The sequence below is a fragment of the Dendropsophus ebraccatus genome, chromosome 14 (assembly GCF_027789765.1).
Source record: "Dendropsophus ebraccatus isolate aDenEbr1 chromosome 14, aDenEbr1.pat, whole genome shotgun sequence".
NCBI classification, from domain to species: domain Eukaryota; kingdom Metazoa; phylum Chordata; class Amphibia; order Anura; family Hylidae; genus Dendropsophus; species Dendropsophus ebraccatus.
In genome coordinates, this window is record NC_091467.1 from 23,723,122 (window position 1) to 23,991,934 (window position 268,813).

Genomic DNA, 268,813 nt, shown 5'->3' on the forward strand with positions numbered 1-268,813 from the left:
TCCCTTGTCTCTATTGCTGTCTGTCCCTATATTTCCATCTCTCCTGGTCTCATTGTCTTCCCACTCCCCATGCCCCTAGAGCTTGTCGTCTTGTAGCACCACCCATGGCACCCTCCTTTGCCTTTCATATGATGATTTGTCACCACACCCTTTGTTCTGATTGGGTCCAAATTGAGGGCAGGGTATTGTGCCAATGCAATGAATGTGCCAGGATAAACATTTATAAGAGGCAGATTGACTGTGACATGATAAAGTATCACATAAATATAATAGTCATGTCCAGGCAGATATAGAGCGAATCTACCCCCATCGCTCATCATGTGTCTCGGTTAGAAGATGTCTTGGAATTCCAGGAACAGCCTCGGAATTATCTTTAAACCTGGCCATAGACATTACATGCCAGACGTATTGGGATTTGCCAGTAATCTAACATCTGTAAGACGACGCTGGCCACTGTCTCTTCTTAGAAGATGATGCAACATATCTACAATGGAAGGGGTCCTTGTGTATGATCTCTTAAGTTTTATACCATAAGAAGTGGCATCACCTGTCAAGTGGGTGGTGCTACTACGTGACGAGTGTGCTTATGAGTGTCAGTCACCGAACAGGACCGCCCACCTGACTACTTAGCCCAGACTCAGAAGATTGACATGAATAAATGACCAGTTATCCTGGAACTTTTCCCATAAATATATATATCAGTCTTCTCAGCTCCTCCTGCTCTATAACATGCTGCCTGCATCTTCAGTGTGATAGGTTTCCTTTACGGTTGACCTATGATGTTGCATTATTACATGATGTGGATGGGGGACATGCTGATGCGGAGTACATGATGTGGATAGGGGACATGCTGATGGGGAGTACATGATGTGGATGGGGGGGCGTGCTGATGGGGAGTACATGATGTGGATGGGGACATGCTGATGGAGAGTATATGATGTGGATGGGGGACATGCTGAGGCCGAGTACATGATGTGGATGGGGACATGCTGAGGGCGAGTACATGATGTGGATGGGGACATGCTGAGGGCGAGTACATGATGTGGATGGGGGACAGGCTGATGGGGAGTATATGATGTGGATGGGGACATGCTGGTGGGGAGTACATGATGTTGATGGGGAACATTCCAATGGGGAGTACATGATGTGCATGGGGGACATGCTGATGGGAAGCACTTAATGTGGATGGGGACATGCTGATGAGGGTATATGATGTGGATGGGGACATGCTGATGGGGAGTACATGATGTGGATGGGGGATATGATGATGAGGGGGGGACATACCGATGGGGGTATGATGCTGTTGGATGGAGGACATGCTGATAAGGGGGGTATGATGCTGTTGGATGGAGGACATGCTGATAAGGGGGGTATACGCTGAGCATAGGTGACATGGTACACCTTTTGATTGTAATATTCCATACAGTATAAGGTATAGGTATAAAGGTATATGTATAGGTATAGGTTTTCCATACATTATAAGGTGTAAGTATAAAGGTATAGGTATTCCATACAGTATAAGGCTATGTTCACACTACGTTAAAGTACAGCCGTTGTTGCCATCGGCAACTTTGTACAATTGTACAATGTACTATGTGCAATGTACGTACTTTGTACAATGTGAAACACTGCCTTTAATGCTATGGGATCCCGGACGGAGCATATACACAGTGTATACGCTCTGGCCGGGATCCCATACGGCGCCACAAAGAACTGACATGTCAGTTTTCTGCGGCCGCAATTCAGTGAAATGATCTTTGCAGAGGCCGGCCGTTCCGTGACTCTCTCACGTAGTGGGATTATAGCCTAAGGTATAAGTATAAAGGTATAGATATTCCATATAGTATAAGGTATAAGTATAAAGGTATAGGTATTCCATACAGTATAAGGTATAGATATAAAGGTATAGGTATTCCATACAGTATAAGGTATAGGTATAAAGGTATAGGTATTCCATACAGTATAAGGTATAGGTATAAAGGTATACGTATTCCATACAGTATAAGGTATAGGTATAAAGGTATAGGTATTCCATACAGTATAAGGTATAGGTATAAAGGTATAGGTATTCCATACAGTATAAGGTATAGGTATAAAGTATGAGGGTACAAACCCACATATATGCAGCAGATACGCAACAAATACGCAGCAGATTTGATGGTGCAGATTTGATGCTGTGTTCAGTTATTTAGATCTAATCTGCTGCGTATTTGCTGCGTATACGGTGTGTGGGTTTATACCCTAAGGGTATATGGGGACCCTAATATGACCCTATTACTGCCATATCCCTCTGTATGCTTATGCAGTGGGATACGTAGCAGCCATTAGTAAGAGGTATACATTGCAAGGTCATCTCCATGTATACCTTCAACATAGCCTCTAAACATAATGGGACCCGAGCCTTGAATAGTGATTGATTTATATATTTGTCTCCCTAGTATAGACAATTACTATTTGACAACTGACCCCCGTCTGACCCTATTCATCAGCAGTATGAAGAGAACACTTTATAGCCTATATTGTTTGTAGAGCGCCATGCATACAGGCATGGCTGTATTTGGTACTGCAGTTTACTCTTATCCTTGTCTAACATGTTTGCTGTCAACCATTTAGACTATGACTATTGCATTGCGTAAGTCCAGCAATAGATGGAGGATGACCACCTCTGTGGAGGTTATAGTCATTCTGAGAAATAGATACAGACAATAACCATCTAAGGCTAGGTTCACACTGCGTTTTTGCATCACTGATTGTCTGGGCAGCCCAAAGGGGATAGCGGCGGTTGGCTGCCACCGCTCCTATTCCACAGAGTGACGGCAGCAAATCGTTGCTATCATAGTCGTTTGTTTTTCAACATGTTTGAAAAACAAGCAACGCAACGATCAGCCGACATGAAAGATGTCGGCTGATCGTTGCCCTCTATTCCATGGGACGATTATCGGCCGAATACGGACGATAGTCGTTCTGTGGAATAGGGCCTTTAGTATAATCAGAGTTGTAGGATTTTATGAGGCTGTGACTCCAGCCTGCTGTGCCCTTGGTCATATACACAGCTGAGTCTAACAGGGACCTTTGTGTTGTAATTGGAGGAAAACAATAGACTTTGGTGATCTATACATGTGATTCCAGCAATGACAATGGTGCTGAGTGCTGTGCTGCCGGTGCCGGCTCATCTTCATGTAAACCTTGGCAGCGGGAGCCTTCAGCATCTCGCAAGTCAATCCCAGGAGACTCACTAATGATGTCAATAGTGACAGAGTTGGGATGTAATTTATTACACTAAGGAGACGAATTCTCTAACCACCTATTTCAATCAAAGCCGATTCCAATTATAGTAGAGGAACTCATTAAAATATTACATATAAAATCTCCATATGATTAATGAATTCACTACATGTTACATCGTATTACTTCTTAAATAGAAACAAGAACCACTTGGCTTAAAATGTTAGATAGTTATTGGAAACATAGATAGATAGATAGATAGATAGATAGATAGATAGATAGGAGTAATGGTGTGTTTACACAGAGAGATTTATATGACAGATTTTTGAAGCCAAAGTCAGGAATAGATTTAAAAAGAGGAGAAATCTCAGTCTTTCCTTTATGACTTGTTCCCTGTTTATAGTCTGTTCCTGGTTTTGGCTTCAAAGATCTGTCAGATAAATCTGTCTGTGTAAACGCACCATAAGGGTCCATTTACACAGAAAGATTATCTGACAAATTATCTGCCAAAGATTTGAAGACAAAGCCAGAAATGGATTTGGGAAGGAGAAATCTCATGCTTTCCTTTATGACCCGATCTCTGTTTATAGTCCATTCCTGGCTTTGGCTCCAAATCTTTGGCAGATAATCTGTCTGATAATTTCTGTGTAAATGGACCCATTGATAGATAGATAGATAGATAGATAGATAATAAATAGATAGATATGAGAAAGGGAGATAGAGGTTTAGTGAGTACTATAGTGATGATAGGAGTAGGTGATTCAGATGTTAGGGTATGTTCACACTGTGCTCAGTGTGTCATTGCCCGTCTATGGGAGAGCGTGTGCTCCTCCGCTGCTGCGGCTCTCCGCTCGATGAGTTGACATGTCATATCTATGAGCAGAGAGAGGGGGAAGAGGAGATGTGCGCTCTCTCATTCACTCCCTGTAGGACACTGAGCACGGCAGGATTCCACCGCGGAGAACTCCACTGCGGAATTCCGCCGTATTTGCTCAGTGTGAACATACCGTTACTCATCCTTCACACGCCTCTGGTCAGCACAGCGAAAGGATAGTGCACAGATGTTGGTTGTGATGGTCTTTCCCTCAGGGCATACCCTATGTAGTGTATATGTCCCCAGCAAAGTGTGGTGCCCTCCATGGTAACATAGAAACATAGATTGTTGGCAGAAAAAGACCACTGGGTCCATCTAGTCTGTCCTGTTAGTATTTCCTTTCTTATTATCTTAGGATATATATATGTTTATGCCAGGCAGGTTACATTCTATTATTGTAGATTTACCAACTACATCTGCTGGAAGTTTGTTCCAAGCATCTACTACTCTTTCAGTAAAAAAATATTTTCTCTTCTTATCTCTCCCCCAGTAACCTCTCACTGTGTCCTTTTGTTCTTGAGTTCAGTTTTTTACTAAAAACACTTCCCTTCTGAACCTTATTTAGTCCTTTGGCATACTTTTTCGATCATGCCTACCTTTCCAGACTATAGAGTTTCAAATGCTTTCCTGATATGGTTTATGCCTCACACCCTCCACCATTTTTGTCGCCCGTCTTTGGACCCGTTCTATTTTATCAATGTCCATTTTTAGGTGAGGTCTCCAGAACTGGACACAGTATTCCAGATGTGGTCTCACTAGAGCTCTATACAGCGGGATCACAATCTCCCTCTTCCTACTGGTTATACCTGTAGATACACATCCCAGCATGTGATTAGCTTTTCCTACTGCCTGGTTTCACTGGTGACTCATTTTAAAGGGGTATTCCACTCAAACATAACATGTTCATATGTTTTTTGCCCATGGGCAGGCTAACAATTCCTTCCATACTTGTTATTATCTATTCAGTCTCCTTTCCCCAGTTCTGAGCTGCTGCTTTCTGCTGAAAACACATAAATCCTCTTTGTAATTCTGAGAGGGATAATCTCAGTGAGTTCATCAGCAACTTGACCTTAGAATAACCCTCCCAGCATCACAAAGAAGCTACAAAGTTGCAGATAAAGACAGTCAGAGGCTTGTTTACATCAGCTGTCTCAGAAGGGAAGGGGACACAGAAAGAAAGGCTCACACAAAGATTTTTGTGTTTTCAGCAGAAAGCAGCAGCTCAGAACTGGGGGAAGGAGACTGAATAGATAATAGATAGAAATCACCACACCTAAATCCTCCTCTTCTGAAGTCTTTGCCAACACACAACTGCCAATATGATACTTGAATAGAGGGTTCCTTCTCTCCAAGGGTGGTACAGTAAGCTAGGCACATAAGTGTAGAGAAACATGTTATTTTGAGGTACAGTTTCCTATGGTAGTACAGTAACAGTGTAATGGGTGCAATCAGGAGGTACCCTTTTAGCATAGATAAAACAGTCTATATTCTATATAGAATATCTATTATATACTGTATAAGTGTAAGTATTAGTCCTGATTATCTTTACTGAGGTTTATCTTCATTGGAGGGGATAAAAATAAAGGACTCATGGTAGTTGAGCTGCAGTGCCCACTGTGGGATGCAGGTCTTGGAATAAATTTATCAAACATGGTGTAAAGTAAAATTGTCTTAGTTGCCCCTAGCAACCAATCAGATTCCACTTTTCATTCCTCACAGATTATTTGAAAATGAAAGGTGGAATCTGATTGGTTGCCGTGGGCAACTAAGACAATTCTACATTACACCAGTTTGATAAATCTCCCCCATTGTCCCTAGGCCCAGCCTGAAGTTCCTTCAGGCCTTAGACGTGGAATATTGTATTCGTTCAAAATCTTCTTTAGTTTAGCAAATTTTGTGCATGTCTGTTCATCAAGAACTCTTGACTGTATTCCTTCAGGTGTAAATCTGGTAATATTTACAGGAGTCCAAGCATGGTAAGGCCTAGATAATTAAAGAAGACCAGATACTCACCCTAAGGGTGTTATTACACGGGCCGATGGGGGCCCAATAATAACTGTAAACGGGCGCAGATCTCCTAGATCGGTGCTCGTTTACTGGGCCTATTACAAGGCCCGATAATTGTTTAATGAGGGCTGCAGGTACATCGTTTACATTACCTATCCAGACTGCAGGGCTCCTCTTGCGGTCTTCTCCCCGGGTCCCGGGTGCTCCTGCTTCAGAGTGGCCTGTCTCAGTTGACAGGCCGCTCAGCCAATCACTGGCCGCGGTGGTCCCACCAAGTGATTGGCTGAGCGGCCTGTCAGCTCAGACAGGCCGCTCTGAAGCTGAAGCGTGCGGGACCTGGGGAAAAGAAGACCGCAAGAGGAGCCCTGCGGCCTGGATAGGTAATGTATATCGTCAGTCGCCGGCCGCGCACCACTATTGCACATAGCGATGCGCAGTCAGCAACCGACAATTATAGGTCCAAACCTATATCAACGATCAGCCAATGATCGTTGTCATTGGCTGATCGTTGTAGTTATTACACGGAGCGATAATCGGCAGTGTAATAGTACCCTAAGCTAGTCTACTGTAGACTTCTAGGAGAAGTGATCTGGTCTAAGGAGGCTCTAACCCAGGGATGGGGAACCTTTAACCCTCCAGCTGTTGCAAAACTACAATTCCCATCATGCCCGGTGGGAATTGTAGTTTTGCAACAGCTAGAGGGGCTAGGCTTCCTCATCCCTATACTACCCACACGCCAGAATACTCTGTGATATAATATAATGTTGTGCCTTTCTATCAGGCCCCTCTATTATCACAGCTTACAGTCAGGATAGGATTTAGCTGTAGATACAACACGCTGTGGATTATAGCTAACAGAATGCCTAGTTTACACATTATATAACCCGCAGTGTTGCAGACACATAACCATACATCTGAAGGCAAGTGACATATTTTTTCCTAAGTGGCTGGATGTATCCATGTGTGGGTCTGACGGATTTATAAATAGCCTGCGTTTAGCCCATTAAACCCAGCTGCAGGGATATTTATATGCATACACGCATGTAAGCCCCCTCAGTAACATACAGCTGCATGCCTGCACACATATACAGACATTCTACATACATGCGCAGCTCAGACCTCTCCTGCGCCCAAGATAGAAGGTTTATTTGCAGAAACTATTGAAGAGGGGGAAGTTAATAGGAGCCGAGTGGGGATGGCTGACAGCGGCATTTTCCTGCGAGCAAAGAAATGTGGTTCTTATCAACCGTTTCAATAGAATTTGGAAGTTCTGTAATAGCCCTATTTTACGGAACGATTATCGTTCATAGACTCGCTCCAACGACCGCTCGTTAACGAGCACTTAACGATTTTTTTAAGCGAACCATAACACATAATACGAGTGGGAACGTGAACGATATCTGTAGTGTAACGATTTTTTTGCGGTCGTTACATCGTTGCATGGTCGTTTAAAACGTGGGGAAATGTAGGTAGACATTTCAAGAACGACTGAAAGATTTTTTATTCAACGAAAAGATTAGCGAATTATTGTTGAAAGACCAACGATTTTTTTTCGACATGTTGAAAATAAAGTAGTGAACGACTCAACGACGATTTCGCTGTTGTCGTTCGCTCGTTTACAGCTATTCCACAGAACGAATATCGTTAACGAGCGGTCGTTTGAACGATTTTATGAACGATAATCGTTCGAAAACGTTCCGTGGAATAGGGCCTTAAGGCTATGTTCACACTACGTATGAGACCGGCCGTTCCGTGACCCGGCCTTAAGTACCGGGATAATCGAATACCGGATAATCTTTCCGGCCGCAAGGTTCTGATCAGCGCGTGCCCACATCAGAACCTTCATAAAGTACGGCCGTTGTTTCCAATGGCAACAACAGCCGTACTTTTACGTAGTGTGAACATAGCCTAAGGCTGGGTACACACTATGGGGGAGATTTATCAAACTGGTGTAAAGTAGAATTGTCTTAGTTGCCTCTAGCAACCAATCAGATTCCACCTTTCATTCCTCAAAGACTGAAAAATAAAAGGTGAAATCTGATTGGTTGCTAGGGGCAACTAAGACAATTCTACTTTGCAGCAGTTTGATAAATCTCCCCCTATGTTTTTTAATCCGTTTTTTCAAAAACGGATGGAAAACCGGATGTACAGAATTTGGGTGCATACGAGTTCTATTGACCTCCATTATAAAAAATAAAAAAAACGATTAATACGCTTGTTTTTTTAATGTACACAAAATAAGGTCACGTTTGTTTTTGTGTACGTTAAAAAAACAGACGCGTTTTGTTCCCTTTTTCTTTTTTATAATAGAAGTCAATGGAAAAAATGGATCAAAACAGATGCACAGAAATGGACTGTTTTTTCCATTTTTATTTTTTTTTTTTGCAAAAAGAATGGATTTCAAAGACGTAGTGTGAACCCAGCCTTAGCAATATTTACTTGGGTGAACTCAGGCACACGTGGTGTTTTATATCCAGCTCACACCATATACATTGAAACAAATACACATGCGTCCCATGCAGATTTGATTCAAATCCACAACATGTGAGCGGCTGCAATTCTGCACAAAGGTTTTGTATTCGATCAAAGGAGGACAATCTAACATGGTAGCAGCAATTACATTATGTTTTTTTATTTTTATTTACTCAATTAAAGAGGAGACCCAGCGTGCTGTACACGCCTCCATCTCTGGAGAGATGGAGGTGTGTACAGCACGCTGGGTCTCCCACACTACTAACTTTTTGTCCTTTCCTATCTGAGGAAGAGGCCGTGTGCCTTGAAAATGCGTTTATAACTATTAGACAATTAAATAAATCTACCCTTTTGATACAAAGCCTGAGCTTACGGTTGATGTGCTTTTGAAGTTTGGACCATCCTACCAGGGTGACACAAGCCCCAGTCCTAGTTACCTGAGTTTAGCAAGGTGTCCAAAGTTATCTAGTTTCACCTGTGTTGCGAGCTAGAGTACGTAGGTTCTTGGCTGCTTTGCTCTATCCGGATCAGTTCCTCTAGTTGTAGGATACTGTCCTGCACTTTTAGAGACGTTCATGGTGTGGGTTGGGGTGATCCCTGACATGTCCTCTCTGTAGGTGTTTAGCACTGCATGGTGAATAGGAGAGTTGCTTTAAAGAAAAGAGTCTCTGTGTCTTCCTTAAGGATACACTACAGCTGGTCTGTCCCAGAGGGGGACAGGCTCCTGGCTAAACTGAACAGGGATGCCTGGTCTGTGTGTGTTGCCTCTTTGAGAAACAGAAAGGAACTGACTAAATGTGGGTCTACACTTCCTCTCCCCATGTGACAACTTCCTACAGAGTGTGTAACAGCTCCTGTGATTGGAGGGAGTGCAAGAAAAAAGAAGGATAGAGATAGCTAGAAGAGAAACTCTCATTGGTGTGCAGATCACAAATAAAACAATAACCTTAGTTCACTACAGCTGTGCAATATACATACATGAATACACATACTACTGACATCTAGTGGAAAAAATTATACATGACTTCACTACCACTTTACTTTGAGTTACAGGCTTTTGCGAGGGGTGTTCAAGCTAGCAACACCTATGGTGGGACATCACACTTCCCCTTTAAGTACCGGAAGACTGGAGATCTTTTAAATAGAAGTAAATCACAAAGCTGTATAACTTCCTGACATCAGTAGATTTTTTTGTCGTAGTTCCCCTTTAAGTGCTTAACACTGCATCTAGTGGTAGAAACAACCCTGGATGCATGTACAATACAATGTGACCAATGCCTGATACTAATAGATCTGGGAAATATAAACCTGGTGCCCAAGGCTAGCGACGCCACTGGCAGCTACCCAAGAATTCAATGGAATAGGTCTTCCAGTGGGGTGACCCTATCGAAGAATAGGCCTAGTATTGATAGCATATAAGAGTCAGAAACCCATCACAGAAAAATGTGGTCTAGGTCAGTTATGGTTTCCAACACAGCGCCACGCCTGTCTGTGGGTTGTCTCTGGTATTGCAGCCTAGCTCTTTTTAAAGAAGCATCTAACCTGCTGATAGTTTCCCTTTAAGTGAACATAATTTACCTGCAATACCACACAGAACCTGTGGACAGATGTGGCGCTGTTTTCTCTTATTATTATCGTTATGTTATGTTATTATTGTTATGGGGAATATCATACCACATAAAATGAGACACCCCATTTACAATGTCTCTCGGCTGACGAATGATGATCCGCTCCTGGACTCGGATCCTTCTTACTTCCTCCATATAGAATGTTATTGGCAGGATCTGTATTGTGATTCTACGCATGTTTCATGTGATTCATAGTTTGCCCCTGATTATGATTCACTAAGTGGCTGATAAAATTCCGGCTTGATCTTCCCTGTGACTCCATATTCCCTCATTACATGCTCGTCATTCAGATAAAACAAATGAAATGATTACTTAGGAGCCGTTGTCGGATTAAACCGGGCTGCCATCTTATTTCTGGAAGCGTGACTTCTCACGCCATGCCAAGTGTTCCTGGATTGTCTGTACAGATTGGTTCTCGGGCTCATGAGCTTTGCAGTAACCGCAGTCTTGTCTATAGCGGAGAATGTCCCAAGCTGCCCGGCCTGCGTCTGACTGGTGATAGTTCAGGAGGGGACAAGAAACGCCATGTGGAAGGAATACGAAAGAGGAAAGGACTATATAAATCATACACGAGACGTGACCGAGCGTCTACAGCACTGAGAATGAGCTCTCCGCACAGCATCTGGGTACTAAAGTTATACAGATTTGTAAATTACTTCTATTTAAAAAATCTCAAGTCTTCCAATACTTATGAGGTGCTGCATGTCCTGCAGGAAGTGGTGTATTCTTTCCAGTCTGACACAGCGCTCTTTGCTGCCACCTCTGTCCATGTCAGGAGCTGTCCATAGCAGGAGAGGTTTTCTATGGGGATTTGCTACTGCTCTGGACAGTTCCCGACATGGACAGAGGTGGCAGCAGAGAGCACTGTGTCAGACTGGAAAGAATACACCACTTCCCGCAGGACATACAGAAGCTGATAAGAACTGGAAGACTTGAAATTTTTAAAAAGAAGTTATTTACAAATCTATATAACTTTCTCTTACTAGAGATTAAATAGGCAACAATGCATAAAGTCGACATTAAAGATGGTCAAAAAGTGCAATGCAATATAGTGTAGAAAACTTCCAATGAGACCCAACAACTAAAGCGTCTTTTCCATCTGTGCAGAGATCGAGTGGAATGGCGCTTGTTAAATGGAACCAATTATAGTGAGTGACAATGGCAGGCCTGTTTGTGCCGCCATTCACTTCCATCACTGTCAGAGCACATCCACAGTTTACGAGGAGATGACCGGTGATTTATAGGGCCGCACAATCCCAGCCATCAGCAACAAACAAACGCTTGTCCGTCCATCAGGTAATCACTGTATCTTTTACATGGGCCGATAATCTGCCTTTATGAAAGACCCGAGTGGCCTATTGCCATCCAGATATACAGTGCAGTAAATAATGATTAGAGGAGAGAGAAATTGAATTCGGACCTGTTCTAATTTTATTTTTTTTTACTATGGGCCCCATGTTTATTGCTATCCTCCTGCAGTATTCCTGTAAACTGAAGACATTGGTTCACTATAGCTGTATGTGACATTGTTTGCGGTTTTATTCCGATGGCATACACAATACACGATAAGGCTATGTTCACACAACATATGTTCTGCATAAATCATGGCCGTTGTTGCAATTTACAAAATGTAACAGTGCTTTAATCAGTGACAACAATACCAGCAGCTTGAGGTGAAATAGGATAGGAAACTCTGTAGCTGTAGACAGGGGCCGGATAGGAGGCCTTTGCCTAATTGCTAAGTACTCTGCTGGGATATGGGTGAAGTGTGACTTTAAGAACTCCTAATGGTGACCGCCCTGATATGTAGTACGTGTCCCAGGCCTCTGTCTCTGGATGAAGCTAACTAGTAGAATCCTTCCCACTTAGTCAAGCGTAGTTAGTAGAGAGCGGCTAACTTGCATCTGTGCGCTACTGCAGATCAGTCATTTTCTTTTCTTCTCCTTCTCAAGGGAGTGACTGTCCTGAAATAAGGAAATCCATGACATAGGCATGGGGGTTACTCTTGTAACTCTGCTTCCCCAAGGGTTAAGTTCAGCAGTGCAGGACTGCTGTAATCTCTGGCTCTAGAAAAAGATCCTCTCCTCTAGCTGGAACACAACTTGACTGGCCTAGAGCTAGGCTAGAACTGGATGGCACCTAGCCTCCTCTTCCCTGCTGGCAGGGACTAGACTACTACACCTCCTCACTGGCCTACAGCCAGGCTTCAACTGACTAACTACTACAGGAAGGAAGTGTGTGAGAGTGTGTGGGGCAGGCTAAACCTTCCTACATAAGGACAGCTGTGCACAGGGGGAGTGAGACACCTAGTGGTTGGAGTAGGGCACAGCAGCTACATAACCTAGCTGTGACACCTGACAGAAACACTTTTACCTGGGTGTGTGAAGATAGAAAAACCTGTAGTGGGACACTACATATTTTCCTATTTTTGTGAGAGCATTGGTTATAATACTTCTACTGTGACATCACTGTGTTTATAATCCCTCTACTGTGACATCACTGTGTTTATAATCCCTGCACTGTGAAATCACTGTGTGTATAATCCCTCCACTGGGACATCACTGTGTATTCTCCCTGCTCTGTGACATCACTGTGTTTATAATCTCTGCCTTATGACATCATTGTGTTTATAATCCCTGCTTTATGACATCACTGTGTTTATAATCCCTCCACTGCGACTTCACTGTGTATAATCCCTCCACTGCAACATCACTGTGTATAATCCCTCCACTGTGACATCATTGTGTTTATAATCCCTGCACTGTGACATCACTGTGTTTATCATCCCTGCTTTATGACATCACTGTGTTTATAATCTCTGCTTTATGACATCACTGTGTATAATCCCTCCACTGCAACATCACTGTGTATAATCCCTCCACTATGACATCACTGTGTTTATAATTTCTCCACTGTGACATCACTGTGTTTATAATCCCTCGACTTTTGACATCACTGTGTTTATAATCCCTCCACTGTGACAGCACTGTGTTTATAATTTGTCTGTGACATTACTGTGTTTATAATCCCTCCACTGTGACAGCACTGTGTTTATAATTTGTCTGTGACATTACTGTGTTTATAATCCCTCCACCTTTGACATCACTGTGTTTATAATCCCTCCATTGTGACATCACTTTGTTTATAATCCCTCCACTGTGACATCACTGTTCTTATAATCCCTCCACTGTGACATCACTGTGTTTATAATCCCTGCCCTATTTCATTACCATATATATTATCACTGTACTATGACATCACTGTGTTATCCTGTATTGTGACATCAGTGTATGCATTATTCCTGTGCATTAGGGAGATTAAAATAATCAAATGCTTTCTATGTTGTGAATTTAAAGGGGCTGTCCAACACTACAAAATTGTGGTTTACAGGCTCTGGGATAGTAATGAAATAAAGCATCTGATACTCACCTGGTAAGGTTTTTAGGGAGAGACCTGATATTGTAAAGATATTTCATTGATTGCTCAGTTGTGAACAAGGCGTCTAATATGCGGAAACACATCAACTGTATGTGCTTTTCCTGTTATGTGAAGATTTTTAAATAAAGGAGATTTTAACCTTTTAACTGCGGACCAGGTGCTGGAATTTTTGGATGAACTATTCCTGTGCCCCTCGCTTCGGGTCTTGCTGTGCACTAGTTGCAGTTACACAGCGGGTGAGCTGACCACAAGGATTGTGATATTTCATTAATTGTCTGATTAAAGCGAATGTATAATCAGGTACATTCGCTTTAATTCAACCCATGGATAGAATGGCGCAGCTGCGGAGAAGCCGGTGCCGTGGTCCGTTTTTTTGAACGGGGTGAAGCACAGGAGGCGGGTCAGCCTGCCCCCAGTGGGAGGAAACCCCTGCCCCTCCAAAATGTGACTCCATTATTGTAGTGGAGCCACGTCCTAGAGGGGAGGGGATTATCTCACTATAGGCCTGGTACCCGTGGATAGAATGGCGTCGTACACAGGAACGGGGCTGCGGTTCAGAAAACGAACAGCGTCACTGGCTTCCCCGAATCCCCGCATCAGCGCCGTTCTATTCTATTCATATTAAAGGGAATGTACCTGATGGTACATTCCCTTTAAGTTTAAACTCAGGGTAAGGTTCATGCCCACCTTAAACCTTGGGGCCGTATTATATGGGGAATCACCAGTTGAATACGGGATATCGCCCTATGTAACAGGGTCGGCAATCAGCTGATGAACGAGCACACAAGCTTATTGCTTTCTTCTGTCCTGTCATAACCCATTGCTTATTGGCCGCGCATTTGGCTGTGTAATAGGGGACGTGCTATTAATGACCATTCGTGTAACGCGCAATTCTTGAGCCTTGTAATAGACTCTGTAAACAAGTTTACTGCACACGTTGGGCCATCTAATAGCGCCCTAAGGCTCCGTGCAGACTCCGAGTGTCATTGTGACCTCTGTCCAACCAGTATGCAGTTTTTTAGGAATGCACAGCAGACTGTCACAGAATATATACGGTATATATATATATATATATATATATGTATATATATATATATATTTATTTATTTATAGTGTGTGTGTGTGTGTGTGTGTGTGTGTGTATATATGTATATACATATATATATATATATATATATATATATATATATTTTTACACACACACACACACACACACACTTTTTTATATATGAAATATATATATATGCACACACATACACACATATATTTTTATTTTATTTTTATTTTTTTTCTCCCCAAGGGCAGTCAATGGCTGATATATGCCACTATGTAAAGCAGCCTATGGAAAGCAATTGGAGAGGAGGCTCGGTGGGATTTTAGGAATGATGGAGGTTGTAGTACTCCATTGTGTTGCAGGGTGCAGATCTTCAAAGTATGCAGCACTTTAGCCAGGCCTGAGTTTGGGGCCTAGTCCAGGGCTATGAGGTCCTTGGCCACTTTCCCTTCTCTCCTCCTCATTGTACACTGCTTACTACTACTACTGACCAAGTGAAGTTGCTGGACTCCAAAAAAGCTCTTTGTTTTGGTGTCTCAGCTCTTGCATTATTTTACAGCATGAGGCTATGTTCACACTACGTATTAGACCGGCCGTTCCGTGACCCCGGCCGGGTCACAGAACGGCCGGTCTCTGGCCGGATCATCAGGATGATCTTTCGGCCGCAGAGCTCTGATGCGGGCGCATCAGCGCGCCCGCATCAGAGCTTCCCATAGCACACAGTGACGCTTCACTGTGTGAACTGACAGGTCTTTCTGCGGCCGGAATTCACTAAATTCCGGCCGCAGAAAACTGACATGTCAGTTGTTTGCGGAGGTGTATAGGATCCCGGCGGGAGCGCACACGATGTGTGTACGCTCCGGCCGGGATCCCATAGAACAACAGGCATTGTTCCACCGTAGTAAAAGTATGGCCGTTGTTGCCATCGGCAACAACGGCCGTACTTTTACGTAGTGTGAACATAGCCTAATACATTATACCATGTAAAAGCACAAGCGCCATTACCTCCTAGTTGTAGGACACTATATACCAATACAGAGGAATACATTGGGTCTTCCATTGGCAGTATACATGTGGGAGATGAAATATAATGTGCACAGGGCTTTACTCAGTATATCACCTACTGGACCTCCTATCTTCCACCTTAGCTCCTTCACCATGCTTCATCCCAGTGATGTACTGAGCGGCTTCAGACAAGGAATCCAGACTGAGATAAACTGTCTTGCTGTTGAAGCCGGGGATTAGAAGTGACAGCTACCAAACAGACATTATAATATCAAAGTCAAAGCGCTGGATAAAAGTCAGATCTGAACACTGTGAACTGGAGCACTGAAGCCCCCGCCTCGCTTTACAGCACCATTAAAGTAACTTTTCTTCAAAGAATTGTTCATAGAGTAGTGTTTGTTTTTTTATGGGGGGGGGGGGGGGGGGGGTGTTATTCTTGTCTTATTAATTCAACAAAGAGGATGGAGTTAGTCCCGAATAGTGAGGCCCATTGTCATCTAGGGGATTTCTGTACAGTTTCCTTGTTTTGGGCAGAGGGGACAGCCGCTACGAAGAGGGTCTCACTCTGGGGGGACTGTTTTGAATGGACAATGTGTAATACTCATTTTTCCTTGTAATGGCGCTGCAGGGAAATATAACACTTGCTGCTAGTTTTCAGCTGATGACTGGGATAGACACTTTATAACCAGAGTATTGTCTGTGGACCCTTCTAACAAGAAGAGATTATCCAAAGCGGAAGACGCTTTAACGTTTCTAAAGGGATTTAGCTTATAGATCTTTAAAGGGATCGTCTGAGGATATATATATGTAGTGTCCCACTACGTTTTTTTTCTTGTTTTCAATACACCTAGGCAAAAGTGTCTCTATCAGGTGTCACAGTTAGTGCAGTTAACTGCTGTACCTTACTCCAACCACTAGGTGTCACACTTCCCCAGGGCACAGCTGCAGTCAGGAAGGAAGGTTTAGCTACACATGCTCTGACTTCACTTCCTGAGCAGTTGAGAATAGTCTAGTTCCAGGCAGAGAGGAGAGAACACCTGTTTCCAGAGCTAGATACAACCTCAGTTATGCATTGTTAGACCTAGCCTCAGGATAGCCGGAGATAAGGGAGCACCCCCCTCCCCCCTTGGAGAGGAAAGCAAGACTGGTCCCCAGTAATGCACAGTGCAAGATAGCCGCTCTCTACTGAACTGAGTAGGAAGGAAACTACTAGCTAGCTATCCCCAGAGACAGAGGCCTGAGACTCGTACTACCTATCAGGACGGAAACCCAACACTGACAGGCAGAAGGCGGTACGAGGAGTTCTTTAAGTTACCACACACACTTCACAACATCCCGGCAGAGTACTTACTAAATAGACAAGGCGCCCTCCTATCCCCTGACACATGTTACTGTTCTATTCTTTTATCTACCCCCTTATACAAGCTACCACTGTTATAGTTATTTTTGCACTAAGTACTTAAGCACTGTTATTTAGTCAAGTGCTGGCCAAAGCTTTGTCACTCCTCAATCAGTGATTGGTTGAGCAGGCACTTTTGCAGGAAAGGCGTGTCACCAGAAAGCAATGGTGACCTATAAGGACCAGGAGCCTTGATGTGCCATCTGTAGGGTCTCGGGGTAGGTGAGTATACCATACCACCCCATACCATACCATATATGCCAACCATACCTTTTATTTCTTGGTTTGACAAATCAGAATCCAGTTATACTCCATTGTCCATGTCATACCCTGGTCTACCGCATAATAGGATGGTGTGTGTGTGTGTGTGTGTGTGTGTGTGTGTGGATACATGTTGCAGTTTAGTAGGAAATTAAGTGACTCCATAAATTCAGTCCAGCAACATCCCTAGAAGATGCAAAATAAATTCCTAGGGGGCTAGTAGGCATGTAGCATACACGTATTTAAAGAGATACTCAGGCGAAAATGTTTTCTTTTAAAGATTGTCTATGGGGAATTGCTACTGCTCTGGACAGTTCCCAACATGGACAGAGATGGCAAATAGAAGTAAATTACAAATCTATATAACTTTCTGAAGCCAGTTGATTTGAAAGAAAAATATTGTCGCCGGAGTACCCCTTTAAAGGGTCTTTCTCATGTGCCCCATTAAAGAAATATATCAGAAAGGGGGTTCATCCTTTTCTATAGTCCGGTTTGAAAGATCATAAAGAAATGTCAGAACAAGAATCAAATAAACACTTAAAAAGTGATATCACTGAGGGGGCGGAGCCTGACACAACGCAAAGAACAATAAGAAGATTAATGTTTTTATTCCCCTGAGACAAAGGTTCCACTTATTCTCCTAGCCCTGTATCCTAAAACCATCACAAAGTACAAGCCCCCCCCAGAAATAGCGCCACTCTTGTCATCAGGTTGTGTGTGGTATTACATCTCAGCTCTATTCACTTCAATGGAACTTATATCAAGTAAGGACAAGAAAGCAGCCTTGTTTCTTCTACACCTGGATAACCCCATTATACCCGCTACATGCTTATGTGTAGGAGGGGATTGGGAGATAACTGCTGGTACAAGCATACTATGTGTAAGTCACCTTGCTTAGCTTTGCTATACAGGCCCCTCCAGCAAGTACTCGCCCTATAGGATAAGCCCTGGGAGGATTAATTCCACACTCGGTTTACATTATCTATGTTTCTCTATTCTACTGGAGTAAATACCCATTTTTCTCATTCATGAGATTTCCCCTCCTGGCCGCCTGCTTTCCCCCTCCCCCTCTAATTTTACAATAGATAATTCAGCAGCCGCTGGATAAGCACTTTATTTCCTGGTGCTGCATCCGTAAGCGGATTGTGTGTAATCTGTGTATCCGCCTCGCTGCTTACTCGCAACATCTGTACACAAGCAAAGTGATCAGCGGGGACCTTTATAACAAGCGATACAGCCATACCACTGCCCGTCAGCCTTATACCTGTCACCGCTGATATATAGAGAGTATAGCATGCATCTCTCTAATATCATAGAACGCCTCCACTACCTATAATGAGCAGATGTCACTATCTATACATGAGCCAGGATGGATATGGGGATCAATTCAGAAAATACACAAACAGACCCGAGTATTTTATTCTATGCTTGTAACACGCTCATTCTCCCCCCCCCCCAAAAAAAAAAAAAAAAAATCCTTAAAGGGGTACTCTGCTAATGATTTTCTTCTTTCAAATGAACTGGTGCCGGAAAGTTATACAGATTTGTCATTTACTTCTATCTAAAAATCTCATGTCCTCCAGTACTTATCAGCTTCTGTATGCCCTCCAGTCTGACACAGTACTCTCTGCTGCCACCTCTGTCCATGTCAGGAACTGTCCAGAGCAGGAAAGGTTTTCTATGGGGCATTTGCTACTGCTCTGGACAGTTCCTGACGTGGACAGAGAGCGCTGTGTCAGACTGGAAAGTATACACCACTTCCTGCAGGACATTCAGCAGCTGGTAAGTACTGCAAGACTTAGAATTTTAAAATGAAGAAAATTGCAAATCTATATAACTTTCTGACGCCAGTTGATTTGAAAGAAAATAAAGAGTACCCCTTTAAAGAGGTGGCTATTTTTGTCACAGCATCGACCTACTGCATAGTCACCTTGCATATATATATATATATATATATATATATATATATATATATATATATATTACTCTGTTTTCCCGGGCTTGGTGAGGGCCTTTAACCAACAATCTGGCAGGAATAGCTTTTAAAAACTAATCCTGGATTTAAAAAAACACATTTAATTTCTTACACAAACAGCGCCACCCCTGTCCTCAGGTTGTGTGGGGTATTACAAATCAGCTCCATTTACTTCAATGGAACTGAGCTGTAATACCACACCCAAACTGAGGAGTTGTGCTGTTTCTGGAAGAAAGTGGCTATGTTTATGTAAGCCTGGATAACCCCTATGTAAGACTAAAGTTCACCCAGTACTATCTGCTGTATTTACAATCATCATCATCAACATGCTGTGACTACGTAATGGCATTATATCATGGCTGACAGCTGCCTCGGGATAGAAGTGCCCATCTCTAGGGCTTTCATGGATAACTTGCTGACCAACTGTTGTAGCTTAGCAGCCATTCCCCTCCTGAATCAACAGAAGAATATGGGCCGTACATGATTGTTTCAGGATATTGTCATGCGCAGGGGAAAGGCTGACGGACTCATAGATGATATGGAACCTTCCATACAAGATGAGATGAGTCATTCGTTGGCTTGGAGTGACTGGTAGCAATGTGAGCTTGTTGCTAAACTTTTAGTATCTGCTATAAATGTCCTGTAGTATAAATCACTGTGGGGGATGATTCACAGACCCCCCCTTCCCTTACTGAGTCTGATTTCAGTCTATGATCTGTTTGTGCTATGGTGGAGTAGAGAAGCAGAGCTGCAGTGTGAAGTATAGGGGGAGGTAAAGAACACATCTGGAGCCTCAGATGAGACAGACCTCCAATAGACTGTGTAGGTGAAGTGGTCTCATGAGGTGGATCAGCATGTGCAGTATGACACCTGGGTACCCTGGGTAAGGCTGAATTGACATTGTGTTTGAACTGTACAGAGTGCCGGCCTTAGGGTAGATGGCATCCTGTGTAGAATTTGCTTTTAGCGATAGTGTAGCCCCCATATAGCAGATGGCCCCCTCTCTGCATCCCCTGTATAGTAGCAGGCTCCTCCACACACACACTTTGTACACCCCCCATATGGTAATACCCCCTCTGTGAGGTCCCCTACAGAAATGCCTCCCCATGCAGTCCCAATACAGTATGTGCAATCCTCTACAGAAGACCCCCCATGAATTCCCATAAAGTAGATGCCCCCACTCTGTGCAGCCCCCATAGTAGATGCCCCCACTCTTGATGTTGATGTAGTGCAGATGAAGCCAAAACTCCAGGTGACGTTATATTACTTCGGAGTAACAAGGCTTTTGTACGGTTCTTTAAGGCAGTCACAGAGGGTGACTAGCAGGATAAAGGACCCAAAATTACCCCGAGTTTCCTGTCTTCTAAAGCAGTGCTTCTCAAACTGTGAGGCGGGCCTCACCAGTGAGGCGCCCCCTAGTTGTTGGTGAGGCCCAGCTGAGGAGCCAAGTTTCACCAAAGTAACTATAATCTGCACACTCCTTTTGCTGTTTGCAAAAATCTCCATTTTAGCAACGTTATTCATTTATTTAGTACTTGCTTTATTAGTACATAGAGCTTGGGAGATGGGTCAAAGCTAGTCCTAGCATTATTTCCAGCTTTTAAATGGACTTTCACCACATATGGTGAGGCCCAGGTACCCTCTTGGTCAGTTTGGTGAGGCCCAGGCATTGCCTTTGTCTGTTGGGTGAGGCTCCAGTAGAAAAAGTTTGAGAAGCGCTGCTCTAAAGGATGATATTCACACTGGTTGGCTCCTTGAGGGGGATAACCCACTTGTAGTCCTCATCACATTTGGGCTGCAGTTTCCTATTGCAGGATGCAGGTCTGAACAGTGAAATGACATAAAACCCACAAAGTACTGGTCCTAGACGGAGACCAAAAACTATGGTGTCCATATGAAGCTTAACCAAGCAGATTAGGGATGGCCTTGGTCTTCCGTCTTGAACTCTGCAAAAGTTGAAGAGTAGGTCGTACCTAAAGTGACAGGTGTACCATAGTCAGCCAAATTTAGTTGTCTAGTTACTTTAAGAACATTTCCTCAAGGAACAGAAAAGTAACCACAGTTTAGTAAAGTTAGCACCCCCCCCCCCCCTATCCATAGCGTACAGGCACAGGAGTGTTTGTGACTCTGTCCCTTTAATTTCTGCTCATCCAGTCATCTCTGCATCTGGCACACAACATTATGATGTCATTTTCCTGCAGCTCTCTCCAACAACTAATAATTTTTTGACTGATTCCAGAAACTAAGGGAGAGTTGTAGCAGGTGTAAAGAAGAGAGGAATCCATTATAAGGATGATTTGTTCTGAGGCAGCGATCACAGACTGGGAAACAAATGACGCAGGAGCCGTCCAGCAATAACAACCGAATATACAACAGAGCGGCGGTGGCGGCCGGCACACGTTCAAAGAAACGTGTCCTTACTAACTAATCTTCCCTCTTCTGGATGATGGGCATGACCTCACAGAGAGGCATGTGCCCCCCCCCAGTGACAGCTGGAGAGGTCTGGTAACTGTCTATAGGAGAGACATGTCAGCTCACCAGGGGGTAAATCTTACTATGTTCAGGTGCATGTTTAATATGGTGTATGCTATTAACACAGGGTTCTAACATTATTGTGCGGCCCAAGTATAAGTCATATAAGTCATGCGGAAAGGAGGCCAAACGTAGTCACATTTGCCTCTTTGTGCCTTGGTATATGTTGGCATTCTATTTTTGATTGGATGTTAACCTTTACCTGGTACATACAGCAATATTGCTGTAGGGTTGTTGTTTTTTTTCCTGTTCTCTAGTTCTATGTTTAAATCAGCATTATATATATATGACCACTAGGTGTCTCCCTTCATGTCAAACTGCAGTCCATGCTCCCTCCGTGTTGGTATTTGGTCTTTTCTCTGTTCAAAAAAGAGGAAGTCCCAGTCCTTTGGACTCACAGACATGGCTTGGTATTGATTGACAGTCATTCTTGAGCATACACGGAGCAGGGCAAGTCTTTACTGCGCATGTCCACAGCTGCTGTGTGTCTACATTCAGTAGCTGAGAATCCTGGGGGTGCTCGCATTGTATTGTCAGCTCTCCTGTCACACAGCACCAAAACCTCTGTAACCACACAGTGACATTATACAGACTGTATTGTTACATAACAAAGGGCATTGTCTTCTGATAAGCTGCAGAGGAATGAGGAAAAAGTTAATAATATAATTAGCCATAAGTTAATTGCCCTCAGTTGATATACAACCTACATGATGGACAGGTGCCTTTTTATTGTGTGAGCGACAAAGGACTGGGACTTCCTGTGTTTGGTCTCTTTTTTTGAACAGAAAAAAAGATCAAATATCGTCACAGAGGGAGCATGGACCACAGTTTGGCCATATGTATAACGCTGATTCAAACAGAAAAATCTTTTCTTTTTTTTTCTTTTTTTTAAGAACTGTATTGCAAAACTGCTTGATTTCTTAATGAAAAATTTGGGGAGAAGTGCACTTTAAATGAAGGTAAATGGGCCCATAGTAAAACATAAGACAGTTCGATCATGGACACTTAAGATCCCCTTGTTCTAAATGACCATGACCAAACTATCTTATGTTTTAATATTGAGTCCACCTACCCCAATCCCAGGTGCTTTGTTCTGTGTTGACTTACTGAGTTACAGCCATAGCAAGGGATGGGTCAATTTTGCACTACAGATTTCACTGCGCACGTCCCAGGCAGGATACCTATAAAGCTAGACTATTCTCTCTCGCCTAAAGTTAGCAGTAGATTAAAATGGTAAAAATAGGACAATGCTGGCCCCTTCTTTACCATATGCTGGAATACCCCTTTAAGATTGACTTGGCGAGGTGAGAACACAAAGACTACCAAAACTGTCATTTGCCCACAGCAACCAATTACAGCTCAGCTTTCATGTCCTAACATGCTCTTGTGTTGTCCCACCACTGGTGTTTTTCTCTTCTTCTATGCACCTGTCTTTAAGCTTTCTCTCAGTTTAGTTGGTGAATGAGGTGTATTACATTTCCCCACTAGGTGTCAGTATTTCTTATGTACAGCTGAGGTCATGCCATGTGTTCCATATTGGCCAATAGGAGGTGCCCTTATCTTTTCTACCTATTATCTATCTTTTTTCTCCTGCCTACACTCATCCCCACCACTCACAGGCAGGCATACAGAAGGCCCCTGTAGGAGGCGTTTCACTGGTGGAGGAAGTACAGTTAGTTCTTACTAGATTCTCAGAGAGGAAGGACACAAAAAGACAACAGTCCCTGCAGAAGTCAAGCCAGGGCCTGGCCTATGCCAGGACCCATGTCGGGGACAGCAGTTCAGTCTAGTCACTGAATTTAACAGATGCAGTTAGAGACCAACAGTTCTTTTACTACTGCCGCTATATCTACTATGCAGTACTAAGCACATCCAAGGGAGAGCAGTCACCAAGGAACACCCTGACCCACGCCAGCAACACGTTTACAAACAGCAGGGCAGTATCCTGAACAAGAGAGGAACTAGCCTCGATAGGACAAAGCAGCCAGTACAGAAGGTCTACGTATCCTATCGCGCAGTGCAGGTAACTGTGAAACCTCGGACACCTAGCTACACCCAGATAACCACAGCTGAGGCTTGTACTACCTACTGGGGCGGGTTCTACAATACCAGAGGGGCAGAAGGTGGTCATACACAGTCTAAACACAAGTACAAGTAACGTTTCTCTAAGATATCTCCAGGTTCCGGCAGAGTACACAGCCACACTGGGTTGGGGCTCCTCTGGCAAACTCGTCTACTTTCTACTCTACAAGCACCACTAAAACTACCTCTCTCTTACTTCTCTCAAGCACCTCCTCCAAGCACTAAGGTTCAGCAGTCAAGAGTGTGTCAAGATTTATTTACTTGTGAAAACGTGTACTGTTATATTGAAAAGCCTTACTGTTATATTTTTATACTACGCACAGGTTATCCTGTGTTATCACCGGCACCTGTACATACACCACTGCACACCTTGGGTTATTTTTCCCCCTTCTGTGGGTGGCGGTACCGACAGTTCGGGTGGGTCAGAGCCCAAGGGATCGGCAACAACCCGGCAGGTTACCAACGGATACCAACATCACACCCGTGTGCTGGACAAGCACTGGTGTCACAACAACTAACACCTCCGGCCACCAACTATCACCTGTTGGCCCACCACACTCTGATATAATGAAAGCTGAGCTGTGATTGGCTGCTATGGGCACACAGATTAATCTAGGCCTTTATGCCTATAGGGCTCAGGGATACATGTTTAATGCAAACCACCTTAACAGAGAGGTCTTTACTCTGTAGTAATAATTCATTTCCAGTTATAACCATCTACACATAAATTTAATGTGCTTTTACAGGTTTCCATTCATGCAGAAATGACTAGGTTCCATTGGTGCGTGCACACAGCTACTATAGGGTCATAATAGCAGTGCAGATACATTGCCCTAAGGGTGCATATTATATTACAATATAGGTATTCACATAGGCCTAATGGCTTCCCGGCTACATTCAGGTATGTTCCTACATGTGCTGACGGGCGTGGAATACGCTGGAGTAGCAACATTTCTGTTGTGCATCGTTGCATATTATGCATTTAATTTCTTAAGAACTATTCCTTTACAATATAGTAAAATATGTCACTGCAGAAACCTATTAGATTATAAGCTCTTATACCATCTGTCAGTTATGTTTGCATACAATTATACCTGATTTTACGAGCTGCAGTATATATTAGTGCTACATTGGTTGAGCCATACAGTACATTGACTATCTGCTCCCCCTGCTGGTGATTTTTGAATATTACATGACTGCAATGTTTTAATCAGAGACCTCTATTCCCTACGGCTATGAAATGATAAGGTAATTAAAACCTGTTAACTACAGCAAGAAGCCATATCATAACTACTGCAACCCTTATTATAGTGAAACCCATCAAATATATTAGACTAATTGATTACATCTACATTTTTCTTATCATCTATATATTTATGTATCTATCTTACAGTATTGATCAGAGGAAAATCATATGCCCATATACCTAAAGTTAAAAAAAAAAAAAGTATATAACAGACACATTTAGCTAGAGGAAGAAGTATACCCCCAAACATCTCCCCCTCACCTATGGGCATATGGGTGTGAATCCAAAGGTGCAGGGTCGGCTGTCACTGTACTGGGACACGAAGGAGCACCCAATAGGCTGCATTATAAGTCAATTATGTCAAAACTCTTTCAGATCCATAAAAACATTTTCATAAACATGTATTTGTGGTGTCCTACTAGGGGTGTTATTGCTGTTCACACCCTTCGCAAAAGTCTGTACTTTTTGTGGTCTTATTGCAGTCAAAGTAGTATTTAAAGGGGTAGTGCACCAAAAAAATTTTTCTTTCATATCAACTGCTGCCATGAAGTGCCAGAGATTTGTAATTTACTTCTATTTAAAAATCTCAAGCCTTCCAGTACTTATCAGCTGCTGTGTGTCCAGCAGGAAGCGGTGTTTTCTTTCCTGTCTGACACAGTGCTCTCTGTTGCCTCCTCTGTCCATGTCACGAACTGTCCAGAGAAGGAGCAAATCCCCATAGAAAACCTCTCCTGCTCTCCAGACTGGAAATAATACCACTTCCTGCTGGGTATACAGCAGCTGATAAGTACTGGAAGGCTTGAGATTTTTTAATACAAGTAAATTACAAATCTCTGGCACTTCATGGCAGCAGTTGATTTGAAAGAAAAAATTTTTTGGTGCACTACCCCTTTAACCCCTAGACGACCCAGGGCGTATAGTTACGCCATGGAAGTCTGTCCCCAGACGACCTAGGGCGTAACTGTACATCCTGGGTGTTTCTCCCGCTATGAAGCGTGCTCCGGAGCGGAGCGCGCTTCACAGCAGGTGGGGGCCGGCTACAATCAGCAGCCGGGACCTCACCGGTAATGACACGCTGCAGCGATCGCGCTGCCGCGTGTCATTAACTCCTTAAACGCCGCGATCGCGGCGCGACCGCGGCGTTTAAGTGTAAGTGACAGGGGGAGTCCCCTGTCACTTACCGATCGGGACCCCCGCAGTGTGACTGCGGGGGTCCCGATCGGTAAAACGGACTGCCGGAGGTCTCTCACCTGCCTCCGTGCGGTCCGATCGGCGATCTGCTACTCTAAGCCTGCACAGGCAGGCTCAATGAGCAGATCGCCGATAACACTGATCAATGCTATGCCTATGGCATAGCATTCATCAGTGTAGAAATCAAACTAAACTATGTAAAAGTCCCCCAAAGGGACTTCAAATGTGTAAAAAAAAAAAAAAGTTAAAAACACGAACACACTACCCCAAAACCCCTCCCCCAATAAAAGTTGAAATTACCCCCCTTTCCCATTATATAAATAAAACATATAAAAATAAATAAATAGATAAAAATATAATATACCGTAGCGTGCGTAATTGTCCGATCTATTAAAATATAACAAGCGTCATTGCGAACGGTAAACGGCGTACACGAAAAGAGGGAAAAAAGTGCGCGGATTACCGATTTTATGTTACATTATATATATAAAAAAATTAATAAAAAGTGATCAAAACGTCCGATCTTCACAAATATGGTATTAATAAAAACTAGAGATCATGGCGGAAAAAATGACACCCCATACAGCCCCGTAGGTGAAAAAATAAAACCGTTATAAGCGTCACAATAGTCCCATTTTATTTATAATTAATTGCCAAAAAAAAGGATTTCATTTAAAAAAAATATATAACATTAGAGAATCTGTGTAACCTGCATGTGGTTGTGTTCGGACTGACCTATAGAGTAATAGTGTCATGTCGCTTTTACCATATAGTGCATTACGTAGACACAGGAACCCCCCAAACGTTACCATATTGCATTCTTTTTTGCGATTTCACCAATTTATATCTTTATAAATAATATATTTTGGATTCCGTCATACATGTTATGGTAAAATGAAAGACGCCATTACACAGTACAACTATTCCTGTAACAAATAAGCCCTTACATGGCCTGTAGATAAAAAACTGAAAGTGCTGGAGCTCTTAGAAGGGGAGGAGGGAAAAACGGAAACACTAAGATCAAAATTTGCGCGGTCCACTGGGTCATTTTGGGCCTGGTCCTCCAAGGGTTAAAGGGGTACTCCAGCGTAGGGGCTATTTTAAGCTCTGGCCGGGGAGGAGGTGGCTGAAAGAAAAGACGTCCACTCACCTCCCCGGTTCCAGCGGCGGCTCCCGCATCGCGGCGCTCCGGTGCCCGGTTCCCGTCCGCTTCGGGAGTCTGACGTGGGCCCGAGACGTGACGTCTCAGGTCCGCTCAGCCACTCAGTAAAAGAGGCGGGATCCCGTGGGTCTACACTTCCTTTCTCCATGTGACAGCTTCCTACAGGGTGTAACAGCTCCTGTGAGTGGTGGAGAAGAGAGTGCGAGAAGAAAGGAGGATAGAGATAGGTAGAAGAAAGGAGTCTCTCTCATTGGTGTACAGAATCATACAATACAGCAACCCTTACATGACTACAGCTGTGCAACATATATACATGAATATGCATACTTATACAATACTTCAACACCACTTCACTTTAGAAGTATCAGGCTTTTGCGAGGGGTGTTCTAAGTACAAACACCCATGGTGGGACACCACACATCTATCATCTTATACGCCATATACATATGATTTATGTGTATGGACAGCTTAAAGGGGTATTTCCATCTTGAGTTGTTATCCCATGTCCATAGGATAGTGGGTAACAAGCGGATCATGGAGGTTTGACCACTGGGATTGACAACAAAATTTCTTCTGGAATGAATGGTGCACAGCCAGTGCTCCATGTACTGCCTATGGGTCTGGTGAACATTTCAGAGCTCATAAATGTTTTGCAGTCGCATACAGAATGGAGCTGTGACGTACACTGTATACATACAATGCACAATTATTCACATGGCCACTAGGTGTCCCCCTTCCTGTCAAACTGTGCTCAATGCTCCCTCTGTGCAAATATTTGGTCTTTTCTCTGTTCAATAAAAAGAGACCAAACACAAAGTCCCAGTTCTTCATGCTCACTCGAGGTAAGACACCTGTTCATCTTGCAGGTTGTATACCAACTGAGGGCAATTAACTTAGGATAATATTATTAACTTTTGATAATTCTATTATCAGCTATGCATGTTTGCAATGAGACAATGCTCTTTGTTATGCAACAATTCAGTCAGTTTAATGTCACTGTGTGGTTACAGAGGTTTTGGTGCTGTGTAACAGGAGAGCTGACCATACAATGCGAGCACCCCCAGGATTCTCTGCTACTGAATGTGGACACACAGCAGCTGTGCACATGAACTGCAGTTTAAAAGAAATGGAGACGCCTAATATGTATAAACATAGAAAATGTTAAAAAAAAAAAGGTTTATACTGCAAAACTGCTTGTGATCACAACCCCTGTTAATTTCTTTAAAAAATAATAAAAAATTGCAGCACTGCCTCTTTAAATCTCTCTAAAAATCCTTTCAGCCCCTTGTAATCTTATGTATATTGTGTTCCAGCAATGATTCTATCACTTTTTCTCCCATTTCAGAATCTTGAAAACTCTACAGCATGTTTCCAAACTAAAACTTTGGTCTTTTAGTGACAGACGCCATTGTGGTGACAACAGTGATGATCCGCTGTCATGGCATAAGCCATTTAGGTTTCGGATTACAGGAAATTAGCATTGTTAATAGAATTTCATAGATACCGCCGCCCCTGATCTTTTCCATTACCCAGGAGATTTAAAATATCCTTGTTCTGGAAAGTGTCCATTCAGTGAGAGCGAGGAGAAGGCGTCATCCGATGAATTATACATGAAATACATAGTTTAATAATTTCATCTATTATTAGACTGATTAGCTTCTGCTCCTTGTTAACTGGAAATGACAGGAAACATATCAGGCAATTTGTGACAATGATCCCTATGACGTGGTAAGGAGGCAGCTGCCTTTGGTGCCACTTCTGGTGCCCACAAACATAAGTTCATCTATAACTGGGGTAGGGAACCTTGGCTCTCCAGCTGTTGCAAAACTACAACTCCCATCATGCCTGGACAGCCAAAGCTTTGGCTGTCCAGGCATGATGGGAGTTGTAGTTTTGCAACAGCTGGAGAGCCAGGGTTCCATACCCCTGATCTATAAGCATGCAATGGTGAATTGGCACACCAGTTTTAATGCAAATGCTTGGTGTAATTTTTTGTTTCACTCGTTTCGGGCAAGGCCCTTCATCAGGGTAACTAGTAAAAGAAAGGGAGGGAGGAAAAAAGGCGAGGTGCAGAGATGGTGCTAGTTGGGATGGGGCATCCAGGGGAAACCAACACTAAGGGTGCATTTACACAGACAGATTTATCTGACAGTAATGGATATGAAAAGAGGAGAAAACTCAGTCTTTTCCTTTATGGCCTGTTCTCTGTTTATAGTCTGTTCCTGGCTTTGGCATCAATGATCTGTTGGATAATCTGTGTCTCTTTGTTATGGGTGGAGGGTCTGGCATTAGGGTTCCTATAAGACTAAAGGCCCTCTTACACCAAGCGATTATTGTCCGTATTAGGCCAATTATCGGTCGTTACGGCTGATAATCAGCTGGTTAGCTCTTGTTAAAAGGCAACGATCAGCCGACATGCACGATGGCAACTGTTCTTTGTCTTTGAACTTGTTGAAAAAAATGTAGAACGATAACGACGGTCTGCTGGCCGTCGCTCTGCGTAATAGGAGCGGTGGCAGCAGGCCGCCAATATCTCTTATGGGCTCCCCGGATGATCTAAAGATTGTCTGGAAAGCGAGCGCTGATCTGACAGGTCGGCGTTGGCTTGCTCCTTATGATCGGCCCGTGTAATAGGGGCTTAAGCGGTTTTAGTTTTCGACGATTAACAATAAACAATCGCAAAAGAGCGTTTTTGGGCACAGTCTGAAATCATTCACCATAACACACAGAACGATCGTCATTAGTTACGATCGTTACTAAGATGGTTTACTCCTTCGTATCCCAGCAAAAGAAGGAACAATAGTGGAGATTTATCAAACATGGTGTAAAGTGAAACTGTCTCAGTTGCCCCTAGCAACCAATCAGATTCCACCTTTCATTTTCCAAAGAGTCTGTGAGGAATGAAAGGTGGAATCTGATTGGTTGCTAGGGGCAACTGAGCCAGTTTTACTTTACACCATGTTTGATAAATCTCCCCCAATGTGTACATACACGGAAGATTAGCGAATATATAGCGAAAGATTAACAATGATTTTAGGGTCAGCTTAAAAGATGCGGTCACTGACACACAAACGATTTTTCGATCATTGTCTGCATACACACAGAACGATTATCGTTTAAATTTGAACGATACAACGATTTCCCACACAATAATGGTTCCCATGTAATAGGGCCCTTACTGTCGGAATGAGGTCATGTACCTATTCTTTATTGCAGAATGGTGGAGGTTCCCATCGATATCATAACAACCTCTGACTTCCTTCTATATAAAGCATCAGGGCGTGCAGCGACTGATCGATCTCAGCTGCAGTGAACAACGTGCAAGACTCACAGGGAACATGCATCAATATGACACACAATAGCTTTCAGGGGAATGGCAAGTGAAGGGTTAATAGCAGGCACAATTTAAATACTGGCAGACTTAGGTAATGGAGCAACTTTTCCCCCAGTGGACATAAGTATTAGGGCTCCTCCACACTACACCTGAAGGATCATATTCACTATATATATATATATATATATATATATATATATATATATATATATATATATATATGCTGTAATGGTGCCTCCTAGTGCCCCCACTTAGTACTAATACCTCCTTATGGCCCCATTGGTACCCCCACACTTGTCCCTTAATGGGTGGCATTAAGTTACAACACCCCTCACTTGGTATTAATTACTCTTGTTGCTATTAGTGGGGGTACCAATACTTAAGGGGGGACTCTGTAGTAATGCCCTTGCTTAGTAATAATCCCCCTTAGTGTTCCCTACTTGCAAAGTAATACTCATCTAGTCCCATTCCCATAAAGAAAGATACCTTTCTGGCTTGTAGCCTATGATGCTATGATGTCACACGGTTCCCCTGGCGAGTGTGATGATGTCAGATCACAGAGCAATCTGCTCCACCATAGTATTCCATTGTGTCTGGTGAGAATTGGGGGAGCCATTAGGGTGGTCCTGGTGGTCCACACTACGCATGGAGTACTTGAGCTGGGGGTCCCTCTTTTATTGTAGCTGCTTGCACTGCTAGTATAATGTAGATCACATATTGGCAGTCTAGGGCGATGCACATGGACAGCTGTCCGAGCTATTTTCTACCGGCTGTCCCTTTCCTTGCAGCCAGTGGACAGGTGAACCCCTTCTGCCAGGTCCACACAGTCAGCATTAGGACTGGTCCCTATCTGCATCCAGCCTCAGTCCATCTTGGTTCCCTCTCACTATAAACCTTCATTATACACAGGTAGCAGAGTCTTCCCATCAATGCAACTGTTTTGGGTCATTTCCTCTATTTGATCTACAAACACGCTTAACCCTTAGTTGCGCAAAGTGTAAACACATTAATACACACTGTAAAGGATACATATAGCTCTACACACACACAGCTCTGCTGTACAGCACCGTACTGGCTCACTCCGCCACAAACTGGATTATTCTTCTCCAGACCTGTGTCATGGTCATCCCCCGCCACTCACATCAAGTACTCAGAAAAGTCGTCACTTGCGGCAAAATGCTCTGTAAGGCTTGTCTGAGGTCAAAGCTACACGTAGCATAGACTTGCTAGAAGCATCAGTAAGTATCGTAGTTTGGAGCTAATAACTATATAAAAAAAAAACTTAAAAGACATGCACCAAGATATCAAGGAAAAAGAAGAAGAGGAAATGGCATAAAAGGGGGCAGATTTAGCTGTGGCACCTAGCGCTTCTGCTAGTTAGGACACCTGTGTAGGTGGGATTTTGCTCTCTATGACCTTAAAGGGGTTGTCTAGTGAAAATCTTTTTCTTTCAAATCAACTGTTGTCAGAAAGTTATATAGATTTGTAATTTACTTCTATTGAAAAATCTGTCATGCAGGAAATGTTTTATTTTCAGTCTGACACAGTGCTCTCTGCTGACATCTCTGGCCGAGACAGGAACTGTCCAGAGCAGGAGAGGTTTTCTATGGGGATTAAAAGAAATCAGAGACAGAGTTCCTGTCCCGGCCAGAGATGTCAGCAGAGAGCACTGTGCAAAAGAACACTGCAGAGACACCATCACGTGTCTCGACGTCAGTGAACTAGCCAGACCATCATCCAGGAAGGAACAACCAAGCCAAGGAATGTCTCCAATTAAGGAAACCACCAAGCAAGGTATCCATCCACAGACAGCTGTTTTAGGGTTTTTGCCCCTCATCAGTGTGGAGTAGGTTTCTGGCCAGTGGGAGCAATGACTAGTAAGTGCATGCAAAAGGATTCTGGTTGACCTCAGGGAGAGCAACCAAAACACCGCAGAGACACCATCACGTGTCTCAACGTCAGTGTATTCTAGAACATTGCCCCCTGGGAAATCAAACATGCAAAAGAACACTGCAGAGAGCACTGTGTCAGACAGAAAATAAAACAACATTTTCTGCATGACATTTAGTAGCTAATAAGAAGGGAAGACTTGAGATTTTTTTGAGATTTCCAACTTATGACTTAAAGGGGCATTCTAGAGCTCTAGCAGTGCACAAACTCGAACCATCTGCATTTGAATCCAGCTGTCTTCCCGTTCTGTGGGGAAGATGGAGACAACCACCTGGAAAACAGGAATAGGGACCTGAACCTTGGCCCGGTTCACTCATCTCTACTCAGGAGCAGTACAATTAGAAAAAATACTTACCCTCCTTGCTCCCTTGCAACAGTTACTATCTCAGTGTCAGACTCGCTGTACTGCACTTCCTTGTGTGTTGGCACAAGGACCTTTCCGTTTAGCCGTGTCCTGGCCCAATCATTGATTGACTGAGTGGAAAGGTCTGTGCCCTGAGCTTAGAAATTTCTCCGGAAGTTGGCGGGAGAACAATTTAGCACTATGGCACTGTATTAGGCGACACACTAAGTGCACTACAGAGCCGCACAGCCGCCTGTATACTTGAGGCTGAACTTTTTCTAACTTTTGGTCCTTCACATGTTTATTCTTTGAGGAAGGAGAACATTGATTGTGCCGCTATTTCCCTGTGACCCGCTGTATTAGTCCTGACCCCGCCGATCACTTGATTGCTATTTAAATGCATTCTGACTTAGAAATGTATAAAAGAAATTGCAAATGGTGGTGATGGTGCTGCCGCCATGATTTATGCCACTTATCGTATGTGCCCAGGATGAGGACATGGCGCGCTGGGATCTGATGGAACTGATGAGCACCCCCAATCGCCCCCCCCCCCCCCCCCCAAATATCAGACAATCACCAGTAAATAGTCTTTGAGTCTTCTATGGTAATGATTAAAAAAAAGGTTTTCCGTCATTTTATTTTTTTTACTCATTGCAATCTAGATGACAAACAATATGGCTGCTATATCATCAACCATGGATTGTCATCCAGCTTTCCTAAAGTGCTGAATGACTCAGCTGCCTGGTTTGCTTTTAAAGCCCAATAATTTCATTAGCTGAACATTCATTCATTCAGACAGCTATTCTTCTCCTTCTCATCAATCATACACATGTACACTCAGTTCCGCTGAACATCCATGGAGAGTGGAAAGCTGCCAGACAGAGATTCAAAGAGTATATCTTCATACACGTCCACCTATAAAGCTGTGTGGTGGTGGACACACATGCTCAGTTGATCTTCCCACATCCAGTACTGTGCACTGCTGTCAGGGAAGGAGCAGATCCCCTGCACTACCGGGCAATATAGCTGAGAAGACATATTCAGCAGAGACAGTAAGAATGGTCCACATTGTCAGCTGGGAGGGGGAAGGAGACAGATTTTTACCCCAAAACCTGCACACCCATAGCTCCAGCACTAAGAGGGACATGTCAAAGTAAGAAAGCTATAAACGATACATATTACTTTATAATAGTTACTAACTCCTTTCAGGACTTCTGGTTTGAATAAGACTTATTGGATATCCCCCTTAAAGGAGAAGTCCAGCGAAAATTCTTATTAAAGTATTGCATTGCCCCCCAAAAGTTATACAAATCCCCAATATACACTTATTACGGGAAATGCTTATAAAGTGCTTTTTTCCCTGCACTTACAACTGCATCAAGGCTTCACTTCCTGGATAACATGGTGATGTCACTTCCTGGATAACATGGTGATGTCATGCCCCGACTCCCAGAGCTGTGCGGGGTGTGGCTGCTGGAGAGGATGATGGCAGGGGGACACTGAGGGACACCGGGCACTGGAGGGACACTGAGCATCGCCCTGCCATCATCCTCTCCAGCAGCCACAGCCCGCACAGCTCTGGGAGTTGGGTCGTGACATCACCACTTTATCCAGGAAGTGACATCACCATTTTATCCAGGAAGTGACATCCCCATGTTATCCAGGAAGTGAAGCCTTAATGCAGTAGTAAGTGCAGGGAAAAAAGGACTTTAGGGGAGATTTATCAAACATGGTGTAAAGTGAAACTGGCTCAGTTGCCCCTAGAAACCAATCAGAATACACTTTTTATTCCTCACAGACTCTTGGGAAATGAAAGGTGAAATCCGATTGGTTGCTAGGGGCAACTGAGCCAGTTTCACTTTACACCATGTTTGATAAATCTCCCCCTTTATGTGAAATAAGTGTATATTGGTGATTTGTATAAATTTGGGGGGGCAATACAATACTTTAATAAAAATTTGTGCCGGACTTCTCCTTTAAATGGTTTACAACATACTGTAAAAGTCTGAAGGAGTGAAAATTCTGGAGAACAAAGACAGGAGAAATGCATCACCACCCAGTGTTCACAGCTAGTACTGCAGCCTTTTAAACTCATGCAGACAGCAGTAACAACTGCATCTTAGAGGAGTTTACTTTAAAAACATGGCCGCTTTCCACACCTGTCTACGGGTGGTGTCTGGTACTGCTGCAAGGGAACCTGTCAAAATGAATGAAAAACTGACCTGAACTGCTATAATGTGAAGAGACCCAGTTTCCAGCTATGTAATTATTGTCTATGAACTCACTGTCACTCCACCGCAGTAAGTCTGCATTCAGTCCACGCTCTGTATGCCAGGTTAGGCAGGTTTCAGGCGATTCAGTCCCAAAATCTGAGGAAGGTCCAAGTAGAGAACCTCTACCTCTTTGGTCAGTTTCTGTAATGAACAGAGGTGGCAGCAGAGAGCACTGTGTGAGACTGGAAAGAATACACCACTTACTGCAGGACATACAGCAGTTGATAAGTACAGGAAGACTTATGATTTTTTAATAGAAGTATTTTACAAATCTATATATTCTGGTACCAGTTGATTAAAAAAAATGCCGGAGTACCCTTTTAAGTTAGTTTAGGACACAATATGTAAATTGCACTAAATAAGGCACATTTTTTATGGCAGTACAGTATTTGGGGGCACAGCAGATAGATTATTAGGGTACTAGCAGGGTGGCACTAAAAGAGGTGACAGGTTAGGAGAGTTGAGAAGAGCGTTTGGATGTCCTAGACAAATATGGAGCCAACTATCTCTGCAAAGCAAACTCTTCAGAGGCCAATTATACCTGTAAGAAGTCATCATGGTGGTCTGGGCCAGATGGAGAAGATGAGGGAAGCAAATGACTATGAGCCAGTGGATGTAGTCCATTGTATGATTGTAAAATTCACCTGCAGTATCACTTTGGGTTTTCCTGTATTATTTATAAGCAGTATTTAGTGGTAGTATGATGTAGATAGTGGAGTTATACAGTGACGGTATAGTGGTGTTATTTAATTGCCATATGGTGGTGGTATTATCCTGTGGTAGTATATTGGTCTTAGTCATGATATGGTGGTGTGTTATCCTGTGGTGGTATAGTGGTCCTGGTTAGTCACCATATTCTTTGGGAGTAGAGCTAATATACAGCTCTGTGTACAGGTCATAGATGGTATGGAAAAAATGCTGCACAGTTATGCTGCGTTTACACAGAACGATTATCGTGCGAATTTGCACAATAACGATCGAATTCGAACGATAATCATACATGTAAATGCAGGAAACGATCAAGCGTCAAGCGAGAAATTGTTCATTTAGATTTTTCAACATGTTCTCAAATCGTTCGCAAAAAATTCGCAGATCGTTCCGTGTAAACAGTCTTTCACCGATTTTACCTATGTGCGAGATAGGCTTAAGCAATCGCAAAACGATCTTTCCATACGATATATCGTTCCATCTAAACGCTAATCGTTATAAAAAAAAAATCATTACTTCGAAATCGCTAATCGTACAATCAGGCAAATTATCGCTCCGTGTAAACCCAGCATAAGAATGTCCTATCAGTGAAGAAAATGTAAGGGTCCTATTACATGGAGCGATTTTTAACGATTAATGACTAACGATAAACGATTGCAAACGAGATTGTTTATCGTTAACCTGAAATTGTTCACCATATTACACAGAACGATGGTCGTTCTGATCTCAGGAAAACAATGAACAACGTGCTATTACACTGAACGATTAGTGGAAAAAATGCGGAACTTGAGCGAACGAATGTGGAATTACAGCGAACGATTAACAATAATTTTAGGTTCAGATCTAAATCAACGATCAACGACATACAAACGATTTTTCGATCATTGCCTGCAATTGCACAGAATGATTACCGTTTAAATTTGAACGATAAAACGATTTTTCGCGCGATAAACGTCTCGTGTAATAGGGCCCTAAGTCCCATCAGTATCTGGTGTGACCGGCCTTTATGTGGTGGGCGCTGCTGTGCTGCAATCGGTCACTTGCTTGATGGTACTGTGTGACGCCAACTGTGGTAGTTGGTCGGTGGAGTATAGCTCAGCCAGGTGGTAGGTTGTTGTGACGCCAGTGCTGACTCAGCACACAGATATGGAGGCCCACCTGTGTTTAATGTGTGGCTGGCTATACTTTTCCCCAATGGTCAGTGACCTGCCAGGTTGTGAGGGGTCCCTTGGGCGCTTATCACGGTGGTCCAGAGTGGAGATATGACCCACCCCGACTGTCGGTACGGCCACCCACGGAAAAGGAAAATGACCCAAGGACAGTGTAGCTTGTGTGTAGGTGCTGGTGCAATAATCACTGAGTCCCAGAAGAATAAATAAACTTTCCTTTACTGGCCTGTCTTCTGTGATAGAGGGGAATAATATAATACATGACTGATACAGACTTGCTTTCACTGGATCTGAGTTCAGAAGAGTGGAGAGGAGTCTGTCTTGAGAGTCCCAACCTAATGTAGTACTTTGTTCTGCCGGAACCTTAGAAGAAGAAGAATACAGAAGTCAATACTTAAAAGAAGAAGAATACTTGTGCCCTTGATTCGACCTTTGTCACTATAAACCACCTTCTTCCCTGTAGTGTCAAGTTACCCATCCTGCCAGGGTGACACAAGCCCCAGTCCTAATTACCTGACTTGAGCAAAGTGTCAGAAATTATCCGGTGTCAACTGCGCTGGGAGATAGAGTACATAGGCTCTTGGCTGCTTTGCTCTATCCAGATCAGTTCCTCTACTTTAGGATACTGTCCTGCACTGTGTAGATATGTTCACGGCGTGGGTTGGGGTGTCCTCTGACTTGTCCTTTCTTTAGTGTTTAGCACTGCATCGTTAGTGGAAGTGTTGCTTTTAGAAAGAAAGTCTCTGTGTTCTCCATACGTGTCTGTACTACAGCTCCTGGCTAAGCTCAGCAGTGATGCCTGATCTGTGTGTCTTGCTCCACTGAGAAAAAGAAAAGAACTAAAGGCCCTATTCCACAGAACAATTATCGGTCGTATTCAGCCCATATTCGTCCCATGAAATAGAAGGCAACGATCAGCCAATATTGTTCATATCGACTGATTGTTGCAGTCGTTTGTTTTTTTAACATGTTGAAAAACAAACGACTCATATAGCAGCGATCTGCTGCCGTCGCTCCGTGGCATAGGAGCGTCGGCAGCAGATGCTGCTATATGCTATGGGCTGCCCGGACAATCTAGCGATCACCCGGGCACCCGGGTCTCTTACACACTGTGTACTGTATGGAGGATCTGGATCTTCTAGGAGGTCATTTACACACAGTGTACTGTATAAAGGATCTGGGCAGGGAGGTGCATCCATCATCTTGGAGAAATAACCTCAGATTCTGTGGGTGTGTCTGCTCGGATCCTCCAGTCTCTTCCTGCAATCCCAGATAGACTGGATGATGGGAGACCAGGGCTCTGTGCAGCCATATCATCCCCTCTCCTTGTTCTTCTCTACACTGGAGATAATTCTCTATGACATTGAATGTATAACTGGGTTGCTGAGTTGCAGCAGAGAGCACTTTGTCAGACTGGAAAGAATACACCACTTCCTGCAGGACCTACAGCAGCTGATAAGTACTCAAAGACTGGAGATTTTTTAATAGAAGTAAATTACAAATCTCTGGCACCAGTTGATTTGAAGGGGGGGGGAAAAAAAACATTGGTGAACTACCTCTTCAATAATTAACTTCAATTCTGTAAATTTTTTAAAAACTCCAATGATTTTCTAAAATATTCCTGAAAACTCTGATGATTCAAAACTAAAATAATTCCTGTAATTGTGACCCTATGGCTTTCAGCCCGTACGCCGCATTATGCAATATGTGCTCGCCGGCGGTGTGTTTACAGTAAGCTTAGTAGGCTGCATGTAGCTGTGTACAGTACACAGAGCAGCGGGCGGGGTGTGTGCTACAGAGACTAGCACATATACAGGACCAGCTCCCTGTGTTTACCCACAAACAGTGACCTCACCGACTGAGCGCACAGCCCCCTAACCCCCCATCACCATCACTGGAAAACCATTGTGCGAGCAGCAATGTATATACATTATGCTACTAAAATCACTCGGACGTTAAATTACTCCAAAAATGTTATTTTTCTGGTAGTCCATAAAACTTAATGTATAGTGCACCGAGAGCATAAGAGACAATTCAACACGTTTCCCAAAATTACAATGGTCCCACTACATATTACTCACATACTACACCAAGTCCTAGTGAGGTTGGAGGAAGGAGATCACGGTTGCACAGTCTGAGCTTTGATTAACTGGACTTCATCCAACTTGGCCACTATTCTATGCCAAGGGGGCAGACGTGTGCCATGTGTTACTATCAATAAACCCAGCACATATATTTATCAGAGTTATCGCCTTGGGTTTGTTTTGGGCTTGTTCCTTCTTATTACATTTTGTTCTTTTTCTTAATTTAACCCTTTGCCTATTTCCTTTCCAGCTTCTAATCTCGTCTGCTTTTCGCTCTTAGTAATTAAAGGCATACTCCGTTATATAGATTTATAATTTACTTCACTCTTCCCATACTTATCAGCTGCTGCATCTCCTGCAGGAAGTGGTGTATTCTGTCCAGTCTGACACAGTGCTCTCTGCTGCCACCTTTGTCCGTGTCAGGAACCGTTTAAAGCAGTAACAAATCCCCATAGAAAACCTCTGCGGCTCTGGACAGTTCCTGACATGGACAGAGGTGGCAGCAAAGAGCACTGTGTCAGACTGAAAATAAAACACCACTTCCTGCAGGACATACAGCAGCTGATAAGTATAGGAAAACTTAAGATTTTTAAATAGAAGTAAACTACAAATCTATGTAACTTTCTGAAACCAGTTGATTTGAAAGAGATTTTCTCCGGAGTACCCCTTTAATGCTTTAGGGTGCTACTGATCCTCTTCAAAGGATCCTTCACTTTTTACTATCCCCTTTTTTTTTTTATTATTAGAAGAGTCCTTTGAAAACAAGCTGATCATAGCCTGTCCAGTTACTTAAAGGATGGGGAGTCTGGATGACAGGCATGATGGGAGTTGTAGTTTTACAACAGCTGGAGGGGCGAAGGTTCCCCATCCCTGAGTTACAAATGTGTAACTCCTCTACAGTGCCACCTCTGGGGAAAAGAAGCATGGCATGGTGTCTATTTCAATCAATGGCTTGTCTGTGCTATGTACAGTGCTGGGTCCTCCAGAGACGGTGACACTGATTTGTAGCCATTCTGGGTTGTCTATAAAGGGCTTGATTAAAACACACTCATAATTACTTTAAATGGGCACATTGATCACATTGAAGTCTTAGTTTTCTTTTATTATTATTATTTTGGGGGTCTGGGTGCTGAGACCCCCACTGATCATTAGAGCTGGGAGAAGCACTCTTTTTTTTTTTTCCCTCCACACTCAGTCCTTCTAGTCTATAGATCTGTCCCCTACATCAAGATGGGAAGAGAAGCGCTCAGCCACGTGCTTCTCCCTTCTGGTTATAGCCATCGGTTGGGTTCTGAACACCCAGACCGCCACTGATCACAACTTTTGACTTTTGACAATTTTGTTGGGGGTCCTCCATTTTTTCCCTCTACCAACCTGTTGAGCACATACCCCTCCTCGTTCCTGGCTGTAAGGCTCAGGTGCAGGTCTTCTCCTTCAGGCAGGGTGCGATAAAATGATGTCATTGCGCAGCCCGCAGGAGAAGATGTGCGCCGCTCTGCCACACAGGAGAGCCCCAGAGATCAGAGCTCCTGCACGTGCTTCTCCTGGATGTGGCTGAACTCGTCCCTCTAAAAGCATTAGAGCAAGTTTCTTTTGGAGGGACGAGTTCAGCAATATCCTGGAGAAGCAGGTGAGGGAGCTATAATCTCTGGGGCTTTCCTGTGTGGCACAGCATGGATGCGGGGTGCCGCGATCGTTAATTCCGCCCCCTCCCGGCCACTACCTGACCACCAGCCCCATGGCCCCACCATTTGGGTTCTGCTGGGGGTTGTTATAGATCTACCAGCCTGAACCCAGAACCCTGCTTCTGGGTTCAGGCTGGTGGGGGCCCCCAAGTGGTGGAGGCCCCGGGGCACGTGCCCCGGGTGCCCTCCCTTTACTCCGGCCCTGCCTATACACCTTCATTGATTGTCAGAGGAACGTTCATGCAGTAGTCAGCTATCTCTTCCACTTACAGCATACGCATTAACCCTCAGTTCATTTGAGCATTAAAGGGGTACTCCGGCGAAAATCTTTTTCTTTCAAATCAACTGGTTTCAGAAAGTTATATAGATTTGTAATTTACTTCTACTTAAAAATCTCCAGTCTTCCAGTACTTAGTTACTGTATGTCCTGCAGGAAGTGGTGTTTTCAGTCTTACACAGTGCTCTCTACTGCCACCCCTGGGAGAGACAGGAACTGTCCAGAGCAGGAGAGGTCTTCTTTGGGGATTTGGTAGTACTCTGGACAGTTCCTGTCTCGGACAGAGGTGGCAGCAGAGAGCACTGTGTCAGATTTGAAAGAATACACCACTTCCTACAGGACATACAGCAGCTGATAAGTACTGGAAGACTTAAGATTTTGAAATAGAAGTAAATTAATAATCTCTAAAAAAAAAAAAAAAAAAAAAAACCTCTCTAAAACCAGTTAATTTGAAAGAAAGAAAAAATTTGCCGGAGTGCCCCTTTAATGTGTTCTGAATTGTATGAGAGCAACAATGCTGTCAGGCTTCTCTGACAGCTGCTTATTTCCCTGGACATGAAAGGATGGGGCAGTTGAAATCTAACATGCCTGATCCTTCTCTTTCCCGACATCATCTGTTGGGAGGCTGCCATGCACATTAGACAGTCAGCCAGTCCTGCCAACATTAGTATGTTCTGCGGACCATTCTCTAACCAGTAAGGGGACCATACTAGTTTCCCAGAAAACTACAACTCCCATCATGCTCTGCTAGTCACAGGCTCTCTAGTAACACTGCATTTCCCATGTCCATTTGAGGCCGGTTACGAATAAGCAGAACGTGAAGCATGAAAACTTCTGGAAAGATAGTCCGGGTTCTTCCCGCCAGTGCCAGTCCTAACTGGTCCACTAAAGTTATTCTAAATTGACAGCAAGCATCTGCCTAGATGAACAGGAGGTTTATTATAACAGCAAGGACTCGACCGACCAGATTTAACATCTTGGCTTCTTGTTTAGGATCTCTGTACACAAAACATGGCTTAAAGGCAAACTATCAACAAGCCTATATTTCATGATGTGCTATCTATTACACAAGGCCCTGATGAGAGAATCCAGTCCAGGGATTTACCCAGAATTGTCCCTATGCAGGAAGGCATATCATACTGGGCAATGGGCCCCATATCATAAGCCTAGATACTGCACAACACTGCATCAGGTTATTAATCCTTCTTATCTTAAAGGGATTATCCAGGCAGCTTTCTCTTAGAAATAGCGCCACTCTTGTCCTCAGTTTGTATATGGTATTGCAGCTCAGTTTGACTGAAGTCAATAGAGGAGTGTTGTAATATGTCACACAACCTGAGTACAGGTGTGGCGCTGTTTAAGGAAGAAAGTAGATGTGTTGTTCTCATCCTAGATAACCATTCACCACTTTGTACAATGTCTGATTATTAGGATAATAAGTAGAATACATAGCATCCCCCTGCTGCGTCCCCCAACATTTAAAGGGGTTGTTCACCCCCCAAAAAAATTCTTTTAATTCAACTGGGGCCAAAAAGTGCCAGAGATTACTTCTATTTAAAAATCTCTAGTCTTCCAGTACTTATTAGCTGCTGTATGTTCTGCAGGAAGTGGTGTATTCTTTCCAGTCTGACACAGTGCTCTATGCTGTCACCTCTGTCCATGTCAGGAACTGTCTAGACCGGTAGTAAATTCCTACAGAAAACCTCTCCTATTCTCCAGACTGAAAGTAATGCACCACATCCTGCAAGACTTGCAGCAGCTGATAAGTACTGGAAGACATGAGATTTTTTAATAGAAGTCAATTACAAATCTCTGGCACTTTCTGGCACCAGTTGATCTGAAAGAAATAGTGTTTTGATGAACTACTCCTTTAACTGTAATCTGAGAGGAAACCTGGCAGTAAGAACTTAAATATCCCTGCAGTGACACCAAGACCCGGACTGACAATCTGGCAGTCTGGGCAAATGCCTTGTGGGCCCCTTAGGTTGCTAGTCAGTGGGCTGCTACAGTATCCCCTACTGATAAACTGTTTGCCTAAGCATGCCTGTAGAGAGTAGAGCAGGAAGCAGACAGCGCCGGACATTGTGTAGTGGCCATGCTGGGTTACTGCAGCTCTACTCTCAATCAAGTGACAGCCTTGAGCTGCAGCAACTCAGGTCTGTAAAAATATGACTAGTAATAAGAATAGAAGGGCTGTATTACCCAATGTGCACATATGTCATCACATCTGAACTGAGGCATAAAAGCAGATGATGGAGGTAAAGGAACAACCAGTAAGTCTGTTATGCCTTGGCCAAAATACCATGGACACAGTGCACTGAATTGTATCTTGCCTGTAGCTTTAGAGCATTGTATGAAGTATTGTAGCTATCTTAGTTTTATTACCAGTTAGTCCATGTAATGTTTCAGTGTCACCAAGGACTAAGGTCCTAGAGAATCACACTGTATGGTCACATAAGAATACACCAGTATTAAAAATGGCCGCTTTAGGAACTTTAAGTTAAAGTGTTACATGTCATATAGACATATGAAAAGTTTGGATGAGTTGGAGTCTGGGTCGCTAGAAGTGAGTTTAATGCTTTTCTCCCTATGTCTATTCTTGATTCTACAGTTAATCTATGGGGCCCGATTCCAACTGCGAGAAATGGGAAGAGATGCACTTAGAGGGATTCTCCTTGCTCGTTTTAGCTCCTTCTAGCAAGGATAGGGAACCTTCTGCCCTACAGCTGTTGCAAAACTACAATTCCCATCATACTAAAGCTTTGGCTGTCCAGGCATGATGGGAATTGTAGTTTTACAACAGCTGGAGGGCTGAAGGTTCCCCATCCCTGATCTAGACCCAACAAATCAAAACTTTTGACTTAGAGGGATTCTTAGAGGGATTCTCCTGGCTCGTTCTAGCAGGTGGTGGAGGTCTCTACATCTAGACCCAACAGATCAAAACTTTTGACACGTCTCTATGATTTTTCAGATGTTTTTGGAACTTGAACCAATTGGCCTGTTCCACTTGGCTACATCGCAACTCTGTCTGCAAAAACCACCAAAGAGCGCAATGTTGCTCCGTCTGTATCGCAGCTAATGGAAGTAAATGTATTTGGTCGCGGTCATGACAAACTGACTGTCAGGTCGCGGTAACTCCCATTGGGTTTACATCACTTTATTAACCCATTCACTACAGATAGACCTATGTAATGTCTCTGTGCTTCATGCACTTGTCGTTTAAACATCGGGGGAAATTTATCAAGGGCTTTGCGTCTATTTTTAGGTGAATAATTGGATTTTTGAGTATTCACCCCAAAAATGTGCATATCCCGGGACTTGCGCCCAATTTATCACTTGCGGTGCTGGCCTATGTCTGGTCGGTACCAGGTGAAATTGGTTGTGCAATATTCTGCAAATATTGTATTCACAAAGTTAGGAATATTTGGTTACACTAGTCCTATTTGGCTGTAGAAAAGTTTTCGACTCAGTTGTAATTGTCCCCCTGGCTATTATACCCGGCTATTGGCTGCGGTTTATTACCCCATGTAGCAGATAAGAGGTCGGCTCCTTATCAGTGTATGTGGAGTGCAGCTGCATTGTGTGATAACACTATGTATACTATGTATATTGCTGTTGTGAGTTTTTTTTGCCTGTGCGCTCTTGCGTACACATAAACAGTAACCAGTGTGTGATGTCTCTATGTCTGTGTATATGTATACACACAGGAACACACTCTTCTCTGAGCACAGGGCTGGATCACCGCAGCCAGCCAATGGCCACCAGAGGAGCCAGGATTTACAGGTGCAGCCTCTTCTGTCATCCTTCTGCTTTATAAAGAACAGGTTGGTCTGTCGATGCTTCTGTCTTCTCACATCTTGGAATACCTAACCCTACAGTCCATTGTATCCGTCATTGAGACATCAGGACACACCATGCTGTTCTGGCACAGCCAACCTGAGCATTACTGGCCTACCCCTGCCGAACACTACCAGAACACAACCAATGCCATCTACAGGTGAGCAATACAATGGATGCCAGGCTACTATATCCAGAGATGGAGGACAGGATCTTGGTACTCTTCTTTGTATCCATAGGAAGTAGTATCATTTTATAAAAGGTCCCTTTAAGGGATTTTTTTTTTCCAGTGGTTGGTGCATCACTCTTCTAGCGCCCTCTATGTGTGGGGGGGGGACATACAGATCTAAGGCAACTGATTGGACGTTAGTATATCTATGCCCATATTGACGCAGAAAGGGGTAATACAGAATAGATTAAGTTGTTGCTGTCTACGGCTATGTTCACATTTAATCCGATGAGTAGGCGGATCGTGCATGTTGTATTTAAAACCTTCCGTTTCCCTGGCAATAAGCCACAGCCATTGACAACATGTGCACACTCGGTTGAACTGAGCATGCAGATGTATGGGGGAATCTGTATATTATTTATGAGATGGCTAACGCTTATAGATAGTTTTACTTCAAGAAGGTATAAGACGCTGTGGGACACATGAATGATGGGACGCATGCCAGATGCATGATGGGTAAATCTCTGCAATTAGGAAGGAACTGAAATGTCAAGCATTAACTGACACTTAATGATACCTCTCCCTTTAAAGAAGAGGTTCTTCAGCAGCTGAGGTGTTTATTATGAGGCATTGATTCCCTGCCTGTTGCAAAACTACATCACCCAGCATGCACCGGCAGCCAATAAACCAGTGGTCTCCAGCCTGTAGCATGCTGGAGGTTGTAGTTTTGCAACAGCTGGAGGGATACAGATTGGAGATCACCATTATAAAGTATACTGTATGCTTACTGTAAATTAAACAGAAATTTAGAAGTTACAATCAATCAGTTAGAACATCAAATTGTATGGGGTAAATGTATCGGGCCTGCACTGTGGATATGTTCATGGAATTTGTCAATGATTATTCATATATATATATATATATATATATATATATATATATATATATTAGAGTGACTTCTATTCCATTATATTGAATGCTGTTTCTTGCTGTATACAGGGAGACCATACCACTGCCATTTCTGAAACAAGAGGACCAGCCTATGCCCACCCCGCTGTGCCCGGCCTTCCAGTGTGTTCTCTGTGCCCCCAGCTCTCCAGCTGTAAAACTACATGAGGAGACCCTCACCTACCTCAACCAGGGTAACCCTAAACTCTACTCAACTTATTACTAATGTTATGTACATATGTACCTATTATAACAATAAGATCCTATACTGAGTATTAGAATCAGGAATTGCGCGCACACACACACACACACACACACATATATATATATATATATATATATATATATATATATATATATATATGTGTGTGTGTGTGATCAGTAAGTAATATTCCTCCCTGCTGTTGATAAGGATGCAGAAGAATCTATGCATTAGTATACTGTATAGCAGTGTTCCCCAATGCAAATGTAAACCTAGGCACCATGGCTGTTGGGCAGGAAGCAAAGTCGGGTCCCCGAGCTCATTATAGATATAGATTTATTTACATGGACGTGAATGCAGTTTCACCTGAATGCGTAAAACTAAAATCTGCCTAAAACCAGTTTCAGACAAGCAGCTGCATAAGGCTGGGTTCACACTAGCACAGGGAAGCATAATCTTCGGCCCTCCAGCTATTGCAATAGTACAATTCCCATTCTGCCTGGACAGCCAAAGCTAAAGCATGATGGGAATTGTAGTTTTTGCAACAGCTAGAGGACTGAAGATTGTACACCCCTGCACTAGTATAATATAGAGCCTTAGAGTATGTAAGCTCATGCATGCGAGCAGGGACCTCACTCCTCATGTATGGATAATTATATGTATCTCTGTAATGTCGATTTTTTTTGTCTATGTATGTACCTCCAGAATTGTAAAGTGCTGCGGAATCTGTTGGCGCTATATAAATAAAAATTATTATTATTATTATTATTATTATTATAGAGTCTGTACCTTGACCAGAACTGCCCTGGCATTATGATAGTGTGACCCCAGCTTTATATGACCTAGTCTGTTCATCTGTATCATGACCACAAGTCCCAGCATGACTGGTGTAAAGTAGAATTGTCTTAGTTGCCCCTAGCAACCAATCAGATTCCACTTTTCATTTTCCAAAGAGTCTGTAAGGAATGAAAAATGGAATCTAATTGGTTGCTAGGGGCAACTGAGCCAGTTTTGCTTTACACCATGTTTGATAAATCTCCCCCTATATACTTTCAGTCTGGGTTGGCCCAGGCATGCAGCCTTATTATGCTCATCTGAATCCAGCCTTACCATGACAAGTAATACTTCCTTAGGCCATGTTCCCACCATGTAAAACAACAGCCGTAAAACAACAGCTTAACAACGGCCGTATTTGCTCAAAACAACGGCCGTGTTTTTTACGAAGTGTGAACATAGCCTTACAATGCCTACACAATACTGCCATATAAGTGTTACTCTACTGAGATGAACTACTGCTCCAGCCTTGATCTGTTCATCTCTGCCCAGTTTCCATCCCTTAAAGAGAACCCATTACCCATGAAAATGCTACCTAAGCTATCGCCAACATGTTATAGAGCAGAAGGGGCTGAGCAGATTGATATATATCTTAATGGAAAAGATTCAGTATAACTTGTCATTTATTGATTGAAATCTCTGATTTTTCCATGCTAAAGAGTCCAGTCCATTGAGTGACTCCGCCCACTGGACTCCATAACACAGAATAAGCAGAGATTTCTATCAACATAGTTATATATCAATCTGCTCTGCTCCTTCTGCTCTATAACATGATGTCGATAGATTACATAGCATTGTCTTGGTGACAGGTTCCCTTTAAGTCACTCTAGGTACTTGTAATCCACCCCCAGCACTGATTCATAGGCACAATGGTACTTGTGGTTCCACATTACCTAAGTAAGATGATAGATGCACTTGTTCGGGACTAATCCAGACAGACGGGAGAGGCACAGCTGTCATCATTCACCTCTATAGAATAAGTGACAGCTTGTCTTGTAGTGTTTTGGCTGCAGCTTTGGTCCAGCCAGTCTCCTGCTGGAACCAGTTCTAGTTACTCAGAAAACCAGCAAGACAACAAATATAAACTGAAAAGGCGGCACATCCACATTGGTTACTGGTGTTTATGTCATAATCCTAATGCGCTCTGCCACATGTTTTGGATGTGATGAAATCTTTAAAGGGGCACTACAGCCCCTTTAAAAAAAATTCTTCCAAATCAACTGGTGTCAAAAAGTTGTATAGATCTGTAATTTACTTCTATTTAAAAAGCTCAATTCTTCCAATACTTATCAGCTGCTGTATGTCCTGCAAGAAGTGGTGTATTCTCTCCAGTCCAACACAGTGCTCTCTGCTGCCACCTCTGTCCGTGTCAGAAACTGTTTAGAGCATAGAAAACGTCTCCTGTTCTCCAGACTGGAAATAATACCACTTCCTGCAGGGTATACAGCAGCTGATAAGTACTGGAAGACTGGAGATTTTTAAATGGAAGTAAATTACAAATCTCTGGCACTTTCTGGCAGCAGTTGATCTGAAAGATGTTTTTTTTTTCACTGGAGTACCCCTTTAATATAAGTAAACTAATTTATAGTACACTGCCATTAGTAAACCATATACCAAGCACATATATAAATGACAAATAAAGTTATTTAACAGTAGAGGTCTGCATTCCAGCTGTTGAAAAACTACAACTCCCAGCATGCACAGACAGCCAACGGCTGGTAGTTGTAGTTCTGCAACAGCTAGAAGGTTGCAGACCACTGAACTACTCCCTGATAGAACTCAGTTCCAGAAAATCATAAAGTGTGCACAGAATATAGATTCTATTACAGCACAAATCCCATAGCCCTCTCCTGTATCTGATGCCTTACTCCTGCTATTTACTGATTCATTGTAGGCCAGTCCTATGAGATCCGCATGTTAAGTAACTGGAAGGGAGCCGCCGATATACCTGAGAGTCGCCGGTTACTGAAGGTTGGTGAATGCGTCTCCCATACATTATTAGTCCTTGCATATAGATACAAGACATAGAACATAAATCAGGACTGATACATTGTCACTGCTCTATAAACTAAGCCCCTTTATAGTTTATATATGTATAAAATATGCCTGAATTAAAAATGCATTACATGTTTTGTACTTCAGAGCTGAATTCATGGTTCTTTCTGTCATCACTGACAACAGTAAACGAGCAAACATATCTTGTACTAATCCTGAGTAATAGTATTTAAAGGGGTTATCCAGGATTAGAATAAAAAAAAAATTAAAAAAAGCATAGCTACTTTCTTGCCTGAATTGCACAGTTCAGCTGCATTAACTTCAATAGAATAGAGCTGCGAAACCCTCACCCAAACTGGAGATAGTAGATGTGAAACAGATAAAGTTACTGCTCTGCCAGTCATCACTATAAACAATCTACAGGTGATGCAATAGCTACCTTGAACCCCAGAGCTGCATTCACAGTGCTGTCAGTCATCATTGAAAACAGTTAAGAAGCAATGCATTATATACCTTCTGCTGATCCTGAGTTAAAGGGAACCTGTCACCACTTCCATGCTGGTACAGGCAGCATGGATGTGGTGGCAGGCTTCTTCCTGCCCCATTGGCATTGATTTATAGATCTCACTCTATATCTATCTAGCTAGCTACCTACCTGCAAGGGGCTACCCTGATGACTTGCAATTCTGGCAGCATGATAGCAGGTTTCCTTTATAAGTACTTCAGAGCTGCATTTACAGTTCTGCTGGTAATTAATTAGAACAGTCAACAAGCATGAATTCAGATACTTGTTCGACCTACAGAATTTTGAATGCTGCTCTGGAGTATAAATAATAATAATGAATTTCTATATTAACTGTATAACAGTGATCAAATTGGACATCTCTGTTATGAAGACAACGATCACCTGAGGAGCCGATTATCAGCTGTTCGTTGACTTTCAACAGGTTTAAAAAAAATCTGCTGATGACTGTGTAAAGAAAATAATAAAGTTATACTTACCAGTCCAGGCTTCCCCAGTTTCCTGCTGCCTTTCCCCACTTTCCTACTGATGCCGTCTCCGCAGTGACAGACTGCTCAGCCAATCACTGGCCAGGGTGGGACAGCACTGTGGCCAGTGATTGGCTGAGTGGCCTGTCAGTGCAGAGACGGGTTCAGCAGTGGCTGCAGTGAGTGGGAATAGGCAGCAGTACACGGGAGTTCCTGGACAGGTAAGTATATTCTTCATTATTTTCTACATAATGCAAGGGCTGCAAGGACATCGCTAACAATATATATATATAACTTATATTATAATTATTTTTATATATTATTTAACGATAATAGGCCGTATAATAGGCTCTTTAGGGAGCTTACCCTGCTAATCAACCCTTAGATATGGGCCAATATAGAATGTAACACCTTAGGTGACATTACAGGTGCGTGCCATATTACTGCCTGCCAATATGTAACCTAATATATCCTAACCTCTTATCTTCTCCATAGAGTGTGGTCCGGGTGGCTTTCCATGACCGACGCCTGCAATATAGTGAACGACAGCAATTGGAAAGCTGGCAGCTCAGTCACCCAGGAGACCGAATACTGGACATAGGTACAATGGCTTTTCATGACAAGAGTGTAGATTTAAGATGGCTGTAATATGTCCATACTGATATTAAACTACCCTGAAGTTCACTAGGGTCCAATAGGTATCTATCAAGGGGGGTAATCCCGAAGTGTTCCTCATCTCCTGTCCTTCATTCCAGATGTGCCTTTGTCTGTGGGAGTGATCGACCCTCTGGTAAATCCCAACGCCTTAAACATCATTGAATTCCTATGGGATCCCAGTAAAAGAACATCTGTTTTTCTACAGGTGAGGATCAGGTGACTTTAGCGGATGGAGCTTGATTTCTTTCAGATGGTTAATGTCCACAGAAGATAATGTCTTCCTCCTCCCCCGTTTCAGGTGCACTGCATCAGTACAGAGTTCACACAAAGAAAGAATGGGGGAGAGAAGGGAGCCCCATTCCGAATCCAGTTGGACACGTACAAGGCCGACTCCCAGGGCAACTTTACCGAGCATTTGTACTCCTGTAGCTGCCAAGTCAAAGTGTTCAAGGTAAGGAGAATGTGCCTTGTAGATTAGGGGTCTCCTGCTGCTGCAACACTACAACTCCCAGGTGCAGGTCATTAGGGCATAGTGGGAGTAGTGCTTACACAACAGCTTTCTTGTAACCGTCTTTTATCTTTTTACAGCCCAAAGGAGCAGACAGGAAGCAGAAGACCGATCGTGAGAAGGTGGAGAAGCGCTCAGCACTAGAACGTGAGAAGTACCAGCCCCCTTGTGACTCCACAGTCCTTACAGAGGTAACCACACCCTGGAGTAAAGTAACTACAATATAACCTAAATCTATAGGGGAGAACTATGGCCAGACAGATAACTCCGCTGCAGCGGCCACTACAAAGGCATTTAATTACTGGTGGCTGAAGAAGTTGGATGCAGTTCTAAGGTGTCCTGGAAAACATGGATACAGTCTATGGCCTATGGCTGTATCCATATTTTCCAAGCAGTCTTAGAGCTGCATCCAACTTCTTCAGCCACTGGTAATTCCGAGAGTTCGGACAAACACGAACATATTTGAAGTTTGCTCAACTCCATCAGTGATGTATTCCATGAACACAGCGTGGACCTAGCCGCAGAGCTGAGCAAAGCTACAGTAATGGCAATCAAAAAAACTGTTCCTACGTTTATTATGATTTCTGCCCATTAGTTTAGTCTGGCCAAATGAATTCTGATTTCAAAGTGCTCCAGTTGCCTAGAAAAGTCCAAAATGACAGCCTGACGTCTCCTAGGACTATATCCATCTAATGGACAACAGGAGCGCTTAATTTGGCCAGACTAAACTAATCAACAGCCAATCCATTAGAATCGGTTTTGATTGCAGTTACTATAGTCTGGCTCACTTTTGCCCCTTAAAGGCCCCTTTATATTGGCCGATTATTGGCCAGAAGTGTTGCTAGACATGCTCCTTCGGACGATAATCGGTCCGTGCAAAAGTGTCAGTGATCAGCTGTGGAGTGGGAAACGCCTGAGCGCATCTTTTGTGTAAACAGGTGATGGGCATCCGATAGCAATAGATATAAATAGCCCCACAAATGATACAGTGATTGTTTGTGTGGCCCACCTGCTTGATTCATTGTGACTTCTGAAGACACTGCAAATAAGCACTGATCTCGCTGATCGGCACACATTTGCAGCCGCGGATAGAAATGTAACGGGACCATTAGGCTATGTTCACACTACGTATAAGACCGGCCGTTCCGTGACCCCGGCGGGGTCACGGAACGGCCGGTACTTAAGTACCGGCTGGATGATCCATCCGGCCGCGGAGCTCTAATGTGGGTGCATCAGCGCGCACCCGCATCAGAGCTTCCAATAGCGCACAGTGAAGCGAGCAACCGGAGCCGCTCCCTTCATTGTGTGAACCGACAGGGCTTCAGAAAACTGACACGTCAGTTATTTGCGGCCCCGTATGGGATCCCGGCAGGAGCGTATACGTGTATATGTGTATACGCTCCGGCCGGGATCCCATAAAGAAACAGTCATTGTCCGCGCCAAAAGTACGGCCGTTGTTGCAATCAGCAACAACGGCCGTACTTTTACGTATTGTGAACATAGCCTTACAATGTAGTACGCTTTGTGTAGGAACCATAGTTTAGCATTTGTTATACTCAACTCCTCACCATACTACAATTACTTATTACATGGCCTTATTTTTGCAGTGTACGCCATGGCCAGAGGCTGAAACCCCCAGAAGCCCCTCCAGCACTCCTGGCCTCTGCTCACCACGTAACTTCAAGGTGCCCACTCCCGACAGGTACATGACGATACGGCTAGAGACCACATTGCTGATCCATAATCTTCTGCTTTCCTCCATTTATCCTTATCTTCTGTGAATTACATGTCCTCTGGTTTCTCCCATAGGATCTGTGCATCCCCTGTGTGCGCTTCAGACAGCTCTACAGAGTGTACAGGAGAGGTGAGTACAGGCTACTATCCCCCTCAGTGAAAAGTCGATGAGTCACCAACCGATTGCTTTGTCTGTTTAAAAAAAAAAAAAAAAATCATCTTCTTGTGAAATAGGGGATATATGGATGATAGCTGGAGAGCCACAGGTTGGGGCACACAGTTCTTCTCATTATTCTTCTCATTCTCACCAATACTGTTTCTTGTGGTTCCCGCAGAGTCTCAGCCCTTCCGCCTCCATCAATGACACTCAGCAATGGCTGCTGCGAAATCGATTCTCTAATTACTGCCGAACATTTTCCAATTTCACAGGTAATAAGGATGAGAATTGTCTCCTCTGCTTGTTAGCGACATCCTGTCCCCGCGCTGTAGCGGCTGTAATTTCTGTGTCAGGCTAATGATATCCTTATTATCCAGTCTTAAGTCTATGGGTACGGATGATATATTATGCAAATCCCGTAATTACTAAACTATATGGTAATCTACCATAATGCTATTACATTTCCATACATTATACTGATCATCTCTAGGAGCTCGCAATCTTTCCATTACATCCAGTGCAGATCTGCTTATGTCCCAGATCGGTAAAGAAACATAATTTCATCATTGCCATATAATTTAATTTACTGTGCGGTAGTACATGGTTGTAGAACAGGCGGTACAGTGATAGGGTAACAACCTCAATTCTACCATAAGGGAGCAGTATAAGCCTTCATATGTGTGCATCCACGCAGCTTCTCCTTGTACATCGTACATTGTCTCTGTAAGGGTGCGTTCACACCTACAGGATCCGCAGCAGATTTAATGGTGCAGATTTGATGCTGTGTTCAGTTACTTAAATGAAATCTGCTGCGGATCCAGTAAGTGTGAACGTCCCCTTAGGGAATGTTCACACTAGGGATATGGTAAGGAATTTCAAGCGAAGTTCACGCCGCGGACTCCAGTTGAAATTCGGCTTGTCCCATTGATTCAATTAGATTTTTCAAGCCAATCCGCCATCCGAATCCGTAGTGTGAACATACCCCAGGGCTACGCATCCACTGGATAATATCAGAGGTATACAGTAGGACGCTATATGTTACTATTGCTGGTCTACAACATTGAGGCTTAGTTCTCGGTGTAGATCTAGTGACTACCTGTACACGAGTCCAATAACCAATTGCAGTATTGTTCCCCCAACCAGGTACAGATCTCCTAAAGTTGACCCGCCGGGATCTTACACAAATCTGTGGAGTGGCGGATGGGATCCGGCTGTCTCACGCTCTGACGGCAAGGTATCTAATCATTTTCCGAAGCCAATGATGAGGTTCTGATGATGCATATGGTTAATAAAGGGCTAGTGTTATGGGGTGGGTAAGGCAAAGACTGGGCCCCAGCGGTAACCTAGGCGTTCTTATATGTTCAGGTGTGACACAGTTCACCGTGTGAACAAAGACTAAAGGGGTTATCCAATCTTGGCCGCCTCTTAGGATAGCCCATCAATATTACCCTAGCCGATCAGCTGTTTGACCATCATGGCCACACGTCTGATTATACTCAGAATAGCTGTACCATGGTACTTTAGCACCATGCACCGCAGACAAGGAGGTAACCCCTGAAGAACCCGCAGCACCTAAACACTCGGGAATCAGATTCTCGCCATATAAGTGGCCTATTCTGAGGAAAGGTCATACATTTTTTTAAAACGTGGATAACCCCTTTAAATAACAAGTGTGCCGTTCTCTCAAACTCCTGCTCTGCACTCGCCTATATGGTAATATTATGAGGACACTATGAGGAAGATTGATGAAACCTTGTACAGAGGTGCAGTTACCCATAGTGACCAATCGGATTCCAGCTTTCATTTTATTGGACTACAAGATGGACACTATACGAGAAGGCTTTGTGTGGTGGTGGTAGTACTACTTGGAGGGTATATGAAGGCATTATTTGATATATGCAAATATCTGAAAAGTTGTGATAGTGCCACAGTTAACAGGTCCAGCTATAAAAACCATAGACATAAGAAACAGGTTACTCTTGTTCTTCTCAACAGGTCTGTACGTCCTCGTCTGACATTGTACATTAGTACAGAGTCACCAAGCAAGAACCAGGAAGCCCCAGATGCAAGTCAGACAGGTGAGTCCAGCATAGGAGGACTATAGGTGGCCATACATCAATAACTGTTGGACGTACATTCAGCTAACTCCCGTCTTTCGTCCATACAATTTATGTGCATGGGAATGTTCATGTGTTTCCCATAGAGAGGGGTAAGCCGCAGCTAGACAGCTGTTGTGGTAACTTATTCAAGAACAATAGGCGATCAGGTATGATTGATCTTCACCAGGAGTCGGGAGACCCCCATACACAGATGACTTTAGTATAAAGTGTATAGGCACCTTAAGTCTATGCTCACTCCGCACATGACTGACCCCCCTTATATAACCAGAATTCTCTGTTACTCTCCCAATAACCAATGTCACACACCGTGCATGTCCATAACGTGTTTGTCGCCGATTAAAAACCAGCAACAGATTATGATCTTGTAACCTGAATGCCAGGCGGGATTACTGCTCAGCTTGGCAAGAGGACAACTGGAAGGGATGGAGTTACTGGGCACTTCCAGTCTTAGTGAGGCTGAAAGAGGATTACACAGAAGGTGAATTGGGGCTTATGTTTGACAAACTATTATGGAGATGAAGGAAATAGAAGGACGGCGCCATCCATAACCAGGGCGGGAATTCATTGCATTATCTATGAGCTATTACATTGTTCTTTTCGTGATAGATATCCCATGTTATGACCCCTATAGAGCAATGGTTTGGGCTGATGCCCCACGCTGGGTGCAGCTTATACCCACTTTGGCGGTATTTGGTGTGAATGTGCCATTATGGAGATCACACTATAGTGTGCTATGTTATCTGTACAAGCATCTGCTTCCTGCAGACATTATAGGCAACGTAAAAAGCAACACACATATGCCTAAGATCTAGTGTAGGTGGACAGGCCTCAGACGGAGATTGCGTCTGACAGGAAAGGAAGGTTTGGGTAGTTCTATGGCCTATGGCTATCATCAGTCAGCTATATAATATATACACTAATATGTATGGAATTCATGGTTTCTTTTTCAGCACTGTATCAGGAGATCTACTTGGAGGATGTGACTGCAGCTGAATTAACCAATAAGCTGGCAGATCTATTCAGCGTCCCAGCAAACCACATCCTACGGATCTCCAGGACCGGTCCCCATGGGATCCACATTCTGCTGAGTGACATGGTAAGGAAGGGATATAGGGTTTAGTTCACAAGATTAGTTTAGTCTCCATCTGCCTTGAAGGCTTGTTCAGTACTTGAATGTTCTGATCTGACATTAGCAGTGCTGGTCTCCTATGCATAGGTATCCATATCTTACGGGTAGCTTCATACATACAGAATCCGCACCATTAATTCCACTGCGATACGGTACGTGTGAAGCTACCCTAAAGGGAAGTTTGTGAGATTTTGTATGGACATTTTTATTAGGATAGGTCATCAAGGTGTGTGAATTAGGAGATCAGCGAACCTGAACGTGCGGTAGATAAAGAAGCTAAATGCAGGCTATGGCCTATGGCTGTATCCATGTTTTCCAGGCATCCAATATATCTAACTCCACCAGTGATCAAATGTAGGATGAGGTTCATTCATCTCTAGTAAGAATCCACATACAAATTGCACGTGTTCATAATCTTATAGTAAAATGTTTGTAGAACGTTGTGTGTACAGCAACTGAACACAAGTTTCTAACCTGGTCCTATTTTCCCTCCAGATGGTGAGAAATATGGCTGATGAATCATGCTTTACAGCTATGCTGCAAAAATGTGAGTATAAACTATGTTTTGCAGGATTAGAAAAAACACAGCTACTTTCTTACAAACAACAGCTCCACCCCTGTACTCAGGTAGCATGTGGTATTACAATTCAGCTTCAATGGAGTTGAGCTGCAAAACTGCTGCGGTTTCTGAAAAAGCAGTCACGTTTCTTATAGAAACATATGGGGGTTACCCAGCGTTAGATAAACATGGCCAATTTCTTTAAGAGACAGCACCACTCGTCTCCAGTTTAAGGGTACAAACCCACACACCGTATACACAGCAGATACGCAACAAATACGCAGCAGATTTGTTGGTACAGATTTGATGCTGTGTTCAGTTATTTAGATATAATCTGCTGCGTTTTTGCTGCGTGTTTGCTGCGTATTTGCTGCGTATCGCAGCAGTAAATACGCTGCTTATACGGTGTGTGGGTTTATACCCTAAGTGTGGTTTGCAATTAGGCTCTATTCACTTCAATGGAACCAAGTTGCGAAACCTAACCCAAGAAAGTGGCCATGTTTTTTTAAGGGCCCTATTCCACGGGACGATTATCGTTCGCATAATTGTTAACGATCTCAAAACGACCACTATTGCGAACGACCTGAAATTGTTCACCCATTTACACGGAACGATGATCGTTACTTATGATCATTCCTTCAGTCGTCTTGTCTTCACTATTGCGTTCATCGCTACTGCGAACAACGTTTTATTCCATGCAATAGACCAATGATAAAAATAGGTCCACGTCTCATTAAGCGATCAACGATTTCCCGTTCGTCGTTTAACCCTTAGTCGACCCTGGACGTACCCACTCGTAGCCCGGGACCGCGGCTATTAGCGGGCACGGTCAGATCACCGTGCCCACTAATAAAGTAATCGGATGCAGCTGTCAAAGTTGACAGCTGCATCAGATTACTTGAATACAGCCATCGTTGGTGTCTAGTGGGGTGGATCGCTCCTCCGGGACAAAGCCTGGGGTCAGCGCCGTAATGGCGCTGATCTCGGCTCGGCACTCGATTGATTGATTGCTCGGCCCTCGATTGATTGATCGATCTATGCTGCACATCTATACAGCATAGATCTCAATGAGAGATCAGTGTGTATATACTAGAAGTCCCCCAGGGGGAATAACCCTAACCCCAAGGGGGCTTCTAGTGTAAGTGTAAAAGAAAAAAAAAAGTATTATCAATAAAAAGCTCCCTCCCCTAATAAAAGTCAGAATCACCCCCCTTTTCCCATGTTTTAAATAAAAAAAATAAACAAAAACATGTTTGGGCAATTACGCACGCGGCGATACCAAACTATTAATCACATTCCTGATCTCGCACGGTAAATGGTGTAAGCGCAAAAAATCCCAAAGTGCAAAATTGCGCATTTTTGGTCACATCAAATCCAGAAAAATTGTAATAAAAAAGTGATCAAAAAGTCGCATCAATCAAGGTACCGATAGAAAGAACACATCATAGCGCAAAAAAAAAAAAAAAAAAGACACCTCTCACAGCTCCATAGAGCAAAGGATAAAAGCGCTATAAGGCTAGGTTCACACTACGTATATTTTAGTCAGTATTGTGGTCCTCATATTGCAACCAAGTAGATTGAAAACACAGAAAGGCTCTGTTCACACAATGTTGAAATTGAGTGGATGGCTGCCATTTAATGGCAAATATTTGCTGTTATTTTAAAACAACGGCTGTTATATTGAAATAATGGCCGTTATTTACTGTTACATGGCGGCCATCCACTCAATTTCAACATTGTGTGAACAGAGCCTGTTTTTTTAATCGACTCCTGGTTTTGGTTGCAATATGAGGACCACAATACTGACTGAAATATACGTAGTGTGAACCAAGCCTAAGGATGGGAATGGAGCGATTTTAAGGAACATATATTTGTTAACAATGGTTTGAATTTTTTACAGACCATCAGTGAAAGTTATACATGTTACATATCGTTGTAATCGTAACAATTTGAGGAACATATATAACAAATCAGTTTTACCCCATTTTTTTTCTGGTTTCGCAGTATACTTTATGAAAAATTTCAGCCTGTCATTGCAAAGTACAATTAGTGGCGCAAAAAATAAGGGCTCATGTGGGTCTCTAGGTGGAAAAATGCAAGTGCTATGGCCTTTTAGGCACAAGGAGGGAAAAAAACGAAAACGCGAAAATTGAAATTGGCCTGGTCCTCTAAGGGTTAATCATTAAATGATATTCAACCCAACAATTAATTGCTTCGTTCCGAATGATAATCTGGACGCTGGATAACCCCTTGAAAGGGGAACACCAGCCAAACCTAAAAATCCAGATTCAGAAGGGGTTGGGGGACATAATTAAGAACCTGTCCTGTCCTCATTGCGCAGCTTCACCAACTCACTGACCACCGCCAGTTTCCAGTTTCTCCCGAGTTTCTACATCGTCATGTCCTGGCAGGAAGTACCTGGTCAGCCAGTCTGTGACTGCAGCAGTGTCCCGTCCCAGTCACCGATTGGCTGAGCAGACACTTCTCAGTCGGGAGGTGATGTTTCAGGAGCAGGAGACCGCCGGGGATCAGTGAGAGGTAACGCTGTAGGAGCACGTGGATGGGTAAGTATAGATTCTCTATTATGTTCCCCCATCCCCTGCTGGACCAGGAAATTTAGGTTTCCCTAGAGCTCTGCTCATATTTGCGATCGATTTCTCTTCGCTATTTGCGTTCGTATCTACTGCGAACGACATCTTATTCAATGCGAACGATTTGCGAACGAGCAACGATAATAGGTCCAGGTCTTATAAAGCGATCAATGATTTCTTGTTCGGTCATTAATCGTTTAACGATAATCTGAACGATAATTGTCCGGTGGAATAGGGCCCTTTGTCTTACAGGGAATATCACAAATCTTTTCAGAGGACCAGGTTTCTTAGTGACATGATTGCATGCCACTAAAACCCTAAGTAGTCAGCCCTGGTAACCTCGGAAGGACCCCAGGGCTGTCGGTTCAGAGATAGTAAAAGGCCTCTTATAGGACGATTAGGGACCAGGAATGTTGCTAGAAATGTTCCTGCTGCCAATTATAAGTCAGTGGAAAAGTGACAGCAATCAGCTGAGGAGCAAAAAAACGCTACATCCTAGGCTGGTCATGTCTTTTCAGCCTGCTTCAAAATTTATCAGGATTGGTCGCACATCTTCCTGTGTAAACAGATGCATATGTGGGCTATGACAATAAAAGGAAAACGAACAGTATGTATATAGGATATCTGGGCTGTCAGTTTTCAGATCACAAGCAGCACTGTATACTTACCATCCACACGGCTTATGATCCGACATCAGGCTCTCCAGTCCTCCGGCTGTATCTTCAGGCGGCCAACCCCTACAGAATGATTGACAGCCAGAGAAGGCAAAGCCTGAAGATACAGCCGGAGGACTGGAGAGCTTGATGCCGGATCACAACCAGTGTGGATGGTAAGTATACAGTGCTGCTTGTGATCTGTAAACTGACAGCACAGATACACATATACATATCTGTGGTGTCAGCTTCCAGGGCTGCCAAATGATACAAGGATTCTTCCTGCAACCCGGCTGCTTGTTTTCACTGATTGGCGCTTGTTTGCAGAGTACAAAACAAGAGTAAAAGGAGAAGTCTGGGCAGAGCTATTTTCACACAGGTGTCGGGGAGGATAAAAGAAATAACATGCTCTCACCTCCCCGGCTCCAGCACTGGTGGCCACATACTGCCAATCCAGTCCCCGCCCGCTTCCTGGTCTGAGTGGGGACCCGGGTCGTGACATGTCAGTTCCGCTCAGCCAGTCAGTGGCTGAGGCGATACGGAGCTGACCTGACACGTCACGACACGGGTCCTGACTCAGACCAGGAAGCGGGCGAGGACAAGATCGGCAGTATGCGGCCACTAGCACTGGAGCCAGGACTAAGTATCTAAGATGATAAAATTCTTGCTGTGTGCAGCCAGCACTAGGGGGAGCTTATGTAGGTCAGACATATACAATTCTACTTCAGAGAAAATAGGGCTCCTGTGAACCTTGTGCTGAGAAGCATCTGGGCAAAACACACAACAGCAAGTATGAACAGACCCTTATCCTAACATTGATGGGTTTTTTTTTACCTTTTTATAGTGCAAAATCCAGACGGCTACCACTGCATCCTACGGTAAAGAGGCATCAACCGTCCTGTACTGTCAGGCTGACACAAGAGGAGATCGCCATCCGCAGACACTGCCAGTGCCAGTGCCATGATTGGATGAGAAGGAGGCGTCCGACATTAAGAGGCAACCATGCCAAGGAAACAAGCATGGTCCTGTACTTAGAATAAGCCCCCTAAATACTGTGCTTTTACAGCAGACATGGCCCATATTAACCTTAGCACTAGTAACAGATTGGTGCTTCCCTGTGACGCCACATAATGGAAGACATCCAGATACTTTTCATATTCATGTATATATAAATATTTGTAATAAACGTTTCTTATAAAAGCAGAACGATAATACTTTTAAGTGGAATATCATAACATACGGAAATCTGGTAGGGGTGGCTGTCATCTACAAAGTTCTACAGAAAATCTTAAAAGGAGAAGTCTGGCCTTTTTTTAAATCTGGCAGCCGGCAGGGGGGAATTTGATCAGGAATATAAATATGGAATATGATGTAAGTTCATACTCTTGATCAAATTCCCCCTGCCCCCACCGGCAGATTTAAAAAAAATGGATGGACTTCTCCCAACGTTGATGAGCCTCCTTTAAGGGAGAAGTTGTGGCCACTCTGGAGGAGATGATCGGCTGACCACATAACAAAGGTCATAGTTAAGACCACCAAAGCAAGAGTTGGGATAGGGAACCTTTGGCCCTCCAGTTGTTGAAACACTACAACTCCCATCATGCCTGGACAGCCAAAGCTGAAGGGCCATGAGTAGAGAGAAGTCCAATCAATCAGCATTTGATTACCGGTGGCTGAAGAAGTTGGATGCAATCCTAAAGTGTCTTGGAAAACATAGATACAGCCATCAGCCATAGGCTGTATCCAAGTCTTCCAGGACTCTCTAGGGCTGCATTCAAATGCCACATGATCAGACATGAGCATGCTCGAGTTGTGCTCATCTCTAGCCATGAGTTTGACACCACTGTTTTAGAGGGTCTATAGAGAATTGCAGTTTTACTGGCCCATGTATCACTAGACCAGTACTTACCACCACTAACCTGGGTGATCACTTTTTTCAGATGAAAAAGTCATCCAAGTTGCAAACACAGCTCAGCGCTACCCATCAAGGCAACATTAAAGGGGTTTTCCAGCGCTACACAATAATGGCCACTTTCTTCCAGAGACAGACCCTCTCTTGTATCCAGCTTGGGCGGGGTTTTGTAACTCATTTCTATTGAAGTGAATGGAGCTTAATTGCAAACCGCAGCTAAACAGGAGACAAGAGTCGTGTTGTCTCTGGAAGAAAGTGGCCATGTTTTTGTAGCGCTGGATTACCAATTTAATCACAGTCACCTCTGCAACACAATAATAACATGCCAAGACACATAAGCCAGCTATGGTACATTACTGCAGTCTATAATCAAGGATCACTACCATCATTTAGCTTCAAGAGGTCATCAGTGTCACAAGAGCCATACCTGGATTACCTGCCAAGACCTGAAGCTTAAATCTCACCCCTTATAAATACAAACTACGATAAAGTAGTTCGCTAGAGATTCACCATCAGGTCTCCATAGACATTATATATGGTCAGTTGCTTTCACCCAAATCCATGAATGAAGACATAGAAGAGATCAGCTGAAATTTTGTCTCTTCGATTTGCTCAAAAAAAAACCCAAAATTAATAAAGTTGTGAGGACAATGATTCACTTAAAACAGTGGAAGGGAACCTTGGCTCTCAAACTGTAGCAAAACTACAACTCCTATTATGCCGGGAAAGCCAAAGCTTTAGGTTTAACTGTCCAGGCATGATGGGAGTTGTAGTTTTGCCACAGCTGGAGAGCCAAGGTTCTCTACCCCTGACTTAAAAAAAACAAAAATGGTAAGGCTGCGTTCCCACACTGTGGTTACCATATGCAGCTATGACTACATCCACATGCCCCCTTGTAAAGTGGAGTACAGACAGCATGACGGGCAGTATACATCTGTATGAAACATCAAGGATTGTTGACAGAAAGACCACTCTCATCTAGTCTGCCCTTTCAGTATAGATGTATAGTAGATATGTTTATACCAGGCAGGTTTACATTCACATACTGTAGAGTTACCAAGTAATTTTTTGAGACCATCATGGTGTCTGCAAACTGTGCTGATAAATCACTTGGTGCCTAAGTGAGATACACACAGAGATTTACCTGACAAATTTGTGAAGCCAACAGACTTTAAACACAGAACAGGTCATTTAGGAAAGCCTGAGACTTCTCCTCTTTGAAAATCCATTTCTGGCTTTGGCTTCAAAAATCTGTTAGCTAAATCTCTGCGTAAAGGCACCCTTATACAGATGCATACAGGCTTACTATTAAATACAGAAAATTATAGCAAATTATACAAAAGGTCACATACTACTCAACTAGTACAACCCCTCTGGGATACATTAAACTGATCCTGTCACCCCCTTTCTGGATGAGGACCACTCTACACAGCTGTCAAGCCTAAATTCTGCAGGTTCCATACTTTACTTTATAATAGATTTTTAGGCGCTTGGTCCACTGAAAAAAAAATGCCATTTATCGTGGGCGGAGATTCACGGCCGCTGTTCCACTTGTCCCCACCCACGAGCTCTTTAGGGCCCGCCCCTCCATGAAGTCATCAACGTCTAGGCCCCAGCCCCCTCAGCAAACATTGGAGACAATAAGCCGGCCTAGAGGTCTGGGGCCCACCCCCTCTAGGTCATCCCATTCCAGTGGCCACTGAGGGGGCGGGTCTAGATGAGAGGAGGTTGTGGAAAGGCGGGACATCGGCGCCAATGTGGGCGGGGAGAAGTGGCACAGAGGTCGTAAAGCCCTGCGAGGTGGCACAATCCACCAAGGATAAAAAAGCATTTTTTTACTGGACCAAGCACCAAGAAATCTCTAATAAAAAGTAAGGTATGAAAACTGCTGAATTTAGGCTTTACAGCTGTGAAGAAAAGTCATCATACAAAAAAGTTGTGACAGTATAAAAGGTATTTTCCATGCTTGGCACAAATGGCACAGGGATCGGAATGGAGAATAGAAGGGGGGGGCACAGACAAAAACACCCATACTCTGGTCACTTGTAAAACCAATCACTGAGCTCAGTGATCATGTGCACATCTTCCATCCCAATCTGCGCTCCTGGCACTTCTGTGTCTAGCCAAAACTTTTTTAGATATATTTTAAATACATACACAAACTAAACATAAGAAGCAATGGATGTTTGGCCACTTCTCTTCACCACAGTGAAACAAAATTTGCTGCAGCAGCCAAGACGCACAGGGTGAACAAACCCCTATCCTGCAGGCCACATCCACACACAGGTAAACAAACAATATGACAGCGATTTGGTACACAATGTCGCACACATACACAGGCGAGAAGACACTTAGTAAGCGGACATGGTCATGTGGTTCCTTTTTTTCTCTCCATTTTTACTTCTGTAATTGGCATCATTATCACATCCACGTGAGCGTGAGGAGGGAGCACCCAGTCATATCATTAAAATTATATTGTACAAAGTCTATATATATATATATTTATATAATATATAACTCATTTCTTGTAATTTTTTTTTATTTCCATTTCATTTGTTGGGGAATGCATTGTAATTGAGAGAGTCCAAGATGTGCAACCTGGGAAGGGGGGCAAGAAGGGTCCATGGAGGGTGCTGCTTCCCTGTTACGGTGCCAGGAATAGGCAATGAAGTCAGAGGTGGAGCGGTCTGATTTGTTTGTAGGTCCTTGTACATTAATCATTGCTCCCGAGTCCATGTTTTCTCCTCTGGAACCACAGCAAGGGGGTAACCGTGTCCCAACCCGAATCAGAGGGAAAGGACGATACCCTCTCCCATCAGAGCTACAGATGCCCCCTCCCCCTTTCTTATAGGGTTGCCCTTTAACCACAGGAAAGGAATAGGTGGACAGGGCCTAAGGGACATAGGTCCAAACCACAGTATCGTGAATTTCCTCCCATTCCCATGGTGCGGGATAATATTCTGGAGTGTTACCTTTCGCTCTTCAATTTTCCACCAATTTTCCGTCTGGATAACGTAACAAGAAAAGAAAAAAAAAAAAAAAAAAAACGAACTTGTGTGGGTTGCAGTACTCCGCCTTGTCTGTAGTGGGCATGTGCGTTCTTACATAAGGGAGGGAAGTCTCACCTCCCCCCACCATCATCTCAGTAAGCTGGCGCATTGTCTTGTGAATGAGTCCACCTCTATACCCACACAGATGTGGTGGTGGGGAGGCCCAAAGTGTGTCTCTTCTCATAGGATGGCACAGCATCTGCAGAACCGTTGCCTGCTGCCCCCTACTGACGGAGGGGGTGTGACTGGAGCAAAGTAGGCGTGGACTTTGATGTTGGGGAGATGTGTCTGGAAAAGGAAGGAGGTGGGGTACAAATATGACATTAGCAGAAGAGATAATGTATAGAAATCTATGTTTTTACAAATGGCGTTTCCACTTACCCGCAGCCTCTTGATGCCAGCCCTTGTGATTTGTTGGCAGTCGTACAACTCAATACGTTCCAGGCTCTGGCAGCTTTTGAGGTGCTCCAGGGATGCATCGGTAATAAGAGGACAATTGTCTAACTCGATGACCTCCAGTCGGTCATGGGCACAGGCGCCATTGCCCAGGTGACGGATCCCATCGTCTGTTATTAATTCACAGTGGGATAAGCTCTGTGGGCAGAAAACAGAGTCCAGTCACTATACCATAAAGCTATATAACACATCAACTCTCCACTTAAAGGGGTTATCCGGGATTAGAAAAAACAAAACAAAAAAACACAGCTACTTTCTTGCAAAAACTGTGCCATCCCTGTTGTCAGGTTGTGTGCGGTATTATTCACTTTAATGGAACTGAGTTGCAAAGCCCACACTCGACCTGAGACAAGAACAGCACAGCTTACACAGTTGCAAAGCTCTTTAGGGATAGTAGTACTGTCTGGCAAAACCATACTTATCTTAACAGCAGTTTTTGGGCCACTTGGTGGCTTACAAGATAAAAACAAAGGTTTCACTTTTAAATAAAACATTCACATAAAAGCTGCACCATAAGTCCTGACAAAATACATGATTTGCTGACAATGCAGTACTTTTGGAAGAAGAGACCTACACAGTTTCCTTACATTGAAGCATCTAATGCAGCCACATGGTCTGCTCCTATGGTGTGTATGCCCGTGTTACCACCCTTACCTGACGCAGTGCCAGAGGTGGACATATCACTTGTGCAGCCTATTCAGCTGCACAGGGGCCCAGGCCAATAGAGGGGCCCACCAGGCTCAGACTCTAAAGTGTCAGCTCAGCATGGCACATGGCTGTAGTGGGCCCCCCAGGCGGTATCAGCACCCGGAAAGTGCAGGCACCCTGCTTCTGTTGGGCCCACTTAGTCACTGGATGCCGTACCGGCCGGGGCTGGTTCTCCTCTCTCCACCTCTCCTTCAGCCACATACAGTACATGTATCTCACCTGTGCCCCAGCAGTGAGTGAGGTCCTGTGTTTTAGCCCTTATTAGTGCTGTTCTGGGGTCACTTCCACACTCTAAGCTATATATTCTAATCTCCCGCAAAGCATCCAGTGTACAATGCATCCAGGAGCCTCCAAGTACAACAGCTACAAACACTACAACTCCCAGCATTTACTGCAGCCCTCAGGGTATGCTGGGATTTGAAGTACAAATGAGCAGACAACTCAAGGGGTTGACCTCTCGGAAACTACAACTCCCAGCATTCTCTAAAAGATTCATAAGGGCAAGCCATTCTGAGAGTTGTAGTTATGGTTATTCAGGCAGCTGTGGTCACAGATACATCAGTACAGGATGGGACACTGTCCGCATGTTGCTTCTGATGGGTTCTTTATTTGGTTGCCCCCCATGATCAGTTCTATTGGTGGGCCACAGGTACCCCAGTCCCACACTGGGACCTGCACAGACTACAGTACAGTCCTTTAGTGGGCCCTGTCAACTGTGCTGTGCTTTAGGGCCCTCCCGAAAAACCAGGACATGTACCGAACACCCGAACGTACATATGTGTGAGTCTTTAAGACAAAAGGTGGAGAAACTAATAGGTTATGGGGGCCCAAACATTTTTTTTTTTTGCATAGGGGCCCTCTGCAGTCTGTGTCCGCCCCAGTGCCATATATTTTGTAGCAGCTGTGCCTAGTACTACAGCTTACTGCAGCTCAGGTTAATTCTAGTGAATGTGACCAGGTTACACAATGTACCAGGCACAGCTACTACAAAAAACACAGCTGACCTTTGATCTAATCAGCCCCGAATTTTTTTCAGGCAAGGAAAGATAAGGGTTGGAGATTAGGCCCATGTCTGACAGTTTAGAAGGTGGCCCCTGAAAAGGAACTTATGTACCGTATTTTTCGCTTTATAAGACGCACTTTTTTTCCTCCCAAAGTGGGAGGAAAAACCAAGTGCGTCCTATAAAGCGAAGACGGCTCCCAAGCAGTGCTGAGCACCGCAAGGAAGCCGTCCCGCCCGCCCCCTGTATTGCCGCTCACTATGCATATGCATAGTGAGCGGCCCTGAGTGATCCTCTCCGCCCGCCCAGCCCGCCCCTTCTATCGCCGCTCAGCTGAGCCGATCAGAAGCCCGGGAAAGTGCAATGAGCAGCACTTTCCTGGGCTCCTGATCGGCTAAGCGGCGATGGAGGGGGCGGGCGGAGGGGATCGCTGTCCTACTCACCTGTCCGCCAGCACCAGCAGCTCCTCTCCCGACACTCGGGTCTCCCGTCATCCTCCGGCACAGGCAGCGGGGTACAGAGACGCTGCCTGTGTCCCGGAAGTGTTCTGCAGCGGCTGCAGGACACTTCTGGCACAGGCAGTCTCTCTGTACCCCACTGCCTGTGCCGGAGGATGATGGGAGACCCGAGTGTCGGGAGAGGAGCTGCTGGTGTCGGCGGACAGGTGAGTAACCTGTTTGTTGTTTTTCTGGTCGCAGGGGGCATTGGCTACTGTATGGCGGCATTGGCTACTATGGGGGCATTGGCTACTATGGGGGCACTGTATGGGGACATTGGCTACTGTATGGGGGCATTTGCTACTATGGGGGGCACTGGCTACAATGGGGGCACTGTATGGGGGCATTGGCTATTATGGGGGCACTGTATGGGGGCATTGGCTACTGTATGGGGGCATTGGCTACTGTATGGGGGCATTGGCTACTGTATGGGGGCATTGGCTACTGTATGGGGGCATTGGCTACTATGGGGGGCACTGGCTACAATGGGGGCACTGTATGGGGGCATTGGCTACTATGTGGGGCATTGGCTACTATATAGGGGCATTGGCTACTATATGAGGGCATTGGCTACTATGGGGGGCACTATATGGGGGCATTGGCTACTATGTGGGCACTATATGGGGGCATTGGCTACTATGTGGGGCACTATATGGGGGGATTGGCACCAATCACACTGCTGCTATCTCCAAACTGTGACAATGAGCAAAATATTTTTTTTTCTATTTTTCCTCCCTAAAATCAGGGGTGCGTCTTATCAAAAGGCGCGTCCTATACAGCGAAAAATACGGTATATTATAAATATGTAATAAGGAAGTTGCTTCAGAGCAGCAATCATGCACCTCCCTATTGTAGAAGAATTAACATTTACCGGACTTTTGAAAATATTAACCCAGTAACTATTATTGAGCTCCTAGAGAGACCCCTCTATGGTGCACAATTTTTCCTCATTTTGTCCTTTTCAGAGCGTGGGACCAGGGATGAGCTGTTTGCCAGCAGAACATATACATTGACTTCATTCCCTTACCATCTCTGACCAATCAAAGCAAATACTGCTCTCTGCTATGCTATACTGTACAGTATATATACTGGGGGAAAATGCACTGGACTGAATAGACTGCACTGGGCTGGGGGATGATTTACACGGTACATGATGATCCATGTGGGGGAGAAGGGGTTACTGATGCACAATTTGAGCAAAAATGAAAGAAGCAGCATGAAAAGAGTAACACAAAGTACAAAACTGCAACTGCTGCGGAGACACTAAAGAGAGAAGATTATACTGCAGCACAGTGGACATGCAGCAGTGGATACAATGGACATGCGCTCAGAGCTTTATGGGTGTTCCAAGATAGAAAAAAGTCTTGATTTAGCTTTTAGAAACAGTGTGGATCATCTTCAGCAGGCAGACAGGCTCAGCTCTTTTTCTCCCCTACACATAGCCCCTGCTTCCTATAATTTGTCCTGATCTGTCTGTTACTAGAGACAGATTTTCCTGACAACAGGCGGTGGACATCAGATCACAGAGAAGTGAGCCAAATACTGGCCAAGACTTTAGTGCTGCTTTTCTGGGGCAAGGAGTCATTTTGGTAAATTAAGTGACTTACAAATCTGGAATGACTTACAATGGTTATCATATAGATCATTATGATTATCACATAGGGGGAACTTGTTGCACAAATATTATAACTTCATTCTTATAGATATCTCTGCAGTATATGGCTAGGGTAAGGGCATAAGGGATCAGTAGAGACTATATAACAAAAACACTACATATTATTTACCTGTGTGATTTGATATTTAATCTTTAGCGAAGAAAGCACATAGCTGGAAGGGTCTGCTTCTGAGTTTAGCAACTACAGACTGTGATACTCACCAACACCTGCAGCCGTGGACAGTGTATGGAGAGCTGGATGAGAGTGCTGTCTGTGATCTGCGGTAGAAGAGGAAGGATGTAAGTATTGGTACAATATTGCACGGACACTAGGGACCATACTAAACATCCTGATGCCTAATGTAAGCCAACGCTAATATGCCAGATCAGTGCTCGCTTACTGAGTCTATTACACGGCTCGATAATAGTGCACCAAGGGGTGTGTGTGTTTGTGTGTATGTGTGTATAATATGTTAGGGATGTCCATGCAGTCCTTTCTTTAAAAGTGTAAAATAATAAAAGTTATGCTTCCTGTCCACACCACAGTGTTCTTCACGCTTCTTCCCGCAGCCAATGTTTGGCCCGTTTCGGCCAGTGATTGGTTTAGCAGCTTTTCACTTCAGAGACCGGCTTTGAAGTTCCACGGTGGCTGCAGAGAGCCCGGGCAGAAGCAAGGAGGACACTGGGAGTGTGGTTGGGTATGTCTAATGCTACGTTTACACGAAACGATAATTCGCCCGATCGTTCGATTAACGATGTCGAAGTAACGATTTTTTTTTTCATATCAGCCAGCATTTAGACGGTACGCTATATCGTACGGAAAATTCGTTTTGCGATCGCTTAAGCCTATCTCACACATTGGTTAAATCGACGAACGACTGCTCACACGGAACGGTCAGCGAATTTTTTGCGAACGATCCAACGACGATTTGAGAAGTTGTTGAAAGATCTAAATGAACGATTTCTCGCTCGTTTGATCGTTCACTGCGTTTACACGTACGATTATCGTTCGAATTCGATCGTTATCGTGCGAATTCGCACGATAATCATTCCATGTAAACGCAGCATAAGATTTATTAATTACTCTACACAGTCATCAGCCGTACATTCCTATCACACGTAGTGAGGCACGCCCAGTGGCTGATAATTTTTAGGCTGGAATAAACAACGATCAGCCGATGATCATTTCATCAGCTGATTGTTGTCTTTATTACCCGAAGCAATAATCTGCCAAAGTGGCCTGATTTGGCAGATTATTGCTCCGTGTAATGAGCCCATAATCACACAATCTCCTACGTTTCATTAAAGTGGCGGCTTACCTGTACACACTCCTCAAGATCCATTTTCTCCAACTCATGGCAGTTCTAGGGAATGAAAGAAGAAGTGAGGACTAAATGCCGCCAAACTACTTAACACTTTTGAGCTTAATTCCAATTTGACTTTGGGCGGTCAGACTGCTGACAACCCTAAGCAAATGTGTTAACAGTGTAAAACAACCAGCAACAGAGGAGGAACACTATCTTATCCATTAGTTTTTCACACTGCATCATCCCATGTTGCTACAGCATAGGCAACATCAATTAGTAGAAGGCATCCGAGGTCATCCATACCCAATAATACTTACCGGATGCCACAGGCTAATGCTTCTTAACCCCTTGGTGTGCCAATCCCATGGGGATCTTTGCTGTTTTCCCATCACATGGCCTGTCACAAGTACCTCCAATGAATAACATTTTGACAAATACACAACAGCAGCACCTTATCCTCCACCCTGGTTGATATAAGGACACAGACACTAAGTAGGCATGTGGTAAAAAATCAAACCGGCCTTACCTTAGCAAGAGTGGTGAACCCAAGATCTGTCAGCTGTGAACATCGAGCTACTTCAAGTATTCTGCAAGAAACAAATGCAATACGTTATAAGAACTCCTGAAATAATAGTGATGTGCCTGCTAAGGTATCTTCTATACAGGAGCCCAGGAAGAAGTCATCTACATATAAGATCTCTCACTGTCTTCTTATACATACACCTTATTTTAGGTGTTCAAGATCATTCCTCCTCACCCTTATCTGAATCATATATAAAGATCCTCAGAGTGCCCCCTTTAAAACCTGACACCTGCTAATACTAGAAGGGCATAGACTTACAATTTCCTGAGACATCGCTCTAAATTAAAGGGGTAATCAACTGGTTTCAGAAAGTTACATAGGTTTGTAATTTACTTCTATTTAAAAATCACAAGTCTTCCAGTACTTATCAGCTGCTGTATGTCCTGCAGGAGGTGGTGTATTCTTTCCAGTCTGACACAGTGCTCTCTGCTGCCACCTCTGTCCATGTAAGGAACTGTTCAGAGCAGCAGCAAATCCCCATAGAAAACGTCTCCTGCTCTGGACAGTTCCTGACATGGACAGAGGTGGCAGCAGAGAGCACTGTATCAGACTTGGAAAAAAAATAAACCACTTTCTGCCGGACATACGGCAGCTGATAAGTACAGCGAGATTTGAGATTTTTTAATAGAAGTAAACTACAAATCTATATAAATGTTCTTAAACCAGTTGATTTGACAGAAGTTCCTCTTTAATATGAGCAGGCATAATACGTAGACACATACTGGACTAGCCACGGGTCTAATAATCCAAAGTGAAAGCATCGTCATGTATCTCCGTGATGCAATCAAGAGTCCAGACCTGTGGTCAATATGATGAATGGCTATTTCCGGTACGTTAAAGGGATTTTTTTCATGAGCTACATATACCTGATTGGTGTGGGTGCAACTGCTGACCCTAACTGCAACCCCGATCGATCACAAGAACAAGGTCATGTGTCCTGGATGAGCTGGATGTAGTGGTGGTCAGTCGCTGCCTATACAAAGCAGCAGGCGCACGCTTGCCCAACCAACAACCCAATCAAATGAGTCTTTAGTGAGAAATCCGTTTAATCAAATAAATACACATACCCCTGTCTGGAATAGGTAATACTGCATATAAGTGGGACTATGGGGGGGGGGGGGGGGTTCTATACATTTCTGCCTCAGTGACTTTGTATAGTAAAATGCAACCCTGCCCGTTACCTGAGCCGGGGGCAGTTCTGTCCCAGTGCATTAAGAATGGAGTCTGTGATGTTGGAGCAGCCGGAGGCGCAGAGGGATTGCAGCTTGTGGCATCCACGGCAAATCGTGATGAGACCGTCATCCGTTATCTGCTGCTGGGACAGAGGCAGTGAGAGCTGGGACATGAGCTAAGTGCAAGGCTGCCATGGTTTGGGCCCAGGCGAGTGGGCAGGGATGTCAGAAGCAGGCGTCACATGAGTTAGACAGTGGGTAGAAGTTATAAGAAACAGATAATAGATAGGGAGGTGGAGGCAGGAGAGATAGTAGAAAGGACCCTCAAACCTGCTAGACCAAATACATACAAACAATATATAGTATTGTGATTTATTGTGGGGGTCTATTCCTTATGCCAGTATAAGCACTATACAGGGGTCGGATCTGTCACAGGAAACAAAGTAAAAATATATAATAATAATAATAATAATAATAATAATAATAATAATAATAATAATAATAATAATAATAATAATAATAATAATAATAATAATAATAATAATAATAATAATAATAATAATAATAATAATAATAATAATAATAATAATAATAATAATAATAATAATAATAATAATAATAATAAAGTACACAGTACTGTCCAGTGCTGGAGTCTCAAGGCAGAAAGTTATATAGATTTGTAATTTACTTCTATTTAAAAATCTCAAGTCTTCCCATATTTATTAGCTGCTGTATGTCATGCAGGAAATGTTTTATTTTCAGTCTGACACAGTGCTCTCTGCTAACATCTCTGGCCGAGACAGGAACTCTGTCTCGTTTTTCTATGTATCCCCATAGAAAGCCTCTCCTGCTCTGGACAGTTCCTGTCTCGGCCAGAGATGTCAGCAGAGAGCACTGTGTCAGACTGAAAATAAAACATTTCCTGTATGACATACAGCAGCTGATAAGTGTGGGAAGACTTGAGATTTTTTTATAGAAGTAAATTACAAATCTATATAACTTCCTGGTACCAGTTAATTTGAAAGAAAAAGGATTTTCGCTGGACAACCCCTTTAAGTTCCCCATACACTTTACATTATATGAATGGGGCTTCCCCAACCGTCCACTGACAGATTATGTCAGTGGACATGGGGTCAGGCGTGATAGAAAATAACCTCCTGACCCTTTTGTTCTGAGAGAGAGAGAAACAGCAGCCAAAGAAGTCTCGCTGCGGCCTACCCCTCCCCATAGAGAACACAGGAACGCTCAGCCATGCCTAACGTTCATGTGTATGGAGGGGACGGGAGAAATAATGAATGGCCAGATGATGGTTCAGCCGTCAGTTATTGAAGGTATATGGCCACCTTAATTCTCAAAATAGTCAGTCCTGTAAAAAAGTGGCCAATCCATTCACGCACATACACAATTCATTATTAGGAATTTAAGCATGGATATTTCTTCTACTGTCTAGATGGAGACGGAAATAATTGTGTACAGTGTGGCTCAGACCAGGGGTGTAACTATAGTGGGTGCTGAGGTAAGAGTCCTACCTTAGACCCAGATGGAAAGACGGCTACTACTGCAGATACGGGAGCTTGTAGTTGCTGCACAGGCCCAGACTTACCTATCCACACCCATAAGAGCTAGATGCTTCCCTAACAGAGATAGAGCGAAGGATTCCTCAGGAAGCAGCTGGCAGACAGAGACACGGGCACACACACAGTCTTACTCTCAAGTCCACTTACTGAACACGCCTGTAGATTTAATGTGACAAGCTCGGGACAGTGTGATCCAATGTACTTAAGAGCTTCATCTTCCAGCTATACAGGAGACAGAGAGATGTAGAGTTAATGTCTATATAGAGGACTGTTAAAGAGACCCCCCTCATGCTCATCCCCCCCCTAATCACTTACTACAGCCAATACTAATATACCAACTGGGCTAGATGGAGGTTAATGTAATCTACAAATATCTTATAGCAGTGTTTCCCCAACCTGTGGCACAACTACAACTCCCATCAAAATAAAGTTGGAGTTACAGTTTTGTAGTGGCAGCAGAGTTACAAGATTGGATTCCATTAGATCTCCAGATCTACACTCGCTTACAGAGCCTATTACACAGCTTGATGTTGTTTGTGTGGCCCTTTGCTTTAATCTCCTACTAGGCTATGTTCACACAACGCATATTTTCGGAAAACCACGGCCGTTGTACAACAGCCATGATTATTATGAAAATATACCTTACCTTGCTGTCTATCTGATCCCGGCCGGAGCGTATACACATGGTATACGCTCCAGCCGGGATCCCTAGCCGCGCCGCAAATAACTGACATGTCAGTTTTCTACGGCCGCACACTCCATAGTGTGCATTGGAGAGTTCTTGCCCGCATCAGAACTCTCCAGCTGCAAAGATCATCTGGGATGATCTTTTCAGAGACCGAACGTTCCGTGACCTGGCGGGGTCACGGAACAGCTGGTCTCATACGTTGTGTGAATATAGCCTCATACAGCGAGATAGGTGGCGGACAGCTGATTTTTTTGACAGGCCAGAAGTGAGTGATCAGCCGATGAGTGAGTGTTAGCTTATTCGGTGGCTGATCACTGGCGCTATTACACGAGATGTTAGCTGTCTGATCTAACATATAATCAGCAGGTATAATCTCAACCACATAGGGCCGCCATCTCACTGCAGTAGACAGTCCCCAAAAACTTACCAGAGAGACTGTGTATCCTGCAGTACAACTGTAAAAGCAGTGAACTAGGGAGTGAAGAGTTTTGCTGAATCGCCTAGGTATCAAATCCCCAGACCCTGACCATTATCAAAAAAGTTTTGAAGTCACTTTAATTGAATGGTGCTGACTGCAGTTCATAGGCCGGCATGTTTGGGGACACTTTTAGGGAGCTGATAGATCATGACTCTTTGTATGAAGTTTAACACTTCCCTAAGGGGACACGGTGGGGGTCATCTGGTAGCTAAGGCAGCAAGATACCAAAGTTTCTACAGCCTAGGTGCCGTTTCCATCATTTGTATTTTTACATTTTTCAATCTATTATAAGACATGGCTGATGGATCAAGCCCACAACCAAGTGAAAGGAAGACAATGGATATACCTGAGTGCAACCCTTGAGGGACAGAAACCGTAGTCCTCCACATCCCTTTACCAGAGCTTGGATCCCGTCCTTGCTGATCTGATCACACCAAGAGATGTTCAGTTGCTCCAGCAGGGGGCAGCCCTCACTGTAGAGTACAAAACAAGGGTTAAAATAGAACACAAAACTACAAGATCTTATGCCGTTTTCTATTATTACCTTCCAATCTGTTCTACGTCACTGCTAACTATGCAGAAACCTGAGGGTGGTCAGATAACGGAGACCTCAGGAGTACTGATCAGGCCACTTAAAAGAAAATGCCTGAATTTATTTTTTTCAACTTTTGTCAGAAAGTTATACAGGTTTATAAATTACTAAACTCGCCAGTCTTCCAGTACTTATCAGCTGCTTTATGTCCTGCAGGAAGTGAAGTATTCTTTTCAGCCTGAAACCGTGCTGCCACCTCTGTCCATGAGAGATATTCTGTTGGGGATTTGCAGCTTCTCTTGACAGTTGTTGTCATGGACAGAGGTGGCAGCAGAGAGCACTGTGTTAGACTGGAAAGAATACACCACTTTCTGCAGGACATACAGCAGCTGTTAAGTACTGGAAGGCTTGAGATTTTTTTCCAACTAAATTAATTTACAAATGTGCATAACTTTCTCTAACACCAGCTGATTTATAAACAAAAACCGGAGTACTGCTTTAAGGGAAAAGCAGCAGTCTTGTCCATGGACTGTGTCTGGGTATGGCAACTACTCCCTGTTCTCTTGAATAAGTATGAGCTGCAATACCAGACAAAGCCCAATGACAAGGAGTGGTGCCATACCTTAATCCATGATCCCTGTTTTACAAAGTGTTTTAGGTAATGGCAGAAGAATAACCAACTCCCTCCTCCATATGGACAGGGAGCAAGAACTCCGTCTGTCTACAGACAGGGGCTATGGTTTCATTAACATCCTCACTCATGTTTTAAGGCTTATTAATGGGTGAGGCTTTGACATAAAAGGTTATCTACCTATTAGGTAGAACTGGGGATGTTCACAGCTTCCCAAAAGGAAATAAGGGTCAGAAAAAGATTCTCATTTACATAAAAGTACTGTCCCTTTGTTTACCCAGAACAGTGGACCTCACCTGAGAGCCTTGAGGGACAGGTTGGTAATGGATGTGCAGGAAGCCAGGTCCAAATGTTTCAATTTACAGCAAAATTTACTGAGACTAGACGAGGTTCTGTAAGGAAAAACATTCACAGTAATATGGGCCCTCCACAGACTCCTGGCACCCCCTCTTCTCTGCCACCCACCACAGATAACAGGGTTATCTAGTCTTACTGAACTGATGGTAGGCCACCAATACTAGACTGACAGGTGTCCCAGTCCTGGCACCTCCGACAACTGGCTGTTTTAATGGCTGTGTGACCCTTGCAGCAAGTGCTGCAGCCTCTTCAGTGGTTTCAATGCTCAAGTGAATAGGACAATGCTGCAATGTCTTAGGGCCCTTTTACACAGAAAGATTATCTGATAGATTATCTGCCAAAGATTTGAAGCCAAAACCAGGAACAGACTATAAACAGAGACCAGGTCATAAAGGAAAGCCTGAGATTTCTCCTCTTTTCAAATCCAGTCCTGGCTTTGGCTTCAAATCTTTGGCAGATAATCTGTCAGATAATCTGTCTGTGTAAAAGGGCCTTTACACAGCAACTACTAATAGTACAGCAGGTGCAAGGAGGAGGTTGAAGAGGCTGCAGTGCTTTGCCTCTTTAAACAGCTGATCAGAAGTGGAAGCAGTGTCGGGATGCTGAGACACCCCCCCCCCCCCCGACGCATATATAAAAATGGCCCTGCCCTGACAACCCCTTTAAATCTAGGGATTCCTGAGTAGCAGTTGTGTAGTGCTCCTGTCTTGCACAGATATAGTTGCTGCAGCCTGCCAGGCATGTGCATGACACTAGCTGCATGGTAACTGTCCTGACGGACATGCAGAACGGACTCTCCACATCCACATGTGCTGCCCAACTCCTTCAAAGAAAATATCCAAGAAAAAAAATAAAACGAACCTTTAATTTTTTTAGAAAATCAGAGCCACTTATGGGCCCGTCTGGTACTACAGAGGAACTTACAACACCAGACACAGCATTTTCTAATTCTGGACAATCCCTTTAAAATACCCAAAGAGGACTGCACAGTATTCCATAAATCTCTCATATACTGGATATACAGATACTCACGTGTCAGTAATTTTGGTGCAGCCATTTAGATTTAAAACCTCAATATTCCTACAGTTCTGGGCAAATGTTCTGCAAGGAAAAATTGAAAAAAATAAAAATGCTTCTAAATATCTGGGAACATTGCAGTTATGGAATATGGAACTCGTAACTACCTAAGTATATTCTACACTTTAGCTCCACACATACCTTAGAGCATTATCTCCTACACCAAGGCATCCACGTAAACTGAGCTTGCGGAGGAAGCCTCCACATCTCTTTGATATATTCTCTACCACACGACCCTGGAAGAGAAGACAGAAGTCAGATGTCCTAAATGGAGGGAAAAGATCAGGAAAAAAAAAAAAAAAAAACTGAGAAATATTTGGCCATTACCTCAATGTCCCTTTGGAAGTCAAACAAGTCAATACGCTGCCAGTTGCTTCCGTCCAGTGCAAGAACATTCCAGGCCTGAAAGAGGAATCAATGAAACGAGACATCAATCAGATCCATATACAAGTAATCCCGGTCACCGGGGGCATTAGTAGATCCATCTAGCTGAGACAACATGACAAGAGGCAGCGATGGTCAATGTCTGGGTCTAGTGACATCACCGCTCTTCACTTACCCTGGAGACTTGAGCACATCGACATAAGGTTACAACATCTAAGAAGGAGAAGATCCTGCAAATAGAGAAAATAATGGAAGTGATGTTATCATCAGTCTTACCGAAAAATGAGCCAAGCTTCCAGTGTTGTACCTCTACGTGTTTCCATACAAGAGAAGGCCTCACCTGAGCAGAAGCTCCTTTGGAAGCTTCTTATTGATTAGAGCCTCATCGTTGTTTGAGAACATCTACAAGAAAAGAAAAAAGGTAAAAAAAATAAATCATATATATATTTTAATAATAACAATGATAACAAAAAAACAACAACAACAACAAGTAAAAGAGTAAATAGAAAAAATACAGAAAAGAATTAGATATCAGACATTTACCTAACAGTCAGGACCCGCTCACTGCCTATAGTCCAGCTTCTTTATACTGTGTCAGTAAAGAAGTCACTATTGATATACATTAGTGAATCTATTCATCTACTCAGCACAGTTCTGCTGAAAAGCAGGAGCTGCTTTACTGTAGGAGGATCGGCTTGCCTAAGGGTGATATTACATGGGACGATTTTTCGGCGATTAATGATCTCAAACGATCCTTAATCGTTCACCCTATTGCAAAGGACGATGATCGTTACTTACGGTCGCTGATAGACCGGGGAACGACTAAACGACGTGTTATTACACCGGATTGCGTTTGAATAATTTGTGAACGATCAACGATGAAAATAGAATCTGGACCTATCGAACGATCAATGATTTCTCATTTAATCGTTGCCTGCCATTACACGAAACGATTGTTTAAATCTTTAAGTATTTAAAAATTGTTTAAATCTGAACGATTAACGATTTTTCGAACGATAATTGTCCCATGTAATACGACCCTAACCCTTACATGGTCCATAGTTGTCAAGATGTAAGCATGAACCAAACCCTTTTATTCACCCCATGCCAAGCAGACCATACGTGTCAGACGGACGCTGGTATAAGTCAGAGATATCGGGCAGACAAACCATCTAATATCTTTGAGGGTTACGTGACTTTCCAACAACAGCCACTATCTGAGGATTGTGTAGCAGCGTTTTTCCCGTTCTCCTGACTGCCCCCATACACATGCTGAGCCTGCAGGGGGGACAGCTGCTAGCTGACACTGATCTATAGCATATGACCGCTTTTTGACTTTTAAGGTTTAATATGGATCTAATAGGTCATGCTGGGAATTGTACTTTCAGCAACACAAAACCGCATTCACACTCGATGTAGCATAAAAATTCTGAGCTGCCATGAAGGATCTGGTGCCAAAGTACGACGCAGGGCTGTCACAGACTGTCTTATCTGGCCCAGAAGAGGTGGTGGTGACCACCTAACGCTGGCAGGCAGAGATATCACTACTCACCCTACAATGGTGTCTCTATCCAGCAGCTTCCGTATACTGATGGAGGCGGCTATTACATAGGCACTGCCCATCTCCTGTATACCTACACTCTGCCTCCTTGCTGATCCGGTGTATACGGATGGGAAGCGACATTTCTTGTGCACCATTCAGGATGGCAATATTCTGTCCATGTGCTACAATTATAAGCGATAAGAGATTGATGGATGGAATAGTCCTTGGATGTGTCAAGAAGGAGGCATAGCCAGCCAGTATGATTGGCAGCAGTGCTTGGCATAATGATGGGGTTAGTGGTGGCAGACTGGGTACATCCACTCACTGTGCTGAGTGCCAGGCTCCTCCCTACAATGTACCTTCACAATACTTGTTAGAAGAAAGCACTAGGACAGACCACCATGTCCGCACTTGGTACCACACCCAACCTCCTCGTAACAGAAAACTCACAAAAGACAAGCACTGCATGCAGCCCAGTGGTGGAAACATCAGAGTCGTGCCAAAGGGGTTGGACGCTTTTCGAGCACTCCTTGTCCTGGTATCTCATGATGGTGATCATTTTTTATTCATTTTTTTAACTTGAAATCCAATTTTTCCCCCCCTTTACACATGAGTATAATAAACCAGTGTCCATCATTGGGACATCTATATAGGAAACTGGGTCCCCCTTATGGTGGTAATGATGTATGAAGATTTGGGGATCAGACAGAACACTGAGAAGTTTATCAGTCAGTATTACTTTTCCATGCTCCCTGTTGTTTCCAAGACATCATGCATGTTGGCCTGACGTGCACTCGCTATGGTAGCTCTTCTGTGGAATCAGACCAGACAGGCTGTGCACATCTAAGAGCCTCAGGCACCATGACCCTATCGCTGGGTCACCAGTCCTCTCTCGGACCTTACTTCACATCTTGCCTTTGTCTATAAAGTGTCACTGTGGTTTTAAAAGACTACTTTTGACATGTCATAGAGACAGATTGTGTTCAGTCCCTGACTGATCATGGGAACGAAAGAGGACCCTGCCGCAGGGCTGTGTGGCAGTGCAAGGGTCAGGCTGCATAGACTTACATTATAATCCTCTGCAGCGCGGTCTTCTCCCGCCTCGTCTCAGTACAGGTCTGAACACTCAGCTCCGGACCAATCAAAAATTTTGACATATCTCTATGATGTTTCTATTACATGTCAAAACTAAGCTAAACAATTACTCTCTATATAATATACATACATACATACAATGATGAGAGCAGGCTCCATTACTCTCTATATAATATACATACAAATGAGGAGGAGGCTCCATTACTCTCTATATAATATACATACAAATGAGGAGGAGGCTCCATTACTCTCTATATAATATACATACAAATGAGGAGGAGGCTTTATTACTCTCTATATAATATACATACAAATGAGGAGGAGGCTTTATTACTCTCTATATAATATACATACAATGATGAGAGCAGGCTCCATTACTCTCTATATAATATACATACAATGATGAGAGGAGGAGGCGTCCATTACTCTCTATATAATATACATACAATGATGAGAGGAGGAGGCGTCCATTACTCTCTACATAATATACATGGAAGTCTCCAGACTCCTCTCCTCATCTCGCCCCACCACCTGCCCTTGTGACCCTATTCCCTCACACCTTGTCCAGTCTCTCTCTCCTGTTGTCACTACTTACCTTACTAAAATCTTCAACCTCTCCCTCTCCTCTGGCATCTTCCCCTCGGCTTTCAAACACTCCATTATCACTCCATTACTGAAAAAAACCCTCTCTAGACCCCTCCTGTGCTGCCAACTATCGACCTGTCTCTAATCTTCCTTTTATCTCCAAACTGTTGGAACGTCTGGTCTATTCCCGCCTAACCCGCTACCTCTCTGACAACTCTCTCCTTGACCCCCTTCAGTCCGGTTTCCGTCCTCACCACTCTACAGAAACTGCCCTTACTAAAGTCTCTAACGATCTCCTCTCCGCCAAATCTAAAGGTGACCATTCACTTCTTATTCTCCTGGACCTATCTGCAGCTTTTGACACTGTAGACCACCAGCTCCTCCTCTCCACGCTCCGCTCTATCGGCCTCAAGGACTCTGCTCTTTCCTGGTTCTCCTCCTATCTCTCCGACCGCTCCTTTAGTGTATCACTTTCTGGCTCCACGTCATCTTCTCTCCCCCTTACAGTTGGGGTTCCTCAGGGATCAGTCCTGGGCCCTCTCCTATTCTCACTTTACACTTTACCCATCGGACAAATAATCAGCAAGTTTGGTTTTCAGTACCATCTCTATGCTGATGATACCCAGCTGTATACTTCCTCCCGTGATATCACCCCCGCACTTCTACAGAACACCAGTAACTGTCTGTCTGCCGTCTCTAACGCTATGTCCTCCCTATTCCTAAAACTAAACCTTTCTAAGACTGAGCTTCTTGTCTTCCCTCCCTCTGCTAAACACCCTCCACCTGACATCTCCATCTCTGTCTGTGGTGCGACCATAACCCCTACACAACAAGCCCGCTGCCTTGGGGTTATGTTTGACTCAGATCTTTCCTTCACTCCTCATATTAAATCTCTTTCACGTTCCTGTAATCTGCATCTAAAAAACATCTCTAAAATCCGTCCCTTCCTTCCTGTCGAATCTGCTAAAACTCTCATTGTCGCTCTGATTCATTCCCGTCTTGACTACTGCAATTCCTTACTAATCGGCCTTCCTTCCTCTAAACTCTCCTCTCTCCAGTCCATTCTCAATACAGCGGCCAGGCTCATCCCCATGTCCAGCCGTTATACTGATGCTTCCCCCCTGTGCCAGTCACTACACTGGCTCCCTGTTAAACACAGGATACAATATAAAGTCCTCCTGCTCACCCACAAGGCTCTCCACAGTGCTGCACCTCCATACATCTCCTCCCTCATCTCTGTCTACCGCCCTACCCGTGCCCTACGCTCCTCTAATAACTTACGATTAACATCCACCTTGATCCGCACCTCTCACTTCCGTCTCCAGGACTTCACCCGAGCTGCACCAGTTCTATGGAATGCATTACCCAAGACTGTCAGACTCACCACCAATACCCAAAGCTTCAAACGTGCCCTCAAAACACATCTGTTCAATCAGGCTTACCAGGTTCCCTAATTTTGACTCAACCCTCAACCCCCCCTCCACACACACACACACACACACATACACACACACACAGACACCTCCACTACGCACACACACACACACAGACACATACATACACGCGCACACACACACCAAGCATTTAAGCACTTAGACCTGTGCAGGCAGGCATTGGCTGGTGACAGGTTCACCCCCCCTTACCCGCACTGCCTTATTTATAAAGATGGCTGGACCATAAGAACAACGATGCACTTTGCCCCTCTGCCATTTTGTCTTGCACCCCCTCCTGATAGTATGTAAGCTCATGCATGCGAGCAGGGACCTCACTCCTCATGTATGGATAATTATATGTATCTCTGTAATGTCGATTTTTTGTCTATGTATGTAACCCCAGAATTGTAAAGTGCTGCGGAATCTGTTGGCGCTATATAAATAAAAAATTATTATTATTATTATACAATGATGAGAGGAGGAGGCGTCCATTACTCTCTATATAATATACATACAATGATGAGAGGAGGCGTCCATTACTCTCTATATAATATACATACAATGATGAGAGGAGGCTCCATTACTCTCTATATAATATACATACAATGATGAGAGGAGGAGGCGTCCATTACTCTCTATATAATATACATACAATGATGAGAGCAGGCTCCATTACTCTCTATATAATATACATACAATGATGAGAGGAGGAGGCGTCCATTACTCTCTATATAATATACATACAATGATGAGAGGAGGAGGCGTCCATTACTCTCTATATAATATACATACAATGATGAGAGGAGGAGGCGTCCATTACTCTATATATAATATACATACAATGATGAGAGCAGGCTCCATTACTCTCTATATAATATACATACAATGATGAGAGCAGGCTCCATTACTCTCTATATAATATACATACAATGATGAGAGGAGAAGGCGTCCATTACTCTCTACATAATATACATACAATGATGAGAGGAGGAGGCTCCATTACTCTCTATATAATATACATACAATGATGAGAGGAGGCTCCATTACTCTCTATATAATATACATACAATGATGAGAGGAGGAGGCGTCCATTACTCTCTATATAATATACATACAATGATGAGAGGAGGAGGCGTCCATTACTCTCTATATAGTATACATACAATGATGAGAGGAGGAGGCGTCCATTACTCTATATATAATATACATACAATGATGAGAGCAGGCTCCATTACTCTCTATATAATATACATACAATGATGAGAGCAGGCTCCATTACTCTCTATATAATATACATACAATGATGAGAGGAGAAGGCGTCCATTACTCTCTACATAATATACATACAATGATGAGAGGAGGAGGCTCCATTACTCTCTATATAATATACATACAATGATGAGAGGAGGCTCCATTACTCTCTATATATATACATACAATGATGAGAGGAGGAGGCGTCCATTACTCTCTATATAATATACATACAATGATGAGAGGAGGAGGCGTCCATTACTCTCTATATAATATACATACAATGATGAGAGCAGGCTCCATTACTCTCTATATAATATACATACAATGATGAGAGGAGGCTCTATTACTCTCTATATAATATACATACAATGATGAGAGGAGGCTCCATTACTCTCTATATAATATACATACAATGATGAGAGGAGGAGGCGTCCATTACTCTCTATATAATATACATACAATAATGAGAGGAGGCTCCATTACTCTCTATATAATATACATACAATGATGAGAGGAGGCTCTATTACTCTATATAATATACATACAATGATGAGAGCAGGCTCCATTACTCTCTATATAATATACATACAATGATGAGAGCAGGCTCCATTACTCTTTATATAATATACATACATACAATGATGAGAGGAGGCTCCATTACTCTCTATATAATATACATACAATGATGAGAGGAGGAGGCGTCCATTACTCTCTATATAATATACATACAATGATGAGAGGAGGCTCCATTACTCTCTATATAATATACATACAATGATGAGAGGAGGAGGCGTCCATTACTCTCTATATAGTATACATACAATGATGAGAGGAGGAGACGTCCATTACTCTCTATATAATATACATACAATGATGAGAGGAGGCTCCATTACTCTCTATATAATATACATACAATGATGAGAGCAGGCTCCATTACTCTCTATATAATATACATACAATGATGAGAGCAGGCTCCATTACTCTCTATATAATATACATACAATGATGTGGAGTCCATTACTCTCTATATAATATACATACAGTGATGAGCGCTAGAGTCCATTACCCTCTATATAATGTACATAGAAAGATGAGAGCAGGCTCCATTACTCTCTATATAATATACATACAATGGACACCTCGCAGGTGTGTGGCTTTGCATACCTGTTCTCCCTGCATTATCTGGATGCAAATATCAGACTAAGCTAACGTCTCTCTCACGTACACTCACCATGCGGCTGAATACAGGGCATTGTTCTCTGTTAGCAGCCGTTTGAAGCTCATAAGAACTAGTGGCAGGAGGCCAGAAAACTCCCTGCCCCCCAACCATACACTGAGGGCATCTGCACATATTGGGGATTATTGAGCAGAATGGCCATGTGTGAACACATCCTTACATGCATCTGGGACTGATGTCCTATCATTCTGCCCTTTAGGATTAGCAGCCATAGCTGAGTACTGAGGAGTATTAGGAGGTAGGGGTTCTGGCTCTTCTTATGTGAGGGCACTGGGGCTGGCACAGCTGGTATAGAAGGCCTCTGATCCGCACAGAATACCCAGTAGCCGCCTTTGTTATCTATCTGCACTGAACGGAGACAAGACACGCGGCTCTGGTGTACAGTCCCTCCCAAACTCCATTCTGGCTGCCAGTGAAAGGAAGGGGAGCCGCTTTCATGTAATATACAGTCGGATGCGTGAGTGGGCAGAGTCATTGGCATAAAGAGAAATTCAGCTCAGATGTAGCCAGCGTAAACAGTGACCCTCCCAGAGTAACCACTGTATCCTCCATGTGTGCACTACAGGACCCAGCAACCCCTGCAAAGCTGAACATGTACAGGCTGCTGAACAATGGTCATGTTAGCTGGAAATAGTACATAATGCTTGGGGGGAGAATTTGGCTCGTTGGCGTTCATCATGCCTTTGTTCGGAGTCTGGCAGCGGTTTATTCCCCCCTATCCCATTACTTTAAAAAAGACTTTTCATCAGTTGGGAAAGTTAAAACCTGGAGAAGCGTTGGGCTGAGTGCTTCACTCACTGAAGGAGATGGGGATCCATAGACTTACAATAAAGCAGGATGGTAAGATGGAAAGGGCAGAGAGCTGGGAAGAGAAGCGCTCACCTGAGTGCTTCTCCCAGCACTAACTACTGAGCGTCCGAATACCCAGCAGCCCCTAACCAACCAAAACTTCTGAACAGTCTCTAGGACAGTACATCCGAGCTCTGCAGACTATGCACATTCAGCTGAAAGCTATCTTATCTGTAAGGCCAGCTTTAGGGTAGACCACCCATGTTTAGTCAGAAGGGGGGGGGATCCAGCACAAGGAAGAAGTCTTCAAAAAACAGAAAGCGGACCCTCCTTTCCAGTCTCCCTGGTACATAGCCACCGTGCCTGTTTAAACAATTAGGGGCATAGAACTGGAGGGACCCCCACTCTTCCCTTTAAAGCAGCTGTGGCTCGTCACATAATGCTGCAGTATTTACATGTGTGAACAGAGCCTAAGAGCCCCTCTATATATAGTGGCAGCCTGGATAGTGACAGATGCTGGAGCCATATGGTGACATTCTGATGCACAAGCACAGTCACAATGTATCCTTAGGGGAAATAAGGTCATGGGTAACCATGTGACCGTCAGCTGATCTTCTTCAGCTGTCAGGGCATGATGGGAGTTGTAGTTTTGCCACAGCTGATCGGCTGCAGGTTGTCCTAGAATAAGGATAAGGAATCCTGCGACCCTCCAGCTGTTGCAAAACTCCAACTCTCATCATGCCTGGACAGCCAAAGCTTTAGCTGTCCAGACATGATGGGAATTGTAGTTTAGCAACAGCTGGAGGGCTGAAGGTTCCCCATCCCTGCTGTAACATGACTGTGTTATCTGAGAAGTTCCTCATTCTTTGAGGTACAGCGACCATTGTTACTGTCCCTGAAAAGCCCCTCAGTCTCTCCCATACTGCTGTAGGAGTGACATCCCATAATAACCACGTCACACATCCCACAGACACATTCCCAACACAGGCAGAATTATCCACACATGACCCCCGAAGCAGCCCATAGCTACATGACATCATAGATCTTATAGGAGCGGACCCTCATCCGTATAGGAAAATGTTCTACAACCTCTAACTATATGAAATTTTCAAGATCTCTGCTTGCTGTCAGTGAATCGGAACATTCAAAAGCCGAAAATCTGTACATCCTTAAAGGGGACCTATCACATTCATAACAGTGTCATATCTGTTATAGAGAAGAGTCATATAGCATTTATGGGGAAAGTTCCAGTATGAGTTATTATTTAGAGAGATGTCAGGTCCCCTTAAAGGGTAACTGCAAAGCTGGACATTCTTCAGATCGGGTGTGGAGAGACGCATTGCCCCCGGGCAGTCAGGTTGCCATAAGAACCATATAAACTTGCTAGACGCCTGGGTCACCTGATGGCTACCATGGACTACGGCCCTCCACTCCTGATCTGATTAATGAGCAGGGGGCTTAAACCTACAGGTCCCCTTCTAACTGTCCTGTGTGGCAGTTCTTTGTACGGCCTGGTGCCCCGGGGAGGCCCTGTGAGGGTAAAGTCAGTCAGCGGGACACACTGTTATAAGAGATCAGTGACAGTCCCTGAGGTAAGACCCCCCATTAGTTATAACACAATGGCACATTATTACTCTATAAAGGTGGGATACCACTTTGTGTGTCAAACACCAGACAACCTTCTTCTGGATCAGACTGGGAAAGTCCAGCTCCTCCGATCCCAACAAAGAGATCAGTGTTGTTTAGGGAGGACAAAGACCGTCCATGGTGACCCAATACTCCATTACATGATCAACATTTTCAAGTCAATAATCACAGCAATCAAAAGATTTCACTGCCCCCTATAGACCCCAGATGTGTCCCGTCCCCTACAAACCCCAGATGTCGTCCCCCTGCCGCCCCCTACATACCCCAGATGTCCCCCCCCCCCGCCGCCCCCTACATACCCCAGATGTCCCCCCCTGCCGCCCCCTACAGACCCCAGATGTCCCCCCCCCCCACCATCTCCTACAGACCCCAGACATCAGGTGTCCCCCTACATACCCCAGACATCACCACACTGCCCCCTATATACCCCAGACATCAGGTATCCCCCTACTGCCCCCTATATACCCCAGACATCAGATGTCCCCCTGCCCCCCCCCTACATACCCCAGACATCACCACACTGCCCCCTTTATACCCCAGCTGTGCCCCCTACATATCCCAGACGTCAGATGTCCCCCTTCTGCCCCCCTCAGTCCCCCCCAGCCCCCCACATACATCACACACAATACCGCACCTCAAACCGGCTCTTGGTGACCCCGTTCATCTCTCTCTTCATGGAGGCGGCTGCGGCTCTCGGGGTGCTGAGCCCCTTTGTGTCCTGGATACGCCGAGTGCTGACAAGGGGAGTCGCCTGTCCCGGCAGCGGTGACAGTGACCCTGGAGCTCGGACAGACGGAGCGGTCAGGTAACGGCTGCGGTTCCTCTCCCCGGGGTGTGTCGCGTCTTGTCACCGGGAGGGGGAGGAGGGAGGCCCGGGATCCTCTCTCCCGTCTCTGAGGCCTTTAACTTTAGCCCAAAACAATAACACCCGCACCTGCCAGCATCGGCGCCTGTGATTGGCTGTCTGAGGGAGAAGAGGGCGGGGCTAGAAGCTGACAGCTGATCGTAGCCTCAGGGACTAGTGGGAAAACCGGCACCGGGGACTGGGCCGGAGACCGGAAACTCCCGCCCCCTCACAGCTGACTGCCTGACATTCCTCGGGGAGACGGGGCCCCCTGTGGCCCCCAGACCGCTCCCAACTACACAACAGCGCCAGCCAATAGGAACGAGAGCCCGGGCATTTAAACGTGACATCATTATCGCGGGAATCCTTAGACTGGTGGAGGCCTGAGATTTAAAGGGACAGTGACCTTAAAGTGTTTGCAGTCTATTGTTCTCTAGAATTACGGGGAGAGGCTGGTTCTAGTATTCTTTATAGTTCTTAGCAGCTGGAGAGACACTGGTTAGGAGACTGCTGTAAAGCTGCTGCAGTGCATGATGGGAGTTGTAGTTGTTTAGCAGCTGGAGAGAGACTGGTTAGGAGATTGCTGTAAAGCTGCAGCAGGGCATGATGGGAGTTGTAGTTGTTTAGCAGCTGGAGACACACTGGTTAGGAGATTGCTGTAAAGCTGCAGCAGGGCATGATGGGAGTTGTAGTTGTTTAGCAGCTGGAGACACACTGGTTAGGAGACTGCTGTAAAGCTGCAGCAGGGCATGATGGGTGTTGTAGTTGTTTAGCAGCTGGAGAGACACTGGTTAGGAGACTGCTGTAAAACTGCAGCAGGGCATGATGGGAGTTGTAGTTGTTTAGCAGTTGAAGAGACACTGGTTAGGAGACTGCTGTAAAGCTGCAGCAGAGCATGATGGGAGTTGTAGTTGTTTAGCAACTGTAAACACACTGGTTAGGAGACTGCTGTAAAGCTGCTGCAGGGCATGATGGGAGTTGTAGTTTAGCAGCTGGAGAGACACTGGTTAGGAGACTGCTGTAAAGCTGCAGCAGAGCATGATGGGAGTTGTAGTCTTGCAACAGCTGGGGAACCGCTGCTACAGAGCTACAGGAAATACTGCTGTGCTACTGCAGGGCATGATGGGAGTTGTAGTTCTGTAACAGCTGGAAAGACAAATTGTGACCCTGCTGTAGGGCATGATGGGAGTTGTAGTTGTTTTCTAATGCCCAGAGATTCACCGGTTGAGAAACACTGATGTACAGCTCCATAACGAGATAGGAGTTGTAGTTGTTTTACAACATTTGGGGAGACATAGGAAAGGGAATACTGCTATACAGTTGCTGTAGGGCATGATGGGAGTTGTAGTTTTGCATCAACTGAAAAGACAGATTGGCGAACACAGCTGTAGGGGGAAAGTGGCCATGTTTTTGTAGCGCTGGATAACCCCTTTAAGAGATACTACAACTACTGGGGAGGGAATTTAAAGGGGAACACTGCTGTACTGCTGCAGAACATAATGGCAATTGTCGTTTTGAACAGCTGGAGAGCTCTATACAGCTAGAGCACATAATGAGAGTTGTAGTTCAGCAACATCTGTAGAGCCGCAGGTTGAGTAATGTTGCTGCACAGCATGCTGGGAATAGTAGTTGTTTTGCAATATCTGTTATAGGGAGAACACTGCTGTACGTCTGCAGGGCATGATGGGAATTGTAGTTTTCCAACAGCTGTAGAGCCACAGGTTAGAGCAGGGATGGGGAACCTTCGGCCCTCCAGCTGTTGCAAAACTACAACTCCCATCATGCCTGGACAGCCGAAGGCTGTCCAGGCATGATGGGAATTGTAGTTTTGCAACAGCTGGAGGGCCGAAGGTTCCCCATCCCTGGGTTAGAGAACACTATTGTACTGCTGCAATGCGTGATAAGAGTTGTAGTTTTGTAACAGCTGGTCAGCCACAGGTTTGGGTGCGCTGCTTTAGGTCCAGGACTCATAGCTGAGTATTTAATGGGTTAATCTGCTTTGTCCGCTGCGTTTTTATATCTTAAACCTGCAAGTAAGAAGATTTAGCCGGGGATTTCAGAGAGAGAATATATCAGTCACCTGGAGGATTAAATCCTTTCAGAGAAGTGGGAAGAACGGCTCCTGTGGCAGCTCCTGGGGCTTCAGAGTATCGCAGAGACCAGGGTGGATTATGGGCGCTCTTTGTGTCCATCATCTGCTGGGAAATAGTGTAAAGCAGGGCTAGGAAACCTTGGCTCTCCAGCTGTTGCAAAACTACAACTCCCATCATGCCTGGACAGCCTTTGGCTGTCCAGGCATGATGGGAGTTGTAGTTTTGCAATAGCTGGAGAGCCAAGGTTTCCTACCCCTGGTGTAAAGTCACAAGGAATGGTGAAAAGGGTTACAAGCATAGACTATATAGTGACGTTACTAAAGGTTTCTTGTGAAAAATGACTTTTTCTAAGAACTTAAAGGGAATTCCAGCCTGTGGCACTTCAGGGCCTTGGGAATGACTCTTCACATAAGACAAAAACATCTTACAGGGGTGTCAAATTTCAGCTGCTGCAAAACTACAATTCCTATCATGCTTAGAAAGCCAAAGCCTTAGGTGTCCAGGCATGATGGGAGTTGTAGTTCTGCAGTAGCTGGTGTACAAAACATACAGCATTATAACACCGTCAGCAGAGAGCTGACAGTTTGCTTTTATAAGGATTATATCAGATTGGTAAAACATGGCTGCTTCCTTGTAAAAATGGCACCACACCTGTCCAGAGGGTGTGTGGTGGAGCAGCTCAGCCCTAGTCACCTTGTCTGCGCTCTGGAGGTTTAATATAATAAAACCACTCAGGTCCTTAAAGGGGAACTATCAGCAAGTTAGAGGAATCTAACCTGCTGATAGCCCCATATAGCACTGGGGACGCTGAGGAGGAAGGTATGTGTCTTACCTTCCTTCTTGGCGCCGGTCCTGCGCTGTTAGGGTAAACTCCTCTCCGGAGCACCGTTAGTAGCACTGCTGTGTCATCTGGCCCGCCCCTTCTAATCATAGTCAACGGAGGGGGCGGGCCAGATGATGTGGCGATGCTACTAAGGGTGCTCCTGAGCGGAGTTTACCCCAACAGCGCAGGACTGGTGTAAGACACATACCTTCCTCCACAGTGTCCTTTGCACTATAGCAGGTTAGATTTGTGTAACCTGCTGATAGTTCCCCTTTAAAGGGGTACTCCAGTGATTTTTTTTTCTTTAAAATCAACTGTTTTCAGAAAGTTATATTGATTTGTAAACTACTTCTATTTCAAAATCTCCAGTCTTCCAGTAATTATCAGCTGCTGTATGTCCTGTAGGAAGTGGTGTATTCTTTCCAGCCTGACACAGCGCTCTTTGCTGCCACCTCTGTCCATGTCAGGAACTGTCCAGAGCAGTAGCAAATCCCCATAAAAACATCTTCTGCTCTGGACAGTTCCTGACATGGACAGAGGTGGCAGCATAGAGCACTGTGTCAGACTGGAAGGAATACACCACTTCTTGCAGGACATACAGCAGCTGATAAGTATGGGAAGACGATATTTTTAAATAGAAGTACATTACAAATCTGTATAACTTTCTTAAACCAGTTGATTAAAAAAAAAATTGGTGGAGTTTCCCTTTAACATATCACCTATCCTGTGATAAATAGCTGATCACTGAGGGCTCCACCACTGGGATCAACACCAGTCATGAGAAAAGGGATCCCTTGTGGCTTGACTGAATAGAACAGCAGTTTGCATGCTCAGCCTCCACTCTATTCCCTCTGTGTATAGGTGATAACTATTAAAGGGGTATTCTAGTCATCTAAACTTTTGTTAGGTGATGGGAAACACAAAAGAAAGCCATTTTGCAAATGCATTATATTAGCAAAATGGCTCTTATTTGAAGTTTGGACCTTCTGTCTCGCTGACGTGTTGACAGGAGTTGCCTAGGATCCTGCTATGATAGCGGTGGCCTGGCAGTGAGCAGACTGGTGGTCAGCAGCTAGTAAGTATACTTTCTTATCTTAGGCTGTAACTGCATGATTTAATTGCCTTCCCTCACTGCATTAAGTGAATATCAACTGGTGTCAGAAATGTTGTAATTTATTTCTATCTAACCCCCATGATGGCCTGGTATTGTACTTATTAACCCCCCTTCCCCATGATGCCCCTGGTATTGCAGTAGTTATACCTTCCCATGATGCCCCTGGTATTGCAGTAGTTACCCCCTCCCCCATGATGCCCCTGGTATTGCAGTAGTTAATCCCCCCCCCATGATGCCCCTGGTATTGCAATAGTTACCCCCCCCCCCATGATGCCCCTGGTATTGCAGTAGTTAACCCCCCCCATGATGCCCCTGGTATTGCAGTAGTTAACCCCCCCCCCCCCATGTTGCCCCTGGTATTGTAGTAGTATTTATCCCCTCCCATGATGCCCCAGGTTTTGTAGTAGTTAACCCCTCTCCCCCATGATGCCCCAGGTTTTGTAGTAGTTAACCCCTCTCCCCCATGATGCCCCTGGTATTGCAGTAGTTACCCCCTCCCCCATGATGCCCCTGGTATTGCAGTAGTTAATCCCCCCCCATGATGCCCCTGGTATTGCAATAGTTACCCCCCCCCCCCATGATGCCCCTGGTATTGCAGTAGTTAACCCCCCCCATGATGCCCCTGGTATTGCAGTAGTTAACCCCCCCCCCCCCCCCATGTTGCCCCTGGTATTGTAGTAGTATTTATCCCCTCCCATGATGCCCCAGGTTTTGTAGTAGTTAACCCCTCTCCCCCATGATGCCCCAGGTTTTGTAGTAGTTAACCCCTCTCCCCCATGATGCCCCTGGTATTGTAGTAGTTATCCCTTCTCATGATGCCCCTGGTATTGCAGTAGTTATCCCTTCTCATGAAGCCCCTGGTATTGCAGTAGTTATCCCTTCTCATGATGCCCCTGGTATTGCAGTAGTTATCCCTTCCGATGATGCCCCTGGTATTGCAGTAGTTATCCCTTCCCATGATGCCCCTGGTATTGCAGTAGTTATCCCTTCCCATGATGCCCCTGGTATTGTAGTAGTTAACACCCCCCCCCCTTGATGCCCCTGGTATTGCAGTAGTTATCCCTTCCCATTATGCCCCTGGTATTGTAGTAGTTATTCCTTACCTTGATGCCCCTGGTATTGTCGTAGTTATTCCTTACCATGATGCCCCTGGTACTGTAGTAGTTAACACCCCCCCCCCCCTTGATGCCCCTGGTATTGCAGTAGTTATCCCTTCCCATGATGCCCCTGGTATTGTAGTAGTTATCCCTTCCCATGATGCCCCTGGTATTGTCGTAGTTATTCCTTACCATGATGCCCCTGGTATTGCGGTAGTTATCCCTTCCCATGATGCCCCTGGTATTGTAGTAGTTATCCCTTCCCATGATGCCCCTGGTATTGCGGTAATTATCCCTTCCCATGATGCCCCTGGTACTGTAGTAGTTATCCCTTCCCATGATGCCCCTGGTATTGTAGTAGTTATCCCTTCCCATGATGCCCCTGGTTTTCTAGTAATGAACCCCTCTATAATGCCCCTGGTATTGCAGACATGTGCCACCCTAGCATACAGGAGCAGGGAGTTCATACAAAGTACACTACAGAATGTACCTACAATTTACCTCCGGCTCTCCCTGCTCCGGTACAGTAGTGAGTGGTTATGCGTACGTTGTACATAGTGCCACTCACTTTACACAGTGTGCTATGCAGCAGCCGCAATACCAAAGCCTTGTACTGAACCTTTCACGATCCAAGACAGATCCACAGACCGACCGGTGGTTGAGAACCCTGCATATTAGAGGGCTTGGCCGTTGCTGCTTTCACCAATTGTTGGTCGCTCATCTATTACATGGGGAAATGTGTGGCCAATGAAAGGTGATTTTTCAAACAAACTGATAGAACTGTGAATAGAAGGAACCAGAGGACCACATGAACTACTCAGTGATCATTTGTGTGCCCCTTCCTGCACGATCCTTAGGGCTTGTAATAGGCTTTTCAATTGAGTTTTGATCGACTGCCGTAGGGCCATTGAGATAGCAGTGCAGAGTTGTCTAGGAGTACTGGAGACTGATGGGTCCGGCTTCTGTCAGGTATGGTAATACCATTTCATACAAAAAGCTTAGCCAACGTAAGTTTCATTTGCTCCCTCTGTCACACCATGTAGCTATTAGCTAATGGTTACTCCCATCACTAGGATCTGCCGTTCGTTGGTGAAGTTTCCACTGCCAGGATTATTATTAAAGGGGCTACAACAAGGTATCTTCCCTAGTTATTTAGCACATGGGTTCTCCCTGCTACCTGTTGTGCTTTGGCATCAGAATAGGTCAAATATAAGCAAATTAGACAGGGTCCAGTTCCCTTATGGGAATAATAGAGCTCTGCTTGTTCCAAAGCCTCATTTACAGGAACAGGGCCAGGCTGGAGCGCTGTCCTCTACTAGGCCACAGGTGAGGCTTATTCTAACCATGACAACGGAGTATCGCTGACATGAGCCTCCTAGGAGTCAGCACTGGAAATACCACAACACTTAGGGGGAGATTTATCAAACACGGTGTAAAGTGAAACTGGCTCAGTTGCCCCTAGCAACCAATCAGATTCCACCTTTCATTCCTCCCAGACTCTTTAGAAAATGAAAGGTGGAATCTGATTGGTTGCTAGGGGCGACTGAGCCAGTTTCACCCCCTTAGTGACTACATAAGACACTTAAAGGGGTATTCAGTATTCTGAAAAATGTTTGTTTTTTTTCAAAAATAAGCTAAGGTGCATACAAAGTCAAACAAAATCTGGTTGTCATGACAGCCCAAAGCCTTCTCTAGGCCTTCCTGGCTGCTGTGGGAAATCTAGCTGCCATATGTAATGCATTGACCTATATAAGAAATCTAGTCATCGCTTATGAAAGCCTGCTTGGGGGACTAAAAACTTAAATATAAAAAGATCCCACCAGAATATTCCAGACATTAATAGTTGTTTATATATTGCTAGGGTTGCACAGAAAATAAAAAACACATACTCTCCTAACACTCTCCCTCTGGGTCCTCCTGTGACTTTAAGGCCCCCATTGAACGCTCTGGATGCTACTTCTGAAACGGACTCATCCGGGCAGTGACAGCCCGCCCAATGACTGACCGTGCCGTGGCCAGTGATAGGCCGAGTGGGCTCTTACTGCTGAGAAGAGTCCATCTTGGAAGTAGCAGCCAGAGCATTTAGCACGCAAAGGCATCACAGAGGACCCCAGAGGTTTTTCTATTACTTTCTTTGCGGCCCCAGAAATATATATTCATAGATTTTGTCCAGAATACCAATTCAAAATAACACCCCTTTTCCAAAATGAAAAAAATATATATTTTGTTTTTAGGGTTTTTTGTGTTTGTTTCACCCCACAATTTATTTTATTTATTTTTTTTCATTTTTTGCAATACATTTTACAGCTCTGTACATGGAAATATAAAGCTATTATATTGCTATAAAGCAGCTGGCAAAATGACTGAAAAGATTCAAAACTAAGAACAGCTTTATTCAATATGATGAAGCCTCTGTTAAAAATAAGTGAATCACCGAAATAACGTCAAATTTTCACCAAACAAATGGATCTAAATGCAGAAAGGAGGCATAAAAGACCAGAACAAAAAGTGTTACTCGTATCATTATCATGAGGTGACTGATGACAGATAACTGGAAATTTCTACTTGCCATAAAATTCTTTTCTTGATGGATTATGTGCGATTATGTATTTAGGGTTTGTACAATAATCAGTAGGTGAGGACTTCCGGTAGGCAAGGCATCAGGAATGGCCACGTTTTAACCAAGCTCCAGAACGCCACCTAAGTAACACTGCCCAAATATCACAAACCGCCTTTATTAAGGCTACACAATACTCCCCCCACACCCAGCGAGTTTGAATGTCCCTTAACAGAAGCCTCCGGGAGTCAGACCTACCCACATCACCATTACTAGAAGCCACATGGTTCCCAACGAGTGCGGCTTACTGCACCTTCTCTGTCTCCTTCTGGCAGCCGTACCTTGCGCTGCAGACACAGGAGAGGATCAATTGGTGTTACAGCACAGTGAGGACTCGGAGGCGTTGATGCCAGCCATATCCACACTTCTCCTGGACCCCACTGCCACCATGTGCCTCCTAGGGACCAGAGGACGCATCACACAGGCCCTACATCCTGACCCGGGGAAAGTACCACAGAGCTGATTGGCACGAGAGCTGCATGGCAGACCTGATTCCTGCTCCACCAGAGTGTGAAGACAGCGCCATGGAATTCTGCCAGTTTTACTCTGTGTGAACGGAGCCTAATAGGGCCCTTTGTGGACAATCGGAGGGAAGGCAACTCCTGTCTGAGGACCTGACTGCAGCTCGCTGTTACTTTCGCATTGGGCAGCATGACCATCTGGGATTATTTTATTAAGGGGATGCTCAGGCACCAATAACCGTTCTTCTCTCACATGGGACGATACATTTTCTCCCATGCCTTGCTATATGATCTTACAATTACTGCCTTCGGGCAGTCCATATTTAATTATGGTTTACCAGTTTTTTATTTGAAACTCACCTTTTTTTCTTTTCATAGATGCTTTGATGACATCTTTGGCTCCATGTGCTGCCTCTCGCAGGGATAACAGGGGACTCACAGACATATTTTTAACCCCACAGATGATCAGCCATCTCCTGTAGACACATGATCACTCCAGATCACACACGGGCAGCCACGTATACTACCCCCTGCAACTTTTATCTTGGAATGTGGCGGGGCTTAATACGTCTATTAAATGCAAAAAGGTGCTCACATATTTAAAACGCCTAAAACCAGTGCAAGAAACTCACTGGAAAATACTTTTCATCAGCCCTAAAAGCTGCATGGTTACAGTCATGCTATACAGCTTACTCGGGGTGTAGCAATACTTTTCCGAAAAGTTGTAGAAAGGGGGTAGATACCTACTACTGTTGGTCAGGTTTGGTGATATACATTAAACCCTATCAAATGTTTACGCACCTAACCAACCCAAAACTGTTTTTTTTTCCTCCAAATTGCAAAACATTGGGTTGTTCTGCCACCTTGCCATCTGCTAAGGACCTCATGCTCATTGTACGTGGCGCCTGTAACTCCACCTCACGAGAGTACACATATTCTTCCTCTGCACACAACAGTCTTTCCTTTATTGACTATTTCCTTTCCTCTTTCTCAAACTCGGTCTCAACTGGTGCAATCCATGCAATTACCATCTCTGACCATCACTTCCCAGTCACACTGACCTTACAGGGTTTCACCCCTCTCACTAGAACAAGATTTTAGACGTTATCCACTTATCTTATTCATTCTGACATGGGCAAACTTTGTTGATGATAACTTAGACCATATAGACAACACACCTCTGTTGTGGGCCACCTCCAAGGCTGTAGTTATAGGTCACATCATAAACACTCTCTCTCTCTAAAATGCAAACATGCCAACCAGAAATTCCAGTCACTATATCATACCCTACTACAGACACATGCTCAACATCCCTTCCCATCCTCTAAGACACAGTGTACAGAGGCTAGACAAAACATACCAGGGATGACAAACCTTTATTCTTCTAAATGCTCATGAAAGGGGCCTTAAATATTTAACCTTAAGACGGTATGTGGAAATGTAATTACAACTACTCCATAGGACGTACCTATTCCCAATCAGGGGGTATAAGATGGGCATTTACCAAACTGATGAATGGTTTAGTTGTCATGAGGGAAGGGTGGACATATATAATCGTTTATGGCAAAGCCCTGTTATTCACTCCTTCTGGGACCGAGTCAACCTGGTTAAGTCCCTCTGGGCCCGATATGGGCCATCTTTGGTTATGTAGACTCCCAAGACCTTCCTTGCTCTTTGGATGGCAGAAAACATTTATGATGTTCAAAATATCAATAAAAACATTTAAATACAAAAATCAGTAGGTGAAAAAGACAAAAACTTACAGAGAGAGAGAATAAAGATTAACCAACCAACAACCCAGGTTCAGGACCAACCGGAGGGTGTATCTCCAAAAATAGAAAAGCCTGCCACACAGCAGCTTGGAGTACCATGGGGCTTATGCTGGCTTTGGAGGATGCCATTATATGCACCTGGTAGAATTTGGTGAAGGTATACACCAGGGCCAACAGCTGATACTTTACCAGCCCATAAAATCTCAACAGCCCATTGGGAAAGGGCAGCAACACAAAAGGAAGAGACACTACCCAAAGACTGGCAGGTAGGTGAGGCTGGATCCAATAAACAAGGATAGTTTTGGAGGCAAACGGACCTTTATATGGCACTCTGTGAGTCAATCATCTAAACGACTGCATAATAGCAAAATGTGCACAGCACTAACCACATGAAGAAAAAAAGGGAGGAAAAGATTGTTATGGATGTGGTGTGAGACCACCTTCAGAAAAAAAAAATTAACAAGACAGGAACAGCACCTATGTCCTTGTGGAACACAGGGAATGGTGCAAGACAGGGTGGCCAATTCTGAGACCTAAATAAAATAAAACAATGTCTGCAAGGAATGCAACCTTTCAGGAAAGGATTCTAGGTGAAGCCTAGATAGGTTTCTGAAAACCTTTGTACATGGCTTTTTTAGTATCATTACAGCCATAGCGAAAAACACTCATAACAAAAGCATTGCGCATAGTTGCTTCTAAGGGAGGTAATCACAGAGATCACCAGTCACCCTAATTCTAGCCCTGAGGTTAATATACATCTTGACCTAGGGTATAAAACCAGGCCCAAACTCCATCTCTTCCAGAGTTTGTCACTCCACACTATTAAAAGCCTTAGTGGCATCCAGTCTGTAAATAGCCCTATCTAAAGTTTTAAAGTGATATGGGGGTTTAGAAACACCCACCCATAGAAGTATTAATCTTTCTGGTCTCTGTAAATTATACACTTTATTAAGGCTTAGTAATAGTTTTACGTTGGTTGGAAAGGAGGATGTGTTTGTACAATTCAGATGGTTGGACATCCTTATCTTTCTTTAGGTAAAAGACAATGATGACCTCTTGCAAAGTTGGTGGTAAGTCCCCTTGTAGAGAATATTAAACACTTTAATTGGTCCATAGAAGAGAATATCCCATTTTTAAATCTCAGACAGCTGTCGATCCACTTGTACTGCAAGACATGGGAGGTTTAAGCTCTGGCCACATAGATTAACGCTTTGTGGTTTAGATAAGATGCAGGTAGGTCTATGTCTAGGGTGCCCCATCTTTGGGGTCCTTGTGGAAGACCTTTGGATTTAGTAACCACTACCAACTGTCTGCTTCAGGTATTTTGGACTGCTTAAGGAGCTGGGACATTCTTCTCCAACCAGGATCCCAAAGGCATCCGCTTTATTGGTGCCCCCTTGGTGGCTCACATAAGCAACTACCATGGAACTGTCAGTCTGAACCCTGATTGGATGGCCCAATGGGGTGGACCAATGAGAGAAGGCTAGAACTATCTTGTCTGGAAGGGTCTTCACCAAAAGGTCATCCATGTAGGGGAATCCCAGCAACTCTTGTGTGAAGTCAGTATCTAGTTCAAAGGAGAGGTTGATAATGTAGAGAACCAGAGATAAATTAAAAGATATATTAACAGGACTCGGCGATCAGGATGTGCAGATAGGAGCTATAAACTTGCCTTAACCAGTAATATTCACCAGCAGCTTTAAGGATACTAAACACTTGTATAAAATAGATCCGTTTTTTGAAGTCCTGGATGGACTTAAACAGTTTTTTTGAGCGTTTGTTGGCAGGCCATAAACTTTCAATAACTGTTCCGTTGGCCAACAGTTCTTTTTCCCCAACATCTGCATACACATAAATGTTTGGCACTGCCACATGTCCTCTATGGTGAGGGTGCAAGCCCCACGGCTCTAGTGGTAGCTTATCTTTCCCAGAATAATAGGCTAGGCAGTTAAAATTCAGCACACCGACCCTTCTCTACCCTGACATTATACACTTTATGCATTCCTCGGGTTTGGACAATGGGCATCTATAGGAGTGGTGAGCTTAGAGGCCCTGGTTGAGCCTACCAGAAAGGTTCTGGCTTTAGGCAAAATCTAGAATCAGAGGGAGAAAATGGTTTTCTTCATGATTCATGAGTGTTTTAAATCCTAAAGGCTTTTGTTCGTTCTGGGAAAGACTTTAGACTAGGGATGAGCGAATCGGCCGAGGTTTGGGTTCGTATAAACCTGAACTATCGGCTTCTGATTCCCGCTGTCTGCCCGCTCCATGGAAAGGGTGGATACAACCTTGAGGACTGCCTGGAAAACTGGGATACAGCCCAGGCGGTCCTTAAGACAGCGGGAATCAGAAGCCGATAGTTCAGGTGCATACAAACCCGAACCTCGGCTGGTTCGCTCATCCCTACTTAAGACTTCATCCTTACATTTTTCAGTCTAGACCCTCAGAAGAGGACAGTAAGAGCTTCTATGGAGGCCAAGTACAATGCCCAAGATTTCAGCCAAATAGAATAGAGTATAGTGGCACAATTACCTCTTGCTTTAGCAGTAAGGTGTGCCAACCCCAAGGAAGTCTTGCAAAGAAAGATGCACAGTGAATTTTCTTGATAAGAGCTGCCATGTCCAATTGTGGAGGTTCAGGTAAAATGCCTTGGTGAAACTGACTAGCTTAAACAACACAGGCCACAAAAATAACTGAAAACTAGTCCTCTATCTAAGGGGTCACTCAAGGCTGCAGAGTCTGACAAAGGTGTGTAATGTTTTTGGAATAGCGAGACGAATGGAGACATTGACCACTCACTAACCAGACCATATGTAAAAGGAAACAGCATGTATGAAAGGGTTTCCACTTCCTAAAGATTTTTCAAACTGCCCACGGTAAGGAAAACTAGGGACTCACACATGCGATGGTGAAGACACTTTGTCCTGAGTAGAGGACGACTTGATGCACAAAGGACCTGTCTAAGGAAATCCTCTTATGGGATTGTCCCCTGTAGTATGCCGCCCTAAGCCCTCAACCAACTTCTAGCCCAGGATATGGACCTGACTTAAGTAAGAAGGGCAGCATTCTTTGAGAAGGGGTCAGCAGGCTTCAGGGATGTCTAGGATTAAGGACAGAACAAATTCTCTACTTGGTGTTCTTTGAATCCGTGTCATTAATGCAGTATCAGTTTTACCCACCATTTCAAGTTTTCCCGTATGTATTTTGTCCATGGCTTAGAAAGAATCCACTTACTTATATATTTTTTATTTTTTATGTGGAAGAAACCATAATTTTGGTTGGTCTTAAACCCTATACAGTACCTTAACCTTCAGAGCTTGGCTGTGTAGCTGCAGCCTAGTCATGGTCACTATGTCTATAAGCTTGGTAGTTTACATGATCAACTTTCTCTTGTAATGCAGAGCGAGGGATAGGTGCCAGTGCTGCTGTGACCACAGGACGTTACAGCTGATAAGTCCCTGGTTAGGTGACCTAATCAAGATATTTTAGCTTTATATCACATCTCACTCAATAGTGTAGACGTAAACTGCTGCAATAATTTACATTCCCTCCTACTCTGCCGATAATAAAGATAATGAAGCTAATAAACAGTAAAGACAATTAATCTACTTCTCAATTAGAAACCTATATTTAAATTCTTAGGAAAACATACTAAGAGGCTTAAGGGATTCAGGTTATTGTACAAAATACCAAATCTACATATACAACAAATAAAAAGTATGTAGACATAACAACCTGAGATTGATCCCAATCTATATATAAACACAACGTGTACAAAGAGCATTCAACTGTGCCGAATTCAGGGTTGTAAGAGGAGAACTTTGCTAAAGGCGGCTCAATCTTCTATGACTACAGGGGGAAAACATTTACTTTTGGTCCTTGAACTCTCGCATCCAAACGTATGGAGCAGCTAAATCCACCTTTGGATCTGGCTAGGCACAACATTGTTTTGGTGGTGTATCTTGAATTAGCAGATACTTCTAACTTTTATCACTTCAAAAAGATTCTCCTACGAAAATAGTTCAGTGATTATCATTATTATTTGCTAAGATAGGCAGTCAACCCAATGGAGGACAACCACATTGGGTTCTTCCTACTGGTCACCCTTGCAGAATTAATGAGCAATACCAATCATGATCTTTTTAATTCTATGACTGCCCCTTGAGCTACACTTAGATACACTTTCAAACAGAAAAGTTTGCTCAACATGCCCTTACGTGCCCTTTAAGTGTTTAAAAAAGGCATAAAACAGCTGCTCTAGTAAGTGAAGAGGCTATCCATAGCACAATCTGTATGACCAGAACCTGACATTTTCTTAAGCTGCTGTTTTGCATTTTATTTCTCAGATCACTACACTATTAATTTACCCAAACCTACACTAAATACCTGTCTAAGAAGGACATGGTATCGTAATGGTTGACAAAACATGGTCCTAACTTAGGTCTTCTAAGGGTGAAAGCTTCATCTACAGAACACACTTTTCCACATGTCTTATTATGGCTATATACAGCTCACATTTTGTTCCACATTAGGCCTAGAATACGGCTATGTATCTTATGTATCTGTTGAAAAGAACTGGCTGCCAAGATCTTTGGTGACATAGGTTTTTAGGATGGACATTTATTTCATCCTGCTATTACAACAACCGATAAAAGCTTAAGAAGACATATAAAAATTCTACTCCGCCAAGCAATGGAGCTGGACAGGGCTACAAATCAGAAATGTGACCGTTCGGACACGAACAAGGACAGACTTCGAGACTACAGCAACAGAATATAAACTGTTGTTCAGTGTTAGACAGTAGGAAAGTTTTATTGTCATTTGACATTATAAAAACCACATGCTCCAATAATACGGCATAATTTTAAGTCCATTATTGAAAAGGGAGAATATCTACTTTAAAAGTTTGCATCCTACTTGTCCTTGTTTTTTTTAGCCGATAGATTCTACTCGTCTACAGCCAGAGCATTACTCATCATATACAAAAAAAAGTGCATAATAAGGCAACATCACACTCCCAACTTTGTAGAAGTGACATTGTAACAATGGGCCTAATGAAAATATCCTAAAGAATAGCAGTCAATGAATGTATATTAATTGCAACTACGACAGTAAACATTCATTAAATATTCCTACAAGTCACAAGATTATAAAAAAAAATCTAAAAAAAAAAAATATTTTCAGTCTTGCCAGTTACTAAAACCATACATGGCAAAGTAGATATAGTTTATATAACTATATAGCAATAGCATGTAAACAAACTGCTGTTAAAACAGCCATATACCACCTATACACATTACATATAAAAGTCTCTACGTCAGATTCTTAAAAACGCCACTGCTGGTTCTGCAATAAGAACAGTAAATGTAATTTGTACCCAGGTATAGAAGCCTTAACCCATATTGGGGATAATGGTACTTTATCACACATGTATTGTCTCCACTTGCACCATCACAATATCCACATCATTAGTGGCCATCATCTTAGGTTCTGGTGTATCCATGATTGGTCAGGGAGAAATGGTATCTATATACACAACAGCAGTCATTCTGTACATTTGGGCACAACTGCAGAGTTTGGGCCAACTATCATATGAGTAGATATTTCTAAAGTCCTTAGGCGATTACATGCCAAGCTGGAGTTCCAGATGATTATTAATGCATAAACCATTAGTGATACGAACAGACATAGAAACCATCTCTGTCTCAGTGAATGGCAGACATTGTGGTCTATCGCCACGCATCCATCGGTTCTGAAGAACTTTTGACCCATGTTCTTCTTTGAGGTGTTTCTTATTCAAAGTAAGCTAGATTGCAAATTGCACATAAAAGGGAGACTGCTTCTAGCAAAAAAACAAAACAAAACAGAATTTGACCTGTCAAGACTGACTAGGTGTTGTACCCGTACGTACATTCATTCTTGCTTGTTGATATATCAATTCACTAGATCTTGGCCTGGTCTGACTTACTGTTCTTGGGTGTCAGAACTGGTAAGTTCTTGTTGATTCACTTTTCACTAGTTTTATACAGGACATTCTGGCTGCCGGGTGTCTTCTTTAGTCAAACATGATAATATGAGTGGTTGCTACACAGCAGAGAAGTGTTGGGCTTGACGGGAGGCATAAAGGAAAAAGAATCCAGTGCACGTCTCAGCAGTTTTCCTCGACATACTTCCAAGTTCCTTCGCTCTTTCAAGAAACACCGTCTTCTGAAATGACTAGACCGTCAGACTTTCCACTCAATGGAGAATGTCTTCTCTCCTTCTAAACTGGAGTACACAGACATGGGGGATATAATATTAAACAGCTTAGTTTAAAAAAAACCCAACCACATGTAAAGTGGATACTTACACTTAACACTAAATATAATAGTCTAGACCTGTACAAACCAGTCCCCACTAAAGTAAGCCCACTCTAACAATCTTACTTCCCTTCACGTCTTCCTAGCTAACTCAATATTTCTTAATCAAACCTTGTTCACAAGTGGGGATACGAGTATTGCCAGCCTGTACATTAGTCCTCATGGTCTTTCCAAATATAGTCTCTCTTGGTGCTTTTTTCTGAAAGATCCTTAGATGGTCACTTCAACAGTAACAATGTCTTCTCCCATAGTGTTATTTTTAGTTCCGTAAGAGCAGAATTAGATTTGCTGTTCTCCAAGAATTGTCTTGTTAGTTCTTTTGAATTATTCCTTGTCTGAGTAGAGTAGCGAAGGTCTGATTGGCCACAATAAGTACACACATACACACACGCACAGTAACCAATACACTAAACAAAACAAAAATTAATAAAAGGATTAAAAAGGTAGCCTGCAATACCGAGGTCTCTGAATGACCTAAAAGCTAAACAGTAACCCTAAATCCTAAAAGTTTCTTAATGTAAGACCTGCTTCTGGTAGTCATGGAGAAAGTGAGGACTACTTAAGGACAAGCTTGTGGGAATCCTGCTACGGGAAACTGAAACTACAACTTACAACTGCAAAACACAAGATATTAACCAGAAATCACCAGCTCTGTATTTTAATTATCCCAAAAACTTCTAGGCTAACATGAGTCTTCAGTTTTACACTGGTTCAATGAGGCAAAGACCACCCAATCCTTAAGAATTTACCACAGTGTAGGAATGTCTTGAATGTTCATATGCCCATAGATTTCATAAAAGTGCTAATAAATTAAATCAATACCAACTGCATATTAACACTTGAAGGACAAAATACTAAATCAGATTCTGTTCACACCAGTATCAGTTTTATATGGACACAAAGTACTAAAAGGGATCCTTCAAGGACTTAGGGGGCATTCATACGTTCCGTAATTACGGTCCGTGCATGTACAATGTGGTACAGACTGGAATTCGGAACTCTCGGCATCATCATTTATTATGATGCAAGGAGCTCCTGTGTAAGTCTTTGCGCTACTGTACGGGCTGGCTGTGTCAGTACAGTAGTGCAAAGATTTAAGTTTAGGAGGCATCAGAGCCTCTTAGGTTGGTACATCGTTCCGCAGATCATCTCATCTTTCATCTAACGGATCAGGCATGGAATGTGTGATTGCCCCCTAAGGCCGCTAACTACAATAGGTATGCCACTAAAAAGCAATAAAAAAAAGGGAAAACCACCAGCGTGAACAGAGCCCTTTTTTTTTTAAATGACGGCACCTGGATAACGGATAAATCAACACCTTAACAAGTAACCTTATACTACACCAAATACTAATATAGTACAATTTTTATAAAACAAGTCCCAGCCCAAAGTCAACTAGAGAATCTACTTACTAAAACTTCAAAATGCCAAGTACAAAATATTCAAGAACTGTCTACCAAGAAAGAAAAAAAAAGAAAAAAGTGAAAGCACCCTCTGCTACCATATGTTAAAAGGTACATTTAGCACCTCTTCCACTCTTTACTAGTCAACCCGACAGTCATGGTGGCATAACACAGGGGTTGCAATGTCAGAGTGCCAAACCTTATACTCTTCCACATTCTCTTGCGATTATCCAAATTTTTACTACTGACTATGTTTTTGTTTTTGCCCAGTCACAATCTGGAAAACCATGTAAAAAAACAAACATTTCTTCCCGACTTTAATGGTAATTGCCAACTCTCGCAAAGCAACCCACATCAGTAACCACCAGGAATTTCAGGATGATGCTATATGGCAGAGTTAAAGCTATGAAAGTCAAACGCCCAGAGATAGTCGGGAGTTTACTTGTTAAAAAAAAATAAAAAATTGTCACTGAAACAAATTTTATACCAAACATTTTATTTCCATAACAAACAATTCCTGAACTCTTTTTAAAAATGTTTTGAATGACAAAAAAAAAAAAAAAGAAAGAAAAAAAAAAATCAGGAAAAATTATTTACATATAGGAAAGGGGTATTTACACAAAATAAAAAGTAAACTTTTTAAAATATAATTATTACAAATAAATCAGAATTACAAATAGGTGAGTGGGATGCTTAAAAAAATAAGGCATTTTTTTTTTTAAATCACAGCTGAATTTAGTCGGCGTGAAACACGCAACTATGGAGGAGAAGCTTTACACATGTTTCTATATGTGTAATGCACAGAGCTTTATCAAAATCAATTTTATGTACATTCATTTAACACATTCTCACAAGCATTGTACTTCCATCAACGGATTTCTTAAAAGCAACACCAAAATCTGGTGCCTTTACTTTTTATTTATTTTTTTTTAAATACTGATGCGTGTTTTTTTTTTTTATTATTATTTTAACGTGAACACTTCACTTACACATGGTGGACGTAGCCATAATACACATGGAGGGGAGAGGATGAGAAGCTAGGACTGATACATAGCTTTCTAACAAAAAGAAGCTTAGCCCATAGATCAGCTGCCTCCACTGTGCATAGGTGAGAAGTCCACTAATATTAAAAGTGGTAAAACTCCTTATAATGCCTTTTTCCCTCTGTATAACTTATATTTAAAATGGGACAGATACAAATAAAATAAAATAAGTGGATCCTACTGACTGCCGGTTGGGTCTAGACCTACTGGCAGCAACAGGCGCAATCTAAAACCGAAACAGCACACATAGCCACCGCACTCGATCTAGGTCTTATGATACAGAGTTCAGTTTCCTAGCAGAGCCACATCCATTAGGTCGTCCTCTTCACCGATCAGGTAACCTGGACTTGGACGGGCTCCTCTGTCTGAAGATAAAAGAGAGCCACCAACCATGGATAATGTAGGGTCGGAAGAAATTGGTGACTTGGACCAGCTTTCAGGCTTCATACTATAAGACTTCTTCTTTTCTCGATCCCGATCCTTATCCTTTAACCTCTTCTTCTCTTTTTTATGTTTTTTGTGCTTTTCTGCACTATATTCTGGCTGTGTTCGGCTGCCTCCGCCATCATCGGAGCTGGGGCTATTTTGATATGATTTCTCAGCAACTGAGGAAGAACCTGATTCGCTTTCACTGTCAAGGGTTTGTGGGGTATATGCTGGTGACTTGTTGTGGCTTGGTGAGCAGCGCTCATGCTTCGGGGTAGAACCACTGATCAAGGGTGAGCCATAGCTCTTAGGTATTTGTGACCTCAACCCATCCCCACTTCCTTCTCCAGGCTTCTGCAGGGTTACTTTTGCTTTAATGCTAGGCGACCCTCCATCATGCTTGCTAATGATAATTTTGGCTACTCCTGTACTTCCTGAGCCCTTTGTGTCTCCTTTCTTGGATGAATCAGAGGATCCAACAGAGACTGAAACTTTTGATTTATCTTTCTCACTCTTTTCACGCTTAACTGGGAATTCGCTTCCCACAGGTCCATGTTTTGAGGACATTCCATGACTAGGAGCGCCAGGGTTTCCTGCCCCTCCAGAAGGCTCCATAGGATCCTCTGAACCAGGACCTCCTGTACCCACCCCATGTTTGAGTTTATCTATTACAGCTGTCAGTGAAGGTTTTTTATTTCTGCTTGGGGACTTCCCTTTTGAGCTACCATGAAGGTTCTGGGAGAGATTGGAGCCACCTGAAAAAGAGGATGACGATGATGAAGAAGATGAGGACGACGAAGAAGATGATGAAGATGATGAGGAATTTGGCTTCTGTGAAAGAGATCCTGAAGAAACTAGACCAGATGATGTTTTCAAAGTGGAGTTTGAACTTCCTCCCGACAAATGAGAACTCCCTGAACCAATAGGTGACTTGGCCTTAGAAGAAGGTGGGGTCCCTGGCATTGGTTTCATTGGGGAAGATAACTTGTCAGAGCCTCCTGATGGTCTGGAGTGTGAAGGAGAAATGTTTGGCTTGGAGAGTGAAGGGTTCATTAATACTGATGGCTTTCCTTGTGGCTTAGTTTTGCTACTACTAGAACTATTGCCTCCACTCCCTAGGCCATGCTTAGTAATGGGGGAAGATCCTTGCTTGCCTAATGACTGGGTGCCACTTTTCGACTGGCTTCCCCCTGATCCAGTTGGACCAGTATATATTCCACTCCCTCCACTGCTCATCTTTATTCCAGAGGACCCATCAGACTTGCTGTTCTTAATTTTTCCTGAGACAGAGGAGGAAGATGAGGAGGAGTGGCCATGGTGACTTTTAATACTTGAAGAGTTTCCCGAACCACTGCTTGAATACTGACTATGAGAGGTCGGCTTTCCAACACTCATCGTACCTTTTGGAATTTGTATGGTAATTTTGGGTATTGGGGGAGTGGCCATGCCAGGAGGAGTCTGAGATCTTCCTGATGTTCCTGGAGATTTTGAACCACCGGTACTAGTAGGTGGGGTAAATGGACGATTGGCAATATGTGAGGGTGATTTTCCTTCGGACTCTTTCTTGCGTTTAGGTGGCTTTTCTTTGCTTTTACCATCACTAGAAGGTGTTCTACTGCGCTTTCCAGATTTTGTATCTAGGCCTGCACCCTGAATCCCACTTAACCCACCTCCACCCCCTCCCCCATTGCTTCCCTCTTTCACTCTCTGTTTTTGTGGTCTGTCTTTTGTTAAATCCCCAAGTAATGGGCTCTGACTTCTACTATGTGGTTCAAGAATGTCCACCCCACCCAGTCCCTTACCACCTCCAATAATACTAAAATCTACTGTTTCAGCAGCTGGCCCTACCTTGTACTTGCCTTCACTCCCATCAACAGGAATTCCTGAAACTACACCCAGTGAAAGCCCCTGCCCAGAAAAGTCCTGCCCAGGAAAATCATGATCGTCGCTCTGGCTGCTGTCTTCATTGAAGTCATCTGTAAAACCGCTTTGACTGTTCAGTAGTTCTGGGTTAAAATCCACACTGTTAAAGAAATTATTGGAGGAGTCACTGTTGGGGCTTCCATTTGCCTCTGCAATGAGATCAGCAGCATCTGCATAAGGATTGTCTCCACCACCTGCACCATCAACCGGAAAGACATCTGTGTCAAAGAGGGTGCTCTGAGAGTGACCAGAGCTAGAGGAGTCTCTGACAGGAGTGCCAAGATTGGGGCAATCCTCCCCAGCCCCTGGAAGCTTCGAGGCTTCCTCTGCTATGTCTGAGAGGATATCTGTAACATCTGGAATAATCGTGTCAGTGCTGGGCAGCCTCACCATTCTTTGCATACCAGACTGGGTATGGGCCATGGGCTGCTGGTACACTGTAGGGGGTGTTCCACACTGGCTAGGTGCTGGTGTAATATGAGGCGTGTCCAGGGCATCGCCTGCCATGCTCACATCAAATATTGGATTTTGAGAGTCCACATCCATTGAAAACAGCTCCCTTTGAAAGTCATCTTCAGTTTGGTTTTTCATCTTATCTGTCCTAGGTCTCTTTTTCTTGGGTTTTCCAGTTCCCGATGGACCTAGATCTGTTCGAGGCGATCCAGAAGAGTTCTGTCTTTCAAGGGGACTGCTGCCATACAATGTTGAGAAGTCCTGTGCTGGGTTGTCCTTTAGTAAGTTCATTAGCATGGGATGATTTTTAGTATTACTAGCTGGAGAAGAAACAGGAGGTGGGGTATGATGGGGTGGTGTGGGACTTGAACCTATATTTCCACCCACATTTCCTGTGATCTGAAGAAGACTGGTTAGTATGGGATTCTGAGTCACTTTGTTGTAGTCGTCCCCATGCCCAGTGGAATCGTGGCGCTCTTTTATACCCATGTTATTCATGTTGAATAAAGCAGTTATGGGTCCTGGGGGATATGAGCTGGTTGGGGTGGTGATTAAGGTAGAGGAGCCTGTGGTCATTCCGTAGCCCGGACTACTGGCTGGGGGAAGGTTTTTCTTCACCATATCTTCCACAGTCTCTGCAATAAGGGATAATGCAGGTGTATCTGCTTGGATGGTCTCTGCTTTACTACGAATGGCTCGCATAGTCACAGGGATGGACATGCACCTATGTAACAAAAAAGAAGAAAAAATATATAGGTGGATTTATTCATTCAATAACTAAAGTAGATTAGTACTATCCAACACATGTCAACTAGGGTCAACTAACTTCCCACATTTTTTTTTTAGTTGTCTGCCATCAGTCATATCACCCGACTTTATGTTTTCAACAGAGATGAGTGAACCTCGAGCACACTCTGGTTTGTCTGAACCCAAGCGTGCAGCATTTGATTACTGGTGACTGCAGAAGTTGGATGCAGCCCTAGGGAGTCCTGGAAAACATGGATACAGCCTATGACCTATGGCTGTATCCATTTTTTTCCCAGTACATCTTAGATCTGCCTCTATCGGTAACCAAATGCTGTGCATTCGGGTTCGGACGAACCTAAAGGTGCTAGGGGTTCGCTCATCTCTTACATTTAACACCAGGTGGTAAAAGCTGCCCATCAAATGCATAATGGACAAGGAGAAAAATATGGTCCTTAAACAGACTCCACCCCTAATGGTGCCACCCCTAATCTAAACCCAGTTACTTCAATCCATACCGTTAAAGGGTTGTGCCATGAATTATTTTGATAGCTTAAGTCTTAAAATGTTGTTTTAAAGTAATGTACGGTGTTTCTATAACAAAAAATACATTTTTCAGGAGGTTCTTATTTCATAGTGTCCCTCCCGATGCAATTGGAGGAGGACTCTGGACAGAATCAGTCTCCTTCCCCCTCTGGCAGCTAATTTTTATAATCATCTCAGCTATATGCCATGCTGCTGCCTTCTCTGAGAAGCAGGGCAATCTGTTATGTCCACAGACCTAGCTGTGCGAGGGTGGCCGAGTATGTGTGTCCACCAACATGTACACTGCAATACTACATACTATTTAGGTAAATTTCATAATTCTTCACCAGATCTCTACCTTAAGGCTATGTTCACACAACACAAAAGTACGGCTTTTGTTGCCATCGGCAACAACGGCCGTACTTTGTACGGTGTGGAACACTGCCTATTCTTCTATGGGATCCCATAGTATACGCTCCGTCCGGGATCCCATGCGGCGCCGCGAAGAACTGACATGTCAGTTTTCTGCGCCCGCAATTCAGAGAATTGCAGAATTGCGGCTGCAGAAAGACCTGTCAGTTTACACAATGAAGCGAGCGTCTCTGGACGCTTGCTTGATTGTGTGCTATGGGGAGTTCCAAAGTGGGCGAGAGCTGATGGGCCAGTATCAGAACACTGAGGCTGCAGGCTCATACACCATGTGAACATAGCCTAATTGTGTGTAAATGGCAAACAGGGTTAATTCTTAATGATCTATGGAATGGCGGGATAACAATAGAGTAAAACGATAGTATTATGCTGTCAGCATTATGTTTGGATAATGGCTAATTGTGAGTTAAAGCCTATTATAAGCACCAATAAAATACACCATAACATATTATTACAGGAGGGAAGGCAGACGCTTTCCATCACTGAGGATAAACCTGTACAACACCCTGTCTGGGCAGTTCTGACTGATGAGCAACATGAACGGAATGTCAATTAGACATAGACGAGGACTCAACATCCTGCAGGTCATAAATACCAAACCAGAGCAAGAACACAATTCATTCATCAACTCCGCACTTCCCAGGGTAAAATAAAGGATGTCAAACATAAAAGAAAAAAGAAATACCATTGTCTTGCTACAATGGCTACAGTGATGAATAGTAAATCATACATAATCAATATCTACCCATGTAATAAAGGTGTGCAGAGTAAGGGCCCTATTCCACCGGACGATTATCGTTAGCATAATCGTTAACGATTAACGATCTCAAACGACCGCTATTGCGAAAGACCTGAGAACGTTCACCCATTTCCATGGAACGATAATCGTTACTTATGATCGTAATTGCGATCGTTTCTTCTTCCGTATTTATTCGCTATTGCGTTCGTATCTATTGCGAACGACCGAACGATGTCTTATTCAATGCGAACGATTTGCGAACGTTTTGCGACCGAGCAACGATAAAAATAGGTCCAGGTCTTATAAAGCGATCAACGATTTCTCGTTCGGTCGTTAATCGTTACTGCATTTCAACCGAACGATTATCGTTTAGATTCGAACGATTTAACGATAATCTGAACGATAATCGTCCAGTGGAATAGGGCCCTAAACCTCCCTAACTCCTGGGAGTGGGATGGAATAGAGGAGGGGGTTATCAGCAGCAAACATCCACTCATTCTTTAGAGTTAAGAGTACAGAGAGGAGTTAAGAGAGGATTTTCAGGTCAGAAGGTGGTCATGGGCTAAAAAAAGGTACTGCCCCTATGTTTTTGGCTGGATAAGTCCACCCACTACCTAGAGTTAACAGCTCTAATGGCCGATGAGCAGTATAAACAAGCCTACTACACGGTTCGATAATTGTGCAACATATAAGGCTATATATATACTTCATACATACCTATCCACGCACCCTTTTGTTCTTCTAGCTTCTGCGTACTCCGCGCAGCCACTGCTGGAACTACTGATCCGGTCTCTAAAGCTCAGTCAATTATTGGCTATGACTGGACAGCACCGCGACCAGTGATTGGATGAGCGGCCTGTCACTTCAGAGACTGGTTCAAAACTTGCAGGGGCGGCTACGGGGAGAAGCTAGAAAAACACTGGAAGCGTGGACAGGTATGTATAAAGTTTATTATTTTTTTTAGACATTCATCAACCGCCGGCCATGCATCGCATCGCTATTACATATAGCAATGTGTGTCAGGTAGCTGATGATTTGTAGGATTAAACTACAAGATCAGCTGAAGATCATTTCGGCAGATCATTGACTTTAAAAGGGCCCTAAAACTGGCATCACATTTCAGATGAGGGCTGATTGAGCATTATAGTAATTTAAGTATCTAAGGCCGTTCCTAAATACTTGTGTGTCCTAGTGTGCATTTATTCTGAATGGGGAAAGGGGGGAAAGATGCTGCTAAACTCAAGGATAAGCAATACTGAAATACAACATGCCGACTCTTTTCACTTCTCTTCCTTGACATCTACCATTGCAAGCAGCTGGGAGACCCTCAAAACTTATTCAGCAAAATGGTCAGCTATTGAAATGTCTCCCCCCCCATTCTTATTTGAATATACCTTACCTGGGGAAGAGGCTGCCCATCACTATAGTTGATCACGGCGATCACAGCTATAGCGATAGGCAGCCTCCTTCCGGGTACTGTATATTATAAACAAATTCTATACCCACCAACCCACCCCAACAAACCGCTAGTACCATTAGTTTGATGAGAGTAAATCCTTACCGGTCGTGTCTTTTAAAATGTGCCCAGTGCCTTGGTTAGAGCAAAAAATCTTCAATTAATCTGCAGCGTTGTGTTATACTGGCGTGGCCTAGAGTGTCTGTGCCCTAGGTCTGCGACGCCTCTCCTTTCTTCCTCCCCACCCTTCTCATCATTAGGAACACCCCCAGGCAGGATTTCTATTCATCGCTTGTCATCGCAGTGTTCCGAATGATGAGGAAGGTGGGAAGGAAAACGGAGAGGCTTCGCAAACCTGGGGCACAGACTTGCCAGTATGACACAGAGCTACAGATTAAAAGATCATTTTTTGCTCTAACCGAAGCAAATCTTAAAAGACATGACCGGTAAGGATTTACTCTTATCAAACAAACGGTACTAGCGGTTTGGTGGGGTAGGTTGGTTGATACACAGTTGCTTTAAAGGGAAACTGTCATCCCCCATGCCGGGGAGACAGGCTCCCGACCCCCCTATACTTACCTGATCGCGCCGGGTCCCGCTTCTTGAGCCGGTCCGGTGACGGAGATTTCAGCGCCTGAAGCCCGGCGCACGCGCTCCTGAGGGGAGTCCGACGCTCATAGAGAATGAATGGTGCATCGGACTCACCATTCATTCTCTATGGGCATCGGACTCATCTCAGGAGCGCGTGCGCCTGGCTTCGGCCGCTGAAATCTCTGTCACCGGCTTAAGAAGCGGGATCCGGCGCGATCAGGTAAGTATAGGGGGCTCTAGCAGGGAGTCGGGAGGCTGTCACCCTGGCACGGGGGGTGACAGGTCCTCTTTAAATAAGATATACAGTACAAGGAGGCAACAACCCTGCTCTGTATAGTGCTGACACCATCATGGGACTTGTGTCGCTCCTTACCGTTGAAATTCAACAGTATACACTTATTTTAATGAAATAACATTACAAAGTAATATAACTTTAACCCCTAGCTGCACTAGGACGTTACTGAACGACCTGGTGCCACTAGGGGAGTCCAGAGGGGGATCGCGCAGTGACCCCACTCTAAACTGCTACGATCCCTGGTTTTACGGCATATTTTAGGCAAAAATTACATCTGATATTGCAAAGTACAAATAGTGGCGCAAAAAAATAAGGGCTCATCTGGGTCTCTAGGTGGAAAAATGCAACTGCTATGGCCTTATATACACAAGGAGGGAAAAACAAAAGTGCAAAAATGAAAACTGTCTGTGTCCCCTAAGGGTTAATATTTTATTGAGTATTCCACAGTTCAGACAAGATGTGAAAGAAGGCTGCAGAGATATCAAGTAGTATTGTTTTACTACCTCTTCAAGCCTAATAACTTCTAGGTAGGTTATCGGGGCAACATCCTCTCAAAAGGTAAAACCAGACAGACATGTAACTTTAAACTTTTGGAGATTATCTGCATTGTGAGATTGCAGTATGTCAAATTCATATATTTTGACAGTGTCCTACCGAAAAATGGCACAAAAGAATGCCCATTAAAAACAGCATCAGTCACAGCTACAATAGTGCCAGCCATCAGATCAATTATCAAGATTACAAAAAAAAATAAAAATCTTTATATTCAAGGAGTGAAGCATAGCTACTCTCCATAAGCAACTAATTAAAGAAACTGCTATGTATAAAATGCACTAAATTGTTTTGCAAAGTATCTTCACCTCCAAGTCTGCATGACACACACTATGTCCCCTAATTTCTTTTTTTCTTTCTTTTTTTTTACCGATTAGAGCTAGATGGAAGCAGCTATCATGTCTAAGCTGCTTTTAACAGTATTTAGAGATAAGCTTTACAGCAAGCCCTATGACATGGGCACTAGTCTAGAGCTCATCCTATGTATTACAATAAGAGGAGGTTTTAGGCATGCTATGTGACGTGTGCAGAAGCCGTTGTGCACGGGAGGGGAGGCTGAACTCTATAATGTGATCCTGTCTTATCTATATACTGCTGTCACCTTTTACTGTAATCCTTTCTATAATGATAAAGACGCTGCCTGAAAGTAATACAGAGTAGGAAGCCTCAGCTTAAAAAAACTGTCAGTAGAGTTATGCTGCCCTATCTCAGGGTAGTACAAACTTGTGACAGAGAAACAGAACAATGTATCACTTATGTAGTTTTGTGTAGCTGATTCGGAGACAGAACAAGCCCAATAACTAGTCCTCTCCATTATGTGTGTGCGCTCAGGTGTCTTATCTAAACTGTATAGGCAGGCAGCTGTCAATCACCAGCTTTCGGGAGGGGGGGGGGTGGAGTTAGTGGTACAGCCTAAGGCTATGTTCACACTATGTAAAACTACGGCCGTAGTTCACGCCGCAGAACTACGGCCGTAGTTTTGCGGTGTGAAACAATGCCTTATTTTCAATGGGATCCCGGCCGGAGCGTACACGTAGTGTGAACATAGCCTAAAGCCTATTCTTCTGCATATCAGGAGAACTACTGAACAGAATGATGTAAATAATACACCAATCTGTTCAGTATTTTTGTGACTAGTTTATAATGCATTCATTTAAGGCAGCATAAACCTAGTGATTCAGTAGTAGACCTAGTGGCCAAACTAAAAAAAACAAAAGTATCTCAAGATTACATTACAATATAAGGGTATATGCACACTAAGTAATTCTCTTGGAAAACTTGCTCCCCCACTTGAAGTTCCATCCATCACATAGGCTCTATTATATGTTCAGGGGGATTCCGTTGTCCGCCCAAAGAACTGACATGTCAATTCTTAGGACCGACAGCTGAATCTGCCCAACCGTAGAATGGAGTCTATGGAGCAGACGGAGAGGGAAGCAGAAGTGCATAGTGCCGAGCGGTGGATTCAACATAGAGTTTTCCGCAAGAATTACTCTGTGTGAATATACCCTAAGATAGTAGAATGGAAAATTAGGAACACATTCCCTTTATACTCACCTCTGAACCACTTTGGTGATGAAATCATCCGTACATATAAGAGCATCAGAAAGACCTTTGTAAAGCTTGCAGGATACATGGGTGGAATCCTGGACGTCCATCACAACTGTATGGAAAAGAGTGTCCATCAGTAAAAAAGTGCAAGAACAATGGCCTAAGCTGTACTCAAAATTGCTTTTAAAGACACCTCCCAATGATGCCATCTATTACATACATTATTCCTCAACAGTACCAAGAAAAGTATGAAGGTCATTGTGTTAGACGAGTTTTTAGAATTACCAGTGGCACTATAACAAATCACGCCATGCCCTGTCCATATCCATATATTAGGTTGCATGGTGATGTCATGGTGATGTCACTTCCTGGATAACATGGTGATGTCACACCCCGACTCCCAGAGCTCTGTGGGCTGTGGCTGCTGGAGAGGATGATGGCAAGGGGAAAACTGAGGGACACAGGGCACTGGAGGGAAACTGAGCATCCCTCTGCCATCTCTCCAGCAGCCACAGCCCGCACAGCTCTGGGAGTCGGGTTGTGACATCACAATATTATCCAGGAAGTGACATCACCATGTTATCCAGGAAGTGAAGCCTTGATGCAGTAGTAAGTGCAGGGAAAAAAGCACTTTATAAGTGTATATTGGGGATTTGTATAACTTTTGAGGGGCAATACAATACTTTAATAAAAAGTTTTGCCGGACTTCTTTAAGCCAACTTCAGCCAATGGTAATGAAATGCCAAGACTTCCGTGTTAGGACAGACTCAAGCATGCTCGAGTTGCGCTCATTCCTACTTTCTCCCATAGTACAATATTTGTCAGGGAGGATGAGACCCGGATGCATATAATAGGGCCTGTCTATGGTCAGACAATCGCTTTAAGAAAATCTGGAGTATTCTGAAAACACCTTAATGGCAGCTGAGTGACAATTCTGACCTGTGAACTAGGCGGCAGAGGACACTGCAAAACAAGGTGACAACATAAAAGAAGAAACTGAAAAAAGGTTAATTAGTAAAGCCAATTCAGCATGGGAATGACCCCCTTTCACCTCCTACTTTATAATCCTCCCCTCTATTCCAGACCTTTCTGAAAGACACTTACCGCAGACCAAAGAGTCATTGACCGGATGCTGGAATGAGATGCTGATGCAGGAGTCTGACAGGGGGGACACCTCAAACTGCAGAAGGTTAGGGCAATCTAAGCGAAAAAGAAAAAATTATAAGATTACTAGAGGTAACCCAAATCATCACACTTATCATAAGTATTGCATCCAATGTCTAGAATTATTGTAAGAACTTTCTAAAGACTTGGCAGATAATAGCACATGGTGGGAGGTTGTAGTGAATATAGTGCAAGGGAAATACATGGAGAAGCCTGGATGGTTCTCCTCTGCTCATCTCCCAGCTTTGACATAAAACATTTCCAAGACTATTTTATCAATTGTTAATAGGAAACTTTTTTATGCTGCCCGACAGCATAAACAAGTAACTAGCCATCTGTGCAGCTCCTCACCCGACTAGGTTTGACTGACAAGTCTCTCCCTATTTGAGTGGAATACCCCTTTAATTGATAAGTCTTTTTCTAAACACAAACATAACTTTTCATATGTTGCTGCCCATGTCATTACAAAGTTAGGGTATGTCCACACTACGGAATCCCGGCAGATCACCTGCCACGGATTCCGCAGCTCGCCCCCACGCGCATCTCCGCTGGTCCCATAGGCTTCATTCTACGGTATGGCAGAACCCATAGCCCGCCCAAAGAATGAACTTCGGACGGACGGCAGAATCTGCCAAGCCATAGAATGAAGCTTATGGGACCAGCGGAAAGCAGCAACTCAGAGCTGGGGGAAGGAGACTGTATAGATAATAACAGGTATGGAAGGAATTGTTAGTCTCACCATGGGCAGCAACATATGAAAAGTTATGTATGGGAGTGGAATACCCCTTAACTCCAGTGTGATGGGCAGAAGCCACGATGACCACCAAGTTGACTAGTTTTTTTTTTTTATGCAATTTTTATTTATGCAATTTTGTCTGAACATAACAACTGCAACAACCAAACTATAAAAAGTACAGGCATCAAGTTACATAGTAGAAAACCAGTTGACAAATCTCATCAGTCATAAATTTAGGGTAAAGAAACATGAATCTGAAGTATCTTTATCTTTACCAGTATAAGTATCTCGAATTTGGTAGCCCTACCCAGGGTGGTTAAAGGGGTTATACAGCGCCACAAAAACATGGCCACTTTCTTCCAGAGACAACACGACTGTTGTCTCCCACTCAGGTGCGGTTTGCAATTAAGCTCCATTCACTTCAATGTAACTGAATTACAAAACCCCACCCAAACTGGAGACCAGAGTGGGGCTGTCTCTGGAGCAAAGTATCCATGTTTTTGTAGCGCTGGATAACCCCTTTAAGGCCTAGCAGGAAGGACTACAGGACAACAGCAGCAACCCCATGCCTAGGGCCCCGTATAGGAGGCCTCAATAACAACATACCTAAAATAAACACACACAACAGTCACACACCTTTCACGCTCTGCAGCTCCCCTGCCGCCCCCCTCCCCCCATTACCGAAGAAGGAACCGCTCTCAGATCATTATGACTGTATCGGGGTTGCCGTATCAGGAACAGCCAGCCATTGCAACCAAATCTTATCAGACTTTTTTGGACAGTTCCTTTTTTTGATACCCAGTTGACTAGTTACCCCCCATTCCTGTATAATTCTGAAACAATCATTTCAATGAAATGCTGCAGTGCTTCAGAGTAGATCATACTTACCATTGTAATAAGAGAGTCTGTACCTATTTCACCCTACACATGGTTCAACTCACATTTTTCCTATAAGGTTTATCCTTTCAATCATTTTCATACCGAAAACCCTAAAATATCTGTTCTGAAGTCTCTTCTATAAAAAATACCCCTCTCATTTATTTCCGCTTCTATGTGTTTTTTAGTGCTGATGCCTATCTGCATTTAGGGGGTCTGGTTCTGGGCTGGATCAGTCTTATTCCTCCTCTGGCAGATTACTTTTCTTGCATATAGGTATTGCTATACACTCTGAACACCATGCGATGACCACATACAATGTAAGTGAATATCAGAACTTCTACTTTGGATCTTCTATGATACCTAGCGGTCTATACACCTCTCCTTACTTATGAGCAACCTACACACAATGGCAGTAACGTACCCTCTTTTACCACAGTGCGCTTCACACAGCTCCCAATAAGCGTGTTACAAGCCATCTGATGTCGGATGAGGTTGAGGATGGTGGGAACACGTCCAGGGTGCTGGAATGGAATCTTACTAAGCAGGGTCCCCTGCAGGTATCGTCCGTCAGGCAGGGGAGCGTCTTTGTTTAAAAAATAGCAGTGTTGCTGACCGGGCAGAGCCTGAAAAGAAACATCAGAACATATAATTTATTCCATATCTTTTTATTCAGAAATCTCTCCACTTATTCTACTAAGGCTAGGTTCACATCACGATTTTGCTATCCGTTTGCATGGGTCTCTAAACTGCGGCCCTCCAGCTGTTGCAATACTACATTTCCCGTCATGCCTGGACAGCCAAATTCAAAGCTTTAGCTGTCCAGGCATGATGGGAATTGTGGTTTTGCAACAGCTGGAGCGTCGCAGTTTGGAGACCCATGGTTTAATGTATCCACTCTATGAAAAAAAAATGGATGCAAAAACAGATGCTGTTGTATGCCATCCGTATTGATCAGTTTTCCATTGACTTACATTATAAAAAAAAAAAAAAAAAAAAGGATCAAAACAGATCCATTTTTTTTTACGTACACAAAGTATGGTTCTCCATGTTTTTCTGTACGTTTTGCAAAACGGATACAGTGAGACAGAATGTGAGCATCAAATATGAAAAGCTCATAACATAGTGAGAAGTACAACAATTGTATGGGTTATGGCAGGGTTGGATCACCATCTGATGCTCTCCAACAAAAGCAGCATAACCCTTTACATGAGTTCTCTGGGACTCCATGGGCAACTGGAATAAAGGGAAGCATGGTGATGCACCATATGGGCAACACTGTTGTGTGTTAGAGGACTCAGAGGTCACACTTACACCAGTCAAGCAAGGAGGACCTAGTGTATCCCAGAGAACTGTTAATGGGTACTGCCATTAGTTTTGATTGGGGAGAAGTGCACAATAGTGTATTTCACTCCCTGGCTTGCAGAAATCTCTGTCCAAGCAGCTTCATTACAAGTCTGTGAAGTCAATTGATGGAGATGATTGACAGCTGGGAAGTGAAGAGCCCTACCCACATCCTGCTTCTTCCTCAGTTTATCAGCAAGGAGACCCCGATTGATCAAAACGTTTGACATTTCCCTGTGACATGGTAGGACAGGTAGACTTTAAGGCAATTAAGTAAGTTACTGAAAATATATACATACTGCATAGAATCGCATGTTGTGGTTTATAGGTGATGGCTCCTTATCTTTGGCAAGCTCAAACTGGGTGACCAGTTCATAGTGAGGGGAGAAGGTGGGGGGTGTTTCAAACAAAGGAATACCTAAAAAAAAGACAAGAAGATGTGTCACTAACAAGGTATACAAGACAGGACTACAGGAAAAAACTGCTCCATAAACTATTGTACTATATAAGAGGAGGGATAAGAACCTGTAGCTGTGCTCACCTGTACAGTTCTGGATTTTCTGTATGAAAGCACTGGAGACAGGAATGGGTTGTGGAAACTTAAGGAAAAAACAGGCAGGAAGGTCCACACTATTGGTGTTGGTGACGGAAGAGAATGATGGAGTCCTGCAAATGGAAGTCAGTGTTAATAAGGACAGATGTGACTCTCCGACTTCCGGCTGACCACATCTTTATGGCAGATGGATGAAAGTGTAGGCCTCCCTACAGACAGAAATTTTTTAAAGGCAGGTCTTGTTCCAAATCTGTGATGAAGCTGCGGATTCAACGCAGGTTTCACCTCTGATACACAGACACTGGCAAAACCTGTCGAGAAAATCTGTGACAAATCTCCTTACCCCTTATTGTCAATAGGATGTGAGCCCATGATGAGAGGAGCGATGGGTAGCTTGTACATTGCAGATGTGGCTTCAATGGTGACAGATACATTTAGACCAAGTGATCGAGGAAGTACTGAAAGGTAAATCAAAACATTTATAAAATGAAATATATTGAGTTTATGACTGTGGTGAGGTCAAATACAAGTTTCATCATGCATACCTACTTAGTGCTCTGCTCTCTGGCTGCCGCTCCGCCTCCTCCAGTTGCTAATGATTCAAGAGAAGGCGTCAACCTGAAGACACTGCCAGCAGCCAGAGAGCACGATGAGAGAGCAGGATGCCAGATCACAGCAGCAGCGGTAAGAATGCAATGCATGTGATCTGGAAACTGACAGCATAGATATATGCATATGCATGCTGTCGGTTTCCTTTTGCGGTTTGTATACTATATATATATTATATATATATATATATATATATATATATATATATATATATATATATATATATATATATAGTATGTGTGGTTTTATCAATTAAATAATTAGTTAGCACAGTGAATATATAGTAGCATATAGGAACTTGAGACAGTCATCCTGGATTAAGTGTGAATACATTTAATTTACTATTGTTCTTGGCCTAACGTTTATGGAGACTCCTTATCTTAGCTACCTGTCACCTAGATGTTTTATGACTGTTTGTGAGAGTCTTCACATTCTCCCCCAATGAAAACATGATGCTGATCTATGCTTGCCCAAAGTACAGGTGGCTAAGCGCCTTGCTGGGGTGTTGGCCATCCTTAGTGTATAGATGAATGGCACTCAGGGGACTGTAAAAGCTGATGCACACAAGCAGAGGGGGGCCATTTTGGTGGAACAGCAGAAGAAGAGGGTGTGTAAAGTCACCTCCCCCGGGTGCCCAGAAGAATAGGTGGGGGCTGGGGCCCTCCTCTGGGATAGCTAAGTATATTGTACTGAATCTGACTTAGCTTTGTACCTGGTATTCTGTATTTATCTTTATACTTTTCTTGCTTTTATTACTTAAATAAACTTTATTCACTTCTTATTGTGTGTGGAAATATTTATTCCACATCTTAGAACCTACAATAAAACACTGTTGGCCGAACATCTTCCTGTGCGACCAGTAGTGATAAATTTCTAAAGCAATCCAAAAGATGTGATCAACAAAGGATCACATCCTCGGCTGATCACTATCACTTTTATGTTGGGCAATTATCGGACAAAGAGCATTTCTAGTAATGTTCCTGACTGATAATCGGCCGGTATAAAATGCTCTTTAGGTTAGTTGTATAAAATGATCACCCCTTCGCAATCCTATACCACCAGGGATTAATCCTAAATCTTAAAGGGATTTTCCAGGACTTCTTCAGTATAGGCTATCCATATCAAATTGACAGCCCACAATTATATATTTCCCAGTGCCTTGGCACCTAAATACATGGTGAACTGTTTAATCCCATACGTCATTATGGAATTAACCCACCCCCCTAGACCACCATCAAGAAAGCTTTTAATAATCCTATTACCCTGGACTGCCAGGAATGATGCAATTAACACCAAGGGATTATGGTTTGTATTGGGCTGATTACTGGCTGTTCCGAACAATAATTGTTTGGTGTAATAGGTCATGTCAAAAGGCAACGATCAGCCGACGTGCAATGTCTGCTAATTGTTGTTTTTCAACATGTTAAATCACAACAATCACGACAGTAACAGTCTGCTGCCTGTCGCAACATGCAATAGAAGAGGCGGACGCTGCTCTCTTTGTTTGACCACTCAGATAATCTAAGGATCGTCAGGGACCCCCCCCCCACCCCACCCCCCGCTTGCTGTCTGTGAATGTAATAGCTCAGACAGTAAGCGGGGCACGTAGAGAAATCAAGCGCTGACTTGACATATCGTTCTTCTCACATTGTGCGGTGTAATACGGCTGCAACTCTGCCTTATTCTTAACAACCAGTTTATAACTCACCATGTCCTTCATTAAGCGTTATTGCAGCGCCGGTGGTATTGTCCAAAAGGTCATATGGAGTGATATAATACTTTATATTCATTACATGGCCTAAGATGACAAGAGAAACGTGTAAATCCTATGACAAACCAGGACCTTCTGTTTCGGGTCACATTTCTCTTGCTTTCTTGTAGATTACCTCCACTTCTTGGCGTCAGGTGTCCAACAGTCCCCTGTAATATTTTGTCCAGCACGCTGGCATTGGTCACCTGCCTGTAAAGCAAAATACATATGTAATACTTGTAAATTAGCATGTATTTAAGCAGGTCTCCTTGTGTACTTTGGCGCTTACCAATACATTGCAGCCATTTTTGTGAGGTCCATTTCCAAGGACTGAAGTGCTAAAAACATTTTCCTATAAAGAAAAGACAAGAGTTCAGATGGCTTTATAGTGAGAGGATTCAGTGTCTGACCTAAGAGTAGTGGGCACTTACTTATCTCCTGGCATCTTGTACAAGTTCACCAGGCTCTTCAAATACTGAGAGAAGTCCTCAAAATTCTTATCCCTGAGGACAAAAAAACATGAAAATATGAGAAGTGTACAGATTGTATAATTTAGCAATAATTCGATTTGTACTGTGCTGACCTAGATTGATGTTAAGGCTACAAACACAGACGCCAGATCTGCAGTGGGTTTCACGCTGTAATTTGCTGCAAAGATCCGCGGATCTATAACCAGTCATTCTCAATGAGAAGACATACTCGCAGTGGGACTGACATTTCGCAGCTAGTATGGAAGGAGACCGCCCCGTTAACCCCCACTGGCCGGAGCATATACTGTACCTGCTCCAGGACCCGGCTTGCTTCAGGGGTTCCTGGCTGGACGTCCAGCTCAGCCAATGAGTGCGCTACCCCGCCGCAGCACACTGATTGGCTGAGCGGGACGTCCAGCCGGGAACCCCCGAAGCAAGCCGGGTCCTGGAGCAGGTACAGTATATGCTCTGGCCGGTGGGGTTAACGGGGAGGTCTCCTTATATACTCGCAGCGGGATGTCAGTCCCACTGCAAGTTTGTCTTCTCATTGAGAATGACCGGCCAAAGAGCCGCAGCGGACTTCGCAGCAAATTCGCAGCATGAAATCTGCTGCGGATCCGGCGTGCGTGTTTGTAGCCTAAAGGGACATTCAGGATTACTTAAAGGGGAATTCTGGTGATTTTTTTCTCTTTCAAATCAACTGGTGTCAGAAAGTTACATAGATTTGTAAACTACTTCTAAAAAAAAAAAAAAAAAAAAAAAAAAAAAATCTCAGGTTTTCCAGTATTTAGCTGCTGTATTTCCTGCAGGAAGTGAGTACTAGAAGACGTGCAATTTTGAAATAGAAGAAAATTACAAACATTTATAACTTTATGAAACCAACAGGGCTGTAAAATGAGTATACTCACCTCTTCCAGTGTACCCTGATCTCTCCATTTACCTACCTGGATCATGCACTCTACCTCTTGATGGCCCTCCAAACTGCTATCCCTGTGACTGACCACAGGGTGTTTGGAGAGCAATCAGCATGTCATCAGGGTAAGGAAACAGAGGGATCGGGGTGGACTGGAGTGTCTGCATTGGATTAGGGGAAGAGAGTACGCTCTAGTTTTTTTTTTTTTTTTTTTTTTTTATTCAATATTTCTTTACTAATTACTTACCCAATAAAAAATTACAAAAGAAATAATACAAAACAAGTGCAAATAGCATAGCATACATTCTTAGCTGGCGAAGTCCAGCACACATTGACGTTAATACAAATATAATACAAGTTACCACTAAACTGAGACCCCCCCTCCCCCACCCTTACCATCCCACCCCGGTGAAACACAAAGCAACCAAAAAAAAAAAAACCTGATTAGGCCAAGGCCTGTACCTCCCAACCCAACCATCATCGTTTAAAAACAGCATTGCCTTTTATTCCGCGACCTCTGAACCAGACCTGTTCATACTGTTGTATTAGCGCAAGAAGGTTAGACCATTCCTTCACAGAAGGCGGAAAAGAGGAACCCCTGGAGTGTCTGCACTGGACTGGGGGAGGCGAGTACGCTCTCGTTTAGTTATTTTACAGTCTTGAGATGCTGTCTATTCCAAAATGCTCCTGGTGTCATCTTTTGAATAAAAAAAAAGAAAAATTATTAATCCTCAGTAGTGGTATCAATGAGGCATGGCCTAGAGTGTTTGTGTCCTAGTTTTGCCCCACCTCTGTGATATTCTCATACCTCCACCGGGCCGGTTCTCTGGTCTCCAACACTTGTTTCTTTAATTGTGCATGTACCATAGCGATCCTAGACGATCCTAGGCACAATGACACGCTAGTGTGGAACAGAAGCCTGGCCACAACACTATGCCTGCACCATCTAGGATCACTACGGTGCATGCGCAATTGAAGGAACGAGCGTTAGAGACCAGAAATCCGCCCCAGGGGTGGAGACTACCACCACAGAGGCGGCGCAGAGACACCTCTCTTTGACACCACTACTGAGAAATAAGATATTTTTTTCACCAAAAAGACGCACCAGCAGCATTTTGGAAGAAACATCCGGGAAGGAATTTACCTCATCTAAGGAAGGGTACCAATGGTTTAACAGAGGGAGTGGGGGTCACAGCTAGCCGAGAAATAAAAGGCTTAGCCCAGGCTTACTTCTACAGGTACTTTACTGATGACACATTCCCTTTAATAAAAGATACCAACCTTAGCTGCTGCACAAGTTCCGGACTACTCTGTAAAATATGAAAAGAAATTATTACAACACCTAAAATTTACTGGTTCATTGACAAAAGCTGACAGAGAGCATACAGTCAGTGCATAACCTGGGGTGGGCTGATCACATTATTGTGGTGAGCTCCAATCATCCCTGGGACAACTGTGTCCCTGTTCTCAGGATCAGTGGGGGTCACATTAGGAAAGAAGTTACAAGACATACAAGGTTATCCACAACCTGTCCCATCCATACATCTGTCACTTAAATACTGTCCCACACATTCTCTGATCTTCGCAAGACCTCCCTTTATGTTCTCCTCTATTAGTTCATGTTTATTATACTTGCTTCTTGCCACCACCACAAGGTTTGCTGATGTACACAATGACATGTTCACACAAGGCCCATTGACTTTAACGGACCAACATGGCCTAATACTGACTAAGTTTGTTACATTTCCATTGATGGGTCACTGCCATGATACAATGCTGCGTACTCTCCACAGATTGGCTTACAGAGATGTAGATGACGTCTGGCAAAATTTCAGCACAAGCCCTATTAATTAGAATAGGAATCGTGATCAGAACTTGGAGAACATGGGGTGATCTGTGGCGAACATGCTGCATGGCATCATGGCAGTGACCATTCATAGTCCGTAGACACACCAGGGTCACGATGCAGTAGATGTTGGATGCCGACAAATACCAGTTGTGGAGAAATCATGTACACCCTGGCACTTAAAAATAAATAGTATATATATATATATATATATATATATATATATATATATATATATATATATAGGAAATATATGCCCCCCATAAGGTTACACTTACCATAGGGCTTTCCCCCTGATGAGCCACCTTGACATCAGACAGCTGTCCCTCTGGATCCAAATGAACCTCTAGGTAGAAGAGATCTGAGCTGATGTAACACTCGGTGCCATTAGGACTTAGATGTGACGTAAGACTAGAATCAGGAGACAAATACCAGATTTATAACTGTGATCATTACTAAACCATAGCACACTAAATAATATGTGATGAATGGGACCTGCCACGTCAACTGCTGTGCAAGTACTATAGGCACAGTACACAAATCCAATGTTATGGCTATGTTTGTGATACCGTCTGTAGCAACTGCTATAGGACATACTCTGTGCAGAGTACAAAGCGGCTTCCTGCCACTGAGGATTCTGGCAACCCGGAGGAAACAAGTCAGATGTAAGGGACCTGCGTTTTGTGACATAGGGTGCAATAGGGAGTGTACCAAAGGGTAGATCAGGGTAGGGGTCGCCCTTATTAGGGCGAGTGCCCAGCTCCACCCTGTGCGAGCAGGGGTAGTTTCATTTACTAACACTGCAATAGGGTAAAATAGGGTGGGTTGGTCCTTACCCTGACGTTGTTTAAAATGATTCCAATGCTACTAACCTCAAAACTCTGAAGTACCTGATCGGCATACGTATCTAATTGGCCTTATATAGTGTAATGACTAGTAGCAGTGTGTTTATCATAGTGGCTACATATATGTGTTTGTGTTTTGTTGGTCTATGTATGTGAGGTATTTGGTTCTTTTTAATATAGATAAATTAAAAGTTAAATTTTAGATAGTTTACACCCCTTTCTGTGATTTTGCTGTACAAGTACTGTAGACAAATGGGTTGCACGGAAAGGATCAATGATAAAAGATTACACTTCTATCTACTAGAGTGAAGGAGAGGTTTGACCAACACCATATTACAGTCCACATTCAGTGTATGAGCAGGATGTTTTAGGGTCTTCAGCTTCACACATTGTATATATGCCTACCACCAGCTCACCCATTTTGTCTTGCTATAGATTCCAGGCGGTCCGTCATGGCAGACAAGGAAGACACTGCAAACAGAGATGTCTTGTTAATGTCTTACTAGAAAAAAAAGAAAAAGAATCCTCTTCTGTTTTTGGTGTAAATCACTGCTCACCTTTTAAAGCTTTCTGTAGAGTTTCTAGACAACCGACTAAGTGCTGGTGCCCCCCGGTCATCATGCCGGTCCTTTTCTCCTGCAGAAATGGATGGACACATTAGTACAAGTGACTGCAAAGAGAAGAAGCCGTGTACAGAGCTGGAGACAGAACAATCTCTCACCATAATCTGCCGAACCAGCTTGATGGTTTCGGGCCATGGTCTGTTCTGGCTGTACTTGGCATGGAGGCGCTCCAGGAGTGAACTCATTTTGGCTGGGACCCTGCAGGGAACAAGAAATTCTGAATGCTACCATTAATAAGAAATGGCAAAAAAAAAAAAAAAATTACATACTGATCCCAACATGTACTATTCTGACAGTGCCCGGGTTGCCGCTGCTTCCTGGTCAGTGACTGGCTGGGCAGGCATTTCCTACATGTTGGCACATCATCATAAAGTGGCGAGTTGTAGGGACCCAGGCAGGTGGGTATGCATTATTTTTCCATTCAGCAAAACCCCTTTAAAAGGGGTTGTCTGGGATTAACACATAATTGGGGACAGTGGTGTGTACTTACCTGTCCCACTCCACCGTAGCTGCAGGGTCCGGACCGCCGCTGTCAGTGTTTCCACAAGATCCGCAGATGTACTGTTCCCATAGGAGATGGCCACCCAACATAGATTCTATGCTGTCTATCCTGGGAACAGTACGTCAGCGGATGTTGTGGAAACGCTGGCAGTAACGCACCAGACCCGGCAGCTACAGTGAATTGGGACAGGTAAGTATACATCACTGACATGCCCGCCGCAGTCCTGATCAGGTGTTTATTCCGATCAATCCCTGATGAGTCCATTCTTCCAGTCTGCCACCACACAAACAGGGCATCACCCTAAGTCTTACTCGCCCTAGCCTGACTACACAGAGCTGCCACTTCTACCCCAGCAAAAAAAAAAAAAAAAAAAGTAGATAAACACTATACAGAGTAAAGGTCGTGGCCAAAATAAGAATTAAAGGCCTGCTTTTTCTGAGAACAGCGCCCCCTCTTGTCTATAGGTTATGTCTGGTATTAGAGCTAATACCAGCCACAAACCATGCACAGGAGTGGCAATGTTTCTGGGTTAAATATATATATATAACATTACTAAGAGTAAATGTAAAAGTATAATAGTAAAATTTTCAAACAATTATTGATGATTTTATGGGCAGCTCAAAAGATGCGATCAACGACATACACACAAATTTTCATGCACACACGCGGAAAGATTATTGCTTGTAATTTTTTGCACAATAATCTTTCTGTGTAACATTCCAGCCTGAGATGCCCTAGTCATGCCACATCAATACCCACCCAAGAGATGGCAGTTTAAAGGGAACCAATCACTGGAAAAAAGCATATAGAGCTTTTGAAATGTGCTGTTAGAGCACACAGCACACTTGCCACACGTGTTTCCATAGCCTCCGTGCCTTCCCCGTGTAAGCCGCAAAGTAACTTTATAAAATTGGCGCCCTGTATGCTAATTACCTGAGGTAGCCACCTGGGCTGTGTTCGGCTAGCAGGTAGTCACGGTCCCCTGGGCGTTCTTCCGCTGTAATCACGCCCCTCTGGGCGTGATTCAAATGGCAGAGTGGCTGTGGCGTCACTCGGGAGCGCGCCGTGCCCAACGTCTGAGCGCTTACGTACTGATGCCGGACGCCGCCGCAAATGCGCAGTGCAGCCGCTTCCATTCCGGTTGGACTGCGCCTGTGCAGAATAGCCTCGAACTCCGGCTAACAGGCTATTCGAGGCTATTCTGCACAGGCGCAGTACCGCCGGAATGGAAGCGGCTGCACTGCGCATGTGCGGCGGCGTCCGGCATCAGAATGTCACAGCTACTCGGCCATTTGAATCACGCCCGGAGGGGCGTGATTACAGCGGTAGCACGCCCAGGGGACCGTGACTACCTGCTAGCCGAACACCGCCCAGGTGACTACCTCAGGTAATTAGCATACAGGGCACCAGTTTTATAAAGTTACTTTGCGGCTTACACGGGGAAGGCACAGAGGCTATGGAAACACGTGTGCCAAGTGTGCTGTGTGCTCTAACAGCACATTTCAAAAGCTCTATATGCGTTTTTCCGGTGATTGGTTCCCTTTAAGGGGTACGCCAGTGAAAATTGTTTTCTTTCAGATCAACTGGTGTCAGAAGGTGCCAGAGATCTGTCATTTACTTCTATTAAAAACTCAAGTCTTCCAGTTCTTATCAGCTGCTGTATGTCCTGCGGAAAGTGGTGTATTCTTTCCAGTCCAAAGAGCAGGAGAGGTTTTCTATAGGGATTTGCTTCTGCTCTGGACAGCTCCTGATGTGGACAGAGGTGGCAGCAAAGAGCACTGTGTCAGACTGAAAAGGATACATTACTTCCTGTAGGACATACAGCAGCTGATAAGTACTGGAATAGAAGTAAATTACAAATCCCTGGCACCAGTTTAATTGAAAGATTTTTTTTTCCTCTGCTTAAAGTGACTGTACCACCAGGCCCAGGCTGAAGCACTGGAGGCGGGCCGACCCACCCTTAGTGGGAGAAAACCCCCGCCCCTCTATGATAGGGTTCCACTGATTCTAATGGAGTCACGTCATGGAGGGGCTGGGGTTTCTTCCCACTAAAGGTGGGTCGGCCTGCCTCCAATGCTTCAGCCTGGTGGTACAGTCACTTGAAGTACCCCACATATCTGAAGTGTCATAGAGACGTGTTAAAGAATCTGGGTGCTGAGACCCCAGAGCAAGATCTCCAGACACGTTCTATACAAAGTCTAGGAATAGTGGTGAGTAGACTTGCTGAAGTGTTCGGCACCATTCTCAGAACTGTACCACAACATGCCAGGCACGCTTTCCTGGAAGCCCTAGGGCGGCAGCCAACTTCTCAGTTGCGGGGAATCTAATGGCGAGCGTTGCGATTCTGAGAACGTTGCTAAAGCCAAAGAGTTCAACAAGTCCGCTCAACACTATCTATAAAGTCAGCTGGATGTCAGGGACAGCAAATAGTCAGGCAGAGCCATCTCCTCTTCACTGGTTACCAAGCACAGCGCCATACACTTTGCACTGGTCATGCCTGGTACTGCAGCTCTCTGTAATCAAGTGAATGAAGTTGTGCTGCAGTACCAGGCACGGCCACTAACATGTGTATGGCGCTGTAGCTGATAAACAACAAGGGGCATATGAGGCTCATCATTGGCCACTTCCATCAGCTGATCTGTGGGGGTGTGGCCACCAATCTGATTACATTGCCCTGTCCTAATATCAAGTTCCTGGAAAACCAATGTCAGGGCATGCTGGGAGTTGTTGTTCTACATCAACTGAAAAGCCGTGATCTCCACACTGCAGAACTACAACTCCCAGCATGCTCTGACAGGATCTGCATAGGAGGCCTCACAGCGCATCAAGGGTTAATCAGACTGACAAATATCATCATCATTCTCCTCCCCTCCCCCATTTACACATCCAGATCCAGTCAGCTGCACACCCATAGGGAGCCTCCCGTCTCACTGTCATCCATGATGGACTCCAGATGTCTGGATTACAGGGAGGAGGCAGAGTCCGGCCCTATTTCGCCACCAGCGCCGTGCCCTCTCCTTCCCGCACTCACCCTCCGCCTCGTTTCCCCGGGTGTTCCTCCTATACGGGCGGCCGCGGCCTGCTCCCCCGATCCCAGCACCCGGAACCTCCGCCGCAGCCCCAGCGCCGATTTCCCATTGATCTCGCGAGACTTCCACGAGATGATCGTAGTGATTCAAGACGAAAAAACGCGAGAGCGCAGCGGGGGCCCTTGTCCTGTAACGATGGTAACAATAAGTGTAACGCCAGCGACTGCCGCTAGATGGCAGCAGTTACCACGCAGTGTAAAAGAAGGCGATAGAGCAACAGAACAGAGATTAAACTATATAACTTGTTTTATGGTGAAATCCTCTCAGAAACCTAAACAATGCGATTTATTAGAGAACTGATAGGTCATAGCCTTCATGGTTCTGTTATGTTTAGTGTGAACAGAGCCTTAAAGGAAACTAGTCTAATAATAAAATAAAATAAAAATATAAATGTATAAATTCTCTTTGAAAAATTATTATTCTTCCAAAACATGAAATAAAAAAATTGCATATTTTGTATTACCTCATCCATACTAACCCAAACTATAAAAGTTTATCATTATTTATTCAGCACGGTGAATAATAAAAAAGGTACTAAAAAATAAATGAAAAAATAAGCCCCCACTGAAGAAGTGCACTCATCTTGGCACGTGAGCTATCTGTGGGTCCCAGACAGATGTGCTGGAGATGTGTTTGGCTGCCGCTCCTTTCCCCGGGTTGTCTTTCTTAATATTCCTGACTCTGAATATCCACCTCCCCCCATCTTTCTTTTCCTTTTCTGGTACTTATCATCTTGCAGTCATTGTGGAAGTAGAGAACTCAAAATTATCCAATAAAAAGAGTTTATTAAAGGGGAACTCCAGCCAATCCAGAGGGGGGGGATGGTGGTAACATAATAAAGAGTCTATTCTTACCTGTCCCCGTGCCCCTTCTTACCTTGCCCCCCTGACAGCCGCCAGGCTACAGTTTCTTCCGGTTTCCTCCATCGGCACCTCCCAGTGGGAAGAACCAACTTAGCCAGTCAGTCCCAGTCAATGATTGGCTGAGCGGGCATTTTACCCGGCTGGGACGGGATATGGGAGGAGATTGAGCTGCAGGAGGATGGTGGCTGTCAGTGAGCTGGTGATGTTGTGCTGCGGGGGAACGGGGACAGGTAAGTATAGATTCTTTATTGTGTTAACATCATCCCCTGCCCGCTCTGGATTTTTTAGATTTTAAAAAATATTTATATATATTTTTTTTATTTGGTATTGCTGTAATTGTTCTTAACAAACCCATATCATGGAGAATAACATACAGTATTTTGGCAATGTTCAAACAACTATTTTTAACGGACGTTATTTCAGAGTAGTCATTGTTTTGAAACTAAAATTGTTTAGCATACTTTGGAGGCTATTGGTTTATTATTTAGGTTCAGCTTAGATATGGCTGCTTTTTAACACCCTTTTGGGTGTGGCTGTTCTTTACTGTAAATTGAATTTTGCTTGAAAGACAGCATGTGAACAACTCAAAATAATGGCGGAGAATAAATGTCCTGAACATGAATTTGGTGGCCGCTGCGAACACAGGCTGTTATTCTATACATTGTGTGAACGGACAGCCTTTGTTTGCATTGGCTTCAGTGAGGTTCATTAAAATCAGTACACAACAGATGTTATTTTAACTTAATTTAGCAGCCGTTATTTCATTAAAAATATCATTTTGTGAACACCCCGTCCCCCAAAAAATCATACTATATAAAGAGTCCCTATTATTTAAAAAAAAAAAAAAAAAAAGCTTTAGATATGTCAGAGGGAGTTTAGACCCTGACCAATCAGTAGAATGAGCAGGGCCGCACTGCTGAACACTCCTCTTCCTGCTCTGTGTCTGTGACTTAGCCAGCCCCATAGACTTAAAGGGGTATTCCTCCCCCCCCTCCCAAAATTATTTTTACATTAATACATTGCCCACCCATAGCTTTCCATCTTTCCAATATCAATCCATTATGGATTCTGCACAGTTTTGCTGTTATCTAGATGCACTCACCCTCACTGAATGCATAGAATCATCAAACCTCAGTCCAACCCGACACGCTCCCTGCTCCTGGCCCCCAACCTCCGAGAAGGCATCACGTGTGCTCCATCTCTTCAATGGGCCGGGTTAGTGCTTCTAACCCGGCTCACTGAAGAGAGAGAGGGTGATTCACTAACAGCAACTTCCTCCAGCTTTGCTTATTCATTATATTGGTGATTTTCTATGCTCCTGCTATCAGTGTGTGTCGGGGCAGGCTGCACTCTGGAGCGGTGGCTTCTCCAGGTCTGCATGGGAGAAGTGGGAGCAGTGACAGTGTCACATCAGACCCAGCCTGGAATTGATCAGGGACGGGAAACAGAGGGGGAAGAGGACCCTACCCTAAGAGAAATGCATAGGAGTGCATGCTCGGTTCCCTGGGACCAACATGCAGCAGGCTGAGGAGGCGGTGAGTGATGGTGACGGTGCCCGCTACTCAAGCCCAGGGATCCGGCCCTGGGCTGGAGACGCCATCACTGTCACCACCTCCACAGCCTGCTGCAGGTTGGTCCCACATCCAAGGGTACCATTGCCACTGATGTGTCCAGATGCCGACACCTGGGACTGGCTGATCAGACGCTGCAATAACCGAAGCCGAGCGCTGTGTCCCCAGATCAGTTGCACAGAGCACTGTAATCTGAGCAGCTCTTGTTGCCCAGACACCTCTGCCGGCTCTACTGCTCCATCCCAGTAGATCCGCCTTGCAGGGTCACCGTCCTCCCTGTAGCATTCTGCCCGAACATTCCTGCTCACAGCCCGATGCAACAGGAGCCACTCAAAGGTGGTGAGTGAAGGTGACAGCGCCTCCAGCCCAGGAATCCGGCCCGGGCTGGAGGCGCTGTCACCATCACTCACCACCTTTAAGTGGGTCCTGTTGCATCGGGCTGTGAGCAGGAATGTTCAGGCAGAACGGTACAGAGAGGATGCACTGTGTCCCTCCTGACTGCTACCTCCCAGGGCTCAGCAGCGGCGCCCCCCTGCACTGTCACCTCCCGGGGCTCAGCAGCAGTGCTCACCCGCGGCCCCTGCACTGTCACCTCCCGGGGCTCAGCGGCAGCGCTCACCCGCGGCCCCTGCACTGTCAACTCCCGGGGCTCAGCAGCTGCGCCCACACGCTGCCCCCCCAAGCTCACTTATGCCCCCCCCCAACTGTGTGCCCCCTGGCTGTGATCTTCTCCCGGGGCTTAGCAGCGGGCTCACCCGCCCCCCCCCCCCCCTATGGCCGCCAGCAGCCGAATAACCTCCTGCCTCAACTTTTCTACCTCAGTAACTCAACTCAATTTCACTAACTCAACTCTGCTATTCCACAACTTCAATTCTGCTATTTCACTACTTCAACTCCTCTACCTCACTACCTCAACTCTGCCACTTAGAAATCTAGATTCTGCTACCTATCTACCTCGACTCTGCTATATCTTGTGGATATCAGCTCTGCTACATCATGGACCAATCAGGCATAAGCATTGCATGATGGAAGATGAAGTTTCATGGCTGGTGCCATGTTGGCTATAGATTGGCTTTTAGAAAAACTTGTAACTCAGGAATGGCAGCAGCTAGAAAGTCAGGAGATGGCTCAAAATACTCGGGGGGACTTGGTGAGTAAGATTAGCTAGGTTTGGGAGCATTATATTTTTTTAGCTCTTGGGGGGAATACCCCTTTAAGGCCCTATTCCATGGAACGATTATCAGACGTATTTGGCCGATATCGTCCGTTATGGTCAATAATTGTCCAGTGGAATAGAAGGCAATGATCAGCCGACTTCGTTCATGTCAGCTGATCATTGCAGTCGCTTGTTTTTCAACCATATTGAAAAATAAACGACTGTCATAGCAGCGATCTGCTGCCGTCGCTCCGTGGAATAGGAGCGACAGCAGCAGACCGCCACTATCCTCTATGGGCTGCCTGGACAATTTAGCGATCAGCCGGACAGCTCCCAGCAGCCCCTCCCGCACTCACCCGCTTGCTGCCGCCGCGTGTAATAGCGGCAGCAGCGAACAGGGAACAAGAAGCAAATGAGCGCTGACAGCGCTCGTTTGCTCCTCACAGTCTGCCCATGGAATAGGGCCTTCACATTGAAAGTCCATTTAGGTCACATGACATGGAGTCAGGAAAGAATGCACTGTATAAGGACTTCCACCGCCTTGTTCTCCTGATCAGTTGCAGTCTGAACACTTAGCGATAGATCAGAACTTTTATATGACACTTTTATATAATCACAAACAACAAGCCCTCATGGCTCTTAGAATGTGAGAGTAAAAGATAAAAAAGAAAACTGTATGGGCAATAAGGCTTAAATTGGTTTGGTCATTAAAACTTAAAGGGGTTATCCAGGATTAGAAAAACATAGCCGCTTTCTTCCTTAAACAGTGTCTGTCATGCTTAAGCTCTGCTTGTGTGTGGTATTAAGCTTGGTTCCATTCCCATCAATAGAACTGAGGTAAAATACCACACGCAGAGGACAATACTAAGGTTCCATTGCTCAGCCATTCTCTAACTGAAGTTGGTCAATAGTCACCACTGTAGCCACTGGTTAACTAAAGGCACATTTCAAGTTGTAGTGTCCCATTGGGATCCTTGTTGGGCCTTCTGGTATATGCTATATAACATATATTCTTCGAATATCTGTTAAAGGTGAAGTCCGACGATTTGAAAAATTTAACAGCCAGCAGGTGCAGGGTGGGGACGCATAATAAACAACCACTACTTACCTCTACCCATGCCAGTGTGTCAGAGGCTCTGGGACCCCCCCAGAAGGCATTTTCCACAGAGTTCTGATGTTGTCATGATGGATGCCCTAGCAGCCAGTTAGTGACTGCAGCAATCTTTCGCCCCAGTCACTGATTGGTTGAGCAAGACATCCATCAACTGGGTCATGACGTTTAAGAAGGGAGATCTGGAGAATACTGACGAGGGTCCTGGATCAGAATGTGGCGCTACGTGGGCACTGGGAACGATACATACATGTTCTCTATTATGTCCCCACCACCACCTCCTGTCAGAACTGAATTTTTTTTCTCCGACAGACTTCTCCTGGATTGGTTCACACTGAGCAATCTGAATCTGCGGCCGCGTCATCAGCTGCTCAGCCGCGATTGGCTGAACATAACTGTGCTCAGCCAATCGCGGCTGAGCACAGTTGTGACGCGGCGGAGGGGGGACGGCGGCAGCGATTCGGCCGTCCGTCCGAAGATGACGTTTGGCACAAGATGGCGGACGGCCTCGACACGGCTCAGGTAATGTATAATACACCACACACTTCCGGGTACACGTGCGGGGGTGGTGGGACACAGGGAAGGGGGCGATTCACAGACATAACATACATTACAAAGTTGTATAACTTTGTAATGTGTGTTATTCTGTGAATAATTTTTTAGCGCCGCACTACCCCTTTAAGTCAAGGAGACACATGGCACCTTTCATATATCCGCAGTCCGCCCAAAGAATTGACATGTCAATGGCGGAATCTGCCTGAGCATAGAATGGAGTCTATGGGACAGGCAGAGATTCAAGCAGGAGCACACAGGGCCAAGCGGTGGAATACATGGGAAGTTCTCCACGCAGATTCCATAGTGTGAACGCACCCTTAACGAAGATTTTGCAGTAGATTTCACCTCTAGCAGTATAAGTGATAGAATCCCCAGAAAATAGATTAAATAAAAATGTTTTGACAATTTTCGCGATTTAATGAAATCCACCCTCAATCTGACCCCCCCCCCCCACCGAGTCGTGACATCATCACAAATCGGCAGCAGAGAGAGGTAAGTTCCTACACGTTATTAAATTCCCCCCTTCCCCTACCGGCTGCCAGATTTGGACGGACTTTTCATTTAAGTTCTGATAGGTTGGCATTTGTTTCAGGTCCATCCTAAAGGAACTGTCTGGTTTTAGTAACATGTTTCCACCTACGATGATCATGTAAAGGAAAGAGGAAGTGAATGTTGTATAGTGAAAGGGTCTGTCTACACCCCACTGCACAAAGAACTGGTATGTGGCGGATACAGGAAAACTGAACTATACATTGAAAGGAAATAAAATGTACACATCATTTACAAACAATGACATTTTATTACGTTTGATACGCCATTGAAGTCTACTCACTACATTCTTGAATACAGCTTCCTAATCTTTTTTTGTTGTTAAGTTCATCACCTTTAAGATCGAAATTTTTTATAATTTCTAAAAACTTTAGATGTCATGGTGACAGTCATGAGATTGATGAGTGTGGATTCAGGTGATGAGATAGACCTGAAGTCTCTACACTATAAGGCTAGGTTCAAATTGTGTGTAAACAATGGCCGTTGTTTGTCGTATCGCTGTTTGACATGTTCCTGCGGCCAATACTGCCATATCGGCCGCAGGAACATCATTTTATTTTATTTGGATTGTGAGCACATTTGGGTCTGCCTGCAGTTCAATTTCCTATTGAACTCCTATTGCAATGTTCAACCGTCAGAATGGCCATACATTGTATGAACAGAGCAGAACAACAGCTGTTGTTGCACTGAAAATTGCATTGAAATCAATGCAAAAAAACGGAAATAATTGACATGACAATTATTTCAACCGTTGTATTAAACAACGGCCGTTTTATGGACTGACTTCAATGCAACACATTTCACTATGAAAAGAATGACCTCTATTTTTTATATAATGTACGTCGTGTGAACATAGCCTAACACTGTATTACAGCCATGCGACAAGTATCTTAATTAAGAAAATCATTACCATTCTGCAACGCTGATGTCGTTTTCTTGTTCAGGACGTATCTTAAAGGGTTATCCTATGAGTAAATGTTACCCTCTGCCTGAATGGTAGAGCTCCAACCACTGGGATTCCCCCAAGTACATAGAGCGGCATAATACTTGTTGGCCAAAGCTGTGTCTGTCCAGGCATGATGGGAATTGCCATGCACTTGTCAGCGTCCTTGATCCTCTCTTTTATTAAATAAAGTTTCCTTGTTGCTTGTCTTGCAAGCAAGTTCGTTGAGTGCCACAGTTCTTCAGCCTTCAGCATTTTGTACGAGTGTGCAACACCGATAGCTTGCTCGGGTCAATAGCAATGGCACCTCCATGGTGAACCCCCTTCACATTGAGAATCCTTCTAGTTTTTGACAGTCTCAGGTTGATTAATATACCCAATAACAGCATATATGTGTCCATATACCTACATACCCTCTAAGACGTAGGTTCTCTCTGAGATGCTGCTCTGGGTAGATGGGTAGATGCTGCTCTGTATGTGATGAGCAGGGGTAATGGCATCTCACCAAGAGACTAAATCTGATCTTTGAGGAGGGACAAGTGTAAGGTGCCTTCACAGAGATTGGATCTCAGCCAACTCTCAGCTGGTGGCAAAACATAATACAGTACATGACTTTGATGCACATATCTGTGGTGTCCTACCACAGGTGTTACAGTTCTATACACCCTTTGCAAAAGTCTGTACTTATTGTACTTGTGTGGTGATGAAAGTAGTACTAAAGTTTACCACTAGATGTCACTGTATTGTATGTGGGCATTTGGAAGCCGCACAGCTGAAGGGCTGAAGGATGTAAATGGTTATTGTTTCTCTATGTGTTACATGAATCTGTAGACCAGTAGGAGCCTTGTTTTCTTCTTTCCTATGACCTCTCTCCTTATTTCTTCTGTTGCACTCTTCACCCACTCACAGCGCACGTTAGTTACATTAGGGAAGTAATTGTGGAGAAAGGACACCAGCTAGATAGCTCTCCACAGTGGTCCTATCTGGGCCCTGACCCTCTGCCAGGTACCCGTACCTCAAGTCAAGTCTCAGTTAGAACCACGTATGGGAGAGAAGCAAGGCAGTACACCTCCAACAAATTTCTTACGAGTAATGCTACACAGCACTATGCACTGTTAAACCCCTCTTAGGAGAGGATAAGCCAGAGACACCCTCAACCCACGCCGTGGACTAGGAGAACAAACAGAGCAGGACAGTATCGACGTAAGCCAAAGAGCTAGGAACTGATCTAGATAGAGCAAAGTTGCAGTAAGCCTATGAACTCTATCTTGCAGCGCGGTTGTCAGCAGGGAACCCTCAGCATTCCACTCATCCCAGGTAACAAGGTCTGGGGCCTGTGTCACCCTCTAGGAAGGTTCAGTTGAGTCTAGTGGGCATAAGGTGGTGTGAAGACTAAATAAAAGTCAATACACGAGCACAGGTGTTCTTTTTCTTTTAAGTATTCTACCTCATCCTCCAACATCCTGGCAGAGCACAGTACTACAGGGGTTGGGACTCCAAAGGCATCTTCCTCTCTGCTACTCTGTTTCTTTGTATCACTCAACGCACTATCCAGCCAGCGTGACTATATCTACACTGCAATTCTACTACTGATCAGGTCGCTGTATTGTATAAGTATTTATTGGAAACTATTCTCAAGTGTGTTATCCAGGGCTTTTTTCAGATAAACTTCATACTGTTGATTCTGTATGACCTGCTGCACATTTGCAACTAGTAAACCAGCCTTCCTTACGCTAAAGAGACTCTGTGATTTCTCACAACCCACCAACACAGCACACCCCGCAACCTTGGGACACTTCCCCTTTCTGTGGGTGGAGGGTCCTATAGTGCGGGAGGGTCACTATACCACTCTGGCCATCCCTGATCACTCTAGGTAGGAAAAGGGTACAACCGGCCTTCAACACTCAAAGCAGGTGTGCCATCACACCTGTGTGCCTCACTGGCGTCATGAAACAACACCCCAAGGTCCGGCTGTACCTCGACTAACCACATCTGGCGTGGCGGCACACCTGACCACCTAACAAGTGATCGGCCAATCCTCCGACATAATAACAACATCACCGGGGGCTCACACCACACATTCATCCCTGTGCCTCAGTAGCGCTGCTCCTGGGGTTCTGTTGAGAGCCGCCAGCTGTAATTTTCTGCTAGAATTTGGGGACGTCACGTACCTTGCTCTTCCAGCTGCAATTTCACGGCCCAGCGGAGTGATTGCCCGGTCAGCCAGTCAGTGACAGAGGCGGTGTCCTGCTCCAGTCACTGACTGGCTGCCTGGGCAATCGGTCACCCTGTTACATGATGTTGCTGCAGGAAGAGATGCAGGTGGTCAGCGGCTGTCAACAGGACCTGAGATTGGCGATATGGGCCACGAGAATAGATAAGCTTACTTTGTTTATTATTTTCCTGCACCCCCCTGGCTTCCTGCCATTTTTCAGTTTCATGGGATTTCTCCTTTAACGCTTTACCATTAATACTTCCAGCTGTGCTTTGCAATTACAGAAAATACATCTAGTGGTGGGAGTGTAATGCTACCACTACGTAAGAGACCGGCCGTTCCGTACTTAAGTTATCTTTTGGCCGCAGGGTTCTGATGTGGGCGCATCAACGCACGCCCGCATCAGAACTTCCCATAGCACACAGTGAAGCAAGCATTGTGTGAACTGACAGGGTTTCCTACGGCCGCAATTCATTGAATTTCGGCCGCAGAAAAGTGACATGTCAGTTCTTTGCGGCGCCGCATAGATCCCGGCCGAAGCGTATACGATGTGTGTACGCTCCGACTGGGATTCCATAGTAGCAGAGGCAATGTGCACACACGTGTAAAGTACGGCCTTGCGCGGGCCTCCGCTCAAAGAATTGACATGTCAATTCTTTGAGCGGAGAGTGGAGGCGCGCGAGGCATCGCATTGACACAGTGAGAAAGATGGAGCAGAGTCTGCAGCGGGGGCTCCACATGGAATTCTGTCACTTTTGCTCTGTGTGAACATAATCTAACCTTTTAAACTTCCCTGCACAGATAATGGTGAAAGGTTATGTTGCCATGGAAACATATGTAAAGTTGGCTAGTTCTGTGTAGAGGCCCCATTAAATTAAAATAGGGTTCATGCATGGAACTCAACGATGTATCCATGGCAACCCTAATACTGTAATACTACCCTAACTTCCACCATCAGCTGCAACTGCACATGAAAGTTTAAAAGGCAACACCGGGAAAGGTTTGCCTTAAAGCTAATTTGTGATTGGTTGCTATGGGCAACAAAGGCAATTGTTCTGGCAAGTTTTCATATGTAAAGGCGAATGATGTGAATGATTTCACTGGACTATTCCTTATTACCATATGTCTGGTATTTTCAGTAATGACCACCATAATAAATGCGAGATTTTCCTTCACGTTTCAATGTATGAATGTGGCATGTGATCTAAAAATCACGACTCAATAAAGTTTGCTGACAGTTAAAAAAAAGAAAAAAAAAAAAAAAGGCACGTTCCGTCCTCGCGAGAAGGCCACCATGTGCCAAAAGCAGGACGTGAGATCTCGCGAGAACGGGCTATCCCTGTAACAGGATGAGTGATTGTACTCGGTCGCAACTCTCGCGGTGTTGGAGAAAAAGGACGGCGAGAACTCGCGAGAGTTCGCCGCCGGAGGCCGCTACCTGTGGGAAGGAGCAGTTCTCGCGAGACTTGAAGGGAAAGGGGTTACACCGCTGCCTGTGGAAACGCAAGGCGGCCGTTTCTTGCGGGGGGTTAAACCTATTGCTTCCCGCCGAAATCCCGCGAGATTCGTTCCCCGTTACCGGCACTTTCTGACTGGAAGAGCCTGATGCTGTGTCAAGCCGGGCAGGGCGCTTCGTGAGGCAAAAAAGTAGTGTACGGACAAGTGAGGGAGGGGAGGCCGCACCGTGCTGACAGCCAGGACAAGACAGGAGGCCTTCAGTCATCGTTCTGTGTGCCAGGGGAGAGGCCCTGGAGCTGCTGTGTGAGGACAGGAGCCCTGCCGCCATTGGACTCTGTGAGAAGCTTTGCCAATGCTTTGTGAGGAGACTTCTATTTACTGAGAGGAAAGATGGGAGCCCCCCATGGTGTTGGGGTCCTATAGGAGACCTCCACATTCTGATTTCCTTGGACTGGTGACCACCCCGCCCTTCATATACATCCAGAGCTTCACGGCGCTACACAATGGACTCCTATGGGACTACGCAGACCTTCCTGAACCCCTGAACTGTGACCCCAAAACCCAGCGCCCACTTCACCTTTAAGGACGGGGAGTGACTCTTTATATTCTTAAAGGTGAAAAGGCCATAAAATCGCGGAGGACCTTGTTATATGGAGGGATGGTAGTCCTGATACCCCAATATCTCATGTTAGCGACACGTTGTTCCCTCTATGCAGAAGGTGTGACGTGTCTGTGAATGACGGAAGAAACCACGTAAAGAGGGACCTTGTCGTCTTGGGCCTTGGCTGAGTAAACTTACAGCATATTTGTGGGGTTCACCCCCTCCCCACACTCTTTTTTTTATTTTTTATTTTCGGCAGAGGAATGCCAAACCCAGTGCGGCATGGGAACAAGAAGGATAGCGGAGGATCTGCATCTAACATGCCGCAAAGCAGTGGGAGCAGCAATAACAAAGAGCGTCAACGTGTGGGCTCCAAACACAAGAGACACAAGTCCAAGCATCTCAGAGATTCCCCGGTAGCCCCCGAGCCTTTGGTCCCCACCACGCTGAAGCTGGTGGAGTACGATGACATCAGCTCAGACTCCGACACCTTCTCAGACGACGTTGCTTCCAAGCCAGAGAAAAGAGACAGTGATGAGCGGCGAGGTTCCGAGAGGAGCGATAAGTCTCACAGGTCGCGGCATCGTCATCAGCACAAGAAGGTTAAGGAGACTGGCAAGAGCAAGCAGCCGGAAAGGGAACGGAAACCTGAGAAGAGCCAGGGGACGCCTGTGAACAAGGTAGCTAGCTCCAAGGAGAGGATTGCGACCAAAAGAGTGGTTGAGGAGCAAGAGGAGCATGGGCGCAGCTCAAAGTCCTCCAACAAAGAGATCAGAATGGCAAAGATGCATCGGGAGAAATCGCGGCGGGAGAGGGAGCTGAAATCTGGACACAAAGACCGGGCTAAAAGCCACCGCAAAAGGGACTCCTCTAAACGTTATAAAACTTCAGACAGTCCTAAGAGGAAAGGACGAAGTCCACGCAGAAAATATGGCAGCAGTCCGAAGCAGGATGACAGTCATTCTGATGCATCGGGAGGGCAGGACTATGATGAAAGCCCACCCCGGTCACATGCCTCCAGTAACTATGTTGAGGTGTACAAGAAAGGGTTAGAGAGTCCCAACTACAAAGAGCCTTCTGCTTATCAGACTAATACCCGTTCCCCTAGCCCGTACAGCAGGAGGCAGCGCTCTGTGAGCCCCTACAGGAGGAGATCATCTAGCTATGAAAGAGGAAGTGGCTCCTACAGTGGGAGATCGCCAAGTCCGTATGGGCGCAGGCGGTCCAGTAGCCCTTTTGTCTCCAAGCGCTCAGTAAGCCGGAGTCCTTTGCCCAGGTGATCTTTTACTTTATAATTTCTTCTATTATTATCACTAATCTTTTTTTTTTTCCCTGCAGTATCATCAGTTTCTTAGATTTAAAGGGAATGTACAGTCAGGCCAGGGCTGAAGCACTGGAGGCAGGCCAACCCATCCCCAGTGGGAGGAAACCCTCGCTCCTCTATGACACTACTCCATTAGAATCAATGGAGCCGAATCATAGAGGGGCAGGGGTTTCCTACCACTGGGGGTGAGTCGGCCCGCCTCCAGTGCTTCAGCCCTGGCCTGATGGTACATTCACTTTAAAAGGGTCATCAAGGCTTAGAAAAACATAGCCGCTTTCTTCCAGAAACAGCAGGACTCTTGTCTTCAGTCTGGGTGTAGGTTATGCAGCTCGGTTCCATTGAAGTGAATGGAGCTAAAGTTTAGTACCACACACAGAGGACAAGGGTGGCGCTGTTTTTGTAAGAGTAGCTGTTTCTAATCCTGAATAACCCATTTAAGAAGATGGGACAATGCATATGGTTGAATACTGCTACTTTCAAGCAGGATATGTGGACTCCCATTCTTGGTGGGTGGTAAGGATCTTCACAGTCAGACCCCCACTGATCAGACGCTTACCATCCACCTAGATTAGAGGTGATACGTCTCATGAGGGCACCCCCAGTCCATATTGCCTAATATACAATATTTCCCCTGAAGCTGATTGCTAGGCTTGGTGTGATTGGCTAATCACCCCATGAATGCATTTTTAAATGAGTTGTCTGTATCTTCTAATAATAAAAAGTTATCCCCTATGCACAAGAGGGGATAACTAGTGGATGGGTGGAGGTCTGACCATACGGACCCAAAGAGATCCTGAGTGCAACCAGCACTCCATGCTGAGGATTTTTTTTCCTTCTGTTCGATGAAGATCCCAGTCCCCCATCCACTGGTTAGGCCCTATACTGTGGAGGGGTCATAATACCACTTTAAGGGCACCTGTCATTGTTCCCAGTGTCTTTCTGAAAAGAACACACAGATGGCACATGAGAAGCAGAGCCCTGTCATTGGGTCTTCTCTATGGAGTAATGTCTTGTTTCATAGGTGGAAAGGCACTGACTGGTAGGGCACTCTTTTCCAGGTGCCCACCCCCTTGTATTAGAAGATCAGTGGAATAGGTGAATAGCGGCCCCTGAATTTTGTATGGGTAGTACAGCAAGCTCTGTTCCTCCCTGTAGTATTCCGGGGGCTATGTTTTGTATATACAGTAATTGTTCTCAGATCTGGATTTAAAAACAAAAAACAAAACCTTTGCCCAGCATCCCCTATCCCCCGCTGTCACTGTTCTGAGGACTTCCTTGGGCAGTGCTGGCGCAGGGAAGTGCCTGCTGAGCCAATCAGTGACTGGGATGGGACTTTGCTGCATCCAGTGATTGGCTGGGTGGTCACTTCTGTGGAGACCGTAGTTTAGTTTTTTTGTTTTTTTTTAATCATCACAGTCTGAGCAGAAGTACAGATGAGGAATAGACCCCAGAATGTCCCATTTAATTTTTGAACAGCGTACCAGTGTCTGGGAACGGTCCACAATACAATGTAACTGGTCTATATAGTAAAATAAGTACCCCTGTGACTTTCCTTATGGATTGTCCCCTTTGAGAGCGCATGTATGTCTCTATTTGCACTACCCGATTACAGTGTTAAAAATTTCAGGTCCTTTCATGTGGAAACAGGAAAGCCTTTCCTGCTTCCACTTGTATGGATAAGAATTTACTGTTGACACTTAAAGTGACTGTACCACCAGGCCCAGGCTGAAGCACTGGAGACGGCCTACCCACCCTTAGTGGGAAGAAACCCCAGCCCCTCCATGACGTGACTCCATTAGAATCAATGGAACCCTATCATAGAGGGGCTAGGGTTTCCTCCCACTAAGGGCCCTATTCCACAGGAACGATAATCAGCCCGATTTGGCCAATTATCGCTCGGTGGAATAGAGAGAACGATCAGCCGATTATTGTGTCATCGGCTGATCATTCATTTAGGGCCAGACCTAAAATCATCGTTCCCCCACCGCGCATCGCTACAGTGGAATAGCGGTGCGTGGCGGGCGACCGACAATTTGAGAAGCGCAGCATACGTTACCTGCAGGGCTTCTCCTCCGCTCTGTCTTCCTCCCCGCGCGCTCTAGCTTCAGAATGGCCCGTCAGCTGACGGAGCGCTCAGCCAATCACAGGCCGTTACCGCTGCGGCCTGTGATTGGCTGAGTGGCGGTCAGCCAAGGGCTGCAAGGTTATCGGAAACGATGTCCCTGCAGCCCTTGCTCAACTATCATCGGGCTGTGGAATAAGCCCAGTAAACGAGCGGCGATCTCGGCCCGTGGAATACGGCCCTAAGGGTGGGTCAGCCTGCCTCCAGTGCCTCAGCCTGGGCCTGGAGGTACAGTCACTTTAAAGGGGTATGTCTATCCTATAAGTAGTGGTATATTGTGGAGATCCTCACTGATCCTGAGAATGAGGTTGGCAGAGCAGCCTGACTGTGTAGATGCGGATCCGCAAGAGTTGATGTATCACTGGTGGTGAGAGAGTTGAGCATGCAGTGTGCAAACTCATGGAAGGTCTGAGACTTTCTATGAATTCTTATGCTAGGCAGAAAAGGGGGGAATCTTAAGAATTTGCCCCCCTTTTTTGTTTTAACAGTGGGTTGGCTGGATTCACAGGGCTTCTGCAATCCTTTTTTTGTTTTTTGAAAAAACGTATGCTTGTGTGTGCATCTGTTTTGATCCGTTTTTCCTTTGACTTCCATTATAAAAAAAAAAAAGATCAAAACGGATCCGTTTTTGTTTTGATGGACACACAAATAAGGTCGACCATGTTCTGTCTCTGTCAAAAAAAAAAATAAAAAATGTCCGCTTTGATCTATAATGGAAGTCAATGGAAAAAGGGAACCAAGCAGATGCACACAGTTGTTTTTTTTTTTTTTTGCAAAAAACGGAGTGTGAACCCAGCCTAAGGGTGTCAGTATCTTGCCCCCCACTGATCAAAACCTGTCATGTGAGAATTTTTTTGAAAATTAAGGGTGCCCTTTAAATTACTCCAGAAACATGAAATCAGTCTTGTCAACAGTGTTAATACATTAATGCCAATGTACCCAAGTGGATTAGTAACATATTCATATTATTAGGATATTAGTTTCTTTATTTTTCTGTTGAAACAAAGCCCTGGACTAGGTTCTGCCATAGCATTTTGGTCTCTATTTTAGCAAGGACCAGAAGTTATTTGAAAACACAGCAAAAGGAGCCAATATTTCAATTTTTTTCTCTTTCAATTCCACTCCTGGTCTTGGCTCACAATACTCACCCAACAAATATTTTATTTGCAGACGCTATTTGTACGTTTTTGAATAGATTAGACATAAGTATTTGTACAGCATTTTGTGTGAGTGGCTGCTTTATTTTCGCAACTTTTATCTGTCGCTGTAAGAAAAAAAAAAAGACAAGAAATGAAAAAACAGACGCACAACCCTTTTACCATTGCAGACATAAACATAAAGGGGAGGGCTGCTCTACTGGTGTATGCCAGGGAGAAGGCACAGGTTCACCTCATCTCCCTGGCGTATGTCAGCTGTATATCCTGCTCAGGACCAGGGGTAGATTTCTACGCCCACCCTGCGGCAGGTCCAGGTCAGGATGGTTTCACCAAGAGGCATGCGTCTCTTAGTGAATCAGGCAGGGCAATATTTTCAATTGCTATATTCTCTTCTGTGGCATTCTATGCGTATGCCATTGGAACATAATCTATTCAGGATAGAGAATACCATGAATTGTAAGCCAATAAGCCAACATGGACTCCTGATAAGAAGGGCTGATCTCTGATTTGTGCTTCTTTACAGAGCCTTCCACAAGGTACAACACTGGATCATTTGTGCGGCTTTCTAGCCTCATCACCATCAGCCACACATAGGGCTGACTCCAGATCTGTCTGATGGAAGTCCTCTGCCTCACTACTTTGTTTTTGGAGAGATAAGTTACCACCAGAGCAGTATGGCTGCAGCTTCCCCCTCCCCATAGGGAACACAGTTTAGCAGTGCTGGACATTTATGTGTTTAGGGAGAAGAGGAGAGATAGCTGTCTGCCCAGACAGTCATCCTGTGGATAGCTGATAAGTTTGTATTGTGGCAAAGGTGGTGGTAAAAACAACCCCTGTCCTTATTGTGGCTGCTGTGTAATGGCGCATTTACCCGACAGGTTATTGAAGCCAAAGCCAGGAACAGACTATAAACAGAACAGGTCATAAAAGAAAGATTAAGATTTCTCTCCTTTTCAAGTCCATTCCTGGCTTTGGCTTCAGTAATCTATCGGATAAATCTGTCTGTGTAAACACCATAATACAGTATTTCTTCTGTAGTTGTTCACTAGGATTACAGGCACTGGAGTCTGGGGTGATCAACTGGTCGGCCCCGCAACTTCCTTTTTAAAGCTGTTGTCTTTATTTAAAGGGGCTTGTTCTGTGTGTTCATTGTAAAGTACTTCCTGTAAGGGCCCTTTTACACAGAAAGATTATCTGACAGATTATCTGCCAAAGATTTGAGGCCAAAGCCAGGACTGGATTTGAAAAGAGGAGAAATCTCAGGCTTTCCTGTATGACCTGATCTCTGTTTATAGTCTGTTCCTGGTTTTGGCTTCAAATCTTTGGCAGATAATCTGTCAAATAATCTTTCTGTGTAAAAGGGCATTAAAATATATTTGTTAGATCAGAATTCCAGCTGTAAGGGCCCTTTTACACGGAAAGATTATCTGACAGATTATCTGCCAAAGATTTGAAGCCAAAGCCAGGAATGGACTATAAACAGAGATCAGGTAATAAAGGAAAGCCTGAGATTTTCAAATCCATTCCTGGTTTTGGCTTCAAATCTTTGGCAGATTATCTGTCAGATAATCTTTCCGTGTAAAAGGGCCCTAAATGCAAGTCATGGCTGCAGTGCCAGCACCTGTGCCTGTGATCAGGAGATGAATTGGTAGCAGCTGTTCTCTCAGATGGGAATGTATAAAGAAAGCACAACAGAACTTTAGGAAAAATCTGCTATTCAGCAATATACTCACATAACTGAAGTATTGTTTTTTTTGTTTTTTTTTAAATCATCTCTCCTGGGGAAAAAAAAACTACTTTTTTTTAGATGTTAAAAAAAGTGTCAGTGGCTGCAGGGTTTAGTGCAAGCTGTCACTGAGGCCACTGAATACAATCGGGTTAGCAGGCAGAGGGCGTCATCTGGGGAAGTAAATAAAGGCAGGACTGGAGTGGTGTCACTGGACTTGGAAAGTAGAAGATAGGTGAGTATAAGGTATTTTTTGTCACTAGGTGATATCTATTGACATGTCAATTCTTTGAGCGGAAAGTTGCGGAGAGCAGAACCGCCCTATACATAACACTGAGACACTGAGGCAGGCGGAGTTCCAAGCGTAGTCCGCGGTGGGGATTCCGCTCTGAATTATCTCCTGTTTTCATTTCTTAATAGTTGCAGAGGTGTAGCAAGAAGCAAGATTTGACCATAATGTATAAGTACACCCTTTGACTTTTGCTTTACACTTATACCTCTACTTTTTCCTTACAGAAAGTCTGTCAAATCCCGAAGCAGGAGTCCCATATACTCAAGGAAGTCGTCATCTTCTCGAAAGAAGCAGAAGTCTCAGTCTCGAAGTCGCCATTCCAGTATTTCACCTGCCCGTTTGCCGTTAAACTCCAGTCTGGGTGCAGAGCTTAGCCGCAAGAAAAAAGAACGAGCGTTGGCAGCCGCAGCAGCAGGTCGAGATCCCAAGGGCAGTCCGTTAATAAAGAGAGAGATCGGGGATGGGAAAGGACTCTCCATAGTGGATGCCAAAAAGATAACCAAAACTCTTAAATTAGACAAATCTGTTTCTGATACAGAATTATCAGTAACTGCAAATGCGGATAAGACAATATCTAGTTCCATCAAGACAGAGGAGGTTGAAAAGAAACCCTTAATATCAGCCAAGGACACGAAAACTCAAGCAGTAAAAGAAAACAAATGCACCACCATCAAAGAGGAGGTTATAACGCCAAAAGAGGGAGTGACAGAAAAAGAAAAGGAAAAAGATGTTCCTCCTCCTCCTCTGCCTCCTTTGAAGTCCCCCCAGCCTCCTTTACCAACGTGTTCACCTCCTCCTCCACTTCCACCTCTTCCTCCTTCACCTGCCGCACCTCAGCAGCCTCCCCCACCTTTACCTCCTCCACCGTCATTGACATTCCTGCAGCTCCCTACCATTGTGGCTACTTCATTGACCACCACCAGCCACACTCGGACATCAGCTGTATCACCCCAGGCAAATTCCCAGCCACCGTCTGTGTCCACATCTAAACCACAGTCACTGACTAACTTTATTATCCCTCACTTGAAAACTTCTACACTTCCTCCATTGCCACTCCCACCATTATTACCAGGAGAAGATGACATGGAAAGGTGAGTTCATGTTGTGCCTGGTTATTTTTTTCTATAGCTTTCATTTTTTTTCTGTCAGTGAAAGGTGCCCCCCCCCTGCCCCGAATTGACTCTTTAATCATGGGGTAGTGTCCCACTTACCAGAATTGTTTAGGATTGGCATGTGACGAAAGTACAGTGCAATATAAGTGGATGAGATTTTAACAAATGTGATTGGCGTGCATTGGCAATGTTTATGACAGATATTGACCTGTGGTGCTTCCTGTTTTTCACCTTGTCACATAAGTAGCGTACGTTCAGTCAATCAATAACAGAGGTGGGTCAACACTATGGTTTTTCCTTGGCTGAGTAGGCTCCTCCTGCATATCACAACAAAGTAGTGCTGCTCAGCCTACCTTAGCCCTTATACAGAAATTTTGTGTAGCCAAACAACTTATTTAAAGGAGAACTCTGTTCGTGAAGCATATTTTATGCTGTCCGCATATCGCTACATGCTTCGGCCTGCTGGTGTCCAGCCCCTTTCTGGTCTGAGATGGGACTTCAGGGTAATGTGGCAGGCAGCTCAGCCATTCAGCGACTGTATGGGTGTCCCGCCTCTGCCACTGAATGGTTGAGCGGACCTGTGACATCTCAAGACCAGGAAGTGGCTGCGTACTGCGAGACCAAAGCAGCCATATGTGAGTGAGAGCCAGGGACATAAGTGGATGTTATTGTTTTCATCCGCTCCCTCCCTCGGTGAAAAAATTGGTCCTGGATGGAGTTCTCCTTTAAATGTTAGTGGAGAACAAGAAGAAATATGCATGCAAATCATCCACATCGGTCTCTGCGCTCCTGGCTTCCTCTGATGTATCATGTGAACACATGACTATCAGTCATGTGTTGACATGTCACAACTTTCCTAAGCCATGTGTACAGAGACCAACAGGGGACCACAGTGAGCTTTTTTATTTTTCAGATGCTTGTCTGTTTTCTGTAGGGAAATACACAACATGAACTGTAAGACTAGGCAGAATGCAGAAATTATCTGCTGCACATATGGATGTACTCTTGTAGTTTTAAAGGAGAAATCCAGTCTGAGAACGAACTTGCTTCTCCCCGTGCCCACGGCGAGTGGCAGGACCCTCCTCAGAGGGCTAAAAGACCTATCTCTGCCTAATCTATTTTGAAAGATTACATGTTATCCCTTATACAAGGGATAGTGGATAACTAGCTGATCAGTGGGGGAGACCATTGGAACCCGCACCGATTTACAAGAACAAAAGTTAGTTGTGTCTGGAGTGGTGATGCTGCAGAACAAATACTCGACTACTACTTCATTCATTCATAGAGGAAAGCTGATCTCTGTTTGTGTGATCAGTGGGGGTCCCAGCTTTGGTGCAGAAACGCTGCAGATTTTCTGCAAATGATCTGCATCATGTGAACATACCCTACCTAAGTAAACCTGTAGATTTATACAGACTCCCAAGTTAAAGGGAATGTGTCATCAGAAAATGACTTATTGTTTAAATAATGTTTCTGTTAAAGGGGTACTCAGGCCCTGCAATATAATCTGTGTACGGCCGTGGAGGGGGTTGAAATAGAAGCCGGCGGTGACTTACCTCCCCGGCTCCAACAGTGGCTCCTGAATCGCGCCGCCGGCGGGACTCCGCTACGACCGCTAAAGGGCAGAGCTGCCTTGAGATGTTACGTCTCAAGCCGCAGCTCTAACCAGGAAACGGCCGCAGGACGGGGGTACGAGGCAGCGTGATTCGGGAGCCGCTGCTGGTACCGTGGAGGTAAGTTACCGCCGGCTTCTATTTCAACCCCCTCCACGGGCGTACACAGATTATACTGCAGGGCCGGAGTACCCCATTTAAACATATTTTTTACAGAATTCTTAGGTGATTTTTTTCTTTCTTTCTAATTTTCCATTTTTTCTATCTATATTATAAAACGGTCCTGAAATCTTGCTAAAACTAAGGGCCATATTATACCAACAGGTTATCTGACAGATTTTTAAGCCAAAGCCAGGAACAGACTACAAACAGAGAACAGGTAACAAAGGAAAGACTGAGATTTCTCCTCTTTTCAAATCCGTTGCTGGCTTTGGCTTAAAATAAATCTGTCAGATAATCTGTTGGTGTAGTAGAGACCTAAGCTGAGACTTCCTGTTGTGTCTGTAGTGATAAGACGAGTCTGCTGTAAAGTGATCTACACGGCATTGCAGCATCATGTGACACTGGTGACATGTCACCATCATGTGACATTAGCTCCCTGTGGAATGACCTTATCAAAGGTCACAGAGCACACGCAATCATCTCATTCTTGCTGTAAAGCATGTCACTAGATGCTGTTAAAAACAGCCCAGGCAATATGGCAGCCCCCATAACAAAGTACAAATAGTGAAATAAATAAATTAAAGTCAGAAAATAGAAACAGATTAAAGAAAAAGGGCAAGTTTTAGTATTCATTCTAATCAGTAAAAGAACATTTAGGTGACACATTCCCTTTAAGTGTTACAGTCATAATTATCAAAGGCTAGTTATTGTAGGGTGCACTGCCCTCCTTGTCTTTATCGTCTTCAGGCATGTCCATCAGTCACCTCCTTTGATATGTTCATTGGCCGCTCTGTATGCTTATGTGATATTGATGGAGACGGCATTAGGCTCTATGACCAGTATGTGCAATCACAATATGTGGTAAAAGGGTTATCCAGTGTTAGAAAAAACATGGACAAAAAACTCTTTTGTCTCCAGTTTGGGTGGGGTTTTGCAGCTCAGTTCCATTGAAGTGAATAGAGACGAGTGGTGCTGTCTTTGGAAGAAAGTGGCCATGTTTTGTAGCGCTGGTTAGCGGGGACAAGGAGGTTGAGAGGACAAGCTGGAAAGTCTACAGAGCTGAGTCTTTCCCTTAGAAAGGTTTTTCTGCATGGTAGGTTTCCTGCCTGGAGGCTGAGCATCCTGATATTACTTTTGTTGCTTTGCTATGTAATGACTTGTTCATTCACCTGCTATTCTAGAGATTGTAAAGCCTATGATCTGAGTTGGAACTGATGCTTATATTAGCACTATGTTTTACAGCTCACACAATGACGAAAACTTACATTATTTGTCTTTACTACCTCCATTTATATGTGTGCCTGTTTTCCTGATGATTCTGATCTGTGCCGCTATTTCTCTTGTATGTAACTAATCTGACCTTTTTCACAGTCCCATGGAAGTTATCCCATCCAAACCTGTCAAGAGGAATAAGGAACAAAGGCCTCGGCATCTTCTCACTGATCTCCCATTGCCTCCTGAACTACCAGGAGGGGATCCATCTCCTCCAGAATCTCCTGAGCCAAAAGCGGTAACACCTCCTCAGCAACCCATGAGGAAGAGACCAAAGTAAGTTTTATTTTTTTTTTCTTCTCAATATCAATATAGAGTAAAAAATGGAAACAAATTACGTTTGTAAAGTTTACCTTAAACGTTTCAAAGTGTTTTATGAAGGTTTTTCAGATTTTTTTTTTTAAATACAACAAATAATTTCAGAAACAAACAATGCCAGTGCACAAATATGTCAAGTACAAAGATAGCTACTGACAACGACCATCGCGAGGCATGCTATGGTCAGTATCTTACACACAAGCAGTTTGTGTTTTGTAGGTATATGGGCCAGCTGAAGGGACAGCAGAGCGTGGGCAGGGGAGAGAAGGATAGGTTGGCCTACCAGCGTTGTAAGTCAGAAATTTGGTGCCAAAGAGGCGGAGCAAAGGGCACTCCCATAATATGTGATATAGGGAACCAATTTGGCCACAATGTCTCCAGCAATGAGGATCACAGGTTGGATACTTAAGGCTCAGTCTTTGGGGAGTAAACTACCAATGGAGTCTGCATTTAACCACATTCTCCCTCTGAGGTATACTAGTCACAGTCTTGAGCGACCATCTGTAAGCTTGTTTCCAGTCATGAGCTGAGAATGTGGTGTGCAGAGCTTTCTCCCATTTAAGAACATAGGCATCTTTGGTGAAGATATTGAGGCCACCAACATGTTCGTATAAAAGCTTAAGGCCTTTCTTTTGTTGCCCTAAAAGTATAGCCAGTTGGGGGTCCCATTTGACATTTACCTGTACCTTAGAGGTCAAGAAATAGCGTATAACGTTTACCTTAAAGTCTCAAGGCCATGTAGTCCAGACACCTTAAAGGACCCTGGAAATATAAATTGTAACATTTAAATTTTTCCCTCTTCCTTCTATAAATCTTTATTTTTACATCTTCAGATCCATAAAGGAACTTGCTTTTTTGCATGAACAATTCTACTTTGAAACAACATCATTCATTTTACCATAAATTATACTACAAATCAGGAAAAAAACTGAGAGCTGATATTTAAATAAATGCTATTTTGCACATTTGGGGAGTTTATTAATTTACAGGAGTTAAAATGGCTGGATTGGAGTCTAAAGTCTACGGTATTTTGTTTATCCTGAGATATAAACTTTAAAGGGGTAATCCCATCTTGGGTATTTCTGGCATATCCATAAGTGTTAAATAGATATGGGCCCCACCTCTGGCACACACACCTCTATCACAAAGATAAGGGTCCCTGCTTGTGGTGACGGAAGTTCTCAACACCTGAACCTCCGCTGTTCTAAAAATTCGGCAATGTTGCTGTTATTAAAGCAACAACTACACTTTAAATCTTGCAGTTGGCGATATACTCTAACAGTGCAGATTACTTTGGTTTATTATCCTTCGATATCCATGATACCTACATTAACTTTTCTTCACTTTTGTTTCAGAATTTGCTGCCCACGTTATGGTGAAAGGAAGCAAAAGGAAATTGACTGGGGTAAACGCTGTGTAGACAAGTTTGACATTATTGGCATAATTGGTGAAGGAACCTATGGACAAGTGTACAAAGCCAAGGACAAGGACACTGGTAAGAAATGTGATGTTATATCCAGTAAGTATATGGATCACCTGGTATGTTGGTGGTTTTTGAACGTTTTTCATTGCGAATGCAACCTGTTATGACCTAAAAGGGGCTGTGCTCACATCTTAACGCTAGTGGTATATACCAGGACTATTCCTGATGTCTACCTCCAGCATATACCACTGTATAAGCATACAGTGGCATATTGCTCATAGATTTTTTTTATTTTTAATAAAAAGCCTATTTGCTTTAGTTCATTACGGGTAGTTTTCCTTGAACATTGTAAAAAAAAAAACATAATACTTAAGAATGCAGTGTATCTTGATTCCAATATTGTGTGTCAAATGAATGAAATTTCAGTTTTAGGCTGCATTTACACACTCAGATTTATCTTACAGATTTTTGAAGCAAAAGCCAGGAATGGATCTGAAAAGCGGAGAAATCTCAGTCTCTCCTTTTATGACCTGTTCTCTGTTTATAGTCTGCTCCTGGCTTTGGCTTAAATGATCTGTCAGATAAATCTGTGTGTGTAAACGCAGCCTTAGGGTGCCCTCACTGCTGCGGATCCATTGCCTTGTTTTTCCTATGAGAATACATACTTGAAGAAGCATTTACATACCACTGCGAGTATGTAAGTTAACACCCCCGCTGGTTGGAGCATACATGACCTGCTCCACACTCCGGCTTGCTTCGGGGGGTTCCCGGCTGGACGTCCCGGTCAGCCAATCAATGTGCTGCCTGGCCGCAGCCACTGGTTGACTGAGCCGGACTTTTAGACGCAGGGACCCCCCAAAGCAAGCTGTACCTAGGAGCAGGTCATGTATGCTCCGGCCGGCAGGGGGTTAACTTACATACTTCAATTCTCACAGAGTATGTATGCTCATAGAAAATACAAGGCAATGGATCTGCAGTGAATTCGCAGTGTGAAATCCGCTGCGCACCCGCTATGTGTGAAAGCACCCTTAGGCTGGGTTCACACAGGTATATTTCAGGCAGTATTTGGTCCTCATGGCAACCAAAACCAGGAGTTGATTGAAAACACAGGCTATGTTCACACAATGGTGAAATTGAGTGGATGGCCGCCATATAACAGTAAATAACTGCCATTATTTCAATACAGCAGCCGTTGTTTTAAAAATAACAGCAAATATTTGCCATCAAATGACGGCCATCCACTCAATTTCAACGTTATGTGATCATAGCCTTTCTGTGTTTTCAATCTACTCCTGGTTTTGGTTGCAATGAGGACCAAATACTGCCTGAAATATACTGTGTGTGAACCCAGCCTTAGTGTTTTTTGCAAATTGTGAGATATAACCTGGGGCGGGGCATCTGCAGAGTTTCAGAAAAGTTCATTTTTCTCATACACCTCTATGCCCACATGGAAACACCTACTCTGTAAACATTGCTGGGCTTTTGCAGCCCATGGAACGCCCTGGTGGACGTTCTCTCAATTTGCATTGGATTTGATCATTCAGCTTGTAACTTTTGTTAAAGTCGTGAATGTTTTTAATTTTTTTCTCTCTCATTTCCTTCATTTTGCTTTTGGCCATTGACAGCTTTATATGTAAATTGATTGCTATTGTTACTCTACTAGGAGAACTTGTTGCCTTAAAGAAAGTGCGTCTAGATAATGAGAAAGAAGGCTTCCCGATTACTGCAATCCGAGAAATTAAAATCCTTCGACAGCTCATCCATAGAAGTGTTGTGAACATGAAGGAGATAGTCACTGATAAACAGGATGCCCTGGACTTTAAGAAAGACAAAGGTGACAGTAGAAAGGACTACAACCATGATTCTCACTTGTAAAGCCAACCACTTATTGTAACTCTGCTTGTTGTTTTTTTTTCCTGACATAGGTGCCTTTTACTTGGTCTTTGAATACATGGATCATGATCTCATGGGGCTGCTAGAATCTGGTTTAGTACAGTTCTCTGAAGACCATATAAAATCTTTTATGAAACAACTAATGGAGGGACTTGATTACTGTCACAAGAAAAATTTCCTGCACCGAGACATCAAGTGCTCCAACATCTTATTGAATAACAGGTGACAGACACAGTGCATATTACTGCTGTAACACTAATTATAGGAGAATTGAACACTCATAATATGTTCTCTTTATAGTGGACAGATAAAGCTGGCTGATTTTGGACTAGCACGGTTATATAATTCAGAAGAAAGGTAAGTGACCTTCAAAGGACTATAGAAATTGTAAAGCACGTTCTCCTATTCAGCCTTCCCCCTGTGCAAAGAGCAGCTCAAGCTTGCTTTGTATTCATTTGGATGCAATACGTGACTACTTGACCGCTTCTCTTGTTGATGATAGCTGGTCTCTGGGGTTTACATTAGCTAATAAAGTGGGGATCAGCTGATTGCCGGGATAAACACATAGGTCAGCACTGGTATAAAGATCCTAAACAGCAGTTTGTAAGAGCAGAGAACTCTTTTCAGATATAATAATAATTGGTTGTCAATACCAGGGTTGTGGAGTCGGTAAGCCGCATCTCCGCCTCCTGAATTTTATCAGGAACCAAACTCCAGCTCCTTTATAAATTGCCAGTCAGAGTTATTTATCAAACTAGTGTAAAGTAGGACTGACTCCAGCTTCTGTGTAATGTCCTACATGATCCTGGGGCGACTTCTAAAGGGACTAAGGCAACGATATAAAGCAGCTTCTCCTGTGTGTGCAGTGGATGCAGCCAGTCTCCAGCCTCCATATTCTGAACAACTTTAGAACTAGACCAGATAGAGCAGGTGGTCTTTTCCTGCTGATCTTTTGTTTCTAACTTAGGCTGCATTCACACGTTCCATGTTCCGCATGGAACACGGGCGTGGAATGCATGTAACAGACTCTTCCCCCGCCTGGGCAGCATCTGTGATAAGATGCTGGGAGCTGGGGAACTGTATTCATATACGCTGCGTTGTAATGACAGAGCTGCGCGGCTGTTTCATCACAACGCGGCATATATCTGTGCAGCTCCCCCACTCCCAGCATCTTATCACGAAGAGTCCGTTACAGGCATTCCACATCCATGTTCCGTGCAGAACATGGAACGTGTAAATGCAGCCTAAGTATTCACCATACGCAAAGAAACACTGCTAACAATTCCAGATACCTGTGATACAGAGGTCAGCCATAGGCCCCAACCGCCCTCATTTAATAGGACCAGTGCTTTATTACTGATATATGGAGAAAATTCTTTACCCTTTCTAACTGAATGTGAGTGTTTTTCCGGTTGTTATAAATAAGGTCCATTGATTGATAGAACATAAAATATATTGATGAGGAACATTTATAAAATTCATATTAAAATTCAATAACATTTTTAAAGATTTTTTTTTTTTTTTAAAGCTGGAGTTTGTACTTTTTTTTTTTTTTTTTACCCCACTTTTAAATACTAAAATACCAATATCTCATATGTACTTTTCTTTGTAGCCGCCCATACACAAATAAAGTGATAACACTCTGGTACCGACCTCCAGAGCTGCTGCTGGGAGAGGAAAGATACACACCCGCCATTGATGTGTGGAGTTGTGGGTAAGAATATATCTCTCGAGTTGTTTAATCGCTATGCTGTTTTATGTACGAATACATAGAGGTCTACCCTATGATGGTTCAATATGCAACTATAATCCAACGTTCTCTATTCCACATGTCTGATTTTTCTTTATTTTTTTTCCCCAGCTGTATCTTGGGTGAACTTTTTACAAAGAAACCAATATTCCAGGCTAACCAGGAATTGGCTCAACTTGAATTAATCAGGTATTTTACTTTATTTCCTGTCGATACATGTTTGATTCTATGCAGCAGAATGATATAAGTCCTTACAGGAAATAGCTACTACACAAGGAAAGATACCGGTTTTACTGTTAACTACTGTGCAAGAATAAGTCATAGAGCTGCATACAGATGTCTGATGCCCATAGCAAAGTGACTCATTCTTCTAATGCAGAAAATGTGCTTTGCTGCTTTGTTAATGTTGGATATGTTCCAGTGCAGGGAGTATAATTCGTTGTGTGTGGGTGTAGACTAGACAGACATTTATGTAAATGTCAGAAATGGCCCAGTGAAATCTAAAGCCAGGCTTAAGATGGCATTTTTGGTAGTTCAATGTGAAGGTTTAAAGGAGTTATCTAGCGCTACAAAAACATGGCCACTTTTCCCCCTCTCTTGTCTCCAGTTTAATGTGGTTTGTAGTTAAGCTCCATTTACTTTATTGGAACTGAGTTTTAAACCCCACCCAATCTGGAGACAAGAGAGGGGAAAAAGTGGTCATGTTTTTGTTGCACTGGATAACCCCTTCAAAGCTTCGGTCATTTAGAAAAGCTTTTGACTTACATGATCGTTCAGTGTCCAAAAAATTTCTAGGTATTGCTGGGATGAGTGAGTAGTAGCTTGCCTAACTTCTCATCTGGCTGCAAACTCTTTCCAGCTGCTTTGGTTAGACTTTTATAATGGAGCCCATCCGGAGATCACGGCTTCCCAGAAAGTGAAAAGCGCTGTCGTATGCTTCTCCTGGTGATATCCTGGTCACCTTCATAGAACTTTCCAGTGCCAAGATTGTCGCCTTTTTGTCAATATGTAAATGAGGCTCTAGTACCCAGGGAGAGTTGCCCATCATAAGCCAGACCATCTTCTCTTATTCACCGCCCTCAGTGCCCTCTTGCTTATACCTGCCCTCCTTTGACACCCGCAAGGCTTACCACACAAAGGATGTGAATAAGAGGAGATTACCTGGCTAACCCTGTGCTGGGGAATGCCCACGGGCACTTGAGCCTCCTTTTAAATATTACATAAGATATGTCTGGAGCCCTCATTAGTAGCCCTGTCTAGCGAAGGGCTTATATATCCCCCATTTTAGCTGCTCCACTTTACTTTTATACAGTATCTAATGTTTTAATAAAAATTTTTTATGGTTGGTGATCTCTGAGCTGGAAACCTTTGCAAATAGGGGGCTGGGAGCTCTTTAAAGGGCCAGGACACTTCCTTTTATCCAGAATCTACTCCTCTTCCTAGTGAAAATTAATTGATGGGATTTCCAACTCATATATCCATCTCTCATTACTTTATCTTTTTCATTTTTTTTTTTAAGTCAATGCAGAAGAAGTTCTCAACAGAATTTTTTTTTCTTCTTCCAGTCGCCTCTGTGGAAGTCCTTGTCCAGCAGTTTGGCCAGATGTCATAAAGTTGCCATATTTTAACACCATGAAACCCAAGAAACAGTATAGAAGGCGGTTACGAGAGGAGTTCTCCTTGTGAGTAGTTTTCTTTGTATCTCAAAGTTGTGTACAGGTTGCTGTTCTGTACTTTTTATCTTTTTACCTAATCTTTTTTTCCCTCTGTGGTGATGATCAGCATCCCCACCCCTGCACTAGATCTGCTAGACCACATGCTCACCCTGGACCCTAACAAGCGTTGCACTGCAGAACAGGCTCTTCTGAGCGACTTCCTAAAGGATGTAGATGTCCACAAGATGCCACCACCTGAGTAAGCTTTATCAATTTTTCTGTGATGTCTAATTATTTTTACAGTCATCATCCCAGCATCATAAAATTAGAAGGTACCTGTCACTGAATTGCTAGAATGAGCAGGGAGAGAAGTGTGTGTGGCTGAGCGCTTCTCTCCCCATTCTCTCTGCGCCTGTGATAGAGACAATCTTATTAAAGCGAATGTACCATAAGGTACATTCACTTTAAGTATCAATCATGTATATAACGGCGTTGGCAAGGGGAAGCCAAAGCCGCAGTTTTTTTTCCCCGGCCCGGTTCCCGTGTATGGCACTGTTTTATTCAGGGTGGGTACCAGGTCGGGGATGAAGCTATGTTCTCTGTAGAGGAATGTTATTTATTTCAATCTTTTTTACCTTTACCTGCAGTCTTCCACACTGGCAGGACTGCCATGAGCTTTGGAGTAAGAAGCGGAGAAGACAGCGACAAAGTGGCATTATTGTAGAGGAGCCTCCTGCCATTAAGGCCCCGCGAAAGGAAAGTTTGGCTGTTGCTGCAGCAGATCCTATCAAAAACAATAGTCCTGCACCTCCTGAACCTGTAAAGGTTGAGACCGGTACAGTAGATTCAGGTGAGTGCTCATCTGCTGACAGCAGGCTTTTGTAGATAACCTAGTAAGCTACATCTATTATGTTTGCAAAATACAGATCTATTTCCTAAAAGTACAAATGCAGGTTGGCTAAACAGAACTATGAGTATGATCTATAAAGTATTGTCCTAATTTTTTTTTCTCTAGCTGTTTTGGCAGATATCACACAACAGCTTAATCAGAGCGAACTGGCTATCCTGCTGAATCTTCTCCAAAGTCAAACAGACCTCAGTGTTGCCCAGATATCCCAGCTCCTGAACGTTCAGGCCAATCCAGACATGCAGCAGCAACTGGAGGCTCTCAACCAGTCAATCACTGCTTTGACTAACCCTGCTACGTCAGCTCCAACGGTGGAACCCCAGAAAGAAAATCCAGCCCAAGAACAACTGGAAATGGAAGGGCTGGCAACTCAGGGAGATGTGCAGAATGTTCTAGCTGTCCTTTTGAGCCAGTTCATCAAACCTCAGGAGGCGGCGGATGCCCCTGGGGAAAGCAATGGAGAGCAGAGTGGTGTAAATCCAAGTTCACGGTTAAGACCAGAGGATGAAGAGGAAAGCGCGGTGTTGGAGGAGGATGACGCAGGTAAATTCTGCTCACCCTGAGTCGCCCATCTTATCCACACTGCATTTAAGACAAGTAGGCATGACAGGGCCTTTTTTTTTAAATAAATGAGGAGGTTGTGAAGACCTGGTGTAAAAACATCTGTCTTTGCACTCTGTAGTTTTCTATGCAAAAGGGAGAGGCTGGCTTTATAGAGTATTGAGTGGAGAATCCAGAGACCTCACACTCATGTATTTTGGTTTATAATAAACTGTAAAACTGAAACAATTCTCTTTAATCTTTTTATTTGCACCATTTATTGCACCTTGTAAGAGTTGAACTGTAGATGGCATGTGTATAATGGAGTAAGGCCTAACTGTTCACATTGCTTTTTAACCTGTATTGCTCCATTTCATCCATTTGTTTTCTCTTTTCCATCCGCTTTACTTCTAACTTGCACAATTAACATTACAGCATTATAACAACTTACCACCTTATCTCTTTCCTGTCAATTCTCACCTTCTTGCAAGCCACTGAAAACCTGCACAGTAAGCACCGATTCATTTAAAGGGGTATTCCCACCTCAGCTTGTTATACTTACCCATAGGATAGGGGATAACAAGCTAGTTTCTGGGGATCCAACCATTGGGACCCTACAGATCCAGAGACAGGGATGCAACCGTACCTACAATAAATGGAACACTCACTATGCCCGCCGTCCATTATTTCTCTTTGGGGCTGCCGAGAGCTGAAGTCAAAGTCTTGTTGACCCCATAGAAAATAAATATAACAAGGACTGCAGTGAGCGCTTCATTGAAAGCCCTGAAGTATCTGATATTGAAACTAGCTGTTAGGCCATGGGGAAGGATTTCCCATAAATGACATGTATAATTTAGCATGCCTTGTGGAAATGTTTTATAGGAAACAGTCATATAAACCTTAATATAAATTACAGCTTCTACCATTCCCAGCAGGTACACTGCAGCCTAATCATATTAAGGGCGTGTTCTTTACACAAATGGGAGGTGAACATACACATTAAAATTAGACCAACTTATTGTTTTAAAGGGGTTTTCTGAGAGCTGAAAAAAAACCTAAACACAGAAATTCCATTAAATAACTCAACATCCATTACTTACCTGATGTATCATCCATCACTCCAGTGCTTTGTGCTGGACTTTGCTTACCTGGCTGCGGCAATGACATGCCAGTGTACCCCCGTCCAAGGCCTGTGATTGGCCTGTGGACGTGTCATTGCTGCAGCCATTTAATTAGAGACCAGTAGGGAGCACTGGAGGTACAGGGACATATCGGGTGAGTAGTGGATATTTTTCAGATCTTGGAGATCCCGTTTAGGGTTCTTTTAACACAGAGCATATAAACTCACTTTTTTTTTCTCTTTACAAAGCTGCTATGGAAACTCTGGAATAAATGTAGCATCAATGTGGATTAGATTTCAAGAAATGCCACGTACAAGTTGCATAAAAAAATCAGCATGGGGAATTGACCCATGGTATCTATTTTATATCTACAGCATGTCCATCAATGTTTTGCGGAAATGCAACAGATTTGATTTCACACATTTATCTTGGAGCATCTTGTGCTCATCATGCATCCAAAGATGCAGCATTGCATGCCTCATTGTTTTTGTTGAGAAAATGTGCCGGATATATTTTTGAAGCGTGCACTTTTAATATTCTAGATAAGTACAATCTGCATTGTACACTGTTTTTGGAGTCAAAGCCAGACGGGGGTCTATAAGGAAAGAGAAGTTTACTGTTCTTTCTGTATGTTGTATTTCACTTTTCAATTCACTTGTGGCTTTGGCTCATAAAAATGACATGAACAAGTCCAGTGGTCTTTAAAAAAAAAAAAAAAAACAACTTAAAAGAAAAAATTTTTGCAAAATCAATTCTAACTCACACATACATGATAATTGTAACTTTCGCAGTGGTCTAGTGGGTCCTTTGCACATCCATCCATACTTCATGAAACAAAACACACATCCATCCAAGTTTTTTCTGTTAACCACAATATCATTTGCTCTTTCAAACTCAGTCCATAATTTTCATTTTAATCAGTCATATTATTAAAGGGTTATTTCTGCAATGCATTCTATTTAATTTATTTAATATTTGACTCTTGGTGCTTAAAAAGGGCAAAAAGAAACCCAAACTTACTCAACTGCCCCATTCTTTTTCAATCCTATATTCGTTCTGTGTAAACGCACCATAAGGGCCCTATTATGCAAAGCAATAATCGGCTGATTAGCGCTCTGTGTATTAGAGACAATGATCAGCTGATGAAACGACCATCGGCTGATCCTTTCTTTAGGTCCAGACCTAAAATCATTGCCGTGCTGCCCTTGCTGCTGATTATCAGGCAGTGTATAGGCTTAGTAAGCAAGCGTCAGGAGATTCTGGAGATTGGCACTCGCTTACAAAAAGTCATCGGACCGTGTAATAGGACCATAACAATGACCCACCCTAGTCACTTATTGGCGGTCCGTTTCTCTGGGAACAATACGTCTGAGGAAGCAGCAGGAACCAGCCCTGGTAAAGTGGCAGCTGTAGGGTGTATGGTTATAATGTTTTGTTTATTTATTTATTTTAAAGCATTTTAAGGCAAAAAAAAAAATTGCATTGCTGCAGTAACCTTTTGAGATATTCCTTTATGCAACATACAAAGGTGCTGTGTGTGTAGTGTGGATGTACTAATGCTTGGTAAAATAACATTTCACACACAACTTATCAGGTGTGCAGTGTCTGTGAGGTCCTTTGTGGTTTCCCACCAATAAAAGCAATGCATGTTGCTATGATGTACAATGACTACTGATTGGTGAAAGTCTGGAGCGACCATTGATTTAAAGGGAGAACCTGTCATCAGTTTAATGCTGCAAAATCAAGGGCAGCATAAAATGGACCTGTCAGCAGCTATTTGACAATTTAAAGTAAATTAAGTGTACAATAGGGTGTCCCCTAGGTTGCAGAAGCCCAGCAAAGTTCGGCCCATCAGTCTGAACAGACTGGATGTTTTATTGGGGGAATAGTGGTGAAAGAAACTTCTAAAGCTGAAATCTCCGAGCTGGAGCCATGGACTGAAATAGGAGTTTTATCTGCTGATTCTAGGTAAGAAGCCTTATTGTACACTGCCCTTTAGTCAGCAAAAAGCTGTTGACAGGTCCACTTTAAAGGGAAACTATCAGGAGGTTAGACAAATCTAACCGACTCATATCTCCCTATTGTGCACAGGACGCTAATGGATGAAGGTAAGTCTCTTACCCAATACTTTTCATCCTCCGCACAGTTCCCAGGCAGCTTGTAGTATAATCCTGCATCCGACAAGGTTGTTTGGAGCACTGGGGGCGAGGTTGCAGGCCCACCCCTTCAACTTAATATCAGTGGAGACGGTGGAATCGGTGTTCTGGGGCTGGTAGCTTTGCCCCCAGTGCTTCAAATGGCCTTACAGGACGCAGGATTACACTACAAACTGCATGGGAATGGTGCTCAGGATGAAGGGAAGAGACTTGCCTTCATCCTTGGCCCCCCATGCACTATAGGAAGCTAACAGCAGGTTAGATTCATCCTTAAAGGGGTTGGCCACTTTATAGTAAAATAGGTCTGTACAAAGTATTAGTAAGTGTACTCACTGTATATACTGACAGCAGCTCCCTGTGTACCTTATAGAGCTAAAATCCCCTTTACCAGGCTGGGCTGCCCTGCTCTGTTTTGTTTCAGTAAAATGGCCGACATGGAGGAGCATGTGACCATGCCCTGTCCACTGTGTCCTCCATAGACATATACAGGCTCAGTGGTTGACACTGGGGGCGGGGCCTGGTCACATGCTCCTCCATGTCAGCCATCTTATGGACAGAATCACCACAGAGCAGGGCAGCACAGCCTGGAGGAGGGACGTCTGATTTTAGTTCTACAAGGTACACAGGGAGCTGCTGTCAGTAAGTGCAGTGACTACACTTACTAATACTGTACACTGAGCAATTTTACTATAAAGTGGCCAACCCCTTTAAACCTTGACAGTGATATGACTTATATCCGTTATAAATCTGGCCAGAAACGAGGCTCTTTTTTTTTTTTTTTTTTTATAATCACTCCTTGATGGGTCAGGGTTTTCTTAATTTTTGAAAATTTATAGATCTCTTGTAGTACTGTGTTTCTCCAAAAATAAGTCAGGGTCTTATATGATTTTTTTTTTACTCCGAAAGAATATCTAGGGCTTATTTTCGGGGTACATCTAATTTTAGGAGAAACACTGTATGCCCCTTTCACTGTAGTCCTGCTATTCTGTATGTCCCACTGTTGTTAGACTCCTATACTGTAAGTTCCCCTGTAGTTAGGCTTCTATACTGTATACCTCCCTCCCCCTCTGTAGTTGGCCCACATACTTATGCCCCCCAAATATATAATGCCCCCTCCTGTGCATCTTCTTACTTCCCCTGCCTCTCCTGCAGGTTGGGGGGCGCATAACAAGTCTGGCCCTGATTGGCTGATGCTCAGCACCCAGTGTCAGGGATCTGGTCAGCAGACTGTAACCCGGGCGTATGTTTGGAGTAGGATGTATATTTCCAGCTGAAGTGGAGAGGTAAAAATTGAGGGCACTCACCGGATTGTTGCAATGCTTCTTTATTTCAACACGGGTAAAACCTGACGTTGATACGTATCACGGGACGGCAGACCCCACAATCCTACATGCGCGCGAAATGACCGTCGTGTGTGTGTTGTACATGTAGTATTGTGGGGTCTGCCGTCCCGTGATATGTATCAACGTCAGGCTTTACCCGTGTTGAAATAAAGAAGCATTGCAACAATCCGGTGAGTGCACTCAATTTTTACCTCTCTACTTCAGCTATACAACGTCTATTTGTAGAGACGCACCCGGTTCCAAGGTCCAATAAAGGGTTATATGGGAGTAGTGCCGGTGAATGTTCTAAACTTCTGTGATGTGATGTATATTTCCAGCCTACTCCAGAAAAACCTGCAAAATGAAGCTAGGTATTCGGAGGAACACGTCATATACGTGCATTACTTAGGCTCGGTTAACCCTTGCATTGTGTGTTTATAATACACCTCACAGTGTGGGATCCCTCTAACTCTATTGACTTCTAGTTTAGTAATTCGGAGCTGTGCTTTGGTGGTCATCTTTTTGACAAGAAGAGTAGCGCTGCATGTGAATATAGTGTAAATAACGTTTTAACCAAATTCTACATAGATTGTAGTACATCTGTTTCTGTACAAATCAAAAGTGTGGGCTGTGTGCAGTGTATGGGTGAGGAGGCTATGTATTGCTTTTTTTTTCTTCTTTAACCTCTGATGGCTTAAAAAACCTGCAATGCCGCAAGTATTATATTACTGTGTCCCTTCTAGGGCTAGAGTGGTGTGCAGCCTACTGAGTATTATATTAGTGTATTACAAGCCTAGAGTTCTGCAAGCTGTGGTGCCCTTTTCCATGCATCGGAGCCCCAGCTTACAGACCAAAGATAGATATTCAGCTATGACGGCTTGGGGTCATATCTCTATATTGCACCTTGTATACTAGGCTAGTTTGTATTATACTCTATAATGTTTACCTTTTGCATCCACAAGGCCTTGTGGTTCCATGTGTAAATGTGTTTTTGTTTTTTTTGTCATCTATATGCATTTTTAAAGATGGTGTCAAAGGAAGTAACCTTTCCCCAGCTTCTCACCCTCGTATCCTGCCACCAGAAAAGAGACCACCTGAGCCACCGGGTCCCCCTCCTCCGCCGCCTGTTCCAGAGGGAGAAGCTGCAGATGTGGATCCAGCGTCAACGACTGCCCTGATGCAACTTTTTACACATTCTGATGTGGAGCCAGACCCTGTTAAGGGGGTTAGAGACACTCACAGACTACCCTCAGACTTTTCCCGAAAACTGTCCTCCAGGACTTACAGCTCTGAGGGCCCGGAGGATGTATATAATGTAGGGTCCGATGACAGAGACTCAGGGCAGCTGCTTGGGGAACGTTCCCCACAGTCAGTAGCTAAAAACAGGACATTCCCAGCACAACTGGGGGAAACAAGTGGTTACCAGGGAACAGGATCCCTGCAATTTCCAGGGGATCAAGACCTCAGGTTTACAAGGGTCCCTCTAGGAATGCACTCGGGCACAGTGCCTCCAACTGGACAAATAGAGGGGAGCAGTAACAGTTCTCACCTTTACCAAGAAGCCAAAATCTCTAATTTCAATGAGTTGGGGTCGGGGACTGCAGTAGCAGGAACAAACCAGGCTTGGGCAGCCTCTTCTCCGGCCTTCAGCAAGGCATACAGAGCACCAACCCGCGCGCCTCCGAGAGGAGGCCGGGGACGAGGAGTCCCTTACTAAAATCCACTGACATTACCGTGCAACCTCCATCCTTCCGATCTGCTTCCCGATAGGGCGACAGATACAATGCGGCTGATTGTAGCGGCCGCAGTTACTCTATACCCACAGAGCCTTGAAATTTTAGTTGGGATTGCAAAAAAAGAGAAGGGGGAGAAAATTGGTACTGACTTGCGAATGGTCCATTGCTGCTCCGCCAATCTGTTTTGGACACCTAGATCTCTTTGACTTAGTTTGTGTTCATCCCTTGCTCATTTTTCTATTTTGGCTATGTGACGGTTCATCAGAAATGGCAAGTATCCATGTTTTAAGACGGTTAAATAACACAGGTTATGTGTTTTAGGTAATCTTCTGTGCCGCTAAAAGGGCTCACTATGCCGATTCTGGTGCATATCGACCCTTATGGCAATGTAAGTGGCATCGCTCCGGTAATTAGAGAGAAGCCACATGAATGCAGCTGGCTGTGTAAAGACTTGTTTTTGTTTTTTTTTAATTTTATGTCCCTTTTTTTTGTTTTCTTGTGTCAAACTGCTGGATTATACATACAACTTCTCACTGTTCTCTGGTCAGCGCCTCTGTGTTTTAGTTTTACCTCAAATTCGACAAAGGATCTCCAGAAATGAGAATACAAATTGCAGTGTACAGGTATTATTATTATTAATATTGTCATGCCCTATTCTGTTTATCTAAATTTATACTTTTTTTTTTTAATTTTATTTTATTTTTTACTTTTTGGGAATAGCAGGCCACTGTGACACAAAACTTTTTCGGCCCCCTTTTTGTTTCTTATACATTGCAATTGAAACAGTGATTTTTTTTAAGCTGTTAAAGGGCCTAGATGAATAAACACAAATGACTAAAAGGAGATCCCGTGTTTTCCATGGTTACAAAGTGAATTTGCTGTTGATATCCCGAAATGTTTATTTATATCAGTTATAAGCTGCGTACTTTGTATTTCTCCAGACTTATTTATAGCCCTGTTACAGGGGCCAAAGCGCTGTCTTGTAGTATACATCTTGTATACCGGCTTGTAGACCGGCGCTTGTTTGTCCAGTATGTGGGGAGGTCTGCCCAAACAATTGCTGGAACACTTACATATCCCCTTTAAGGTCCCCATACGCCTTAGACTTTAGTCGGCCATACCAGCTGCTTGTGGCAGGTTTGGTCGTTGGTATAAGTTGTATGGGACTCACATGAACGATATTGATAGGGGTCGGGTGTGATGGGAAAATCAATGCCAGAGCCCTTTGTTCTTTCACTACGGCCTACCCCCTCCTAAAGGGTATGTGCAAACTACAGAATCCCGACTAAATCCGTCCCGTATTCCGCAGCTCGCACCCGCTTGCGGACTTTGGCAGCCATGCACGTCTCCGCCCGTGCCATAGACTCCATTTTATGGTCGGGCAGATTCCACCGTCCATCCAAAGAATGAACCTGTTCAATCTTTGGACGGACGTCGGAATCCGCCTGTGTAAAGAACGGAGTCTATGGAGAGAGATCAGCGTGGCAGTCCAGGTGGTGCATGAGGAAAGGAGCACAATCCCAACAGAACAATTCAATAGGAAATCCCGGCACTCGCCGATTTCATAATCATCCAAATTTATTCGGTATCCATAAACCGCTGTTCACACTTAAATGGTTTATGGATACCGAATAAATTTGGATGATGACGAAATCGGTGAGTGCCAGGATTTACTATTGAATTAGAATGGAGTCTATGGCATGGGCGGAGATGCACACGGCCGCCAGCTGCGGAATTAGTGACGGATTTTCCGTAGTGTGCACATACCCCTATAGAGAACACAGGAAAGTTTGGCCATGCTGAGCGTTCCTGTGTATGCTTAGGACAGGGGAAGGATGGGAGAGATATCCGACAGCTGAACGATTGTGATCTATGGCCACCTTTTACTTCATTCATCTGCTGCACATCCCATATAACAAAGGTAGATAGGAAGCCGAAATGAAGTGATCAGCTGACAAACAAACATTGGCCCTGTTACACAGATCCATTGGGACAAATTTCCAGTATAGTACGGCCCTTACTAGTGATAAGCGAACCTTAAGCACGCTTGGGTCCATCCAAACCTCAGCATGCGGCATTTGATTACCGGTGGCTGAAGTTGGATGCAGCCCGAGGGAGTCCGGGAAAACAAGGATACAACCATAGATCCATGTTTTCCCAGACTTCAGCCACCAGTTTTAAAATGCTGTGCACACTGGTTCAGACCAATCCCGATGTGCTTGCGGTTCACTCATCTTTAGCACTTACTGCTTTGCAGATACGTATATAAAAACTAGGGCTGAGGAAAAGTATAGCAGTTACCAATAACAAGCTTTCAGGTTGCAATTTTTTACTTTCAAAAAGTTATCCAGGCTTAAAAAAACATGGCAGCTTTCTTCCAGAAACAGCACCTCTCCTGTCTTTAGTTTGGCTGTTGTGTTGCAGCTCCATTCCATTGACATGAATGTAGATGTCAATGGAACATCATGAGGACAGGGATGGTGCTGTTTTTGCTGTGTTATTTTCTATTCCTGGAAACACCTTTAAGGCCTGTTTCACACAAGCCTATTGCTATAGATCCATAATAATGGTAACGGTTGCTGTCGGGAACTCTTCCACTTTGCTTTGCATTTGTTTTTATAAACCTACACCCCTGATTTCCCTGGGGTCATATAACTGGTGACACAAGCAGTGCTGTAGTCTGTCCTTAAAAGACTTGTGGTGAGTTCACGTGTCATGGCCATGGTGCGGTTTTAGAATTGATGGTTATATGTTTTGCAGGTACTGTAATACTGCTGTTTACCAACTATACCAACTATGCCAATTTACTCTAATATTGCAAATTTTTTTTTGGCTGTCTATATGTCAACCATGCTGGGGCTGTGACCTGTGAACTTCATCTAAATCAGTTGTACTACAAAAATCTCTGTTTTACCCAGTCCTGAGTATTAAAGGAGAAGTCCGGCGATTCTGAATATCTGGCAGCCGGCAGAGGGAATTTGACCAGGAGTAGGCACTTACCTCTCCCCATGCTCATGGTGAGCTTCAGGATCGGTCTTGGGACCCCACCGGAAGACATTTTCCCCCGAGTTGTGATGACGTCACAACTTGGTGGGAAAATGCCTGTCCTGGCTAATGGACTGGCTGCTCAGCCAATCAGCGACTTGATCGGCGCCCTGCCCCAAGCGCGGACTCGCTGAGCGGCCGGTCTATCAGCCGAGTCGTGATGTGTACACCTCAGAGCCCAGTGGGGATCTCAGCGCTCCCCATGGGCACGGGGAGAGGTAAGTTCATACTTGTTTTCAAATTCCCCCCCGCTGGCTGACGGATTTTCAAAATCATTGGACTCCTTTAGGGTGCCTTCACACCTACTGTATCGCAGCAGAAAAGCCGCTGCGGATCTGCAGCAGATCCGCAGCAGATTTAACTAAATGAATGAACACAGCATCAAATCCGCACTTACAAATCTGCTGCGGATCCGCAGCAGATTTGACAGTGCGTATTTAATGCTGTGTTCATTCATTTAGTTAAATCTGCTGGGGATCCGCAGCGGATCTTCTACTGCGATACGGTAGGTGTGAAGGCACCCTAAAGATACATATATACATACATATATATATATATATATATATATATATATATATATATATATATATATATATATATATGTGTGTGTGTGTATCTCAAGGATATGCCGTCACTAAATCATTTAAACTTGAACATGCAGCATTTGATTCCCGGTGGCTGAAGAAGTTGGATGCAGCCCTTGACCACTTTTTAGTAAAATAGGTCAGTACAAAGTATTAGTAAGTGTACTCACTGTATATACTGACAGCAGCTCCCTGTTTACCTCATAGAGCTAAAATCAGACTCCCCTCCTCCAGGCTGGGCAGCCCTGCTCTGTTTTGTTTCAGTCCACAAAATGGCTGACATCGAGGAGCATGTGACCATGCCCTGTCCACTGTGTTCTCCATAGACATACAGGCTCAGTGGTGGACACTGGGGGGTGAGGCCTGGTCACATGCTTCTCCATGTCAGCCATCTTATGGACCAAAACACCACAGATCAGGGCAGCTCAGCCTGGAGGAGGGTAGTCTGATATTAGCTCCATGAGGTACACAGGGAGCTGCTGTCAGTATATACAGTGAGTACACAGGGAGCTGCTGTCAGTATATACAGTGAGTACACAGGGAGCTGCTGTCAGTATATACAGTGAGTACACAGGAAGCTGCTGTCAGTATATACAGTGAGTACACCTACTAATACTGTACACTAAGCAATTTTACTATAAAGTGGACAACCCCTTTAAGAAACATGAAAACATGGATACAGCCATAGGTTAAAGGCTGTATCCATGTTTTCAAGGAATCCCTAGGGCTGCAGCCACCGGGAATTAAATGTTGCATGTTCAAGTTTAGAAGAACCCGAGCGTGCTTGAGGTTCGCTCTTCTCTAGTCAACTAGCTTTATCCTCAATAAGTTGATGAATGCAATTATGGCAGCAATAGGTTATGTTTTACATCGAGATCCATAGTGAGGAGGATGTTCATACTTGGTATGGTGGTACATTTGTATCGACAGCAGCTTCACTGTTTCTAGTCGTTTTTTTTTGTTGTTTTTTTTATGCCCAGATTGAATTGACATTTGAATAGAGTTAATTGGAGATTTACTGAACAGCCACAGACGCGACTCACCCAAAGAGGCTTTTTCTTTATGATGTATGTAATAAACTGTGACACAAGGAAAACATTATGTGGTGTTTAATATCTACACTGATGTCTACCTTACAAAAAAGAGGTTTTAACAATTTTATTTTCTGTTTCTTAAGATTTATATTTTGTTAAATTGTTATTGTTTTAAAAAAACTTCACTCCATGTTATAGTCTGTCTGATTCTAACATTTGTAAATCACTTAATTTACCAGAAAGGACCCATTACCCCAGAAAAAGTGTCTTGGCCACTAGATGTCCCACTTCCCTGCAAACTGCTGCCTGTTGTTAGGGGAATTCTGTCTTCAGCTGCAGAGGAAAAAAAAGACAGAACATAGGTGGGACAGGGCTTAGATAGTGTTATGCACAGGAGAGAGCCTGGCCTATGTGCATGTATCCTGAGCTTGCCTGCCTCCTCAAAGGGTCCACACACTGCCTAACAGGTAAAACCAAAGCTTCCCAAACTCATACTTTCTACTGCCCTAATCTGTTTACTACTTAGATTAGGGTTGCATTTGTTATATAACCCTTTACATGCTATAAACTCCTGTTACTTTTTTTCTTTCCTTTCTTCTTAGGCTTATTTTACACCACATTCATTAGCTGTATGCCTCAGTAAATCTCTCATACCCATAGACCCCAGTTACCCAAAGGGGACCAGGAAAATGTCAGTATGCCCTTCAGTTAGGTGGGATTCCTTTTATTTATGCTGGTGGCATCTGTCATACCTATGGATCAGATATATGTTGATGGACACCACAAAACATGGTGTGAAAAGAGCCTTACATAGCACCTTGCAAACCCAGTGCCTCAATAACCACCACCTCTACGTGCCTTGTAAAGTACTTTATAACACTTACTATACTTTATATACAGTGAACTTTCTCCAGCACTATGTCCTGGCATAGCAGAGAGGAGGAGCGCTTGTGAGGAGGTGTTTTCTTGTCATTGGCCAGAGAAGTAAGGGATAGAATTGCATAGAATAAGAAGTATCTGCACAGTGAGAGCACAACAATCACATCACCACTATGAAGGATAAGGGTATGTACCACTGAGGAATCTGGGCGGATTCCGCAGCTCGCCCTGGCTCATGGACGCGTGCATCTCCGCCCATGCCAGGTCTATTCTTCGAACGGAGGTCATAATCCACCTGTGCGTAGACTGGAGTCTATGGCACAGGGGTAGATGCGTGTGGCCGTGAGCCAGGGCAAGCTGCGGAATCTGCGGTGGGTGATCCGCCTGGATTCCTCAGTGTGAACATACCCTTAGGCCTCCTTTACAATTCCATGGCTGTTTTTACAGTCAAGAAACACTGGTCAGGAAGCCTTTTAGTGTTTCCTGGCCGTAAAAATGGAGGATGGGGAAAAAAAGGCATTCGCCTGCTGCTTAGGTCTTGTCCTCCAGCTTCTCCCCTGGATTTGGGCTTACTCGTGTGCAGCAACAAAGCGAGGAAGAGACATAATGCTGCTTTCAGCTAGAAGAGTGATTGTAAGGGCCGGGAGTTAAAAAACAAAAAAACAGCTCTGTATTTAACTGTATGCGCTCCAGATAAGGAGAGCATACAGTTAAAGGGCCAGCGTTGGCACCCGGTGGTTCCGGCTCTGGCTGCCAATCAAAGCATCCGCATTTCCGGATGTGCATCCAGAGCTGTCTGAAATTCTGGATGCTTCCGTAGGGTTCTGTGGTGCATCTGTGTGGGAATCCTGGACAATCATAGGGCACATCCTGTAATTTCAAGGCCTAGAGGTCAGTTTTCCCTTAAGTGAATGAAACTGCTTGCATCCATTCTGGCAGTACTCTTCCATGTTTAGAAGTCCCATAGAGAGTAAAGCCCTATCTACCCTAAAAGATTATCTGCCACAGATTTGAAGCTAAAGCCAGGAATGGATTTGAAAAGAGGAGAATTCTCAGTCTTTTCTTTATGACTTTATGTCTGTTCATAGTCTGTTCCTGGCTTTGGCTTCAAATCTTTGGCAGATAATCTGTCAGATAATCTTTCTGTGTAAATGGACCCTAATACGGCCACTGAGCTGATTGGCTGATTGTTGTGCACGGTAATTGAGCCTTGTAATAAACTCTCTATATATGAGGGTGCTGGTAGCTCTATTCACTCCATGGAAGTGATCCATGAGGGTCTCAGCATTCATACTCCCACTGATGACTCGAAGCATAATTTTTAGGCCTGGGCTACACAGTGTTGGACTTTTACAAGTAAATGGGGTTGTGTTGTCACAAGTAGTGTTGTGCGGACTTCTACGAACACAAACATTCAGCATTTGGCTCCGGCCGGCTGAAGAAGTTGGATGCCGTCCTAGGGCTGCCAGGAAAGTACGGATACGGTCTATGGAGGAGATTAATCAAACATGGTGTAAAGTGAAGCTGGCTCACTTGCCCCTAGCAACCAATCAGATTCCGCCTTTCATTCCTCACAGACTCTTTGGAAAATGAAAGGTGGAATCTGATTGGTTGCTAGGGGCAACTGAGCCAGTTTCACTTTACACCATGTTTGATAAATCTCCCCCTATGACTCTATCCATTTTTTTTTCACTAGGGCTGTATCCAACATTGGGAGTCAGATGCTGTGTTCATGGAACATTGGCTAACCCAAAGAGTCCATTCAACACTGCTTCAAGCAGTTGTGACCCCCAATCCAAAATGGATGGCTGCTTATCTCTATGTGACCCCACTAACCTGTATGAATTAAGGATGTGTGACCGTACTCCCACATTTTGGAACAACTCTTTAAGGCTTTATTTACATCTTGTTTTGCTCTTCTGTTTAGGGTGTACATTGGGACAGCACTAGAGATGAGCAAACCGGGTTTGGGTTCGTGTCAATCCGAACCCGAACGTTCGGCATTTGATTAGCGGTGGCTGCTGAAGTTGGATAAAGCCCTAAGGCTATGTGGAAAACATGGATATAGTCATTGGCTGTATCCATGTTTTCCAGACAACCTTAGAGCTTTATCCAAGTTCAGCAGCCACCGCTAATCAAATGCCGAACGTTTGGGTTTGGATGGACTCGAATCCGAAACCGGTTCGCTCATCTCTAGACAGCACTTATTCAAAGGGGTTCTTTTTTATATGGCGGACACAAGAGTGACCTTCTGTCCTCTGTCTGGTAAACATCAATATAGTACAGTAAGTTATGTACGGAATAGTGTATACTCTGCTATTCCATATGCACTGATCCTATTAAAAAAAATCCATCAAACATATACAATATTAACCTATGGGTGATGCATATCAAAGTGTGGCACCTGTTACAGGTATCCATTTAAAGGGGTTATCCAGTGAATTTTATTTTTTCTTTCATAACAAATGATTTCAGAAAGTTATATATCTTCACCGATGTACAGGGACCACCGTAGGACAATTTATTACATAATCGTTATTAAAAACATGGTCCACAAAAGCACATATATACACACTCAAGTCTGTGCTCTATATACAGTGTAGTTTCCAATTGGACACCTACCAGATGAGGGTAATATTATGATGGATTACAACGGGAGGTCAGAAAGTTATATAGATTTGTAATTTACTTCCAATTAAAAATGTCAAAATTTTTTTTACAACAACAATTATTTGCCTTTAAATGACGGCCAATCACTAAATTTGAACAGTGTGTGACCATAGTCTTTCTGCGTTTTTAATCCAATCCTGGTTTTGGCTACAAAATACTGTGTGGGAACATGGCCTGAGGCTGGCTTCGCACTGCCTTAAAATCCTGGAAAAACGCCAGCGGCCAAATGGACGTCAGTGGAAGTTTATGATCTGCCTTACACACGGGGAGATTTATCACACTAGTGTGAGATAGAATTGGCGCAGTTGCCCCTAGCAACCAATCACATTCCACCTTTCATTTTTCAAAGAATCTGTAAGGAATGAAAAGTGGAATCTAATTGGTTGCTAGGGGCAATGACCTAGTTCTGCTATACACCAGTTTGATAAATCTCCCCCACAGTGTTTTTTTGGAGTTTTCTCCCTCTCTGATGTTTTTTTGAGGCTCTTTGGCAGTTTTTGGCAGTGTAGCATGCTGAGGGTGTGGCTTTTTTTTCTCCCATAGACTTCAATGGGATTGTTGTCTTGTCTCAAAATGCCATTGCTATGTTTGCCATTTTTGTCACCTTTTTAGGCCATGTGATGGCAAATGGGAAAAAAAAAATTCAGCACACAAAAGCGCTTAAACCACAAAAAGATCATTCACACATAAAGTCAAAAACACAAGAAAAAATGAAAACGCATTGGCAGTTTTTGGGGTATTTTTGGAGGTTTGAAAAATGTCACACAAAAAGGATGTGTGAAGGCAGCCTTACTGCCAGAAACCTGGACTGCGCTCAGGCACATTCCGCCTGAATGGGTTCATTCTTTGGGTGGACGGCGGAATCTGCCTGACCATAGAATGGAGTCTATTGCGTAGGCGGAGAGTGAAGTGGGAACACTCAGGGATGAGTGGCGGAATCTGCCTGACCATAGAATGGAGTCTGTTGCTTAGGCGGAGAGTGAAGTGGGAACACTCGGGGACGAGTGGCGGAATCTGCCACAAGTCTTCTGTGTGTTTTCCTAAGTGTGCACATTACCTAATGGGGTTGGAGTCAGTCTGTACAGGCCAATAACAGCAGGAGTCAATAAATACTGACAAAAGCTATTAGAGGTAGATAAACAGCTTTATTTTATCGACCCATCATAAATGCATATTAAAAGCGGGATACAATAACAGAATTAGACCACCAGGACATGCTGGGAGTTGTAGTTTTGAAACAGCTGTGGTAACCACTGCTTTAGTGTTTTATAACATTACACAATCCTGAGATGATGTGCTACCAATATCACCAGTAGGAACATGGAGTTGTAGTTTTCAGTTCAGCCTCATGGTGGCACTGTTGCCTGAAGTTTGTAACTGTAGACAGATCACAGCAGGTCAGGCTGAAAGTCACTAGTTCTTTTCTGTGCAGCTTCAAGTAGGTGAAACTTTTATAGTCTTAGAAGTACAGTGCTTGACGCCTTCATAGAAGGTAGGATTAAAGGGGATTCATGTGCTCATTCAGACTCTGATGGGACATTAGCTTTGGCCACTAGTTCCGCCCATGGGTCCTCCATCATGGATGGACTGTAGTAGTTACTGATGTCTTTGGGATTCTTTCTGGGAGTGACCTGTTAGAACAGAGAAGCATGATATTATATTATATATATAACCTATTTTACATTAGAATGAGAAAATGTCAGAAAAACTGGCAAAAATCTATAAAAACAGCTGGCAGGGTTTGGGGCATTTTTTTTTCCAGCAAACCCCCCCCCTTTAAAAAAAAAAAACAAAAAAAAAAACCTTCAAAATGCTTGCTTAACAGATCACAAATAGGAAAACTTATCAGGGGGTTCCCCCGTGGGTTTTCATCCTGCCAGCTTTGATTAATTTTTCCCTGTCTGGTAATGGGAAGAGATCTGCGAGGGCAGGCTGCTGGGGACCACCCTGATGAGAGGTGAAGTCCCTTTAAAGGGGTTATCCAGCAATAGCAAAACATGGCAGCTTTCTGTTAGAAACTGCACCACTCTCCTCAGTTTGGGTGTGATTCAGCAGCTACGTTCCATTAAAGTAAATGGGGTTGAGCTGTAATACCACACACAACCTGAGGACAGGGGTGGCGCTTTTTTTTTTTAATCCTCGACAACCCCTTTCAGTTCTGTGGACAACACAGCATTGTTCTAAGAAGGAAGCATTATGAACTGTCCAGAGCAGTAGCAAATCCCCATAGAAACCCTCTCTTGCTCTGAACAGTTCCTGACATGGACAGAGGTGGCAGCAGAGAGCACTGTGTCAGACTGGAAGGAATACACCACTTCCTACAGGACATAGAGCAGCTGATAAGTAATGGAAGACTGGAGATTTTTAAATAGAAGTAATTTACAAATATATATAACTTTCTGACACCAATTGATTAAGAGAATGTTACCGCATCCTCACTGTAGCCAAATGGTTTAGTTTCCCCCAGTATATAACTCACCTGTGTCTTCCCCTGGGAGTGTACAGTCTTCCTCTCAGGATACACTGATCCGTGTTGTGGACTCTGTTTATAAGATGGTGAATATTTGGGGGTCTTCGGGGTGTAGCCCCAGCTTCTGTGGTAGTTACAGGCCGGATCCCATTGGTTAGGAGACCACTGCTGCTGGTGCCCCCAGTATCTATCTGGACTAGAGCCTGGGTTGTAATGGTGGGGGCTCCAGTTGCTCTGAGATACTGACCAGTTTCTGTTGTGGCGGTTCTGATAGGGGGAGCTCCAGCGTTTTGGTGACATCTGTCTCTGTGATGGGGGGCAGAATGGAGACATCCCCCTATCTCTGTTTCCATTCACTGAGGGAGACTGCCAGTGTTGTGACATGCTGTATCAGGTTCTGCAATAAATGAATATATCATCAGACTTATAAAATACAGTGGTGCCTTGGATTACGAGCATAATTCGTTCCGGGACCGTGCTTGTAATCCAAATTTACTCTTATACCAAAGCAAGTTTTCCCATAAGAAATTATAGAAATGCAGACAATTGGTTCCACACCCCAAAAATAATGATTTATTATTCTCAATAACATGTAAAACCAGATGAAACAAACATTCAGAAACAGCAGAATATGTGATATTATAAGTTACTGTACAGTAATGGAGCGGATGGGAAATACAAGGGCGGACAGAGACTGCAGGGAGCATAAAGGAATGAGCAGGGCAGATGTGGGCACATACATGCAGCACTCTCTGTCCGGGGGGAGAGAGGTTACAGCTATGGAGAGATTACCTCCACAGTCCTGTCCCCTGATGTAAGCCCCAGCCTGAAGTGGATTTGCTATGATTTGGAAAGTGAGGGAGACTTCCTGGGTCAGAGTACAGCGCTGTAGACCCCGCTATGCAGACCATGCTGCTCCCCCACTAGCGCTCCCACCCAGTACAGGGAGCTCTTAAACCAAAACAATGCTCTTAAACCAAGTCACAATTTTGAAAAACTGTGAGCTCTTAAACCAAAATGCTCTTAAACCAAGTTACTCTTAAACCAAGGTACCACTGTATTACATGGTAGAGAACAGATGACAAAAAGGAAAACTAAGTACAGTGCTGCCTTGGGTTACAAGCATAATTTGTTCCGGGACGGTGCTTGTAGTCCGAATCCACTCTTAAACCAAAGCAAATTTTCCCATAAGAAATCCTAGAAATGCAGACAATTGGTTCCACACCCCAAAAATAAATATTTATTATTGTGAATAACATGTAAAACTAATGTAACAAACATTCAGAAGCAGCAGAATCTGTGATATTATAAGTAACTGTACAGTAATGGAGAGGATGGGAAACACAAGGGCTGGTAGAGACTGCAGGGAGCATGAAGGAATGAGCAGGACAGATGTGGGCACATACATGCAGCACTCTCTGTCCGGGGAGAGAGGGGTTACAGCTATGAAGAGATTACCTCCACAGTCCTGTCCCCTGATGTGAGCCCCAGCCTGAAGTGAATCTGCTATGATTTGGAAGGTGAGGGAGACTTCCTGGGTCAGTGTACAGGGCTGTAGACCCCGCTATGTAGACCATGCCGCTCCTCCACTCGCACTCCCACCCAGTACAAGGAGCTCTTACACCAAAGCAATGCTCTTAAACCAAGTCACAATTTTTAAAAACTGTGGGCTCTTAAACCAAAACGCTCTTAAACCAAATTACTCTTAAACCAAGGTACCACTGTATATGTACTATGCTACAAGGCAGGGATGGGGAATCTGTCCCTCCCGCTGTTACAAAACTACAATTCCCATCATGCCTGGACAGTCAAAGCTTCACTTTGGCTGTCCAGGCATGATGGGAATTGTAGTTTTGTAACAGCGGAAGGGCCGAAGGTTCCCCATCCCTGCCTTGTAGCTTAGTACATATACGTAGTACATATAGAGCCAACCCTGATACATGATCATGTTCCTTTACTATTTAGTTTAACCATGTGATCCAAGTAACATTGCACCCAGATTAATCAACAGGGGATAAATATGTGTAGTGAACGGTTGCCTTCTGGGTGGGTGAGGGGTTCTCAAAGAAGATAGCCACTATATATAATAGATGATGGAACAGAAAATCCTCAGGGAAAATCTGGGCCTCTAAAAGGTTTTCTCTAGCGCTTACCTCTCCACGCTCCCCCAGTGTCCTGATGCAGTTGCCTATGTCCCCCACTGTCTGTAGCCGTCATTACTTCAGAGACGAGCGCATCTCTGGATTGACAGCTCGCTCAGCCAATCACTGGCCGTGGGGCTGTCCCAGTGATTGGCTAAGCACGCTGTCACTCCAGAGATGAGCTTGTCTCTGAAGTAATGGCGGCTACAGACAGTGGGGGACATCGGGGGAGCGTGGAGAGGTAAGCGTTAACATGTTTGTTATGTTTTCTTTTATATAGCAGCAACATGTGCAAGCGCCGGATAACCCCTTTAAAGGTCTTTTCAAGTGATTTCACAGAATTTACATAATACTTAAAGGGGGAGTCCGGAGATTTTGAAAATCAGGCAGCCGATGGGGGGGGGGGGGGGGGGGGGGAGGGAAAATTTGATCAGGAGTAGGCACTAGAGATGAGCGAACCTGGAGCATGCTCAAGTCGATCCAAACCCGAACTTTCGGCATTTGATTAGCTGGGGCTGCTGAAGTTGGATAAAGCCCTAAGGCTATGTGGAAAACATGGATATAGTCATTGGCTGTATCCATGTTTTCCAGACAACCTTGGAGCTTTATCTAAGTTCAGCAGCCACTGCTAATCGAATGCCGAAAGTTCGGGTTTGGATCGACTTGAACCCAAACCCGGTTCGCTCATCTCTAGTAGGCACTTATCTCTCCCCATGCCCCAGACTCCAGGATCTCTGGAGCTGACACATCACAACCCGGCTGATGGACTAGCCACTCAGCTAGTCAGTAACTGGGATGGGACGCCCCTCCAGTCACTGATTGGCTGAGTGTCCAGTCCATCAGCCTGGACGTCATCAGGACTCGGGGGGAAAATGCATTCCGGCGGGGGTCCCAAGGCTGGTCCCGCCACTCACTGCAGGCACGGAGAGAGGTAAGTGCTTACTGCTGATCAGATTTCCCCCCTCCCAGCTGTCTGACTTTTAAAATCCCCGAACTTCTCCTTTAAATGGGGACTGTCACTTTAAAAAAGGTCCTCGACATGTCAAAAGTTTTAAAGTGACAGATCCTCCTTTTAAATCTTGCTATCTTAAAAATATAGAGAGAGCAGGCAAAGCAATTGAATTGTAACTTATGACCGATCTCATTCCCAATGCTCACTTGCCCCTAGCAACCAATCAGATTCCACCTTTCATTTTCCAAAGAGTCTGTGAGGAATAAAAGGTGGAATCTGATTGGTTGCTAGGGGCAACTGAGACAGTTTTACTTAACACCAAGTCTGATAAATCTCCCCTATATGTATGGCTGATCCACTACAGCTACAAGTAGTCACTTACCTTGAGTTGCTGCTTCTCTCCTGTCCCAGTACAGAGGATGCTACTGCTGCTGCTGGTCTCTCTGTAGCCAGCATTTATGTCTGTCTGGGAGGAGACGTCTTCTACCCATTGTTATGTATAGTGGTCGGTAACAATAGAACATGTTATGGTGTGTTAAGTAGATTCGCACCTTGACCTATGGAGCTGTCACTTGTAAAGTGACTATAAACAGAACCATTGTTTCCTCGTACAACCACCGCCTGCCCCCAGGATCATCACATCAGCCCCACCAAAAATAATTTTTTAAATTATTAAATTGTACAATTTATTAGAAATCACAATGAGTTTATTTTATTTATTTTACTGTGAATTATTATTTAATTTTACTGTGAATTAAATTTTTGTTGTCATGTAATCATTGATGCTCTTCACCACAATAAACTGAGGATCATTGACTGCTCATTCTAAAGGGTAATATGGGGAAATCATCATCATCTAAAACTGACCCTAAAAATATGGGAATAATAATGCTTAAAGGTTTACTCCAACAATTTTTTTCTTTCACATCAACTGGTGTCAGAAAGTGCCAAAGATTTTTCATTGTCAGTCTTCCGGTACTTATCAGCTGCTGTATGTCCTGCAGGAAGTAGTGTATTCTTTCCCATCTGGAGAGCAGGAGAGATTTTCTATGGGGAATTGCTGCTGCTCTGGACATTTCCTGACATGGACAGAGGTTGCAGCAGCAGAGAGCACTGTGTCAGACTGGAAAGAATACACCACTTCCTGCAGGACATACATAAGCTGATAAGTACTGGAAAACGAGTGTTTTTAATAAAAGTAAATTACAAATATCTGGCACTTCCTAACACCAGTTGATGTGAAAGATTTTTTTTTTACTGGAGTACCCCTTTAATGTAGAAAACACTAGAGGGATAAGTCAGCACTAGAAATGAGCGAACCCAAGCGTGCGGCTTTTGATTACCAGCAGTTGGATGCAGCCCTGGGGAGTCATGGATATAATCTATAGCCTATGGTTGTATCTATGTTTTCCAAGACTCCATAGGGATGCATCCAATGGGTTCGCTCATCTCTAGCGGCACCGGAGCCGTCTCCCTCCTCATAAAGAACACATGAAAATTCATGTGTATGGGGAGGCCAGGAGACATAACTTGCCCAGCGATTGTTCTCTTTTTGTATGTTTTTTGGGTTTATAAAGTAAGAGGGAAAAAGATTGAAGGAAAGAGGCGCAGAATAGAGCATGATGACTTCTGTAAGATATGTAATGGACCTTACAAAAATGCAAAGGGAGTAGTACAAATAGACATAAAAGCCATTTATTGTTGTGTGTCTTATGGTTCACGATTGGGCCTTTGGTGTTTACAAATGAACAAAAAGAATTGACTAAAACAATAGTGAAATACTGCAAAAGTGTGATGTTTATCCTAAGCTGCAAAGTTTTCTAAAACCAGAATAAACTACAATGGGAAACTGTACAGGTGATAGTTTTAGTAACATATCCGGCCCATTGTTTTTACTGTTAAATTCGTAGTGCAGACTTAAAGGGGTATTCTCGCCATCACTTATAGGAAATGCAAAGGAAAGCAATTTTGCAAGTGCTTTGTATTTGCAAAATTGCTTCTTTCAAAAAAGTTTGTCCCCCTTTCTTCCTCCTTCCTGTTGATAGCTTGTTGTCTAGGTAGCTGACCACCGCTCTCAGCTACGAGATGACGGGGCCTATTACACCAAAAAATTATATGACTGATTTTTTTGAGCCAAAGCCAGGAATGGACAATAAACAGAGAACAGGCAACAATGGAAAGACTGAGATTCCTCGTCTTTTCAAATCCACTCCTGGCTTTGGCTTACAAAAATCTGTCAAATAATCTGTTGGTGGTCGGGACCTTGGGGAGCTTTTTTTTCTCCCCTCCAGAGTCTCCTACTAAGGTCACTCACGTCTCCCAGGCTTGGATTGTCCCTGGACACATGTCTGACCTCAGTGGGAGACATAGTAGAGCTGATTCCGCTCGGCACCGGACCCCCTCCCCGACCCAAACCAGGAGATGGGGGGCATGCAGTGAAACCGATATGAACTAACGACAGGTGGGAATAACCCTTTGAGGTCTTTAATACATTAAACAATCTTTGACCATCCACAGCCAGAAACAAGCGACGATCAGCGTGATTGTCTGGATTGGCTTCCACAGAGCACATTTAATCAAGCAGCCGGGCCGCACGAATGATCCCTGTATTGTTTGTGCAGCCATTTAAATACTTTGCTATCGGTCGTTTACACAGGGAGATGTGCGGCCGGTAAACAATCATTTATAATGACACGATTAGCCTAGGATCTGTTGTCTTCCCGCTCCTCAGCTGATGCTGGTCACTTGGCCTATAATCAGCCTGTGTAAAAGGGCTCTAAGGGTCCATATCCACAAAATGATTATCTGCCAAAGATTCAAAGCCAAAGCCAGAAACAGACTATAAACAGAGATCAGGTCACAAAGGTAAGCCTGAGATTTCTCCATCCATCAATCCAGTGCTAACCATTGAGCCGCCATGCTGACCGAAATAATCTTTCTGTCTAAATGGACCCTAATGGTGCGTTTACACAGAAATATTTATCTGACAGATTTTTGAAGCCAAAGCCAGGAACAGACTATGATCAGAGATCAGGTCATAAAGGAAAGACTGAGATTTCTCCTCTTTTCAAATCCATTCCTGGCTTTGGCTTCCAAAATCTGTCAGATAAATCTGTCTGTGTAAACGCACCATCAGGGCCCTAATACACCAAGAGATTATCTGACAGATTTTGGTAAGACAAAACCAGGAATGGATTAGAAAAATCTCAGTCTTTCCATTGTTTTCTGTTCTCTGGTTATAGTCCATTCCTGGCTTTGGCTAAAAAATATAATCTAAATATAAAATATAAAAAAAAGATAATCTGTTGGTGTAATAGGACCCTTATGGTGCGTTTACACAGACAGATTTATCTGACAGATTTTGGAAGCCAAAGCCAGGAATGGCTTTGAAAAGAGGAGAAATCTCAGTCTTTCCTTTATGACATTGTCCCTGTTTATAGTCTGTTCCTGGCTTTGGCTTTAAAGATCTGTCAGATAAATCTTTGTGTAAATGCACCATGAGGCAGACTGTCTTCAGATGTACCAGATTTATCAAAGTATATCAGGCTGTGTGATCAGTATCTGAAGATTGTCTAATCTAAATGCCCCCATACATTTTATTGTGATGTCAGCCGTCAGGATATTATGTATGGGGGTCTTCTGAGTCTCCACCAACAGATTATGTCAGTGATGATAGGGGTCTGGGGGTTATGGAAAATGGAAAATGGTTATGGAACCCCTTCGTTCTCTAAGAGATAAGCCGCCACCAGAGCTCTCTGGCTGTGGATCACCCCTCCCCACAGAGAACACAGGAACGCTCAGTCATGCCAAACATTCATGCGTGTGGGGAGGACGGGAGAGATAACTGACAGCCAAGTGATTATCTGACCGACAGTTATCTAAGGTGTGTGACCTAATGTTTAGACTTGTGCGACGCCATTTTTACACGTCTTTGGTACGTGCAAGCCTTGTCTCTTTTTTTAGACATGGTGGAAATGTCTACATGTGGCACAAGTCATTATGATGCATTTGCAGTAAGCTGCAGCTAACCATACAGTGGCCCCTATAGGAGAGATGTTGTATTACATGTTGACCATGTAGAATATCAATAGGACGTGTCCTAAGCTGGGAACCACCCATTCTCATGACCATGGTCCCTAATAGGCATATTGGGACGGGGTTGTCTTCACCAAATATTGTTCTGATAATGCCTCATTACTGAGAATATTTGCCACCATTCATATACTCCACTCCACTGGGTATTGGTCTAATAAAATAATAATATCTTATGCCCAGGAGCCACAGGCTGGGCACTGGCACTGAATGCACAATTCTTTTTTACACTTCTTCTTCTATTGGTTTTAAATAAAACACAAAAAAAACATAATGAATGTTACTGTGATATCAACAGAAACCCTGCCACACCCTACCCTGACTTTGTGTATTCAGCTACAGCAGCGCCCCCTATTGTTATTCTATTGTATCATGCAATGCTAATTAGATTGGAACCTTAATCCTATCAGACAGAAACATGGCTGAGATCTTGTCAAGCTGGGGTAGGGAACCTTGGCTCTCCAGCTGTTGAAAAACTACAACTCCCATCATGCCTGGGCAGCCAAAGCTTTACCTTTGCATGATGGGAGTTGTAGTATTGCAACAGCTGGAGAGCCCTGCTGTAAAGGAAGGTCAAGTCCTGATCTGACCTCAGGTCATTGGAAGTGTGGATGCAAAAATGTATGTATAATATATCTGTGGCCTAAACCGGGAGGGGGGCATCATTCGTGAGTTTCATCTATCTTTGAGTCTTATGGTTTCTCGTTCTTTGGAGGACTGCACAGATACATGTAATACATTAGGGAACCTATTGGCTTCCAGGAGACTACATAGGAGTTGAGCAATTTCTGTATTGCCCACAAATTATAGCCGACCTTTGGGGGGGGGTGAGCTTATGGCCTGGAGAACCAGGTTTGGCCACAATTTCCTATAATATCCCCTATAGAGTTCAATATACTGTAACCACAAAGACATGCTGTGAATCAGGGGTCCGGGGCACCCCCATTTTCTGTGTTGGTTATGGGTTCTGTAGTTGATGCCCTACAGATCGGACATCTAAATTCATATGTCATAAACCTAAACCCCCTATTCTACTACACTTGGGCATTCACATTGTCAGTGCCTTATGCATGTGGCCCTGTTCACATCACATTTAAGGTATACCCTATAACAGACAGCATTGTATACTGTACCGCTGAGGTAGGGTTTTGGCAAAGGTAGGAAACATTGGCACTCCTGCTGATGCAAAACTAAAACTCAGCTAATCTTTGGCTGCCCAGGCATGATGGGAGTTGTAGTTTGCAACAGCTGGAAAGCCATGGTTCCCTACCCCTGTATTATGGGCTTGGTCTGTGCTATACATTTTCTTTTCTCAGTGCATTCCTATAGAAGATGGTTGTCATAATTATGACCACTAGGAGGGGCTAGAGTCCAACACATTACCCTTCTAATTGTCCTAAGATTTGCACAGGGTAGCGCCGGCTTTTGAAATGTTTGATACTGAAGAATGTTTCTTTTTATAGACAAGCAAAACTGGAAAAAAATACCATTATTTACATGGGTGCATAGTATATGTATGAGTTTGACGTAAACTTTCCTTTGGGGATCCCAAAGATATCTCTGCAGCTAGACGTCTAATGTGAGAAAACCCTCATTATTATCGTTATTAGTCTTTATTTGAATGCACCATCAATTTTAGGGCGCGGTACATATGCAAAACACTACAACAAAGGACTAAAACACATGGTAAGTGCTCGGCCGGCCAATCACAATAGGTGTTTTTTTGTTTGTTTTTTTCTTCAAAAAAATGTGTCGTCGGTCCTGAACAGCTGACAGTGTTAATGCGGGTTTTCATTGTTTTTCAATAGAAGAACCCCTTTTAAAGGGGAATCCATCGGTATTTGAGTTTTTTGAGGAGGCCACGGTTCCTGTGGTCACTGTTTTTCCTAAATTCCTTTAGGGTACTATTATACCAAATGATTATCGGCCTTACTTGGACGATTATTGCTGCTCCATCCGATAATGGTTTGGTGTAATAGGTCATGTTAAAAGGCAACCATCAACCGACATGCACAATGTCAGCTGATCGCTGTCTTTCTACATGAACGATAATGATAGCCATGGTCTGTCGCACGTGTAATAGGGGTGGTGGTAGCAGACCGCCACTCTTTTCAATGGGCCACCCGGACGATCTAAGGATCGTCCGGGCAGCCCCTCCTGCAGCTCCCCACTACTTCCCGCTCAATGCCTGTGCGTGTAGCACAGACAGCGAGCCGGGGAAAGAAAAGGAAGCGAGCGCTGAGCTGAAAGGTCGGGGCTCGCTTTCTCCTCAACATCAGGCCGTGTAATACGGCCCTTAGCGCCAGTCCAGATGAACAGGGTCTCACCTCGCACCTCTGATGATGCAGGTTCAAGCAGCAGTAAACTCTGGTGATCATCAGAAATACTACTAGTCGAACCCCCGTAATATTGATTCCAAATCCAGTGACTACGCCATCAATTTTAGAAAGATGGAAACAGCGCCACAATTGTCCTTAGTTTGTGTGTGGTATTGCAGCTTAGATCCATTAAAGTTAATGGAGCCTAGTTGTAATACCACATATGACCAGGGCACAGAGGTGGTGCTGTTTTTGGAAGAAAACAGCTGTGTTCTTTTAATGCAATATTCCTTTAAGGGATACTCTTTTTGCAAAAGGTTAACACCTACATTAACACTTTTGGTTGTTCAGGACCAGTGCATGCAATTAAAAAAAGAAAGAAAAAAAAGCTACTTCCTGTGATTAGTGGGTGAATGAGTACGTGAGTACATGCCATTTGTTTTAGACCATGACTTCCTGTTTGGGGGTGTCTGCAGTCTCAGGCTATGCTCACAAACGGTAAAATAAAAGCAAAATACTACCGTAATTTTGAAGTAAAAATACACCGTACTTTCAATATAATGCGCTCCATTGAAGCCAATGGGAAATTGGCTGGCAGCTGTTCAGACATTGTTTTATTGGCATTCAGAATGACAGCAGTATTTCGGTATTATTTTACTGCGTTTGAACATAGCCTCAGTGTCCTGTAAGAGGAAGCGATTTATCGTTTTAACCGATTAACAATAAACAATGACAAACGAGAGCTTTTTCTAAGGAGCTGAAATTTTTTACCCAAACACACGGAACGATACTTGTTACTTTCCATAGTTATTGCGGTCATCCTGTCTCCGGTTATCGTTTGCTATTCCACCGGACGATTATCGTTTGCATAATCGTTAAAGATTAACGATCTCAAACGACCGCTATTGCGAAAGACCTGAAAACGTTCACTTATTTCCATGGAACGATAATCGCTACTTATGATCGTAATTGCGATCGTTTTTTCTTATTCGCTATTGCGTTCGTATCTATTGCGAACGACCGAACAATGTCTTATTCAATGCGAACGATTTGCGAACGTTTTGCGAACGAGCAACGATAAAAATAGGTCCAGGTCTTATAAAGTGATCAACGATTTCTCGTTCTGTCGTTAATCGTTAACTGCATTTCAACCGAACGATTATTGTTTAGATTCGAACGATTTAATGATAATCTGAACGATAATCGTCCAGTGGAATAGGGCCCTTACCCATCACCTACAGATCATTGTTCATTGTGTCATCCTGAACGCTACATTACCCAGAATTCCATAGTGTATGTCTGTAATTTTACTGACCCATAGAATAAGGCTATGTTCCCACTTTGGGAACATATTAGGGGAAGGCGGCTGTCTCATTATATAGACGGCCGCTGATAATGATCTTTATTAGGAAACATCTATATAACAAGATGGCCGCCTTCCCCTGATATGTTCCCAAATTGGGAACAGGGGGGGAGATTTATCAGACATGGTGTAAAGTGAAATTGGCTGAGTTGCCCCTAGCAACCAATCAGATTCCACTTCTCATTCCTCTCAGACTCTTTGGAAAATGAAAGGTGGAATCTGATTGGTTGCTAGGGGCGACTGAGCCAGTTTCACTTTACACCATGTTTGATAAATCTCCCCCTTTGTGTTTATTATTGAATTGACTTTACAAGGCCCCATTCACATGGCAAACTGGCTAGAAGTTTAGGCTATATGCCAGCATATTGGCACAAAGAGCATGGGATTTAGTGGGATGATCAGACTACATGTATTGAGTGTGTGCTGTCTTTCTATGTATTTGACTTGTATACTGCTGCAAGATGGGACATTATCACAATAACAAGTGGTAGAAGTTTTCTGGACACAGTCTCCTAGTGACAAAGTTTGATCCGTGGTCAGGACTTTGTCACTAGCAGAGATTATCTACAGTCCATTGAACTCAATGGACAATATGCTGACACATACTCAGAATATATGGCCTGAGCGTGATTGTTTTTTTCTTTCAAATCAACTGGTCAGAAAGTTATACAGATTTGAAATTTACTTCTATTTAAAAATCTCAAGTCTTCTTAGTACTTAAAGGGGTTATCCAGCGTTACAAAAACATTGCCACTTTTCCCCCTACTGTTGCCTCCAGTTCAGGTGTGGTTTGCAATTAAGCTCCATTTACTTCAATGGAACTGAGTTTCAAAACCCCAACCAAACTGGAGACAACAGTAGGGGGAAAGTGGCCATCTTTTTGTAGCGCTGGATAACCCCTTTAACAGCTGCTGTATGTCCTGCAGGAAGAGGTGTATTCTTTCCAGTCTGACACAGTGGACTCTGCTGCCACCTCTGTCCATGACAGGAACTGTCCAGAGCGATAGCAAATCCCCATAGAAAACCTCTCCTGCTCTGGACAGTTCCTTTCACAGACAGTGGTGGCAGCAGAGAACACTGTGTCAGACTGGAAAGAATACACCACTTCCTGCAGGACATACAGCAGCGGATAAGTACTGGAAGGCTTGAGGTTTTTAAATAGAAGTAAATCACAAATCTGTATAACTTTCTGACACCAGTTGATTTGAAAGATTTTTTTTGCCGGAGTTCCCCTTTAAGTTGTAAGCTCTATATAGTGCTGCCAGAATTTTATCATATAACGTTGTACAGATGAAGGACTCTATAACAGACTATAACAATATAGAATATTGGACCAGTTTAGGCTATAATCAATGCTGGGTGAGCATGTACAGAGCAGAGACAGATGTGATCCCAGTCATAGAGTTTTTGGAATCCTCTTTTAGCAGTTCTAGACTGTCTGATCAATCTGTCTCCTTTTTCTCCCTCTCAGAAATAGCCAGCGCCATTAGCAAGTAGCTGCCAAGGATGGAGAATAAATTCAAGAACATATGGCTGACATGGCACATAGGTGGGTTTGATGCAACATTCCACTGTTAATTTGTGCTGACAAGTCCACTTTAAATAGGTCAGAAAATTTCCCGTGAAATGAATGGTTGGCTGCTCCGTCTCCCAGACGAAACAGGTGTAATTATAGTTTTATGTTCCTTAATTTGTTTTATTAATTAGTGGATCCGATCCTGTAAAATGCGAGATAATAAATGTGAACAGAGAACGCACATGCTGATAGGGAGCGTTCACACTTGGCCTGAGTGGCCATCGATCCCAGGTCTGGTGGACGGGCTATGTCCTAAAGGGCATCTACCGTTACCGTTATTTTCTGAGAAGAGATGACTCGAGATGTTTTCTGGGGAAAAAAAAAATATTAAACTTATTAAATATTAATAGTATAATAAAAATAAATAAATCATAGCAGGTTGGCCATACATAGTAGGGATCCTGGAGATTTTCCACAGTGGAAAATCCACACCAAATTCTGTACATTTTTTATTGGGGAATTTCTGTGCAGATTTAATAATAAATAAAAATTGGTGCTCAAACTGGCGGGATCTGCACCATGTTTTAGACACCAAAATTGGCACTTTTTTTTTGTCTCACAAAACGTGAGAGTCAATGGTAAAATATAAAATGCTTTACCACAGGACAGTTTTTTGGATTTAATGTTTTTTTTAGGGCATTTTGGTGTTTTTCTTCTCTTTTGCAGTTTTCCAAAATCAGCAGGACCTTGCTTCAAAGGGAATCTTTTACAAGGTTTATGCCTCCTTAAATGAGGGCAGCATAAACCCGTGATATAACGATCGGTGTATTACTTACATCGTTCTGTTCAGCCGTTCTCCTAATATGCAGAAGAATAGGAATCTTGCCACACCCCTCCCCCCTACTTCCAGCTGCTGATTGACAGTTAACTGCCTATACACAGCATGGATAGATAACAGCCAATCAGCAGCTGGTGGGCAGAGTTTTCTGCTTCTCATAAATATCCAGGATTACTGGGCTCATGCACATAATGGAGAGGACTGCTTATTGTCTATATTATTCAGGAGGTTATCTCTGAATCAGCTGCACAGAACAATGTAAGTGATACATCATTCTGTTCAGCTTCTCTATCACTGGTTTATGCTACCCTGAGATAGGACAGCAGAAACCTACTGCAGAGTCTCTTTAAGCACTTTTTTCAAGAAATAGTGACGTTTTTCTCCCAATAGACTCCTATAGCGGAGATAAAAAATGCAGGTAAAAAACACAGTGGGGCACATGAATCATTTTGTTTGCGCAAGGTCTTGAGCAAGGCTTAAAAATCCGCACAAGATTTATAAAGGTTTTTGCGCTACCCTCGAGTAGTTTGCACCAGCTGCACAATTTTCCATATTTTATTCTTGGAGGGGGCCTGGTTTCATATTAGCTACTTTATTAGTCAGATTTATCATGTGCGATTTTTCAGTTACTGTGTAAATAATTGCATTGCAGCAATCTACTCTACTCTGGTGTAGTTGTTTTATCCAAAAAATTGCGCCTACTGCTAAACTTGAAGATTCATCAAGGCCAGTGCGCCTACTGGTAAACTTTGAGCAAGGTGGGGGTGTGTGTGTGTGTGTGTGTGGGGGTAACGCAGGCGCAAACAAATAGCACAGATGATAAAAGTGCCCCAATTTCTAGACGCATATTGGCATTTTATCCCCAATTCTTCAATAGAAATCCTAGAAAATTTTTTTTACAGTAAAATGAGAAAAGACCAGAAAAAAATGCCATAAAGAGGGCACTTTACTGCTTTCCTGCTACTGTAAGTCCGCACTAAATACACCGCACGTTGAGGCACTCCAAGGGCCCTATTACACTGAGCGTTAAATGTCCAAATCAGGCCGATTATCGCGATAATTGGCTGATCGTTTCTTTAGGTCCTGATCTGAAATCGTCGGGTGCCAGGCAATGTGCAGCCAATGGCTGGTGGTTGTAGTATTAAATAACACTGGCCTTCTGTGTCCTCGGAGGCCTTCCCCGGTGTCTGCAGCTCTGCCTTCTCTGCACTGACAGGCCGCCAGTGCTGTCCAGGCATAATGGGAATTGTAGTTTGACAACTGCTAGAGAGCAAAGGTTCCCTACTAGAGATGAACCGGGTTCGGGTTCGAGTCCATCCGAACCCGAACGTTCGGCATTTGATTAGCTGGGGCTGCTGAAGTTAGATAACGCTCTAAGGTTCAGCAATCAATGGAGATCCAGCAGCACTAGACGATCCCTCTAGATAGGCACGATGTGTGGATGCACGCTGGAGCCCACTATCTCAGTAGGTGGGTGTGTAAACGGAAAAAACAAGAAAGTCCAACAGCATCCAATCTTCTAAAGAGTCTTCAAACTTTTATTGTGCTCACAAGCAATACGACGTTTCGACTCGCGATGAGTCTTTGTCAAGTATATATACTTGACAAAGACTCATCGCAAGTCGAAACGTCGTATTGCTTGTGAGCACAATAAAAGTTTGAAGACTCTTTAGAAGATTGGATGCTGTTGGACTTTCTTGTTTTTTAACGCTCTAAGGTTGTCTGGAAAACATGGATACCGCCAATGACTATATCCATGTTTTCCACATAGCCTTAGGGCTTTATCCAACTTCCGCAGCCACCGCTAATCGAATGCCGAAAGTTCGGGTTCGGATCGACTCGAGCATGCTCCAGGTTCGCTCATCTCTATTCCCTACCCCTTTTATTGGGGCGGCAGAAGTTACAGCCATTGGATATGACTGCTGCTGTTTGGGAGCTGTGTAATGCCTCATCTTACCTGTGGTGGCGCCACATGGCATGGATACTGAAAAGGTATATAAAATAGCAAGTACAGCTGAACTTCTATATAGAGGGAATATACTTTTAGTGCTTCAAAAGATTAAAAGGGGAAAAAAGCAGATTAGACCTCTTCTTTTACGATCAGCTCCTATATATCCGGTGATCTGTTTACCTTAAATGTGATTAAAAAAAAAAAGCTGGTAGGAAACTGATGTCAGTATTGATTTCATTGTTATCAATGGGGTCTTTCCCTGGCAATATAGTCAATAGCCTCACACAAAATGTAATGTGAACTTAACCATATACTAGTGCACCAGATATATGTTGAGTCAATCTTATATACTGGCACAATGTGGCTGCCAATGCTAAACTGGCTGTATCAACAACAATGATCCACTGCATACTCTGAGCACTCCTGCATCTAGTGGTGATTTATAAAAATACATAACGTCATAGTTCTATCCATTTACAGTGATTATCTTTTCTATAGGATAAACTAGAGAGAGTGTTTGATTAATGTGTGAATGTATTATGCATAATACTTTTAGCATTATTGGAGATAGAGGTTGAGCCATCTCCTTCTCTACCTTTTATTATACATTTAAAGGGATTGTTCACCAAAAATAGTGTTTTTTTTTTCAAATCAACTGGTGCCAGAGATTTGTAATTTACTTCTATTAAAAAAAATCTCAAGTCTTCCAGTACTTATCAGCTGCTGCATGTCCTGTGGGAAGTGGTGTGGAGAATACACCACTTCCTGCAGGACATACAGCAGCTAATAAGTACTAAGATGACTTATACATTTTTTAAAAGAAGTACATTACAGATCTTTGGCACTTTCTGGCACCAGTTGATTTAAAAGAAAAAAATGTTTTAGTGAACAACCCCTTTAATATAAGTTCCTTGGCCTCATCTGTATCTATATATTCCAGGCAGCCCTAGAGCTGCATCCATCTTTTCCAGCCACCAGGATTCGAATACCAAGCGTGAACCCAAACTTACTGTAAGGTCGCTCCTCTCGAATCATTATCAGCGTTTTTAGTAGCTATAATTATTTTTTATACTATTATTACTCTTGTTCTAAATTGCTGCTCCTCCAGTCTCATTGGAGACGGGTTCTGTAGACTTACTATAGAATGTGTCTTCTGCAGCGAATTGGGGGGAGAAGCGCTTAGCTGAGTGCTTCTCCTGCCTCATTCTAGCAATCAGTGGGGGTCTCAACGTTGATACGTCCCTATTAGAGATGAGCGAACCGGGTTCGGGTTCGAGTCGATCCGAACCCGAACGTTCGGTATTTGGGGCTGGGGCTGCTGAACTTGGATAAAGCTCTAAGGTTGTCTGGAAAACATGGATACAGCCAATGACTATATCCATGATTTCCACATAGCCTTAGGGCTTTATCCAACTTCAGCAGCCACCGCTAATCAAATGCCGAAAGTTCGGGTTCGGTTCGACTCGAGCATGCTCATGGTTCGCTCATCTCTAGTCCCTATGATACGTTCATGAAAAGTTTTGTTAAATGACAGTAATGTGTTCAATCCTTCCAAACCTTCTTCGGCCCCAGCTGTAGTGTCCATTAAGGAGACTGCTAGAACTGCCACTTGAGAGAGGGGAGGGATCAGGTCTTCTTATTACTCAGGACACTTCAGTTCGGGAACACCCAGTGGACACTGGCAATCGATGAGTGAAATGCTTAAAACTTCTTTTTGTTGTTTATACGGATTATGGGGGAGGTTTATCAAACATGGCGTAAAGTGAAACTGGCTCAGTTGCCCCTAGCAACCAATCAGATTCCACCTTTCATTCCTCCCAGACTCTTTGGAAAATGAAAGGTGGAATCTGATTGGTTGCTAGGGGCAACTGAACCAGTTTCACTTTACGCCATGTTTGATAAATCTCCCCCAGTGTGTCCATCTACATACATATATGTTTTAACTGGTTTATACATCATCTATCTAGTGCTGCCGGTGGTTTGGGTCAAGACTACTGACAGACTATGCTTTAGGGTGCCTTCGCACGTAATGGATCCGCATCGGATTTCTCGCTGCAAATTTGCAGTGAGATCCACTACGGATCCCTGCCTAGTACACTCTATGTCCATCCCGCTGTGAGTATGTCAGCAGCCCGCCCCGTTAACCCCACCACCACCGGAGCGTATACATCACCTTCTTCCCTGCTCCCGGCAAGTCCCGCTTGGCCAATCAGTGCGCTGCCCCGCCGCAGCGCACTGATTGGCTGAGCGGGACGTAAAGACGCCGGGAGCCCCTTAAGCAAGCCAGAGCGGGGACCAGGTAATGTATACGCTCCGGCGGTGGGGAGTTAACGGGGCAGGCTGCTGACATACAGCGGGATGTCCATCCCACTGCGAGTTTGTCTGGCCCTAGAGTGTACTGGGCAGGGATCTGCAGCAGATCTCGCTGCGAATTCACAGCGAGAAATCCGCTGCGGATCTGTTACGTGTGAAGGCACCCTTAAGGGGTATCGTAAAGACAACCCCTCCTATTACAGTGCATTTATACAGAGAGATTTATCTGACAGATTTTTGAAGCTAAAGCCAGAAGTAGACTATAAACAGAGATCAGGTCATAAAGGAAAGACTGTGATTTCTCCTCTTCTTAAATCCATTCCTGTCTTTGGCTTCAAAAATCTGTGAGATAAATCTCTGTGTGTAAACACACCATAAAGCAACTGGCAGAGCTGGAACCAGGCTCTCTTTCACCTGGGGAAAGGTTCAGCGCGCTGCCTCATGCTTTGTATTTGGATACCTTGAGCCAAGGCAGAATGGCTTGTTGCCTCTCCCCTCACCACCCAGGGCACATGACTTCTCTTCCATAACTGCACCCCTGGGAAATGGCCCTAGAAGCTCTATCTTCAGGACCCCCAAGGTCTATACTGCCCCCCCCCCCGCCCCAATCTTATTGTTTGGCACTTGATGCCAGGTGGCTGAAGTAGTTGGATGCCACCCTAGGGAGTCCTGGAAATCATGGATACAGCCTATAGCCTTTGGCTGTATCCAAGTTTTCCAGCACTCCTTAGGGCTACATCCAACTTCTCCAACCACTGGGATTCAGATGCCATAGTGTTCTAGGTCAACCGAAACCTAAAATTTGGCAAATTCACTCATCACTAGTGACAATATTATCTAACAGCAGTTCACATAGAAAGTGGGCATCTCCATACAAACCTGGCATAGAGCAGGGTTGAGGAACCTTCGGCCGTCCAACTGTTGCAAAACTACCCATCATACCTGGACAACCAAAACTAAGATCTAACAACTTAGACCCAAGTGGTAAGTGGTCTTTTCCATGGTTGGCTGTGTAGGGTTGTCTTCTCTTGGAGATTTCAGAGCCTTGGACTACCGCAGGATCCTCTGGTTCCCTGGTGGCCTCTTTGACCGTGAGTATAGTGATAGTTGGCTGAACCAGCGTAAGATGGGCCCCATTCTAATATTTGCCACTGGGCGCTAAACGCCTAGCCATGTATCGGTTTGTCGATGATGACATTACATAAGACAGAGGACAATAGAAGGTCTACACTGTGATGATATGCATCTAATTACTGTAGGTTTCTTCTATTACCAGAGACAACATGGTATCCTTCTCCTTCCCTGGTGCCACGCTGTGTCTCTGATAGCCAGTCTATGCCCCCTTGGCATGGATTAGGATCTTGGTATGGGGTTGAGGTTAGATATCATTCTAATGGCAGGACGCAGCTGATGAGATGTAATAATTCCAGACTGCAGCCGTGGGGCGTGGGCACTAGGGCAGATTGGCACAATCCCTCTCTGGCACACACACATTTCTCTCTCTCTTTTCGTCTCTGTTTTTTTTTTTTTTCGGAGCACAGCTGAGCCAGGAGAAGGGAGGGGGCGGCACGTTTTCACCTGCCTTTTAATTGGATGTATTTTTAATTAATGGGGCTCTAGAGACCAACATGAGACCAATTTTATCCCTGAATAGGGGCTGGGGAGGAATTGGGAGAGGTACGAGGATTGGACCACTGGGTGCGCTTAAACACAAGCTTTGCCATCAATCACATGGCACTTTCACTGTTTGCCAGTGCAAGGGGGACATGCAGCAGATAGTTGCTGTCCTGGAAGGGCACAACGTCCCACAGCTCTGGGCGCCAACCTCTACCCGTTGTCACCCAGGGTAGTTCTAACTTTCAAAAAGAAGTACAAACTATTTTCCAACTCTTCGGAGGTGACGTCTTGTCTGTGTAATGCAGACAAAGCTCTTACCTTCTTGTTCCCATGATTGTAGGATCCATCCATACATTAAGGATGCAGCGAATAATATAAAGGGATGGGAGTGCTGACATGTACGTACAGTAGCACAGCTGGTCTGGTGCCCTCTCCTTTTGCATCATTGCCTCTCTCTGCCTTCTGGTGGCAGAAGCTGCAGGGCCCGCTGGGGGTAGATTGCAGGCAGAAGATCCCACTGGCACCATAAGCTGGCAGAAGGGCAGCTGCCTGTGAAGGGAAGGAGGAGGGGGGGGGGGGGGAGATTGAGCAGAAGGAACCCTCCTCTCTTCCTGGGGTCAGGTGTGAGTTGGTGTATGTAGGGCAGTCATGAATATTTAGTGTTTAACTCCTCCCTGGCAGTGGTGGCACCGTTTGGGCAGGGTGACGGATTGAGGTATGCAGGTGACCTGTGGGTGGGATGTGCCAGACAGTGGGTGAGGAGTGGAGTAAATGGGCAATGCCAGGACAACAGCTGGTACATATCTATCTAAATAGTGTTTCCAGATCCAGCAATCCCTTTCTTTCCTATTCTTGTTCCCTATGTGAACTGCAGGCCACAGAGCAGATATCATGTAGCAGAGCTGAGTTTGTCATTTGGCACAAGTCTCTCTTTCACTAGTGAACGTACACAGATTGTGGATGACAGTTTCAGCTCTGCTACCCCTGCTTCAGTCATTGTGCTTTGTCTACCAGACATAAAGAAATCCTTTGTTAGGGGTTAGATGTGTGACAGCTCTGCTACATGCTAGCACACGGTGCTCTGCAGCACTGGACTCCACATGATATGTAGGTTTCTAGACATTCGGTGGTTGGGATGGGGGGGGGATCTGACACTTCCGGGCTCTGCTTTCCCACAATGTAGCGCGGCCTGTGCTTGCTGTGCGCAATTAGTATTTTTCTGGCATTGTGATGCAGACAGAGTGAGAGGAACAGATGCTGAATCCTCATTGCGTTCCGTGTAACCTAGAGACAGCCTGCTGGCCCTACCTCCCTCCCTACCATCTCCCCCAAGCCTGACACCTTGAAGGAATACCCCCCCCCCCCCTCCCCACCCACTAACACCACACACTTTCTCAACAAAATATGTTCCCCAGACGTCTTTTCGAAGTCGGTGAAAACTGAACAAAACATCATACAGACAATATCGACAATGTATATGTAATCCAAATTACCCCCCTGAGAGTGGCGGAGAAGCATAAATGTATGCGGCTCTCCCTCCATACTTATGGCTGCGGTATAAGATATCCTGTGATATAGAGCCTCTTGTAGATGATAGGCGCTGACGTATATATAACATATTAGAATCTGTACTAATACTATGTAATATTAGAGATCAGAGTCGGAAAACTACTTCTAGAAGAGGTCGGGTTTTTTGCTTTTCATAGAAATCCCTGATGTGCATCCTATTTGTAGAAATGTCATCCAATGGTCAGTGTAACATGGTGTTTCTATCAAATATTTAGGGCCTTATTACACTGAGCGATTATCTGCCCAATCAGGCAGAATCAGGCAGACATCAGCCCTTGTAACAAAGACAACAATCAACCGGTTGCTGTCCATGCATTGCTAGAAGGTGTGCAGTCAGTGGCTGATGAAAGGAGTATACAAAATCAAGCTATACTTACCTCTCCAGGCTCCACCTGTTCCCCACTCACCGCAGCTGTTGCTGACTCCTCCTAACTTATCTGTGCAGTGACAGGTCACTCAGCCAATCACTGGCCGCCGCAACGTCCTCTCTAGGCCAGTGATTGGCTGAGTGGCCTGTCAGTGCAGAAATAGGTTAGGCAGTGTCAGCGGCAGCTGTGATTAGGGAACAGAGGGGAACCTGGAGAGGTAAGTATAATCTTTATTATTTTCTATATACGCCAGAATACCAGCAAGGGCTGCATGTACATATATATATATATATATATATATATATATATATATATATATATATATATATATAAAAAACTCTTTTTTCATCCGTTTTTGGAAAAAAACGGATGCATGTGTGTGCATCTGTTTTGATCTGTTTTTCCAGTGAATTCCATTATTAAAAAAATGGTTCAAAACAGATCTGTTTTTTTTTAACGGACATAAAAATGAGCTGGACTACGTTTGTGTATGTTAAGAAAAACAGATCCATGTGTGTGCATCCGTTTTGATCCTTTTTTTTTTATGTTTTTTTTTTGCAAAAAACGGATAAAAAAAACTGATTGCAAAAACGTAGTGTGAACCCAGCCTTAGGGAGGTGGTAGATAGTAGATGGATGGATAGTAGATAGATAGATGAATAGATAACTGGATAGATGTAAAAAAAATTAGATAGATAAATATGACATAGATAGATAGATAGATAGATAGATATAGGAGTTAGAGATAGCATAGATAAATAGATGTGAGACAGATAGATATGAAATGGACAGATGTGACATATCAAGTAGATCAATAGATATGATATATTAAATCAGGGATGAGGACCGTTCAGCCCCCCAGCTGTTGCCACGCTACAATCTCCATCATGCCTGGACAGCTTTGTCCAGGCATGATGGGAATTGTAGCTTTGCAACAGCTGGAGAGATGAAGGTTTCCCATCACTGTATTAGATAGATATTGGATAGAGTTTCTCTAGTCTTACAATGTATGGGATTGACTAAAATTAGTGATTTTTTAAATTACTGACAACATTTCTCCTAAATTTAGGATGAAAATAATTTTAGCATTTTTTTAACCATGTCTACAGCTGAAAGTTTGTATTACATGAGTGCCATATTACACGACCTGTCAGCTCAGCTCTCATTTCCCCCTCGTTCCCCTCTCGCTGCATTGTGCTATTATATACACAGACAGTGAGCTAGGAGCAGGGGCTGCCCGAACGATCCTTAGATTGTTCGGACTGCCCATTGAAGTCAGAGGTGATCTGCTGCTGTTACATGGAGCGACACACAGCAGACTGATCATAATATTGCAACATGTTGAAAAACCAGGATCAGCCGATATAGTGCGTGTCAGGTGATTGTTGCCTTTCAACACGCGCTATTACACTAAACAGTTATCGGCCTAAAGAGTGGCTTATCGGCCAAGTAATGCCAATAATCGTTCAGTGTAATAGGGCCTTAACAGAAGAGTCCCAGTAATATGAGAGCTCATATAACGCTTAGACAACAAGGCCATATTCATTATTAAACAATACATACATGATATTGCAACTTAGGTGAAGGCCAGGAAGTCATCTTTCATGAAATAACCCTGATTTTTTTTATCACAGCTCTCATAGTCTGTCACATTGCCACTCCTGGCGCAGATATTCTGGGGCTTTATGTAATGGCTGGTGACCATCCACCTTCATATTTCATAGGTTTTCAGTGGGGTTCAGGTCTGGAGATTGGGTTGGCCATGACATGGTCTTAATCTGATGACCCCTCATCTATACCATGTGTGACATGAGGCATTGTCCTGCTGAGGTTGTGGAACATTGCCAAAGTAAAAGGAAGAAGGTTTTCCTCCAGAACCACTGTGCATGGATTGACTGTAGTGTTGAGAGAACTCTCTTAGGTTTGAAGAACATTGCTGAACCTGAACAGTTTGGTAAGTCTGCTCAAAACTACATGGGTGTCCTTCACAAAGACATCTGCCCGATTCTATTCTTAACTGCCCCCCAAATGGTTCTGCACCAGACTTCACAGTAGGTGTGATAGACAGTGGCTCGTAGGCTTCTCCAGGTCACCTAGTGTTAGGCATTGCACTCATCAGAGAAGATGACCTTATTCCAGTCCTCTATGGTCCAATCCTTATGGCCTTCACCCTGACTGGTCTTTGCTTCTTATTGATCTAGACATGCATTTCATCCCCGCACCCACTTGCCATTCTTTTTGTAGGTCATCTAATCTCATTCTACGGTGGTTAAGTGAAATGAGATGGGGGAGACGGACATCATGGTCAGTGGAGAATAATTTCCCATCTAACTCTGTTCTTATGAAGCAAGTGACCCAACTTCTTGTATCCCTCTGCCAGCATTGCTAAAGGTAAACCCTTCTTTCCATCAAACTTTTTTTTAAGGGAATGTACCATCAGGTACATGCCCTCAAGTTTTTTACATTAATTGACCGACGCCAGTGTGGGGATGCCGGTGGCACGGTTTCTTTTTTGAACTACGGTCCGGTTCCCGCTCACGGCATCGGTCTACTTGGAGTCGGTGCCCAGTGCTTCATGCCAGGCTGGTGCCCAGGAATATACTTGTTCCATGCGCGGGAATCGGGCCGCAGTTCTAAAAAAGATAGGTAGAAAATATATACATAGATAGATAGATAGATACGAAATATGCAGATATCAGTACAGCTTACAGATATCTGTAATACAATATCAGTATAGGGATAGATAGATAGGAGATAGATAGATAGATAGATAGATAGATAGATAGATAGATAGATAGATAGGAGATAGACAGATCTAAATATGATTTATTGCTGTAGCCTGTATAGATGTAGTTAGAGAGATATATCGGGCTGCTTTCAGTCTTCGGCATGCTCCAGCCCTCATGATGAAAACACTTGGACACGGAGTAGAGTCACAACCATGTGGCCCATTAATTTTGTATTTTCATAGCCAAGCGGAACTGTTATAATTGTGGTACATTCAGTCGTCCATGATCATCTCAGTCTACAATCCATCTCATTACAATTTGTTCTGATGTGGGATTGAGCTCAGCAATGTATGTGGTGAAGGAAAACTAGACAATCATGAGAGCTCACATCGTATTATGTATACCATTTCCATCACTACTGACACATATATAACCACAGAGCTGCTTGTTTCTAGACGTTTTTGAGATTCACACGAATGAAAAAGTTCTGGTTTTCTGTAAGCAATAGGAAGATGTTTAATGCAGAATTCACATTTATGGATCATAATGAGCAATATCCAATGCAGGGAGCATTCATCTCACATTGATGCATGAAGCATTCTGTATACCTATATACAATGCATAGGAACCCATATAAAATGCAAGGAGCAGTATTGACCCATATACATTCTAGTGCCTCATATACAATATAAAGAATATTCTAGTGATCCATGTACAATATAGGGGGCATTTTGATACCTATATATATTACATGGAACATTTTTTTGACTCCTATACAGTACAGGGCTAGAGAAAAAAAGAAATGAGACATCACTCCATAGTGCAGGATCAATGGTGCTGGAGATTGACACAATATTGGAGAGAAACTGGCGTTTTCCCTCACCTAATGAAATTGTGCAAGACTGAGGCCAAGCGCTCCAAAAGAGTAAACTCCAGTGTGCAGGCTTCCCTGTACACCCACGCCAGCGCAGTATAATGATGCAGACCTCCACTCCCTAGTTAGACACTACAAAGCAAACAATTATTAAAACAATAAAAAGCAGAGCACAGCACGACGCGTTTCCAGGCCAGATTGGCCTCTTCATCAGGTGCTTAATTACAAACAGGGTTTTGCAACACTAGGCCAGATTCATACAAGGTATGACAGCGGCCGTTCTGTGTCACAGCCATGTCACTGAAGGGCCGCTGTCAGTGAAGTTCACTGGAATTCGGGTGTGCCCGCATTCCAGTTACCCATAGCACACAATGTAAAGTATGGCTGGAGCCACGCTTTACATTGTCAGTTTCGTGCACAAAGCTAACATGTCAGTTTTCTGTGCGGCCGCATGAAATCCCGGCCGCAGTGTATGTAGAGTGTATACACTGTGGCCGGGATTCCATAGTAAGTAAATTGATCGGCCACGGTGATTAAATAACGGCCGTTGTTTAATCAAATTTTACGTTGTATGAACGTGGCCCTAGAATGCTCAAACCGGAATAAAATACAGAATTAAAGAAAAAAAATGTACAAGAAGAAAATGACATCAGACAAAAAGGTTACATCACATTAAAGGAACAAAAACAAAAAAAAAACAAAGTACTACCAAATATAAAGCAACATACTACATTAAAGGGACAGTATATTACAAAAAACAACAACATATCACATAGTATAAAGCAAGACATCATATAAAGCAACGTATAGTAAAATGTGTTATTTATAGATCAAAATGTATCTGTTCTGTTTGTTTCTTTTTGTAATAAACTGTCCCCTTAATAAAGTATGTTGCTTTTTATTATGTAGTACTTTGTTTTATTGCTTTTGCAATGTGCTGTTCCTTTAGGCTGGGTTCACACTACGTATATTTCAGTCAGTATTGCAACCAAAACCAGGAGTGGATTAAAAACACAGAAAGGATCTGTTCACACAATGTTGAAATTGAGTGGATGGCCGCCCTATAACAGTAAATAACGGCCATTATTTCAATATAACAGCCGTTGTTCTAAAATAACAGCAAATATTTGCCATTAAATGGCGGCCATCCACTCAATTTCAACATTGTGTGAACAGAGCCTTTCTGTGTTTTTAATCCAATCCTGGTTTTGGTTGCAATACTGACTGAAATATACTGACTAAAATATACATATACTGACTTAAATATACGTAGTGTGAACCCAGCCTAAATGTGATGTAACTTGGTCATTTCCGTTTTGTGCTTTGCAAAACCCTGTACGCACCTGATGAAGAGGCCAGTCCGGCCTGGAAACACGCTGTACTATGCTTTGCTATGCTTTTAATAAATTGTTTTACACTATACATTGCTTTGGAGTGTCTGCATCTGTGAAACCTGCCCATCTAAGGAGTAGAGATCTGCATCATTATATAGTACAGGGGGCATTCTAGGTACAAATGTACAATATAGGGAGAATTCTAGTGACCCAACAATGCAGGGAGCATCCTTGTGGCCCATAAGCAATGTAAGAAACACTCTAGTGCCCTTTATACACTGCAAAGAGCATTCTTTTGATTAATACAATATAGGGAGCATTCCAGAATCCATTAAAATATCTGTGCAGGTGACGGTTGCAAATAGTAGTACAACTACTAGGGTGTTTCAGGGGACATAGGATTTGATGCTATGACTATGCCTATACAGTTGTACTAAACAGTTGTACTGATTTCTGCAACCATAGTGTAATAGATTTCTGAATAACACCTTCACTCTATTTATCCCTCGTGCTGAACATATTTTACTTCTGCTGTGAATATGCACAAAGCTAGAGACAAGCACAGGATTTCACAAGCATATGGACTGTGGACAGCCGGGCTTTGATCATCTCTGCAGCCTTCTGCTGAACAACATGGAAAGCAGGGAGCATTCTAGTGATCAATATACAATGCAGGGAGCATTCTAGTGACTAATATACAATGCAGGGAGCATTCTAGTGACCGATATACAATGCAGGGAGCATACTAGTGTACGATATACTGTACAATGCAGGGAGCATTCTAGTGACCAAATACAATGCAGGGAGCATTCTACTGACCAAATACAATGCAGGGAGCATTCTACTGACCAAATACAATGCAGGGAGCATTCTAGTGACCGATATACAATGCAGGGTGCATTCTAGTGACTAATATACAATGCAGGGAGCATTCTAGTGATCGATATACAATGCAGGGAGCATTCTAGTGATCGATATACAATGCAGGGAGCATTCTAGTGATCGATATACAATGCAGGGAGCATACTAGTGTCCGATATACTGTACAATGCAGGGAGCATTCTACTGACCAAATACAATGCAGGGAGCATTCTAGTGACCGATATACAATGCAGGGAGCATTCTAGTGACCGGTATACAATGCAGGGAGCATTCTAGTGACTAAATACAATGCAGGGAGCAGTCTAGTGACCGATATACAATGCAGGGAGAATTCTAGTGACCGATATACAATGCAGGGAGCATTCTAGTGATCGATATACAATGCAGGGAGCATTCTAGTGACTAATATACAATGCAGGGAGCATTCTAGTGATCGATATACAATGCAGGGAGCATTCTAGTGATCGATATACAATGCAGGGAGCATACTAGTGTACGATATACTGTACAATGCAGGGAGCATACTAGTGTCCGATATACTGTACAATGCAGGGAGCATTCTAGTGACCAAATACAATGCAGGGAGCATTCTAGTGACCGATATACAATGCAGGGTGCATTCTAGTGACTAATATACAATGCAGGGAGCATTCTAGTGATCGATATACAATGCAGGGAGCATTCTAGTGACCGATATACAATGCAGGGAGCATACTAGTGTCCGATATACTGTACAATGCAGGGAGCATTCTACTGACCGATATACAATGCAGGGAGCATTCTAGTGACTAAATACAATGCAGGGAGCATTCTAGTGACCGATATACAATGCAGGGAGAATTCTAGTGACCGATATACAACGCACGGTGTATTCTAGTGACTGATATACAATGGGGGGAGCATTCTAGTGACCAATATACAATGCAGGGAACATTCTAGTGACCAATATACAATGCAAGGAGCATTCTAGTGACCGATATACAGTACAGTAGCATTCTAGTGACTGATATACAGTGCAGGGAGCATTCTAGTGACCGATATACAATGCACGGTGTATTCTAGTGACTGATCTACAATGCAGGGAGCATTCTAGTGACCAATATGCAATGCAGGGAGCATTCTAGTGTCCGATATGCAATGCACGGTGTATTCTAGTGACTGATATACAATGGAGGGAGCATTCTAGTTACCAATATACAATGCAGGGAGCATTCTAGTGACTGATATACAATGCAGGGAGCATTCTAGTGACCAATATACAATGCAGGGAGCATTCTAGTGACTGATATACAATGCAGGGAGCATTCTAGTGACCAATATACAATGCAGGGAGCATTCTAGTGACCAATATACAATGCAGGGAGCATTCTAGTGACTGATATACAATGCAGGGAGCATTCTAGTGACCGATATACAACGCACGGTGTATTCTAGTGACTGATATACAATGGGGGGAGCATTCTAGTGACCAATATACAATGCAGGGAACATTCTAGTGACCAATATACAATGCAAGGAGCATTCTAGTGACCGATATACAGTACAGTAGCATTCTAGTGACTGATCTACAATGCAGGGAGCATTCTAGTGACCAATATGCAATGCAGGGAGCATTCTAGTGTCCGATATGCAATGCACGGTGTATTCTAGTGACTGATATACAATGGAGGGAGCATTCTAGTTACCAATATACAATGCAGGGAGCATTCTAGTGACCGATATACAATGCAAGGAGCATTCTAGTGACCGATATACAGTACATGAGCATTCTAGTGACTGATATACAGTGCAGGGAGCATTCTAGTGACCGGTATACAATGCACGGTGTATTATAGTGACCGATATACAATGCAAGGTGCATTCTAGTAAACGATATACAGTGCAGGGAGCATTCTAGTTACCGATATACAATGCACAATGTATTCTAGTGACTGATATACAATGCAGGGAGCATTCTAGTGACTGATATACAATGCAGGGCTAAGGGGGAAAACTAAATGGGAGGAGGGGGGGCTAACCAAATGGTAACATGGGAGGAGGTCTAACAGGGGAGATGCCTTTATAGGAGGAAGGAGCTAATAGGGGGATGTGGAGTGTGGAAGAATACAGATAGGGATTTTGTGTGTAGGTGAGGATAGTGCTGAAGCAAAAGTCCAATGTTTTTCAGGCAAATTCTATGGAGATCAGCTGTGGCCAGGAGAAGCCTTCATGGTGGCCAAGCCAGATGGAGAAGAAGAGGAAAAGCGAATGACCTCAATGAGAGAAAACGCCCCCTGTGAGCCACTGAATATATCTGCACTGTAATCTTTTATCTTTTTAATCTTCTCAGTCCACATTACTGATTATCACTGCCAGCAGTAAACTCAGAGAACATCCTCTTCACTCTGCTTGCTGGCAGTGGCATAGAGAAGGGTATAGGGAAGGTTAGGTGTGTAATATGCTGGGAGGATGATATTGGGGTGTGTAATATGCTGTAGGCCTCATACTGGGCTATGTTATATGCTGGGGGTGGGGGGCTGATACTGGGGTGTGCAATATGCTATGGGCCTGATACTGGGGTCTGTAATATGCTCCCTCTGTATTCTTCTAATTGTAGGGTCCATACAATGAGGACAATATAGGGAAAATGCTGGAAAAAATACCCACCAGTGACAAACCAGATGTTGTGAACCAATCCCACAATAGGCCACACACAGACGATATCCACAAAGCTAAAGTGTCCCTGGAAAAGAATCCCAAATGTTGGGCAACTATGCTATTGTGGTTTCTAACACTAGTTTTCTGGTGAAGACATTGATAAATTCCCTTGAAAATTGTTACTGGAAACCTTTATGAAATGTTTACACATAGTATTTCTGTCAGTCTTTTTCTCTAACCAAAATCAGGAGTGGGTTGAAAAAACAAACTGTGCAAATCATTCCACTATAACTTTGCCCTGTCAGTTCTACTCCTGGTTTTGGTTTAAAGTGTCACTGTGTCATTTTTTGCCAGCCCCTGCCTTTAACATATGTGAAGGTTTCAAGTAGGCTGGCTGGGCCGTCGGTATAAGGTATATAAGGCTCTCTTGAATGACCTCCTGATCTGGTTGGGCATGATGGAAAAATCACTGCCTGACCCCTTTGTTCTGGAAGAGATAAGCCACAGCCAAAGCTTACTGGCTGCGCCTTACCCCTCCCAATAGAGAACATAGGACCGCTCGCCTGTGACGCACCATTCCTGTGTATGGGGAGGATGGGCAGTGGGAGGTAGAGATAACTGATGGCTGAAGGATCATTTGGCTGTCAGTTTAGAGGATTTTGTAATGAATAAGATCACACAGTAAAGAAGAAACAGACACAATGAATAGGGTTAACTAGTTTTATTGCTATTAATGGGAAATTCCTAATTCTCTTCATCCAGTTTAATTTATGGGACTTACTGCAATCAAAGGTGTGAACCCAAGGAAGGTGAACCAACCCCGATGTAAGGGGGCAAAATTCCTCCCTGACCCCAAGAACAGGCAATCGACTACTCCCTGGTTTCCTGATGACACTGGATGGAGCCCTATTACACTTATATATCACTATATCACATAACTACATACATAGTACATACATAACCTACTGTATATTATCCTTATCCTGCTCTTATCCTATCACTCCATATTATAATTTAGATTCCTACTAATTAGATAACTTATAGATAACTTAATAGATAACTTATTTTTATCACTATAACTATATTATTCTTATCATGTTACTACCTTTCCTTACTTATATTTTACATTAATATTCTGTCTATCTACTATATTAGTAATGATGTTGCTCATCATATATTTAGCTTCTACCCTCCTACTATATTGCTTATTATATTGTTATGTTACTTTTTTAATAAATCTATATCAAAAGATCTTACAATACTATGCCCCCCCCTCCATCTTCTCCTCTTCCTTTTCCTTTTTCTTTTCGCCCTCCTACTCCTCTACCATCTTCTTCTCCTACTCTCCCTCCATCTTCTCCTCCACGTGAATCCCACAGCACACTCTTCTAGAAATACTCATCCCAGGAGAAGTGTTACATTAGAAAAACAGATAGCTGATCTCAGGGAGACCAGCCAAACGACAACACTGCCGGCTGCTAGTGAAAGCACTCAAAGCAGTGAAGTCCTAGGTGCATTGCCCCCTGGGAAACATAAATATGCAAATATCAAATATCAAAGGTCACCTAGGATTTTACTGCTTTGAGCGCTTTCACTAGTAGCCGGCAGTGTTGTCGTTTGGCTGGTCTCCCTGAGATCAGCGATCTGTTTCTCTTATGGCTCTATTAGGCATTTCTCTCACCTAGCCAGAATCCTGCTCCACACTGATGAAGGGCAACACCCCGAAACAGCTGTATGTGGATGGATACCTGGCCTTGGTTTTTCCCTTGTCATTACATTGACTTATAGGGCCACTCAATATGGTGGTTTTGGTGGCTTCCTTACAGGAGCCACCCCTTGGCTGGGTCCTTCCCGGAGGGATATCTGGCTAGTCCTGTGTTTCGAGACTCTTTGATGAGTCTCTACGGGCTCTTCTTTTGCATATTTGTGTTACATTAGGGCACATTACATTTTGAGATTATTGGTGTAGTTTTTCCTCAAAAATAAAATACACAGCAGATAGGCTCAAAAATCATAGCAGGTTCCTTCCTACAAAACAATCTTGGAATAAATGGCCAGAATCCTGTACTCCCCCTGCACTGTCCAGTAACAGCAGGGATGCCTGGGTGGTCTGAGGTGGTGAAAAATGCCACAAGGTGGATTTAACCGAAACCGGTCCCATGTATGGTAGAAGAGGTTTTCAACATATAGATGTTTTACTGGTGCAGATCTTCATAAGGGCCTTGATGGTCCTGCTGGTATGAACAGTCTTGGTATCCTGAGTCTCTCCAGTTCAGCCCAATCAATTTCCTAAAAGAAAGGATGAGATCTGATGCAGCCTCGATGTCCTAGTCTTCTCTTTGGGTCCTTGCACAGCAGCTCCTTCAAGATGTCTTTAGTATTGCTGTCAAGATGGTATTGCGGCAGTTCAGAGATGATGCATCTTGAGCGGCGCCCTACTGTCATCAGCTGGAAAAGGACAACTGCGAAGAAAAACCAATCCGCTGCAAGGTTATATTGGTGTCCAAGATCTCCGTTGCTATGTTGCCTTGGGTTTTGGCAAATCCTACAATTCACTTTAGGACAAGTCTTCTTCAGGGCTAGGCCATAGTCGGCAATCTTTATATGGCCAGAACTAGCGATCAGGATGTTTGGCGGCTTCAGATCTTTATGGATGAATCCTTTGCCATGGAGAAATGGAAGTCCTGATGTGATCTCAGCAGCGTAGAAAGTAGCACTGGAGATGGGGAGATGTCCTTGTTTCTTCAGATGGTTATGAAGATCTCCTCCAGAGGAAAACTCTATGGCAAAGTACAACTTCTTCTTTTAAATGAGTTGTGAGAAAAGGATTCCCTGAAGCCAGGTGTAGGATCTTGTTCTTGATGTAAATCCTTCTCTGGTTTGATGGGGAGGAGCCTTTATCCACAACTTTCACGGCCAGGAATTTGTTCAGGATGTTGTCCATTGCCTTTACTAAGACTGCCCTTACGAATGTCTTTTCCAAGTGTGAGTCTTTTCAGGCTGATGGTGGATTATGCAACTAAAATCAATGGATATTGGTTTTATAAACTATCTGGCCTCCTAGTGAATAACAGTATTATTTTGTGACCTAGAAAGTGACACTCGCTGCACCAGGACTTATAGTCACTGACTGGTAACAGGCCACGCGCTCGCCCATCAACAAAATAAGACATCACATGCTATATGAATAATATTTTCCCAGTCATATAATAATGTATGATGAACTGTAGGTGTCTTCTTTGCCATTCACTGACATGTAACAACAAAGTTGTTGTTGTTTTTTTTTTTAACTTTACATTTTTACTAGGGGTTTTATTAGGGGTTATCCAGCGTTAGAAAAACATGACCACTTCCTTCCAGAGACAGCACCACTCTTTTCTCTAATTCTGGTGTGGTTTACAATGAAACGCCATTCACTTCAATGTAACTGAGTTGCAAAACCTACACCCAAACTGGAGACAAGAGTGGTGCCATCTTTAAAAAAAATGCAAAATGTGACTAAAGTGCCCCTAGGAATGGTCTTACCCAGGTTCCTCTATCCTCCTCCAGGCCCCTCTGTTGCCTCCAGACCCCTCTATCCTCCTTCAGGCCCCTCTGTCCCTCTCAGACCCCTCTATCCTCTTCCATGCCCCTCCGTCCCCTTCAGACTTCTCTTTTTATTTTTCTCCATATCCCTCAAACAGCTAAAGTGTATGGGCAGCTTTAACAGAAGACTAAGAGCGGGTTAGAGGGATGGTGACACTGAGGAGAAAGGTCACTTGTTTAGGTTCTTTTTCAGCGCAGTTTTCACTAAATCTTTAGAAAATAGAAACTTGGGGGGAGATTTATCAAACATGGTGTAAAGTGAAACTGGCTCAGTTGCCCCTAGCAACCAATCAGATTCTACCTTTCATTCCTCACAGACTCTTTGGAAAATGAAAGGTGGAATCTGATTGGTTGCTAGGGGTGACTGAACCAGTTTCACCTTACACCATGTTCGATAAATCTCCCCCTTGGAGTGGAACAACAGTTATTTGTGCACACTACTACTCCATTCATTGTCTATGGTAGTTGCTGGAGATAGCTAAGTACAACATTCAGCAGCTCCCATAGACATAGTGACCACCACAAAATTCTGATGAGTGACTCAGGGCCTTGTTCTTGGCTTTGGGTCCCCGTGATCTTATGTTTGACCCCTATCTTCTGGATAAGGGATAAGTGTTAATGGCCCATTGCCATGTGTACAAGGCCTTACAGATATATCATACTGGGCCACTGTCAATGTAGACTGAGTCTGGCGTTGTCCATTGTCAGGGTAGGCAATAGTGAGAACTCCATATCTTTCCAGATAACCATAGCCAGAAAATCTCATGCTGGGAAACCTGAACTGCCTTTGGGTTTATTGTTGGATGTTCTTGCCCAACAACAGGAAGAAGTACCACTCTAAGGAATGGGTTTTTATATTCTGTGCTCTACTCTTTTAGTGTTTTACTTTCTTATCTATAAAATTTGAGGTCACAAAGAAATTGAGTATGGAAAATTAACATTGATGCCAATCACAATGAAGCATTCATTAGTTAAAAAAATAAAAGCTGAGCTCTGATTGGTTGTTATAGGTAACAATGCCTTTTCCCCCTCTTGTATGATTTAGATGATCACTCCTGTATCGGCTGCACCATATACACTCAAGTACTTGCGACTATGACGGTCATTGTCAGCGAAATCAATCAATGAATGTGAAATTCCACCCGCCGATTGTTTTGACTGAAATCAATTTGTATGGCCAACATTGCAGAGGCATGAGACACAAATACATTGCATTGCTTAAGGCAACAAAATGGCCGCCACCTTTGTGTGTAGATAAGGGATCACCTTTCATTTATCCACTTCATCACTGTAACTAAAACCTTTCCATTTTGTGTTATAGTTGCACATGTCGCAGAATGTCTCGCCTTTGCTTCGCACCTTGATATATGTCATTAGTGCCCCCCCCCCTTCCCCGCCGTCTTCCTGCTCTTCTCTCACCCGTCTGTCGCACTCCTGGATCACACAGTCTCTCTCTATCCCTTCTATTCTCCTCCTTCTCTCTGCTTTCCCTCCGTTGTTCTCTCTGATTTCAGGCGCTGCATGGTAATTAGTGCTAAACTCATTTGCACAAGTACAGTTAATTGGCTACAGCAATTAATTAATGTGTTGAAAATTTGGCACCAGAAGAAGAAAAAAAAAGTTTGTCATAAAACAAAAGAAAGTGGAATGACAGTGTCCGACCTCCTTCTAGGGTGGGCCTGACACATACCCCTGGTGCAAATCCTCCTCTTGTCTTCACAGTTTTGCATGTGGGTTACAATATATAAGATAATGATACTAAAATGATCCAGGAAGAGATTATAGATCATTACAGTGTTTTGTTATATATAGTAAGGACATACGTAGAGCTGCATCTCATTGGCCTATGGTTTTATAGTGTAAGGTTGGGGAAAAGACAAGGGTCCAGCTAGTCCAGCCTATAGTGAAGAAAAAAGAATAAGGGCTCCATAAAGGCTCAATCACCAAACCGAGGTGCAGGATTAAAGGTCTGCTTATGATTGGTCCATAGAATTCTGTGAAAGGTGACTCTAATTTTCTGATCACCTTGATTTAAAGAGGTTTTCTGGAAATAATTTTTAAAATGTAAGTAAAAAAAAAAGTGATACTTGCCTACCCCTGTCCCCCCACAGCGCCTGTTCCAACACTCTTGGTCCCCACTAGTCACTACTTCTTCCTTGTTCTTGTGATGCATCGGCCCCACAGTACTGCATCATTCAGCCAATCACTGGCCTCAGGGGCACCCCTCTTTAGTCAGTGATTGGCTGAGTGAACATTTCCCATGGGGAACCAGAAAGTAGTGGGGACCAGAATCACAAGAGGAACGATGGGGGATCAGGGTAGGTTAGTATATATAGAGATAACGTTTTTTTTTTCTTCAGACAACCATGCAGTTTGCATGTAGGGTTATTGTTACAGCGTCTGAGTGGCCTGTCAGCTGAGCCAATCAGAGGACGGTACCGCAGCGGTCTGTGATTGGCTGAGCAGCCTGTCAGCTGACAAGCTGCCCAGATGCTGCAGCCACTGGGATCGGTAAGCTGCAGAGCACAGGAGAAAAGACCAGGAGTAGGGAGAGGTAAGGTAACGGGTGTTTGGGCAATCGTTAGCTGTCGGCTGCGCATCGCTATTACATATAGCATTGCGTGGTCAGGGCCCGACGATTTTAGGTCAAAACCTAAACCAAAGATCAGCTGATGATCGCTTTCTCTATTACATGGAGCGATAATCGGCTGAATCGGCCGATGCAGCAGATTATCCCTCCGTGTAATAGGGCCCATACCCTGCATTGCCTCATAGATTATTGTGTGTATATAGTACTGTGCAAAAATTTTAGGCAGGTGTGAAAATAAATGCTGCAAAGTAAGATGCCTCCCATAAGGCAGCAGGACAACAACCCCAAATATCCTGTCAATCTTATCGAGAAATATCTTCAGCATAAAGAACAAGGAGTCCTGCAAATGACAATATGGCCCCCGCAGAGCCTGGATCTCACATTTCCCAGTCTGTCTCATACATGAAGAGACAGAACGACTTGAGCAAACCTGTTTAGCTGTTTGCCAGATGGTTACTAATATATATATATATATATATATATATATATATATATATAGCATTTATTGAAAGTTATTTTATAGAAAGGGCGTATTTTTCCTCTCTGCCTTTTGGTGATGACATTTAATGCAAACCATCGAACATTTTCTTTGTGATTTGCTATAATTATAGTGTGTTGATCCAGAGGAAGGCAGAAACCCTCATGTGACAGATACCAATTGCCCCAATCAGAATAAATTTATGAACTCAAAAAGAACGCTTTATAAGCAAGACCCATGTGTAGAAATACAGACATTGAGTCACTTTTTAGGGTAGCTTCACACCTACCGAATCCGCAGTGGTTTTCGCGCCGCAAGTTTGCAGCGAAATCAGCTGCAGATCCTGGTAGTGTGAAGCTGAATGGGTCACGTACCCGCAGCGCAATTTTCATTCCGCTGCCAGTATGTGACCCGGCCCCTTTAACCCCCCCCCCTCCCCCCCCTCCCCGCAGCCCCCAGCATACGTTACCTGCTCTGTGCCGCAGCTGTGTGTGAGGCTCCCAGCTCCCTATCAGCCAATCAGTGTGAGCTAGGAGCCTCACACACAGCCGCGGTGCCGAGCAGGTAATGTATGCTCCGGGCTGGGGGCTGCGGGGGGTTAAAGCGGGCCGGGTCACATACTGGCAGCGGAATAAAAATTCTGCTGTGGGTATGTGACCCATTCAGCTTAACACTATCAGAATCCGCAGTGGATTTCGCTGCAAACTCGCAGCATGAAATCCGCTACGGATCCAGTACGTGTGAAGCTACCCTTATAGTTGGCTGCAACCACCATAAAAGCCTTATGGTAATACAGCTTAGTGCGGCCCTGTGTACCTCTGTGAGTATTTATTCCTGTATAAAGAGGCAGGGACTAATAGATTCCAAAGCATTCATTTAAATAAACAGAACCAAGATAATCTGTCTTGGTCTTGTAATCCTTCCATTTCCATATCCACCTTGGTCTCCTTTCTCCTCCCCCACTCCAGTTCAGCAAAACACAGCCATAAGTTGCATCCATGTTTTCCTGGACTCCACCCATCCATCCAGCCACCGGTCTCCAAATGCCGAAGGATCAGACTAGAGCATGCATGAGTTGTGCTCATCTCTTATCATCCCGATATGGCAGAGACCCCTTCCATTCTGAAAGGCTCCTTCACAAAGGTCGAATATTGGCTAAATGAGTGTTTCTAGGAATGCTTGTTCCCAATTATTGGCCCGTGTGAAAGGATCAGTTATCAGCTAATGAATAAGAATGCTTGTTCATTGGTTGATTACATCTTCCGGTAAACGGGATGTACAGCCCACAATGGTATAGCTAAGGGCAGCACAAACAATCCAGTGATCAATCATTTGGCTGGCCTCACTATTGATCGGCCAGTAACAAGTGCCAATTGCCGAGATCAGCATATGTTATTGGGATCCTGTTGGCCCATGTAAAAAGTCCAGCAATATGTGGTTAATAATACCACTTAAACTAGCCTTGCTGAGCCAGAATATTGCTGTTTTTATATGGATGTGTGCCAGATGATGCCAAACCAACTCACCTTGATCTCCCGAACCTGTAATACCTTATCTTACTGGGTTTTAGTATTAGGATTGGGTTATATCTTACTACTAAGTATAACTATAAGACTTCATTATTAGTACTGGCCTCCTCATATGGGGATGATAGACTATGGGCCCCCTTAGGCTCCTTGGCCCTTTGGCTCTGCACCCCTTTAGCTTTGCCCCTGCTGGGCGTATTCTCCAGAAGGGCCCCACAGCAACTGCATAGTCTGTCCCCATCCAAATTCTCCACACCACCATATGTGAGTTATGTGCTAAAAATTCTGTCACCCTGCATTCACCACTAGAGGGAGCTCACTGTATACGGATTTATACAGGACTCACTATACTTGGCCACTAGTCAGTATGCATAGAGCCCTAGAGAAGACTTTCATCATTTAGTGCAGATTTTTTTATTTTATTTAATTCCGTGTTTCATCTTCTCTAAACTAGCAAAAGTAGTTATGCAGGGTGCAGAAAAAGCAGTCACACAGGTGCCCATAAGCCTTGTCTTAAGAAGACAGAAGTATTATAAATGGCACACATACCGCCCAACTATCCCAGAACCAGCCTGACAAAAGGGTCTGTGGGCAAAAAGGATAGCTGGGTGACACATTTATAATAAAGAGGATAACCGTTAACTCGGTCTAGATGTGGCACATAAAATCCACAGCAAAGCCATCTTAAAATCTTCATGTGTTACCAATTTGCTGCGGATATCTCCCAATGCATTGCAAAAGGGGAAATCCATGATACAAGCCTGTGCCATTTCTGCAGCATGCTGCCTATAAGCAGGGGCTGGCTGGCAAATTTTAGCCTGGGGGGCAAGCACACAGCACTGGCCCATGAGTAGCCGGCTAGCGGCCCATCCTTCAAGGACCACTCTAGGCCCTCACTTATTACACTCCCCACATCAGTGCAGGGAAGGTAGATGCCACCCACTCCAATACTTCCTCCAGCGGCAATGTTCTCACACTTCGGATAACACATTCAGCCCTTCCAGTCATTTGTAAACAGGGAATTCCTACTGCTCGCTGTGACGGGGTCGGGGATCTCTTTACTGTATAAGTATATGGGACGGCTCAGCGCTGACACGGAACCATCCCATAGACTTACATTGACAAGGTGACTTCTGGCCCCTTCACACAGAGCAGTAGGAATTCCCTGTCACAAATGACCAGAAGGGAAGGAGACGTTACCCGAATTGTTGGAACATCGCCGCTGGCAGAAGTACAGGCCCGGGGTGCCATCTACCGTCCCTGCACTGATGTGGGGAGGGTAATAATAGGTAAGGGCTGGAGTGCTCCTTAAAGGGAACCAATTAGCACAATTGTGGTGATATACTATACAGCTCCCCGAGGCTACCAGCCACTGAGTATAAGATGGTGGGAAAGCTGGGTGACCTCCATCTTACTGAGTATAAGATTGTGGGAAAGCTGGGTGACCATAATATACTGAGTATAAAATGGTGGGAAAGCTGGATGACCATATTATACTGAGTGAAAGATATTGGGGAAGCTGGGTGACCTCCATTTTACTGACTACAAGATGCTGGGAAAGCTGGGTGACCTCCAACATACTGACTACTATATAATATGCTCCAAAATACCCTACAAAATGTGTATATTGTTCTGTATGAGTGCGTATTGTTCTGTATGGGTGTATATTGCACTGTATGGTTCTGTATGGGTGTATATTGTTCTGTATGGTTCTGTATGGGTGTATATTGTTCTGTATGGGTGTATATGGTTCTGTATGGGTGTATATTGCACTGTATGGTTCTGTATGGGTGTATATTGTACTGTATGGTTCTGTATGGGTGTATATTGTACTGTATGGTTCTGTATGGGTGTATATTGTACTGTATGGTTCTGTATGGGTGTATATTGTACTGTATGGTTCTGTATGAGTGCGTATTGTTCTGTATGGGTGTGTATTGTACTGTATGGTTCTGTATGGGTGTATATTGCACTGTATGGCTCTGTATGGGTGTATATTGTACTGTATGGTTCTGTATGGATGTATATTGTACTGTATGGTTCTGTATGAGTGCGTATTGTTCTGTATGGGTGTGTATTGTACTGTATGGTTCTGTATGGGTGTATATTGCACTGTATTGTTCTGTATGGGTGTATATTGCACTGTATGGCTCTGTATGGGTGTATATTGTACTGTATGGTTCTGTATGGATGTATATTGTACTGTATGGTTCTGTATGAGTGCGTATTGTTCTGTATGGGTGTGTATTGTACTGTATGGTTCTGTATGGGTGTATATTGCACTGTATGGCTCTGTATGGGTGTATATTGTACTGTATGGTTCTGTATGAGTGCGTATTGTTCTGTATGGGTGTATATTGCACTGTATGGCTCTGTATGGGTGTATATTGTACTGTATGGTTCTGTATGAGTGCGTATTGTTCTGTATGGGTGTATATTGCACTGTATGGTTCTGTATGGGTGTATATTGTACTGTATGGTTCTGTATGGGTGTATATTGTTCTGTATGGGTATATATTGTTCTGTATGGTTCTGTATGGGTGTATATTGTTCTGTATGGGTGTATATTGTTCTGTATGGGTATATATTGTTCTGTATGGGTGCATATTGTTCTGTATGAGTGCGTATAGTTTTGTATGGGTGTATATTGCACTGTATGGTTCTGTATGGGTGCATATTGTTCTGTATGAGTGCGTATTGTTCTGTATGGGTGTGTATTGTACTGTATGGTTCTGTATGGGTGTATATTGCACTGTATTGTTCTGTATGGGTGTATATTGCACTGTATGGCTCTGTATGGGTGTATATTGTACTGTATGGTTCTGTATGGATGTATATTGTACTGTATGGTTCTGTATGAGTGCGTATTGTTCTGTATGGGTGTGTATTGTACTGTATGGTTCTGTATGGGTGTATATTGTACTGTATGGCTCTGTATGGGTGTATATTGTACTGTATGGTTCTGTATGGGTGTGTATTGTACTGTATGGTTCTGTATGGGTGTATATTGTTCTGTATAGGTGTATATTGTTCTGTATGGGTGTATATTGTACTGTATGGTTCTGTATAGGTGTACTGTATATTGTTCTGTATGGTTTTGTATAGGTGTATATTGTTCTGTATTGGTGTATATTGTTCTGTATGGGTGTATATTGTTCTGTATGGTTCTGTATGGGTGTATATTGTACTGTATGGTTCTGTATGAGTGTAAATTGTTCTGTATGGGTGTATATTGTTCTGTATTGGTATATATTGTTCTGTATGAGTGTATATTGTTCTGTATGGTTCTGTATGGGTGAGTATTGTTCTGTATGTGTGTATATTGTACTGTATGGGTGTATATTGTACTGTATGGTTCTGTATGGGTGTATATTGCACTGTATGGTTCTGTATGAGTGCGTATTGTTCTGTATGGGTGTATATTGTACTGTATGGCTCTGTATGGGTGTATATCGTACTGTATGGTTCTGTATGGGTGTATATTGTACTGTATGGCTCTGTATGGGTGTATATTGTATTGTATGAGTGTATATTGTACTGTATGTTCTGTATGGGTGTATATTGTACTGTATGTTCTGTGTGGGTGTATATTGTACTGTATGGTTCTGTATGGGTGTATATTGTTCTGTATAGGTGTATATTGTTCTGTATGGTTCTGTATGGGTGTATATGGTTCTGTATGGGTGTATATTGTTCTGTATAGGTGTATATTGTTCTGTATAGGTGTATATTGTTCTGTATGGGTGTATATTGTTCTGTATGGTTCTGTATGAGTGCGTATTGTTTTGTATGGGTGTATATTGTTATGTATGAGTGCGTATTGTTCTGTATGGGTGTATATTGTTCTGTATGGGTGTATATTGTTCTGTATGGGTGTATATTGTTCTGTATGGGTGTATATTGTTCTGTATGGGTGTATATTGTACTGTATGTTCTGTATGGGTGTATATGGTTCTGTATGGTTCTGTATGAGTGTAAATTGTTCTGTATGGGTGTATATTGTTCTGTATAGGTGTATATTGTTCTGTATAGGTGTATATTGTTCTGTATGGGTGTATATTGTTCTGTATGGTTCTGTATGAGTGCGTATTGTTCTGTATGGGTGTATATTGTTCTGTATGGGTGTATATTGTTCTGTATGGGTGTATATTGTACTGTATGTTCTGTATGGGTGTATATGGTTCTGTATGGTTCTGTATGAGTGTAAATTGTTCTGTATGGGTGTATATTGTTCTTTATAGGTGTATATTGTTCTGTATGGTTCTGTACAGGTGTATATTGTTCTGTATGGGTGTATATTGTTCTGTATGGGTGTATATTGTTCTGTATGGGTGTATATTGTTCTGTATAGGTGTATATTGTTCTGTATGGGTGTATATTGTTCTGTATGAGTGCGTATTGTTCTGTATGAGTGCGTATTGTTCTGTATGGGTGTATATTGTTCTGTATGGGTGTATATTGTTCTGTATGGGTGTGTATTGTTCTGTATGGGTGCGTATTGTCCTGTATGGGTGCGATTTGTTCTGTATGGGTGCGTATTGTCCTGTATGGGTGTATATTGTTCTGTATGGGTGTATATTGTTCTGTATGGGTGCGTATTGTCCTGTATGGGTGCGTATTGTTCTGTATGGGTGCGTATTGTTCTGTATGGGTGCGTTTTGTTCTGTATGGTTCTGTATGACCGTATATTGTTCTCTATGAGTGTGTATCATTCTGTGTGTGGGGGCACAGCAGTCTGAAATGTGTGTGTGTGTGTGGGGGGGGGGCAAAGCAGCCTGAAAAGGGGGGGACCGCAGCCTGAAGGGGGGGCACAGCAGCCTGACGGGGGGGCACAGCAGTCTGAAGTGTGTGTGTGTGGGGGGGGGGGGGGGGGGGGGGGGGGGGGGCACAGCAGCCTGAAAGGGGGGGGGGGGGGGGGGGGGAGAGGCAAAGCAGCCTGAAGGGGAGAACACAGCAGTCTGGGGGAAGGCTCACACAGCAGCCTTAGGAGGTACATATCAACTACAGGTGCAGAGGGGCAATGCAGCCTGTGGAAGAGGGTGCAGCTATAGGGGGTAAAGGGCAGCAGCTACAGGGGGTTGGGGGAACAGATGCTAGTGTGTGTGTGTTTGCCTCTGTCAGCCCAGCTCAGCAGACAGCCCTCTCCTCTCTGTCCCGACCTCCCTCCTATCTACAACCCGAAGTACCTGCATTTATAGCTGCTGAGCAGAGAGCAGGACACGAGGGGGATGGTCAGGGAGCAGGAGCCTGGAGGACGCTGTGTAGCTGGAGGTTAGCAGCAGCCAGCCCAGCCTCCTCCTCTCCACACTGTGTAATACAGGAAGTCCCGGGCCAGGAGGAACATGGGACGGTACACAGGGGGCGGGGCTTAACGGGGGCGGGGCTTAACGGGGGCGGGGAGCAGCTTCAGCTGCAACTGGCATCACAGAGCGGCCCTGCAGCACAGGCAGAGAGGAGAGCGCTGGGGCGGTAAGCAGCCTCAGCGCGGCCCTGTAATGTACTGGGGAAGGCCGGCCCGGGGGGCAGATGCCACCCTGCCCCCCGGCCCAGCCCGCCCCTGCCTATAAGAGCCCTAGTCCATACCAGCACCATATATACTCTGACCTTTCTGCATATTAACATTGAATAATAACAAATGGGGTATTGTATTGTACTGTAAGGCTTTGTATATTTACCATCTGATAGCCCTTGGTATTTGTGACATAATTGTAAATCACTTCATTTACCAGAAATGACTGCTTAACCCAGATAAACAGCTCTAAAGTCTTGGCCACCTGGTCTCTACCTTCTTCTCAATCTGCTGTCCACTACTTGTTATCTTTCTCTAGTAACAGCTACATCAGGACAGAGTATAGGAAGTGTGGGCGGGGCTTAGCAAGAGCTATGTGCAGGAGAGAGTCTGAGATGTAGGTGCAGAATGATTCAGATTGTCCCTGAAAGGTAAATCTAGGATTCCTTCTCATCTCTCCGCTGTTAGTTATGTAAATACCAGTGTAGTTACTGCTTTATGTCCACAGTGCTTCAGTGTCTCTCTCTCTCTCGGCAGCAGCTGTGAAATGCTTTGTGTAACCCCTTGCTTACTGTATTCCTGTGTTTCTTTTATTTCTGCTCATACAGTGCCTTGGAAAGCTAGTGTACCAGTAATCTGCTTCTTTCTGTACATGCCATTTATAATGATGTACTTTGTGTAAATCCTCTCAACAAAAGTACCAGTCATATAACCAGCACTATGTCATGGCACAGCATACTTTAGATAAGAGAGAGAAAATCTGTCTGGATTTCTTATCAGGGTTCTGTGGGGCATGGGTACCCTTCAGGATTTTTTCCTGGAAGGTGTCCGTGCTGGAAAATAGGCCCAGAAATAATAGGACATGTCTTATAATTGTCTGGAATTCTGGCACAGATGCCCCCATAGAACCCTATGGGGGCATCTGGAATTATGGACAGCTTTGGATGCACATCCAGAAAGTGCCTGGAATTCCAGATGCCTTGCTTGGCAGCCTGGGCCAACACCAGTACCTGGGCAAGTACCGCTGGGCGCTGACACTGGCCCTTTAAAGGGGTTATCCAGTGCTACAAAAACATGGCCACTTTCTTTCAGAGACAACACGACTCTTGTCTCCAGTTCAGGTGCGGTTTGCATTTAAGCTCCATTCACTTCAATGGAACGGAGCAGAAAACCCCCGCCTAAGCTGGAGACAAGAGCGGGGCTGTCTCTGGAAGAAAGTGGCCATGTTTTTGTAGCGCTGGATAACCCCTTTAACTGATCACCTTCCTATTGGCCATTGGCTCCCAACCCTGTGAATCACTCTTCTGGCCAGAAATGGAATTATGCCACAAGAGGTCTATTTATTCCCCCCAGCGTTGCGGTGCACAAGTGACATCATTTGTGCACTCGCAAAGCCTGAATACAGGAAGAAGCCAGAGGAGGTCATTGCTGCAGCAGGTGTGTATGTTTTTTTTTCTTTTTCTGCTTCCGATTTTACAATCAGGAAACACTGATGGTTTCCTGAAGGGCTCCCTGATCTGTTTTTTTCCTGACTCTAAAAACAACCATGGAGGTGTGAATGGGGCCTTCTACTGTGATTGGCCAGAGAATTAAAGGGAGGAAAGGTCGTGTGTAAGTTCTCCTGGCATACAGCCCAACTCTGGTCTCACCCCTGAAATGGAGAGAATGAGAAAGAGCTGTGCACCATGGAGGGGACTCTCAAAGGTTCAATAACTAAGGCCCAGGTTCATAGAAACTGCTGGGGCACTACACAGGAACCTGTTTTTTGGCTGTGTTTTCAGCTTTAAATAGTCATTCTTTCATGCATAAATATTATTTTTGCATAAAAAACTAACAGTGGTTGAAAAAAGGACCATGAACTTAATTTTACGGCTATAAAAGTTACAATTGTACAACTAATGTATTCCTGCAATAAATTCTTTTACTGCGACCACTGAGATGAAGATGATCAGATGACAGGCACTTCAGATGATGCACTGGCTATTTAATAAAAAAAAAAGGGGCACAGGGATGAGTAAGTATAGATTCTTTATTATGCTTCCCCCACCCCCTGCCCACCCTGGATTTTTTGATTTGGCCGGAGTTCCACTTTGGAGGTGACATGGAAAGCGTAGTTGAAAAACAAGGGGGACATATTTATTTGTGATTTGTAAAGCCACAGAGATGCCTGTGGGTAACTTTTAAAACTTTTTTTATTTATAGGAAAACTATTAGCAGGTTAGACGAAGGTTAGCTGATAGCTCCCTATAGTGCACTGCATGCTGAAGATGACGTTATGTCTCTTGACTTCATCCATGGCGCTGTTCCCGTGCATTTGTAATGTAGTGCTCCATTTGACCCACTAGGGGCAGATGGCTGCTCTGGGGTGGGGCAGTGCTTCAAATAGCCTTATGATATGGAGCACTATATCAAACAGCACTGGACAGCACCAAGGATGAAGGTAAGAGACATACCTTTCTCCTCATTGCCCCATGCACTATAGTTCCCCTTTAATAATAATTTTGTTCTAATTAATAAAAGTTGGACGTCCTCCAGAGCCCTCTGGGCTGAGGAAGTTCATTTTTGCTCACCTTGTACGAACACGTTGGCCATTTTACTACTGAATTAAATAGTACTCAATGAACTTAAAGTGACCCTGTACCCACAATCTGACCCCCCCAAACCACTTGTAAATTCGGATAGCTGCTTTAAATCCAAGATCTGTCCTGGGGTCCGTTCGGCAGGTGATGCAGTTATTGTCCTAAAAAACAACTTTTAAACTTTCAGCCCCGTGCCCAATGGGCGTGGCTTGGAATGTCTGTGCCCCAATTTTGCACCACCCCTCCATCCCTCCTCCCCACCCTCTTCATTATTAAAAATGCCTTTGGAACATTTTCTCCTGTCTGAACATTGCACAGGTGCCTTAACGATCCATCTCATGTGCCATGCTGACACAGCTGAGGAATAGCAGACAATCTGCCTAGGGCATTCCTAATGATGAAGAGGGTGGGGAGGAGGGACAGAGAGATTGTACCAGCCTAATGCATACACAGTCTAGACCACTCCCATAGGGCACGGAGCTGCCAGTTTAGTGTCAAAGTTTTTATTGAGGAAGATTTAATGCATACAATAAACATGATCAAGGCAAAATTGCCCCACGCAGGGGGGATAAAGTACATTGGATACCTCCTCCAGGTTTGGAAGAAGAAAACACAAGATCAAGGAAGAGGAAACATAAAACAAACAAACAAACAAACAAACGGATATACAGTATGCCTGCAGGGTTTAAACATGAAGGGTAATAGAGTCCCTTGGGGGGAAGGGAGTAGAGGGTTCAGCTCATGCATAGGTACGGAGGATTCCATCGCTAGGAAGCTAGACGGAGCATTGAAAGTAGGGATGGGGTGGTTGCGTAGTCTAGCCATGGTTGCCAGACTGCGGAGTATCGTTCGAGTGTGTCAGTACGGGTGGCTTAAATTTTTCCATAGAGCATGATTATATTCACCCTGTCAACAACTGCCTGGACTGACAGTGTGGGAGATCTCCATTTGGCCGCTATGTGGATTCTGGCAGCCATAAGGACGTGTTGGAGTAGTTTATGTTGTTTGAAATTAGTGGAGGGAAATTTGTCACCTAGTAAGAGTGCTGATGGCCTTTTAGGGAGGGCTTTGTGAAGCAGGGAGGAGAGAATTACCAATATAGAATCCCAAAAGCTAGAGACCACAGGGCAGGTCCACCAGGTATGCAGTGTATTGCCAGTATCTGAGCAGCCACGGAAACAGGTCGGTGGCACATGGGGATAGAATTTATGAAGGAGGCTGGGCACATAATGGACCCTATGTAGCACCTTAATCGAGGATTCCATAAGGGATACTTGTCGGCTTCCTTTAGTGATCTGTTCACAGCAATGATGCCATCGCTCTGGGGATAGTGTAAGAGCAAGGTCAGTTTCCCATTTGATCATGAAAGGTAATTTGGTCTGTGGGGGGGGGAGGGGAGTTGAATGTGGAATAAAGATCGGAGATTATCCCCTTCCCAGTTGGGTCAGAACGGCAAATGTGTTCAAATGATGAGAAGGAGGTGCTAGTGTTGCCTTGCCACGGGAGCGATTTGAGAAAATGGTAAATTTGGCGTAGTCTAAACAGTTCTGAGGGCGGAACGAGGTGGTCTTGGCGAAATCTGTCTAAAGGGACTAATATGGAGTGTTGCTTAAACTTCTTGAGGGTAGTCAGATGGTTTTCCGTCCACCACTGAAATTCTGAGGGGCAAAGGCCAGGGGGGAACATAGGATTGCGAAGTATTTCTAGCATAGGGGAGGGGTTTAATTGCAATTTGTACTGGAAGCGGAGGGTTCTCCAGAGAATCAGTGAATGCCGCGTTAATGGGGACTTGGCTTTTAGTTCTCGTGGGAGAAGACCGGTGGACCATAGTAAGCCATTCAAGGAGTAGGGTACCAACAAGGCTGATTCCAAGTGAACCCAGCGGGGTGCATTTTGTCGGGCGGAGATCACGGAAAGTTGGGCAATACGAGCAGCCTTATAGTACCTGTCAAAATGAGGAACTGAGAGGCCTCCCAGTCTTTTGTGACAGTGCATAATAGATTTAGCTATTCTGGCTTTAGCATTGTTCCCGGAGCTGCCAGTTTAAAAGTAGTTTTTTAGGACAATAACTGCATCGCCTGCTGAACGCCCCAAGGACAGATATTAGCTTAAAAGCAGCTATCCGAAGGTACAAGCGGTTTGAGGGGGGGGGGGGGGGGCAGATTGTGGGTACAGAGTCACTTTTATAGTAGGGAAAGAAAAAAAAATGGGGAGAGGATCCCAAATAGGGTATCTGACAACGGGTTTTAGAAACTAAACCTACCCTTTGTTGTTTTTTTTTTAAAAGACATTACTGATGGTTCCCGTATAGAGTACATTGGTCACTGTGGACTCCAGCAGCAACTGGCTGTACATTGGCCGTCTACAACACTTCTCATGGTTAGATCACACAAATATCAATCTGTATTCATATTAAACTAAAAGGACAGAGCAGAATCCTTTTCTATCTACTCCATATCCTAAACTATTTTCCAATCTTCTGCTTTGAAGTTTAATTGGGAAACCATGCCAACATTTAGACTATTGGGAGATGTGGACATATGCTTAACAATACATGCACAATCTGCTGCGGGGTCATATCTTCATTATAAGAGAAATTCACCTCCCCCCATGTATCAGAAGATGCCACCAGTCTGGAGATGAGGCCTCTGCTCTTTCTTAAATCAAAAGGGATGTGGTGACCTTCTAGATAGACACTTGGGGTCATTACACTCAGTGGAGTCAATGGTGGGCTGAGTTCAGGAACACATAACTAACATGTCTAATACAGTTTCAATGTGGATTCTTATTCTTGCATTGGCCAGACTTTTTACATATATATGGAGTATATATGTGTAAGTACCTATGTATGTAAGTGCCTATATATGCTTTCCTTATCTGAGTGCAACAACCAGTGCAACTGAGGTCACCAAAACCTTCTCTGTATACCAGATTTTAATATATATTCCAAAGTGTGACTATAGTATTTGTCCCTATCAATGGATATAATAATTATTGCTAAAATTTTAAGTATATGTCTAGTTCTGAATAAAAAAAATGATTATAGTGCAGGAATGTGCACTGTAATGATTTTTCTAAATTACTGTCACTTTGGCTTTAGCCCGTGCCAGGTATAGAAGACGTAGTGTCCTGCTCTGACTCCTACGCACTAGAGATGAGCGAACCTCAGGCATATGGCTGTATCTATTTGTTCCAGGCAGCCTTCTTCAGCCACAGGTCATCAAATGCAGAGTGTTCGGGTTGGGACAAACCTGAGCATGCTTGAGGTTTGTTCATTTCTACTATGCATGCATAGCCAGCATGAAACGCAGCACCACAGAATTTCCCATGATTTCACATCAAGACCCAGCCTAAGTGTCCATTCACACATACCGTATCACAGCGGATTCATGCTGCGAGTTTTTTCAAAGTGAAGTCCACTGCCATAAAGTCTATGGCGCTCCATTCTTGCAGGGGATTTTCATTCTGCTGTGAAAATATAGTGTCATATCATTGTAAAAGTTAACTATTTAGCTCTTGATATGTTAAAAACAATGAATACTTACCTGTCCTCACTCCCCCATCGCCCTCCTACTTGCTTCACCGGGTTCCCTGCTCAGTGACTGCCCAGTCAGCCAATCACTGGTTGCGGCAGGACAGCACAATGATTGGCTGAGCGAGCGAGTCATTGACAGGGAACCCGGTGAAGCAAGTGGGAGTGCAACAGGGGAGCGCAGACAGGTAATGTCTGTTTTTAATGTCTCAGGAACTAAACAGTTAACTTTTGCACAGCTATGGCACTATATATTTTCAAATTTCCTTAATGGAAAACCTTACCTGATCTAGTTTATTATATCATTGTATATATGAATATATATATATATATATATATATATATATATATATATATCCCCCCTTATTTTGGATTCCATTACATCTTATCCCATTGATGTTCACTAATCCAACACCATTGATTGTCCAACCTAGAACCTCTTAAATTGACTTAAAGGGGTACTCCAGCAAAGTCTACCAGTACTTACTAGCTGATGTATATCCTGCAGGAAGTGGTGTATTCTTTCCAGTCTGACACTGTGCTCTCTGCTGTCACCTCTGTCCATGCAGTAGCAAATCCTCATAGAAAACCTCTCCTGCTCTCCAGACTGGAAAGAATACATCACTCATTCAGGACATACAGCAGCTGATAAGTACTGGAAGATGAGATTTTGTAATAGAAGTAACTGGCACTTTCTGACACCAGTTGATTCAAAAGGTTGAGAATTGCGCTGGAGCTTTAGGGGCAGTGTTGGGCAATACAGATTCGCTTTAAAAATCTCCAGTACTTATCAGCTGATGTATGCTTTGCAGGAAGTGGTGGATTCCCTCTATTCTGACACAGTGCTCTCTGCTGCCACCTCTGTCCATGACAGGAACTGTCCAGAGCAGTAGCAAATCCCCATAGAAAACCTCTCCTGCTCTGGACAGTTCCTGACATGGACAGAGGTGGCAGCAGGGAGCACTGGTCAGACTGGAAAGAATACACCAATTCCTGCTGGACATACAGCAGCTGATAAGTACTCGGAAATTTGAGATTTTTAAATAGAAGTAAATTACAGCTTTGTATATTTTTTTGACACCAGTTGGTCTGAAAGAAAAGATTTTTTATTTGCTAAAGTACCCCTTTAAGTGTTCAATTTCCCTGCAGTGCCACCACTGGGGAAATGAAGCATTACACTGTGTCAATTCATATCAATACATGGTCTGTATAACACAGGAAAGGAGAAGAGACCCTCTGTAACATCTCTGCACTCTGGCCAAGAGATGAAGATCCTCAACAGAGGATCCCCCACTATTAACTCCGAACTCCCTAAGGGTACGGCCATATGTGGCACATTTACCGCCGATTCCCTGCACAGAAAGTCTGGAACGTTTGTAGGAGCAGCAAAGGGGATGAGATTTCTGAACCTCAAACACAAGTCGTGGAAAAAAAAACACACAAAATAAAACATTACATTCGACGAATGTCATATCCACAGCTGACATGACTTCAATGGGGGAATCAATATCTCCTAGCACACAGTAGTATATACTCATTACTCCTGCTATATACACTTGTATGCTATTCTTCCATGTGATCTTATGCTCCCATCTAATCCATTGTGTTCATGACATACTCCCTACTTCTATACAGTACAAGGTGTTCATCCCCAGCCTCTATACAGATACTCAGCACCGCTATGCAGCGCGGCCAGTCTAGTGGTTGGAGGATGTTCCCGGCTCTGCAGAACGCCCTTGGAAGACGAATGCATTTTCAGCAGAATAATTAAGTTAATTAACAAATTCGCATGCATATTCATCGCCTATTAATGTGTTCTCAGCTCAGCTTGACGAACGTTTTGGTTATAACCAGCTCATTAACATACTGAAATCTGCAGCTATCAAAAAAAATAAAAAATACTAGGGAGGGGGACAGGGAAGGTAGGAACATGCAGAGACGGTGGCGGGCGCACACGCATGGCACACATGTGTTCATCTGGGTATACAGTGCACCATGCTTCACATTGTTTGACTTTATTAGAGTCGAAATGTCTTCATTATCTGCTTCTCTCTGTGTCTTTCCATCTCTCGCTCTCTCTCTCCCTCCTTTCCTCTCTCTCTTTCTCTTTTCCATATTGCCCTCTTGGGGGAAACCTTGGAATCTCTGCCAACTTCCCTCTCTCCCTCCATACTGTCATATGTTCCACTATTGCCTCTTTCTCTTGTCGCTCTCTCTCTCTCCGTTAAGTTTGACTGTCTCTAGCTCTTTTCATTCGTGTCATAAACTCTCCCCCCTCTGTCTCTCTCACTCTCGCCGTCTCCTGAACCCTCTCTTTTTCTCATCTGCCAACTTGCATTCTCACGGAGATGCCATTTTCAGGGACTCTCTGAGGAGCGATCTTTAAGCAGTAAGGTGTAACAGGGGCAGCGCCAGGTTGGCACAGGCCTAAGTGCAAGGGGAGCAAAGAGAGAGGAGAGAGAGGTCCAGGCAGAAACACAGTCATGTTTAGCATCAATGAAAAGGGAGAGAGTGGAGAAAGAGGGAGGAGAGAGAGATAGGGAGAGACTTAGCAGCTGTCACCCTAATTCCTCTAACTCTCTGTTTGTGGTCATATTAGAACAACAGATTAGGTTCTGGCTCGGCTCTCATTTATTTCTGACACACGATAATATTCTGTATCTTCATCCACAGCAGTTTGTGCAGGCAGGTGAGCGGAGGGCAGATGTATTCCTGAGCAGAGAGGGCGAAGATGCACAGTAACGTCCTATGCCAAGCCTTGGCGTGCAAAGGCCCCGGTGTGCCGCCTCGTGCCACTGAGGGGTTGCAGAGGTTGCTGGGAGCTCTCCAACGACCTTGGGAAGGTAGAAGAATTATTTATTTAGACTGAAATCTGGGTCAGATTTTATCATATTTAGTATGCTACAATGTGGAATCCCTGTGTACTCACCTGTAAGTATTATAGTATAGGTGGGCAGAAATAGAGGTCTTGGTTGACTCAAGGAAGGTGGTTAAAAACAGCACTCCTCTATTTATTTATCTGTAGCATGACTAGCATGGGCCTATACTGTACTTCCATAAGTGCATGGTCTACGGCATGTGGCATATTATAAAGGAGAATATGTGCAGGCAGTGTACATGCTCCATGTACCAGTCCTTTGCATATAGCTTTAGATTTTATACGGTATTTACCGTAAATTTTTATACGGTTTTATGTGGTATCTGTGTTAAAGGTGTTGTCTGTGCAAAACAAAAACTTGCAGCGTCCACCTTACAAGTTTTATCAGAAAAGTAAACACAATATACTCACTTCCTCCTGGTCCCCCTTAGTTGTCACAATGACATTTCTGCTCTCCTACTAGTTTCCATTGGGCCTGCCTGTTCACCCAATGAGTGGCCGCTTTGGTGTCCTGCCTCCGTCACTAATTGGATCAGGATGACACAGAAGAAGTGAGGACCAGGAGGGTACTGGAGAAGGTAAGTATAGCATTTATTATTTTTGCTTTGCCCGGACAACCACTTTAATGACCAGATCCATTAAAATAATACATCTTGTTGCATTCTCCAATATGGATACAGGTCTTTTTTCTGTATTCACTATAAGGCCACAAAAGACGTGTAACTTTTAATGAACACTTACCCACAATTTTACTAAATTATTTCCCCAACATTTGCCCTATAGAGTATCTTATAACTATAGGTACCAAATGTGAATGATTATAGACCTACAAATTCCAAAATCCACTACAACTTTATCTCCCATAGTGGTCCATGTATTCCTCTGAATTCATGCTGATATATGGATAAAGGCCTGAGGATATATATATATATATATATATATATTTTATTGCCAGAGGCTCTGGACCTCCAGTACCTAGGGCTAAATACAGCTCTGAATATGGTAAGGGTCTGGTCTGCTGCACTTTATATTGTCCTGACACAAAGACATGATGTGCTTTTTCTATATCCTGTCCAGGGAAACATATCCACTTACTTATCAGATGGTGTTGCTGAATCATACAGCGTGATAATCTGTTCTGTAGCTCTGTAGACAATGTTAGACGCATCCATCCCTGCCAATCGACAAAACCTCCCAGTGCTTGGATCTGGACTGTTTCTCCGGTATTATGGGTACCGCAGGGGTCCAATCCTTTGTTTTTATCAAGCAATATGCACTTTAGGTTTCATAAAAATCCTTTTTATATATATATATATATATATATATATATATATATAACATATATATAATCTGACTATTTTATTAGGCCTAGAATTCTCTATAAAGAAGGGGATAGAATGAAGGGATGTTGGCAGTTTTTATTTTCTTGCCCGTTGTTGTCCAGCTTAGAGAACCCCTTTAGGGTGAATTCACACACAGCAGATTTGTTGCAGAAATTACTGGCACCGAAAATCAGTTGGGGAGGAATTGGCCAGTCGAAAACATTTCTGCAATGTATCTATGAACTCAAATATACTTTGCTCTACGTTTATTATATTATTACATTATTGTGATGTATTATGGGGTTAGGTAATGTTTTGCGCCTTACTAGACAAGGGGGTGTGGCTTAGAGGGGAAATGGTATGGCTGAGCTAAAGGCGAGTTGCTTGAAATGCAAACATTGTACAACAAAAGCTGCCAAATTGTAACAGAAAGTTAACCAATGGGTGTAAAGTGTATTTCCCATATATTCTGTAGTCTATACTGTAGTAAATATCAGTCTACCCAGTATAGGGTTATGGGGGGAGATTTATCAAACATGGTGTAAAGTGAAACTGGCTTAGATGCCCCTAGCAACCAATCAGATTCCCCCTTTCATTCCTCACAGACGCTTTGGAAAATGAAAGGTGGAATCTGATTGGTTGCTAGGGGCAACTGAGCCAGTTTCACTTTACACCATGTTTGATAAATCTCCCCCCATGGTGTCTAAATATTGGACATGTTAAGTAAATGTGAGCTGGTATAGGGTCTGCAGCCATATCTTAAAGCGAACCTGTCAGCAGAATACTGCTTCCCTCTCCATGGGCAGAATGAAATACAATGAGGTTACTTTTTCTCCAATGGGCTATGTTTTAGTACAAAACGGTTGATGTTTTAGAGGCCTGGTTTTGGGAAGAGCCGGGCCTGGAGAGAAGTGCTCCCTCAGGCTTCTTGCTCCCTGGCCAAGCTTGCTTTACAGGTCTCTCTCTATATGCAAATAGGGAGGGATCTGTCAATCAAGTTGAGTCGGGCCCAGTGCTTCTTTCCCTAAAACATATGGGCGTAAAGCATAGTTCATTGTAATAAAGGGAGTCTGTTGGTGTTTTCTACTCCCTATGGTTGGAAGAGTCCCCTTTAAAGAGGTGGTCCTATAACTGGGGATAACTATCTGATCATAGACTGCCTAGCCCTCATATGATCTTGAGAATGGGGACCCAGGTCTTCTGTTATAATAGAGACAAGTACAACTTTCGGCTATCTCAGCAGCTCCCATAGAGAGTAGATAAAGCACAAGCTATCCCCGTTTTCAAGATCACAAGGGGTCCTGGCAGTCAGACCCCCTGCAATCCCCCTATAATCAGATGGACCCCTTTAAGGCCCTGGACAAGTGTCTGGAATATACCTTTAAGTCAACGGAGATTTCAACAAACCTATTCATCCCCATTATTATGAAGGCATGTTCTCTATGGTCATACAACATACATAGAGATGGGCAGTGTAATGCCTCATACTCCCTCTATGAAGCCACACAGAAGTTTATGCCACGCTCTTCATATCGGGCACTGATATATTGGCACGGCCATTTTATGTCTTCATGATAGCCATAATGCCCATAGAAAATACAATTATAACATATTCCCCCTATTACAGTGAGTAATCCATATTCCTTCTACCATCATCCTGTTCCCCTCGTAGTAGACATTTTGCCCCACATTCTGATGCCTTCACAGACACAATGACATGCTCACAGACAGACAAATGTCCACGGGCTCAGAAACACTGATACAAACGCCGATACACACAAAGACTCTTGTAATCTGTGTATGCAAACAAAAGCGGAGAAGAGCGAGGGGAGAGGGCCGTGGGCCGGATGCCAAATGTGGTGAGAGAGGAGTTAATGGATCGGGGGGACGCAGCGGAGAGCGCGAGACAGATTTGGGTCTGATCCAAAGAGTTAATGTTCCTTCCATGATCGATTACTTGTCAGATGTGATTTTAAACCAATACAAGATAAATAGCATCATTTCCCCCGCTCGCTTCAGACAGAATTAAGAAGCCATTAGCTAACACAAATTTTTTGGCAAGTTTAATAAAAGCGCAAATTTACATTTGTAAGAAAAGCTCCCCAAGGTATGTTGGAAAGATGCAAATGAGTCAGAACCACCTCTACTCCCCCTCCATCCCCAAAGTATGCTTCTTCCCTTCATGCTGTCATACCAGTCTATCCTTAAAGCGTGTGCTACCCTGCCGTAACCCACAAACGCCACCCACCCTGGTGTCTTTCACCTATATTCTGCAAGGGCGCACATAATAGAGGGACGTATAGTCTGCTCTTATTGCCCTAGAACTGGCTAACGCATCATCTTGTATGCTAAGTCACAAGGTGCCATACCATACCTAAACCATCTAGGGCTCCATTCACACCATCTACTCCTTCCCTCCCATATTTCTCTGCTTTTTTTGTTTAAAGACACAGACACATAGCATTAGGTGGCAAAGATGAGGTGTGTGATATATTTGACTGAACCCCGGATGCTCTGACACTCTTTGTCCTAAATAAGGGTTATAGGTGCTTAAACTATATTTCATGCTGACTATATTTCATGCTATTTGAAGCAAATGTACCATTAGGTACATTGTTTTAAAGGGGTTATTCAGCGCTACAAAAACATGGCCACTTTTTCCCTTCTCTTGTCTCCAGATTGGGTGGGGTTTGGGACTAATGCTACATTTACACGGAACGATTATCGGGTGAATTTTCGCGATAACGATTGAATTCGAATGATAATCGTACGTGTAAACGCGGCGAACGATCGATAAATCATTCATTTTGATCTTTTAACATCGTCGTTCATCGTTCGTAAAAAATCCGCCGATCGTTCAGTGTAAACAGTCGTTCACTGATTTTACCTATGTGTGAGATAGGCTTAAGCGATCGCAAAACGATCGCAAAACGAATTTTCTGTACGATGTATCATTCCATCTAAACGCTGATCGTTATAAAAAAATTGTTTCTTCGAAATCGTTAATCGTACGATCGGGCGAATTATCGCTCTGTGCAAACTTAGCATTATGGTGCGTTTACACAGACATATTTATCTGACAGATCTTTGAAGCCAAAACCAGGAACAGACTATAAACAGGGATCAGGTCATAAAGGAAAGACTGGGATTTATACTCTTTTCAAATCCATTCCTGGCTTTGGCTTCCAAAATCTTTCAGATAAATCTCTCTGTGTAAACGCACCCTGATGGTGCATTTACACAGAGAGATTTATCTTACAGATTTTTTAAGCCAAAGCCAGGAACAGACTATAAACAGGGATCAGGTCATAAAGGAAAGATTGGGATTTCTCCTCTTTTCAAATCTATTCCTGTCTTTGGCTTAAAAAATCTGTCAGATAAATCTCTCTGTGTAAATGCACCATTAGTTCCATTTAAGTAAATGGAGCTTAATTGCAAACCACACCTGAACTGGAGACAAGAGAGGGGGAAAAGTGGCCATGTTTTTGTAGCGCTGGATAACCCCTTTAAGTTTTTTACAAGAATGGATCGGCGCAGGGATGCTGGTGCTGCAGTCCTTTTTTTGAACCGCTGCCCGATTCCTGCATACGGCACCTTTCTATTCCCACCCACTGGCCTGACATTAAGCACTGGAGGAGGCCCCCAGTGTGATGACACCCCCAACCTTCTGTGACGTGGCTCCATTGATTCTAATGGAGGCACATCACAGAGGGGATGCTTCATGGTGGGCCGGTGCCCAGGAATAGAATGGCACAGTGCGCTGGAAATGGGCGGCAGTTCAAAAAAAGGACCACGGCACTGGCATCACCACGCCAGTGTAGATCCATTCATGTAAAAAAATTCTGCTGTCCACTGCCTGTTGTTAGGGGAAATTTGTCTCTAGCAAAAGCTGGATCAGGACAGAGAACCGGAAGTAGGGATGAAGTTTAGAACTTGCAATGTGCAGGAGAGATGTACACAGCCTGAGAGGGCATGGGCTGTGTACCTGCAAGCTGAGCCAGTCTGCCTGCTGAAGATGATTCACACTGTTCCTGAAATGTAAATCTAGGCTCATCTCTGACCACCCATAGGACTGAGACAGCTGTATCTTGTAAATACCAGTGTATCTAATGATGTATGTTCGCAGTGCAGCAATGTGATCTCCTTTTATCCCCTCCCTTTAGCTTTTAAGCAGTTCTGTGCTTAGTGTAACCCTTTCCACACTGTGCTACTCTGTCTATCTCTGCTCACATAGAACTTAGCAAAGCCAGAGCATCAGTAACCCCTTCTCCCCCACATTACTTCTATAGTACTGTACTTTGTACATTATCAGCCAAGTACAGAGTCAGTGCACTGCGCAGAGTTCAGTGCCCTTTTACAAACAATATGTCATAACTAGTGGAGAGGCCGAACTATTCGGGTTTGGCTGCAGATCTCCACACATGAGGCTGATATCAGGAAAGGGCCACATGAATAATCCATTGATCACATGACAGATCATGCATGTCAAGCCTTTATAAGGGTACGTGCACACTATGGAATTTCCGCAGAGACCTCAAGCGGATTCCATTAGGCAGTGATATTTGCCGGCAAATCCCAAAGAATTGACATGTCACGGCAAATATCATAGAGTCTATGGAATGGGCGGAACTTCAAGCCCAATGGAATCCGCTTGAGGTCTCTGCGAAAATTCCATAGTGTGCACATAACCTTAATGAGCACTGATCACAGAGATTGGTGCTTATTTACATACAGGATCAAGCTTTCTAATATAGCCCCTAGGATATGATCACACATGGATCTGCTGCAGATTTTCTGCAACCGATCCACTGCATGAAAGCAGCAGCAAATGCGGCAAAAATTCTGTGCACTGTTTGATGTCCATTGTATAATCGGAATCATATTGGACGAGGTACTTTGCAGTCCACAATTCAGACTTCTCAGTTCTTCATTGCTACCCTCGTATGTTACCCTCGGCAGACCCAGAGACGCCCTGTCTTCTAGTATTAACGCTGAGTCTGAAACCTCATCTGCTCATTCAGCCATTTGACTGCAATTAATCACATCATCATATTGACAGAATATGCTTGTAATTGCTTATAAACTGCTCCCCAGGGAGGAAAGCATCATGTATGTGTTATTAGCTTCTGCAGTCTTATAAGGCCGCTCTGGGTTCCTCTATTCTGTTTAAGTTAACATCTTAGTTATGTCTGTGCAGAATAGTTACTGGGGAGCTGGGAGCCTGTGATCTGGGTCTGTGATCTGGGTGCACAGTGCTCATTAGAACATATCCATTCTGCACAGAACCATCAAACATGTTCTATTAGTCATATTCATGCTATTCTGGTTTATATGGTGCTTAACAAATGGGTATATGAAATAGACTGGGGTATGAAGAAGATGAGGCTAGACCGGCTTCACATAGAACAGACCTCAGGTTGGCTTATGCCCTTGTTAACAGTTAACAGGGAGCCGTAGCCTTAAAGGGGTATTCTGCTTAAACATAACTTTTCATATGTTGCTGCCCATGGTGAGACTAACAGTTCATTCCATACGTGTTATTATCTATTCAGTCTCCTTCCCCTAGTTTTGAGCTGCTGCTTCCTACTGAAGACACAAAAATCTGTGTGGGAGTTTATCTCTCCGTCTCAACCTCCTCCCCCCTCCCTTCAGAGACAGCTGATGTAAACAAGTCTCTATCTGCAACTCGGTAGTAACTTTGTAATGCTGAGAGAGCTCAACAGTAAGTTCATCAACAACTTGACTTCAAATTAACCTTCCCAGCATTACAGAGAAGCTACAAAGTTGCAGATACAGCCTGCCAGGGACTTGTTTACATCAGCCGTCTTTTAAGGGAGGGAGGAGGAGGGGGAGACAGAAAGAAAAGCTCACGCAAAGTTTTTTATGTGTTTAGCAGCAAGCAGCAGCTCATAACTGGGGGAAGGAGAATGAATAAATAATAAGTATGGAATGCATTGTTAGTCTCACCATGGGCAGCAACATATGAAAAGTTTTGTTTAAACAGATTACCCCTTTAAAGGCTATGGACATTTTTGAAATGAAAAACATGGTTTTAGTTGTTACTTTGAACTTTTGACATCTCCCTGTGACAAGTATAATATATAACAGCCAATATAATTTTCCCTTATAGACTGCCTTTTGTGTGCTTTCCTCCTTATCTACAGCCTGCATGATCATGTATGCCCTCCCCTCTATCCACACCTTGATTTGGTGTTTAACCCCCTTCTTCTCCTCCTTGCTACTATCTCTAAGACTGAGAAAGCACAGATTTTTTTTCATCTCTGAGCTATATAGCTAAATGGTAGACATTTTTTTTAAATAAAGAATATCTAGAAAGTTACATATGATTACATTGAGGAATAAAATAAAGAAAGGTATTCATATACAATAGCCTTGTTTTTTATTTCACTGTAATCCAAGTGTTTAGGCCCCAGTTGGCTTCACCCATTATCGCACACAAGCATATAGGTTATATAGGAATATAGGTTTCCTAAGGGACAGCCCCATATGATATTAAATATAAGTTGCTGCCCCAATAATCTGCTTCCATGGCTTGGATATCTATGGTGACCACCTGCCCTCTCTTTCCTCATTATGGTGTAGAGGAAGAGGTCTTCTCCGGACAGATCCCCCAGACACTGTTGCAGAAAGGCCTTTCCCATATCCAGCCTCAGTGCTGAATCCTGCATTAGAGGATGGAGAAGAGATAAATGCGATCAGCGCAGTCTACTCCATAGAACACATCAATATTTCAGCTTCTAAAACATTTCTGAGTCTTTTAATGTCATACGCTCCATTTGTCTGACTCCGCGCAGTACATGTCATACGGAGTATATCTTGCGCTGCACTGCTGCCTGGGTAAAAGGAGGCGGCTTTGACAGATTTGCTCCATTGTAGTAGATTGTAGATCAGCTATGGCATGAAACATTTAAAGAACATTTCCACTGTAATAAAAAATCATCACTGCCCTTGCGTTGTCCTCGTCTGTCACAACTGTAGGAAGTCTGTTTTTTTTTTTTGTTTTTTTAGAAAGCTTTCCTAGACTCATAAATAGCATATCTGCCTCCATATATATAGTGCCATGCAAAAATCAAGGCTCCTTTAATACTGGGCAGTGTTTCTATTTAGGACCAGAGATTTAACTTAAAGGGGTACTCTGGGCTTACCTCCTTACCTCCCTGGCTCCGTGTCCCGGATTGCGCCGCTTCGGTTGCTTCCTGGTCTCTGCAGGGGCTTGAGACGTGACGTTTCAAGTTCGCTCAGCCAGTCAGTGGCAGAGGCGGGATCCTGACTGGCAGCGCGGACCAAAGCAGCGCGATCCAGGACACGGCGCTGGAACCGGGGAGGTAAGGAGACCTCATTGCCCTCATCCACCTCCTCCCGGCCATAGGCAAAAAAGCCCCCCAGCCCAGAGTACCCCTTTAAAGGAACCCGTCATGACTTTCATGCTGCTTGAATGACAAGTCATTGGAGCAGCTCCCAGTGGTATCTTCCTGCCCCACCAACCTTGATTGATGGATCTCTTTCTGTTTGATGTCAGGTTTCCTTTAAATCTCGTATCAAGCTCATAGTACAGGTTGCTCAAACCATGATGGGCCATTTGTAGTTCTGATGTTCTTCCATCTGGTAAAGAGGTCTTTTGGACTTGGATAAAAATCTAAGGGTCCTATTAGACAAAGCGATTTTCTAGCGATTAACGGTAAATGATCGCAAACAAGATTGTTTATCGCGAGCCTGAAACAGAGCAATAGTCGTTAGTTACAAATGTTGTAGCGATCGTTACTATGATCGTTTACTCCATCTGATCCCAGCAAAAAAATGAACGGTGTGCAATTACACTGAACGATTAGTGAGCGAATGCGGAACTACAGCAAACAAAGGTGGAATTACAGCAAACGATTAGTGAACGATTAACAATGATTTTAGGGTCAGATCTAAATCAACGATCAACGACACACAAACGATTTTTTGGACACAGGACAATTATCAATTAAAGTCGAAGGATATACTATGGGGGAGATTTATTAAACACGGTGTAAAGTGAAACTGGCTCCGTTGCCCCTAGCAACCAATCAGATTCCACCTTTTATTCCTCACAGACTCTTTGGAAAATGAAAGGTGGAATCTGATTGGTTGCTAGGGGCAACTGAGGCAGTTTCTCTTTACACCATGTTTGATAAATGTCTCCCATGGTGCTTTCCGCAGGATAATCGTCCCGTGTAATAGGGCCCTAACTTACGCATCCCTTATGGTTACACCCATGTTGAGGACTTAGATATAGATCCATTTGTCACATAGGGAGACACCAGTATTAAAATGGTAGTTGGGAGTTGGGAGGCCCTGTTTTTAATGGGTCTTCAAGTTACACCTTCCACTTTGGAAGCAATGGCCGTGCTGGTTGTTACAAACTGTTCTCTGGCATGGATGATGACTCCAGAACTTTGCTAGTGGCTTGTCACTAATCGGGGTGTTTCCCTGTTTATAGTGAATTAAAGTATTCTTTAGGACACCAGAGGACCCATCTTTATTCTGCACCACTAAGTACAAGATCCAAGAACACGTAAACATGTAAAATGTAATGCAGTAGGAGAATGAACTTCACAGTATGTAATCTCATGTCTGTCTGTATCTATAGTCTATTACATATCTATCTACATGGCCTATTTAATATCTATCAATCACACGTGTCTGTATGCACACAATTCCTTTTACTTTTGGAGGTAATTTTAATATTCACCAGTTTCTGTTCGGGGACAAGTGTTCCATTCAGCTGTGAGGAACCGCTATGGGTTCCAACACAATGCCAGCCTACACAATTGTATACATGACAATGCTGGAAGGAGTTCACAACTATGTATCCAGTCAGTTTAGTAAATGCTAGAGGTGGCAGAGATACATAGATTTTTTTTTTAATTTGGCCCATTAGATGACTGATACTGACAGATACTGTTCCTATCTCCTAACTGTAATATTTTTATATAATTTTAGTACAATATTATAGGGGCAGAATCCATTTTGCTTGATCTGCTTCTAACAGCAAGACTTATTGACAAAGGAACAATTGTTGACCCTATGCACTTCAAGGGAAGACATTTTTAGGCATGGCCTGGTTGTGTCCTGTGTAGACACTTGTGTAATTTCTCATTGTAATCCAGTCTGTGATGATGACTGTGAGGAGACTGCTGAAAACTGTACTAAACTGAACAAAAAGTGTCAGCTTACTATAAACCTTATGGTCCAATATATATATTGTATATACACATATAAAATTAGGTTTAAACAATAGATCATTTTCTCATGTCTCCTGCAGTCTTCTCCCTAAAGTGAAAGGTGACACTTGTTTATGGATAGGATGGCGTCAAGCCACTCACAATAGGTCAGATGATCAGAGTTCAGCTGTACATGGACTTCTCCACAGGTCACAGAGCATGCTTACAATAAAGATCAGTAGGGTCCCCTCCAGTCTTTTGTTTCTATGTCCATGGGGCTTGCTGCAAAGAGTATCAGTAAATACTGTGAAAGCATCTCAGGCAAGATGGTTGCCCCTATTATAATGTACTTTAAAATACTAAATGAAGTATAAAATTCAGAAAGAAAGAGTCAATGTTTACTGTACTTTATAGGGAACTTGTTAAGCCTAACATGTAGTATAACTTACCAGCAGCATGTTATAGAGGATATTTTTTTCTTTTTAGAAAAAAAACTAGGCATAACGTGAAACCTATTCAGGTCCTGGCAGTCCAGTTGGTGGTCCTGTCTTCTAACTGACAGCTATCTCAGTATACACGCTCCATATAAATCATGATATCATGACAGGATACAAGGAGTGGAGGTAAATAACCTGAGAAGCTGTTAAAAAAAAATTGTTTCACTTTTTGTTCATTTAAGTTATGGGTGCTCCCATATAGCCTGAGCTGTGTTTAACAGCATTTAGTGACATGCTTTACAGCAAGACTCATGGACATAGACAATAGACAGAGTCTGTCCCCTTGAGATGAATGTGGAATGTTACTGAGCGCGCTTAGTTTTAGCCTAAGTGGTGAGAATGAAAGTTGCAAGATTTTAGGATTATGTTATAATATTGATAAAAATGGAAAATCACAAAAAAATTCTAAAAACAAACCATGTTTAACATAAAAAATATTTAAACACAAAAAACAAGTCATTTTATGATTACACAATCCATTTAAGGGTATATTCACACGGGCGGGCTTGCAGCGAGATTCTCGCTGCGAGCCCGGCAGGTCCTGGCAGTTCCCATACACTACATACTTGCTGCGGTCTAAACGACCGCAGCGAGTATGTAATTATACCGCCCCGAAACCCCTTCTGCTCCCGCCCGGCTCCCCCGCTGTAAGCATACATTTCCTGTCCTTGCTGCACGGGTCCGGCGTCCTGCTCTCCCGCCCGGCCAATCAGTGGCTGCGGCTGGGCAACACACTAATTGGCCGGACAGGAGAGCAGGACGCCGGACCCGTGCAGCAAGGACAGGTAATGTATGCTTACAGCGGGGGAGCCGGGCGGGAGCAGAAGGGGTTAAGGGCGGTATAATTACATACTCGCTGCGGTCGTTTAGACCGCAGCAAGTATGTAGTGTATGGGAACTGCCAGGACCTGCCGGGCTCGCAGCGAGAATCTCGCTGCGAGCCCGCCCGTGTGAATATACCCTAAGGGTAAATTCACATGGACGGATCTGCAGCGGAATGTACACTGCAAATTCGCAGCAAAATCCGCTGTGGATTCTATGCCAATTACTTTAAATGAGGATACATACTCGTAGCGGGCGGGATTTACATCCTTCTGGGAGTATGTACGTGACAGCGCCATTAACCCCCCCAGCGGGCGGAGCATACTTTACCTCCTCCCTGCTATGGCTTCCTTTGAGGGTTCTCGGCTTGACGTCCCGCTCAGCCAATCATTGCTCTGCCCCGCTGCAGCCACTGATTGGCTGAACAGGACGTGAGAACTCAGGGAGCCTCCAAAGCAAGCCCGAGCGGGGAGGAGGTAAAGTATGCTCTGGCCGACAGGGGGTTAATGGCGCTGTAACGTACCTAGTCTAAGTGGAATGTAAATCCCACTGCGAGTATGTATCCTCACTGAAAGTAATTGGCATAGGATCTACAGCGGATCTCACAGCCTAAAATCCGCTGCTGATCTGTCCATGTGAATTTACCCTAAGAGTGCATATATTTTATCGTTAGCAGCACACTGTGCATTAAAGATATACAGAGGAATGTGGGGGACTTTAATGTATGGAAAGGTATTGAGATAGCTGAGCTGGGATGAAACAGATGACACTGCAGGGATACTGAGGGTGAGCTAGCATTATATGGGCAAACAAAATGTGCTTCTGTAAGTGAATTAATTACAAATTCTGCTGAATTATTTTCTCACAAAGCTATATATATATATATCAATCTGCTTATCTTTTCCTGTGCTAGAACATGCTGCACCTCAGACTGCTTGTTGAACACGACAGGTTTCCTTTATATTGTGTTGACTGTAATTTGATGTTGAAAGGTGAGAAATTTGAACATCCTGTCTCTTCTCAAGGAATTTCAGATTAGTTGTTATCTATCATTTATCATTTTCTGTGTGTTTCAGAGTACCTGTTATATACAGTGTGGAGGTGAGACCACTATGAATATGAAGACACATATCAATAATCACAGGTAAAAAAAAAGACAACACTTACCTGTTTCAAGGCACTTTAAAGGACAACTTTGGCTCTGAAAAAAGAAAACAATCATTTAATCATAAAAAATAGTTTCCCACTTACCATCCCTCCGGAGTCTGTCTCCGTTTGAATTTCCTGCTGTTTGCATGTCCCTGAAGCTCCAGCTGGTGTCTTCATTTTCTCTTCACTTCCTGGTTTGGGATTTCCCATGATGCACTTTGTCTCCTGTGATGTCTAACTGACTCTGTAGAATTGTTAGATGGCTTACATGTTGCTCAGCCAATCAGGGCTGAGCAACCTGAGTCATCTGAAAAAGAGAGGCTGGCTTAACAGGGCTTAGACCCGCCTCCCTCTTGATGATGTCATTATCACAAAATGGCTGCCACAGAAAAGCCTGGGGTCACCAGTCATTAGGTAAGAATGAGTTTACTTCACTTCCTGGTGAGGGATTGAGGGGGCAAAAGATAGGGAAGGGGGGCAGATAGGTGATTGAAGCATATTACAAAGTTATATAACTTTATAATGTGTTTCAATTACTAGGAAAAAGCTTTTCACTGGCTTACCCCTTTAAGGAAGGGAACATAAAGAATCAGTATATAGCATGAATGTAGAATCTGAATAGCCAAAGAGGTGGGTTTGCCTGTGAAGTCTTAGTTAATGTTGGGCACATCCTGTGTTTAGAATGAGAGATATGGAACAAAGAAAAAAAATAGTAATTGTTCTTTTGTAACTTTTCTATAATTGTCTCTTAAGGTGTATTCTGGAGATTTTTTTTTTTTTTACTTATCTGTAGTCACAATACTCATATACTTATCTTCCTCACTCCCCTGCCACTGCTTCCGTCATGTAGTTGGCCTCTGCTGTGCAGTACTTCCATGAGTCCCTGTTGGCACATAGACCTGCCCACCAGTGGTTTTGGGTAGGGTGGGGTGTGGTAACCCAGGGTCTGCAGATGTTATGTACAGGAGTTAGCTAATGTGGTACCTCTGCGGCACTTGTCACAGTGGTCAGTGGTAGTTAGCTGTTACTGGGACCCAACACACACCTAATTAGTCAGTAGTTGCAGAACAGGTAACTTTCTACCGAACAGACTTTTAAAGGCACAGTAAAATAAAATTAATACAGAGACCTCGCTACTTTTTGCTTGAGAATTTGGTTTGTCAGCTTTCCCTGATAAGGTACTTGAAATCACTACTTTAGCAGGTAGACTGAGCTTTGGAAAGTCTCTTTAGGAGGTGACAATGTTTTGAAGGTGGTGACAAGGTGGACTACCTAGAAGGGACAAGTCCAGTTAGCATGACACTCTGCTGCAGGGGGACTAACAACTTTGATGTTGGTTGTATATACTTGAGAATGGTTTGAAAGAAAGTCTGTCAATGTTGGAAGAGAACGCAGAGCGGCACATTCCAGTAACACAGGCCCCAGGAGAATCACTGGGAGGAGCCCACTGTCGGCCTTTACCTTAGGACTGGGCATGTTGCAGTGGGGCACACAGGCGAGAAGCACTTCTCCAACTGCTGTCTGATGAGGAAAGCCCACTGTGGATTGCAAACCTCGGAAGACTTCGTTAACCCACTCAGCGTGGACAGGCCTTGGTCCCTCGTAAGGGACAGTTGCACCCAGGTATTTTAGCCAGCCACAGCTGGACAGATAGGAACACAGGAACTGAAGACAATCAGCATACACATCATGGATGCAGCATCATGCATTGGCCAGATGGCCAGGCCCGTGTAGATGTTTGGTGGAAAGTTCCCACTGTGGATCTCACCACAAGTCAGATTTTGCAATGGATTCACCACAAATTTCACCCCTTCTACATGAAGTAGTGGTTGAGCGGTATACTGACAATGTACCAAAGTTAAAAGGGTTATTTCAAGATAAAAAAAAGGTTATCCATATTTATAGAGAGGATAACTACCACTGGGAGCCCACCAATCCTAAAAACAGAGCATAATTGTCCCATAGCAGTCTTCGATACTCTATATAGAGAATGAATGGAGCATTGGCCTCGTATTCAAATTGTTCATCTGGGGGACAATCACATATCTATGTATTTATCTATTACATATCTATGTAGTATATCTATCTATTGTCTTTTTAATATATGTTAGATTTATAGCCAAATTTAATATCTATTGATTTATCTATCTTCATCTATCCCATTATCCAGCTATCTAATATCTATACATATTTATCTACTTTATATAGTATATCTAACAAATATGTATCTCTCGATCTCTTATCTGTAATATTTATACAGTATAGCTATTTATTATGAATCTACTATATTTTACATATTTATCTATGTAGCCTAATCTATCTATCTATCTATCTATCTATCTATCTATCTCCTATCTATCTATCTATCTATCTATCTATCTATCTATCTATCTATCTATCTATCTATCTATCTAATATCTATCTATCTCCTATCTCTCTCCTATCTATCATCTATCTATCTATCTATCTATCTATCTATCTATCTATCTATCTATCTATCCATCTCCTATCTATCTATCTCCTATCTATCTATCTATCTCCTATCTATCTATCTATCTATCTATCTATCTATCATCTATCTATCTCCTATCTATCTATCTATCTCCTATCTATCTATCTATCTATCTATCTATCTATCTCCTATCTATCTATCTATCTCCTATCTATCTATCTATCTATCTATCTATCTATCTATCTATCTATCTATCTCCTATCTATCTATCTATCTATCTATCTATCTATCTAATATCTATCTATCTCCTATCTCTCTCCTATCTATCATCTATCTATCTATCTATCTATCTATCTATCTATCTATCTATCCATCTCCTATCTATCTATCTCCTATCTATCTATCTATCTCCTATCTATCTATCTATCTATCTATCTATCTATCTATCTATCTATCATCTATCTATCTCCTATCTATCTATCTATCTATCTATCTCCTATCTATCTATCTATCTATCTATCCATCTCCTATCTATCTATCTATCTCCTATCTATCTATCTATCTCCTATCTATCTATCTATCTATCTATCTATCTATCTATCTATCTATCATCTATCTATCTCCTATCTATCTATCTATCTATCTATCTATCTATCTATCTAAACGGATTGTGAGTAGCACTGCCTTGAATGAGTTGTAATGGGTGCCAGCCAGAGGGTCCTGACCACAGAACCAATATGTAAAGCAAAAATTCCAGCAGCACTCCCAGAGGTAACTTTAAACGTGTAAGGATTTATTCCATAGGTGAAGTACAAAGTACAGCTTTATTGATTGCTTTATTATCTCCTATCTATCTATCTATCTATCTATCTATCTATCTATCTATCTATCTCCTATCTCCTATCTATCATCTATCTATCTCCTATCTATCTATATATCTATCTATCTGTCTATTTATCTCCTATCTATCTATCTATCTATCTATCTCCTATCTATCTATCTATCTATCTATCTTCTATCTATCTATCTATCTATCTATCTATCTATCTATCTCCTATCTATCTATCTATCTATCTATCTATCTATCTATCTATCTCCTATCTATCTATCTATCTATCTATCTATCTATCTATCTATCTATTATCTATCTCCTATCTATCTATTACCTATCTATCTATCTATCTATCTGTCTATTTCCTATCTATCTATCTATCTATCTATCTATCTATCTATCTATCTATCTATCTCCTATCTATCTCCTATCTATCTATCTATCTATCTATCTATCTATCTATCTATCTATCTATCTATTTCCTATCTATCTATCTATTATCTATCTATCTATCTATCTATCTATCTCCTATCTATCTATCTATCTCCTATCTATCTATCTATCTATCTATCTATCTATCTATCTATCTCCTATCTATCTATCTATCTATCTATTATCTATCTATCTATCTATCTATCTATCTATCTATCTATCTCCTATCTATCTATCTATCTATCTATCTATCTCCTATCTATCTATCTATCTATCTATCTTCTATCTATCTATCTATCTATCTATCTATCTATCTATCTATCTATCATCTCATAACACAGTATGAAGCAATAATGATATTGCACAATCTGGCTCCTTTGTAATATAATTCACCATCTAACCCATCCTTCTGAGTGTATTTAATACCGGGCATTGTGTAATATGTTGATGTCTGTATAGTTGTATGTATAGTAGTCAGCATAGCTGTATAGTGGTCATGGAGCCTTTTTCTGCAGAGAGAAGCCTAGAGAGCAGTGCGGGCTGAGTGCAGCTGGCCACCCTGACTACCAGGATGCCCATGGCATCCTGCGAATGTAACTGGACAACCTGTCTGGATGCCAAGGGCACAATGTTGTTTGTGTGGAAGCAGCCTGGCACACTGTCTTGGATTGTAAGAGTACCTATCCAGCCTGTACATTTGCCCAGGGCACCCCATGTGACATGCCAGGACGGTGGAGGTGCTCTGCAGTTAGCAGGATCCTGCTTGTCACTGTCAGAGCTCAATCAGACAGATGGGTTACAGCTGTGTGTGCCAGCATGGGGAACAGGACGCTCCCAGCCACTGGGGAGGGGAGAGAAGAGACAGAAGGAAACAGCAAGGAAGGGAGAGACCACCAGAGATGGAAGGAAGAGAAGTGACAGACAAAGGAGAGACAAGTATCACAGACTGACTGGCAGACCCAACCAATAAATCATAGTCGGGAAAAATGACATGCATATGTCTCTATGATATTTTTAGCTCTCTGTACTTAAGAGTTGCAGACTAAAGGGTTAGTGGCCCTTTAAGAAATCTTTTTTTTTTGTGCACCGGTTACTTTAAACAGGGACACATGGGTTAATGTACAGTACATGGCATGGTATACAATGTACAACTCTAAAGCCAATGCTAATGGTGCAGAGCTGAATGTGGCACCTGCGCCCTGGTGGACGCCGAAAGACCCCAGTATTCTACAACGGCCAGGAGGGGGGGTCCGGATCGTCAGGTTACACTTATGTGTATGTGTCATTATTGAGGTTAATTATAATAGTCAGTTCTACATAAAGCAGAATTTATCGGATGGGATAATACTGAGTGGTTAGAAGTTTCAGGCTTCCTGAGAGAAGAACATCTGCGCCAGTGTGTCCCCATGACAACACATCCTACCCCTCTGCTTGATAGCTTATCGGCATTGACATTGAGCAGCCAAGCAGGTATCTTTCTCCAACATGTGGTATAAAACACCAGAAGTAGTTTACTGCCGACTAGACACAGAATAACATAAGTGCTACTAAGAGCTCATTCACATTCATCACAATGCAGGCTCCAGATGTAAGTGACATAGGAGAAGGGTTGGTAGGTAAGGATAGTGATATACGAGAAGGTTTGGTAAGTAAGGATAGTGACGTAGGAGAAGGGTTGGTAAGTAAGGATAGTGACATAGGGGAAGGTTTGGTAGGTAAGGATAGTGACATAGGAGAAGGTTTGGTAGGTAAGGTTAGTGACATAGGAAAAGGTTTGGAAGGTAAGGTTAGTGACATAGGAGAAGGTTTGGAAGGTAAGGTTAGTGACATAAGAAAAGGCTTGGTAGGTAAGGATAGTGACATAGGAGAAGGTTTGGTAGGTAAGGTTAGTGACATAGGAGAAGGTTTGGTAGGTAAGTATAGTGACATAGGAGAAGGCTTGGTAGGTAAGGATAGTGACATAGGAAAAGGTTTGGAAGGTAAGGATAGTGACATAGGAGAAGGTTTGGTAGGTAAGGTTTGTCTGTTTGCTGATGACGCAATAGGGTTGATATTCCTGGTGGTGTCAGTAGTATGGAAAAGGATTTAGATAGGTAGTCCAAACAATGGAAACTGCAGTTCAATATTTACAAATGTAAAATAATGCACTTGGGGAGGAGGAATCCTCTATCCGAATATCATATTAGCAGTTCTGTGTTGGCAAAGACTTCAGAAGAGAGGGATTTAGAGGTAGGGATTTCTGACAGCCTCACCAGTGCAACCAGGTGGTAGGGAAAGGTAATCGTATGCTGTGCTGTATATTTATATAATGGTATGCTGGGCTGTATATATAATGGTATGCTGGGCTGTATATGTATTTATTGGTATGCTGGGCTGTATATGTATATAATGGTGTGCTGGGCTGTATAGCTGGAGGTATAACCAGTAGGAAGAGGAAGATTGTGATCCCGCTGTATAGACCTCTAGTGACACCACATCTGGAATACTGTGTCCAGTTCTGGAGACCTCACCTACAAAAAGGATATTGATAAAATAGAAGGGGTCCAAAGACGGGCTAAAAAAGTGGTGGAGGGCGTCAGGAATAAACCATATCAGGAAAGATTTAAGGATTTGAATCTGTATAGAAAGAAAGAAGAGAAGGGGGGGGAGACATGATCGAAACCTTTAAGTATGTTAAAGGACTAAATAAGATTCAGGAGGGAAGTGATTTTAGCAAAAACTGAACTCAAGAACAAGAGGACACAGTAAGAGGTTACTGGGGAAAAGATCAGAAGCAACGTGAGATCAATCTACAATACCAGAATGTAACCTGTCTGGTATATACATATATCCATCCTAAGATAATAAGAAGGAAAATTCTAAAAGGGCAGACTAGATGGACCCAGTGGTCTTTTTTCTGCTGACAATCTTCTATGTTACTGGAGGTAGCTTCCCTCCAAATCATGGTTCAACCTTTAAAGGGAACCTGTCACCATTCCTGACCTGCCTGTTTTAGTAAATACTTTTATTCCCCATGATATAACAGTTGTGGAACATCTTCTCTTATAGAGCTGTGATGTACTGCCCCTTCTAGAAATCTATAACTTACAATAATCAACTGGGTGTTACCAGCTGGGAGCGTGTCCTTACACTGTCTGGCACTGTCAGCTCTGATTGGATAATGTCAGACAGTGTAGGGACACGCCCACCCGGTTGGTAACACCCGATTGATTGTGAAATCACACTAGTAAGAATACAGAGGAATGGTATGTTGGAACCCTGTCATCAGCTTATAAGTTTGCAAATTTGTCAAACAGTTTCCAGAAGTACTTGACCACGAAGGCCAGTGATTGGCTGAATCACTGCCTTCTAGAAATCCATTGATAGGCTGGAAAACTTAATTTTTGTGTCCCTTCCAAATAGGGAAATCACCTTTAAAGGGAATCTGTCACTAGGTTTATGGTGCCTTAAATGAGGGCAACATAAACTGGTGACAGAAATGCTGAACAGAATCATTACTTACATCATTCTGTTTAGCCGTTCTCCTGATATGCAGGAGAATAGGATTCTTGCCACACCCCTACCCTCGCCCTCCAGCTGCTGATTGACCTGTGACTGCCTATACACAGCATGGATAGATGACTGCCAATCAGCAGCTGGTGGGCGGAGTTTTTTGTTTTTTAAGAATAATGAGGACTACCGGGTTCATGCACATATTGGAGAGGACTACTTATTGTCTATGTTAATTAAACATTGCTTTAATTTCAGAAAACATTTTGACATATCATAGAGACATGATCAAAATTTTCAATCAACAGGGGTCCTGGCGTTCAGACCTCCACAGGTTGTTAGAACTAGCAAGGAGAAGTGCTAAGATGAGGGCTTCACTCCCTACCTTTCTCCTCAGTGCTCGAGGTGCATGGGCTTTCTATAGAAAGAGTTGGGGAGAGAAGTGCTTGGCTGATCACTTCTCCCAGCTGGATTTAGTGATGAGTGGGCCTCTGAACACCCTGACCAATCAAATCGTTCGATGTGTCTCTATGACATATGTCAAACGTTTTTTTGAACTGTTAGTAATGCTTTAATTGTGTATTGATGTAAATGGTAGCAAATGCAATGGTAACCATCGGATTGTCTGCATCTTTTTGACACCAAATAATACTGACATATAATTTATATAAGACATCACAGAATTTCCAAGAACTGATTTGTGGTTCTTCACTGTGAAAAAACAAAACCACAAATGGTTGCTTCATCCTCCAAATAAATCTAAAAAACTTTTCCCCTTTGAATACTTGTTCATAAATAGAACTTAGACCAAAAATTAGCAAAAAATCCAATTATTTACCTAAAAATAGGCGCTAAGCCCTTGATAAATGCCCCCCTAAATGTTTTCCCAATGTTTGCATTGGTTTCTTCTCACTTTGAAAAAACATTTTGAAAAAACATTTGAAAAAACAGCTAGGTTCACACTATGTAAAAATAGAGGCCGTCTTTCATAACAACGGCCATTGTGCAAATAACAGCAGTTTAATAAATGGCATTTGTTATTATGAAAGACGGACGTCATTTTTACATAGTGTGAACTTAGCCTAACAGGTAAAATGACTTCTTATGAAATTTCCCCAAGTATGTTTAAAATATGTTTTGATGTGAACAATGTCCATGTCCATACAGTGCCGTGGAATATGTTGGTGCTATATAACCAATAAACAGAAAATATCAAGTTGATGGACGCAGCCCGCCACATTGGCTGGAAATGTCTTCTGCTGTCAGTATAGTAACAAAAGAGTGCCAGACATCTACTTTAAGTATTTATAATCCATCAAACTCTATTCAGACCGAAAAAAAAAAAAAAGACTTACTTGGCTTACCCAAAATTTTAAGAGGCAATAAATTACAGAAAATCTGCATTTAAAACAATAAAATAAAATTTTATGTTATTGCATCCTGATAGTTCATCTATTCGACTAAATGGGAATATGTTACAAGCAAAGTTAGATGGTAAGTCAATGTGAAAAAGTATCAGCAGAGCTAGATGGTTTACACCCAAGAGTTCTTAGAGAGCTGAGAATAGATATTTCTGGTTTTGGCCATGTTCACACAATGTAATTTTTATGTAAAGAACGGTCCATTTTTTACTGCAGGAGCGGCATTGAATTGAAGTCAATGCACTGCTGTCCGTTGTGTTCACATATGGTTATGTTAACGCCCGTTCTAAAGAAGTTAAAATAACGTACCTGCCTATTATTTCCAGATGTTGTTCAGTAAACAGCGTCCAGAAATGATAGCTGTTCACACAATGTATTGTGCGGCGGCAGCTGTTAAACGTAGTGTGAACATAGCCTTTATGATATTTACAGATTCTCTAGGTTTTTCCAGGTAATTACATATAATAAAGGGTCTGTTAAAAAGGAGAACTGTAATGTACGATAAAACAATTCTGCAGAAACATATAGCAGTACTTACCTGTCTGCCCCAATTCTGTGACCACAAAAATCCATTTGTTTTGTGGGTCTGTAGGTCTCTTTTTACTTGTCATGTATAGCTGTACCTCCTAATATAACTGTACTTTCTGGTTGAAGAGTTACTCAGTTACTAGAATACCCCAGAATTATTTGCTTTCCCTTAGCTCTTTATCATAGTTCTCCCACCTTGCCTCCCTCCCTCCCACAGCACTCCTGCGATAGAACATTTCACAATTCAGCAGGTTATTGATCTGTACCACCAGCAGCCCTGTCTGCTCCTTCTTACCTAAATGTCTCTTTCCATAAGGGACAAGATCCAACCAAGTTTCAGCAGAGGATGATACTTTGTCTCTCTCAAGGGTTGGCAGGGAGCTGCTGAGACAACACCATTCTAAAATGAGAGGTATACACCACTTCCTGTCAGGGGTGAGTCAAGCAAAACCCCACTGAAGCTTGTACTATAGGTGATAATACTTTTTTCATATTTTTTTTATTTTTTGAGGAGATTACATTTATACCCCATTAAGGCTATGTTCACACAACGTAAATTTTCAATTAATCACTGCCATTGTTGCAAATTGCAAAATAAATGAATTGAAAATTTACATTGCACCAAAGTCAATGGAATTCCGGCTGGAGTGTATACACATTGTGAACCCGGCCTAAAGAAGTAGATTTAAAGAGAACCTATCATCTAAATTTCACTGTCCCTAATATTAAAGTATATCTTTCCCTAAGTCTATCTATGAAGATACAGACTGCCTTTGCAGTCTGTATCTTATGCCTTACCTACTACTTCATTTCTGTGTAAGCAAGGCCGGGCGCCGCCATCTTGATGATGTCATTTGCGTTCCACCGTTGGAACGCAAGTTACGTCATCAAGATGGCGGCGCCGGTCTTGCTGCACAGAACAGAGTAAGTAAAGTAGAAGATACAGACTGTAAAGGCAGTCTGTATCTTCATGAAGTCTATTTATGAAGATACAGACTGCCTTTACAGTCTGTATCTTCTACTTTACCTAATCCTCTGTTCTGTGCAGCAAAGCCGGCGCCGCCATCTTGATGACGTAACTTGCTTTCCAGTGGTGGAACGCAAGGACGTAATCAAGATGGCGGCGCCGGCCCTGCTGCACCGGCACAGAGTAGTAGGTAAGGCATAAGATATAGACTGCAAAGGCAGTCTGTATCTTCATAAATAGACTTCATGAAGATACAGACTGCCTTTACAGTCTTATATTTTACCTAATCCGCTTGTTTGGTGTAGCTAGGCCGGGGGGCCGCCATCTTGAAGACATAACTTGCGTTCCAGCGGTGGAACGCAAGTGACGTCATCAAGATGGCGGCCCCCCCCCCCGGCCCTGCTGGCGCTCTGCATGACAGGAGTTTCCTGTCTCGCGCCAGCTCTTTTGAAAAGAGTCGGCACGAGGCAGGAAAGTAAAACGGGAATATTTAAAAAACGCAGCTGTAAAATTAATTAATCATATTTACAAATATTGTTAAAATCAGGATTTACATCTAATTAGGGAATAAAAAAAAAATAATAATTTTCGCCCGTGATTGGTTCTCTTTAAGAAAAGAGTATGTGAAAGAATGTCATTTTGGGGTAAACTTGTAAATCATAGACCAAATAACATATTTAACATAATGACATAATTGAAATGACACTAACACTTTACAAATCATTAGTGATACCCCATCTAGAGGATGCCCTGGAGTTGGAAAAAGTTCACTGTAGGGCAACAGGGTGGATACATTGGGGGAAATTTATCAAACATGGTGTAAAGTGAAACTGGCTCAGTTGCCCCTAGCAACCAATCAGATTCTACCTTTCCTTTTCCAAAGAGTCTGTGTGGAATGAAAGCTGGAATCTGATTGGTTGCTAGGGGCAACTGAGCCAGTTTCACTTTATACCATGTTAGATAAATCTCCCCCAGTGGGTGCATATTGGCCCAGTCTGAATGGCACTAGAGAGGAGCACAACCCGAGCTGCTTGAGTCCGATCATTCAGCATTTGGTTATCGGTGGCTGAAGAAGTTGGATGCAGCCCTATGGCTGTATTCATGTTTCCCGGACTCAATAGGGCTGAATCCAACTTCTTCAGCTATCGGTAATCAAATGCCAAACGATCGGACCTCAGTTGCGCTCATATTTAAATAGCACACATAAATCTGTGAAGAATGTGTCCCCACATTGGGCCTATGGACCTATGATTTCTAGTCATTGCTCTATGATTTTAACCCTTTTGTCCCCACAATGCCAATGGCTTAGCAGGCGACCAATACTGCTAGGGTGGTACATGTTCAGCACATTTTTTCTATGTGCTGTAACTAAGGTATATTAGTATCTATGGCTCTGTCGCTATATGATGGTGTTGCTTTAATCTGTATAACTGTGTTCCTTGCAATGTATAGAAGTTTTCAGAACCTGATCTGTCTCTTACTCACCTGGCCCTGATGTACAAGGACCCTCTATGGAGCCCTCCAAGCTCCCTTTACAATGGGGCAGGCATGTATTCCATTATTCTACAAGCCGTTCCCGGACCTTGCAACACTTAAGTCGAATTCCTTTGTGTGTCAAATGCAAAGCCATCGCCACTAAACTGCGTCTCGTGTCAACTGTCCCCCTCCTACATAAATAAAATATATGGCATCTCTGGTCCACATAGGAAGCTGAACTCCCCCTTTCATTGCCCACACTGGCATCATCACTCTTGTCTAAACCTTCCTGAGAGATCCTGCCAAGCGCTGAATGCTTATTCAAGATTTTAGTGGCTTTAACAAGAGCGCCATTTCCTATACACTGAACAGATGTCGTGGAATTTTACATGCACAAAGTGGACTCCTCCTTGCTTTCAGATCCCCCTGTACACCTCCTTTCCAGCCTGGCGCAGGGCTCCGTGTGGCAATGCAGTCCCTCTGGATGGGAGCCTCACTAACTTGGCTGCAGGAGGTGGCAGTTTGGCTGAGAAAATTCACAGGCAGCCAGTGCAAAATTACAGCCGGAATATGTCTCTATATGCTATGTGATAGGAAGGGAGGGGGTAAGGGGGACAGCCTGGTTACTACAATGCTCTGTGTGTTCAGTGCAAGGTGTCTATTAGGCCCAAACCTATTATTATATGCCTTGTGTTATTCCTGATTATTACATATGTGCTACATTGGGCCTGACCCTTCTGCAACAGATCTGCTAGGCCTAGCGCTTCTATTAGCGTCCCTTTTGCAAATAATATTAAGGCAATGATTACGATATGACAACCATTTCTGGCTCGGTATCAACCGCCATTGTGTAATATTTTGGAAGAACATGTTCTTCTTGAATATTAATGGCTGTCTATGCTAGTCACACATTGTCAATGTCTGGTGGAAAAGAGATTATTTTTAGTAGTCCTGAAGTCTGTGGTTGTTTTGAAGGATTTCGCTTTACTCCGCCGAAAAGGTGGCCAGACCGTTAAAATATAGTGGTAGTGAACATATGCAGGGTCATTGCACTGGAACATATAGGTGCCATTGGGGATCAATAGGTGAACATTTGTTACAAGTCGGAGAACGCCTAGTGGTCATAGGAAATATTATTAGTGACCACAAGCTGTTATAAGAACCCAGCCATACAACATCCCATATCTCAGCTTCTCTGTATGAGGTCTCACTATCCCCTGGATATGAATTTACTATCCGTGTATAGATATCACCTGAATATGCTATCCTGTACATAAAGATACAGTAATATTACCATATCTATATATAGATACAATGTGACAACATCTGCTCATATCAAGTCCATAAGACACCCCGCTGATGGTGCTTTTGACACTGAAACATTGACAATAAAAGTCATTTTGTGAAGATGAAAAGCAATGTGCAGACTTGATTTTGGTGTAACATCTGCTCGGAGTCTGCAGGAAGATTCATTGTCTATGTACAGTCTGATTACAGTAACCCTTCAATAGATCCAATGGAAACGCGCAGCCGTTGTTGTTAGGGGTTGAGCGCACTATTCATGCAATCTATTGTGTCACAATTATTTGTGTGTTATAGGTGACAACTTGTCTTACAATATCTATAAATCATCTAGGCTGGATCTGAATGCAGGTATAGGCAACCTTGATAGAAGGGCACCGGCGTAGCCACAGGCCTCTACATGGATGGTCATGGACTGAAGTTGGAGAACACGTGTGGGGATCTGCTAAAAAATAACACCATGTGACTAGAGGATGGGACTTATTATTCTCTTATTAAAGAGACTGTGGAGGTTTCTGCTGTCCTATCTCAGGGTAGCATAAACTAGTGACAGAGAAGCTGAACAGAATGATGTATCCCTTACATTGTCCTGTGCAGCTGATCCAGAGATATCCTCCTGAATAATATAGACAATAAGTAGTCCTCTCATTATGTGCATGAGCCCACCAGCTGCTAATTGGCAGTTATCTATCCATGCTGTGTATAGGCAGTCACCTGTCAATCAGCAGCTGGAGGGCGGGTGTGTGTGTGTGGCAAGAATCCTATTCTCCTGCATATTAGGAGAACGGCTGAACAGGAAGATGTAAGTAATACACTGCTCCTTTCAGCATTTCTGTCACTAGTTTATGCTGCCCTCATTTAAGACAGCATAAACCTAGTGACATATTCTCTTTAAGGATGGGACCAAATATGATCTCTTATTAAGAGATACACTACCAAAAAGTGGCCCCTAAGAGCCACATTAAAGTGCAATGTACACTGCTGTACACTCTAGACATAAATTTAGCCAGCTCTTTTTTCTTTGCCACCATCTTGATTATAACTCCATGCACTACACCCACAAAAGCCTCCCACATAGAAATATAGTTGGCTGGCTTTCCAGCTAGTGTGTACAGCAGGAACAGGAAGGTCATCATATGATGTACACCACACAATTGTGGGGAAAAAAAGATGAAAAAAGCCAAGAGTTTGCATTAGAAGCAGAAGTGCAAAATGAAAGACCCCCAACATATGTTAAAAGAGTTTTTATTGTCAGAAGACTCTTTTACTACCCCCAAAAATTCATATGACCATGATAAACTTCCTGTAATTAATTTTCTCTTCCTGCTGTACACTCTAGACATAAATTCAGCCAGCTTTTTTTCCCTGCCACTGTCTTGACTATAACTCCACGCACTACACCTAAAGAAGCCTCCCACATAGTGAACGGGAAACATAGTTGGCTGGCTTTCCAGCTAGTGTGTACAGCAGGAACAGGAAGGCCATCATATGATGTACACCAGACAGAAAGTGGGGAAAAAAAGATGAAAAAAGGCGACAATTTGCATTAGAAGCAGAAGTGCAAAATGAAAGACCCCCAATATATGTTAAAAGAGTTTTTATTGTCAGAAGACTCTTTTACTACCCCGGAAAAATTGATATGACCACGATAATCTTACACAGTATTCACACAGTGTATGCACAAAGAATACACAAGAAGAAGGAAGATATCAGCATCTAGATTATTCTCTCCCAGTCCAGAAATGTCAGCAAGTTAATTAAAAATCCACATTAAGCCCACACAGTATGGCTGAAAGTAAAGCCCCTCCAAATGTCAATATTTAGTTGTGATAAACAGGGGTTAACGTAACCGGAGTAAACAAATGTCACAAGGTTGCTGTGCTCCACTCCACACAATCCGCAACAACTGTGTCCGCACCACGACTAACACCTAAGGGGATAGGAAAGGTATGAAGACTAATGAACCTAAGGGATGAGCGCTGACTGATACCAAGTACATACTTAAAGGGGGTTTCCTCCCAATACTTACAGTTGGCTATATATAAGTAAATCAGGAGTTAGAGCAGGAACAAAACTTAAGTAATTATATTTTATTTACTTATGAAGATATCCGCAATCCCGCTGTTTGCTGCAGCAGCCATTTTTGCAAAGGTGATAACAGGAAGTGGAACCCTATTTGAATTAGATTCTTAGAACCTTTGGTTAATTTGTAATTTATGTTCCCAAGAGGATACTAGTTTCAGCTGCATTGACCATATAGGCATGTGCCTATGGCAGCTTGGTGTAAAGGGGTACTCCAGAGAAAAAAAATCAAATCAACTGGTGTTAGAAAGTTGTATTGATTTGTAAATTCCTTCCTAAAAAAAATCAAATTTCCCAGTACTTATCAGCTACTATATGTCCTGCAGGAAGTGGTGTATTCTTTCCCATCTGACACAGTGCTCTCTGCTGCCACCTCTGTCCATGTCAGGAACTGTCCAGAGCAGTAGCAAATCCCCATGGAAAACTTTTCCTGCTCTGGACTGTTCCTGACATGGACAGAGGTGGCAGCAGAGAGCACTGTGTCAGGCTGAGAAGAATACACCACTTCCTACAGGACGTACAGCAGTACTGGGAGACTTTTTAAAGATTTTTTTTTTAAAGTGGAACTATCAGCAGGTTAGACGAATCTTACCTACGGACATGTCCTTGTTGCACAGGAGATGCCAAGGACGAAGGTATGTCTCCCTCCTCTGTTCCGGTGCAGTTAGTCTTTTGCTCCACGGTCCAGTAAGACTGTTAGGAGCACTGGGGCACCAGTTAGGAGGAGCACTGGGGCACCAGTTAGGAGCACTGCCCATCCCCATAGCGCCGATCCTCCCCCAGCCGACCCACCCCCTCTATTTATAATCAATGGAGCGAGCCGGATCGGCACTGTGGAGGCAGGCAGTGCTCCTAATGGTGCCCCAGTGCTCCTAACGGACTTACCAGGCCACGGAGCAAACTACTAACTGCACTGGAGCGGCGGAACAGCATTTCCTCTGCAATAGGAGCCTGTCAGCAGGTTAGATTCATCCAACCTGCTGATAGTTCCCCTTTAATAGAAGTAATTAAATCAGCACCAGTTGATTTAAAAAAACTGTATTTTTTGCCAGAGCACCCCTTTAAGGGGAGGCACAGGAATAATAGTAGGTTAATTTTAGCGCTTTTTTATTTATTTATTTATTTTATTTTAAAGGATCGTCCTTACAAACCTCATAATAGAAGAGTCTTCTGCCATATTATTTCTAAGGCTACGTGCACACACGATCTCAGAAAAGATCATCCCGGCTGGTACTGCAGTACTGGACGGATGATCTTTAGTGCCGCAGAGTTCTGATGCAGGCGCATCCATGTCCGCCCTCATCAGAACTCCCTACTGCACACTATGAAGCGTGCGGCCGGGGCCGCACGCTCCTTAGTGTGCACTGACAGGGTTTTCTGTGGTCGCTATTCAATAAATAGCGGCCACAGAAAACTTACATGTCAGTTTTCTACGGTGCCGCTAGGGATCTTATCAGCTACTGTAACAATGGCCGTGATCAGTTCGGAACGGCCGTGATTAGTATGGAACTTACGTTGTGTGAACATGGCCTAAAGCTGGATCTCTGCCAATTTTTTATTTTTTTTTGGGGGGGGGGGTAAAATGGTTAATTAACTTAAAGGGGTTCGTTTGGGTATCGTTTTGCTGCTCAACTCTATATACATAGATGTGAATTGTAATACCACACACAGCTACAGGACAGGGGTGGGGCTGTTTTTACAGAAAACTAACTGTGTATTTTCTAATTCTGAACCAATACCTTAACGTTTGGTAAAATAACAGGCAATTTTTTCCCTTGGATGATTTTTTATTTACATGATCTGCGGATTTTCACCCAGGTTTTTGAAAGTAAAAACTCTTTTATGGGCACTCTACAGTAAAAAAGAAAATGCCCACTTTAGCTGTGTGTGAATATGGCCTTACATAGGTCACGTCTGTAATTGTAGCCCAGCCTCATTCACTTTCATAGGTTTCAGTTGCAATACCAGAGACAACCGCACACACAAGTGGCGCTGTTGCTGGATAAAAGCAGAGCCTTTTTCCTAATCCTGGCTGGACTTTTTACTCTTTCTCTCCCCGTATACATTAGCTTGCTGACGGTGATCTGCAGATGTGAATCAGGGGCTTCCAGACACCCGCAGGCATCCACTCTCAGGGGGAGAATGAATCGTTCATGGTTGATTTTACCAACATAAGAGACATAAAGGTTTTCTGGTCGCCGCCTTGCTGCTTTTTTCCCCGCACAGGGTATAAGATGCACGCGGGGGCTTCACATAGAATTTTGGCACCAATTCTATAGTGTGAACGAGGCTTAAAAAGGGTACTCTGGCCCGGGGGTATTTTTAAGCTATGGCCGGAAAAGGAGTGGCTATGGAAGGCAGAGGTCACTTACCTCCCCAATTCCAGCGCCGAGTCACGGATCGCGCCGCCCGATACACCCATCCTGCGGCCGCTTCCTGGTGTGAGCTGCGGCATGAGACGTGATGTCTCAAGGAAGCTCAGCCATTCAGTGGCTGAGGCGGAACTCTGCTACGGTCGCTGAATGGCTAAACTGCCTTGAGACGTCATGTTTCATGCCGCAGCTCACACCAGGAAGCAGCCGCAGGATGGGTGTACCAGGCAGCGCGATCCGGGACCCAGCCGACAACTCCTGTATAACAAGAGAAAGTGATATGATAGACTATGCTTGGAGTCCACTGACATGTCTGCAGTTGGCTCCTCCAACTACATAAAGGGTTTATCCAGGCTACAAAAACATGGCTGCTTTCTTCCAGAAAAAGCACCCCTCCTGTCCTAAGTTTGGGTGTGATTTAGCAGCTCAGTTCCATTAAAAGGGTTATCCAGCGCTACAAAAACATGGCCACTTTTCCCCCTACTGTTGTCTCCAGTTCAGGTGTGATTTGCCATTAAGCTCCATTTACTTCAATGGAAGTGAGTTTCAAAACCAAACTGGAGACAACAGTAGGGGGAAAGTGGTCATGTTTTTGTAGCGCTGGGTAACCCCTTTAAAGTGAATGGACCTGAATTGTAATACCAGCAATTCTATAGTGTGAACGGGGCTTAAAAAGGGTACTCCGGCCCGGGGGTATTTTTAAGGTATGGCTGGGAACGGAGTGGTTATGGACGGCGGAGGTCACTTACCTCCCCAACTCCAGCGTCAGGTCCCGGATCGCGCCGCCCAGTACACCCATCCCGCGGCCGCTTCCTGGTGTGAGCTGCGGCATGAGACGTGACATCTCAAGGCAGCTCAGCCATTCAGAGGCTGAGGCGGGACTCTGCTACGGCTTCAATGGTTAATTGGATTGCGGGAACACACAAACGTGTCGGCAATCCGAATAAAATAAAATGATGTTCCTGCGGCTGCTATGTCAATCAGCGTCAGTTGTTTATACAATGTGTACATAGCCCAAAGGTACGTTTCCCTCTGGTGCTTTTCCACTGCGCCAAAGGGAAATGTCACCGGATAAATGTAAACCCGGCATATCTATCTATCTATCTATCTAGTCCAGAGGAAAGCCGCACATCCGGAGGTAAAGGCGTGGGTGCCAGCGAAGAAAGTCCCTTGGCTAGGGATCCCAAATACAGTCCACAGAAATCCGCAGCACTCCAACATGTGGTAAGAAAAGTTTTATTCCATCAGCATAGGTACAAAAATGGCGACGTTTCGACCCTCTCACAGGGTCATTCTCAGGCATTGTGGGAACATCCGTTGTGCATATTTATAAGGCTAACTCATTAGCATATGTAATAACCCATAAATGTTATAAAGAGTAAAATAGCATTTAAAATTGTAAAATAACAGTATAATAAAGTGCAATTATCTAAATTCTCATATTAAAAGTGTAAAACACCCAAGTGCTTTGTGATACGTGATTATAAATCATAATAAGTCTAAACAGGCAACATGAATATTCATCGGGAGGGAGGAGCCACTCACCACCGTTGTGAATCAAAAGGATAAAGTCCAGAGCGTATAATGGCGACCGGTGTACTGGCTTGGCGTGGTGCAAATCCTAGGGCGCATGCGTAAAAATGTTACCGCCCCATAGCAACCACTAGCCAACCGGGGTGAGTAGATTAGTATACATAACAACCATAATGAAAATGGTGTAAAACATGCTAGAACTCTTACAGTAAATAAAAAGCATCTCGCCACTGACAGCGAACACCCTGTAGTCCCGTCAGAAGGTTAGTGGAATCAAAGCGGCGTTCGGCACCCGGGACCGGGCGAGTCGCGCCGCTCCTCCAGAACCGCCTTGCGCTCAGTGCATCCGCAACCACCGCAGACGATCCGGATTATCCACTCGGCCTCAACAGGACAACAATTTAGGGGACACATGTCATGTCGGCTTGGTGCAAAAAGGCAAGAAGAGGGGGCTATCTATCTATCTATCTATCTATCTATCTATCTATCTATCTATCTATCTCCTATCTATCTATCTTTCTATCTCCTATCTATCTATCTATCTATCTATCTATCTCCTATCTATCTATCTATCTATCTATCTATCTATCTATCTATCTATTATCTATCTCCTATCTATCTATCTATCTATCTATCTATCTATCTATCTATCTATTATCTATCTCCTATCTATCTATCTATCTATCTATCTATCTATCTATTATCTATCTCCTATCTATCTATCTATCTATCTATCTATCTATCTATCTATTATCTATCTCCTATCTATCTATCTATCTATCTCCTACTCTTTCTCTCTCTTTTTTTCATATTTATCCCCCTTCCAATATATTCTATCTATCTGTCTTCAATATATTTTTGTAAGAAAATGACCCCCATCCGCTTCACCTGTTTTTTGTTAAAACTTAGCAGTGGTGCCTGGTTATATAATGAATGGACCTTCCTCCAGTGTTTGATATTAAAGAATGTCTATCTATCTCCTATCTATCTATCTATCTATCTATCTATCTATCTATCTATCTCATATCTATCTGTCTATCTATCTATCTATTTATCTCCTATCTATCTATCTATCTATCTATCTCATATCTATCTATCTATCTATCTATCTATCTATCTATCTATCTATCTATCTATCTATCTCCTATCTATCTATCTATCTATCTATCTATCTATCTCCTATCTATCATCTATCTATCATCTATCTCCTATCTATCTATCTATCTATCTATCTATCTATCTATCTCCTATCTATCTATCTATCTATCTATCTATCTATCTATCTCATATCTATCTATCTATCTATCTATCTATTTATCTCCTATCTATCTATCTATCTATCTATCTATCTCATATCTATCTATCTATCTATCTATCTATCTATCTATCTATCTCCTATCTATCTATCTATCTATCTATCTATCTATCTCATATCTATCTATCTATCTATCTCCTATCTATCTATCTATCTATCTATCTATCTCATATCTATCTATCTATCTATCTATCTATCTCATATCTATCTATCTATCTCATATCTATCTATCTATCTATCTATCTCCTATCTATCTATCTATCTATCTATCTATCTACCTATCTATCTATCTCCTATCTATCTATCTATCTATCTATCTATCTCCTATCTATCTCCTATCTATCTATCTATCTATCTATCTATCTATCTATCTCCTATCTATCCATCTCCTATCTATCTATCTATCTCCTATCTATCTATCCAGCTCTATCTATTATCTATCTATCTATCTCCTATCTATCTATCTATCTATCTATCTCCTATCTATCTATCTATCTATCTATCTATCTATCTACCTATCTATCTATCTATCTCCTATCTATCTATCTATCTATCTATCTATCTATCTATCTCCTATCTATCTTCTATCTATCTATCTATCTATCTATCTATCTATCTACCTACCTATCTATCTATCTATCTATCTATCTATCTATCTATCTATCCATCTCCTAATTGTCTATCTATCTATCATTTAGCTATCTCATATCTATCTATCTCCTATATATCTATTTAAGGGTCCATTTACTCAGAAAGATTATCTACCAAGGATTTGAAGCCAAAGCCAGAAACAGACTATAAACAGACATGAGGTCATAAAGGAAAGCCTGAGATTTCTCCTCTTTTCACATCCATTTCTGGCTTTGGCTTCAAATCTTTGGCAGATAATCTGTCAGATAATCTTTCTGTGTAAATGGACCCTATATACTATTATCTATCTATCTATCTATCTATGAAATGAAGTGCCCCTAATCGCCCCCATGACCCCCCATGTCCCTAGCGGTTCCCTTTCCCTTCTCATTCATTCCCTCCTTCTCTCTATGAAGCCCTCTCTCTCTCTCTCTCTCTCTCTCTCTCTCTCTCTCCTCTCTGCCTCTGTGCCTCTGTGCCCCCTCCTCTCCTTGGCATGAGATTCTGGTGACAGGAAGTGAGATGTTCTGCGAGAGCAGTGCCAGGCTGGATGTACAGGGCAGAGTGTGTGCCAGGGTACCAGGCTCCGCATGTGAGGGTACCAGGAATGTGATGTGGCTGGTGCCAGTCCTCCTGGCAGCTCAGTCTAGTGAGTGGCATTGTAAATGCAGCTGTACCTTGCTTGATGTTAACTCCTTCCATATGAGCCATGTCATTGGGCATAGTGTGGTTATATAGTGCAGGGTGGGCATTGTCCTCCATGCTGTGCCCACCAGCTCCCTATGTGACCTGTAGGAGCCCCCTGTGTGGCCAGTGCCTGCCCTGTGGCTGTGGAGCAGGGTATGGGCTGCACATAGGTAGGTGATGGACCCGGCTCCATGTTACTGCCTCATTTTCATCCCTTTTATGAGATCTGCAATTCTGGCAAAATCTGTCTTTAATTTAGCTTCCCATATAAAAAATCTCAGTGTGTGATAATGAGCAGATGTCATGGAATTTAAACTGTAATCCCCTCTCCTCCCTGATCTTCCCCTCTGCACTCAGACTGGGCACTGGCAGAGAGGTGCCATAAAGGGGGATTATTTACACCAGCACAATCCCTCTCAGCACACTATATACCTGCAGGCACAGCACAGCAATGTTCACATAATGGACATACACTATACACTGGCACTCAACATACCTACAAACTGTACACATATACTCACACTATATACCTACAGCCACAGCACAGCAATGCTCACATAATGGACATACACTATACACTGGCACTCAACATGTATACCTACAAACTGTGCATATATACTCACACTGTATACCTGCAGGCACAGCACAGCAATGCTCACATAATGGACATACACTATACACTGGCACTCAACATGTATACCTACAAACTGTGCATATATACTCACACTATATACTGTACCTGGGGCTAGCTCTATATACCTGCAGGCACAGCACAGCAATGCTCACATAATGGACATACAGTATACACTGGCACTCAACATACCTACAAACTGTGCATATATACTTACACTATATACCTACAGCCACAGCACAGCAATGCTCACATAATGGACATACACTATACACTGGCACTCAACATACCTACAAACTGTGCGTATATACTCACACTATATACCTACAGCCACAGCACAGCAATGCTCACATAATGGACATACACTATACACTGGCACTCAACATGTATACCTACAATCTGTGCATATATACTCACACTATATACCTGCAGCCACAGCACAGCAATGCTCACATAATGGACATACACTATACACTGGCACTAAACATACCTACAAACTGTACATATATACTCACACTGTAGACATATACTGCACATGTATACTCACACTGTACATGTATATTCAGCCACTGTACACTATACACATATACTATGTATATATACTTACATATATACTTACTTACTTATATACTGTGCATATATACTAATATAGTGTAAATATATAGTCAAACACTGTACAGATATTCTCACATATTGCTCACATACACTAACTAACTATATATATATATATATATATATATATATATATATATATATAAAATGTGCACACACTACATACTGTATATAGTCATATAATGTACACACACTAAATACTGTATATAGTCATATAATGTACACACACTACATATTGTATAAAGTCATATAATGTGCACACACTACATACTGTATATAGTCATATTCTGGACACTAATGTACAAACACTTTATTTATAGCTACAGGCTGTACACATACACTCCATTATTTTTATTATACATTTATTGCCATACGTTGTCCATATATATTTACAGGACATTGCTCATAAACAGCATAGCCACATTTAACAGTTACATACAGACATATTGTGTGTGTGTGTGTGTGTGTGTATATATATATATATATATATATATATATATATATATATATATATGTGCATACTGACAGTGTGCATTCAGTATATAATGCAACTGTATAATCACTGCACATATGTAGCCACACAAAGCTACTATATACTCACACATTGTACATATATATATATATATATATATATATATACACACACACACACACACACACAAATAAGGTTACTCCATACTCACACATTGTACATATATAGCCACATAATGTAACTATATAATCACACATTGTACATGTATAACACATAATGTAACTCCATACTCACACACTGCATATATAGCCACATAAAGTAACTATATAATCACACATAGTACATATATAACACATAAAGTAACTATATAATCAC

The 268,813-nt window shown here is 43.5% G+C and overlaps 5 protein-coding genes and 1 long non-coding RNA gene across 11 annotated transcripts; 3 read left to right on the plus strand and 3 right to left on the minus strand.

The window, feature by feature from the left end:
* Positions 1-45,091: 45,091 nt before the first annotated feature.
* Positions 45,092-61,643, plus strand: LOC138771768 (upstream-binding protein 1-like). Of its 3 annotated transcripts, XM_069951752.1 has the most exons (16): positions 45,092-45,157; positions 45,253-45,371; positions 46,380-46,522; positions 49,259-49,335; positions 50,845-50,950; positions 51,105-51,211; positions 51,305-51,457; positions 51,595-51,705; positions 53,122-53,216; positions 53,324-53,378; positions 53,584-53,677; positions 54,549-54,639; positions 55,401-55,483; positions 56,476-56,621; positions 57,150-57,201; positions 61,302-61,642. In XM_069951752.1, the coding sequence occupies exons 2-16, from the start codon at positions 45,289-45,291 to the stop codon at positions 61,337-61,339; spliced, it is 1,434 nt and encodes a 477-aa protein (XP_069807853.1). In that variant the 5' UTR covers positions 45,092-45,157; positions 45,253-45,288; the 3' UTR covers positions 61,340-61,642. The 3 variants fall into 3 exon arrangements, with proteins under 3 accessions (XP_069807853.1, XP_069807852.1, XP_069807854.1); XM_069951751.1 differs by lacking the exon at positions 45,092-45,157 and having other exon boundaries at positions 45,164-45,371; positions 61,302-61,643; XM_069951753.1 differs by lacking the exons at positions 45,092-45,157; positions 45,253-45,371; positions 49,259-49,335 and having other exon boundaries at positions 46,399-46,522; positions 61,302-61,643.
* Positions 61,644-64,747: 3,104 nt separating this feature from the next.
* On the minus strand, positions 64,748-88,940 carry FBXL20 (F-box and leucine rich repeat protein 20). Of its 2 annotated transcripts, none has more exons than XM_069952548.1 (15): positions 88,739-88,940; positions 78,862-78,923; positions 78,697-78,751; positions 78,465-78,539; positions 78,279-78,373; positions 78,093-78,161; positions 77,000-77,095; positions 75,887-76,013; positions 74,522-74,596; positions 72,807-72,940; positions 71,569-71,629; positions 71,055-71,099; positions 69,958-70,014; positions 65,801-66,013; positions 64,748-65,707 (listed from the first exon to the last, which is right to left on the minus strand). In XM_069952548.1, exons 1-15 carry the CDS (start codon positions 88,778-88,780, stop codon positions 65,600-65,602), a joined length of 1,314 nt encoding a protein of 437 aa, XP_069808649.1. In that variant the 5' UTR covers positions 88,781-88,940; the 3' UTR covers positions 64,748-65,599. The 2 variants fall into 2 exon arrangements, with proteins under 2 accessions (XP_069808649.1, XP_069808648.1); XM_069952547.1 differs by having other exon boundaries at positions 72,807-72,937; positions 88,739-88,867.
* Positions 88,941-107,735: 18,795 nt separating this feature from the next.
* On the minus strand, positions 107,736-132,803 carry MED1 (mediator complex subunit 1). Of its 2 annotated transcripts, none has more exons than XM_069951557.1 (17): positions 132,674-132,803; positions 129,239-129,357; positions 129,075-129,153; positions 128,934-128,988; positions 127,951-128,083; positions 127,108-127,136; positions 124,875-124,946; positions 124,733-124,795; positions 124,580-124,653; positions 124,402-124,491; positions 122,428-122,542; positions 122,073-122,197; positions 121,831-121,949; positions 120,612-120,813; positions 118,516-118,611; positions 117,418-117,523; positions 107,736-111,253 (listed from the first exon to the last, which is right to left on the minus strand). In XM_069951557.1, exons 2-17 carry the CDS (start codon positions 129,323-129,325, stop codon positions 108,013-108,015), a joined length of 4,686 nt encoding a protein of 1,561 aa, XP_069807658.1. In that variant the 5' UTR covers positions 129,326-129,357; positions 132,674-132,803; the 3' UTR covers positions 107,736-108,012. The 2 variants fall into 2 exon arrangements, with proteins under 2 accessions (XP_069807658.1, XP_069807657.1); XM_069951556.1 differs by having other exon boundaries at positions 129,239-129,338; positions 132,674-132,802.
* Positions 132,804-143,129: 10,326 nt separating this feature from the next.
* CDK12 (cyclin dependent kinase 12) lies at positions 143,130-170,258 on the plus strand. Of its 2 annotated transcripts, none has more exons than XM_069951543.1 (14): positions 143,130-145,029; positions 150,599-151,465; positions 154,633-154,809; positions 156,207-156,346; positions 157,938-158,108; positions 158,200-158,389; positions 158,468-158,524; positions 159,780-159,881; positions 160,029-160,106; positions 161,483-161,599; positions 161,700-161,831; positions 162,220-162,422; positions 162,588-163,022; positions 168,644-170,258. In XM_069951543.1, the coding sequence occupies exons 1-14, from the start codon at positions 144,017-144,019 to the stop codon at positions 169,333-169,335; spliced, it is 4,374 nt and encodes a 1,457-aa protein (XP_069807644.1). In that variant the 5' UTR covers positions 143,130-144,016; the 3' UTR covers positions 169,336-170,258. The 2 variants fall into 2 exon arrangements, with proteins under 2 accessions (XP_069807644.1, XP_069807645.1); XM_069951544.1 differs by having other exon boundaries at positions 168,674-170,258.
* Positions 170,259-178,701: 8,443 nt separating this feature from the next.
* LOC138772385 (gastrula-specific protein 17-like) lies at positions 178,702-196,945 on the minus strand. Its single transcript, XM_069952748.1, has 4 exons — positions 196,765-196,945; positions 192,752-192,787; positions 180,046-180,433; positions 178,702-179,197 (listed from the first exon to the last, which is right to left on the minus strand). Exons 3-4 carry the CDS (start codon positions 180,418-180,420, stop codon positions 179,084-179,086), a joined length of 489 nt encoding a protein of 162 aa, XP_069808849.1. The 5' UTR covers positions 180,421-180,433; positions 192,752-192,787; positions 196,765-196,945; the 3' UTR covers positions 178,702-179,083.
* Positions 192,384-209,255, plus strand: LOC138772386 (uncharacterized). The gene is made up of 3 exons (XR_011359757.1): positions 192,384-192,451; positions 203,318-203,464; positions 209,060-209,255. It is a non-coding gene; the product is annotated as an uncharacterized lncRNA (long non-coding RNA).
* Positions 209,256-268,813: the final 59,558 nt, after the last annotated feature.

Bases quoted from the DNA above. Each gene is read 5' to 3' on its own strand.
- CDK12 (XM_069951543.1), top strand. From the start codon at position 144,017: ATGCCAAACCCAGTGCGGCATGGGAACAAGAAGGATAGCGGAGGATCT. The intron at 145,030-150,598 runs GTGATCTTTTAC...TTTTCCTTACAG, and splicing joins AGCCGGAGTCCTTTGCCCAG to AAAGTCTGTCAAATCCCGAA. The intron at 161,832-162,219 runs GTAAGCTTTATC...CTTTACCTGCAG, and splicing joins CACAAGATGCCACCACCTGA to TCTTCCACACTGGCAGGACT.
- MED1 (XM_069951557.1), bottom strand. From the start codon at position 129,325: ATGAGTTCACTCCTGGAGCGCCTCCATGCCAAGTACAGCCAGAACAGA. The intron at 127,137-127,950 runs GTAAGTGTAACC...CATATTTTACAG, and splicing joins ATCAGGGGGAAAGCCCTATG to AGTAGTCCGGAACTTGTGCA. The intron at 122,543-124,401 runs GTGAGTTATAAA...TTTACCTTTCAG, and splicing joins AACGCTTAATGAAGGACATG to TACTTCCTCGATCACTTGGT.
- FBXL20 (XM_069952548.1), bottom strand. From the start codon at position 88,780: ATGAAGAGAGAGATGAACGGGGTCACCAAGAGCCGGTTTGAG. The intron at 78,924-88,738 runs GTGCGGTATTGT...CTTTTCTTGTAG, and splicing joins TCACCAAGAGCCGGTTTGAG to ATGTTCTCAAACAACGATGA. The intron at 70,015-71,054 runs GTAAGCCGCCAC...CTTCTACCGCAG, and splicing joins ATCTTGAGGAGTGTGTACAG to ATCACAGACAGCACTCTCAT.
- LOC138771768 (XM_069951751.1), top strand. From the start codon at position 45,211: ATGCTTCTGTCTTCTCACATCTTGGAATACCTAACCCTACAGTCCATT. The intron at 51,706-53,121 runs GTAACCACACCC...TTATTTTTGCAG, and splicing joins ACTCCACAGTCCTTACAGAG to TGTACGCCATGGCCAGAGGC. The intron at 55,484-56,475 runs GTGAGTCCAGCA...TTTCTTTTTCAG, and splicing joins CCCAGATGCAAGTCAGACAG to CACTGTATCAGGAGATCTAC.
- LOC138772385 (XM_069952748.1), bottom strand. From the start codon at position 180,420: ATGTCACAACACTGGCAGTCTCCCTCAGTGAATGGAAACAGAGATAGG. The intron at 179,198-180,045 runs GTGAGTTATATA...CTGTTCTAACAG, and splicing joins ACTCCCAGGGGAAGACACAG to GTCACTCCCAGAAAGAATCC.